At 39.4% G+C, this 278,290-nt stretch overlaps 5 protein-coding genes across 10 annotated transcripts in view; 3 read left to right on the top strand and 2 right to left on the bottom strand.

Moving 5' to 3' along the window:
* Nucleotides 1-50,542: 50,542 nt before the first annotated feature.
* Nucleotides 50,543-177,788, top strand: SMURF2 (SMAD specific E3 ubiquitin protein ligase 2). Its single transcript, XM_087441431.1, has 19 exons — nucleotides 50,543-51,058; nucleotides 117,495-117,533; nucleotides 122,617-122,725; nucleotides 129,257-129,390; nucleotides 132,249-132,314; nucleotides 136,568-136,652; nucleotides 138,784-138,867; nucleotides 141,473-141,675; nucleotides 144,265-144,349; nucleotides 148,974-149,132; nucleotides 160,356-160,551; nucleotides 161,831-161,934; nucleotides 164,019-164,133; nucleotides 165,913-166,091; nucleotides 167,400-167,537; nucleotides 170,385-170,505; nucleotides 172,553-172,754; nucleotides 174,023-174,098; nucleotides 174,412-177,788. Exons 1-19 carry the CDS (start codon nucleotides 51,007-51,009, stop codon nucleotides 174,509-174,511), a joined length of 2,247 nt encoding a protein of 748 aa, XP_087297557.1. The 5' UTR covers nucleotides 50,543-51,006; the 3' UTR covers nucleotides 174,512-177,788.
* Nucleotides 177,789-185,844: 8,056 nt separating this feature from the next.
* CEP95 (centrosomal protein 95) lies at nucleotides 185,845-228,179 on the bottom strand. 3 transcript variants are annotated; one of them, XM_004432664.3, is made up of 20 exons: nucleotides 227,954-228,179; nucleotides 226,738-226,866; nucleotides 225,487-225,594; nucleotides 222,595-222,705; nucleotides 218,326-218,431; nucleotides 216,058-216,173; nucleotides 212,852-212,983; nucleotides 211,698-211,891; nucleotides 210,022-210,134; nucleotides 209,713-209,842; nucleotides 208,939-209,092; nucleotides 192,956-193,095; nucleotides 192,042-192,131; nucleotides 190,540-190,669; nucleotides 189,565-189,734; nucleotides 189,376-189,450; nucleotides 188,086-188,238; nucleotides 186,874-187,020; nucleotides 186,486-186,557; nucleotides 185,845-186,192 (listed from the first exon to the last, which is right to left on the bottom strand). In XM_004432664.3, the coding sequence occupies exons 1-20, from the start codon at nucleotides 227,970-227,972 to the stop codon at nucleotides 186,016-186,018; spliced, it is 2,466 nt and encodes an 821-aa protein (XP_004432721.1). In that variant the 5' UTR covers nucleotides 227,973-228,179; the 3' UTR covers nucleotides 185,845-186,015. The 3 variants fall into 3 exon arrangements, with proteins under 3 accessions (XP_004432721.1, XP_087297555.1, XP_087297554.1); XM_087441429.1 differs by lacking the exon at nucleotides 212,852-212,983 and having other exon boundaries at nucleotides 227,954-228,111; XM_087441428.1 differs by lacking the exon at nucleotides 222,595-222,705 and having other exon boundaries at nucleotides 227,954-228,111.
* A 29-nt stretch (nucleotides 228,180-228,208) lies between these two features.
* Nucleotides 228,209-235,539, top strand: DDX5 (DEAD-box helicase 5). Of its 2 annotated transcripts, XM_087441432.1 has the most exons (14): nucleotides 228,209-228,318; nucleotides 228,838-229,031; nucleotides 230,231-230,396; nucleotides 230,750-230,846; nucleotides 230,943-231,076; nucleotides 231,194-231,259; nucleotides 231,520-231,661; nucleotides 231,747-231,907; nucleotides 232,001-232,173; nucleotides 232,560-232,670; nucleotides 232,927-232,988; nucleotides 233,078-233,137; nucleotides 234,391-234,615; nucleotides 234,833-235,539. In XM_087441432.1, exons 2-14 carry the CDS (start codon nucleotides 228,988-228,990, stop codon nucleotides 235,234-235,236), a joined length of 1,845 nt encoding a protein of 614 aa, XP_087297558.1. In that variant the 5' UTR covers nucleotides 228,209-228,318; nucleotides 228,838-228,987; the 3' UTR covers nucleotides 235,237-235,539. The 2 variants fall into 2 exon arrangements, with proteins under 2 accessions (XP_087297558.1, XP_004432718.1); XM_004432661.3 differs by lacking the exon at nucleotides 228,209-228,318 and having other exon boundaries at nucleotides 228,813-229,031.
* Nucleotides 235,540-237,617: 2,078 nt separating this feature from the next.
* POLG2 (DNA polymerase gamma 2, accessory subunit) lies at nucleotides 237,618-252,829 on the top strand. Of its 3 annotated transcripts, none has more exons than XM_087441433.1 (8): nucleotides 237,618-238,797; nucleotides 243,200-243,326; nucleotides 243,443-243,554; nucleotides 244,406-244,579; nucleotides 245,441-245,581; nucleotides 247,866-247,946; nucleotides 250,486-250,586; nucleotides 252,625-252,829. In XM_087441433.1, the coding sequence occupies exons 1-8, from the start codon at nucleotides 238,233-238,235 to the stop codon at nucleotides 252,788-252,790; spliced, it is 1,467 nt and encodes a 488-aa protein (XP_087297559.1). In that variant the 5' UTR covers nucleotides 237,618-238,232; the 3' UTR covers nucleotides 252,791-252,829. The 3 variants fall into 3 exon arrangements, with proteins under 3 accessions (XP_087297559.1, XP_087297560.1, XP_087297561.1); XM_087441434.1 differs by lacking the exon at nucleotides 252,625-252,829 and adding an exon at nucleotides 251,397-252,606; XM_087441435.1 differs by lacking the exon at nucleotides 244,406-244,579.
* A 14,366-nt stretch (nucleotides 252,830-267,195) lies between these two features.
* MILR1 (mast cell immunoglobulin like receptor 1) overlaps nucleotides 267,196-278,290 on the bottom strand; it is a 24,147-nt gene continuing 13,052 nt past the window's right edge. Inside the window, exons 5-9 of the mRNA XM_004432914.3 lie at nucleotides 276,575-276,664; nucleotides 275,984-276,040; nucleotides 275,788-275,856; nucleotides 275,053-275,133; nucleotides 267,196-267,285 (exon numbers count right to left, since the gene is read on the bottom strand). Coding sequence (XP_004432971.1) covers nucleotides 275,081-275,133; nucleotides 275,788-275,856; nucleotides 275,984-276,040; nucleotides 276,575-276,664 — 269 coding nt within the window. The 3' untranslated portion in view covers nucleotides 267,196-267,285; nucleotides 275,053-275,080. The remainder of the gene's footprint in view (nucleotides 267,286-275,052; nucleotides 275,134-275,787; nucleotides 275,857-275,983; nucleotides 276,041-276,574; nucleotides 276,665-278,290) is intronic.

The following is a 278,290-nucleotide window of genomic DNA, read 5'->3' as shown; positions in this document are numbered from 1 at the left end:
CTCATTGCTACTAGGGCAAGGCCTCCCAGGCCCTCTCGGTGGACAGAGCTAGGGAATGTATGTGTGTACATACACGCACACACAACACAACACACGCACAACGTGACACATACACACAACATAATCATTTACATTTGTTTACTTATTATTTTTAAAAATTGTTGTAAAATATACATAACATAGTTGTCCCATTGTGATGCTGTACATTGTACAACCGTCTCCACCATCCATCCACAGAACTCTTCTCGTGTTGTAAAACTGAAACTCTACCTATTAAACACTCATCTCTATAATTATTTTTATACCTACCTATCTATTCTGAAAACCGTGAGTTCACGCTGATACATCCAATTCCTGTCCCACACCACAGGGTTTGTTCCAGCCTTCTCCCTGCCCGGACTTGTAACTCGCTTCTCCCACGAGGAGGCTTTCCCCTCCCTGCACGGGCTCTGACTCTGCATTTCAGGCCACATCCTATGTGGACACTCTTCCACCCTGCTAGGGCTCTGACTACTTATGTCACGCTTCTCCCTGTGTGGGCACCCTCTCTGGACCACCACAGCTCCCCGCCTCCTTCCACTGTGGATGTCTACCTTGCTCTGTCCCACCTAAGTTTTAGGACTGGATTGCTCAGGAAAGAAAGAGGAAGGCGAAAGGGATGTGAAGAAGAGCTATTAGTCCCAGGATTTTTAGACTAAACTACACAGACTCTATTCAGATCTCACCAGTTCTTCTTCTTATGGCCTTTTTCCATTCCAGGATCTAATCCAGGATACCATGTTGCGTTGAGTTGTCATGTCTCCTTAGTTGCATCCAATTTGTGACAGTTTCTCAGTCTATCCTTTTTTTTTTTTAATAATTTTATTTATTTATTTATTTATTCCCCCAAAGCCCCAGTAGGTAGTTGTATGTCATAGCTGCACATCCTTCTAGTTGCTGTATGTGGGACGTGGCCTCAGCATGGCCGGAGAAGCAGTGTGTTGGTGCATGCCCAGGATCCGAACCCAGGCCGCCAGCAGCGGAGCGCACGCACTTAACCACTAAGCCATGGGGCCGGCCCTCAGTCTATCCTTGTTTTCCCTTATCTTGACACTTTTAACGAGTAGACTCAGATATTTTGTATAATATTCCTCAATTTGAGCTCATCTGATATTTTCTCACAATTAGACTGAGGATGTAGATTTTGGGGAAGAATACCAAAGAGGTGAAGTGCCCTTCTCATTATATCATATCAAGGAGTGTGTGATATCAACGTGTGTTAGTTACATTTTAAAGACAGAGAAACTGGAGGCCGGCCCTGTGGCTTGGCAGTTAAGTGCGCGTGCTCCACTGCTGGCGGCCCAGGTTCGGATCCCAGGCGTGCACTGATGCACCGCTTCTCCGGCCATGCTCAGGCCGCGTCCCACATACAGCAACTAGAAGGATGTGCAACTATGACATACAACTATCTGCTGGGGCTTTGGGGGGCGGAAAAAAAGGAGGAGGATTGGCAATAGATGTTAGCTCAGAGCCGGTCTTCCTCAGCAAAAAGAGGAGGATTAGCACGGATGTTAGCTCAGGGCTGATCTTCCTCACAACAAAATAAATAAATAAAGATGGAGGGGCCAGCCCGGTGGCGCAAGCGGTTAGGTGCGCACGTTCTGCTGCGGCGACCCGGGGTTCGCCAGTTCGGATCCCGGGTGCACACCGGCGCACCGCTTGTTAAGCCATGCTGTGGCGGCGTCCCATATAGAGTAGAGGAGGATGGGCATGGATGTTAGCCCAGGGCCGGTCTTCCTCAGCAAAAAAGAGGAGGATTGGCATGGATGTTAGCTCAGGGCTGGTCCTCCTCACAAAAAAAAAAAAAAAAAAAAAAAAGATGGAGAAACTGGGATTCCAAAGCTGTCACTTGCCTAAAAGTCACACAGCCAGCAGATGGTAGGGGGAGGATTTGAAACTGGGCCGTTCTGAGCTTTGTGCCCATTTCCTGAGTTTGAGAGGAAGAACCAACAGTGAAGGAGATGACAAAAGGCCCCTGGTCTTGCAGTGAAGGATGGAAAGTGGGGAGACTTTACATCCATATTAGGTCCTTTAGCCAGGGCTGATTCACCACCTGTGGCCTCTTCCCCAACGCCCTGTCCAGTCTTGTCTTAAATTCCCTGTCTGGTGCAAATGGCAATGAGGGTTCCTCTTTAAACAGATCTGCCAAGACCATCTTTTGTCCATTAGATGAGATTGTCTGGTCTTTGTGCCTCTAGCACAGGGATGAAAATAATCTAATTGAAAAAAGATGCATTTTTCATGAGGGTTCAAGTTATACAAGAATCCTACAACCAAACCAGCTATCAGGCCATCTGTTCCCCCCACCCCCACCCCAGCCTTCTGAGCTCCTGCCTGCTCTTTGGGCCTCTGCCAGGGAGATGCCTTCAGAAGAGGCCATCCAAATGGACTTGCTTGTGGATGCTGGTGATACTGGCTTTCCTTTGCCTGCTGTTGACCTCTCTGCCTAGCAGTTATCAGCAAAATCACTGTCACTGCATCAGAAACTCTGGAACATCCTGAAGTCTCAGAGCAGAAGTTCCAAACATGTCTTCTGGGCAGTGGTCAACCAGCATATGTGTTTTGTTTGGCCCTCACTTAATTAAGAAAGTTTAAAACTAGTTCACAACATGAAAAAATCAGGAGCTCATCATAAAAGTCTGAATTTTTGGCTTCTCCTGACAAATCAGATGTGGCAATAGATGGTCCACATTCCCTTGTGGCAGCAAATGGCTAGAGCCCAGTAGCGGCTGCCCCATTAGATGTGGCACAAGTACTCCATTTCACTCTAGTCCTCATCTTTCCCTACTAGTGACCACCCCCAACCTTAATCATTTGTATTGTCTGCCTGGCCTCTGAATGCATTTGAGTCCACAGACCCTGTGTTAGATTCTTGCGGTTCATTCATTCACTCACCAAACACTTACTGAGCCTCTATGCAGGCCAAATTCTCTGCTAGGCTCCAAGATCAACAGCATGTACACCGGTGACTCTAGAACTGTATGGTAAATCTCTGATAAAGATAAACCCTGTTGACGTGGGAGCACTGAAGGGGGACCCCTAGCTCAGCCCGGAGGGAGTTGGGGGAGGCATACCACAGGAGACACACGCTCTTGAAAAGTCGGTCACCATCTACATTCAAGTGAGATTTATAGGGGAAAGCTGCTCCCTCTACTCTGGGACCCCTCACCCCAGGCTGAGCCATCTGCCTGTCTAGACTCGTCCTCTAGTTTGCTCTTCAGTGGCCTCTCTCTCTCCTCTCTCTGCTACTTCTTACGGCCTCTTCACGGAACAGGACTTTCTGTGTTATCTCAAGACCCCGCCGCAGCTGTGAGAGGTTCTGGGGAGAGTGAGAAGGACAAGTGCAGGACGCTCAGCTGTCGTGTGAGATGACATCAGGGCTGGAATGATCTATCGTGTGAGTGATGGAGGCTCCGTTCTTTGGAGTTTATTTAACAGGAGGCGACGAGAGGCAGGGGAAAGGGCAAAAGGCTTGGAGTCAGACAGATTTGGTTTAAGTCCTGGTTTTGCCACTTTCCTGCTGTGTGAGTGTGTGTGGTTACTTACACTCTCCGAGCGTCTGTTTCCTCCTCTTTAAAATGTGGACAATAGCGTTTATTCACGAGGTTACTGTCAATATTAAGTGTAACGTGTGTGAAGTTCCACGGGCAGTGTCGGGAACATGGTACTCGCTGAATAGACACATACCATCATTTTTTTAAAAAAACATGCACTCATTTTTTATGTGTGGTATATAGTTCTATGAACTTTTATCACATGTGCAGATTCAAGTTATTGTCACCACAATCTGGATACAGAACTATTCCATCGCCACTGAGAAACTCCTGCATGTCACTGCTTCGTAGTCAGACCCTCCCCCAACCTCACCCTGGTAACCACCGATCTATTCTCCATCTCTGTAATTTTGTCACTTCAAGAATCACAGTATGGAACTATATTTCGCAGTGACCATATATTACTTTTATGATCTCAAAAAAAAAAAGAAGCTATTTTTAAAATGTGTATCTATACCAGGCAAAAAGGAGCAAAAACAGCCTCAAGGGTAGGGTTTAGTCTTTTTTTTTCCCCCCAGCTTTACTGAAGTATGATTGACAAATAAAAATCATATATATTTAAGGTGTACAATATGATGATTTGATATATGTATACATTGCAAAATGATTACCCTAATCAAACTAATTAACATATCTATCCCCTCCAGTATACAATCTTTTGAGACTGGCTTTTTTCACTCAACGTAAACCCCTGAGATCCACCCAAGTTGTGCCAAGTACCAGTAGCTCATTCCTTTTTGTTGCTGAGTAGTATTCCATTGTATGGAAGTACCACAATTTGTTTATCCGTTCACCTGTTGAAGGATTGTTTGTTTCCAGTTTTGACTTTAGACGGTTAATTTTATGTGTCAACTCGGCTGGGCCCTGAGGTGCCCAGACACTTGGTCAAACACTGGTCTGGGTTTTCTGTGAGAGTGTTTTTGGATGAGTTTAACATTTGTTATTTTCGTGTGTGTGAGTAAGATCAGCCCTGAGCTAACATCCATGCCAATCCTCCTCTTTTTTTTTTTGCTGAGGAAGACTGGCCCTGAACTAACATCTATTGCCAATCCTCCTCCTTTTTTTTCCCCCCCTTTTCCTCCCCAAAGCCCTAGTAGATACTTATATGTCATAGTTGCACATCCTTCTAGTTGCTGTATGTGGGACGCGGCCTCAGCATGGCCCGACGCACGGTGTGTCGGTGCGCGCCAGGATCTGAACCCAGGCTGCCAGTAGCAGAGCACGCGCAGTTAACCGCTAAGCCATGGGGCCAGCCCCGAGTTTAACAGTTAAATCAATAGACTGAATAAGCAGATTGCCGTCCCTAATGTGGGTGGGCCTCATCCAATTAGTTGAAGGCCTGAATAGAACAAAAAGACTGACGTTTCCCCAAATAAGAGGGAGTTCCTCCTACCTGACTGCCTTGAGCTGGGACATCATTTTTTTCCTGCCTTCAGCCTCAAACTGAAACATCAGCTCTTTCTGGGTGTCAGGCTTTTGAACTCAGACTGGAACTCCCCCACTGGCTCTCTTTTGTCTGCAGCTTGCTGACTGCAGATCTTGGGACTTGTCAGCCTCCATAATCACGTGAGCCAATTCTTTATGATCAATCTCTTTGCATATATATACGACTGTTACAAATAAAGCTGCTATAAACATTTGTGTTCAGGATTTTGTGTGAACACAAGTTTTCCTTTCTCTGGGATAAATGCCCAGGAGTGCAATTGCTGGGTCTTAAAGTAAGTGTATATTTAACTTTATAAGAAACTGCCAAGCTGTTTTGTAGAATGGCTGCACCATTTTACATTCCCACTGCTCATCTTTTTTATTATTTTACTGTGCTAGTTAAATTAGTTAACTTTGAAATGGGCTGACATTTTGAAGGCTAGTCATGCAGGGATTTTTGCCCACTTGTGTTATAATCATGGCTGTCATATGCATCCTTGTTTTAACTTTCATATTTATCAGCCAAGCACAGAGATCTGCAGGGTTAGAGATTTGAAATAAGAAACCTGGCTGCCGCAGATTTTCTTGGCTGGCACCAGGTCTTGCCAGGCCTTTGAATCAGCTGGGTGCAGGGAAGGGTCATCAGGAAACTCAGGCTGCCGGACCCGACAGGAAGCGTGGGATGAAGCTTACTCTGGGTCTGGCTCGTGGTCAGCCTGGCTGGGGCCTGAGGCTTCCAGGCCGCCTTCGTGTGCACCGTCAGGAAACGGCCCCGGGCTCTTTAAATCACCCCGCCCTGAAAAATAAATTCATAAACAAGGAAGCTCTGAGATCCTTCCTTTGGGAAATAGCATCTTATAGCCTGGAAGAAAATCTACTTGCAGAGCAATTATGATCACGTGTCCTCGGGCTCCACACACCCATAAGTCAGTGACCGTGGCTTTGGGGCTTCTTTTCCTGGAGAAGACTACTATGGAGTTGTTTACTGATGCTTAATACCTCGACCTTCTCCCTTCCACCCTCCCTGCATCACTCCCCCTGAGTTAACATGTACAGAAGCATTTATCTCGCCTATGGTTATTATTACCTAACACTATAATTTTAGCATATTGCATGTTGGGATTGATAAATAGATTCAATCAGACATCATAACTGTATGCAACTTTATAGTTTAATGTTATCTCACCAGAGTCTCCCTATGGTATAGGCAGGTGAACTGTTAACCCCATTTTATTAGGAATTTCCCAGGACTAGGACCAAGGTTCACAACTATTGAGGCAGTTTCGCTAGGTCCCATAGCTATAAGTGATGGCGCTGGGGCTGGAAGCCAGGGGACCGAGTGCGGTTCAGGGCCTTGCCCCTCACTCTAGCCCGGAGCTGTCCAGGACAGAAACCATGAGCCACCTGTGGCTACCGAGCCTTGAAACGTGGCCAGTCCAAACTGAGATGTGCTGTAAGCGCAAAATACACGTCGGCTTTTGAAGTCTTAGTATGAAAAAAAGTAATGAATGTAGAATATCTCATCACTGATTTTTTTACATTGTTTACAAGCTGAGGTGGTGTTTTAGGTATGTTGGGTTAAAAAATATTTTGTAAAAATGAATCCCATCTGTTTTTTTTTTAATGTGACTATAGAAATGTAAAATTACACACGTGTCCCACATTGCATTTCTACTGGACGGTGCTGCTCTAGACCACATCACAGGCATTTTTTTTTAATGGAGAAGAGTCTTAGACATATGATGTCATTATCTTGTAAAAGCATATTCATCCCAAGTGTCTGCTTTCTGAATAGCATTTATGCAGGTTTCTCCCCACCGTTCTTTAAAGATTTTTTTCCCCCCCAAAGCCCCAGTAGATAGTCGTATGTCATCCTTCTAGTTGCTGTATGTGGGACACAGCCTCAGCATGGCAGGAGAAGCGGTGCGTCAGTGCGCGCCCGGGATCCGAACCCCGGCCACCAGCAGCGGAGTGCACGCTCCCAACCGCTAAGCCACGGGGCTGGCCCCTCCCCACCGTTCTTTAAATGTCACCTTCTCTGATAAATACAGGGAAGGGGGTTTGTTTCTTGACTGTTCCTGAGTGGTTATCTTCTTCTTTTTTGGGAGGGGGGATTTTTTTTATTGTAGTAAAATATAAATAGCATACAATTTACAATTTTAACTTTTTTTTTTTTTTTTTGGTGAGGAAGACTAACCCTGAGCTAACATCTATTGCCAATCTTCCTCCTTTCACTGAGGAGTATTGGCCCTGAGCTAACATCCATGCCCATCTTCCTCTATTTTATATGTAGGATGCTGCCACAGCATGGTTTGATGAGCAGTGCATTGGTCCGTGCCTGGGATTCGAACCTGTGAACTCTGGGTGGCTGAAGCAGAGCATGTGAACTTAACCACTACACCACTAGGCTTGTCCCCCCCATTTAAACCTTTTTTAAATGTACAATTTATTGGCATTAAGTGCATTCACAACATTATGCAACCATCACCACTATCTATTTCCAGAACTTTTTCATCTTCCCAAACAGAAAGTCTGTACCCATTAGATAATAACTCCTTATTCCCCCGCCTCAAGCCCCTATTAATTTCTATTATATTTTTTTGTCTCTATGAATTTGCCTATTCTAGGTACCTCATAAAAGTGAAATCATATAATATTTGTCCTTTTGTTATCTGGCTTATTTCATTAGCATAATGCTTTCTAGTTTTATCCATATTGTAGCATGTATCAGAATTTCATTCCTTTTTAAGGCTGAGTAATATTCCATTGGATATATACACCACATTTTGTTTATCATTCATCTGTTGATGGACATTTGGGTTGTTTCCCCCTTCGAGCTGTTGTGAATAGTGCTCCTGTGAACATTGGTGTACAAATAGCTGTTAGAGTCCCTGCTTTCAATTCTTTGGGGTATATAACTAGCAGTGGAATTACTGGATCATATGATAATTCTATGCTTAACCTTTTGAGGAATTACCATACTGTTTTCCACAGTGGCTGCATCATTTTATATTCCTATCAGCAATGCACAAGGGCTCCAAATGAGTGATTATCTTTTAAAACATCTTTATTCTAAGTTCCAAATTAATGCATATCCGTTATAACAAATCCCAACAGTACGGAAGAATAGAAAGTTAAATGTTACTTGGAGGTAACTGCACTGCGAGTTGGCTACGTATCCAGCTGACCTATATCTGTGCTTGTACTTAGAAGGCTGTGTCTCCCTACCTCCATTCTTGCCCCCTTACACTCCATCCCCTGCACAGAGGCACGGTGGGCGCCTTAAGACAAAGCAGAATGTATGGCTTCCCTTCTTGGACTTCTCCGTGGACCTCCCGTCTCACCTTGTATTTATGCCAAGTCCAGACAGTGACACCTAGGCATGGCTGGCACCTAGCATCGTCCCCAGCTGCACCTTCTACCCCCCTCTCCCTCATTCACTCCATTCCAGCCACACTAAACTCCTTGCTGTGGTTCAAACCCCCCAAGCTTGTTCCCACTTCTGGATGTTTGTGCTTGTTTGGTGTATGCAAAGCTTGTGATAGCTCCCACTCCTCTCATTCAGATCTCTGCTCAGTGTCATCCTCTCAGAGAAGCCAGCAGGATTCTACCTGGTAGCAGGTAGAATGTCCTACCTGCTATCTAGATGCTTGATCCCCTCAACCTGCTCTCTTTGTCAATATAGTATTTATCATCACCTGCCTCACATGATATATGTGGTTTTGGTCTCCCTGAAGAGAGTGTAATTTCCATTAGAGTGAGGGCTTTTTCTATTTTGTTCATCTTGTCTCCCCAGTGCCTAGAACAGTGCCTGGCAAGTAAGTAGGTGCTTATTTGTTAAGTGCATCTATTTGTCAGATGGATAGATAAACAAATGAATACACACATGTATAAAATACACATATTTTTACTTACAAATATTTTAGATATTTGAAATACAACTGTATTCGTATCTGCTTGCAAAACAAAAGAAAATGCGCGTTGAGAGACTACCGCTGATCATTGTGACGTGACTAGAGCAGTCTTAGAAGTCAATTCAAAGTGATGATGCTGGTCTAAAATATGGAGTAACTCTTTAAACCATCACATTCACTCCAGAGCTCGTTTGTTTCCTGCAAGCAAACATGTGTTTTGCTTGGCTGTAGAATAAAGTGGCAAACACTCCTGATGCCACAGTGCAGCCTGTGAAACCGGCTCTCTGACACAGAGCTCCAGCTTCATTCCCTCATGGTCTTTGTGGGAGGACAAGCATCTGAGCACCCTCTGAGTCCCTCCCCCATGCTGTCCTCAATCTCCTCCAGGGAGAGAACGGGGAGGGATGGAGCAGCCCACCACCTCCAACGTAGGGTCTTCTATGTGTTTTTTTAATTGAAGTATAAGTTTTTTTAAAGTACCATAAAATTGACCCTTTTAAAGTGTATGATTCCATACTTTTAGTATATTCACAGAGTTATGCAACCATCACCACTACCTAATTTCAGAACGTTTCCTCACTCCAAAAAGAAACTCCGTACCCATTAGCAGTCGCTACCCTTTTCTCCCCGTCCCCAGCCATGGGCAACTGCTCATCTGCTCTCTGTTTCTATGGATTTGCCTATTTCGCATATTTTATAAAACGGGAATCATACAATATGTGGATTTGTGTCTAGCTTCTTTCACTTAGCACGCTTTCTAGGTTAATCCATGTTGTGGCATGTATCAGTTCTTCATTCATTTTTTTTTTTTTTTTAAATTTTTTCATGTGTGCTTGGAGAAAGGTGATCTTTATTTTTTTTCCCCCCCAAAGCCCCAGTAGATAGTTGTATGTCATAGCTGCACATCCTTCTAGTTGCTGTATGTGGGACGCGGCCTCAGCATGACCGGACAAGCGGTGCGTCGGTGCGCGCCCAGGATCCGAACCCGGGCCGCCAGTAGCGGAGCGCACGCACTTAACTGCTAAGCCATGGGGCCGGCCCTCTTCATTCATTTTTATTGCCAAATAATCTTCTGTTATATGGATATATCACATTTGCTTTATCCATTCATCAGTTGATGGACATTTGGGTTGTTTCCACTTTTTGGCTATTATGAATAATGCTCCTATGAACATTTGTGTACAAGTTCTTATGTGGACATATGTTTTCAATTCTCTTGGGTATATAGCTGGAAGTAGAATTGCTGAGTCATAGGGCAACTCTATGTTTACGATTTTGGGAAACTGTCAAATGGTTTCCAAAATGGCTGCACTACTTTACATTCCTAGGAGCAACATATGAGGGTTGCAATTTTTCCGTATCCTCACCAACACTTCTTATTATCCATCTGTTTGACTGTAGCCATCTAGAGAGTGTGAAGTGGTACCTCAGTGTGGTTTTGATTTGCATTTCCCTAATGACTGTGGATGTTGAATGTATTTTCATGTGCTTATTGGCCACTGGTATATCTTCTTTGGAGAAATGTCTATTCAGATCCTTTGCCTATTTTCTAATTGGATTGTCATTTTATTGTTGAATTTTAAGAGTTCTTTATATATTCTGGATACTAGGCTCTTATCAGATATATGATTTGCAAATATTTTCTCCCATTCTGTGGGTTGTCTTTTTACTTTCTTGATAGTATCCTTTGAAGTGCAAAAGTTTTAAATTATGATGAAGTCCAAGTTATCTTTTTTTTTTTGCAGGGAAAGATTCTCCCTGAGCTAACATCTGTTGCCAATCTTCCTGTTTTTTTTTTCCCTCCCCAAAGCCCCAGTGCATGATTGTATATCCTAGTTGTAAGTCCTTCTAGTTCTTCTATGTGAGCCATCGCCACAGCATGCCAACTGACAGACAGGTGGTGTGGTTCCGTGACCAGGAAACAAACTCAGGCCGCCAAATTGGTGAGAGTGCTCAACTTTAACCACTTGACTGTCAGGGCTGGCTCCAATTTACCTATTTTTTATTTTATCATTTGTTCTTTTGGTGTCATATCTCAGAAATCATTGTCTAAGCCAAAGTCACAAAGATTTATGTCTATATTTTCTCTTAAGAGTTTTATAGTTTTAGATTTTTGATCCATTTTGAGTTAATTTTTGTATTGTATTGAGGTAGGGGGTCCAACTTCATTCTTTTGCATGTGGATATCCAGTTGTCCCAACATCATTTATTGAATAGATGAATCTTTCCTCATTGAATTGTCTTGGCACCCTTATCGAAAGTCAATTGACCATGAATGTAAGAGCTTGTTTCTGAACTCTCAGTTCTATTCCTTTTGATCTATATGTCTATCCTTATGGCAGTCGTACCCTGCCTTGATTACTGTAGCTTTGCAGTAAGTTTTGGCATTGGGAAGTGTGAGTCCTCCAACTTTGTCCTTTTTTTAAAGAGATTATTGTGGCTATTCTGTGTCCCTTCCACTTCTACATGAATCTTAGGGTCAGCTTGTCAATTTCCACAAAAAGGCTTCTATTTTTTTACATTGTAAAATATTTCAAGCAAAAGCTCAGAGTTTATTAGAGTATCCTCTGCACCTACCGTCTATTTGTGTAACTTTTTTTTTTTTAATTTTATTTATTTTATTTTTTCCCCCAAAGCCCCAGTAGACAGTTGTATGCCATAGCTGCACATCCTTCTAGTTGCTGTATGTGGGACACGGCCTCAGCATGGCCGGAGAAGCGGTGCATCGGTGCGCGCCCGGGATCCGAACCCGGGCCGCCAGCAGCGGAGCATGCGCACTTAACCGCTAAGCCATGGGGCCGGCCCGATTTGTGTAACTTTTGACATTTTGCCATATTTGCTTCTGATTTTTTGCTTATTTTTAAGAAAATGAAGCATTATAGATAGAGTTCACTACCATTGCTCCTGCTGTGTAATGCTCACCAATCTTGTTCCCTTTCCTCCCTTCTCCAGAGGTAACCACTCTCCTGAATTTCTATGATGCCTTCATAATTTTACAACATATATAGCATCCACAAATAAGATACGGAATTGTTGTTTGGGCTATTTATTAACTCTATTTAAATTACATCATGTATATACTAAACTTCAACATGCTTTCAAATTTATGTTTTTGAAATGTATCCATGGTGGTATATGTAGCTCTAGTTCATTTTTTTTAAGTCTCATGTGGTATTCCATTGTATAGGTCTACTGCAATTTATTTATCTAATCCTCTATTGATGGATATTTGGGTCGTTGGCAGTTTTTTAGGCATTCTTCTTTATCCCTCTTTGGGCAAGCAAGTGACAGCTTGCTTATGGTGTATACCCGGAAGTGGAATTGCTAGATTGGAAGATTTGTTCACCATTGATTTTACTAGCTATGGCCAACTTGTTATTCAAAGTGGTTATACCAATTTACACTCTTGCCAGCAGTGTGTGTGAGTTCCTATTTGTGCACGTCTTTGCCAACACTTGACATTGTCAGTCTTTTAAATTCTTGCCAATGTAAAACCTCTCTCAGGGTTGTTTTAATTTGCATTTCCCTGTTAATGAGTTCAGGGATTCTTTCCACATGCTCTTGAGCATTCTCTGAGTTTTCTGTTAAAGTCCTTTGTCCATTTTTCCATTCGGGTTGTTTGTCATTTTCTTCTTGCTTTTATAAGAGTTCTCTATATCTTCTGAACACTAACCCTAAAGTCTGTGGCTTTATTTTCACTGTGATTATGGTCTTTTATTTTCCTTTCTTTCTTTTTTTTTAAAGATTTTATTTATTTATTTTTTCCCCCCAAAGCCCCAGTAGATAGCTGTATGTCATAGCTGCACATCCTTCTAGCTGCTGTATGTGGGACTCGGCCTCAGGATGGACGGAGAAGTGGTGCCTCGGTGTGCGCCCGGGATCCGAACCCGGGCCACCAGCATCGGAGCGCGCGCACTTAACCACCAAGCCACGGGGCCAGCCCCGTACTTTGGTTTTTTTTTTTTTTTCGTGAGGAAGACCAGCCCTGAGCTAACATCCAATGCCAATCCTCCTCTGTTTTTTTTGCTGAGGAAGACTGGCCCTGGGCTAACATCCATGCCCATCTTCCTCTTCCTTTCTTTCTACTTTCTTTCTTTTGGTACAGAAGGTGTTTTTAAAAATTTTTTTTAAAATAATTTATCCTATTTGTTTCTTATTTGAGAACTCTTTTTCTACCCAGTGCTACTAAGATAATCCTCTATATTTTTTCCCTAAAAGTTTTAAAGTTTTGCTTCCACATTTAGGGCTTCAATCTACCTAGAATTTATTTTTGTGTAGGCTATAACGTAAGGATCTATTTTTCCCTATTTGGATAACTAATTCTTCCAGCACCACTTTTAAATCGTCTAGCCATCCCCTCTTCACTGATTTGTAATGTCCCCTCTGCCATATATTGTTTTCATATTGCGTGGGTCAGTTTCTGGCCTCTCCTGTTCCATTGGTCTCTTTGTTTCTCCCTGCACAAATTCCACGCTGCCTTAACTATAATATTATTAAGACCCTTGGAAGAGCAAATCTCACTGCGTTGTTCTTCTTCAGATATTTCTTAGCCTTTGTTCTTACTTATCAAGTTCGATAAGAAAAACTGTTCGGATTTTTATTAAACTTGCATTATAGATTATAAATTATAGGTTAATATAGGGGGAAAATTACATCTTTACAGTATTGAGCCTTCCCATCTCCAAACATTGTATTTCTCTTGTTGTATTTCTCTGTTTCTGGATATAGGTCTTCTTCTTATGTCCTTCAATAATGGTTGGTGATTTTCTCCATAGAGGTTTTGGACATATTTTGTTAGATTTATTCTTAAGCATCTTATAGCGTATGTTGGTATTGTAGAAGGGATTTGTTTTTTCTAATTGATTATTCTATTGTTTAGGAATGCTATCAGGTTTTTGTATTCTGATATTATATCCAGACACCACTCTTAACTCTTTTAAATCTACTATTTTGTCCAAAGATCATTTGGAGTTTTCTGTGTAGATATTATATCTTCTGCAAATCAATGCTGTTTGTATCTTTCTTCTTAATTCTTATGCATCTTAATTTCTTTTTCCTATCTTTGTGACACTGCCTGAGCCCTCCAATACAATGTTGAAAAGAAGTAGTGACAATGGGCTTTCATATTTTGTTTCTGGTCTCAAAGAGTCTGCATTTTCATTATTTTTCCTAAATGTATTGAAAGAAAATTTTCATCAGGTTAAGGAAGTTGGCAGCTAGTCTAGTTTCCTGTGAGTTTAATATTACTATTATTTACAAATGTTGAATGTTGTTGAATTCTTTTTCTGCTTTCTTGAGATGATCATATGTCCTTCTTCCTTAATTCATTCATGTAGTGGATTACCTTCATTTTCTTTATTATGAAATACTTCAAACATAGAGAAATAGGGAACAAACAATAGTACCAGTCAGAGTTCCTGGTTGCAGGACACAGGAATCAACTCTAGCTGATTTAGGTAGAAAAACAATTCATGAGGAGGAGAGTGGCATCTCTCAGAACTGCAGGAGGACTGGTCCTTGGAGCTCTAGAGGCTGCAGCTGGCATTTCTGACACTTCGAGCACTAAATGCTGGTGACTCCATCAGCAGTACTGCCACAGCTCTCCCGGGAACTCTATCCTGTGCCACTAGAGATGGAGTGACTCATGACCCACGCAATTCTGGGTTGAATGTTTTTGAGTGACTGAGCCCAGGTCATATGTTTGTACCATAGATACGTAGGAAGAGGGTTCAGTTGTTGGGAGGCCAAAAAGAGTGAGAAATGTCCACTACAATCATAAACACTCACGTACCCACTAGCTAGCTTGATCATTAAGGGAGGCAGTTTGGTGCAGTGGTTACGAGCGTAGATTCTGGGACCAGCTTTCATAGGTCAGTAGCTGTGTGATCTTGAGTCAGTTAATTAACTTTTCTGTATTTCAGTCCCCATCTGTATAATTTTATTTATTTATTTTTTCCCCCCAAAGCCCCAGTAGATAGTTGTATGTCATAGCTGCACAACTTTCTAGTTGCTGTATGTGGGACGCGGCCTCAGCATGGCTGGAGAAGCAGCGAGTCGGTGCGCGCCCAGGATCCGAACCCAGGCCGCCAGCATTGGAGCACACGCACTTAACCTCTAAGCCACGGGGCTGGCCCAAGTCCCCATCTGTAAATTATGGGTATGAGTAGCTACCTCATGTGGTTCTTGGGAGGATTAAATGAGTTATGTGCACAATTCTTATACCAATGCCCAGCATATAAAATGTGCTATATAAGTGCTACCTCTTGTATTGGTTAGGGTCCCACCTGGATACAGATAGCATACTCAAGCTGGGGAATTTGAGGAGAGTTTAATAAAGAGATTATTTACAAAAGTGTGTGTATTAGGGTTCTCCAGAGAAACAGAACTAATAGGATATGTATAGATATATAGAAAGAGATTTATTATAAGGGATCGGCTCCTGTAGTTATGGAGACTGAGAAGTCACATGATCTGCCATCTGCGAGCTGGAAGCCCAGAAAAGCCGGTGGTGTAGTTCCAGTCCAAACCCAAAGCCTGAGAACCAGGGGAGCCAATGGTGTAAGTCCCAGTCCGAGTCCAAAGGCCCGAGAACCAGGAGCACTGATAGCTGTGGACGGGAGAAGATGGATGTCCCAGCTCAACAGAGAGAGCAAATTCACCTTTCCTCTGCCTTTTGTTTTATTCAGGCCCTCAATGGATTGAATGATGCCCACCCACACTGGTGAAGGCTAATCATCTTTACTCAGTCTACTGAGTCAAATGCTAATCTCTTCCAGAAACACCCTCACAGATATACCCAGAAATAATGTTTTACCAGCTCTCTGGGCATCCCTAAGCCCAGTCAAATTGACACATAAAATTAACCATCATGGTGTGAGTCGGTTGTAGAGTGCCCCAAGGTTAGTAACAATGGGTAGGCTTTACCATCTGTAGACACTAAAGGGTAAAAAGAGAGGCAGTTACTGGAATTTAGATGTAGAGAAGTCTGTGTGGATTGGGCCCCTTGACAGAGCATTTGACAGGGCATTTGGTTAAGAAATACAGCCAATCTATGGTGACCCTGCAAGGAGGGAGGAAAGGGAATTGGTCTTCTAAACTCACTCTCCTATCTCTTAGAAGGACTCTCTTTGGCCAAATACAACTGGACACCAGAAATGAGGGGCCTCATTGCTGTAGTTCACACTAAGCAGCCTCCTATGGCACAGAGCAGGGAATAGAGAAGGGTGGAAAGTGAATCCAGAGGAGGGGCAAACAGACTTCTGCATTTCAGCAGACACTCTTCCTTCATCGAAGAATGAGTAGCTTCAGTAAAAGGGGCACACTGAGTCTCATTAATATTGTGTCATTGCATAGTGATGTGAATTTGGTCGTGTTACCACTCTTACCTGAAAACTAAGCTGTTAGCCATCACTAGTTTCTTCACATAAGTTAAAGGAGAGAAAAAGATGTGACAGCCCCAGTCTCTGTAACAGGTCGTGAGGCCCAAGTTGCTATCAGAGCTGCCTTCTTCCACCACTCATTTCATGTTCTCCTTACCTTCTACCAGCTCAGCTGGACAGGGTCTTTACTTGATGAGATCAGAGTCCTTGGTAGTTTTGTCTTTATTGGGTACCACATGTTTTCATTGATCAGTACCCCTGAGAAAAGAAGAACTAGGATCTGCCTTAGTGAATCTCCTGGGTTCCAGACATGGTCCTACTTTTCCTCCATTATGTAGCAGAAACCCAATTTTCCCTTGAAATCAGAGTTGATCACCCCAGCCAGTACAGGGATCTCCTCTGTCTGCTGGCTTAGCGGCATGAGGATCCCCAAAAGGCCAGAGGAAATTCTCAGCTTCCAATGCATCAGAACTATGACTATGGTAGAATAATTCTTTGGTGGATCCCCACCTTAGGCATTAGAACTTTCGAACCCCCAAATCCAAGGTCAAAGGATGGAAAGCAAGAATTCTTCAAGTGAGTTATTAGGTAGATGAGTGAGAGTGGCTACTCCTACCTCCACGCTCTGTTTCCTAGACCTGTGCTTTCTAGTTTTGAAGGCGACAACTCCTAATACTAGCAACTTTTTAAAGACACAAATTACATCCTGTAGGCCCACATGCCAACTGAGTCTTCAGTAGGCTATTCCACCCTCCTCCAAGCCAGCTGCTTCTGGGTGGTGGGATATGTGTTAAAACCATGACTTCTGAGATTGTGAGAACATTGCTGTACTTCTTTTGCATTAAAAGTGTTCTTTGGTTGGAGATGACATTGTGTGGAATACACAGTGATGGATAAGCTATTCTGTGAATCCACAAATGACAGTATTGGCAGAAGCACTGCAAGCAGGGAAGATAATCTGAACCTGGAATATGCATCTGTTCCTGTGAGGACAAAGTACAGCCCTGTCATGATGGAAGGAGTCCCATGTGATTAACATGTTACTAGGTGGCTGGCTGGTCTCCCCACCCTGGGAATGATGCCATATTGAGAGATCAGTGTTGACCTCTGTTTGCAGAAAGGCCCTTAGTAGTAACAGTAGCCAGATGAGCCTCAGTTGACAGATCAGCCACTTTGGTTATGGGCTATTGAGGAAGCACTGGGGTGCCTGGAGGAAGAGCCCAAGTGACATCCACAGGATGACTCATCCTGTCCACCTCATTTATGGGCATATATGTGGCCATCATTAGGCATATATGTGGGACATGAATGTCTTCACATCCTGGGCCCATTCCAAAGGGTCCATCCATGTATATCTCTCCCAGAATCTCCTTGTCACCAATTTTCCAGTCTTGTTCTTTCCAAGCCCCTGACCAGTCAGCCAACGCATTAGCCACTGCCAATGAATCAGTGTGAATCCATACCACAGGCCATCTTTCATTTCACACAAAGTGGATGACCAGATGTTTGGTCTGAAGTTCTGCCCACTGGGAAGATTTTCCTTCTCCACTGTTGTTCAGGGCCGTGCCTGAGTGGGCTGTAGTGCAATATTCACCTATTTCAGCTGATACCAGCATACAGTACTGACTTAGCCAGAAACCAGGTCTACTGGTTCTTCTTCCTCCTCTGTTAACTTGTCATAAGGAAATTGCCACGAGTCTATAGGTATGGGTTGAGGGAGAGATGGCAAAGCAGCAGGAGCTCCTTGTCATCTGCCCATACAGTTTACTTGTGCCTTCTGGATCCTTTCAGGCTTAGATCCAGATATACCAATTGCATTTGACAATAGAATACTAGAATGCTACTGTGCATGTCACTTGGTGTCCTCTGATCACGTGTTTGCACTCTGTCTGGGCTCAGTAGCAAACCAAGAGCTGCTTTTCAAATGGACAACAGTTATTGGTAGAAGAGGGCATGACCTTTTTCCAATCTGTCACTCTCCTGGTGGGACTTGTCAGTGCTCCATAGGGTATCTCTGTTGGCCAGAGACACTTCTAGTTCCATTAGGTGTGCTGGGTCATAAGGCCCAAAGACGGGCCATCATGCACTGTAGCCTGGACTGCTACAGAGCCCTGTCTTACTCCGGGACCAATCAACACTGGCAGCCTTCAAGTACCCAGAGTAGCAGGCTCAAATGTGATGTATGCCATCTCCATATCAGAGGTCCACCAGCACCTTTTTCTTCATGATGGGCAATGCAAAGTGCAACAACTTGTCTCTTACTTTAGAAGGGATGTTCTCACATGCCCCAGACTGCTGGACTGTAAAAACTTCACAATATGGCAGGCTTTGGATGTCTGTGGGGTTTATCTCCCACCCTCTAGGATTCATGTGGCTTACTAAGATATCTAATGTGATTACTACTTATAGCTCATCAATGTAATGTACCAGGGTGATGTTCGGTGGGTTATCAGGGTGATCCAAGCCTTCTGGACTAGAATATGAGGGAGAAAGGAGAGCTAACGGAGCCCTAAGGCAAAACCGTGAAGATCATCTGTATTGGCCCCTGCTTCTGATCTTCTTTACTGAGGGGCATAGGGAAAAAAGTGTTTTTCTGGTGAGTGGCTGTGTATTAGGTGCCCAGAATTGCAGCTACAATTGGCACAGCTGGCACTTGGTTAAGTCTGGATAAATCTCCTGACATGCTCCATAACCACTTGGGGCTTACACATTCAAAATTTGTATTATATGGGCATGAGGTGGGAACGGCTGTCCCTGCATCTTTCAGGTCTTTGATGGTGGCACTAATTACTGCAGTTTCCCTAGGGGTTTGGTGCTGTTTTCGGTTTGCTATCTTGGTGGGGCCTTGGCGATGGGGGATGTTCCACAGCTTCTACTTGGCCATTTGGACCGTAGTACCCTCACTGCCTGGGTCAGCGCACCAGTGTGGAAACTCTGCCCTTTACTAAGTGTATTAATATTCTATGGCTGCTAAAATAAATTGCTACAAACTTTGTGGCTTAAAACAACACATATTTATTATTTTCTGATTTTGGAGGTCAGAAGTCTGAAATGGGTCTCCACTGAGCTAAAATCAAGATGTCAACAGGGCTGCCTTACTTTCTGGAGGATCTAAGGGAGAAGCCATTTTCTTGCTTTTTCCAGCTCCTAGAGGCTGTGTACATTCCTTGGCTTGTGGCCTCTTCATCTTTAATGCCAGCAATGTCTTGTCGAGTCTTTCTCACATCGTGTCACTCTGACACTGACTCTTCTGCCTCGCTCTTCCACATTTAAGGACTCCTGTGATTACATTGGACCACATTATCTAGGATAATCTCCCTTTTTTAAGGTAATCTGATTAGCAAACTTAATTCCATCTGCTACCTTAATTTTTCTTTGCTGTGTAAAGTAACATATTCACAGGTTCTGGAAATTAGGATGTAGACATCTTTAGGGGGACCGTTATTGTGCCTACCACACTAAGTACATGTCTTCCTTGTCTTCATTCAGGGACTAGGGAACTAACCACAGGACACTGGATTTGGGTCAGAACTCCATTTGCTCCATTTGGTCTTATTCTGACCAGTAGTCTACAGTGGTGTTTTGTGTCTCCAGAGACATCTATTCAGAGCCAATATCTAAGAACCCCTAGAAAGTCTGGGTATTTCTTTTTCCCCAGTGCACACCTGATAAATAGCCCTGAGACCTTCTATGGAGAGTTTTGGGAAAGAGTCACAGTATATTCTTGTGACTGCATTGCAGATCTCTCCTCAAAAGGTCTGGGGCTCTCCTTCAGGCAACAGGACCTGGGTCTATGAACTGCTAGGTCTGGGAACTGCATGGGAGGCTATGAATCTCTATTATGGCAACTTGAGTTAGATTTCTACCCACCAGACCTGGAATTTTTCCTCCCTATATGTCACGTAGCATCTTACCAGGTTGCTCATCTACTTAATTTCCAGGAACCCTGTGATCAATTGACCATCGCTACAGATCCCCACAAGTCAGTACAGTCTGCTTACCACTCCTCTCTGTTGTTTATTAAGTAATTACACCATGTGGTATCTGACAAACACCCACCTGGCCTCTACCCTTCTTGAATTTGGCTAGTCTCATTGAGATCAAGGACTTCAATTTCTTTACAAAGAAATTGTACAGCACCCCCGACCTCAACTCCAGCCCACAGCGGCAGTCACCACAGAGCTCCTGAAGGATATTGGTTGCCTCATCACAATGCATTTCTTTTTTTTTTTAAAGATTTTATTTATTTTATTTTTCCCCCCAAAGCCCCAGTGGATAGTTGTATGTCGTAGCTGCACATCCTTCTAGTTGCTGTATGTGGGACTCGACCTCAGGATGAACAGAGAAGTGGTGCCTCGATGCGCACCCGGGATCCGAACCCGGGCCACCAGCATCGCAGCGCGCGCACTTAACCACCAAGCCACAGGGCCGGCCCAACAATGCATTTCTTAAAGTCTTGGTAAAGGGAATATCCTCCAGGCCGTGGGATGGAGGAAGGGAAATATGACTGGGGGTGGCTGAGAGGTCACATATAATTGATTCATTTAAAGATTTTATTTATTCATTTTTTTCCCCCCAAAGCCCCAGTAGATAGTTGTATGTCATAGGTTCACATCCTTCTAGTTGCTGTACGTGGGACTCGGCCTCGCGTTGGACGGAGAAGTGGTGCCTCGGGGCGCTCCCGGGATCCGAACCCGGGCCGCCAGCATCAGAGCGCGCGCACTTAACCGCTAAGCCACGGAGCCGGCCCTAATTGATTCATTTAAACATTCCTATTTCTTTGAGCTTTCAGACTCCTTCCTCTACACTCAGCATGCCAGGGATTTTTTGTCATCTCAACCTCATTAACTTTAGGTCACTGTTAAATTTAGTCTGAATTAGCTGTTGTAGGAGATTATTCTTGCCAACCTCCAATTCCCAAACCTGGGTATATTCATGTCAGTGAATTTAGCCCAATCAAGGCTTTATCTACCCTCTTTGGGCTATCGTGCTTAGAATCCATTCCCATACATGCTCCCAAGACTCTTCACTTGAATTGCAAGGTCCTGCACCTCTTTCCATATACAGGCCATCTTCTTCTAGAGCAGGCCAACTGGGCTCTGTTGGGATCCAACAGTCCTCTTGGGCCTGGAGGAATGAGGAGATTTGGCATCCCTTTTGTGAAGCAACTGTCCTAGGAGTGGTCACTGAAGGGCTCCTAGGCAGGGATAAGGGGAGGGACTACCTGGGATGACAAGGGAGGTTCAGAGGGATTTGAGAGTTCAAATTCTCAGCCTTGTCTGCGACTATCCAGGTGCTCCCATTCTGAGTCTCAGGGTCCTACTACTTCCCCTCTGCATTTCTGCTACATGTACAGCGAGGCCCCGGGCTCAGTCTTCAGCCATATACACTCTGCAAGGACAGGGGGTGAGGGCTCTTTCAAAATTGCCACCAAGCCTGTCTCACTGTCCTCTGTATTCTCAGTCGACATTCATAGCTGTCAAATTTTCCTTTTTCCTGTATATCTTCTCCAATGATGACAATAGAAGCCAAGAGACTCTACAATCTTTATAACAACCATTATTGCCATAGTATCTAAGTGCCCAAGGCAGTCCAAATCCTAGTGCCTTATCCTCCAACTGCCCTTCATCCCATGCCACCCCCAATAAGTTGAGTGATTATAATGTCACTAAATGTCATTGATTACACATGACCCATTCCATGCCCATTCCTGCTCTCCTTAAATATGTGAGCAATCTAATCAAAGGATTCTATTTTGAGGGGCTACCCTTGGTGCTGCGCCATCCCTAGTACCAAGGACTACCAGGAAACAGGTGACACACTCAAACTGGGTAATTTGAGGACAGTTTAATGAAAGGAAGGTGAGGAAAACAGCAAGGAATAGCGTGGTTAGTAAGAGTGGAATACTTTGCCATGCCTGGGCCCAAAAGGGCAAGGGTGGAAGTGGTTACTGAAATCCAGAGATGCAGAGGGCTGCCTGACAGGAGCTGTGACCTTCAGTCAAGGGATGCAGCAGCCCAGTGGCAAGCTCTCAGACAGGCAGCTAGAGGAATCAGCACCCCAACCATACCTTCTCCCTACCTCCTGTCTTCTCTTGGCACCCCCATTGGCTGAGCCTATCGGAAGCCAGGGCAAGGAGGCCCATTGATGTGCTCCTTACATGTTGATCTCCAGGGACATAGAGCAGGATGGAGAAAGGTGAAGAGTGGCTTTGGAGGGACAAATGTCCAGCGAGGCTATTGTTATTATTATCATTATAATTTTATTGTTTAACTATCTTTGAATTCTGGAGATAAATCTTACTTGATCATCTTAATTTATTTTTTATTCCCAATGAATTCATCTGGCAAATATATTATTTAAATCTTTTAAATTTAAAAATCTTTTAGATTTTTAAATCTCCGTTGTTATTTTCTAACCAACTAAAGGAAAGGTTTCTGCCATTGCAGTTCGTTTTGGCCTTGTACTGATGATTCTTCTTTTTGTGAGAGTTGATGGAGTTTGTGCTAATGTTCTTGCCTTTAATATCCATTTTCTTCCCCATACAATACCATGAGAATGTCTTCCTATTCTTTTTCCAGACCTCTATGCCACCTAGTTATGTTCTTATAAGTCAGCAGAACCCAAATTTGCACGTCATGATACACATAGAAAGTCATACTTTTGCATGATATGCCCGGGTAATGAACCAGGCTGTTTGTGGCAGGAGATGCCCACCATGCCAGGCCTCCCCTGGCTGCCCAAAGGGCTGAGGGGTCACTCTCACAGGCTCACCTGTGAGCCATTTGCCCCTGGATGTGGCTGTTATGACTATGCTAGTCTGTAAAATGTGAGGAGAAATAATGTGTTCAACTTCCAGGCTGTGCCCTTAAAGGAAAGGTGTGCCTTCTCCTCCCCCTTAGGCCCTTTCTGCTGCTGGAATGTGAATATGGCGGGTTGGAGCCAGCTTGAACCATACCCTTGGGGTGGAGGGGCAACAAGATAGAAAGAGCCCGGGTCCCCGACAACTAAGGACTGCTCACAGAGAGATAGAGACTTAGCTTGTTTAAGCCACTGTTGTTTTAATTCTGTCAAAGCAGCCAAATCCATTTCCTATTTAATATACCATGTCAGTATATATCAAGTTGATTATTTCAGAAGCTCTAAAAATAATCATGATGATGATTATTTTTAAAATTACAAGCCGTGAAAAGCAGCCATGGGTCAGATATGGTCCCGAAGCAGGCAGCCTGCAGCTCTGAGGCATTACTGATAGAGTTGTATTTAAAGCCTGGACATTGGAGTCAGACGGTCTTAGGTTTAAATCTGATTCAGCCAATCCCTGCCTGTGGTCCTACGGTGAAGAATTTCACCTCATGGCTCTCGGTTTTCTTATCTGTAAAATGCTGCGAGGATGCAAGGAGCTGGGGTGACTAAACCTTCTAACAGTGTCCAGTGGCCCAGAACAGGGCTTTAACCAACAGGAGCTGCGTGTCACTGCCCTCTGTCCCTGGGGTTGCCTTTTGCTTGATCTCTGTCTCTTTGCTCCCCTCCTGTTCTCGCTCTCCTGTTCTTTCTTTACTTTCACTTTCTGGTTGCTTCTGCCCTAAGCAGGACTCCTGTGACACCAGCATGTTTTACCTAGAGCTGCCTTCAGGAGGCCAGCAGGTCTCCCTGGCCAACCCCTTATTTATTCTCCCTCCTTCTACAAAGAAGCTTCTTCAGCCCACTAAGAGATTCTTTCTCTTTCCTTTTCTTATGGTGGGGCCATCAGCTGCAGAGAAATCCCCACAGGCAATTGTGACTAAGCCTGACTTAGGGACCTGCCAGGCCATCACTTCCATGTAGCCATCCCTTTCTCTTCCTCTACCTTCTCTCTTTCCCTTGGGGAAGACCAGGACAGGGAGCTGACACCCTGGGCCACCAAGCCGGTGGTGATGCACGGCCAAGAGGGGGAGAGCGATGGGCCAGGACTGTCCCAGGCCTGTCATACGTCAGACCGTGAAGGAAGGCCACCCACTCGTCTCTGTGTTTCTCTGGGGACTTGTTCCTGGGGTTTGCAGTACATGTTTAATACTTCCTTGGAGAATGTTTGGGGAAAAAAGAAAAACAGAGAGGGAAGGAAACAGAAACCAAAATGCCACTAATCCCTTGAGGGAGCTGAGGCCCTGACTCTGAGTCCCTCCTTTGGCAGAGGGGAGCTCCGCTTCCTGTGGTGGCCTCGCTTCTCAGGCACGGGTTCCACCCTGGCTCCGAAGGTCCCAGATTACCTCACCCTCCCTGAGAACTTGACCTCTTGCGCAGCCACATAAAGGTAACCAGAGTCTGGTGGCTTGATGGGACAGACTTGTAGGGACTTCCTGCCCTTTGATGCATGCCATTCCTGTGAGCTGGGCTGGGGCTTTGAAGATGAGAGGACCCTTTAGACTTCCTGAGTGTCTCCACATTCAGACTCTTGGGGTTTGTCGTCTGAGACGCTGGCACGAACATTGTGTTCTATAAAGTGTGACTTCTGCTTCCCCTAAAGTTGACAAGCGAAGCTTCATGCAAACCACCCCCTAACCAAACTGACCAAGAGGGTCTGAAAGGCCCTTGACCTTGCTGCCTTTAATCAGAGATTTCTCCAGCACTAGAGATTGCTAAGGGCCAGACAGACGTCACCACATTCTAATCCTCTTCCTACTTAGAGCTGAGGAAACTGAGTCTCAGTGAAGTTAAGTGACTGCCCCAAAGGCGCACAGAGGTAGGATTGGAACTCAGAGCTGGTTGACTCCAGAGCCAGACTGTCTCCCCATAGTTCTACAGGGTGTTGGCAAAGTCGAGAAACATAGGGCAAACTCTTTTCTTTTAAAACCACCTGGCTGAGGTGGTGTTTGTCAGCTTTCTCCACTGTGAAGTTCCTCTTTTTTCCCTCTTTCCAGACTGTGCTCTTTGGAAGGAAGTGACTATGCACAGCCCAGGCTTAAGGACCAGGGAGTTCTGTTCTCCCTCCTTGAGGGCGGGGTATCTACATAAATTAGTTGGCATTCTTCTACTTGGGAGATTTATCTTTTCTCCTCCATTCATTTATTTATTCATTCAATCATTTATTTTTTAAAGTATACGCTACTTATGTGTTCAATTAATAAGCTTACTATGTTTTCAGGGGAAGTACCTTTAAATTGAAATTATTGAGTCCGATTGTTAAGCTGAAAAAAAGTACAACGAATGCACCTCAGAATGTCCAGAAGGTCTGGAAACACAGGAAAGTCAAGCACGTATTGTGTATTTTCCAGATTAGTAATTAGACCCATTGATTTAAACGTAGAGGCATTTCACCTGGAAAGGTGTTGGGAGACTGAATTGAAACACACGGAGCATGTTATTTCAAAATGTTCCTGACATATTGCTTAAACATGAGTTTATCCTGGCCTCCTGACTTTGCTGGCCCTGAGTGGGTCTCTCACAGTCATGGAGTCGAGTTCATCCTGCCTGTGAGCAGCTCCTTCTTTTGGGGGTCCATCTTATTCCCATCTCCACTTCTTTGAGGATACTAACACTCAGGTGGGAGTAGAAGCCTCAGGCCTCCTCCCAGGCTGATCCTCTTCCTGATCCCACAGACTGGGATGGATAAGGGACTGGGAGCCACTTCATTTGATGACATATTGGAGAATCTGGGGCGAGGTCGTGGCTGGCTTCAGACGTGTGAAGGCTTTGCAGACTGGGAAGCGGTCAGCATCCTTAGCTGGCCCTTTTCCTGGTGGATAGTTCTCCTCTGCCTCCCAGGCATCCATCTCTTGTCCTGGCGATTGTTTCCAGGATGGGCATGGGACCTAAGCAGGCTCAGCCAATCAGAATCTCTGTAAGTGTGCCTTCCAGAAACTTCTGACCTGACCTTGGTGGAACTGTGAAAAGGAGATCTCCAGCAACTCTGTCAGGATTGACTGTGTCCCTCCACCCCCCATGATTCTGTGAATAGGGTGACCAACTCTTCTGGTTTTCCTGGGACTGTCTTGGTTTTAAAACTCAAAGTCCCATGTGGCAGGAAAACCCTCACTCTCAGGCAGATCAGGATTATTCACTCTACCAGGAAGACTGGTTGTTTTGCCTTCCATCTCCAGCTTCTAGAAAGGAAGAAGTGAGGTTGGAGCAAGGTGTGGGGAAATTGCAGGAGAGGGGAGCTGAAGACAACGAAGAGGTGGCACCTCCTCACCTTTCTGACTGTCACACAGAAGAGGGAGCTCCGACAAAAGATGGACCAGTTTCTGCTTAACACGACAAAGGGCAGAAGTGGTGAGCTCCTTGTGTGGGAAGGTTTAACAGAGCATTTAGCAGGATGGATGCTTGCTTTGGAGCCCACTTCCAGGCCGTTCCCAAGATTACTCCATCTCTTCCATCGAGAAAGACCCCCTAGTTTCTTAGTTTACAGGAAGCACGTCGAAGGATGTAGATGGATACATATTGACATGAAAAGATGCTCATGATCAATTCCTTAAGCAAAAAAAGCAAGTTGCAGAATGCTTTGCACCATATGAGCTCTTTTCTGTAAATAAATAAGTTAGAAGCAGCCTGCCAGGATGACACCTCCTGCTATCTTTAACTTCTTATCAAAGACAAGCTTAAAGATGCTTATTTTGATTTTCAGAGAGGGAAAAAAATACTGCAGCATTTATTACAATAATCGTAATGCTCATAATAAGATTTCAAGCTTTGAGCTGCTCACTGCCTTTCACCATAAACACAAGGCCCAGAACTTGTCTGGAGATTTGCTGTGGTCACGCAGATTGTTGGGAGAATTTTCTTGCTTTTTCTGTTCTTCTGGGAACTTGAATTGATGCATCTGCCCATTTCTGTGCTGAGCACTGTGTTTGTGGTTCTTAAACAGCCAAGTTGTTTTTCATCAAAAGTTTCCTGGTATGGGTTTTATGACATTAACGCCCTTTGGCCAAAAAGCAGAGTCCAAATTTTAGTAGCCCACCAAGGCAGAGCTACTGTGAAGAGTCTGTAGGAACCGTCTCTCTTTCTTCTGGATGCAAAATAAGACTTCGGGCCACAGTCTCTGTGGTCTTGAGCTTGGACCAACTCAATAAAGCTGGGAGGTCCCTCTGCCAGGACGCCTGAGCAGAGGTCCCAGGGCTCGGTCAGGCCAAGCTTGCTTCATTGCCCAGTCTAGGGGAAGGTGTAGAAGCAGGTTTCCTATAGACCCCAGGCAATGGCCTTCTAGATCATCTAAGCTCTGACCTCAAATCAAGGAAGACAAGAGTGGTAAAAGGACTTTCTAGAAAGCTGCTCCCTTTGACAGTTCCTGCAGAGCCTTAAACACGGGTGCTCTTTTCTCTCTCTGGCACTGAGTTATTCCTCCCTGCGGTGGCAGACACAGCACCAAGACCCACTGGCCTTGCCAAGTGCTCACTTCCTCACCCACGTCGTCCCCAAGAAGACTATGGTACAGAAGCAGGTTAATCTCACAGCCCACTCGAGCTGGCTGTGGGCTTGGCATGGGCATCCTTTCCCCTTCAGCATTCAGTCACCCAAGCCTGGGAACCCCAAAGGAGGAAACACCTGTTCGCCCTGTCTTAGGGACGGGCTGCAAATTCCCCAAGATATAGAGTGAGTCACTGTGGGACCATGGAGCGGAATTTACTCATCCCCTAAGAATGGACCCTTGGAAGGCTCCAGAATGACTAGGCTCAAGTGTTCTGTCTCAGGCACAGGGCATTTTCCCCCTGAACCATGTCTGCAGTCACTTCCTCTCTGGACACATCCTGTTTCTGGGAGCAGGCGACCTGCCAGGCAGATCGCAGCCTCTGCTGCTGGGAGCAGACGGGCGGAGACATCCTTCCTCTGATTTCTAGTACCTAATCCCATCTTCCTTCCCAGCCAGAGATATTGATCAGCATCTCCGCTTTTCCCAGGTCCCTGCATGCTAGGAAGGGAGAGGATAGAAGGAACATGTTTCTATTGGCAACTCCAACTTACTGGAGGTGCTTAGAAACCACCGCTGATTTGTCATCAGCTTCTCAGGCACAGGTAATCGGGAAAGGATCCATCCACCCATCCATTCATTCAATAAGTATTTATTGAGTACCTACTATGTGCCAAGCCCTATTCTAGATGCTGGGCCACGGAGGTAAATAAAACATAAAAGTCAATGTCCTTGTAGCAATTATGTTCCATTGGGAGGGACAGCTGATAAACAAGATAAAAAATATAAAAAATTATGGCATGTAAGATAGTGATAAATGCTAAGCGGAGAAAACAAAGCTGGGAAAGCAAATATGAAATGTTGGGTATGGAGGGAAGCGTGAAATGTTAAACAAGGTGGCTAGAGAAGTCCTTGCTGGGAAAGGGAATTTTAAGTAAAGACTTGAAGGAGGCTAAGGGAGCGAGCAGTGGGGGCAAAAGCATTCTAGGCAGAGGGAACAGCAAGTGCAAAGGCCCTGAGGTGGGAGTGTGCTTGGACTGTTTGGTGAACAGGAGAAAGGCCAGTGTGGCTGGAGTAGAATGAGGAGGGGAGAGGCATAGGAGTTAAAGTCAATGAGGTTAAAAGGAGCCATACCACACTGCAACTAGTGAATGGTAGTATGGACTTTGATTGTCACCCTGTGATATGGGAAACCACAGGAGAGTTTTAATAAAGAAGTGACAGGATCTAATTTATGTTTCAACCAGGATGTCTTGGGAAGCTGCATGAATAGTAACCTGAAGAGGATGAGGACAGGACGTGGAAGCCAGGAGACCGCTTAGGAGGGGACCGCAATAGTTAAGAAGAGAGAAAATGGTGGCCTAGACAGGTAGTGGCAGGGAATGTGGGGACCAGTGTTCCAGAATATTCTGAAGACAGAGCTCATAGGATCTACTGATAGACAGGATAGGGGGTGTGAAAAAAATACGAGGAGACAAAAATAACACCAACATTTTCAGCCCAAGTAAATAGAAGAATGGAACTGCTATTAATTAAGATGGGGAACCCTGTAATCGGCCCAGGGCAGAATATCAGGAGCTTGGTTTTGGCCGTAGAAAGTTTGCGATGCCCGTTAGACATCCACGTGGAGCTGTCATGTAGGCTTTGGAGACATGGGTCTGTGGTTCAGAGTAGAGGTCGTGGCTAGAGATATAAATCTGGAGTCATGCTTTTAGTGCTGGCACTTGTCATCTGGAGTTTTATTTCATATGGTGAACACTTTCAAAATATAATCTTTAAAAATGTCTAGTATGTGATCCGTTAAAGACGTAGGTCAGATTGTGTGGTTTCTCTACTTTAAACCTTCAAACAATTTCCCTTTTCACTCAGGTTAAAAAGTGAAGTCTGAAGACAGTTTGGTAGTGTCTACTGAAGCAAAACCTATGGCCAGTAGCCCCAGGCCTGAGCATCTACTCAACTGAAATGCATACTCAGGAGTTCCAAAAGACACAAACGAGAATGCTCACAGCAGTGTTCTTCGCAATAGCCCCCAAACTGGAAACAATCCAAATGTTGATCAATGGTAGAATGGAGAGACAAATTGTGGTATATTTGTACAGTGCAGTACTACACAGTAATAAAAAAATGAACCATGACTATACACAAAAACGTGAACAAACCACACAAATATGACATTGAGTGAGTAAAGCCAGATACCAAAGAGTAATACTGGTAGATTCCATTTGCATGAAGTTCAAAAACAAGCAAAATTAATCTATAGTAATAGAAGTTGAAATAGTGGTTATCCTTGGGGGCATTTGACAGAGGAGGCGTGAGAGAGGCTTCAGGGCTGCTGGCAATGCTCTATAGCTCAGTCAGGATGGTGGTTTAAATGGGCGGGTCCAGTTGGTGAAAATTCATTGAGTTGTACATTTATGATTTGTGTACTTTTCTCTACGTGTGTTATATTTCCATAAAAAGTTTACACAAAGTCCCGTAAAAGGTCTTGCATAATAATGCCACTCCCTCTCCCCAACCCCCATTTCTGGCTGCACCCCAACTTTGCTCATTCCACTCTTACGACATTTTTCTCATTACTGTTCAACGTATTGGTTGTTCCTCCCCTGAGGATTCTGTACTTGCAGCTCCGTCTGCTCCCCGATATCCACACTGCCCGCTCCCTCACCTAATTCAGGCCTCTGCTTGAACTCTTCTTGTCAGAGAGATCTCCCCTGACAAACCTCAATAACATCCTCCACCACTCTTGTCCGCTTATCCTTCTTTATTTTTCCTAAGCATTTATCACTGCTATTACAGGTTTATTATGGGTTTATTTATTCATTTATTTATTGTCTGTCTCTCTTACTAGGGTCTTAGCTCCCCGAGAATAGATACTTTGTTTTCGTTCACTGCTGTATCTCCAGTGCCTGAGTTGGGGCCTGGCACATAGTAGGTCCTCTGTAAATATTTACTGGATGATGAATGCAATAACAGCAGCAAATAAGACAGACACGGTCCCTGCTCTCCTGGAGAAAAGAATGCTTAGATCTTTAAAAGGAGTACAAACAGTCTAGCTAGCTCTGGGGTAGGAGCTGTAGTTCTTTGTATTTTCCTTGAGTTGAGAGGGATGACCTATAGAGCAGATTTTCAATAAATGATTATTGTGGTCTTCAAAGCTACATTGCTGGGCTTAGAAATTCATTCTCTCAAAGAAAGAATGAAGACAATCGAATGAATGAATGACTATTTTTAGCTCCATCTGGTTTCCAAGCCATAGAAAAAAGACTGGATCCGGGACCACCAGCAAGTTTTTGAAATCAGGTGTGGGTGTGTCCCTCATGAGTAGATGTAACTGCCAACATCATCAGTTTATTGGAGATCACCAAACTGTACCACATTTTTACATATTCACAAGACCATCGCATTCTGAGCAGCAACTCTAGGGCTTTGGAGCCCCCATTACGCAGAGACTGGATGTGTCTTGATAAGTACGAGCAAGACAGGGCAGTGAGGGGCTCTAGATGAGAGTTTAAGACAGGGCTCCAGATCTGGGGAGGAACAGGGGTATTGGGGGGCGGGGGAGGGGAACCAAGGGGAACATGTCACTAGCTCTATAGGAAGTAGCTGCCCAAGGATGTGCCTGGGCTGATGTCTCGGCTGGAAGCCTCACACCCATTCATATCTTCACAGTTGGCCATCCTTGCCCTGTTCTTATAGTAGCATCTGGCCAAAGCCTGCGTTAGGCTGCACCTGCAGCTGCCCAGCTACCAACCCAGAGTGCTGGGCTCCTAGGTGCGTGACAGGATCCCAGGATTTAAAGGGTTATATGACTGGTAATAATCCTCCTACCTGTTGGATTTTTTATGCCACCACCTCACATACCTTCTCAAACAGTAATTAACCTCCCTGCAGCCCCAAGTGGAGGCTAGAGATGTTAAACACAGTGTTCCTTGTTCAGCTGGGAGAAAAGAGGCAAGAACACTTCTGTGTCTTGGCTCGAGGGCACACACAGTGAGTCAGCAATGTCTCCCAGGAGGGGAGTCTGGAGTCCTGTCCACAAGTGACATGTTTTACTTTAATCACCACCCCACCCAGCGCCTTCTGGTCGCTCCCTTCATGGCTCTGTGGTGTCTGTTACCACTCCTCCATCAGCTTGCCCTCTCCCAAAAATGTGTTGGAATTTTTCAACCATGAGATCTTTCTCTTCCTTTTTTTTGGCTTTGTAGGTTTGTAATCTTTTTATTTCTTTACTATCATTTTAGTGATGTCTCCAGAGGAGAAAAACTCATATGGGCAATGTGCCATTATTAAAAAGTCAATTTGAAAATTATACTGATATCACCACTTTACAGAAAATTCAGGGAAAAAAAAGGTGGCGGGGGGGATCTCTTCTCTCTCATTCCAACAAAACTACTATTATCCTTCTGGCGTATTGCTCATGTGATTCTTTGCTACGCATGTTTTCAGAATGTGGTCATATTCTTGGTTTGTATAAAGTTTATATCCTTCCTTTTTTACTTGACATTTGCATCAGAAGCGTTTCCCCCACTTTTTGATATAATCTTTATAATCATTGCTTTAAAGGTTGTACAATATTCCATCAGGGAGATTTACACAAATATACTTTAACCAGAATCCTATTGTTGTTACCAAATATTTAAGATGTTCCCCTAATTGATTCATAAATGTAGTTTTTTTAACTAGAAGAAGCTATCATTTGAATGTTGCCAATGAAATTTAATATATTATAAGGGTGTATAAATTAATAGGAAAATATAAATAATTTTAAAAAATAGTAGCCACCTGGGTGGGGGGGGGGTCTTGGATCCATATCTTTAACTGGATAAATTCCAAATTCACCAGATATTTAGATGTCAAAAAAAAAAAGAAAGGAAGAAACTATAAAAGTACTGGAAAAATCCATTGGAGAATTTTTTATTATTTCATAAATGGAAATTTTGTCCAAGTATGAAACAAAGTCCAGAATCCATAAAATAGAAAATAGGCAAATATGGTATAAAAATCTAATTTCTTCATGGCAGAAACCACTAGACGTGCAGTCAAAAGACAAATGATAAACTGAGAACACATTTTCAATTCTGAATACAGAAAGGACTAATTTCCCTAATACATAAAGAGTTCCTACAAATTGGTAAGGAAATAAGCCAATAACCTAGTGGAAAAATGGGCAAAGACTATGCACAGACAGTTAATAGAAAAGGAAACACAAATCATTCTTCAACATATGAAAAAATGTTCACTTTCTTTCATAGTAGAGCAATTCAAAGTAAAGCTACCCAGACAGTAACAGTTTTTATTTTTCAGAGTGGAAGAAACCAAAAATGTAGATTAGCTTAGAGGTTAAGAGCCCGACCCTTGGCCTAGAGGACCTAGGTCTGAATCCCCACTCTACTACCTATGAGTTAGGTGAGTTACTAAGTTTACATGGAGAGTGAACTAGTGATATCTACTCAAATTTAAAACATGTTTACCATTTAATCTATTAATTTATCATGAGCAGTGATGTCCCTTTGTGATATTGTGGTTTATAATAAGAAATATACATTTGGTCCTGGTCCTATTTCTGGCACAGACCCCCTAAAACCCTAGGAATTCTCTAAGTGGTGAGAGCGGTAAAGGTCTCTTTTGTTATGTTAATACAGTGACTTTTGGACCCACCTAAGGATAGGGAGACTCAACCATGTGATTGGAGGGTTGGAACTTTCAGTCCCACCCCCCCCACCACCCCACCCCCCTGCCCTCTGGGGAGGTGGGAAGGGCTGGAGATTGAGTTCAATTACCAATGGCCAATGATTTAATCTATTGTGCCTGTGTAATGAAGCCTCCATAAAAACCCAAAATTACCGGGTTCCGAGAGCTTCCGGGTTGTTGAAAACGGGGAGAGTGGCATGCCTAGAGAGGGCACGGAAGCTCTGTGTCCTTTCCCTGTGCCTTGCCCCATGCATCTCTTCCATCTGGCTGTTCCTGAGTTATATCCTTTTATAATAAACGTGTAGTCTAGTAAGTAAAATGTTTCTCTGAGTTCTGTGAGCCGCTCTAGCAAATTAACCGAACCTAAGGAGGGAGTGGTTGGAACCTCTGATCTATAGCCAGTCAGGCAGAGGTCCAGGTGATCGCCTGGACTTGTAACTGGCTTCTGAAGGTGGGGTAGTCTTCTAGGACTGAGCCCTTAACCTGTGGAATCTGACACTATCTCCAGGTAGATAGTGTCAGAATCAAACTGAATTGTAGGATACCCAGCTGGTGTCTGAGCACTGCTTGGTGGTGTGGGGGAAAACCCCCTCTACACATTGAAATCTGGGTGCAGAACCCTTTTACCCTTATGAAGGTATTTGTTGTACTGCTGATTGATTACCGAAAAGGTTAGAAACAACCTACTAAGGGATTGGTGAAATAAATTACGATATCTCCAAATTGTGCACTGATGTGGAATGATAATGAGAGAAAACATGGTGTGAAAAAAGATTATGTATTATCATTTTCCGTACTGTAATATTGGCTAGTCTCTAATTCTGTCCATAAACAGGGGGCTGGGACAGGATTGGAGGATGCCTTTTCATTGTGTACCCCTTTGTATTTTTTGATTTTCGAGTAAAATTTATTGCCTAGTCACAGAAAAATAAATAACATTTACATTTTATAAATTAAAAATAGGGGCCAGCCCAGTGGCATAATGGTTAAGTTCTCATACTCTTCCTCAGCCCCCTGGGATTCGTGGGTTCAGATCCTAGGAGCAGATCTACACACTGCTCATCAAGCCATGCTGTGGTGGCATCCCACATACAAAAAATAGAGGAAGATTGGCACAGATATTAGCTCAGGGACAATCTTCCTCAAGAAAAAAGAGGAAGATTGGCAACAGATGTTAGCTCGGGGCAAACCTTCCTCAGCAACAACAACAACAAAAAATAGAAGCTGCCAGCAGTGGGGCTGATCTTTAGAAAGACCCTCTTGAGTAGCTCCTTGTGGGTAAGCAGATGTAAGGCAAAGAGCGCTCCATAATCTGGAGGCTTCCAGAGTGTGGAGTGTGAGGCCACTCCACCCAAACTCCTTGGAGGGCAGAGGTCAAAACTTGTTGGAGAAAGGTGGGAAAATCTGATCTTAATGAGGCTTGATGGTATTAGAGTCTCACTGAAGGACTGAGCTGATCCTCATGGAGGTCATCTGGAGGATATGGGAGACTAGAGGAGGAACTCACTAGGGGGGCCTGGGAGGGGCTGGGGCTGGAACTCAGACTCTGCCCTCCTGGAGAAATGAGCAGGGGTGGCCAGCCTGTGCCTAAGTGCCCAACAGTCTCCTTCCAACAGTGACCCTGTGGGAGAGCCATCCCAGCAACCATGGCAGAGATGGGCCCCTTTGCAGACTGACCGATTTTCTCTTTGGAAAAGCCTCTTGTGATAAGAGAAAGATGGCAATTTGTCCTTATTTTTGTACCTTATGCTGGAGAAGCAGGACAAATTGGTTATGCTTAAATAATGTCATGATTAGCAACTTTCTACTTAGTGCTTCCCACATTGTATATTACTTGTTTATTTGAATCAGATTCTGAGAAACAGAATTATGGAGTTAAAAGGTATGAACACTTTATATATGACTTTGTCAAAGGGTTACATCCAGTTTGCATATTTTCAGCCATGTAAAAGACAATGAGTTCTTCCACATGAAAACCTATACATGAATATTCATAATCGCCAAAGAGTGGAAACATCTCAAATGCGCATCAAATGATGAATGGATTGACAAAAATGTGGTATATCCATACAATGGAATATTATTTGACAATGAAAAGGATTGAAATACTGGTACATGCTACAACATGGATGAACCTTGAAAACGTTATTCTAAGTGAAAAAAAACAGTCACAAAAGACCACCACATATTGTATGTCCATTTATTTGAAAAGTCCACAAAATCTACAGAGGTAGAAAGTAGATTAGTGGTTGTATACGGCTGGGAGAGAGAGGGGTGGGGAGTGACTGCTAATGGGTACATTGTTTCTTTCTGGGGTAATGAAAATATTCTAAAATTAGTGATATGGTTATACAACTCTGTGAATATACTAAAAACCACTTAATTGTACATTTTAAGAGGACGAATTGTATGATATGTGAATTATACCTCAATGAAACTATTATGAAAAAAGGGCAATGAGTTCTATGAAATCCTGACTAATCTGAGGTTATTTCTTTATTGCTCTATTTTTCCGATTCAATTAATGAGAAATTTGGAGTTTTTTTGCTGAGGAAGATTCATCCTGAGCTAACCTCTGTTGCCAATCTTTCTCTTTTTGCTTGAGGAAGATTTGCCCTGAGCCAACATCTGTGCCAATCTTCCTCTGTTTTGTATGTAGGTTGCTGCCACAGCATGGTCACCAATTAGTGATGCACATCAGTGCCTGGGATTCAAACCCCAGGCTGCTGAAGCAGAACACGCCAAACTTAACCACTAGGCCACAGGGCCGCCCCCAAGAAATATTTTAATATTTAAATGATTTTTTTATTTTTTGGAATATTTAAAAATTTTTCTTTAATGAACTGTAGGTACAGGTACTTTGCCCATTAATCTTTTAGGTTATTGGGTTTTTTTCTTGCAAATTTAAGTTACCTACATAATAAAAATATTAAAACTTTCATAATCACTTCTGGGACTAGAGTGCAGTCTGTTTCTTGTTACTTTTGTGTTAATTTTTCTTGGGTATGCATAAGTTAAAAAAATTTTATAGAGTTAAATCTATAGTTTTTTCTTTTGTAATTGATTTTATTGTTTCTAGGCTTGGGAAGTAATTGTCTGAAGGAAAAATAAAGAAAAATAAATATGAGTCAGAAATAAGGTTGAATTGACAAATAAATTGAAAGGCTGATTCTTCAAAATACTAAAATAATCTGGTGATCTAATTAAGCAAAAAAGGGGGGGAACTCCCACAATAACTAGAATTAGAAATGAGAAAGAGAACATAAAATCAGATGGGAAGAAATCCCTTAGAAATTAAAACATTAAGTTCAACTCAATTCTAGTAAGTCTGCGATTCTTGATGAAGTGGAAAATTTTTCTGGGGACGTATAACTTATCAAAATTGATCCATGAAAAAGTAGTGTATCAGAATAAGTAAACAGATGTGGAAGAAACTGAAAATGTATGTCATTAAAGAAACAATCAATTCCAAGAAAATCTCTGAGTCCAGAGAATTTGCCAGTCTATACTGTCAGCTTTCAGGAAAAGAAACGCCGGTGGACGTGCAGTAAGGTAGAGTCTCAATTTTCTGAAAAAAGGTTATACCTAGAAAGAGTTCATGACCTGTGACCTCAAAGTAATCTCAATTCTAGACTCATTCTAATAAAACGACCAGAGACTTATGAGCAAGAGTATTCATCATAAATCTAAACTAGTGAAAAATTGGAAACAATCTAAATATTTATCAATGTGGGAATGGGCAATAAATCAAGTATATTTACAGGATAAAATACTGGACAGCCACCTAATGTGTGTTCAAATAATATTTAATGATATAGAAATAGTCTCAGGATAAGTGAAAAATCTGGATATAAAATTGATTTTACAATATTTGTTTAAAAATATTTTTTAGGGGTCGGCCTGGTGGCGTAGTGGTTAAGTTCTTGCACTCCGCTTTGGTGGCCCAGGGTTCGCAGGTTCGGATCCCGGGTATGGACCTACACACCACTTATCAAGCCATGCTGTGGCAGGTGTCCCACGTATAAAGGAGAGGAAGCTGAGCATGGATGTTAGCCCAAGGCCAGTCTTCCTCAGCAAAAAGAAGAGGATTGGCAACAGATGTTAGCTCAGGGCTAATCTTCCTTACCAAAAAATATATATATATTTTACATTTATGCATAAAGACACAAGCTGGATAGAAATCTCAATAGTGATTATATCTGAATATTTAAAATTTTCTCCTTTGTACTTTTCTGATTTTCCAAATTTTCTACATTCACTATGTATTACTTTTATAATCAGAAAAAATATTATTTAAAATACATAAATTTGCATAGAATAAAGAATAAAAGGAAATATACCAAAATGATAACAATAGTTATCTTTGAGTGGCAAATAATAAATTATTTTTAGTTTCTCCTTTATAATGTTTATTTTCCAATTTTTATAATGAGCAATTATTACTTTTATAATAAACATTTTAAAAAAGAGTTTCCATAAGCTAGATAACATTTTAATTATATTTTCAAGTTTTTCATAATTATTTTTAAGTGAATGTTAAGTATGTATGACAAATATCACGTTGTGCATATCATTTTGTAATTCATTTTTCCTTAATGTATTATGAACATTTTAATGTCCTTAAACATTCATCTAAAATATCACTTTTAGTGGCTGCATAATATTTTCTTAATATACTTTTTACCAGATTTAGATTTTCTTTTTCTTTTTCTAATTCAAACTGCTTCAGTGAACACTCTTACTCATAAATCTTTCTCAGATAGTCCTCCAGTCTTTTGTTTTTTTAATAATTTTATTTATTTATTTCCCCCCCAAAGCCCCAGTAGATAGTTGTATGTCACAGCTGCACATCCTTCTAGTTGCTGTATGTGGGACGCAGCCTCAGCGTGGCCGGACAAGCGGTGCGTCGGTGCGCGCCCGGGATCTGAACCCAGGCCGCCGGTAGTGGAGTGCGCGCACTTAACCGCTAAGCCACGGGGCCGGCCCAGTCCTCCAGTTTTCGAGTTCTCTGCAGTCTCTTGAACGAGGGTAGTCCAGCATTGGATTTCTCTGCAGAGCAATAGGGCACGTATTCCCCACCAGGTGGGCAGTCTAGGCCAGTACCCCTCCAGCTTGAAGGTGCATTTGAGTCACCTGGGCATCTTTTGAACTGCAGGTTCTGATTCAGTAGGTCTGGGCTGGCCCTGAGACCCAACACTTTTCTAATGGGTTTCCCCTGAAGTCTAGGCTATGGGTCTGTGGACCACACTTGGAGCAGCAGATTCAAGGCCAGTGTATCTTCTGCCAATTCAAACTACTCAAAAAGCCTTCCTCCTGTCTCAGGGTCTATCTCAATAGAATTCCAATCCCAGCTCCACCTCACTGGTCATAACTCCTTCCTGCAAAACGACGTAGAACGAGTTTAATTTACCTGAGCGTGATAGCTCATCAGTTATTTTAAGGCAGCTGGTGTGTTCCTCTGAGCTTTCTTTCTCAGCTTTTCCAAACATTCTGCATCGAATATGACTTGAAGCCCCTCAGCATCTTGATTCCTTTCTTGTTTCTCCCTTTTACAATACAGCACAGAACTGAAAGTATCACTTGTAGTGTAGGCTGATGGGCTGCAAGTAGAGGGGGACCATCATGACCCTCATCCCTAATAGAATCCTGCTATGAATTCAGCTAAGAGGCCATGTCACTGGAATGACTCATGCTGAGCCCATTGTCAGCTAAGAGCCTGAAGTTGTTTCCACAGAAACTGTTGTTGATTCACACCTCTCTCAACTTCTACTTAGGCGATGGACTCTTTGAACCCAAGTAACCCAAGGGACCCCTGTTAAACTCCAGTTTTCTCTCTGAATTTGGCATAGGGCTGTCCTTTTCTCAGAGAAAGATGCTATGACCACAGGAAGGGGCGGTGTTGAGTCAGGGAATCCCACCCCCATTTGGACCAATATAAAGATGTCACTGGCATTTGCAAATTACACCTTTATTGGCTTCATTTAGAAATCTTGCTATTGACAATCAGACATTTCTGAAGAATCTATGTGGTTGATAATGCAAAAGTTTTATTTTTAGTTTATTGAAGTGATCTTTCTTCTAACCGCGTAACAATTTCCTTTCCCCTGCCCATTCATCCAACACGGGGTCAAATAATATGTGCTGGTAATATGTAATATTACTAATATATGCAATATAATTTTAACATATGCTCTTTGTGGAAAATTCAGAAAACATCAAAGTTAAAGAGGAAAATGAAAATCCCATATGATGCCATCATCTAGGGGCAAGCATGTTGACATTTGGTGCATTTTTCATTCTTTTTTATTTGCATATTTTTATCTTGCTAAAACCCAGTACTTTAACTGTTTTATTGCATGAGTAATAGACGTTCGTTACAGGGCTTAGCGGTTAAGTGTGCGCACTCCGCTACTGGGGGCCTGGGTTCGGATCCCAGGCTCGCACAGACACACCGCTTCTCTGGCCATGCTGAGGCCACGTCCCACGTACAGCAACTAGAAGGATGTGCAACTATGAAATACAACTATCTACTGGGGCTTTGGGGAGAAAAAGGGAAAAAAAAAAGGAGGAGGATTGGCAATAGATGTTAGCTCAGGGCCTATCTTCCTCAGCAAAAAAAGAGGAGGATTGGCATGGATGTTAGCTCAGGGCTGATCTTCCTCACGCACACACAAAAAAAAGATGTTCATTATAGAAAAAGTGGAAAATACAAATATGCAAAAGAAGAAGAAATAGAAATCCCCATTATCTAGAAATAAATTCTGCTTACATTTTGACATGTTTCTTTTAAGATGTTTAAATCTGCATATATATTATATTTTTTTGTTAAGAAATGAATTTATACAGTAATATTATTATTACAAAGTCTCTTTTTCATTTGACAATATGTTGGAAGCATTTTCCCATGTCAAAAAATATACATATTAACAATATTTGTATATTATATATATGCTATGTGGCTTATATTTAATAAATATATTTCTACAACATTATTTTAATGGCTGCATGTATTCCATAGTATGTATACCATAATTTATTTAACTGATCCTCTATGGTTAGATATTAAGATAGTTTAAAATTTATTGCTGGAGTACAAACTTTTTATTTAAACAGAATTACTCCACTAGGCCATGTGTTCTTAACCTCTTTGTTAATATGTGCTACTTGATGATGCCTACCTCAATGTTCTTAAACATTTTTTAAACTTAACTTTATTACAAATGTACATTTCAATGTATTGACATAGTTTATCTACTCCGTGTTTTTAATGGCTCACATGCCATTCTATTATTTGAATACGTCATAGATTGCTTATTATAACATAATCACCAATGGCACGTTAGAAATTGCTATTTTCAACAAGAAAATTCACAATAAACATTAAACAATACAGCAGACAGCTCTTGTTTTTATTTCCTATATTTATATATTCTATATATTTTCTATATTCATATTCATGAAGATTTTCTAATTTTTTCTATATCCATGCCTCTTCTCAAGCCTGTAAAAGCTGAGATAACTCAAACCAACAGAACCTCTGATTTTGGGCTCCTCCATCGTGGGGTAGGCAGATTTCATCTTGGCTCACTCAGAGTTCTCTTGTGTCTCCCCCACAACGATGCAGGAGAGGAATTCCCTCCACGGTCTTGACCGGCTGAATCTCTTTCCATAGCTTTGATTCTATGGAAAAGTATTTTAGAGAATGTTTAGTGAAATTACTCTATATGTTTTCATATTGTGAGGATTTACTCTGTATGAAGATTATTTCACCTGTATTTAGAGAAAGTTGCTTGTTTTGGCAATCCTTCTTTTGTTACGAGAATTCACATGAGCCAAATTCCACTTGCAGAAATGCTGTGGGCCAAACTTCATGCTGTGTAAGTTCGTACCTAAAGACTGTAAATTTCTGAATGGGTTCATAAGATGAAATACAGCCTGCTTGTGCTCACTGCCTTTCCTTAGAAATTAATTCCAGAATGTTTAAATGCCTACATTCAGTCATAGATTTGAACTGTTAATGATAGCAGTGAATGAATCCAGAAAAAAGACTTACCAATATTTTCAGATGGATTAGACCTCATGTTTTAATAATTTGGCAAAAAAAGAAATTCTGATATTGAGGGGAATCCCGCTTGACTCCTATAAAGATAACACAAGTCATTCTGAAGAATATTTAGACAACACCTTTAAGACAGCAACTTGAAAATTAAGAATTCCATTCATTTCAAGTTTGACACAATAAATATTTGTTGAATGAATGTATAGCTTATGTTTACTTTACCAGGATAGCAAAAAATATAGCTCTGGTCTCTTGATTGCCATATGGAAAATATTTTGGGGGGGGACACAAATTGACTGGGTGTAATTTTGTCTCTGGGTTTAAATATTGGTTTTCAGATGCTCTCCTCATGTTGCCTTATCCCAGCCTCAATCCATTGACTATGGTGCTGCTTTTCCAACCCTCTGTACTAAATCTATGTCCCACCTCTGGGCATCATCTGCCAGCTCTGGTTAACAGTCCTTGTCCTCTGGGAGCCTAGATGATGTTGGCCATGAGATAGGCCAACCTATTAAACACTTCCTGAGCTACAAACATGGAAATGGGGCATAATGTTGTTGCATGAAAGTGTTATAGCATTAATCTTTCTGTGGAATGAGAAAAGAACATCCTTTTTCAGCTCAGTCCCTAATCAAAAAGTAACTCTTCCTAGAGCTGAGCTGGGACTCAAGAGACCTTACATACTTCCACTCTCCCTCTTGGCACTCTGCCGAGCCTCCATGTGAACAAGCCCAAGCTAGCCTGCTGGAGGATGAGAGACCACATAGTGTAAAGGCAAGCCATACCACCTGAGGCCATCTTAGACCAGTCAGCCGGTCCCCAGTTGATCTGCTAGCTAACTGGCAGCTGACCAAAGATGCATGAGTAAGTCCATCTAAGACCAGAAGCCCAGCCCAAATTGCTGACCCATATAATTGTGAGCTAAATAAATTATTGTGGTTTTACACACTGAATTATGAGGTTGTTTGTTACATAGCAAAAGCTAAATGGTACACCCTGCTAGTGAGGTCTAGTCACATCACAAGTTTGCTAACTGGCTCAGTTTTACTTGATTTGGAGCTATCCTGCTCTTCCCTAACAACTTCAGCTCTATCATAGCACTTCAGTGTGGTGGTTAAGGTCTTGGGCACTGTAGTTGCAGACCTGGGTCTGAGTCCAGTCTCTTCCACTTGTTAGCTGTATGACCTTGGGCAAGTCACTTTCCTATCTCTGAATTTTATTTTCTCATGTGTAAAACATGGAAAAGAATATCACCTAATAATATCATTTGTGGTTGCTTATCCAATATCCATTCCTGGCCCGCATACTTCCTTCCTAAAACCCTGACTTCATTCAGGTATTCATACATCCTTTGCATTGTTCTCTACATTCTCTACATAGCCCAGATCAGGAGGCGATTCCTGATTAGTTTCAACTAATCTTGAAAATTCCAAACCCCTTGCCAATGATTAGTTTAAGAGTTGGCATATGATCAAATTCTGACCAATGGGAGATGAAAGGGAAAGATGTTGGTGGGGAAGGGCTTCTGGGAAAGATTTCTTCACTCCTAAGAAGCAGACAGAGGAAGAGATGATCTGTTTCTTCTTCTGAAGATTGTTGGGTTTGGACATGAGGCCTGGGACTGTAGTAGCCATCTTGTGGTCATAGAGGGAGTTACTTGAAGGCAAAGCAAAAGTGCTGTGGAAGGCAGAGGCATGAGATGGAAAGAACCTGGGTCTTTGAACATATCACTAAACCACTGAAACTCCAATCATGGAATCAACCCTAGCTCAGAGCTACTTGCTATATGAAATAACAAGTCTTCTCCGTTATTTAAGTTTGTTTGAGTCAGGTTTTCTGTTCCTTGCTAACCAAAGTGTTCTAAATGATATATCACTTAGCATAGCATCTAGCACATAGTAAGCCCTCAGTAAATACTATCTCTTGTTATAATTGTTTTGGCTTCTTTCCCTCAACTCTTAAATGCTTTCAGATTTCACAGATCTTGGAAAAACACTTTACTGAATCCTACTGATCCTCCCAGGTATGGTACAGTTCTCTTTACTTGTGGCTGTAGATCTAGAGCAGGGGTTGGCACTATGGCCAGTGGGCCAAATCTAGCCCACTGCCTGCTTTTATAAATAAACGTTTATTAGAACACAGTTACACCCATTCATCTATGGCTGCTTTTGCATTACAATTCCAGAGTTGAGTAGTTGCAATGGAGACACTATAGCTGACAAAGCCTAAAATATTTACTCTCTGGCCCCTTACAGAAAAAGTTTGCCGGCCCATATTCTGGAGTCAATTCTTCACCTCCTCAGTGGTTATTCACATGGGGTCTTAGTTAAAAATGCAGATTGCAGCTTCCACCCCCAGAGATTCTGCTTCATTGGATGTATAGGACTCTTGTCAGGACCTGTTAGTTAGGACTCTTCTGGGCAAGTGACTGAAAACCTGACCCAAACTACGTGATGGCTTTAGGAATGGCTGGATACAGGGGCTCAAATGAGATAATCAGAATCAGATTCCACTCTCTCCATCTCTTGACCCCTCTTCCTCTGTGTTGACTCCACTCTCAGACAGTGCCTACCACTGAGTGCCACAGTATGGCCCAGGAGTGCCTGTCCTTCCTAGTTTGTGTCTAGTGGGACAGAGGTAAAATCTTTCTCAACATTTTCAGTAAAACTTTGGAGAATCACTGTGATTGATTTCACCTCAGCATTGAAAACGCACTCTAGAAAGCAACTGATAATCACTTCGCTTTTTACCCTTTGTGTTTTATGGATTGTTTCATTGTTGGTTGTCTTCCTCTACTGGATTTCTAGCTCTAAGAACAGTGCTCAGCAGCTAGAATATGCTAAGTAAATATCGTTTTGAATAAATGAATAAATAAGTATATTTATTTAAAAATTGGAATTGAGATCATTCTTCACATATATTTTGCTTTCTGCTTTTTAAAATTTTGTAGGTTTATATTATGAGCATTCCTTTATGTCACTAAAGCTGTTTGGAGTGGATTAGAAAGGCAACAAGCAGCCATTGAAGGGTTTTAAGCAATGGTTGACATTGACCCATTGGCTTGTGAGCCATGTTGATCTCATTCTGGCCCATATTCTCTGCATTACCCATAAAGACTGCATCATAGAAATATTTCCACATCTCCTCCCATCCCGCCCTTAGAGAATCGTGTGTAGCTACTACAGTTTTTATTTTGAAGATGATTGGATATGACTCTCTTTTTGAGCCTGCTCATGTTGCTCAGTTGTCCAAAGTAGTTGCAGTCGAGTGATGCGCCCGCTCCCTTTCCCCCGGGGCTGGGGCTGCTACCTCATCCTGAAAAGATGTGTTGCTTCATGATATCAGCTTACAGCAAACCATGCACAGATAACTTTTCAAACATTTAATTGTAATACTTCCATGCTTAAATCACCAAACTGGCTTTGGAAAATATGCAATCTCTTCAAATTACATTCTCTTTTAACTTAGAATTCACAATATAACAGGGCAGCCTGTATACTTAAGACATTTGAAAATGGGTACATAAAAATGGCCTAGATTTACAGGATTTTTTATTTTTTAAAAAGAACAGTATCGTAAATGCAACAAATAATGAAAATCAGCTATGCAATGTGCCTTTTTGCCTGTATTGTATGTAATATAATTGGGTGTGGAAGGGACTTAGAGGTTATATTCGTTTCGTAGGGCTCCTGTGACAAAGTATCACAAACTGGATGGCTGAAAAAAATGGAAATTTATTCTTTCACAGTTCTGAAGGCTAGAAGTCCAAAATTAAGGTGTTGGCAAGCCCATGCTCTCTCTGACACTCTAGGTAGAATCCTTCCTTGCCTCCTCCTAGCTTCTGGTGGTAGTCAGCAATCCTTGGTATTCCTTGGCTTGTAGCTACACACTCCAATCTCTGCCTCTGTTGTCACATGACATTCTTCCTGTGTATCTCTGTCTTCACACGGCATTTTCCTCTTCTTATTAGGATACCAGTCATGTTGAATTAGGACCCACACTAATGGCCTCATCTTAACTTGATTATATGTTCAAAGACCCTATTTCCCAATAAGGTGACATTCACAGGTACAGGGCGTAGAGTTTAGGACTTCAACATACCTTTTTGGGGGATATAATTCAACCCATAACAGAGGTCATCTAGTCCACCTCCCTCCAGGACATATGAGTCTGCTGTACAAGATTTGTCCAATCTTAAGACTTAGGCACAAGGCATGATAGTCAATTTAAGTCAAAACCAGGTAGGTGGGGTAGGGGCAGGAAGAGGGTCCTGGCACCAAATCCTCCGAATCTCACTAGGGTTAGATAGTTGCTGTTGAACTGACCTAACTATAGAAATTGGTTGGAGAGCTGGGTGGGTAAGATAGGGTCTAAAGAATGAAACAGAGAAAGTCTGGTGCTGGGCAGAACACGAAGCCCACTGATGGGGAATCCAGCTGGTGGCAAACATTCTGGAAGTAGATGGGTGGGATGGTCATCATCCTCTAGATCACCACTGTTCAAGAGAAGTATAGAGTGAGTCACATTTGTAGTTTCAAATTTTCCAGTAGTCATATTAAAAAAAGTAAAAAGAAATGGGAAAGTTAGCTTTACTACTATATTTTATTTAACCCAATATATCCAAAATATTACCATTTCAATATGTCATCAATATAAAAAATAAGATATTTTGCCTTCTTTTTTCCCATATTAAGTCTTCAAAATCCAATATGCATTTTATACTTGCAGCACATCACTAGCCATTTTTCAAGAGCACGATAGCCATATGTATTAGACTTCTCTAGATTCTAGAAGTGCTGCCCCTGGGTTGTAGGATCCAAGCTATAGGCCGGGTTGCAGGTGAGACTCAGTTCTGGAGAAGAACACAGGCAGGAGCAAAGCAGACAATCAAAGGTGTTTGGGGACGTGCTTAGGACAGACCTGAAGAGGAAAAGGTGTTCCAAGTGGAGACAAGTGAATGCAAGGGACTGGAACCCACTTAAACTTGCTTAAGTAAGGGGTGAGGTGGTTATTCTGCACAGTGAGATCCCTTGGAAATGAACTGTGAGAAGTCACACCTGGGCCAGGAGTACTGGCAGGAAATCTGTGAGACAATCACTTTCTTTGTTTCTCTCTTTAGGGTTATGAAGCCTCTTATCTCCACTTCTCTCTATTTTGTTAGTCTCTTTCTACACACTCATTTCCTCTTTCTCTCTCTCTCTTCTTTTTTTTTTTTTGTGAGGAAGATTGGCCCTGGGCTAACGTTCGTGCCTATCTTCCGCTACTTTATATGAGACGCTGCCATGCATGGCTTGACAAGCGGTGAGTTGGTCCGTACCCCGGATCCGAACCTGCGAACCCTGGGCTGCCGAAGCGGAGCACGTGAACTTAACCGCTATGCCACCAGGCCGGCCCTCATTTCCTCTTTTTTTAATGTACTGGAACCTTAAAATGGCTTCCTCAGCTGCTAACACTATGACCTCTCAACCCAGCTCCCCACCACTAACAGCCTCCCAGTATCTCTGTCACATATTCCAAGGAGAGAGACTCTGATTGGCCTCTTGATCAGCCACCCACCTTTGGCTCAGTTAGTTGAGGCCACGCTCACCTAACACAAATACGGCCACCCAGGCTCATCCTTGATGTAAGGCAGTGGTTCTCAAAGTGGGTTCTCCCCACCAGCAGCATTAGAAATGCAAATTCATGGGCCCCACCCCACCCTGTTGAATCAGTATCTCTGGGGAGGGGGCCTAGGACACTATGTTACAACAGTAGGTGAGGGCAGATTCCCTCAGAAGGAGACGCAAGTAGGGACTACCATCTTAGTACACCAGGGTAGAGGCGGAGAAGGCAAGAGCCAAGGCGAATGGCACCAGGGAGCCCAGATCTGGAGAGACACAGGTCCCTGATGTGCCCTCAGCTTCCATCACCAGGGACGAGGTCTGCTGGGAGGGGGTCAGGGAAGGCGTCACAGAGAGCAGCTTGTAATGCAACCTAATCCTAAACCATGTCAGGACAGGATGGCACATGAGGGTTTTCAGTGAACCTAACTAAGGACCTGGGACAGGCAGAGGCAGAGAGGAAATGAGTGAAGATGGGGGAGGGAAGGAGGGTCAGGTTGACAACAGCAAGTACAGGGGGGGCTGTGCTTGGCTGCTTCATCAGTTGTAAGCTGAATAGAGGAAGCTAGAACTAAATATTAAATTAAATTAAATTCATGACATTTTAAACATTAAAGAAAGTTGAATTTTAAGCAGTGGTAGAAACTGCTGAGTGCCTGATGTTTGCTTTTTCCATGGCACATAAACTGTATTAAATCTGAAATTTACACTACAAAAATAGCTTCACAGGAGTACCATTATTAACATAACCTTACCTCAGACAGATTTTTTATTACTGGAGACAACTCTTCTATGTAAAAAATATATTAATGGCTGGAGCAGAAGAAAAAAACAAACTACAGATGGTAAGCATTTTCTTGCAACGTCACATCAGATTTAATATTAGCCTTGGAAAATAGAAACAAGTTTTAAACAAAAAGTTTTAAATATTCTTATAACCATGTGTAGATTTTCACCTCTAGTCTAGGATACCATCATAAAGAGCGCAACTTACAGTGATTAAAAAACATTAATGGAAAAGTTTAAAACTTTTGCTCAAAAATGTTATTTAATGAGTGGTTGTTAGCATTTTCATTGGAAGGTTCTATTAAGTGGCATTTATGGAAAAAGACATATTTTATTGGTATGAAATAGGTGGAGTTAGTATATTTGAGACAGATGCCTAAAACAATGATTTGATAAAAGGTGCACTATTCTACCAAGAGTAAATTAGAAGTCATAAGGGAATAAAAAGCCTTTGAAAAGATTTTCTGCAATTCCCATACCCATTAGAGACATGTATAGGTACAATTTACCTTGGAAGTGGATTTCTATTTTAGGAAGAAAGAAAAGGGTGAATTCCCTAAGAATTGTTATTCCTCCCTCTTTTTCTCAAAAATTATGTCTAAAAGTGTTGCCATGATGAAGCAATGCTATACATCCAATGCTGAAATTTAATCTAATGAAAGTTTAGCTCTCCTTAACAGTATGAATGTTTTAAAGTATTATTCTTATCTGAATGTTTTATTTTAAACAATAAGATTTAAACATACACAGGCAAGCTTAAACAGAGTCCTCCCCTGCATATTAAGTACGTATACATTTTTCTGCACCATCACTTACATATCTGAATGTAGTGCTTTAAACTTCACAACAGGCAATCTCCCCAGCTTCCCCACACATTCTGAAATCCTAACTTTATTATCTAATACAAAGCTACCAATTATGTTAGTGGGTGGTTGGGAACAAAGGGCGTGCCATAACAATAAGGCAAATGTATACGTATATATCAATTTGCTAAGTTTTATTGCCATTATCCATCCAGTGTTTTAAGTTGTGATAGCAGCTACTGTTCAAATTGATTAGTGTATCTTCAGGGCTTCTGTAGTACAAAGAAGCATTTCTAAAGGACCTGGGTCACTGCTTTACACATGGGAGGCACTCAGTATTTGTTGAATGAATTTCTAGCACCATCCCCTGAATTTCTAGTATAACTTCTAGCACTTTATATAATTTTTGGATCATTTTAATTGTAGAGCTGTATCCAGACTGATGGGATGCTCTTGGAGGTCACTTCATCTGGAGAATGAAGTGACATTACTGATGAATTAAAAGTAATGATTGACACTGAATTAGGATTAAAATATATTAGACTTTATTAAACACTTAAAATTGCATTAACAGCCTTAAGCAAAACTAACAGTACACAAAAAATCGCCTATGCTGTTACCCTTAGTTTTCATTGTGCTAGATACTTTTGCATGCATACATATAACTCTTCATTCTGCTTTTAAACTTCATTTGTAAACTCTTTCATATTATATGGTCTTCATAATTGCCATTTAAATGGCTGCATAAAAATCCATGCCAGGGGCCAGCCCCACGCGCCTCACTCCCCCTTCCCGTGCGTGGTGGTTAGGTTGCACCAGCTCTGCTTACGCAGCACAGGTTCGGTTCCCAGGTGCTGACGGTACAACACTCCCCACCGCCATGCAGTGGCAGCTACCCACATACAAAATAGAGGTAGACTGGCACCATGTTATTAGCTCAGGGCGAATCTTCCTCAAGCAAAAAGAGGAAGATTGGCAACAGATGTTAGCTCAGAGCTAATCTTCCTCAGCAAAAAATAAATAAATAAAAATAACTCATGCTAATATAATATAATTCGCCATTAGACTGTTTGCTCATTCCTCCTTTTGTTATTTAACTGAACTTTGCAAAGAATATCTTCTGTATTACTATACGTCAAGAATAAATTCCTAAGAGTGCAATTACAGGGTCAAAGAGTAAAGTACAGTTATTTTTATTTCATTTTCTATTTTTTCCCCCTGAGATAAGGAAATACAGTACTGTATGAAAAGCTTTTCATACATTGCTCTCCAAGGTTTATCTTGTTCATAATCCTTTAAGGCATTATTATTATCCTCCTCTCCTTGTGCTACAGCTGGAAAAAGAGCCCGAGTAGGCAGGTAACCTGATCTCGCTCACCAGGTGAGTCCTGGATGGAGGTGGCAACTACGATACCAGGAGCAAAACACTCCTGGGGATTTGCTGGAATCCTCGGTGTGGGAACACCGTCTCTTCCCTCACCTCAGCGACGCTCAATTCCCTGAAGGCAGCGGACTCGGCTCTAACCTTGCCCGCCCCAGCCTCTCAGAGTGCCCTGCACGCAGTGGGCGTCTAAAGAATGCAGTCCGGGTTGCACGGACAAACGCTCTCCCTTAAGTGGGCTGGACACCAAGCCCCTCCTGGTGCCACAGAGCTCCGCGCCGCCACTTTGTTCCTTGGCCCGCTCCCTCCTAGACTCCTGCGTGGGACCCTCTGCCGCAGCCCACACCCGTCCTGCCCGCCGGAGCCCAAGCGGAGCCCGGGCCTCGCGCCCCCGCGCCCCGGGCACCCTGCGCGCTCCCGCCCAGGCCCCGCCCGCCGGCCCCGCCCCGCCCCGCAGGCCCCGCCTCCCGTCTCCTCCCCGCCCCCCGGAGCCGACGAGTGGCGGCGGCGGCGGCGGCCCCTGGACCCGGTTCGCTCAGACAAGAGGGCGGGTGGAGGAGGAAGCGGCCGAGCCCGGAGTCCTGCTGCGGCGCCGCCGAGCACCGCCCGCCTCAGCCGACCAGCCCCGTCGGCTCCTGGGTCTCGCGGAGCCGAGAGGAGGGGAAGGCGGAGGCGGCTGCGTGGAGGCGGCGCGGGCGCGGGCGGCGCGGCCGGCCGCGGCTGCCGCTTTGTTGTGCGGCCCGGGCCGAGGAAGGAGAAGTGGGAGGAGGGGGGAGCTCGGCGTCCCGCTCCCTCCGCGGCTCATGGCGACGACGCTCGGCACATCCGGGACCCTCCGGCCGTGGCGGCCGCGGCGCCGGCTGCTCGGGCCCCAGCCCCGGCAGCTGTGGTGACTCCGCCGCGCCTCGCCGTCGCCCCCGCCCCGCCCACCGGCCCCGGGCCCCGGGCCCCGCGCCGCCGCCGCCGCCCCCGCCGCCCCCGCCGCCGGGGACATGTCTAACCCCGGGGGCCGGAGGAACGGGCCCGTCAAGCTGCGCCTGACAGGTGAGGGGGGGCGGGCGGGCGGCGGGGGCCGGGCCGGGGCAGCCGCGGGGTGGGCGAGCCGGCGGGGGGTGTCGGTGGCCTTGGGAAGGGCCAGGGTCGCGATCAATGGTGAGTTGGGGGTCGGGGACGTGGGAAGGCCTAGTTCAGGGAGAGTAGTGGCAAAACCACTCTCCCTTGTTTGGAAATTCGTAAAAAAGCCCAGGGTGACTCTGGGGTCTTTTGTTGAGGGGAGGGATCCCCCGGTTGGAATTCCGGGCGGATATGAGGTCGAAAAGCCTTGGCCGGGGAGCACGACTCTGTCCCGGGGCCTCGGGGAGCAGCCCCTGGGCTCCTGCCCAGGTGGGATGGTCGAGGGGATGAGGAACTCCTGTGGCGGGGATTATTGAATCCGGTTGCCGACTGCGCGCAGTAAACACTCCTTAAAGATGGAGCGCTTAACGGGAGGGTGTGTGTGTGTGTTCCCTGGTTGTTAACTTGTTCGCCCACTTATGCCCGCGTGTAGAGCCTTCACTCTCTGCTGCCAGCCGCGGCAGCCGCCGCCACACACCTGAAACGCACGTCGTTGGGAGGGAAGGAGACTGAGGTTGACTTTTCCGGTGTGTCTGCCTGATCCGACGACTCGGGCTCTTGGTACACTCTGTGTTTTGGAAGTGTTTGATTGTAGGGTAACATGTTCTGGGTTGTTCCTTGTAGGCCGCAGAACTTGTGTCTCACTTCTAACTCTAGACCTGCTTTAAGAACACACTTTTTTTAGGTACATTTCTCAGTATGTGCTCATACAAACTTTCAAGCGAAATCGCTCTTTCCCCACTCTCCTCCCCTTCCCTTTTCTAAATGGAAAAGAATGTCTGGAGGGGTTGCTAGATAGAAGGCTTCTCTTGCAAAGTGTTTATGATTCCAAGTACGTTGAATCTTTAACATTATAGGTACATTTTGCTTACGCTGCCATTTTTGGTATTCTTACATGGTCGCATTACCCCATTTTAGGAAAAAATTATTTTTCCTTTGAGAAGTGTAATTGAAATCAGTGTAGTTATCCTAGTTTCACCATTCAGTGTTAGTAAATTATCCGTGTTGATATTCGGATGTGTGGTGAGAAAGATGGTTTTCATAAGAGGATCTGTGTGTGTGTGGGTGCGTGTGTAAGAATAAACTATAATTATGTTTGCCTATACTAGACTTTAAGATTTATATGGACTAATTTTGTAATTGAATGCTTGTGTGTCACATCCTGGTCCGCTGGCTGAACTTGGAGATAAAAACTTGCAGCGAAGTTGGTATTTGAGAATTTAGCTTGACTGTATGTTGGCTGCAATTTAAAAAATATATTACTTTCACGACAGTTTTACTTTCCCTAGGGAAAATGGTAAAGAATCATTAACTGAGTGGTTCTTAATGGAAAACCTGGATTGGGGGATGCCCGTCTCCCCTATTTCCCCCAGTTTCCTTATTTTCTTATAAATCAATGGAAACCTTTATAAGGGATCTTTGTTGCTTTAGAGTTTATCTACTGCTGTTCCTCTCTGGAGTCAGTCCTGTGTCAGTGATCCTGGAAAGAACCTGTGAGTCCAGGTGTGCAAAAAGCATCAGAAATAGGATGTTGGCCATGTACTTCCTTCTAGCCTATTCACATAATGAGAAAATGAAGGAAAAAACAGGGATTTTGATTTTCTGCAGATAAAATGAGTTTGAGATTTTTAATGTGACTCAATAGATCTTAACCTATTCACATAATGAGAAAATGAAGGAAAAAACAGGGATTTTGATTTTCTGCAGATAAAATGAGTTTGAGATTTTTAATGTGACTCAATAGATCTTAAAGTGTTTATCTGTAATTTTCTTACTGCATATGATACATTATAAAAATTCATGAGTAAAGTTAGAAAAGATTACACTTATTTTTAGGGGGGAGAGGAAACACGACTAAATTTATAGAGTGATTTTTAGATTTTTCTGAGGAATTTTAAGCACACTGTGTCCCCTTAATTGTAAAAACAGTTTGAGGTACTCTTAATTTCTTAAAACCATTGGGAATTTGTCTCTGACATATTTTAAGAGAAAACTATTTAAATATTAAAAACATTGCCCTCTCCCTTTTGGTTACATATGGTGGATTCTCTTCTGTTTTGCCAGGAAAACTAACATATATTTTTTCATTTTTGTTCATTTACAAATTAGATGGTATAGATTTTAACAAATAGATCTCAAGAGCTGGATTCAATTAGCAGCTTTTTAGGACATAAACATTAAAGGGTTAGATGGAAAAGATTGTTTTGACTGACTGGATAAATGACAGGGCTGTGTTTGATGTGTGTCCAGGAATTGGTCTGGAGCCGGTGCCCAACTTTTCAGTCCATCTTGAGAAGCCAAATAAAATATTTAACCTAGGCCTCATTTTGTTTTTTAAAAAAAAAAAAAAGCTGATTCTTTGTTAAGACCTTAAGAAATGTTTGGCATACCTTTAGACTAAGTGTTTAACAGTTCATTTAGATCCGGGTTCTATAATAGAGGAAAATCACTGAAAAAAAGGCAGATCCCACAGTGAATTTCTATTTGGTTTACAATACACTTGGGCTGTAAGATGCTTTAAAATATTGTTCTTTGCTTTATGTTAATACCGTACTAGTATTTTAAATTTATAGAGTGCTTTTGATTCCATGGTGCTTTATGAACTATCGTTACTCAATTATATCTTTAATGTAGAGGTGCCCCTTTACTGAAAGGTGTAAACAATTCTTGTGTGATGACACACGCACGCTCATACTCACACATACATGCAAAATCAAAGATAAGAAATATTTGAGCCCTGAGATCTCTGTCCACAAGGGATACTAGACTTTCCCACATACAGTATTATTCCTAAGACCGCAATCAACTAGTGAACTGTTTGGTATTTGTTGATGCTAAGAAGGCAGGGCTGATTTAATCCCAAACTTGAGATTCTTCAGGCCATTGATGGTTAAAATCTGATTTGGTCCATCAAACTACTTCTCTTGTTCTTTATGACACATTAACGTTTGATCATTAAAATGGGCTGTATGGTAAAGCTATCACTTTCAACTAGTATTTCTAGAGCAAATTGATTATAAAATCTAAAATTTTTGTACATTATACTTATGAATATCTGATATAGGCTTTTCTTACAATGGTTTGGATAGAAAATATTCTTTGTATTTGGTTATAATAAAAAAATTTTTTTATCATTATTGTTTTTGAAAACCAAAGGCTAGAAAAAGCAGTTTAGTATAATTTCTGATGTTTAAAATTCTTAGATATGGATAAATAACAGATTACTTCTCCAGAACATTTATTGCAGACCTTTTTGTAATTTAGATGTTTTTGTGTGCTGCTCCTGATGTTATTAATTTATAAAACCGTTGGCAGTAATGAGGTTAACCTTGTCTATAGCTAAAGGAAAATTAACTTTAAGTCTCACTTTAGATATGCTGTATCTTAGTATTGTTTTACTGCACCTTTTATTGATTCAAGGCTTTAAAAATTACAACTTGGTTCTCTCTCTCAGGTTTCCAAAGAGGAATGTGCCTTTACACCATAATGTCTTACTCTGGGGATGTTAGTGATTTGAATGTCCCCAATTCATTTTATTTTCTTGGTTTCTGAGAAGGAAGCCAGTGTGCCTTAGCTCCTTCCTTTTCTCTTAAATTATCTCTTCTAGTCTAACGTTCAGACAGGCAGTTGAACCTGCCTAGGTGCTTCATATAGTTTGGTTTTCATTGGTGAGTAAAGTGTGTGTGTGTGTATGTGTGTGTTTTAATCATGGATTCTACTTTTTTCCTGTTGGTTGAACTGTAACTATCCCGACATACTAACATGTCATTTATTTAGCATATTAGCATATAACTCAATTTTCAAGGTCAATGAAGAGTCACACTTTAGGCACACAAGTTTTTACTTTAGCCATTTTTGATGTCTTTTAAAGATTTTGAAGGCTTTTAAGGATGTCATATGTCCTTTCGAATAGACCATACTTAACAGAACTTAATGTTTTACTTATGATTCAGTATCATTATGAATATAAATTATTGTGCTATGTAATGTGTAGTACGAGGGTATCATCATGGTGTGTAGAGGGAACTTTTTGACTCTGGCTATATGGTGATATGTTGTTTAACCCTGTTGTTACTGCTTTTTCTCTCCTTGCCTCGTTTTCGTTTACTGTTACTTTCTCTAAGAATGCTGGACCCTTGAAATATACTGTTGTAATCAGCATTGTTATGTGTTTCCATATGACTGACGTGTATTGAATGGTTATTAAGTGCCAAACACTGTATTAGGTTTATGTCTATTTTTACTTTTTTTGTGTATGTGAGGAAGATCAGCCCTGAGCAAACATCCATGCCAATCCTCCTCTTTTTTTTTCCCTTTTTCTCCCCAAAGCCCCAGTAGACAGCTGTATGTCATAGCTGCACATCCTTCTTAGTTGCTGTATGTGGGACGCTGCCTCAGCATGGCCTGACAAGCAGTGCGTGGGTGCACACCTGGGATCCGAACCCGGGCCGCCAGTAACGGAGTGTGCGCACTTAACGGCTAAGCTATGGGGCCGGCCCCCTCTATTTTTACTTTTAATTCTCACAATAGCTCCAAAAGGTAGGAGAAACTTGGAGAGGTTAAGTACATGTCTGGGATGGCCCTAGGGGGCATAGTGGTTAAGTTCGGCACGCTCCACTTTGGCCCGGGTTTGCAGGTTCGGATCTTGGGTGCAGACCTACACCACTCTTCAGCCATGCTGTAGTGGCGACCCACATACAAAATAGAGGAAGATTGACACAGATATTAGCTTAGCGCTGGTCTTCCTCAGGCCAAAAAAAAGAGAAAGATTGGCAATGGACGTTAGCTCAGGCCGAATCTTCCTCAGCTAAATAAATAAATAAATAAATAAATAATAAATAAATAAATAAATAAAATAAAATAAAATAAAATAAAAAGGTACATGATGTCAGAACCCAAGTTGTCTATCTGGAAAGCTTATTTTTCTTTTTTTGCTGAGGAAGATTTGCCCTGAGCTAATATCTTTTGTCATTCTTTTTTTTTTTTTTTTTGCTTGAGGAAGATTAGCCCTGAGCTAACAACTGTGCCAGTCTTCCTCTGTTTTGTATGTGGGTCGCTGCCACAGCATGGCTGATGAGTGGTGTAGGTCTGCGCCCAGGATCCGAACCCGCAAACCTGGGCCGCCAAAGCAGAGTGCGCTGAACTTAACAACTACACCACAGGGCTGGCCCCCAAACTTATAAGATTTTGTGTGGAAAAATGAAATAAATACATTCCATTTATTTGGAATTGCCCTTGCCCCTTATGATCCTTACTCATCTTTTAAGGCTAACTCAAGGATTACCCTTATCCCTAGAACTTTCCTTGACCTGAGTTGACTTTTCCTCTGTGACTAAGAGGCTCTTCCTCTAGTGTCAGACCTAACTCACTGAAGGGCATTTGTTGTCTCCATGCTGTAAACTCCATGAGGGCAGAATCCTTGTTTCAGCATGGATTAAGAACTTTCTGGCATTTTATTGAATGAATGCTGGAAACGTAGAAGTAATTCTGTATAGTTCTTGGTGTGTTCTTTGTGGCTAATGTACTGGATGTGAGTGATGAGAGATGAGGCTATAGACAGGGACCAACCCATTTAGGACCATATTATATTTTGCCAAGAAGTTTGATTTTTTTTTTTTAAGGTGGTAGGAACCATTGAAAGATTTTAGGCTTTGGTGTAGTTGATGTTTAGAAACAATAATCTTTGGGCAATGGGGAGAATGAACTGGGATGAGAACTGTGAAGACTGATTTTAGGATTACCAGTTAAGAGGATGCTACAGCAACCATTGTTCACATTTTTTTTTGTTTTAACTTTTAATTTATTTGTTATTACAGATAATTGCTGTAAACATCTTGGTGTAGATAACTTTGATTTTTTTTTTTTTTTTTTTTAAGGATTATTTTCTTAGGCTATTTCCATAGAAAGAGTGCTATTGCATTAAAGGGTGAGGATCTTTTTAAGGTTCTTGATTAATTTTTCCTCAGGCTTCTTTCTAAAAGAATTGTGCCTATTTAGAGCAGTAATGGATAAATAAGTGTCCCTTTTTTTACTATTCTATTATATAAGCATTGGCTCTTGTTTTTTAAATTTCTTGCTAATTTCATGGCATATAGTATTTAAACATTTACTCATGAGGTTGAATATTTTCCTGTCTGTTTACCAATTATATTTCTCTTTGTTGACTTGTTTGGCCTTGTCCTAGTTTTCTGTTAGGGTCTTAGTGTTCTTCTTATTGATCAGCCTGAGAATTAAAAACATATTCTGTTGTCACATTTGCCACAGACATTTTCCTCAGTCTGTCTTTTAATTTTGACTATTTTTGGATGTGCAGAAATTTGCTATTTTAGGACTCGAATCTGTCCAACTTTTCTTTTGTTTTCTTTATTATTTCCATACTTAGGAAGGCCTCTTTCTTCAAGAGGCTTAGTAAATATTTAAGTACATTTTATTTTATTGTTTTTTTAAAGAAATGGTTTAGGAAGATGTTTCCCCCCAAATTGCTAAGTCATCTCATCATTATTTATTAACCACTTCTTTCTTTCTGCAGTGATGTGATATCTTTTTAGTTATGTTAAATTAGTTATAATAGAGTCAGATTATCTATCTCTTGTTCAGTGCCATACTCTTTTCATTATTGTAGCTTTATAATTTAGTTTAGTTCTCATTGTGTCAGAAAATTGTTTTCAATGTTTTTACTTATTTGCTCTTCCACATGAATATTAAACTTAAGTTTAAAAAGAAATTTCATTGGCTTTGTAATTAGAATTGCATTACTTTCGGAAAAGGAGGCATTTAAGTGTATTTAGTTTTCCCACCTAGGAGCACACTATGTTTTTATGTTTATTTAAGCTTCGTCAATATTGCTTAGGATAGTTTAGTAATTTTCTTCTATGTTTTAACGTATTTGCAGATAATTTATATTTGTGGCGTTTTTGTTGTATTTTCTAATCTTAGTTATTGCTTGTATTTAGGAATACAGTCACATGTATTTTTGCTAGATTAGAGCAATTTTGCTGGATGCTAAACCTATTAGTATTTCATTTAATGCTAGTTTTCTGGGTATCAGTATTGGGCATTTTTTTCAGTTGAATGTTAACATTTAAAATTTTTCTTTCCTGTTGGATTTTTCTACTAATGTATACTTAGTTGAACAAAGTGAGGAATTTTATGTTAGTGTTAGAATAACTTCTGAAGGCACTGATTACTTTTTTAAAAACTACATTTGGTATATTAAGAAGTATCAATATATATCTTAAGTTTGGCAGTTTGGTATGGTTTCTTACCAAAAATTGACAGCAGACATAAAACTTAAATTTCAAAATAAATCTTGATGATTCATTTTAGGTAGGAATTCCTACAGAGATGATTGCATAAAGGGCGTTTCATTTTTCTCAAAAAGTTGCCTTGTGCCCCTTCATAGCCAGTCTTCTTCTCCCATCCCCAGTACTTGGCAACCACTGGTTTACTTTCTGTCACTATGGTTTTGTCTTTTCTAGAATTTTATGTAAATGGAATCATACAGTATGTAGTCTTCTGGGTCAGGCTTTTTTCACTTAGCTAGTGCTTTTGAGACCATTCTTGTTTGTTCTTTTTTATTCCTGAGGAATATTGCATTGTACACGTATAGCCCATTCTGTTTATCCACTCACAAATATCCACAGACATATGTTGTTTCTAATTTTTGGCCATGATGAATACAACTGCTATGAACATTTGAGCACATGTCTCTTTGTGAACATTTTTTTTTTTTTTTGAGGAAGGTTGACCCTGCGCTAACATCTGTTGCCAATCTTCCTCTTTTTCTTTTTTCTCCCCAAAGTCCCAGTACATAGTTGTATATCATAGTTGTAGAGTTGTAGCTCTTCTATGTGGGCCGCCTCAACATGGCTTGATGAGTGGTGAGTAGGTCTTCGCCCAGGATTCGAACTGGCGAACCCCAGGCTGCCAAAGTGGAATGCACACACTTAACTGCCATGCCACCAGGCCAACCCCCCTGTGAACGTGTTTTTATTTCTCTTGGGTAAATGATTAGGATTGTTGGGTCATTTGGTAAATATATTTAACTTAAAAAAATCTGCTCAACTGTTTTTCAAAGTTGTACATTTTGCATTTCTGCCAGCAATGTGTGAGAGTTCCAGTTGCTCCCAATCCTAGCCAAAGCTACAACACTTTCTATTGTCAGTCTTTGATTTTAGCCATTCTAGTTGGTATGTAGAGATATTTCAGCATAGCTTTAGTTTTAAATCTCTTATTGACCTAAAATGTTAAGCATCTTTTCATGGACTTATCATCCGTGTATCTTTGGTGAATATCTGTTCAAATCTTTGACGCATAGTTTTTTTTTTTTTTTAATCATTTTATTTATTTATTTATTTTTCCCCAAAGCCCCAGTAGATAGTTGTATGTCATAGCCGCACATCCTTCTAGTTGCTGTATGTGGGACGCGGCCTCAGCATGGCCGGAGAAGTGGTGCGTCGGTGCATGCCCGGGATCTGAACCCGGGCCACCAGCAGCAGAGTGCGAGCACTTAACCGCTAAGCCATGGGGCCGGCCCTGACGCATAGTTTTAAAATTCGATTGTTATTATCGAGTTTTGAGAATTCTTTTTGTGTTCTGGATACAAGTCTTTTATCAGATACGTGTTTTGCCAGTATTTTCTCCTAATCTGTGGCTTTTTTCCCCTCAATAGTGTCTCAAAGAGCAGTTTTGAATTTTGATTAAGCCCCGTTCGTTAATTTTTTCTTTATGGTTCATGCTTTTTATGTCCTAAGAAATCTTTTCCTAATCTATAATTCTAAAGATTTTCTCTTATGTTTTCATTTAGCTCTATGATCCTTCTAAAGTTAATTTTTTAATATGATATGAAAGGTAAGGGTCAGGTTCTTTTTTTTCCTTCCCTATCTGGATATCTGAGTTACCTACCACTATTTGTTAAAATATTTTTGCTTCCACCATGGAATTGTCTTGACACCTTGGCTGAAAATCAGTTGACAATATACATGTACTTCTATTTCTGGACTCTATTCTGTTCCCTTTATCTATAATTCTACTCTTTATAAGTTTATTGTTTGTAATACACACTTTCTTAATTACTGTAGCTTTAATGTAAGTCTTCTGGTTTCAAACATTAATAAAAAGCTTTTCGTAAACATTTTGATAAGAACAGTTTAATAAGCATAATTGAGTTTAATTTAGGATCCTGTAATGATTTAGGGTCTTGTAATGCTTTACAGCCATTATTTCATTTATTCAGCTAACAAATATTTATCAATTTCTTTACATGTGCCAGACAGCAATAATTTTTATTATATAGTACCATGAATGGAGATATAAGAAATCAGAATAAACTAGATTGGGGTCTATAGTTTTCTTTTCAAAATTTCTATTATGGACCTTTAAAAAACTTATTTTTATCTCTTACTGATGAAAGTGGTTTGCAACAAGCATGACTTAACAAAGTTTGTGTATATATCAGCCATCAGCCCCCTCATCATTTTTGAAAAAAGGTGGGATAAAAAGAATAAACATATATAAAATGTGGCAATAGAAAAGAAAGGATATAATGTTTTGTTAAATGTGGATTGGATTATGGATATTTTTTACTTGTATTTTATATTATGAGTATATATATTTTTTCTCGACAAAAGAAGGAAGAAACTTAATTTTATTAAAATCTAAGCAGACATTTTCAATTTGACCACAGTGCATTCCTGAGAACTGTCATAAAACAGACATCCATAATATAGATCTTATTTACTGTGTGAAACGTAGTTGGTAATTTTGTGGGAGGCAGTTGAGATGTTGTGGAAGGAGTATAGAACTTGGAGGCAGAAAATTTGGGTTCAGATCCTAGTTGTGCCACTAATAAGCTTTGTGCCTGTAAGCAAATCACTGATTATTTGGGTGCCTGTGCTTTTAGTTAAAAATGCATGCTTGAAATAACAATGTTATTTATTTTAGGATTTTGCTGGACAAGAAATTAAATAACATGTGAAAAATACTGTTCAAGCTGTAAAGTATTACATTAATGTATTTTGTCATTTTTGACCGAAGATTATGTTTTAAATAAGTTAGTAATAACCAATTATATTCTGTGTTTTTAGGAACAAGTACAACGTTAATAATGATTAATATATAATTAAGAATGATTAATAATCATTAACAATAATTAATGATTAATAATCATTAATAATGATTTAAATGATATCATGTCTTGTAAAATCGGTATAAATGTCTTGTACACCTTGGGGTGCCAGTGTATCATAAAGAATTCATCTAGTTAAATTAGCTGTGTTATAATTTTTATCTTTAAATAATATACCATACATTTAGACAGTTAACTGTATTCTTCTCTCCGCTCCTCCTTTTTATTAAGAAGTAGAAGAGCTTTGGAGAATAGTTAGAATGGGTCAGGATTTTGGAGATAGGGAAACTGTTTGGATCCAAGTCTTTAATGACTTAATACATTTCCCTGTAGCTTGCTGGCACTTTCATAAATAGGCTGTAGTTGCACCTCTTGCCAGTAGATGGGGATATTTCTGCACAGGTAGATGTCAAGAGTGAGTGAAGACCTGTAGAACTGAAACCTGAAGTCTAAATGAGTGTACTTGAAATTAATGGAGTTGAAGAATAGAAACTATCAAAAGTGACACTGGCTTCTAATGAAAATCCATACCTTAGGATAAACTTTCTTATATAAACTATATGCTACATGTTATAGATGCAGATTCAAAAATTCTTTTTATTATGTTAGAATTGCATACATAAGTAGTTAATTAGTTCTGCTTTTTTGTGTGTGTGTGTGAGGAAGATCGGCCCTGAGCTAACATCTGCCAATCCTCCTCTTTTTGCTGAGGAAGACTGGCCGTGGGCTAACATCCATGCCCATCTTCCTCCACTTTATATGGGACGCCACCACAGCAAGGCTTGCCAAGCGGTGCGCCGGTGCACGCCCGGGATCTGAACCGGCGAACCCCGGGCCGACGCAGCAGAGCGCATACACTTAACCGCTTTTGCCACCAGGCCAGACCCTCTGCTTTGTTTTTTTGTATGATCTTATATCATCAGGCTTTAAATATAACTTTCTTCCTCCAGTGAGGAAGAAAATGTGATTGGTCGGATTATTCAGAATCATATGAATCTAATACTGTAAATAAGGTTGAAGGAGCTTTTTTTTTAAAAAATTGAAGTTTGGGAATTTTGTAAGGGAAGAAGGATGGAAAAATATCTTTTTTTAAATTTAAGTAAAGTAAAATGGCATTTTTTTCCCGCCTTTTTCTCCCCAAAGCCCCAGTAGATAGTTGTATGTCATAGTTGCATATCCTTCTAGTTGCTGTATGTGGGACGCCGCCTCAGCATGGCCGGACAAGTGGTGCGTCGGTGCGCGCCCGGGATCCAAACCCGGGCCGCCAGTAGCGGAGCACGCGCCCTTAACTGTTAAGCCACGGGGCCGGCCCCCTAAAATGGCATTTGATACATTCAAAATACCATGTCTAACAGAGTAACGAAATTGAAAAAAACCTTACATGGTCCTAAAGACCTCATTTGAAACAAATAATATGATCTCTCTTTGTGATGTCATTATTAAATTAACTGACATTTATACTTTAGTAATTTTGATAATGTTAAGTTATAAAGATATAGGACTGAAGTATTCATTTGTTACTATTTGACTTGATGGATAGAACTCTTTTACCATACTCTGCAAAATTTACTTCTTAGCAAAGTAAAGATGAGTCTGAGATTCACTGCAGATCTTTTTGTTTGTCATCTAAGAAAATTCACATACATAACTAGTCTGTCAATTTAGGAAGATAATTAATATTTCTTTCAGAGCTCTGCAGTTTTAAAGTGTCCTCATTTATTATCTAATTTAATTACTATTCAATCCTGACTTTATAGGTATTCTGAACAAGTAAAAGTGAAATGAGAACCCTTTGTCTGATGAAATTTTTTTCTTAAATCTTATAAAGAGAATAGTAATAGATTTTTTTTTGTTGTTTATTGCAGTAACATTGGTTTATAACATTGTATAAATTTCAGGTGTACATCATTGTACACCTATTTCTGCATAGATTACATCATCTTCACCACCCAAATACTAATTACAGCCCATTACCACACACATGTGCCGAATTATCCCTTTCACCCTCCTCCCTCCCCCCTTCCCCTCTGGTAACCACCAATCCAATCTCTGTCTCTAAGTGTTTGTTTATTGTTGTTATTATCTACTACTTAATGAAGGAAATCATTCGGTATTTGACCTTCTCCCTCTGACTTATTTCACTTTGCATAATAACCTCAATGTCCATCCATGTTGTCACAAATGGCTGGATTTCATCGTTTCTTATGGCTGAGTAGTATTCCATTGTGTATATATACACCACATCTTCTTTATCCATTCGTCCCTTGATGGGCACTTAGGTTGCTTCCAAGTCTTGGCTATTGTGAATAACGCTGCAATGAACACAGGGGTGCATGTATCTTTACGCATTGGTGTTTTCAAGTTCTTTGGATAAATACCCAGCAGTGGAATAGCTGGATCATATGGTAGTTCTATCCTTGATTTTTTGAGGAATCTCCATACTGTTTTCCATAGTGGCTGCACCAGTCTGCACTCCCACCAGCAGTGTATGAGAGTTCCCTTCTCTCCACATCCTCTCCAACACATGTTGTTTCCTGTCTTGTTAATTATAGCCATTCTGACGGGCGTGAGGTGATATCTCATTGTAGTTTTGATTTGCATTTCCCTGATAGTTAATGACTTTGAACATCTTTTCATGTGTCTGTTGGCCATCTGTATATCTTCTTTGGAGAAATGTCTGTTCAGGTCTTTTGCCCATTTTTGAATTGGGTTGTTAGTTTTTTTGTTGTTGAGATGCATGAGTTCTTTATATATTTTGGAGATTAAGCCCTTATCAGATGTATGGTTTGCAAATATCTTCTCCCAATTGTTAGGTTGTCTTTTCGTTTTGTTGATGGTCTCCTTTGCTATGTAGAAGCTTTTTAGTTTGATGTAGTCCCATTTGTCTATTTTTTCTATTGTTTCTCTTGCCCGGTCAGACATGGTGCTTGAAAATATGTTGCTAAGACCGATGTCGAAAAGCGTACTGCCTATGTTTTCTTCTAGAAGTTTCACAGTTTCAGGTCTTACATTCAAGTCTTTAATCCATTTGGAGTTAAGTTTTGTGTATGGTGTAAGGTAAGGGTCTACTTTCACTTTTTTGCATGTGGCTATCCACTTTTCCCAACACCATTTGTTGAAGAGACTTTCTTTTCTCCATTGTATGTTCTTGGCTCTTTTGTCAAAGATTAGCTGTCCACAGATGTGTGGGTTTATTTCTGGGCTTTCGATTCTATTCCATTGATCTGTGTGTCTGTTTTTGTGCCAGTACCATGCTGTTTTGGTTACTATAGCTTTGTAGTATATTTTGAAATCAGGGAGTGTGATACCTCCAGCTTTGTTCTTTTTTCTCAGGATTCCTTTACCTATTCGGGGTCTTTTGTTGTTCCATATAAATTTTAGGATTCTTTGTTCTATTTCTGTGAAAAATGTTGTTGGAACTTTGATAGGGATTGCATTGAATCTGTAGATTGCTTTAGGAAGTATGGACATCTTAACTATGTTAATTCTTCCAATCCAAGAGCACGGAATATTTTTCCATTTCTTTGTGTCGTCTTCAATTTCTTTCAGCAATGTTTTATAGTTTTCGGTGTACAGCTCTTTCACCTCTTTGATTAAGTTTATTCCTAGGTATTTTATTCTTTTTGTTGCAATTGTAAATGGGATGGTATTCTTAATTTCTCTTTCAGCTACTTCGTTGTTAGTGTACAGAAATGCAACTGATTTTTGTATGTTGATTTTTGTATCCTGCACCTTTACCATATTCGTTTATTACTTCTAAAAGTTTTCTGGTGGATTCTTTAGGGTTTTCTATATATAAAATCATGTCATCTGTAAATAGTGACAGTTTCACTTCTTCCTTTCCAATTTGGATCCCTTTTATTTCTTTCTCTTGCCTGATTGCTCTGGCTAGGACTTCCAGTACTATGTTAAATAGGAGTGGTGACAGTGGGCATCCTTGTCTGGTTCCTGTTCTTAGAGGGATAGCTTTAAGTTTTTCACCATTGAGGATGATATTAGCTGTGGGTTTCTCATATATGGTCTTTATTATGTTGAGGTACTTTCCTTCTATACCCATTTTATTCAGAGTTTTTATCTTAAATGGATGCTGTGTCTTGTCAAATGCTTTCTCTGCATCTATTGACATGTGATTTTTATTCTTCATTTTATTAATGTGGTGTATCACATCGATTGATTTGCGAATGTTAAACCATCCCTGCATACCTGGAATAAATCCCACTTGATCATGGTGTATAATCTTTTTTTTTTTTTTTTTTTAATAATCTTTTTAACGTATTGTTGTATGCGATTTGCTAGTATTTTGTTGAGGATTTTTGCATTGATGTTCATCAGTGATATTGGCCTGTAATTTTCTTTTTTTGTGTTGTCTTTGTCTGGTTTTGGTATCAGGGTAATGTCGGCTTTGCACAATGAGTTAGGGAGCTTCCCCGCCTCCTCAATTTTTTGGAAGAGTTTGAGAAGGATAGGTATCAAGTCTTCTTTGAATGTTTGGTAGAATTCACCAGGGAAGCCGTCAGGTCCTGGACTTTTATTTTTGGGGAGGTTTTTGATTACTGTTTCGATCTCCTTACTGGTGATTGCTCTATTCAAATTCTCTACTTCTTCTTGATCCAGTTTTGGAAGGTTGTGTGATTCTAAGAATTTATCCATTTCTTCCAGATTGTCGAATTGGTTGGCATATAGCTTTTCATAGTAGTCTCATAATCTTTTGTATTTCTGAGGTGTCTGTTGTAATTTCTCCTCTTTCATTTCTTTTTTTTTTTTTTTTAATTTTTATTTATTTATTTTTTTCCCCCAAAGCCCCAGCAGGTAGCTGTATATCATAGTTGCACATCCTTCTAGTTGCTATACGTGGGATGCGGCCTCAGCATGGCCAGAGAAACGGTGCGTCGGTGCGCGCCCGGGATCCGAACCTGGGCTGCCAGCAGCGGAGCCCGTGCACTTAACCGCTAAGACACGGGACCGGCCCACCTCCTCTCTCATTTCTGATTTTACTTATTTGTGCCTTCTCTCTTTTTTTCTTGGTGAGTCTAGCTAAAGGTTTGTCAATTTTGTTTACCTTTTCAAAGAACCAGCTCTTGGTTTTATTAATTTTTTCTATTGTTTTTTTGGTCTCTATTTCATTTATTTCTGCTCTGATTTTTATTATTTCCCTTCTTCTACTGATTTTGAGCTTTGTTTGTTCTTCTTTTTCCAGTTCCTTTAGGTGCATTGTTAGATTGTTTATTTGAGATTTTTCTTGTTTGTTGAGATAGGCCTGTATTGCTATAAACTTCCCTCTTAGAACTGCTTTTGCTGTATCCCATAAATTCTGGCATGTCGTATTTTCATTTTCATTTGTGTCCAGGTATTTTTTGATTTCTTCGTTGACCCCGTCGTTGTTCAGTAGCATTTTGTTTAATCTCCACGTATTTGTGGCTTTTCTGATTTTCTTCCTATAGTTGATTTCTAGTTTCATACTGTTGTGGTCAGAAAAGATGCTTGGTATTATTTCAGTCTTCTTAAATTTATGGAGACTTGTTTTGTGGCCTAATATGTGATCAATCCTGGAGAATGTTCCATGTGCATTTGAAAAGAACGTGTATTCTTCGGTTTTTGGATGGAATGCTCTGTATATATCTGCTAGGTCCATCTGTTCTAGTGTGTCATTTAAGGCCAGTGTTTCCTTATTGATCTTCTGTTTGGATGATCTATCCGTTGGTGTAAGTGGAGTGTTAAAGTTCCCTACTATTATTGTGTTACTGTCTATTTCTGTTATGTCTGTTAATAATTGCTTTATATATTTGGGTGCACCTACATTGGGTGTGTAGGTATTTACAAGTGTTATATCCTCTTGTTGGATTGTTCCCTTGATCATTATGTAATGCCCTTCTTTGTCTTTTTTTACAGTTTTTGTTTTAAAGTCTATTTTGTCTGATATGGGTACTGCTACCCCAGCTTTCTTTTCATTGCCATTTGCATGGAGTATCTTTTTCCATCCTTTCACTTTCAGTTTGTGAGTGTCTTTAGGTCTGAAGTGTGTCTCTTGTATGCAGCATATACATGGGTCTTGTTTTTTTATCCAATCAGCCACCCTATGCCTTTTAATTGGAGCATTTCGTCCATTGACGTTTAAAGTAGCTATTGATAAGTATGTACTTACTGCCATTTTTTAACTTTTTTTCTCTCAGTGTTTTAGTACTCCTTCTCTGTTCCTTTCTTCTTCTATACAGAGTTGATGGTCTCTTTAGTTTGACCTCTGTCTGAAAGCTCTACTCTTTAACTCCCCTCCTTCCTCCTTTTATGTTTTTGATATCATATCTAACCTCTTTTTTGTGCATTTATATCCATTACCCTCTTATCATGGAAATAGATAATTTTTCCTATTTGTGGTCCTCTCTTTTCCCCTTAAATCAGTCCCTTTAACATTTCTTGTAGCACTGGTTTCTTGGTGACAAACTCCTTTAATTTTTGCCTCTCTGGGAAATTTTTGATCTCTCCTTCCATTTTGAATGATAATGGGTAGAGTATTCTTGGCTGTAAGTTTTTTCCTTTTAGCACTTTAAATATATCATGCCACTCTCTTCTAGCCTGTAAGGTTTCTGCTGAGAAGTCAGCTGATAGCCTTATGGAGTTTCCTTTGTATGTAACTTGACTTTCTCTTGCGGCTTTTAGGATTCTCTCTTTATCTTTAATTCTGGGCATTTTGATTATGATGTGTCTTGGTGTGGGCCTCTTTGGGTTTATCTTGTTTGGGGCTCTCTCTGCTTCCTGTACCTGGATGTCTGTTTCCTTCCTTAGGTTAGGGAAGTTTTCATCTATTATTTCTTGAAATAGATTCTCTGCCCCTTTGTCTCGCTCTTCTCCTTCCGGGACACCTATAATACGGATGTTAGTGTGCTTGATGTTGTCCCAGAGGTCCCTTAGACTGTCCTCACTCTTTTTAATTCTTTTCTCTTTTACCTGTTCAGCTTGGGTAATTCCTTCTAGTCTTTTGTCCAGCTCACAGATCCGTTCTTCTGTATCCTCTACTCTGAGATGGATCCTCTACTCTTTTGAGTCCCTCTAGTGAATTTTTCATTTCCAGTATTGTATTCTTCATTTCTGATTGGTTCTTTTTTATATCTTCCATTTCTTTGTTGATATTCTCACTGAGTTCATCTATTCTTCTCCCCAGATCAGTGAGCATCCTTAACACTCTTTGTTTGAACTCTCTGTCGGGTAGGTTGCTCATTTCTGTTTCACTTAGTTCCTTTTCTGGGGTTTTGTCCTGTTCGCTTACTTGGAATGTATTCCTTTGCCTCCTCATTTTGCCTCTTTCCCTGTGCTTGTGTCTACGTATTAGGTAGGTCAGCTACGTCTCCTGCTCTTGGATAGGTGACCTTATGTAAGTGATGGCTTAGGAGGCCTGCAGTGTGCTTCCCTCAGTTCTCAATGTTACAGGGGTGACCCCTGTGTGGGCTATGTGTGTCCTTCTGTTGTAGCCTGTTTGCTCTCCCTGTAGGCGCCCAGGGAGGCTGAGTTATGCTCCTGGCCAGCTGTTGTAATGCTCAGCTGCTTGTAGTTGTTGTGGGCCCTTCAGTCTCTTTATCAGGTGTGGGGAGCCCCAGCACAGTTGGCTGCAAGTTCTAATACCACATTTGTGTTGCAGTATTTCTTTTAAGTGAGTAGGCCCCCAGCGTGGCAGGTTGTTACGCTCAGGGCCTTACAATTGCTATAAGCCTCCAGCCTTTAGGTCTCTTGTCAGCTCTCTGAGGATTGCAGCTGGGTGGGGCTGGCCTCAGGCACAGGAGCACCCAATTGTTTCAGCCTTTGGAAGGTGGGGCAAACCCCCTATGTGGGTCTTTGAGAAGCACAAGTCTTCTGCAGCTGACAAGCCCTGCCGCCCACAGGTCCACACACACAGTCAACACAGTCCTGCCCTGTGTGCGCCCCCCGACCTCCCGAAGCGGACTCAGTCTCTCCATGCCGGGAGCCCCACACACTCCACCACCGCCCCACACTCTCCACCTGCTCCTTGTGCATGCCCTGCCTCACTGAAGTGGGCTCAGTTGCCAGGCTGCAGAGAATCCAGTCACCAATCTATGCAGGCCCACAAGTTGCCTGAGGGCTTGTTGTTGGGTGGGGCCAGTCTCTAGGGTGGGCTGCCTGCCCTGGCTGAGCTGGATTAAATAGGTGCTCTAGCGGGTGGGGCTGACCCTGGGCTAGCAGGCCTCAGGGAGAACTCTAATGGCGTCCGTGTCAGCACGCCCACACCAGGCCACAACAATGGCCACCGCCAATGTCCCAGTCCCTGGAGAGGTCTCATCTCTCACCGAGATGCACTCAGCACCTATCAGGTGAGTCTCTTTTCACCAAAGCACTGTGCACCTTTCTTTCTGGTGATTTTAGGTTGCTTTCTGAAACTGGTGAGTTTGCGTGTGGGCCCTTTAAGAGCTGGTTTTACTTTCTTTGTGAACCAGCTTTTCTGGGGGTACTCCCCAATGTTTTAGTAGCAGGCAAAGTTAGATGTTATGCCACTTGTCTCGATTGTGCTGGGTCCACAAAGTGCCCCCAGCGGGGGCGCTCCCGGCTCAGGGCCCCGCGCCTCCAGGGAGGGCTGTGTACCTTTGGGTGGCTCCTGGGTGGCCGTGAGGCGCTGCGGCTTGTGAAGGCGCCATTTTTCCTCTCCAGAAGGGAGTTTCTGCCTCTTGAACTCAGTCAGGATTGTCCGTTGTTGCAGGAGTTCCTCTTATCCAGTTTTCAGTTCTGTTTCGGGTAATTTTTCCACAAGTAGTTGTAAATTGGCTGTGTCCGCAGGAGGAGGTGAGTTCAGAGTCTGCCTTCGCCGCCATCTTGACTTCCTCCTAAGTAATAGATTTTTGAGGGAGCAGTTGGTACAACTATTCCAGTTCTATAGAAATGAGGCCAGTTGTACCAAAAGTCCTTTGTAATAAAATATCGATCCTTGTATATTTTAGTTTTCTATTTCCTGGTTGTTTTGAATTTTTCTTTCTTATTTTAGGTAGCTAGGAAAGCTTAGCCAGCTGTGGTGGTCTAGTGGTTAAGATCTGGTGCTCTCACTGCAGCAGCCTGGGTTGGTTTCCTGGCCAGGGAACCACACCACCCATCTTTTGGTTGTCATTCTGTGGCGGCTGCATGTTGCTATGATGTGGAAAGCTATGCCACCAGTATTTCAAATACCAGCAAGGTCACCCATTGTGGACAGGTTTCAGTGGAGCTTCCAGACTCAGACAGACTAGGAAGAAGGACCTGGCCACCCACTTCTGAAAAAAATTGGCCATGAAAACCCTGTGAATAGCAGTGGAAGGTGAGAATGGCACAAAAAGACCGGGCAGTCTTCCACTGTGCTGTACTCAGGGGCACTAGGAGTCTGAGTCGACAAGACAGCACTAACAAAGGAAACCTTAGGTAGGAAACTGTCTTTTTATTACTTTAAAATGGGGTTGGTGATGATATTTCAAATTTCTTCTGATTTCCAGTTTGGTTAGCTCTTAAGACTGTTTTTTTCTAACTAGAAAAAGGCCTTGGAATGGTGATGAAATATTTACATATTCAGAGAACATTTGTTGAGAGTCTTCCATGTATCTAACACTGAGGGGCAGGCTCTGGGATTTCAGGAAGAGGTTTGGACCCTGATCTTGCTTTCAGGGGACTTGCAGTGTAAACAGACTAAGAGACAAAACTTGATGGATGAAATAACCAGTCAGTGCTAGAGTTGGTGGTACACACAATGAGGGTGAAATAGAAGAATAAAGCCCATGGATGTTTTCAGGGGAGCTCAATTTCCAGATTCTAAAATTTATTGGTCTTTCATATTTTCTTCCTTCCACTTTACAAATGAAAGGTACCTCTCTTGGCCATCCCAAATAGTACATTGTCCTGTGGTTAGAGGCCTTCCAGGGCACCAAAGAGACAAATCAGAATATTGGTGAGATTGTTGAGAAGGCAGTGACTCCAATGACTAACATCTTTTCACAAGTCAAGTGCTTTCCAGTCCTTAATTTTCAACAAAATTGAAGGACTTGCTCAAGTTGTTAGCCGATTAATAAAAAGAATTTTCATAAAAAATAGAGAAGTCAAATAAATGCCATTATTTTCCAGAAAGTTAAAAAAAGAGTGATAGGGGGCCGGCTCCGTGGCTTGGCGGTTAAGTGCGCGCGCTCTGATGCTGGCGGCCTGGGTTCGGGTCCCGGGCACCCCCCAGGGCACCACTTCTCCGTCCAACCCGAGGCCGAGTCCCACGTACAGCAACTAGAAGGATGTGAACCTATGACATACAACTGCCTACTGGGGCTTTGGGGGGAAAAAAAATGAATAAATAAAATCTTTAAAAAAAAAAAAAAAAAGTGATAGATTATTGTGATTTTTTTTTTTTTTTTGGCATCTAACTCAAAGAATTAAAATAATTTGATGGCACTGCTATAATATAACTCCTTTTATTCCCATCTACTTTTTAAATTATTTTTATAATTTTATTTATTTATTTTTTTTCCGCCAAAGCCCCAGTAGATAGCTGTATGTCATAGTTGCACATCCTTCTAGTTGCTGTATGTGGGACGCAGCCTCAGCATGGCCGGAGAAGCGGCGTGTGGGTGCGCAGCCGGGATCCGAACCCGGGCCGCCAGCAGCGGAGCGCGTGCACTTAACCGCTAAGCCACGGGGCCTGCCCTCCCATCTACTTGTTTATGTGAATAAGTTTTCTTAGCCTTTATATTTATAAAAATGAAAAATAGGAATAGAATGTTTAGAATAAATAATATTCACTCAGATACATGAACTAATTGAAAATAAGAAAACCTCATCCATCTTATGAAGAGTTACATTTCCAATTCTTCTTTTTCTCCTCCTCCCCTCCCCCCTTTTAAAATAATTAGTTTGTTCTAATCTGGGTGCAGAAATGGTCTACACATTGTGTTTGGTTGGTGTGTCTCAAGTCGCTTTTAACTATAGTCCCCCCCAACCTTTTTTCTTTGAATTTTCTTTGAATTTATTATAGACACCAGGTCTATTAAACACCTTCATCTAAAAACTCTTTATGATTTGGTTCTAGCGTTGTTTGCCATCATGTCTTTGTTCCCATAATACTCCTATGTTCCACCACTGAACTCCTCATCTTTTCTTATTCTTTTAGCATTCTGTCCTATCTCCACGTTTTGGACAGTGCTGTTTCCTTAGACTCTGTTACTTCCTTCCTTGCCTAGTCTTCCTACCTAAACTACTCAGCTCTGAAGACATAGCTGAAGCATTATCCCCTCTGAGAAGTCTTCCCAGACTTCCTCAGGCTGAGTTAGGTGCCCCTCTCTTATCAATTAGGGTCCTGAAAAGAAACAGGTAATACTCTCAAAATAGATGAAAAACAGTGTCTTGAAGGGACTACTTACAATGCATGGGCAGGGTTAAGGGAATCCAACAAGGAATAGTGCAGCACCTAGGAACTAGCACTGAAAGGAAGTTGCACCATCTTTGGACCAGCCAAGACAGAGAGAGAGTGGTTATGAGACCCCAGAGAGACCCTCACTGTTGCTTCTTATTTACTGAACCCAATTTGAAGCCAGAGAGCAGAGGAGCCCCGTTAATGTAGTCCATAAAGGTCAGCCTCCTAGGGCATTTAAGTACAGTAAAAGATGGAGAATGAATCTGAAGGAGCAGGTAGAAATATCCCAGCATACCTTATTTATATTCCTATAGTGCTTTAGCATACTTCATTGTATCATTTATCATCTTGACTTAACATTCATTGGTTGTATTGGTATTTTTCCCATAGCACTGTGAACTCTTCTGTAGCTCTGAACTGTCTCTTATTCATATTTGCATACCCACAGTGTTCATTAGATACTTGTTAATTAAATGAATAGAAGTTTAAAAAAGAAGTGGATGAGATACATAATTTAAAGGGTCTGTCAGACTTAGTGGTAATATGTGATGATTCTTAGTTCAAAAGAGAGTAAATGTGGGCCGGCCCTGTGGCTTGGCGGTTAAGTGCGCGTGCTCTGCTGCTGGCGGTCCGGGTTCGGACCCCAGGCGCGCACCGACGCACCGCTTCTCCGGCCATGCTGAGGCCGCATCCCACATACAGCAACTAGAAGGATGTGCACCTATGACATACAACTATCTACTGGGGCTTTGGGGGAAAAATAAATAAATAAAATTATGAAAAAAAAAAGAGAGTAAATCTAATAATTTTTGCTTTGTTGGGCAGTTTTGATGCTTCTGCAATAATTGGCTCACTTGTTTTGGTTGAAGAGAGGCCAGGGATTAATTTAGGCCATAATAGATAACCGCTTTATTTAGAATGGTTATAATGCAAGACTCTGAGTTGGCTGCTCAGTGGCCTGGTAAGTATATTTATGTACTTTCTTTTGCTATAGGGGAAGCATGACGCAGGGAAAGAATCTGTAGAGGCTATAAGGCCAATTATGTTGACTTCGGGAAGAATGTGCCTTACTTATTAGACTTTCTGTGGATTATTACGTAGCAAATCTCCTAAATATATGAAAGCTGGTCTATATCTGGAAAAATCTATCCTTATTGCTAGCCAAATAAATTCTTCCCCTTCCCACAATTAGTTGAACTAATATCATGTATTTGCTATTAAGGCCTGTTAGAATTGCTACATAAAAAATTACTCCAGAACTTAGAGGCCCAAAACACAAACAGTAATTTTATTATCTCTCATGGTTTCGGTGGGTTAGTAGCTGGGTGGTTTTGGCTCAGGGTTTGTCATGTGTGTTTTTTTTTTTTTTTTTGTGAGGAAGATCAGTGCTGAGCTAACATCCATGCTAATCCTCCTCTTTTTGCTGAGGAAGATTGGCTCTGAGCTAACATCTATTGCCAATCCTCCTCCTTTTTTTTCCCCAAAGCCCCAGTAGATAGTTGTATGTCATAGTTGCACATCCTTCTAATTGCTGTATGTGGGACGCGGCCTCAGCATGGCTGGAGAAGTGTTGCGTTGATGCTCGCCCGGGATCCGAACCCGGGCCGCCAGTAGCGGAGTGCGAGCACTTAACCGCTAAGCCACTGGGCCGCCCCTTGTCATGTGTTTTATTCAGATGGTGGCTGGGGCTAGAATAGCTGGGGGCCGGCTGGGCGTTTATCTCTCTTCAGGTCATCTGAGAGCCTCTCCACGTGGTTTCTGCATTGGCTAGTTTATGGCAGCTCTGGGCAGTTACACTGCTAATATGACTGGCTCAGGACACCAGCAGGAACTGTCCCTGGAACAAGGAGAAAACCGCATCTTCTTTTCTGACTTAGCCTAGGAGTTCCTCACCGCATTTTATTGGTTACAAGCAAGTTAGTTACCAGCTCCTCTAGATTCAAGGGGAAAGAACATAGACCCATCTCTTGATGGAAAAAGTGTCAGAATTTGCAGCCATTTAAAAAATTGTCATAGGTGGCAGTGGTAAGTAGCCACTGCTGCTGCTACTTTTTGTTTTTTGGGTTGGATTGCATACTCTTTGGTATCCTAATCTAATAGATACCTTTTTCTAGCTTTTATAATTTAGTTATTCTATGTTCTGCCTTTGAAGTATCCAGGGATTTTATTACAGAGCACTTAACAAATGGCATGAAAATTTTCAACAGCTTCCAGAAGAGTTATGATAGTTTGTTATTAAAGTATAAAAATCCATAAATTATTTTAGTAAAGGATAAAAAAAGATACTCAATGGAGACATGAGCAGACTTGTAAAAAGTACGGCAGATACTGCTTGAATAAAATAATTTGTGCAAATGTATGAATTCTTTAATTCTCTGGAATTATTTTTATATTGAAAACATAATTCAGGGTTAAGAATCAGAGAATTTTAGTGCTCCTCCATTGGGTCTGCATTGTTTTTCTTTAACCTTTCTATAATTCATTCTCTACAGAGTAGCTTCATAAATTTAAAAAAAAAAAACCAAAAAAGTAAATTTGGGGCCGGCCCTGTGGCTTAGCGGTTAAGTGCGTGAGCTCTGCTACTGGTGGCCTGGGTTCCAATCCCAGGCGTGCACCGACGCACCGCTTGACCGGCCATGTTGAGGCGGCGTACATACAGCACTATGACATACAACTATCTACTGGGGCTGTGGGGAGAAAAAGGGGAAAAAACGGAGGAGAATTGGCAATAGATGTTAGCTCAGGGCCAATCTTCCTCAGCAAAAAGAGGAGGATTGGCATGGATGTTAGCTCAGGGCTAATCTTCCTCACACACACACAAAAAAAGTAAATTGGATAATTTTGCTCCCCTGCTTCAAACCCTCCAATGGCTTTCCATTATACTTTGTATGAAATAGAGATATTTGCACAAGATCCTGTGTAATCTGGTGTTGACTGGTCTTTCCTTTGCTCATTATGCTTTAGTCACATTGATTTTAATTTCTTGAAAAGGCCAATCTCTTTCCCACCTCAGGGCCTTTATGTTGTATTCTTTTTTTTTCAGGGATCTTCTTTCTCTTGTTGTCTATTGTTTTTCTATGTCAGTTTAACAGTCATTTCAAAGAGTTCCTAAGTACTCTGTCTAGAGTAGCTTCTACCCTCATTATTCTCTGTTACGGTATCCTGTTAACTTCAGAAGACTTATAATTTATTTTCTTTTTTTTTTTTTTTTAAAGATTTATTTATTTATTTCGCCCCAAAGCCCCAGTAGATAGTTGTATGTCATAGTTGCACAGCTTTCTAGTTGCCGTATGTGGGACGCGACCTCAGCGTGGCCGGAGAAGCGGTGCGTCGGTGTGCGCCCGGGATCCGAAACCGGGCCGCCAGCATCAGAGAGCGCGCACTTAACCGCTAAGCCACAGGGCCGGCCCTATAATTTATTTTCATATTCACATCTTTACCTCTTTATTGTTTTTTAAAAGTAAATTTAGTTTTAGATTAGTTTTAGATTTACAGAAAAATTGCAAAGATAGTACAGAGAGTTCCTATATACTCCACACCCAGTTTCCTCCATTACTAACTAATCTTATGTTAGTATGGTACATTTGTCACAATTAATGAGCCAATACTGATACATTATTATTATTATTAACTAAAATCCATACTTTATTCAGATTTCCTTAGTTTTTACCTAATGTTGCTCATTTTCTCTTTCCTTAGTTTTTACCTGATGTTGCTCATTGTCTTTCATCCTTACTAGATTGGGAGCTCCTGCAGGGCAGGGACTGTGTGTGTTTCATTCACCTAGTGTAATGCTAAACATTTAGGAGGTACTCTGTTAATATTTCTTGAAAGAATGACTATTAGAAAGATGTCTTAGAGTTTATAGAATAACCTCTTCCCTATTTTAAGTGAGTAACTTGTTCAGGGAGGTCATATGTGTCTTCTCTGAGTCCCATGGCTAGTTAGCAAGACCCAAGACTCCAAGGTGGTACTAGAAACCACATCTTATTGATATCCAATTTGCTATATAGTCATGTGCCACGTAATGACGTTTCAGTCAACGACAGACCACATATATGATGGTGGTCCCGTAAGATTAGTACCATATAGCTTAGGTGTGTAGTAGGCGATACCATCTAGGTTTGTGTAAGTATACTCTATGATGTTTGTACAACGATGAAATCGCATAATGACGTATTTCTCCGAACGTATCCCCATCGTTAAGTGACGCATGACTATATATAGAGTTGAGTTTACTGTGAAATTCATGAAGCTAATGAAACTCTTGAAGCTAATGAAGCTTAACTTTCAAGATCCTATCTGAGGGCCTGGGAGGGACCCTAGTAATGAGTTCCCATGGTCGCTTTTGAAAAATGTTTTATTAGTGGGGCCGGCTGATGGTGCAAACGGTTAAGTGCGCGCGCTCCGCTGCGACAGCCCGGGGTTCGCCAGTTCGGATCCTGGGCATGCACTGACGCACCACTTGGCAAGCCATGCTGTGGCGGTGTCCCATATAAAGTGGAGGAAGATGGGCACGGATGTTAGCCCAGGGCCAGTCTTCCTCAGCAAAAAAAAGAGGAAGATTGGCAGATATTAGCACAGGGCTGATCTTCCTCACACACACAAAAAATGTTTTATTGGTATGTATTATATACACAGAAAAAATGCAAAGATAAGTATGCAGCTTAAGACTTTTCACAAACTTAACGCACCTGCATAACCAGAACCCAGATCAAGAAACATAAAATTTACTGTATATTGTCACATAGTTATGAAAAATTTGCGAATGTAAGATATCTTAATCACAGTCAGTTAAGATTGCTGTCTCTTTTGACACTGACTTACCCTCTATCACACTTCTTACGTTGGTGGCATTGGAATGGCTATAGGCATTTTGGGCATCTGGCTGTGGGGAAACTGACTAGGGATACCTTTAGTTGGGTTTTGGTAGGATATGTTTATGTGGTTCACAGTCTCTTCATGTATAGTCAGAGTACTGCTAGCTATCCCAGTATGGGAATAGTTTCTAGGAATATTACACGTTGTGTTAACTCACCTGGCATTGTAACATAAACATGCAGGCCTAGAGATGGTATAGTGATATGAATGTGTCCCGTGGCATCTGGCACTTAAAGTATGTGGTTAGTAGAGGAAAAACGAAGTTTGATGCCAGAAGCCAGTCTGTGGAAAATTCTTCCAAATCTTAAAGCTTCATATGAGAGAGACTTGTTAAGAGTTTTCCCAAGTTTGACCACAGTCCTAAAAGTTTACATAACATTACCAATAATGGCCTTGTGCTAAAAGAAACTTTTCTAAACCATCAACAACAACAAAAATGACAGACTGAATTATTTTTCTATCTCTATAGAGAATGACATTATAAAACTCCTGGGAAAGTGTGATACTGGCATAAGGGTTGATGTATAGATCAATGGAATACAAGCAAGAGTCCAGAAAGAAGCTCATACATCTGTGGTCAGTTGATTTTCGACAAGGGTGCCAAGACCATTCAGTGGGAAAGGTTAGTCTTTTCAACAAATGGTGTTGGAAAACCAGATATCCACGTGGAAAAGAATGAAGTTGCACTGCCACCTCACATCATATACAAAAATTAACTCCAAGTGGATTAAAGACCTAATTGTAACAGCTAAAACCATAAAAACTCTTAGATGGAGACACAAGACCTTGGATAGGCAATGATTTCTTAAATATGACGCCAAAAGTACAAGCAAAAATAGGAAAGGAAGAAATAAAGTGAACTTCATGAAAATTAAAAACTTTTGTGCCACAAGGGACACTATCACGAAAGTAAAAAGCTCATAGAATGGGAGAAAATATTTGTAAATCATATATTTGATAAGGATCTAGTATCCAGAATATATAAAGAACTCTTACAACTTAACAACAAAAGGACAAACAATCCAATTTAAAAATGGATGAAGGATTTGAATAGACATTTCTCCAAAGAAGATTTACCAGTGACCAATAATCACATGAAAAGATGCTCAATATCATGAGTCATTAGGGAAATGCGAATCAAAACCATGAGATACCACTTGACACCCACTAGAAGGGCTATAATAAAAAATAGGAAAATAAGTGTTGGCAAAGATTCTCATACATTGTTGGTGGGAATGTAAAATGGTTCAGCCACTGTGGCAAAAAGTTTGGCAATTCCTCAAAAAGTTAAACATAGACTTACCATATGACTCATCAATTCCATTCCTAGGTATGTAACTCAGTGAATTGAAAACATATGTACACACAAAAATTTGTACACAAATGTTCATATCAGCATTATTCAGAGTAGCCAAAATAGTTGGGTGGAAACAACCCAAATGTCCATTAATTAACTGATGACTAGATAAACAAAATGTGATGTATCTATACAATTAAATATTATTCAGCCATAAAAGGGAATAAAGTACGAATACCTGCTACAACATGAATGAACCTCAAAAACATTATGCTGAGTGAAAGAAGCCAGACACAAAGGGTCACATATTGTATGATTCCAGTTGGCAAATCTCTTATAGAGACATAAAGTTAGGTTAGTGGTTGCCAGGGAATAGGGAGAGGGGAGGATTGGGAGTGACTGCTAACAGGTATGGGGGTTCTTTTTGGGGTGATGGAAATGTTCTGGAATTAGTGGTGATGGTTATACGGCATTGGGAATATACTAAAAACCATTGAATTGCAAATTTTAAAATGGTGAGTTTCATGTTATGTGACCTTTATCTCAATAAAACAAATTGCAAATAAAGCCTGTCATGTGGGAAGAGGTAATCAAAGAGTATGCAGCCAAAAAATTAAAAAAAAGTTATTATTAGGAGTGTGTCAATTAACAAAAATATTGTTATTTTCTGGTTTTTAAGATGTTCGTGATATTTGTCAGCTTGTTAAAATTTGTTTTCTCTTTCTAAATTGAATATTTGCTTTCCTGCCTAATTTTGTATTCTTATTCTTGAATTGGAGCCCCCCAAACTGTATGAACTCCAGGCTCCACAAAACCTGGATGCCCCCAGAATATATATTAGCATCAAATAAAAATTATTCAAGAACTATGTTGTCTTTTTAAGCATGGGGGATTGAATGGACCGTTTATTTCTGTTCTCTCTTCAAACCCCGTTTAAATAAGAATAAAGGGATAAAAATGGCATACACTTAGAAGAGCAAGAAGAACAGAAGAGGAGACAGCATGTAAGTGATACCAAAAAGTTTCAGGAAGATTGAAGATGGTTGGAGTAGGTAATTTAGCTGAGAAAGTACAATATAAAGTATCTGCTGAAGAGGATACCAAATCCTTGTGATATTCCAGCTACTTCATGTCACAGATCTCTAGAAAAGACTCAGGAATTGGAAGCACCAGATATCTCTGAGGGTCCAGGTGAGATGTGAAGCTGAAAATGGGAAATGGTTTAAAGTCTATAAAAGGTTCTGTGTGTACTGTGTGTACCTCATCCCAGGCAGCTAGGTGGTGGTTCTTCCTCAACCCTTGAAAAAAGGTGAAGACTTATTCTGTGGAGAAAGTTAACCAAACTGGCTCTGGACCCAGGGATACCTGGCACTGTGGAAGGTGGGGGAAAAGTGCTCACCTGAAAATAAGGGGACTGGCGACATCTTAAATGGTGAAACACCCAGCTCTCTTGCACCGCTCAGCTCCAAGAACACTAGCAGCCAATTATGTCTTTTATCCTTTATTAAAAAGTCTTTTCTGGAAAAAATTGGACAGCTTCAGATAAAACATTTATAAAAGCAGTCATTCGCTGCATAACGACGTTTTGGTCAATGATGGACCGCATATACAATAGTGGTCCCATAAGATTAGGACTATTTAGCCTAGGTGTGTAGTAGACTATCCTGTCTAGGTTTGTGTAAGTACATTCTGGGGTATTTGCACAACAAAATCACCTAATGACAAATTTCTCAGAACATATCCTCTCCAAGTGACGCATGACTGTACTGATATTTTGAGTCTCCCAATGAAACAGTTAGGTCATCTTGCCAGATACCCCATAGTGAAAGTTATCAGTTGCCAGGTGAGGAAGGGAGGGTCTCAAAACTCCTTAAACTTTCACTTTCACATGAAGAATTAGAAATGACACGGACTTCTCAACAGCAATATCAGACCCGAGAAGACAGTTGAGCAATGCCTTCAGAATTCTGAGGGAAGATGGCTTCTAGCCTAGAATCCAACCATTTGCTCAAGTATGAAGGCAGAATAAAGGCGTTTTGGGGCATGCTGGACCTCAAAACATTATTTCCACTTATCCCTTAGAAAGCTATTGAAGGATATGCTCACCAAAATGAGGGAGCATACTATGAAAGGGGAATGAATACACGGGTGAGTGTATCCTCGTACACAAAGGGAAGTCTTGGGACAATAAACCTAAAGTCCAGAGTAGGAGACTCTCTGAAATTCTATGCAATGTCTTGTATATTTTTTCTTGGGAGAGCGTCTGAATTGGGACTCTTGTTTATAAATGATAAAAAGCCAAACTTTTTGGAAAAAAATGCATTGGCAGACATGAACATTATCCATTTTTTAGTGACAATTTCGTAAGAGAGAGAAATGGTATGTTTTAAAAATTTTGAGTTTGAAAGTCTTTTATTAATGAAGTTGATCACTTGTACTGTCAGAACATTTTTCTTTTTCTTGGCTTTGTCAATTACCTTATGGCTTTATTGCTAAAATACTTGTTAATAGAAACACTCAAGCTTTCGAGCTGGCTGAGAACCAGTCATTACCTTAACCTGGGATATGTAGACCTTTAAGAAGTCTGTGGATTGGCTTCTGGTGGGTACTGTGAATCTGGGAACTTTTTTTTTTTTTTCCTGGTATAGGGTCCAATTTCATATCACAGAAAAAGAAGCTCAGAAAGTTTAAATGATCTAGCAGTGGTCTCCTGACTCCTATTTTGGTGTGCATTCCCCTGTTACATCATGCTGTCTTCAGGGTCTTGAATTAGTGTGGTTTTTGTTACATGATCACTTAAATTTCTCGAACAATGTGTGATATGATTCAGATGAATCTAAGAACTGATAGGAATTTCTCTTGAGTGATATACTGTGTTAAAACACTTTAAAGTTAAAAAATTTGACTAACCTAAAATAGTGAGACATTTCAAATAGTCCTTAGCATTATGGAGAATAAAATTTTTACGTTTTTCTGTTTATGAAGGAAAAAATTGTGAAAAAGAAATAAAAATTCTAGAAACATTCTTAAAGGGTTAAAATCTGCATCTCTCACATACATTTTATAAATATATGTTTTTTGGAATTGTTGAAGAATGAGTAGGGATAACTTGGATTGTTTTATCTACTGTGTTGAAATTTTTTCTAAAATGTGAGTCTCCTTTTCTGCCCTAGTTAATAATATCTTTTTTTTTTTTAAATAATTTTATTTATTTATTTTTTCCCCCAAAGCCCCAGCAGATAGTTGTAGGTCATAGCTGCACATCCTTCTAGTTGCCGTACGTGGGACGTGGCCTCAGCATGGCCGGAGAAGCGGTGCGTTGGTGCGCGCCCTGGAACGAACCCTGGCCGCCAGCAGCGGAGCGCGTGTACTCAACCGCCAAGCCACGGGGCCAGCCCCTGCCCTAGTTAGTAATATCTTAATGGCCATTTCGGGATCCTGCACTCTTGCGGTTTGAATGTCAGTGTGAATGCATTTTAGCATTGAAGGCTTAAGTAATGTAGGAAATTGGATTGAATACACATTGCATATTCCTAAGCTTTTAGTTAATTTTGGATATAAAGTTTAAGGACTAGTGTACCTTTCTGTGACGTGTCCCTTGAGCAACTACTGAGCTTAATGCTGTATCTTGTCTCTCTTACTAGGCTGAAACCTACTTGGGGGCAGGGACTTATTTTATATAATTCGTATCAAGCATATAAGGAGAATTCAAAGCTTATTTGTTAAATAATAAAACCTGAGTTTAAGTCCGTTAGGATATATTTTAAACGTTGAAATTGTCAGTTTTGTAACATTGTTTAAGAAAAACTGATTATAAAATAATACAGATATATTTTAGAAATTTTGAAGATTACTGAAAAGTAGTGGAAAAAGAAGTCATTACCCAGGGATTACCTTACATTTTGGACTTATATTGAAACTGTTTCTTTTGTTAATAATCTATGGCCCAGAAATATGCTTTAATAGGGAAATTATTTTCTTTTTCTAAGTTTAAAAATAGGTTTATATTGACATGCAGTCAAAGACTTTCTTTGCCTTTTTTCTCTATTTAAAAGTTTTTAACTTGGCTACATAACGAGAAGGAGAAAGATCAGAGTTGCCTTGGGGTAGTGTTATTTAGCTTGAACTATGAAGAACAAGACTTGGGACTTGTTCTGATATTGTGATTGATCTGAGGTGACTTGAAGAAACAAGTTGTTACCCAGTTTTTATATCTTTTGTGCATGATTTTAAAAAGTTTAAGGAAATTGAATAAGCTAAATGTATATGCATGGCAAATATAGCTTGTACAAAAGACTGTATAGTGAAAAGATTAATTTCCATCTGTTACCCTAGTTTCTTGATTGGCTCCCCCCAGATGTGATCAGTTAACAGTTTCACCTACTTTGTAAATTGCCAACTGCTGAAGTAGGGGTTGCTTGCGGTTTTAAAGCCTGCTTCTCTTGGTAGCTTATCCTACTTTTCCTTTTGGGAACCTCTTCTGTCCCACTTTGAGTCCAAGCCTACCTCCTAGACTCAGGCTGTTCTAATCTCCACGTGGAGAGAGAAGCATGAGCAAAAGCAAAGAATATCAAATGCCAAGTTAACCTGTGTGGACTGGGGTAGAGAGGGGAAGAAAAGGAACAACTGAGGTCAGATTGTACAGTGACTTAAATGGTAGGCTAAGGAGTCTGGATTTTATCCAATAGGTAGTCAGAAGTTAATCAACATTTCCAAACAAGGGAGGAATTTTAGATTTGTAATTAATTCCCCATTCCTCCCAACCCTGATTGTCAAGCCCTACTTTTTCTCCTTTGAAATCTTTCTTGACCCATCCCTTCCTTTTCCATTCTTACTCATTCCTCTACCACAATTCAGTCCTTATTACATCAGACTGCGATTGTTGCCGTAGTTAACAAACAAATGGTTTCTCTGCTTTGAGTCCTTTGTCCTGCAGCCCGTTCTGGACATTGCTCTCAGATTAATCTTACCTAGAGCTTTGCTTTGATCATATCTGCTCATAAACCTATAATACCTCCCTGTTGTTGACAGGATAAGATCCAGACTCTTAGCCTATCATTGAAGCTGTTCTAAAAATTAACCCAGTCTACCTTTTAAGCCTTGTCTTTTACCTTTATTTAACCTAGGTTCTAGAGAACTCGGAATGTTCCTTTTCACCCTGTCGTGTATATTGCCTCTTCCATTTTTTAATTTTGTCTCTGTTTCCTTTTTCCTCTTGGGTTATCCTTTCTTGTCTCTCTCAACTCATTCAAGATCATACCCATTCTTAGAGTTCAGTTAAAATTATACCTCCCTTTTACAGCTTCTTTAAATAATTTAGAAGCTAGTTTGAGTTCTTTCCTCTGAAATCTCAGAAGTCCTTGCTTGTACTTAAGGCACTTGTCACTTCATGCTTTCTACTGTGCTTGTTTGTCTTAACTGCCCTGCTAGGTGATGTAACTTAGTTATGGTGGTTATTTCCCACACACAGTGGCTTCATATACTTGTGTGCTTGATAAATACTTGTTTGGTTAATTGAGCTTTCCTATTTTAGACTACCTTGTGTGCTGATTATAAATGTTTTGGTAGTTCAGTTTAGCACTCATTGTTTAGCACTAATTTGATGGTGGTGTTTTTATGTTTCTTAGTCATGGCTTCTCAACTAGACTATAAAATTCTTAAGGGCAGAAAATGTCTAATGTATACTCCCAGAATCTTTCCATAATAATGCATGTAATGTTTTTCATTTTTAAAAATAGTGCAGAGATGCTCCTGTCTGGTGTGAAATACTTGACCACTGATTATTGGACTTGGAGCCTTTTTAATAACTGAAAAAGGGCCGGCCCCATGGCCTAGCGGTTAAGTGCACGTGCTCCGCTGCTGGCAGCCCGGTTTGGATCCCAGGCGCGCACCGACGCACCGCTTGTCCGGCCATGCTGTGGCGGCGTCCCACATAAAGTGGAGAAAGATGGGCACAGATGTTAGCTCAGGGCCAGTCTTCCTCAGCAAAACGTGGAGGATTGGCATTGGATGTTAGCTCAGGGCTGATCTTCCTCACAAAAAGAAAAATAAATAACTGAAAAAATTTAAAAATGTATTTCTCAGGCCTCTAAAAATGCGTATATTTGTATGAAAAAGAAGTAGACACAAATATGGAATTTCTATAGCTTTAGATTAGGTTATATTTGAAAGAAACAGAGGTTCAGTTAGCCTTTTTTTTTTTTTTGCTACAAACACAGTATGATGTCCTTTTCTATAATTTTAATTTTCCTTTGTTCAAATAATCAAAAGCTTCTCTACTTGAAATAGTTGAGTTTTATAGGACTTAGTCTGTGATAAGAGTGTCTTTTTCTGTGTTTGAAATTTGAATTTGATGGGATAGTTGGTTTTATGACACCTGTTGTTTTCTTTATGTTGGCAGTTTGTTATAATGTGTCCTTTATAGTTACCACTTTGTATGGTTAATATATTACCTTTTTTTTGTGGAGATATATGTATGTTTGTTTTAGAATTATATACTAATGGCAATTGATTTTAATAATATTGTGTATTCTTGTGTCTTTGTTTTTGCCTAGTAATTCTCATTTTCTTAAAACCACGGAAAAATCACTGCCTTCCATGTTGTAGTGTTTTGCTAATCATTTTGGAGTATTTGAACATAAATACATAGAATATATAAAAACATAAATACATAAGGACTTGTGACGAAAAATATACTTAGATTGTATGCCTGTCTGGTTTTATAACAGACAAGTGTTAATATAAAGTAAAATTGGTAGTGGAGTCTGCTTTTGAAGTGGAATTTGGCAGTTTGTGTTCAATTCACAGGCTTTAACACTAGGCAAAGAACAAAAGGAGAAACAATTTGGTACTTATATATAATAATTTAGATTCAAAATAAGTAACTCTTGGTTCTTATTGTTTTTAAAACCTGCAAATAGGGGCTGGCCCGGTGGTGCAAGCGGTTAAGTGTGCGCGCTCTGCTGCAGCTGCCCGGGGTTCGCCGGTTCGGATCCCAAGCGTGTACCTACGCACCGCTTGTCAGGCCATGATGTGGCGGTGTCCCATATAAAGTAGAGGAGGATGGGCGTGGATATTAGCCCAGGGCCAGTCTTTCTCAGCAAAAAGAGGAGGATTGGCAGATGTTAGCTCAGGGCTGATCTTCCTCACACAAAAAAATAAAAATAAAAAAAAATAAAAACTGTAAATATATTCCCTTTTATAATGTAGATTTTGGAAATCTAAATTATTTAAAAACCCAGAAAGTAGTAAATGTTAAATATTTTAATTTTCATTGTTTTTTAATTGCACAAGTATTTTAAGTCTACATGCTTACTGTAAAAATTTTGAACAATATAGAAGTAAATAGAGTAAAAGTGTAGGTTCGTCCTCATAACTCATCCTACTCTCTTCCTCAGAAATAGCAACTGTTTATAGTTCAGTGTATAAGTTTTCTAGATTTGTTGTGTGCGTTTGACTTACACTCACACGTAACTGATCATAGTTTTATTTCATTTTCTTACTGTTACTTTAACATGGACACTTAAAAACCATCCTTCTAAGTGTAACGTTGCATACAAGGCTCTTTTTATTCCTAATTTTAAATTATGAAGATAGTAATTTAAATAGTCGGATTATGTCAGATGATAGTGAAATGACTCAACTTTTAAAGGGCTGTAGTTTCTGTAGCTTTTTTTTAAGTTCTTTTTTTTCCACAGAGTTGATTTCAATTAGAACTGATAGATTTTTCTAAGAAATGAAAGTCTAGAAGATCTGTTTATTTTCTGTGAAGTAACAGGAAGAGTGAAATCTTGTATCACTTTGAACTGAAGGCTCTCTTTTCTGATGTTTTAGTAAGCATATAATTATGCTACTTAAAGAGATTCTAAGCATATACAAATAGAACTTGTGACTGCTCAACAATTTTGAGCATATTTTCTGTGAAGGTACTCTGGAGGAAATTCTGTCCTAAATAAATGATTAGTGAACTGATTCTAGTAATATTTAACTGCTCTCAAAATATGAAATAGTTAAAACTAAAAAAAATAACAAAAGTTCGCCTTGACAAAGTAGGTTTTTTCCAAGATTGCAAGGGTGATTTAACTATGGAAAACATGTTACATGATCACCACATTAACAGAATAAAATAGGAAAAGCATATGTTCATCATAATTGATGCAGGAACAAATTTTAACACTCATTTATGTTAAAAAAATGCTTAGCAAATCAAGCTTGGAAGAAACTTCCTTAGCTTGATAATGGATTATTTACTAAAATCTTAAAGGAAAAATTATATTGAATGATCAAATGATAGAAATATTCCCTTTAAGATAAGGAATAAGCAGAAAGTCCAGTGTTACTGTTTTTGTTCATCATTGTACTAGAAGTCATAGGCAGTACTTATAAGACAAGAAAAAATATGAGAATTAGAAAGGAAGACATAAAATCACAAATGACATAAAAACCTAGGGCTAGGGACAGTACCCAGGGATAATGATCACCAATATTTGAGGGTAGACCCAAAAAAAACGAGTCAACAAGAGTTGCACTGATCTAATTTTTAAATTTAAATGTGATAAACATATTTCTGCTACTGTATTTGACAGTTTGAGTTTTTCTTTTATGTTTAATAAACCATCAAAGTTGTTTGCCTCATTTTGGGGATGAACCCACCAGTGAGTCTTTTTGTGTCTAAGAGGATGGTCGTTTTTAGTGTTAAACAGACTAAGCTGCAAATAATTTCTGATATTTACTTTAGAATGTCATCACACTTCCTTGACAAAAAAGCCTTTACATTTTGGAATTCACTAGTACTTGGTGAATTTGCAGTTATTTCTCAGTTGATTCTGAGATAAAATATCCTCCATATTTCTACTTTATGGAACTTTTTGATTTTTTGCTGGGGGAGGTGGATCCTATTATATGATCAATTTCTGTGATGATTCTTTGGGTGTGTGTGCTTAATATTCTCTATAATCAGGACATTATGTATAAAATCTGTCAAAACATAATATTTGTATGCTATTCTTTTACCCATATTCCTGCCTCTGTCTTTAAATAAATATAATAAATGCTCACTGCCAGTTTGTTTACTTAAGTTGCCTCAGTTATTTCTTGCTTAGATGAGGCTCATCCTGCAGCTGAATTCCTCAAGATGGGTCCATGGATAGGATATTTCTTGAGTTCTTGCACATTTGAGTATAACTGTTTTTTAATAGCCTTGATACTTGAAGGATCAAAGTATCAAAAGCCCTTGGCTTCCACTTTGTTTCGTTGAATTTCTTGAAAATGCTTCTCCACAGTTGCCTTGCTATGTGTGTTGTTCTTGAGAAGTTCGATATCGAACTATTTTCTGAGTAATTTGATCTTGCCTAGAAGCCCTGGGGATTTCTTTGTCTTTAAAGTCTAGTTTTCTTGAATATGTCTGAGTTTATTGTTTTGAGTCAGTTTGCCCAGGTATACGATGGGCCCTTTCAATATGTAGATTTGTTTTCTCTTATTTCTGGAAACTTTTCTTGGATTATAGTTTTATTTTTTTATTTATTTATAATTTTTTATTTATTTATTTTTCCCCCAAAGCCCCAGTAGATAGTTGTATGTCATAGTTGCACATCCTTCTAGTTGCTGTATGTGGGACGTGGCCTCAGCATGGTGGGAGAAGCAGTGCGTCGGTGCGCGCCTGGGATCCAAACCCGGGCCTCCAGCAGCGGAGCGCGCGCACTTAACCGCTAAGCCACGGGGCCGGCCCCTATAGTTTTAAATATTCTAAAAACCTTTGTGTTTCTTCCTTAGAGACTCCCGATTATATGTATATTGACCTTCTTTGCCTCCCTTCCATTTCAACTTCTTTCTCTCTGAACCTTTTTACTTTTTCTTTATCTCATTTTCATTCTCTTGGTTGTCTTCCTGCCTTTCTTCAGTGATCCTTGTTAGATTTTCATTTGATTATGTTCTCTGTGGACACCTTGTAATTTATTTTTCATTTCTGCAATGGTTTTATCTTTCTTCAGTTTCTTCCTGAGTTTGGTCAGTTATTGTTGCCTTTTCCTCCTCCTCCTTCTGATTCTTTTTCTCCTTTCCTCTCTTCCTTCTCCTTTCGCCCTTTCGGTTCTTAGTTTTTGTGTATTTCCAAACTCTTGTTTGAGCGTATTTAATTCAACTCGGAGTGTTTTGTTACAGGTGTATTTTTCTCATTGTGTTTGTTTTTTGGGGGGACAGTTTTCATCGGCTGAAGTGTTTTATTTGTATTTTCTGTTTTTATAGTATCTTTGGAGAGTATAAAATTCTTCACAGCATTTTTTGGCTAATCTGTTGGTAGTTGCCTATGTTTTTAAATTACCTCTAAATAAAGTACAGTATTGAGAGTTGTTCAGTGTTTTAAGCATATTATTAAAGCCTCAGAGTTGTAGGTACCAGAATTTTACTGATACCCATGATGCCTCTAATTAATGGAAGTTGTGAAATCATTCATTTTGTGTGAACAACAAACCAATGAAGGTAGTTGAGGCCTGGAATTTAAGCTTGCAGTCTAGTGAATATGACACATTTAATGGTTATTCTTATGTTGTTTGGTAAATATATGCTAAGGGGTTTATGTAAATGACTGCATTTATTATTAGTTTTTCCTAGGGATGGAATTTCATTTCACCTGGGATGGAATGATATGAGAGTGGGTGTGGAGGGGTCAATGGAAAGGGAGTTTCTTGCCTCTGCTTTTGTTTTTATACTCTGCTTTCTCTTTGAAGTTGTTGTTCCCTCCATCTGACTTGAAGAGATCCCGATCAACTCCCAATACCTTGGGTATAGAGGAATGTGTCATTAGGGATTCTACCTTTCATAATAATAAACACCATGTACCTCTAGTCACCAAGTGTTAAGAAATTCTTTACCCAAATCATCTCATTTAATTCTCTGAGTAATCCTGTGAAGTAGGTGGGTACAAATATTACCATCAGAAAACACTCTTCAGGGGCCGGCCCTGTGGCATAGCAGTAAAGCTCTGCTGCTGGCGGCCTGGGTTTGGATCCTGGGTGTGCACCAACACACTGCTTGTCAGGTCATGCTGTGGTGGTGTTCCACGTAAAGGGGAGGAAGATGGGCATGGACGTTAGCTCAGGGCCAGTCTTCCTAAGCAAAAAAAAAGAGGAGGCTTGGCATGGATGTTAGCTCAGGGCTGATCTTCCTCACAAAAAAAAAAAAAACACTCTTCACAGAGAGGTTAATTTTTCAAAGGGCTCAAAGCTAGTAAGTGTGGGGGAGCTAGAATTTGAACACAGATGTGTTTTACTGTCGTCTCTAAGCTCTGTGTTATACTGTCTTCCCAAATTGTTTAGCTTAGATCTCTTGACAGAGAGGTCTGGAGGCCCTTGAACAGTTTTTTTTTTTTTTTTTTTTTTTAAGCAGTTCCTTTTTGTCTCACTTTTCCCTCCAGCTAAAAACGGGAGACAGAAACGTTTGTAAATTCTTTTAAAATCAGATTTTATTTAGGTCAAATAGGCTGAGAGAGAAGTTTGTTTTTTTTCTGCCCATGTCTCTTGCTACAGCTGACTGAGTGTAAGTCAATTGGAGATTCATTTCATTTAATTGGCAAACATTCCGGGGGGTGGGGGGTGGGCTGGTGTTGATGTTAGGACTGTGTTGGGGCATGGTGAGTTAGTAACCATGTGGTGTGGATTACACAGGATGCTTTGGCCATTCTGCCTTCAGACGTCTGAGCTAATAGAGAAATTTGTGATTAATGTGCCAAAACTTAATCAAGTAAAACTTCTGGAGATTGAAAGCTTTGCCTTTTTTCTCTTTTTAAAAAGAGAGGTTTAGAAGAACACTAGAGTGATGGGTGGTTAATAGATGATGAGAGACAGTATATGATAGTAAAGTGCAACTTCGCTGGGTGACCATATGCTGATCTTCTCTAAACTTTAAATTTCTTCTGAAGAATGGGAATAATAATATTAATCCAGAGAATTTAGTGAGCTAGTCCATATAAAGTGCTTAGCACAGTACCTAAGAAGTAGTAAACACTCAATGAATATTAGTCATTATCGTGTAAATAATTTTTACACCCAATAAAGAGGGTGTGAAAATGAGGTCAGAAGTTAGAATTTAGGATCTTGTCACATTTCTCTAGTGTTTCTTTTTTTTTCTTGGAGGGCATTGGTTAAGTGAATTTTGTGTCATGAAAGTAGATCATAGCTTGGGCTGGTTTTATGAAGAAGACCCGTAAAGGTGTGTTCCTCATCCATCAAGGCCAGTTAATTTTCCTTTTGGGATCTGGAACTTTGCCCCATCAAGTACGTTTTCTGCTTCCTTTAGAATTTAAATATCCACACGTGCCTCTTATATTAAAAAGTCCTTCTGTAGCCCATTTCCTTTAACTTGTGCATTTCTTCTTTTCAAGTCTGACTTTTAGAAAAAGAGTACTCTACTCTCATTTTGCACCACGTTTTTCACCTTTCATTTGTGTGCTAATCCAATCTTTGCTCAGTACTCTTACAAAACTGCTCTTGGTGAGGATAATGATGCCCTAATTGATTAAAGGAATGGAGACTTTTCTATCTTACCTTTCTTGATCTCCCTTTCATTTGACTAGTAGTTGCTTTTTAAGGATACCCTAGAGCTAGTTGAGTGCTGTTGAAGGTAGGGCCTCAGGGGATGTTTTATGTTCTCCCCAGTCATACAAGGAAAGCCCTTAGCTGGAGCTTTCAAGGAGCTCGTAAAAGCAACTTGTTCTTATCTTTATCAGTTCAGCTAGTGAGGGGGCAAACTCTACAGTAATTCTTATAGTTTTCTAAGGACAGTTTAAAACACCAATTTGGGCTAAATTTGTTGCAACTCTGGGTGGGCCATCATTTGTTTTCTCTCCCCTGATGGTCGTCCTAGACCCTTTAAATAGAAATTTTTAGGGCCGGCCCGGTGGCTTAGTGGTTAAGTGCGTGTGCTCCGCTGCTGGCGGCCCGGGTGCACCGACGCACTGCTTCTCCGGCCATGCTGAGGCTGTGTCCCACGTGCAGCAACTAGAAGGATGTGCAGCTATGACATACAACTATCTACTGGGGCTTTGGGGGAAAAAAAAATAAATAAAATTATAAAAAAAAAAAAAGAAATTTTTAGGTCTGACAGTGTTAACACACGGTTCTCCTGCTTTACTGCTTACACTAACCTGTTGTACCAGTTTGGGTGTGGTGGCAGGAACTAATTTCTCATGTTTTGGCAGATTAGCTCTCTGCACACATGCAGAGTAACAGGCTCCCTTTTGTGGCATTTAGTTTGAGTGGGATCATGTATTTTTAGAAACTCGCAATTGACTGATAATATCTCAAATGAAGTGGTTTGCTACTTGATGCAGACATGAAGACTTTGGAAGCCTCTTGTAAAAAAAAAACCTACGATCTTTGCTGACTACTTAATCTACATTAATTTTATATTTTACCACCTAGGGGCAAAAGCAGATGATTATTCTCTCCAGTCACACCAAGTGGCCAGTCTTTCCTGTCATTCATTGTCTCTTTTGTAAAACCACGCTGCTCACTGAGGTCAGGTTTATAGCTAATCTTCATATTATGAGAGCATTTCTGGGTTCAAACTATATATAGTTGAAATATAGGTAGTTTCATGTCTCTAGCTTGACACTTGTTAAAAATATTAAATAGCCCCTTCCAGGTACCTTTTGTTATTTCCCAGGTCATTCTTCTAAACCTAACTAACACTTAGGGTTATTGTCTTTATAAGTTTTCTCTACATCTTCTCCTGGGCCTAAGCCCTTATTTTTTCTCCCAGCAGCCTAGGTTTCTGGATAAGTATTTTTCTTGCAGTTAGGTCACCAAATTTGTTTCTTATAGACTTAGGTCAAAACTCTTGTCTCAAGGCAGCCTTCCTTGGTGGATGTTCTAGGTGTGGCAGGTTTCTAAATAGGCTTTCCTTGGTTGTGGAAAGTTAGTTTACATATTTATTATCATGATTGTTTTTCCTGGCCTCTGTTCTCTTAGTTTTGTTTTTCTGTTTGCTGTCTCCTTTTGCTATGTTGTTCTTAAAATTCTGTTAACATCTTGTTCATCTTGGCCTCTTTTCTTAAAATCAATTTATCTTTCGTTCTCTCTAGCCTTTCTTTCTACTGCAAATGTTACTAAAAAGTCGTTTTCAAGATTCTGACCTAGGACATCAGTCCCAGTCTCCAAGATTCTTTCTTAGGACATCAGTTGGTTCCTCTGGAAATTTCATCTCTTTAGAAACTCATGGTTTACCCTGGTCTGGTTGTCCCTTTAATTCTAGTGCAATGATAATTGCTCTAACTTGCCTTAAGGATTCTTAAATACTCTTTACAATTTATAATCGTGTTTTGGGGAAGAATGAAGTTGCCACATTAGATGAGGGGAGCTATTTTCTCTCTAGAGTTTATCCATAACTAGACAGCAAAAGTAGTGAAAAGAGTATGGATATTGAAGTGAGAAAAATTTGAATTTTAAATCTTCCTTTTCCACTTAGTAGTTTTGAGGCTCTGAGTCTCAATTTCCTCATCAGTAAAATTATATCCACCTCATACGATTGTTGTGGGACTAAAAGGACAGTTTATATAAAAGATGATACCTAAAAGATAGTGAGCATCTACATATAAAAAGTTTTTTTCCCTCTTAAGATATGGACCTCAGTTAACTAACCTTATTGTGGTAATCATTTTGCAGTGTATATGTGTTTCACATCATCAAGTTGTACACCTTAAACTTACACAGTGTTATATGTCAATTATATCTCAGTAAAGCTGGGGGAAAAAAAGAAACAGACCTCTTAGACCATTAAAGTAGTGACAGTCCAACATACGAGAGCATCATTCATTCAGTAAAGAAATACTTATTGAGTAGTTGATATGTGTCATGCATTGTGGTAGGAGAAGAGGTGTTAAGACATTTTCTTTGTTTTTAAGATAGCTTACAGTGTGGTATTTCAATATATTTTGTTAAGTGCTATGGTGAAGATAAATACAGCACCGTGAGAAGACTATGAGAGGAAAACCAAACTTGGTCAGGTCCGTGGAGGTCTGAGTAGGTGTTAAGGATTACTTTCTGCTAGGAAATGATGATTGTGCCCAATTTTTAAGGATTGGTAGAATTTAACCCGGTGTATAAGCTGGGGAATAGTGAAGGAGTGTAGTGGACAAAGGGTACTTGGGAGTTATAGTGAGATGGAAGTGTATAGTGAGGCTGGAGAAGATGGTGTTCAGGGACCAAATCATAAAGTACCATGTGTGCTAAGATGTTTTGGCAAGCCACTGAAGGATTTTAAGCAAGTAAGTGATATAGTCAGAGTTCTATTTTAGAAAGTTTAAGGTGTATGGATGATGGATAAAGGCTTCCTTGATGACTATGTGGATTGATGATGCTGTTAAACTTGAGGTGGAGTGGGAAAGATGAATTAGAATTTAATATTGGGGAGAACTGTAGAAACAGTTACTAAAGACAAGACTAAGAGACCAAAAATTGAGCATTGAATGAAGAAGTTTTACTGCCAAGCAGGGAACCTGATATAGCACAGAGTCTAGGTAGGTTTTGGGGGACAGCATTTGGGGTAGGAGAAATGGAGTGGGTCTTGTAAAGCCAAAAGACCACGAGATATCTCTGTAGGAAATCTCTAATAGATAGCTCTATTAGGAAAGCAAAGTCTTGGAGTGCTGTTGGCAGGCTGGTAACATATGAATTTATTGGTCAGATAAGCAGTGGACTGGCTGGAAGTGGTCTGTGTATGTGTCTTGAGTGTATATGTATGTGCCTGTCTTGAGATTATGGTGTGTAGCCAGCTGCCAGTGCACAGGCTAACCTGTAAATTTATGTTTTAACTGTACCAGGAACTAAACATAGTTAAGCTCAGTCTCACTATGCAAAGAGAAAACAGTGATCACTTGGTGTTTGAATTAAATCACCAGAAGACTACTATAGCAATCAGTTTTTAAAAAGAACAAGTTATTCTATGTTTTATTCCAATATCTTGCGCAGAAACTGTCTATATATGTAGTCATCAGCTTGATCTGCAGTTCTGCGGCAAGTTGTGTGTTTCTTGGAGTTATCTGCTTCTGGAGTCCTTTTAATTAGACTTAGTTTAAGATCACTCAGAGGTGTGGAAAGCAACTGTGACGCATAAACTCATGCATCAACACCTTAAAGCTTGACTGTAGTAGCTGTTGACAAGAGGACCTGAAATGGTCCCTTTAGGTGAGGTCCTTTCCAGAGAGTAAAGGTAACTTATACTTGTTGGGTATAAGACTGAGTAAATCAGGTTAGTCTCTGACAGTATTTAGCTAGATTTGCATGTAAGAGTATAGAGGAAGTTTTTTGTGGAGTTGGATCCCAGTTGCGTTGGGCATATTGTAATGATTTCATAGGGAGAAAATCTGTGTGAGCTCTCACGGAACAATTGCATGGCCATTAGTGCTAGTGGCAAACCTTTACGCTAGGAAAGATGAAAGGTATCTGAAACTTTGAGGATAATATGGACAGTGGAGTTTCTGCATTAAGGATATTACATAGTTTCTATGTAATTCCTCCAGTGAAATGAATTCCTTGATCATTTGACAGGAAGGTAGAGATTCCCCATGTTTCATTAAGCAGTGAACCTGCTTCAGTGCCTACGTGGTCAGTAGTAACAGGTATTCTGTACAAAGAATACCTTTATCATTTTTAAGGTAAGTCACTCCACAAACAATATTAAATCAGAGTTGACCAAAGGGAGTATCTGTAGGATCAGAGCTAGGCATAATTAATTTTTGAGTTATTGCTTAACAATCATGTAGTTACCCTTCATCTGAAGAGGGAGTAATGTTGCAAGATTAAGTTTTGAGCAAAGTTAAAGACTGATACACAAAGTAAACAAAAAAGGATTTCATACGAGATAAGATGGTTGACAGAAATGTTGAATATTGCTTAGAAGTAACAAGAATTGCGTAGCATTTCTGAGTGAGTGGAGAAAGCGCCACCAAATGCAAACAGGGAGGGTATGTCTTAGCAAGATAAGCAGTAGGCTTCTGGTGTGAACAGTGCTGTTAGATTACTTTTAGAAGGAATGGAGGATAGGGAAGTGTTTGGTTAAGAGCTACTGAGAGTCTAAGGATCACAATTGTATTGATTGCCCTGAGATCTGAAACAAATCTGTAGTCTTTTCCATTTGGTTTCTGAAGGAGCAATAGGGGAGTATTATAAAAGACAACATCTGTGTTCTAATAAGGACTCAATATGAGATTTATTTCTGATAATCACTTCAGAATGGATATTGGAGTAACCGAGGCAAAGTTTTGTAAGGATCAATTTAAACTCTTAATAGGGTCAGCACCATGTATTCTGCCTATGTCAGTAAAATCTTTAGCCCAAAGAGTACAGGTATCTGATCTAACAGTGGGTTAGGAGAGGCCAGTATGTGCAAGAAAACAAGAGTGTCTAGGGCTGCTGTAATTTGGTTTTGTGCACACTTTTCATTTGGGATCTCTAAATATATGCTTTCTGTAGAGCATTTAATTTGACAATGCTATCTACAGAACAAACCTTAGCCTAGTAAACTAGCCAGAGCAGAGGTCACACTGTAGGAAGGTGTCTTCCTTTTCTAATGGACTAATTGAAATAGGTAAAAGTTGGGAGACTAGGTGATAATAGGGTTATTGGTGATACCCACTGCTGTTATTCTCTTAGTACTGTGGAGAAGAGTAGAAACGAATTTAAGGTGGAAACAGAAGGCCCTGTATACGGTAGGAATTTGGAGACCTGTTCTTGAACAGAAAATTAACTTCATTTTGTCTAGTAACAGCAGAGAATATAATAGAGTATTATTGAGATGCTCAGAGGTATGTCATTACTGTCTCTCTAACTCGGCTTGTTGGACTCCTTTCTAAGTTTTTAAGGGATAGTTACTTTTCTAGCACCTGAACTCTTTATGGATTCAGCATCTCCCCTAGGACAGTTCTTTCCCTTATCTGTCATAGGAGGGAGTATTAGACTTTGAGTAAGTTGTTTAATTTGAAGGGACATATGGGTTTTTTTTCCTTTTCATTCTTTTAGAGTTTTTTGACAATATTGTGTTGTAATTCATCTAAATAATGTATTTTGCCAATCCACTGATGTTCTTCTCATTAATCTGGTTATTTCTGGTTTAAATGCATTAAGGGGCTGAACAGACCTTGTAGTGGTTTGCCTCTAGGTCTATACCAAAATATTTCCTAGAAGTTTCTGAAATCTTCTGGTTATGAATGATTTTGCTTGCAATTTTGGATTTTGGTCCAATCTCCTTTGATAAGAAAGGTTTCTGGGATGGCTAGAAGCAAACACTTTCCTGTGGCATTAGCTTTCTTTAAACTTTCTTCTGATTTGTGATATCTGATCTGCATTAGGATCCCCACCTGTTTTTTCGAACCATCTGTGACTTCTATTGGGGAAACTGGTAGTCTGTATAAGCTTGTGAAGTTCTGGCGGGCCTGGGAACGTGTCTAAAAGTATTCTAAACTCCTCAATAAACCTTTGGTTCTCATGGGTTCCATGTGGGACTATAGTTTAAAAACAATAGCATGACCTTCTTTTGAAGAGGGGGGGTAAGTCCTTAATGGAAATTGTATGATTGTCTGTCCCTTGCTATGTGGGTGCTCAGCAATAGAGGAGGAGATAGGACCATGATATCTAAGGGAAGAAGATATTAGGGAAACCACCTGGTGATAAAGAAGTTGTGAGAGAAATATGAGGTCTTCATCTGAAGAGTTAAAATGCTAGGATTCTAGAAGATGGGATAAAGGCTGAGCTTTGGAGGCAGAAATTCAGAGACAGAGAAAAAGCTGCCTTTTCTTTAGCTTTTGCTAGGGAATCCTTCAAGGAAGTTAATTTTGAGTTATTGAGGCATTTAGGTGTCTTGGTGTACCAGTTTAAGAGAGTAGACTTTTGTCTTGGCAGTTTTACCTCCTTTGGTTCTAAGGCATTACAGAAGTATAAGCCCTTGATGAAATCATAAGTTCCCCAAAGGGGCTGCTGCAGTTATAAACTATCCTTGGTATAATTATGCTATATTACTGGACATGTGTATGAACTTGGGCTATAATGAATATACATATACTTGATTCTTTGAATTGACAGCCCCTACAACAAATAACAAAAAGGAAATTCCTTTACTATTTGGTAGACAAATGTATACACAAGAGTACCTAGGCAGTTGAGAGAGAACCAGTAGTCTGGTACCTGCAATCCTTGAATCTGGCTCAAGCCGTGAGTTTTCTGAGGAGTCTCTTAGACAAAACACAGGTGGACTAACAACAGAACATATACAGAGTAGATAGAAAGATCTCCTTTCTTTGTGTCATTCAAGAAAGAGACCAAATTTCCTTTCCATGTCTACCCAGGAGAAACCAGATGGCTCAGAGCCAAAATAAACAGAAACTTGTGAGACAGAACAGAACAAACTCAGAGCTGAAATCAGCTGAATCACCATCAGAAGGTGCCCAAAAGCTGCTAAATCCAGAGCTCAATAGGTTCTTAAGTGTCGGTGGTCTGTCAGCTTCACTGGATGGCTCAATCATATGATCTCTGTGGGATCTCCAAACTGTTAAAGAAGGAATAACGACTATTAGAGACCAAAGGTTGTGCAGTAAGTGAAAAAGCTTTATTGCCAAACATGGAACCTGATCCGCCCAGACTCTAAGCAGGTTCTCAGGGATGAGGTTCAGGGCAGGAGAAATGGGGTAGGTTCTTTAAAGCCAAAAGACCGTGAATTATCTTTGCTTCATATTAGAGGAGACAAATCTTTGAGTGTTGTTGATTGGCTGGTAATATCTGGGTTTGTTGGTTGGTAAGCCCTGGACTGGCTGGAGATAGTCTGTAGCATACGTGTGGTTTGGAATTATGATGTCTGGCTGCCTCTACTTTGTATGTAATATATCTGAGTTAAGATTATGTCATCCAGCTGCTGCATTAGCATCAGCAGGCTAGGTGGCCAGGTCAGGGTTTATTAGCGTTTAGTAGTTGTCTGGATATGAGGGTGTGGGTTTTAGGAGAGAGGTCTGGGTATGGTTGTGTAGCTATATACTTTGAAAAGTGGTCTAGTGGAGAAAAATGCTAGCTTTCATGGGTTTTACTTTGTTCTTAACTCATCTAATGGTTTATTATCTATTGATATACAATAAGATGATATACATCTTATTATCTATTGATATACAATAAACCACCCCAAAACATAGTGGCTTGAAATAACATTTGTTTTGCTCAAGAATCTGCAATTAGTGCAGGGCTTGGCAGGGTTAGCTTGTCTCTGTTCCACTCAGCATCAGCTGCTGTGGTGCAAAGGCTGGGGGCTACGTTATCTGAAGGTTTTATTCACTAATATTTCTGGCATTTCAGCTGATTGTGAGCTGGGACCTTAGCTGGGACTCTTAGCTGAAATCCCTACCAGTGGCCTCTTTCTGTGGCCTGGGTCAGTTCCAAAGTGACTACCCAGAGAGAGCCATATCACCTCCCAAAGGCAGGCCTCCAGATACCATCACATTGGAGATTAAGTTTCAACATACGAATTTTGGAGGGACACAAACATTCAGTCTGTAGCATACCCATTTTTCAACTATATCAAAGTTATATACCTTAAAATAACTTGTCTTAATTTCCATAAAAAAACACCCTACTAAAAATAAAACATTATTATCAGGAATTTTTCAAATGTAGAAATAAAGGTTTATGAATTACAAATGGTGAAATGGTATGGCTTTTTATTATTTACAGATTTTATTACAGTGCCTGTCACATTTTAGTCACTATGATAGATGCTCTTTGTAAGACCTGAAACTGTGAAACTTCTAGAAGAAAACATAGGCAGTACGCTCTTCGACATCAGTCTTAGCAACATCTTCTCAAACACCACGTCTGACCGGGCAAGAGAAACAATAGAAAAAAACAAATGGGACTACATCAAACTAAAAAGCTTCTGCACAGCAAAGGAAACCATCAACAAAACGAAAAGACAACCTAACAATTGGGAGAAGATATTTGCAAACCATACATCTGATAAGGGCTTAATCTCCAAAATATATAAAGAACTCATGCATCTTACCAACAAAAAAACTATCAACCCAATTAAAAAATGGGCAAAAGACCTGAACAGACATTTCTCCAAAGAAGATATACAGATGGCCAACAGACACATGAAAAGATGTTCAAAATCACTAACTATCAGGGAAATGCAAATCAAAACTACAATGAGATATCACCTCACGCCCGTCAGAATGGCTATAATTAACAAGACAGGAAACAACGTGTTGGAGAGGATGTGGAGAGAAGGGAACTCTCATACACTGCTGGTGGGAGTGCAAACTGGTGCAGCCACTATGGAAAACAGTATGGAGATTCCTCAAAAAAGCAAGGATAGAACTACCGTATGATCCAGCTATCCCACTGTTGGGTATTTATCCAAAGAACTTGAAAACACCAATTTGCAAAGGTACACGCACCCCTGTGATCATTGCAGCGTTATTCACAATAGCCAAGACTTGGAAGCAACCTAAGTGCCCATCAAGGGACGAATGGATAAGGAAGATGTGGTATATATACACAATGGAATACTACTCAGCCATAAGAAACGATGAAATCCAGCCATTTGTGACATCATGGATGGACATTGAGGGTATAATGCAAAGTGAAATAAGTCAGAGGGAGAAGGTCAAATACCGAATGATTTCCTTCATTAAGTAGTAGATAATAACAACAATAAACAAACACTTAGAGACAGAGATTGGATTGGTGGTTACCAGAGGGGAAGGGGGGAGGGAGGAGGGTGAAAGGGATAATTCGGTACATGTGTGTGGTGATGGGTTGTAATTAGTATTTTGGTGGTGAACATGATGTAATCTATGCAGAAATAGAAGTACATTGATGTAAACCTGAAATTTTTACAATGTTATAAACCAATGTTACTGCAATAAACAAAAAATTTAAAAAAAAAAATAAATAAATGATAGATGCTCTTGAGGACACAAGGACCTAATAACCTTTTAAAACAAAAATCCTAAATATTCTGCCCTTGCAAGATAAATGATCTGAATATTACACTTTATGTAAAAGTGCTTATGTGTCTGGATTTTTCCAATGGCCCAGAGAGCTTTCTGTGAGTGAGTTTTTCAAGCTTTGTCCAGATATGGTGGATTTTATATGGAGGTTTCAAAGGAGAACTTGCTTTTTGGAATGACTCTTCATAGAAAAGAATTTATACATTAGCTCTAATCTAGAGGTTTTTTTTTTTTTTTTGAAGGAATACAGATATGTCTTTCATTTGATAATTCAGTTATTCCTAAATGTTTGTCTTTTCTATGTAATTAAATCTAGATACGGATTTTGTCTATTTTGTAGATATAATTTTGTCTTTTTGTGACAATGTGGAATTGTTTTCAGGTAGGTTTTTAAAACAGAATCTTGTTTATGTTAATATTAATTTGAATGAAAAAGACTTTGCTTTTTAAAAAATCAAGATGAATGTGTGAAATAAATTTTAGGTAAAAATTCCAAAGTATACTTGAAAAACATGTATATGTAGGACTTTATATTATTATTTTAATGATATTCTTAACCTGGAATCATTTGCAAGAGGATATAGATGAGCCTCTGAGTTTCCATAAACCCTTTAAAGTGGGTGTGTGTGTATGTGTAAGTACAGTTTTAATTAGATTTTCAAAGTGGCCCTTTACCACCACCATCTCATCCACCCAAAAGTTAACAATTATTACTTTATGGCTGTGGTTTTCAAAGTGGTGCAGAGACCAGCATCATCATCATCATCACCTGGGAACTTAGTCCTCGGCCCCCACCCCAGACTTACACTTTCAGAGTTTCTAACTCAGTATCACCACCCCCTCAACCCCCACTGTGTTTTAACAAGCACTGCAGGTGATGTAATACATGTAAAATTTGAGAACCATGACTTTAAGATGATAGAGTAGATATAATCTAAGAAATACTAGTTCTATAGAGTAAGATACAATCTAACAAATACTAGTTCTATATATGTTGGCCCATAATCTGTACTCATCTATATAATCTACGCTAATGTTAATTTGCTGATGTGATTATGGAATACAAATATCTGTTGAATACAAAATTCTATAATAAGCATGTTCATATGTTCTTGTCTGCATAGCATTTTTTTAAAGCACATATTGTTTTTGTTGATATTTGAGGTTAGAACTAATATTTGAAAACATTTTGGTATATAAAATGTTAATGACTTGGGGTTTAACATATTTGTACTTTCAGTTAAGCGCCTTTTGGTCTATGACAGTGCTTTGGTAAGCATTGTGAATTACCTTTACCTTAATGAAGACATTTTTGGTTGCAAGTAACAGGAAACAATCCACTTAGACTACCTTAAGCAAAAAGAGACATTATTGGGAGGATACAGTTTTGATACCCAGAGGGAAAAGTGCAGCCTAGCTTTAGGTGAGACAGGATCCAGGAAATGGAAAACCTCAGCAACTGAGACAGCTATTCCCTGTGGCCCCCTAGAGCCATTTAGAACCCTCTTGATTCTAAGTGCTAACTTCCTTCTTTGTAGTGGCTCTGACTCGCAATGCTAATTTCAGGAGAGAGGATCTGACTGGCTCATTTGGATCTGGTGGCTGCTCATCATCCAGTCAGGTGGCCAGTGGATCAGGATCACACACTACAAATACAGCCTCTGATACTTATCTTCTATGGCTTAATCTGTAGTTATAGATTACATTTTATTGAGGTAGTATAATTTATAGCATTTTGATATCCTGTTAAGGTTCAAGTAGGACTACTTGACTTGCCTTTTAGTTAGTAGTGAGTAGCTTTCTTTTTCCTTACAGTATCTTTCTCTTAAAAACAAGCCGTCACAAATTATTTAGTGAATATTATAATTATATTGTAGACATAAGGTTATTTAGTAGAACCATCCCGTATACTCTTGGCTTATTTTTGCATGTGTTTGGATAGGCTGTGGAAACAGATTATAATCAAACCGTGTACACATAAGAGAGTATCTGTTTAGTTTATGTTTTTTTCTTTCCACATATTACAGATTTATAAAAAGATATTGGTAGATTTCAGATGCTTTATTTTATGTACATGCTAACTGGGTGTTTGAGGGAGCATTATGTGTAAACAGGTATCAGGAGATTTTTGGCACTTTCATTGTCAGTACTTGTTCTGCCAATGTTGATAAGGATTTGGCATTATGCCTTTGGTTTAAACTCTACATAAAAATGATCATTTGAATAGAACTTGGACAAGATGATGTAAATGACAATGTGCCATTATAGAAAGATTCTAGGAAATGTGATGCATTTAGTTCTTTGCACTGGAAATTTTACTGGAGAATATTAAACTTTTGGCTTGCAGTGGAATAAGAGGGAGGAGCAGTGGAAAAAGGAGGCCTTTTGTTTACTGTAAAACAGTGCAGTGAATCAGGCATAGAGATGTTAGGAGTCCAAACATGACGAATATAGGCAGATTCCATTTGAATGGCAGGTTATGTTGTGACTCAATCCTGAGCCCTCTTTTGGAGCTTCAGAATTTCTAAGACTTCTGTATTTATACTAGTTATTGAATGCGTACTCTGTGCACAGTTTTCTGGGCTCTGGGGATGCAGCGTAGATCAAAATTAAGTTCTTGACCTCATTGAGTTTAATGTTCAGTTAGTGTGGGGGAAGACCTTAGGAACTGAAAGGTTAATTGGCTTAACTGTTTATATTTGAAAAATGTAGATCTTTGTGGATGTTTAAATTTGGTAATTCCCAGGGCTCCTTGGAGAAATGACTGATTCTAGGACTGGGGCAGGGAACATACAAGATGAGCCTAGAGCATTTTCTAGTGTCAGAAAGTATGGAAGTGCAACCTCTCTACCCCCAATGATGTGGGTGTGTCAAAGGAACACAGGAACCACCTGAAAGAGCTCCCAGTGGCCAAAGCTGGAACAATTTGAGCAACAAAATAAAGTAGTATTTGATTAAAACCAAAGTATAAAATAAATATTTATGAGTCCATACTGATATAAATAAGTGCATAAATAGATAAATGGAGGAGAGACAAATGTCCCATGCAGAATTCCAAATAATTAATGTAGACATTCTGCTGTTAAGGAGGGGGAGAATGACTCCTTTGTCCTTAAGTGTGGGTTGCACATAATGACTTCCTTCCAAAGAGTACGGTAAGGAAAGGAGGATAAAAGAGTACCTGTATAGTGGAGAAACCTTACAAACACTACTTTAGCCAGGTCAAGGTTAATATCAACAGTGATAAGTCATGTTGATAAGTATATACCCTTGATATGATGTTATGAGAATGGTATCTTTACCTTTGTGATCTTCCTCTCAACAACCTATAAACCCAGAATAATCATGATAAATCAGACAAATTCAATTGAGGTGCATTCTACAAAATACCTGACCAGTATTCCTCAAAACTGTCAAGCCCATGAATAACAAGTCTGAGAAACTGTCACAGCCAAGAGGAGCCTAAGGAGACATGATGACTAAATGTAATATGGTATTCTCAGTGGGATCTTAGAACAGATAAAAGACATTATGTGAAAACTAAGGAAATCTGAATAAATATGAACTGTGGTTAATAATAATGTATCAATATTTGTTCATTAAATTGTGACAAATGTACATACTAATGTAAAGTGATATTAATAATAGGATAAACGGGGGTGGGGTGTATGGGAACACTGTACTATCTTTCTAACTTTTGTAACTCTGTAAATCTAAAATTATTCTAAAATAGAAAGTTTTTAAATTTAGTTATTCCCTATCAGGAAATATTTCAAAAGTATGAAGTTATAAAGAAGTATTTTCTTATTATAAATTACTGTGCTTTTTATATTTGCAGTTTCTTTCCTATCTGTACTAGTGGCCTGTTGTTTACAAATGAAGCCTATATTTATCTTCAGCACTTTGCTCTGAGTAGCTCATCGGGTATTTGAGCGACTACAGTTTTTAGAGGCTGGAAGGATGCAGAAGACCTGGGAGCTTATCTTTGTTTACATTGTTGTAGAAATAAGGTTAATATAATTGGAGAACATTATGTGACAATATACCTTTTTGTTGTGTGTGAGAGGGAAGGCTCAGTGAGATCCGTTATTAGGAAAGGGCTCCAATAGGTAGTTGGGCCCCAGTGTAAGCGGAATGCTTACAAATAGTTGAGGAAGCCATCCTTATTTGAACAAAAAGACTTCCTAGGTTAAGGGAAGCAAGGAGAGAGTTTTATTTTATTTTTACCTTTTAGTTTGCTTGTTCTTACACCTCGTCAGTGGTTTTCCGAGGATTTTCATTGATTCAGCAAGTATTTGAGTGCATATTGTTTGAGATATTATATAATAAACTGTAGGAGAGATAAAAATAGGTCACAACTTTGTCTTCAGGAAATTTACAGCTTAATGGGACATGGAAGGAAGGATAAGACTTCACGTTAATAACTTTAATACAAGCAAAGTGAGAAGGGACATAAAAAACAAATAGCATCAGAGTGTTGTTGCAAGTTCACAGGAAGGGAGAGATCAAAATCAGATTGTGAGAAAGGAGGAGAATCAGAAAATGTTTCACATGGGGTTGAAATTTGATGAATAGATAAGATTTTGAGGGTCAGTGGTTAGAATAATAGCACTTGAGGTGGGAGGAATATTTTGAATAAAAGCAAAAGCAGAAGAGTCCTGGGCTTATTTGCGGGGAGACAAAAAGGATGAGATTTTCCATCTAGGGGTTAATGAGAGAGAAGGCTGGGATCGTTGACAGGCTTTTGAGTGAGGAATCTGTAGAAAAAGAGGATGGAGCCTGCATTCAAAGTGCCTAGGCACATTCACTTGGTAACGGGTTGGGACAAGTCACAAGTCTCAGTTGTTGTTTCCTTTTCTGTGGATGTTAGAACATAACTCACAAACTTGTAAGGATCAAGCAAGAGACTCTTTGTGGAAGTTTTTTTGGTACATTGTAAAATACTCTAGATATATTATTTAAATGTGAACACTGGAAATGGAAATAGGCAGAGAGAGATGTGACACCTGATACAGTCCGGCAACTGCTTTAGATGTAGGGTGGTCAGGGAGAGGGAGAGATAAGAAAGACATTTGCTTACTGGGTGATTGGAAGCATGTGGTACACTTCACAGAACTAGGGAGGTCAAAAGGAAGAAGAGCCAGTTAGTTCAGTAGGGAAGCAGATTAAATCAATTTTGAATAAATATAAATTTGATTTTTATTTTATTTATTTATTTATTTTTTATTTATTTTTCCCCCAAAGCCCCAGTAGATAGTTGTATGCCATAGCTGCACATCCTTCCAGTTGCTGCATGTGGGACACGGCCCCAGCATGGCCAGAGAAGCGGTGCGTCGGTGCGCGCCCAGGATCCGAACCCGGGCCGCCAGCATCGGAGCGCACGCACTTAACCGCTAAGCCACGGGGCCGGCCCTGAATAAATATAAATTTGAAGTGCTGGTGAGGTATCCAAGTGGATGTATGTGGTAGGTAGTTGAAATGTGGGCTTGGAGCTTGGGAGAAGAGTGAGGCTAGATATACAGACTGAGACTTGCTTATCAATATTTGCTGAAAGCTTACTAGATGCATAAACTTTGTTATCGACTGAATGTATCTCCCCAAATTTCATATGTTGAAGCCCTAACCCCCAATGTGAAGGTGTTTGAAGGTGGGACCTTTGGGAGATAATTAGGTCATGAGGGTGGAACCCTTGTGATTGGGATTAGTGCCCTTATAAGAAGAGACTCAGGAGAGATGATCCCTCTCTTGGCCGTGTGAGGATATGGCAAGAAAGTGGCTGTCTGCAAAACAGGAAGAGGGCCCTCACCAGACATTGAATCTGCTGGTGCCTTCATCTTGGACTTCCCAGCCTCCAGAACCATGAGAAATAAGTGTTGTTTAAGCCACCCAGTCTATGGTATTTGCTATAGCAACCTGAACTAAGACAGACTTCTCACCAGGTTGCGAGAAGACTTCTTTCTTGCTCTTTAAGATGCTTGCAACCTGGTGGATTAATTTAACTAGAAATTTTAGAGTAGAAGGAATAATAATAGCTAATATTTATTGAACGCTTGCTGTATACTAGGTACTGTTCCAAGTGTTTTATTTGTTTCAATTTATTTAATCTTTAAAACAACACCCTGAGGGTCGGCCCCGTGGCTTAGCGGTTAAGTGCGCGTGCTCCGCTACTGGCGGCCCGGGTTCGGATCCCGGGCGCGCACCGACGCACCGCTTCTCCGGCCATGCTGAGGCCGCGTCCCCTATACAGCAACTAGAAGGATGTGCAACTATGACATACAGCTATCTACTGGGGCTTTGGGGAAAAAAGAGGAGGAGGATTGGCAATAGATGTTAGCTCAGAGCCGGTCTTCCTCAGCAAAGAAGAGGAGGATTAGCATGGATGTTAGTTCAGGGCTATCTTCCTCACCAAAAAACAAATAAATAAATAAATAAATAAAACAAACAAAAAAAAACAACACTCTGAGAGGGCACCTAGTATCCTCGGTTTTACAGATGAGATATCTGAGGTAAAGAGACGTTAAGTAGTTGTTCAAGGTCACAGGTTAATAAGTGACAGCACAAGGTTCAAACTCAGGCATTCTGACGCTAAATATTTAGCTTTATATAGTGCTTATAGCTTAACACTATACTATGCTGTCTCTATGAGTGTGTCTCTGGAAAAAGAAGGTAAAGGAGAAACTTGGGAGTGGCCAGGAAGTGATGAAACTTTTCCCTATATGTAGAATAGTGTTCAGGCTTCATTGCAACTATATACTTGAGTTTTATAATAAGGTTTCCTCCTCTGGGTGTTCTGATAAAGGAAGTAAATTATTGTGTGGTTGTTTAGATATACTGTATCAATCTCTTGAGCAGCCCTCAGTTGTGAAGTGGATCTGTTTAAATGAAGATGTCCAGTAGAGAAGAGGCGGTGGCTGAGTCTCCAATAGCACTCGCCAGGGTAGTGTTCAGTCTGCAAACAGCATAGGAGGTCGTTAAGTCATAGTGTATTTACCACCCTTATGAATGGAGGACAGTACTTTTTTGTATTTTCATCCTCAATCTGGAGAAAAGAATTCCTGGAAATATTGATTTAAGATATATAGCTGAAATGCTTTCAGATAATTTCTTATACTAGTAGTTGTTATAGTGTGCCTGCTATGTGTCAGGTGTCTAGACTGTGTGCTTTACATTTCTTTCATGCTGGATGTGCTTTAGGCTTTAGCTGAACCTTATTTATTTTTTAACATGTGAACTTATACCAGAACTTCATAATTATGCTTGTAAGAGAAACTTTATTTTAAAATTATCTCTGATCACTATGAGGCAAAAATTTACAGTTGTGGCTAGAACAAATAATATCTGCATTTATTATGTCAAAGTAGATCATTGGGTTTGTATTGAAAAAGTTAATAAACTTGAACTTAATTTTTAAAAAGCTTATTTGTATACCCTAATCTTGTTTGTTTTATTCAGTTAAAAAGTACACTTGTTTGGGAAATTTTGGACCAAAATCTTCATAGGTTTGAAATTTTTTTTAAAAAGTAGTTACTTAACAGTTGTTTGATATGAGTGAGCTAGAAAGGTCATTTTTTTTTTTTTTGATGTTTTAATAGTTTATAACATTGTGAAATTTTTGGTTGTACGTTTTTGTCTGTCCATCACTGTATACATGTCTCCCATCACCCCTTGTGCCCACCCCCTACCCCCATTGCCCCTGGTAACCACACTACAGTTTTCTCTGTCCATGTGTTGGTTTATATTCCACATATGAGTGAGATCATACGGTGTTTGTCTTTCTTTTTCTGGCTTATTTAATTTAACATAATACCCTCCAGGTCCATCCATGTTGTTGCAAATGGGACGATTTTGTCTTTTTTTATGGCTGAGTAGTATTCCATTGTATATATATACCACATCTTCTTGATCCAATCATCAGTCGAGGGACACTTGGGTTGCTTCCACTTCTTGGCTATAGTGAATAATGCTGCAATGAACATAGGGGTGCATAAGCCTCTTTGGGTTGTTCATTTCAGGTTTGTTGGATGGATTCCCAGTAGTGGGATAGCTGGATTATAGGGTATTTCTATTTTTAGTTTTTTGAGGAATCTCCATACCATTTTCTATAGAGGCTGCACCAGTTTGCATTCCCACCAGCTGTGTATGAGGGTGCCTGTTTCTCCACATCCTCTCCAACATTTGTTTTTTGTCTTGGTGATTAAAGCCATTCTAATGGATGTGAGGTGATATCTTAGTGTGGTTTTGATTTGCATTTCCCTGATGATTAGTGATGTTGAACATCTTTTCATGTGCCTATTGGCTATCTGTATATCTTCTTTGGAGAAGTGTCTGTTCATTTCCTCTGCCCATTTTTTGATCGGGTTATTTTTTTGTTGTTCAGTTGTGTGAGTTCTTTATATATTATGGAGATTAACCCCTTGTCAGATAGATGTTTTGCAAATATTTTCTCCCAGCTGGTGGGTTGTCTGTTCATCTTGATTCTGGTTTCATTTGTCTTGTAGAAGCTCTTTAATCTGATAAAGTCCCACTTGCTTATTTTTTCTTTAGTGTCCCTAGTCTGGGTAGGCATGTCATCCGAAAAGATTCCTTTATGACCAATGTCAAAGAGTGTGTTGCCTATATTTTCTTCTATGAGTTTTATAGTTTCAGGTCTCACCTTCAGGTCTTTGATCCATTTTGAGTTAATTTTTGTGAATGGTGGTAGCAGATGGTCCACTTTCATTCTTTTGCATGTGGCTGTCCAGTTTTCCCAGCACCATTTATTGAAGAGACTTTCCTTAGAAAGGTCGTTTTTAATTGGTTAACTTGAGAACCAATTTTGCCTTTGGTGAAATATTTAAATACTGATATTGTTTGTTTTTTTTTAGTAAGAATATTTACCTCATTGTGGTAGAACCTGTATCTTTTAAACATCATTTAATATACTAATTAAAGTTAACTACCTGCCAGATACTAAATACATTAAGTTAAACTTAGAGGCCAGGTTTGTTTTGCAACGTGCATGAAATGAATTGCCTAAAATCCCTTGATTAAATGACATTGTAGCAAGATATTTAGTTAAAAGTAGGTCTAATGTGATTGTAGAGGTAAACTATTACATCTACTCAAAGAAGGAAATTGGATAATCTTTTGGAGAAGGCCCTGTTGCAACCTAGGTTTCTAATAACCATATCATGAACCTGTATGACCAATGATTGCTTTAACCAGAGTTAAGTTGCTTTAAAAAGGAAGAGCTAACTTGAGAGACTATGTTTCATTCTAAATATAATGGTTAAGAGTTTGGGTTCTGGAATTAGACTGGTTGAGTTGGAATCTAGCATTTACAGTGTAATCTTTGGTAAGTCTTTTATGCCTGAACCTCAGTTTCTTCATCTCTAAAATGTAGGTAATATACTACTTACTTCACAGAGTGGTTGGTGTGCACTTGCACTTAGTAAATATTCAATAAAAATTATCCAATCTTTCTATATTCCTTACTTAAATTACATTTTATTAAATGTACCATTTGTAAGTGGGCTTTTACTCTTAATAGCATTAAGAAAATATTTTCTTGTCAATAAACATATTTACATAATTTTAATGGCTGTGTAATATTTCAACATTAACTGTCATCCTTAATTATTTCATTTATTGTTGTGCACATAGGCTTGTATCTGATATTTTTGCTCACTGCAATATTTTGTAGTAACGCTCTTGAATATGAATCTTTGTGTAGTGCTCCTGTTTCAAGCAACAATAACTAAAACACGTACATATAAAAATTATGTTATGTACAAGTTTCCTATAGAACTTGAATTTCATTTTCATTTTACGTTTAGGAGTTGAGGTAGAGGTTGTTTCTTGGAGCAGAAAGATCTAAATTGCTGTCACGTGCCAGTGATCAGGAAGGGTGCATATTAGTAAACATTTTTAAAGCACTAGGCCATCTTGTTGGAATTTATATAGGAATGTTATCCTGAACTTCAGTTTTGTTTTATAATGATCAGTTCAAAGAAAATCCAGAGAAATCTACTGTGTTTAAAAATAGTGTATACAACTTTTGAGTTGCAGGAACAGTATTATAAAATCTGTTTTTGTGGGGCAAAGGAAGACAGGATGCCTGAGTAGTGTGTTTTTATTCTCTCAAGCAGTCTCATTCCAGTCAGCAGTGTAATTGGAATGCAACTCCAATCTGGAGGAGGAAGGGGAATTTTTGGCAAGAAGATACTGAGCAGTTGGGAGTTTTATTCAGATTAAGCATAGACAGCTATTCATTATGAGTACAACTCAGTAAGAACAGCAATAGCATTCTATTTCTACAGCTGGGATTTACTCATTATTACATGGTGTGTTGCATATAGATAACTCCTTTCCAGTCAGAGAAATTATTGACTTAAATGAAATGGTAATATTTATTGCATCTGCACTTCTGCAAATGGTTTTCTCCAATCACTGCCTCAAATAAAATATACTAAAGGAGATTTTTGTGGAATTTAAAAACACTTCTTGAGAAAACAACAACATAAAAAGGCTTTATAGCACGATATTTGAATTATACCTGACCTGCAAGCTCTGAGGGCAAAGGACTATATCTTATTTATCTTTGTATCTGCAGAATCTATTATAGCATTTGGCACAAAGTGGGTGCTTAGGAAATGTTGAATGAAAGAGTGAATGATGTAGGAAGTACTCCCTTCTTATTAACCATTTCAAGATAGTCACATCTGCATCTGTGTGAAATAGAGAGGAGTTACTGGTATACCAGCATGGCTGACCCAAGTTTATTTTGATCATCTCTTCTACCTGTTTCAAACCATCTATCTGCAGAAGGAGTGAGTAGAATAGCTAGAACAGGCTAGGTTTTGAGAGTGTAGACTTAAGAATGAGCAATGCTTTGAAGGAATTTGAGAAAGGTAGTAACATAATCAAAGTAGTCCAGTAAAATTAATCTAGTGCAAATCTACAGACCTCCTGAGACATGGTCTCGAATGAATTCTGGAGTAATGGTACTGTGCTGGTGTAATGCCACATCTGTAGTTAGCATTAATCAGAATTGACACATGACTACTAAATATCTGGAGTCCATTATAATGTTTTGTTTTAGTGGAAAATTAGTGAAATTCGTTGAATTATATACTTAAGATTCCTGCACCTTTCTGAGTATATATTACTTCAATAGAAAGCTTACTAAACATTAAAGATATTGAAATACTGATAGCTGTCTAGAAGAAGGTCTGCACTCCTTAGCCTTTATTCTGGCCCCCCTCATCTTGCAAGTTGTCTCTCCTGTTAATCCCTTCCTGTAACTTAGCCCAGCATTTCTCAACATTGTTTTTACCTCTCTCCTGTAATAATCATTTAGAAAACAGAAATGAAAGTTCCTCCACATTGCTCCCCCTCCCTAGATCCACATTTCCCCGTCTTGGCTCAACTTTCTGTAGTTTCTATTACAAAAAAAAGCTAGACTTGCAAATATAAAATCATACAAGTATAAATACAAAATTATGTTAAGAATACAAAATTACATTATAATATGTACATTCCCCAGGAAATTCTGATATGTACCTCCTTGGTTGAGAATTTGTTATCGTGACAAATAGGAGTTTGTTCTATTGAAATTCATTAATTCATTATTTATTGAGCTGTTATAATTGGTACCAAGGATGGCATGAGCAATGGGCTGTGTTGAATGTACTCTAGTACCCGGAGTACATTCCCAAGAAAAAGAACAATGCAGTAAAGGCTCCAAGTTGTGAAAATAATTTATTATGCAAATAAATAAAATTACCAAATCTCAAGTCATGTTTGACAGTCTTCCTTTTAAAATTTATAAATGAGAGTCTTTGCTTATAGGATATAAAATAATTTAAGCAGAAACTGGCTGGAGCTGTTGAGATCTGCTTGGCAATCTGACCGATCCAGATATTTCTTTATGTTATAAATTAATCTTGTTTCTTCTAGGACCCTGATATTATCTTCCCTAGTCTCTGGGTTACTAAAATTCAATTTCTCTTCATAAACTTTGAACCTGATTTTAAGTTCTTTTTGTTCTTTTGATTTTTCAAGTGCCCTTTGAAACTTAGTCATACATTAGCAACATCTTATTTATGATTTTTTTTTTTTTTTGGTAAGGAAGATTGGCCTTGAGCTAACATCTGTTGTCAGTCTTCCTCTTTTTGCTTGAGGAAGATTGTCCCTGAGCTAATATCTGTGCCAATCTTCCTCTATTTTGCATGTGGGACGTCGCCACAGCGTGGCTTGATGAGCAGTGTGTAGGTCTGCACCCAGGTTCTGAACCCACGAACCCTGGACTGCCAAAGTGGAGTGTGCGAACCCAACCACTGCACCACTGGGCCGGCCCCTTATTTATGATTTTTATAAGAAAATTTGTCAAATATGACCTGATGAGTATATTTTAAATAAAGGGAAATGATAAAAATAAGATTTCATAAGTGAAAATCATGATTGCTTAAGGATTGGTAATTTATCTGTCATATAGTATAAAAAGTCCCCTTTTCAGTGAAATTATTTTAGCTTATTTTGGAGTCTGTTTCATTCATTCAACAAATATTTATTGAGTGCCCATCAAATACTGGTGCAATGTGTGCTTGGTGCTGGAGATACAAAGAAATGAGGCAGACATGATTTATGCTGTATGGAGTTTACAACTCCATGGTTATAGGCAACATTCTAATAATTTTATTTATTTATTTTTTCCCCCCAAAGCCCCAGTAGATAGTTGTATGTCATAGCTGCACATCCTTCTAGTTGCCGTATGTGGGACGCGGCCATGCAAGCAGTGCGTCGGTGCGCGCCCGGGATCCGAACCCAGGCAGCCAGCAGCGGAGCGCGAGCACTTAACCGCTAAGCCACGGGGCCGGCCCGGCAACATTCTAAAAGTAAGCAGTTAGGGCCAGCCCCAGTGGCTTCTTTGTTAAGTTCAGCGCACTCCACTTCGGCAGCCTGGGTTTGGTTCCTGGGTGTGGACCTACGCCACTCCTCTGTCAGTGGCCATCCTGTGGTGGCAGCTCACATACAAGAAGAGGAAGATTGGCAGTGGATGTTAGCTCAGGGCAAGTCTTCCTCAGAAAAAAACAAAACAACAACAAACCCTATAAAAAAATAAAAATAAAAGTAACAATTATAAAGTGTGATGAGTGCCTGTGATAAGTATGGGCTTCTTTGAAAAGATAAGTGGGTGGAGGGCTGAGGGTAACATGTTCTAAAAGGCTTCCTTCTGTTTTTGAGACCTAAAAGATGAGTAGGTGAAGAAGCCTGGAAAAATGTTTCAGGCAAAAGGAATGGCACGGGAAGGCTGAGTGAGAGAGGGAGTACATTTGAGAGAGTGAAAGTTTAGTGTGACTGGATTTTGGACTTGGGGGCTTGGAGGGAGGGGTGGTGATGAAAGATGAGGTCAGAGAGGTAAGGAGCAGCCAGAGTCTGAAGGGCATTGTAAACCAATGAGAAGTTTGGGCCCAAAGATCTTAGGAATGTTTTAAGGATGGAGGTCAGAGAGGAAGCAAGAGAGACAAGGTTCCTGAGAAAGTGGTATGTTGAGCATGAGATCCAGAGTGCAGGTGGAAGGATAATTTTGAGGAATGTTTTAAGGATGTTTTGGAATGTTATTTGGAGGAGGGGAAATGGATGGAAAGACTTAATCATATTTTTAGGAAGATCACTGTGGGTCCAGTGTGGAGAACTGATTGGAGGGGATTGAGGCTTGAGGCAGGGGACTGATTGGGAGGCTATTGTAATGACATAGACGGTAGTTGATGGTGGCTTAGACTAGGGTGGTGGCATTGGTAATAGAAGTGGACAGATGAAGGATATTTCCGAGGCAGAATTGATTAGAATTGATAATTGCCAGGAGATGGGGAGGGGGAGAAATAGTGAAGGTTGCTGTGGAGGTTTCTGAGTCAGGCAGTGCAGTGGAAAGCAAGGCTGTTTATTGCAAGAAAGTGAACTGGAGGAGCAGTTTTGGGGGAGAGGGGAGATAGTGATTTTATTTTGGGGGCATGTTTAGTTTGCCTGTATGGACCTGGAGTTCAGGAGAGAGCTAAGGGTTAGGTTTATAGATTTAGGTGTCATCAAAATAGTAAAGACCAGGGGGAATGTATGGAAAAGTGGCTCTTCAAACTTATTTTTCAAGAGGAGAGGAAGAGTTTTGTCAATGTGTTAAACTCTTTCCCAGTAAAAATGTGAGTTCTCTCCCCAGAAAAATACACGTACATGTGACAGGTTACATATAATTCCAAGATTTACAAAGATGGGCATCTGTGCTCCTCAGGTTATAGAGTAAAACAAGAGCACCTAGGGCAAACCCCTGAAGAATCTCAACTTTCGTGAATGAAGCATAGGAAAAAGATCTGGCAAACAAGACTTAGAATGAGTTTTATGCCTGGTATAAAAGCAGGCGAATGTGGTGTTAAACAGAAACCAAAAGAGATAGTTCCAGAGGAGGGAGTAGTCAGTAGTGGCAAATGCCTCTTAAGGGTCAAGAGCAATGAAGAATGTATAGTGTCCACTGAATGGGTTTAATAATTAGGTCCCCAGGGCTTTGGAGAAGCAGTGTAGGGGCAGTGGTGAGAGAGGAGGCCAGATTGCAGTGGTTTGAGCCATTAGTGGGAGGTAAAGAAGTAGAGTCGCAAAGTGTAGACAGTTCTTTAAAGGAGTTTTGTTATGAAGGAGAAGAGGTAGGATGGTGGCAGGAGGCATGGGCGAGACTTGAGTATGTTTAAATGCTGATGAGGCTGTCAGTAGAGGGACTACAGACATGGCCCCTGAGAAAGTGGTGAGTTGAGTATGAGATCCAGAGCACAGGTGGAAGGATAGTGTTAGACCAGAGAGTGGACATCGTAAGTGGAAGGAAGAAAAAGAGGATGAGTAACAAAACAGTAAGTTCGTCAGATTAGTGACAAGAAGTTGGAGGAATTCGCATATATTTTCTGTTTCTCTGATGTAGGGTATGAAATCATTTCACTTTTTAAATCATAGAGTGGTGGTTAACAAATATGATTACATCATCTATAGTGAAGATTATAATTTGGATTTGTGTATGTGTGTTGTATATGTATTGATCCTGAATATTCAGTTTATATGATGATAAAAGTTTAGGGAGGAGTTCTTCTAAATCAAGTTTGTGAATTGGTGTTTTTAGTTATGGCCTTAGTTTTCATGATTGAGTTTTTGTTTTCAAAAACAGAACTGTCTTGAAGACAGGACCCAAGAGACTGACTAGGAAATCAGTATCTTGTGCTTGTTTAATAATTTTTTATTCACTTACCAGTGGCATCTGTCTTCAAAATGATTTTTATTTGAACTTTTAAAGTGATTAGTTTATATTTAGACTTATTCCCAAGGTTTGTTATGTTAAGTGAATTTTTATACACTAAACTTCCAATAATTGTAACTAATTGAATGGACTGTTTAAACTGTGAGTAGAAGTGGATAGAAATTAATGAAACATTACATTCATAGCTATTTTATAAATTAAACTATAAATATATGGAAATTGGTGTTTTTCCTTCACTTGTATCAAATTTGAATTAAAGAGGTTAAGTTTATGTCTCTCTATATAAGCAGTGTTTTTTTTTTTTGGTGAGGAAGATTTGCCCTGAGCTAACATCCATTGCCAATCTTCCTCTTTTTTTGTTTGAGAAAGATTAGCCCTGTGCCAGTCTTCCTCTATTTTGTATGTGTGGTGCCTCCACAGCATGGCTGATGAGTGGAGTAGGTTGGCTCCCAGGATCCAAACCTGTGAACCCAAGCCGCCGAGGTAGAGCACGTGGAAATTTAACCACTCGGCCACAGGGCTGGCCTAGTATTTTTTTTAATTGACATATAATTCACATACTATAAAATTCATCCCTTTAAAGTATGCAACTCAGTGGCTTTAATATATTCACAAGACTGTGCATCCATCACCAGATAAGTAATAATTTAATGCAAAGGAATCCAGAGAATGTGGATTTAGGATATCTAGCTCAATATATCAACTTTTAATTTTGGGAAGATATAGTAGATCTATCTTGTCATTGAACTGATGATTTAGGAGAAAATTTCTCTCTCCTGTAACGTTCCTGTGGAGTTTAGATGGAAAGTAAATAACAGAACGTTATTGTTTTAAGAAAATCTCATCTGGAGCTGGCCCTGTGGCCTAGAGGTTAAGTTTTTCACGCTCTGCTTCGGCGGCCCGGGTTCGGTTCCTGGGCATGGACCTACACCACTTGGTGGTGGCCATGCCGTGGTGGCGACCCACATACAAAATAGAGGAAGATTGGCACAGATGTTAGCTCAGAGTGAATCTTTCTCAGGAAAAAAAAAATCTCATCTATATCAAGAAAGCTTAATCTTATTTATAATCCCTTTCAATATAAAATTATTTCATCCTGAAAATATATATATCAACCTGAATTTACATATTTCCTTCTTAGGACTATTTTTCCCTTGCCACTGAGCTACTCTGAGAATAAATCTTGATGGAAGATAGGAATTGAGTCCTTATTAGGATACCAGATTTATAAACTTTCTTGCCCTCAGCTCTTACTGGTGATCCTTGTTAAAGTTGCAAGCACTGGTTCAGCTGTCTTTTGCTAGTCTTTAGTGGAAGTTTGGGATCATATTTCATACCTTGCCGTAGTTAGTGTTTAATAATTATTTACTGGTGTTTTCAGTGTTTTAAAATGAAACTTTTGATAATGCAGTCTTACCATTTTAATTCCTTCCATGTATTTTTTGTTTCCTTTACAGTACTCTGTGCAAAAAACTTGGTGAAAAAGGATTTTTTCCGTAAGTAAATTAACTTTAAATCTTGTATATTGTGTGTAGATGTTTTCGATAGTATTTTCAGAATTGTCTGGTTTAGGGATTTCTCTATTCAGAAATATACTCAGTGTTGTTTTATGAATGCTTTGGTTTCAGAGCCTTTTGGCATCACATTTTTTTAGAGGATTTTGTGCCCTTTTAGCCTCAGCTGCTTTCCCTTTGTCCACCCTCCCACATGTTTGTGTGAAATATGTGTGTCAGCAGATGTGTGTAATGTATAATGAAGGTGTGCGTACTACTGGATTTCCAAAAAAGATTAGAGATTATTTTGTAAACACTTTTTTTCTTTTCTAACATTTTATAGGAAATTTTACCCATGCATTCAGGATTCCTTGGAAGGTAGAGAAGTCATTGAGCCTACTCGGAATTTCCAGAGTGTAGGAAAGAGATCTCTGCCACAATTGGTCATAGATGTTGTTGTTTGTCAGCCTCCAAAGCAGACAGTTGGTTCCCATATTTGCAGTCTCTTTGCCAATCTGTTGTGAATTTTTTTCTGGCTTTATTTAGGATTAAGTTTTGTGAGGGAGGAGTGGGAAGTACCCCTCACAAGTGTTTAAAGTCTTTACCTTGTAATATTATACTTCACAGTAGCTTAAAATTATTGAGTAAAAATGATAGAAGTTTTAGTAAAAAAAACTCTAAGCCAACAAAATTTTAAATATTTGAAATTAGAAATAGAGAAGAGTCATTCGATTTTTAAATTCAAATCCTACCAACCAGCAAAAACTGGCTATGTGTGCTAATTTAATAAGGCATTGGATAATTTTCGAGGGTTTGATGAAAAGAAATAAGCTCTTAATAGATTTTTAAGTCATACTTAATTCATTCCATTTGAAGTTTTTTTACTTCCAATCTTTCTAGAGTAGAACTGAATTAAAGTTTATAAAATAACATCTTATAAAGCTATATAATTTAAAAAATTTGTGGTATCTGTGCTTATATGGGAAAGCAATTAAATAGGATAATTTGGGATGTAGTTAGGAAGAAAGTTATAAGCAGTCTCCAATTTATGTACCATGTGCCCTCTACCCCACTGCATGCTGCCACCGATTAATGTTATCTTCACAGGCTGTTGCTGAACTACCCACCTCATCCCTGTCGCTCATAACCGATGTGTACTCTAAATTTTTACCCTTCTTAAGGTTGATGTGAGGTAGGATTTATCCTAGTAGGACTGCAAAGTGGCAAATAGGATTGGATAGGCAGGTGACAAGGAGAAAAGGGAGGGAAGTGAGGAAATGCACGCTCTTAAAGCTGCTTCTAGACCCTCTAAGACATCTGCTCTGGTTGTAAAGATAAAATCTTCAGTTTTGTCTCCCAGCCTTCCTTCCCAAATTCTTTTCCTTTCTGCAGAGCCCTAAGACACAGCTTCTCCAATAAAATATCCAGATATCCTTGTCTCAGTTTTCCTAGGAAATTGAGAGGAATCTTATTTTAATTTAATTCTTTGTAAACCTCTGGGAGCCAATTATGATCACTTACATGATGTTTATCTGTCCTTAAGTTGTAGGTGAAAAAAAGAAGAAAATCTTTCTCTTTTTCATTTGTGTGGGCAGTAAAAATTGATAAAAATTCTTAAGTGTTGTGAGCTTGCTTCAGGGATAAGAAAATTAGGGGAAACTGTGTGATTATCTTTAAAACTCAGAATGGAAGAAACATTTGATGGCCCTGGAAAGGGAAACAGGAATGCCAGGTCTGAGGCCTTCAGAAGAGACTCAGCCCGGGATGGAAGTATCCCCCAGGTTCACACTGGTGAAGGTCCTCCTGCTGTGGTTGATTGACATCTGTTGGTGATCTGTTTATTAATTTCAGAGGAAGAATTAAATAATAGTTCCTAAATCTTTTAATTAAATATGAGTGAGAATGTGTGTTTATTGATCAGAGTACAGTTATCATTGATACTGAAATATAGTTAAGTATGCAATTTAAATTGTTGCATGAGAAACGTAAATTTTAATATGAAGCATAGCTATGGGCTGGTGAAAGAGATATATATTTTTTTAACTATAGGAAAAAATACGCAAGAAATACGCTGCCATGTGTTGTCTTTTCTAAGGTTAATTTGTATAATTTGAGATAATACTATTTATTTCAGGGTATCTACCCTTGCTGAGAAAAGTTTTGTTAATTCATTTTTTCAAACTGTTTCAAGTTTATTGGCTTTAAAAATGGGTTACTTCTCCCTTCTTCCAAAATTTTAGCAGGAAAATTTTCAAACATATAGGAATATGTAAAGAATTTTACAGTGAATACCCACCATCTGGATTCTGCCATTAAGTTTATCATATATCTATCCATTTAGTCATTATCTGTGTTTTTTAAAGAATGTTTTCATTAGTGTAAACTTTTTTTCTCTCTTTTATCCAACATTTAAGTAAAATATTTGTGTGTAAGATACTGTGTTAAGGTGTTGTATAGGGGCCAATTTGAAGTTACTCAGAACCAAGATGGTTGGTTGAATGTTTTTGTTCATTCCCCCAATCAAAAATAAAGCTTTATTTTCCCTGGAAAGTAACTTCCTTTTAAGTTGAGATTTTTGTTCCATTATTATTTGCAGCTCATTAAGTGCATTTGTGTAGTAAGTAAGTTTTTGAGCTTCCTATATTTTATATGACTCAGAGATGATGGGGAGAATTGAGAAATTTTTAAAAAACACAGAAAATACTTGAGCCACTTTATATTTACCACTAGAGGTCTCACTAACTTCAGAAAACTTGATAGCTTTTGACCACATTAGAGCAATTTGGCTCTCAAGTTAAATTTTTGTAGAATAATATAATGAGGTAAGTTGAAACCTAGGTATTTTTTGGTTAGGTATAGAGCTTAACAAGAGAAACATAGGAGGATGGGACTCAGACTTTCATAATTAAGGATCTAGAAGCCACAGCTAGTGTTTTTTTGTGGAAAAAGTTGTTTCTCTTAGTCTTTAATTCTTTAACTAGTTAAACAACATCCAAAGGGAAAGCTAGAAATGTGATTGTTGTTTGTTTGTTTTTCTTACAAATATACCTTCATATGTTTATTTGTTTAGATGGTAGAATCAAAGAAACAAGAGTGGATTCCTCCCAAGAGAAAATACTCAATGTTATTGAAGGTAGAGGGAAAAGGATTCTTCCATTAAGCACCTTTGCAAATAGTTAGGTATTATTGAAATAATGTGAATAGCAGTAAACTTCAAGAACAATATAGTTAAATAGATTGATACCCTAATTTACCAAGTTTCTTCTTAAATACTTAACATTCTTAAGTTTTGGTCTTCTCTTATTTATTTGAAGTTGACAGATCTTAGAATCGTAGAATTGGGAAACTGTCTAGGTGATTTCTGTCTGGCCCTGAATCCTGGCAAATTAATATCTTGACTTTAAAAAAAATTAGCATAGTTATCAAAGTGCAAAGCTTCTCCAGGTATCAACACTTACTAACATTTTGTTCTGGTATTTTCAGCTGTCTGTAGAAAAGCTACAGTCTCCCAATATGTCTAACATCTAAATTGTCATTTTTGTCTTTAATATTTTATTTAGTTCCACCTTCTTCTCCTGTTTTTTTTTTTTTTTTTTTTTTTGGTCAAGAGGACCACTATTTTCATTGTTACTTTGGGCTGAAAACTGTAATGTCCTCTTTGATACTAGTTTATTAATTCATGTTAGATCTTTCAGAGTAACTCTTTTAACTATCATTTCCTTTTCCTTTTTATGTGACTTTCCTAGTTTCAGGGTCTTCTCATTCCTACTATTAATTAGGCTGTTACAACAGCTTCATAGATGGTCTCCATGCCTCTAGTCTTTCCTTCTCCCAGTCCACCCTGAATACCCTTGACAGAAAAATATGACAGTGTATTTACAGCCAAGCTCAGGAACCTAAAATGGCTCCCTATTTTCTACCTCAGTCATTCCAAGCTCTTATTTTTTGACTTTTAAGCCTCTCTTCCTGGATCAGTCTTCTCTCTCCAGTGTTATTTACTTTTACACCTGAGCATAAATACTTTGGTTAAACTCCTCAAAGCCCTTCAAATACTGTCATGCCCTACTTGGTGCTCTTCCTATTTGTCCTTTAAAGCCCCAAGGAGTCCCAAGCCTTTCTTTACTGTTCAAACTCAAACTGTTCTCCTGTGTTTCTGAGCTTACTTGTACTCACTGTTGAACCACATAGTAAACGAGAGGTATAATACAGTATAGTGGATAAAGAACATGAAATTGAGAGCCAGACTGTGTGTGCATGGGTTTAGAATTTGAACTTTAGACCCTGGCTCTGCTACTTACTACTGTGTGACCTTGGGCTAGTTAATTAACCCCTTTGTCCTCAATTTCCTTATCAGTGAAACAGAGATTATAGTAGTGTTTACCCCACAGGGTTATTGTGAAGATTAAGAGATTTAATATATGTAAAGCATTTAGAATAGTGCCTGACATAGTATTACAAGTGTTTTCTTTATAATCAGTACAGTCAAATACTTGGTTATTCTCAGGTTCCCCCCATCCCTCACCCCATGTAGGATATTCTTATCTCCCCAATTAGATAGTAAGCTCTTTTAAGGCAAAGTGTTAGATTTTTTGTTTCAGTTTCTCATTACTCATGGTAATTATTCAGTAAAACTTTTTGGCTAACTTGATTTCTTTGTAGCCCATGTTCCTGTGTGAAAACTTTTCAACAGCTCTTTCTTTAAATGAACTACTAAGGGAGACCTTGGGAAAGCTCTAAGAGAGCCCAGAATGTTTTAAGCATTCACCTTCCTGGGGTCAAAGGGTTGGTAAAGAGCTATAAAAACTTCCACATTATGAGGTAACCTCTAGACTTTGGTAGTTTACACCGAGAATGTTTTGAGACAGAAACAAGAAAAAAATGTAATTTTTGGTATTTAGTGTAGAATTAACTTTAATCTTAGTTTTAAAATGTACCACTTTTCATTTATGGCTTGATGTTAAACTTTTTAAAAAGAGCTAAGGAATGGAATAATCTTTTGTAGCAAGTGGTAGTCTTTATAGAATTAATCTATCTTCCCTGTCAAAATATTCTTTAATTAAAAAACAAATCTTCCCTTTTTTCACAGGACTTCCTGATCCGTTTGCTAAGGTGGTGGTTGATGGATCTGGGCAATGCCATTCTACAGATACTGTGAAGAATACGCTCGATCCAAAGTGGAATCAGCATTATGACCTGTAGGTTTAAATGATTAATTTGAAATGAAACATAGAATCAATATTATTTGATATAGTCTTTGAAAGGAATCACTGAAAATGATCTGAGTCTTATCTGTGGTATAATTTGGGCTTCACAGAGGGGTACAAAACCAGTGGGAAGGTACTTTGGCTTATGGATAGCAGGTTTTGGAGTATGAGGTACCCTTAATAAGCCTATAAAGAACAAAATGAAGCTGGCTCACAGCATAGAGCAGTTCCTCCCTCCCTTTTTTCAATTAAAAAAGGTATTCACTTTAGGCCACTTGTAAGTATAAAAGCAGAAGTCAGGATTGGGATACACTCATAGGCATTCTTTTTGCTTCTCTATGAATGTTTTCTTTCATTCTTTTAAATTTTATTTTATTTTATTATTATTTCTTTTTGTGAGGAGATCAGCCCTGAGCTAACATCCGCCAATCCTCCTCTTTTTTTGCTGAGGAAGACGGCCCTGGACTAACATCTGTGCCCATCTTCCTCCACTTTATATGGGGCGCCGCCACAGCATGGCTTGCCAAGCAGTGCGTTGGTGTGCGCCCGGGATCCGAACCAGCGAACCCCGGGCCGCCGCAGCGGAGCGCGCGCACTTAACCGCTTGCGCCACCGGGCCGGCCCCTTAAATTTTATTTTAATCATGGTAGTATATATACCTTTTTAAAAAGGCGAGTGTACGATAAGGCTTTTAATGGGAAAGTGCAGTTGTCTGCCCCATTCTTATTCTTGATTCGTGTTTCTCATGGTAGCTGTTTTCAATAGCTTTGGCTGTTTATTCTGGTATTTTCTTCTGTTTCTGAATATCATGCTTATTTTATAGCATCTTGATTTTTTTTATGTATTATTTTTAAATATCCTACCATAGAAGATGATTTAGCTTTTACAACTGATAGCCCTCATCCCTACTCCCATAACACCCGCATGCCCTTTCCTTTCTCCTAGCCCTTCTGTAATAGTTATTTGAACATTTTTTGGTTATACTGTTCTTCTGTGTTTACCTTATTATGATCATGCAAATATTTATAACTGAGCCATATTAAATATGGTATGTGCAATGATTACATTTCCTTTCTTGACAATTTTTGTTTTTTCTGAAGTTAATGACTATCTTACTTTGCCATTTGCTTAGTTTCCATCTGTCTCATCAGTTAATTCCCAAACCCTCCTACGGAACTGAACATCTCCTCTGCATGTGTTCAACCACATGAGGTATTCCGTTGGCTTTATTTTCTTCTTGGAGATATCCATCCTGGAGCCTCTGTCCTTTTGCTCCAGACTGGGCTAGTGGTTCTCGAAGACCTGCTGCACAGTGTCCTCAGACTTGCCTTTATCAATATTTTGGGAATTTTCTTTGTCTTTTCTAGGTCCAATGACTTCCTGTTTTTTTGTTTTCTTCCCTGTTTTTGTGAAATCTATCTTCCATTGTCATCTTGAGAAAGTGCAAAGATGGAAAAAATTTTTGAGATCTTGTCTGAAAATATATTTTATCTTTTTACTTGATTGATAGTTTGTCTGAGTATAGACTTCTAGGTGAGACATCACTTTCCCCCAAATTTTGGATACTTTACTCCATTGTCTTCTGGGTTTAGATCAGCACTGTTGAATAGATGTATGTGAGCCACAAATGGGAGCTCATCTGTGATTTTAAGTTTTCTAGTAGCCACATTAAAAAAAAATTAAAAAGGTGAAATTAAGCTTAATAATATATTTTATTTAATTCAGTATATCTAAAATAGTCTCATTTTGACATGTAATCAATATAATTATTGAGTTATGTTTTATATAAGATGAACTATCAGGGCTGTTTCCCCAACTTTGTTTTCCAGCATTCCTCTTTAATTGTAATTTCTACTCTCACATTTTTAACTTCCAACATCATTTTGCTTTCTGAATATCCCTTTTTCATAACTTCCTCTTATTTCTTGGATGCAGTAACTTCTCTGATGAGAGAAGTGAGTATTGTAGTTTCTTCTGTTACCTGTATTGCCTCTGTTTTCTCATAGTTCCTCTTTTTTGTTAGTTCGATTTTGCTGTCTGTCTTTTATATTGAAAATGAGGCACTTAAACTTTGATTGGAAGCTCTGTGCCTATGGGTAGAGCTAATCAGCTTGCTAGGGTAATCAGGTGTGACTGTGATATTTTCCTTGCACAGGCTTCTCCTCTCTCCTGCCTAGGGACTGTATTCTTGGGTACTAGTGTTTTTGGAACTGAATAGTATAAGGATGCTAGGAGGTCTCTCTCTTCACTAGATTAATGTCTCCTTATTACCCCTGTTTTTATTATGGAATTTCACCTCCTCCCTCAGATGTACCTAGTGTCCCTAAGTAGAGAACTTTTCAGAGAATAAACCTTTGATCTCCTGCTAGGATTGGGGATGAACTGGGTGGGAGAAGGGATTGAGGACGTCTTTCCATTCCTTTTAAACTCTTTCCCCAGTCCTTCTGTTTCATCCCCACCATCACTGTCAGAATATCTTGGGCATACAGTTTGGGAATATTTCAGGGGTTTGGTGGCAGTAATAGTCTTGCTTCTTGTCTGTTCCTCCCTACAGACTTAGGTTTCCATTTTCTGCAGGTTGCTAATTCACTTATCACATGCTCTCTAAGCTTCTACCATTTTGTCAACATGTCTTAAGTTACAAACAGTTAATTGTCCTGATACTCAGACTTTCTAAGTCTTTAGACTTCTAAGCTTCACAGTCAGTCTACTTCACTCTTCATCAACCTCAACTTTTCTTCAAAATGTTCCACTTGACTTTACCTACAAAAACTAATCTTAGACCTCCCATCAAAACTTCCATGCCTGGGGCCGGCCTGGTGGCATAGCGGTTAAGTTCACATGCTCCGCTTAGGTGGGCCGGGGTTTGTAGGTTCGGATGCATGCTGGTTTGTATCCTGTGGCGGCATCCCATATAAAGTAGAGGAGGATGGGCACAGATGTTAGCCCAGGGCCAGTCTTCCTCAGCAAAAAGAGGATTGGATGGATGTTAGCTCAGGGCTAATCTTCCTCTCTCACACACACACACACACACACACACACAAAGTTCTGTGTCTGACATCTCACCTACTTACTGCTAGACCATTAGCTCCAGAACTACCTTAGAGTACCCAGTTCAGCCTAGACTCTGGTCAGTTATTTGAATTTTCCTTTCTAAACCACGTGTGAACAAATGTCGTATCTTCCCTGCGACATTAAGATACCTGGAGACGACTAGGCATACTGAATGCTTTTGTGTGTGCCCCTCAGTGCTATGGCTCAGTAACTCCGAGTTAATAAGCAAATAAATGGGAACTAAAAAGGTAGGCAATAGAGAAGTGAGACTACCCAGCTTCCCACCACTACCACTTAATGTGTGGTCATCAGCTTGTTGTCTAAATAACCCCTTTTGTATCAGTTTCCATTAATAATAACAGCAATAATGCCTTGAGAAGATTGATATGAAGATTGAGATAATAAGTGCTTAGACTAGTACCTGGCATGTAATTCTCAAATGTTAGATGCTTTTAGTAAATATATTTTAGGTCACAAACTTTTTATTACTTGATTTGACCTTTAAGAATTTTGAAAACACAGCTGTAATAAGCTGTCTATGTAGCTGACTAAGCTTTTGGGTTCTTAGTCAGATTATTTTAAGCCATTTCTTTTAGCTTCAATCAGATTTAATTCAGCCAGAGACCCAACTACAACAGTGAACAAGACTTAGTCCTCCAAGCTTACAGCTAAGCTGTGTATAAAACAAGTAAATAGGAAATTATAAACAGTATGATAAGAATATGGGGAAGTATAGGGTGTTATCGAAATACGTAGAACTTCTTTACATAGATTTAGGAGTTGAGGGGAGCTTCCTAGAAAAAGTGGCATTTATGCTTAGACCTTAAGTAGGAGTTAGAAAAAGGAAAAGGTGGGAAGGCTCTAAGCAAAAGCAGTCTGTCTGAAGACCCAGAGGTGAAAGAGAACATGACTGAAAGCAGTTCAGAGAGGCAGCATTGGAGAGTTTATGTAAGGTAAGGGAGTGTGGAAAAGATGAGCAGAGCCAGCTCATGACTGTCCTCGAAAACCTATTAGTAAGTTTGAATACTCTCCTAAAGGCAATGAGGAGCAATGAAAGCGTTTTGTTTTTAAGATTTTATTTATTTATTTATTTTCCCCCCAAAGCCCCAGTAGATAGTTGTATGTCATAGCTGCACATCCTTCTAGTTGCTGTATGTGGGACGCGGCCTCAGCATGGCCGGAGAAGCGGTGCGTCAGCGCACACCTGGGATCCGAACCTGGGCCGCCAGCAGCAGAGCACGCGCACTCAACCGCCAAGCCACGGGGCCGGCCCAATGAAAGCGTTTTAAGTGCAGAAATGCTATGATTGGATTTATGTCCAAGAATGGACACTCTGGCTATAATGTGAAACATGGTTTAGAGGGAGGCAAGAAAGGCAAGGAGACTGGTTCCAACACTGTGGAGTAATCTAGCAAAGAGAAAATGATGACTTTATGTTAGAAAAGTGGTAATGTGAATGGAGATATGTAGACATTCTAAATAATTTTAATAAGGCCTTAAAACTTAAAAATTTCTTTATCCTTGAAAAAAAAATCATACTGTATACCCTGTGCTCTGTTGGATTTGGCTCATAGGCTGGGGTTTGCTGACCCCTGCCTTGGGCCCCTTGCAAGATCTTTCAGATCTTGTTATTCCTCTGCTCCAGATCCCCCATTGGCTTCCTGTCTTACTTGGAGTAGTAGCCAGAGTTCATACCATGGCTGACAAGGCCCTTTATGATTTGTCGCTTGTATTGGTTAGAGCAGGTTAACTGATATAATAGACAACCCCAGATTTTCAGGTGTATTTTGTATATAAAGTCCATTTGGCAGGGAGACGAGACACTGTCACACAGTCATTCAAATACACAGACTGATGGAACCTCCCATGTTTTTAATGTTTGTTCTCAAGGACTCTCTGGGCCTTGACATCCAGCCTCCTGATAGTATGCTTAAGCCAGTGGTGGGCTGCTCTAAGGTCTGAGGAAATCAATATTTTAGAATACCTGTATATCAGGCTTACCAGCTGGGAAATTGATTTAATATGTTTTTTGGTTTCTTTTTAATGTTTGGTTTGGGGTGATTTAGCCGTTTAATACTTGATTCTGGCTGTAAAATTTTGACATATCATGTAGTAGATACATGCCAAGTCTGTTAGGTCTGTTTGAAAGTTGGTGCATGCATACTAAATGATATTTTAGTCCAGATCTTTTCATTTGCAAGCAACAGAAGTGAAATCCAAATTGTCTTTCTTTTTAAACAGGCAATGTGTTAGCTTGCATAATTAAAAGTACAGGGGTGGGGGCCAGCCCTGTGGCGTAGTGGTTAAGTGCATGCGCTCTGCTTCGGTGACCCGAGGGTTTGCAGGTTCGGATTCCGGGCGCGCACCAACGCTCCTCTTGTCAAGCCATGCTGTGGCGGCGTCCCATATAAAGTAGAGGAAGATGGGCAAGGATGTTAGCCCAGGGCCAATCTTTCTTGGCAAAAAGAGGAGGATTGGCATCAGATGTTAGCTCAGGGCTGATCTTCCTCACACACACACAAAAAAAGTCCAGGGGTGGGCATGCTTTAATTAAGCACAGCTGGATCCAGGGGCTCAAATGTGGCTTCTGTGTTCCTCATTTAAAAGTTTTAGTCCTCACGTTATTAAGGCTTTGTATATACTAGGTAAATTTTTCTGATGTTGCTGCTTTACTGAATGATACTTTAAGGTCAAGGTTGCTGGACCAAAAATTTGACCTTTTAGAGTCAGTGAAATATAATTAGGGTTCTGCTGATATAATTATGTTATTTATTATATTTTTGCATGGATTGACACCATGTTAACAATTGGCTGTGTTAGAGCTTTTACATACTTGCAGGTATATGCACAGACAAGTATAGTAACGCTTTTCCCTGCTCTGCTTGTCTGCAGGCAGTGAAGTGAAATCTGCAAGAGTCCTGCTCGCTCAAGGCCTGCATACAGGAAAGAAGCAGGGGAAAAGCGTTACAAACAGCTTTTGTTCTACAGCATTTTAAAACATAACAGGTATGTCAGATTTTTGGTCTGTCAGCCTTGACAACGCCCCTTGAAAATGAACTAAGTACTCTCTGAGGTAGTAGGTCATGTCAGTGATATGTATTTAAAATGTGATGGTGGTAAAAGTTCTTCTAAGATTTTTGTTCTTGGAAAGAAAGAATCGTTACAAACTCCCGTAGTATTATTAGACACTAGCTACTAAAATAGTTTTTTTACTGATAAAAATTATTACTCAGTCTGAGAGTGGCAGATGTGTTAAAGGTTATATTAAAAATTCTTTTTAGATTTTACTTTTAAGATTTTTGAAAAATCTAAATTCAGTCCTGTGGATTGATTGAACTCAAAACATATTTTGCATGATCTAGCCATACTCGGAAACATATGTGACTTTAGACTGTAAAAACAAAAGAAAACTTTTACACTAACTACTTGTAATTGCCAAGTTACTTAGCCAGTCATTTTGTTTTTTAGGTATATTGGAAAGTCTGATTCAGTTACGATCAGTGTATGGAATCACAAAAAGATCCATAAAAAACAAGGTGCTGGATTTCTTGGTTGTGTTCGTCTTCTTTCCAATGCCATCAACCGCCTCAAAGACACTGGTTGTGAGTAGATACTAGTGCTTTTTAAAATTTAAATATATATAATATATTTATTAATATGTATTTATGTTTTGGGGGGCAAGAAGAGGTCCAAAAACTTAACTTCCTGTGTCCATTTGAAACATTGGTAAAAATTCCTGGTCTAAATTTATTTTGTGGACTTTAAAAAAAGAATGAAACATTTTAAATATGTGAATCCTAGAGCTGAATCAGAGCTGATGCTTAGTTTCCAGTGAATTTATAAGTGTTAAGAAATGATTGATATTCAAAAAAGTGAAAATAAAGGTGTCACAGTAGTATATATGCCTTTTTTTTTTTTTTTATTTCTTAGCATCCTTCTCTGGTTTTGGTGGATTTATGAGATAAAGTGAGTTCTGTTTAGGTGATTAGAGTGTTTAAAGTGTCAGTTAAAGGGGATTGTTAGTGAATAATATATAAAACTGCTGTGAAAAAATTAAAGTTATAGAAAAGTAAGACATTATTTTGAGTGTAAGACAGCTGTATCAACTACTTAGCTATAGCTCAGTTTTTCACCAACATGGGCATTTAGAAGATTAGACCAAGATCAAGACATTAGAAGTGATTTCCATATTGGATTGACAAGGTGATTTAGCATATGTGTAATTCATGGAACCAGGTGACAAAGCATCTTTTTGGGGCTGTTTCCATTGGGACACAGATGGAAATATCTTTTTCAACAGAATTTTTTGTTGTTGTTGTTTCTACAGAATTCTTTTTTTGTTGAGGAAGATTTCTCCTGAGCTAACATCTGTGCCAGTCTTCCTTTATTTTGTGTGTGGGTTGCCCCACAGCATGACTTGACAAGTGGTGTAGGTCTGTACCTGGGATCTGAACCCGCGAACCCAGGCTGCCAAAGTGGAGCACGGGGAACTTGAACCACTCGGCCATGGGGCCGACCCCCGAATTTTTTTTTATATAACATAAAAAATATCGCTGGGGCCGGCCTGGTGGCATAGCGGTTAAGTTTGTGTGCTCTGCTTCAGCGGCCCGGGGTTTGCCGGTTTGGATCCTGGGCACAGACCTATGCATTGCTCATCAAGCCATGCTGAGGTGGTGTCCCACATAGAGCAACTAGAAGGATGTACAACTATGACATACAACTATCTACTGGGGCTTTGGGGAGAAAAAAGGAGGAAGATTGGCAACAGATGTTAGCTCAGGGCCAATCTTCCTCAAAAAAAAAAAAAAATTCCTAGCCATTGTCATGGGATTTTAGCCTGGATGCCTAGGCTAAACAAATTGACGTGGAATCTAGCTAAGGAAATTAATAAATAAAAAATAGAGTATATTTAGCTTTGAATGTTAGATATATTAAGAGATGATCCTTTTTGATACATTAAAAGGATGCCATAGCCCAGATACGTACGTATTGATCTGTTAAAAATTTGAAAAAGGGAGAAAATTGAGCTAAAAGTTCTGAATCAGAAGAATTTAAAGGCACCTGAGAATTTCTTACATTTCTGTATTGCCAAAGTGGCCAAAAGGAGAGAGAAGACGTTGGGATTGGAAAAGGTCTAGCATATAAAAATGAACTGTTTTATTACCCAACCCAGCAGGCATACTGAAAACTTAGAGATCACATGTATGATCTTATTTCTGATTCAGTTTAACCAACATTTAATGAACCTTTAATGTGCTGGGTACCCTTCTAAACCCTGGTGATATGAAGATGAAAAGGGCATGGATCCTGTTGTCTGAGAAGCAAGGGCATAGGCCAGCTGGCAGAGGGAGCAGGACACATTGGAAGGGCTGCACAGGAGAAGAGGAATTGCTCTGTACAAGTCCCCTGTATAGCTGACTTAGTAGTTAGTGTCCATTTATTTGGCAAAGGGAAAAATGTCTGTATTTTTGGTTAGATAACAAGGTGTTATAGTTTTGGGGCGTGGATTTTTCTTTTTGCTGCTTGTGAAGTTTCGTTACATTAATTTATTTGATGTGCAATATATTTATCCAACATTTATTGAGCACCTCATGTAGTATTCTACCAGATTGGAGTGGAGTGCAAAGACTAAGGTAGAGTCTCTTCCTTTTATCAACTCATGATTTATTTAAGTAGACAGGTGGCATACAGCTGTAAAGGAATTTAGTTATAAATGCTACAATCAAAGTAAAACCAGCGTGCTGTGGGTAACATTGTTCCTTACTGGACATTGTAACTGGCCAGGCCAGTGTCATATCTGTTTTATAGATGAGGCATGAGAGAATAAATGAGTTGCCCCTAAAAGAGTTTGTAGCAGAACTGACTGAAACCCATATCTTACAGTTTATGCTTGGCTTCTCCTTAATACTTACTTTACTTGTGTGGGTTTATTTATTTGTTTATTTATTTGAATGGGTTAGATAAAAAATAACAACAATAATGGCAACAACTAACATTTATTGAACACTTATGTCCCAGGTACTGTGCTAAGAGTTTTACATAATTATCTGATTTAATCCTTAGAAAATACGAGGGTAGGTATTGCTGTCATACATGAGAAATTCAAGACTCAGGGATAAATGCTTAAGAACAACAACTGTTAAGTGTTAAGCCAAGACTCAGATTGAAGTGGTCTGAAATCTTCATTAGAGAGAAAGTAACTGCATGTTGGCAATGTACATACCAGTGTCTTATGATTTTTGAAGTCCGAATTTATCAAAACTTTTGTTGAGATACTTACACTAATTATATATGCAGTTAGAGAATTTTAAACATTTGTTTCATCGTTAAAACATGATTAATTCTTTAAATGATAGGCATAATTTCCAATGGATTGTGGAAATTTACTGTCACTTGATAGATGTTAGAATCTCTGATACCAGCTTACTTTTTAATTGCTTTTTTTGTTGATTTGAAATAGATCAGAGGTTGGATCTATGCAAACTTGGGCCAAATGACAATGATACTGTTAGAGGACAGATAGTAGGTAAGTGCGGAATTTAAAGTGTGGAATTTTTACCTCATTTAAATTGACCTAAACTCTAAATGCCTTTAAATCAAAGTACAATAACTATAGCTTCATTATATTGGCATGAATTAAATGTGAGTCTTGTAAAATGTTTTGAACAGTGGAGTCAGGATCCAGGCTAACTTAATTTAAAAAAATAACCTATAAATAATGTCAAAAAATAATAGAGGCTCCTAATGTTGTGAAGAACTATTGATCCTTTAGGGAGGAATTCTTTTTAAGTGTACAGATATAGTAGAGCACTGAGACAGACTTTATAGATGGTATTAAAGTTTTCTGAAAATAATTCTCAAACTGATTTTTGAGTAAGAAGAGAATATGCTATTGAACTCTTTGTTTAATGTTTTATAATTTTAAAATAATCTGTGGTAATTGAAAAAAACAGAATGAGAAATGGTAGGATAGCACTGATTGGAAAAAGAGGAAATTGTTAGCTTACTCATAAGGCACTTAGTGGGCTAATTGGGCTGTCTTGAACTGACCCGGAGGGAAGGGCTTTGTATAAAATCTCTTGAGACTTCTCCTAAGAATTGGTGAATTGAGATTTGATCAAGATACATAGCATGGTAGGACAATGAGGTGGGCTTGCTTGAGACTTCTTAAATTAAAGAAGAAAAATGCAGTTGGACTCTTACCACTTCACTATAGAACAGAATTAAGAATAAGATGATTTCATTATGAACTCAACAGAGAGATTTTAGTTACTGAAGGTACTTGAAGGACTTCATTTTACAAGGCAATGAATTGGGTTCATAGGGAATTGCCAGAGTAGCAACACAACAAAGCCCTGTTGTGGTTATCACAGGAAAATAGCTATGTTATGGCATTGTTGATGATTCCTGTCATTCTTAGATTGAGAAAGGAATAAAAAACATCTCAAGGGGCCGGCCTGGTGGCGTAGCGGTTAAGTCTGTGTGTTCTGCTTTGGTGGCCTGGGGTTCGCAGGTTCGGATCCCAGGCATGGACCTCCGCACTGCTCATCAAGCCATGCTCTGGAGGCATCCCACATACAAAATAGAGGAAGATGGGCACAGATGTTAGCTCGGGGCTAATCTTCCTCAGCAAAAAGAGGAGTATTGGCAATGGATGTTAGCTCAGATCCAGTCTTCCTCACAAAAAAAAAAAAGAAAAAAATCTCAAAAATAAATCTTAGCGTACAAGATTTTTAAATGTAATTGTTCCTACTTTATTTGATTTGGTATGTTATATAATGCTTGCCAACTAATATCTACTAGTAACAAAATAGTTTTATATTAGGTGTAAATTTGCATTTATAAAAATAGCAGACTGGGACAGCCCTGATGGCTTAGTAGTTAAAGTTTGGCGCACTCTGCTTCAGTGGCCTGGGTTCAGTTCCCAGGAGCAGAACCACACCACTTGTCTGTCAGTAGCCATGCTGTCGCAGCGGCTCACATGGAAGAACTAGAAGGACTTACAACTAGAATATACAACTATGTACTGGGGCTTTCGGGAGGAAAAAAAAGAAATCAGAGAAAGAGAGGAAGATTGGCAACAGATGTTAGCTCAGGGCTAATCTTTCCCAGCAAAAAAAAAAAAAATAGACTTTCCTTTGTTAGCTGTGAAAAATATACCTACTGAGGTATACTACGTAAAAAAAAGAATGTTTTACTTTAAAGTGTCTGTGTATTTTTTTTTTTTTTTTGATTTAAAAGTCTTAAGTAAATTTGGTGTTCATAGTAGAGGCAGGCCAGACTCAAACATTATGCCTTTATAATCCTGCAGTTTATAAGAACAGAATGAGTTCTAGTTCTTGCTGAATCAGACCTTTACAAATACTTACAGCATCTTGATATGTAACATCTTTTTGAAAAATGGAGAAAACTACACTAGAACACTAACTTTTAAAAAAATGTATCCCCTTCTAGTATTTTTATATACATATATGTATATATTTTTATGATTTTACTTACAGTAAACATAAAATTTTTGTTTTGCTTTCTTTCACTTACTGTAGCCATTATTAGTGTTTATAATTAATGATTTTTAAAGGATGAATTATATCAATATATCATAAATTAATCAATCATTGAACTTTGTTATTTTTTGCTATTATAATGTTGAAACTTGCAAACATTTTTGTACACTTAGCTTTATCCTTTTTTTGATTGTTACCTTAGAGAAAAATCTCTCAAATTGAGATGATTGATTCAAGGATTACAAACCTATTCCCTTACATTTAAAACTATTATTTAGGGGCCGGCCCCGTGGCTTAGCGGTTGAGTGTGTTCAGATCCCGGGCGCGCACTGACGCACCACTTCTCTGGCCATGCTGAGGCCGCGTCCCGCATACAGCAACTAGAAGGTTGTGCAGCTATGACATACAACTATCTACTGGGGCTTTGGGGGGAAGAATAAATAAATAAAATCTTAAAAAATAAAAATAAAAAAAATAAAACTGTTATTTAGTTCTTTCCATCTCTTCTGAGGTTTTTCTTTTGTTTTTTATTATAAAATCAAATCAAAATATAGACAGAGAACCTAAGGAGCACCCATAACATGGCATCGTCATCACTTTGATGTATACCTTTTCTCTATGTTTTTACAAATGAGATTATACCATGCAGATTAAATAACCTGTTGCCTTAAACATCTTTTTGTTGCCCATAGGTACATTTCTTTTTTTTTTTAATTAATTAATTTATTTTTTTTGTAAGGAAGATCAGCCCTGAGCTAACATCTGCCAGTCCTCCTCTTTTTACTGAGGAAGACTGGCTCTGGGCTAACATCCGTGCTCATCTTCCTCCACTTTATATGGGATGCCGCCACAGCATGGCCTGACAAGCGGTGTGTCAGTGTGCGCCCAGGATCCAAACTGGCGAACCCCGGGCTGCCACAGCACAGCGCACACACCATGGGTACATTTCTATAGCATTTTTAAGGTTGTATGGTAGTCCATGGTGGGCAAATAATTAATTTAACCAATCCCTTATTGTTGGATCTTTAAGTTGTTTCTCATGTTTTAATGTTATGAACAGTGCTCTGATAAACATAGAATTTCTGTGACTCATTTTATATATTGCTAGAATTAGGCCATTTACAAACACAGTCCCACCTAAAAATTGCTTAGGTGTTTTGTAATACAGCATTTTGGAGATGTACATTGAAGCTCATGAAATCCTTAACTTTGAACCTTAATATTATTCTAAACAAAGCTACTGAGAAAATACCTTGTTTCTACTGTGATTGTATTTTGGTAAGCATTTCACTTAGCTTTTCTGTATAACAACTGATTAACACAGTTTTCTAGTATAATTTTCACATAACATTTTGTTTACATTTGCTGAGGAAGTGTGTTACAGTGTTGTCTCCTATAAATGAACTTGCATAAAGGTGTAATATGTTAAACTTTCTGATTTTTCAAAATTTTTACAGAGCTGGAAGATTTCATAATTTTGAGATTTCATAATTTTGAGATCTTTCCTAGAATGAAGGGTCTTAAGATGTCATACTTTGTATTGTAACCTATTAATTCTTTAAGAAGTTGGGTTATAGTCAAGTTTGCCTGTATCTCTTCTGTTTTTTGAGAGAGTTGCCAAAAAATAGAATTAAAGACTACTGGAGCAGCAAGAAGGACTTCAGGCATATCATTTAGCCTAATTTCCTCATTATTCAGATTGGGATTATCTAAACCTCAAGGATGTTAAGTGTTTTGTTCAAGGTCACGGTGCTAGACTAGTTGGTAGAGCCTGATCTAGAGTTCACGGCTCTTTTTTCTAAGTTTATAGTGGTAGTTTAATACTACACTGGATGATGATGTACTGTTTTAACTCATGGAATCCAAGTATTGCCCTCTTGCCAGAATCTAGTGTATTTTTTTTAAAGATGGGTCAAGAATTAAACCCAAATTAATGTGAACTTTTCAAATTTCTCTACGTGAATATACCTTTCATGTGTTATGCCTCTTCTTAAGGGCGGTAGTAGCTTTGCATTGTCCCATTATAATGTTGAAAAAAGGAATTAGACTGTCCTCCATGAACAAGATAAAGTGTAGAAAACCTTAAAATTCTAATATCGCTCCTAAAGGGAAAACTCTCATGGAAAAAGAAATTACAGAATTTAGTAGAAACTAAAGAGTTTATTCTAAAGTATTAAAATAAGCTAAGCCAGATGTCTTTGAAAGATACATATTTTAAATTGTAATAATTCTTTCTAATTCTATGGCTCTTAGAAATGTTTCTGTTGTTTAACAGTTAGTCTTCAGTCCAGAGACCGAATAGGCACAGGAGGACAAGTCGTGGACTGCAGCCGTTTGTTTGATAATGATTTACCAGACGGGTAAGCTGAAGTCGTTAGAGAAATACGTTGGTAATACCCTTGAAAGAGTGAGAAATAAGTTGGTCTTTATTGTATACTTAACTTTAGAAATTTGCTGACCAATTCCAGAACCTAGGGTTTTCCTTGTGCTTGGAAAATTAGTGAGGGGTCTTGTCACAATGGTTTTATAAAATAAGCTATGAATTAAATGTGTTTAAATTTGGTTTTTAAGAGTTTTGACTAGGAGACAAATAAATTTATTGACAAATATAACTCTCCTGTAAATATTATATATTTAAAAGAAAACTTCTTTGATTAAATTATTCAAAACAGGGCATATGGGTGCTGAATTTGAGATATTGCTCTATTAGAGGGATGGGATAGAGAATTTGTGTAATAGTAATTATAATAACATAGTAACATTTATTGAGCATGCATGTGTTATAAGCACTTTAAATAATACATTATGTCATTCAATTCTCGTAACATGTGATCTGGAATTAGACCACCTGGGTTCCAAACTTTACTCTTCTGTTTATGAGCTTTATGAATTTAATCAATTTATTTAACTTCTGTAAGCTTTGGTTTATATTTATTTATAAAAGAGGATAGTGATAATATTACATATGCCATAAATTATTGTGAGGATTAAATGAAATCATTCATGAAAAGCACTTAGACAATGTCTTTGCGTATAGTAAGTGCTTAATAAATAATTAGCTACTATTATTACTACTGCTACTACTATTGTTACCCTCATTCATTTCATACATTAAAAAAACTGTGACTCAGAGAAGTTAAGTAACTTGCCGAAGGCCACATAGTAGGTGGCAAAGCTGGAACACAGATTTAAGCCTTGATTCCGAAGCGCATGTTTTTTATCGCTGCTCTCTATCTTTGTTTGATACTAGTTCTGACACTTTTCTGATTTTATTTTTAACTTTCAAATTTTTTTATTAACTTCAATGAGGTATTATTTACATACAATAAATTATGTCCATTTATTTATTTATTTATTCGTTTGTTTTTGTGAGGAAGATCAGTCCTGAGCTAACATCCATGCCAATCCTCTTTTTATTTTTTTATTTTTTTTTTTTGCTGAGGAAGACTGGCCCTGGGCTAACATCTGTGCCCATCTTCTTCCACTTTATATGGGACGCCGCCACAGCATGGCCTGACAAGCGATGTGTCGGTGCGCAGCTGAGATCCGAACCCGGGCTGCCAGCAGCAGAGCGTGTGCACTTAACTGCTATGCCACACGGCTGGCCCCAAATTATATCCATTTAAAGTGTATAAATTGGTCGAGTTTTGACTTAAATTATTTTTGGCATGAAATTTTACCTCCAAGCTATGGTATTTGCTCATTTTGTTTAAACTGCTAAAAATTGCTATAATTTAAGTCTGTTTATAGATCACTTTAGCTTCTTGATAGATCTGTTAACTTTTATGTATGTGAAGTAGATTATGGTACTTTTGAAGGGGAAGTTTAGGATGTAATAACTAATCAATATTGAGACATTTATAATACTGTAGGACTTATTTTTCTAAAGTTGCTCTATATTTTTGTACTATAATTAGAATCACAGAGGCAAAAAAACCTCTTAGCATCTCTCTTTTCTAAGGCCTCCAAACCTCTGCCAGTGTTTTGGTGGAAATATTAACATTACCACATTTCTATAGTCATTTGTGTATTTTTTTGTTATATGAATTAATAAAATATTGAGGAAGAAGTGGCATTCTTGCTTTTTAAAAAAGTAGTTTGGGTAGGGCTAAATGCTTTTATATACTTTTCTAATTAAATTAAATTTAAAAAATTATGTGTGATTTTTGTTTTTAGTATAGCCTTTTTTCCCCACTAAATTCTGGAGAAATTAATATGATTTAATTGGGCATTGTTGACATTATTGAAAATTCTGAGTTTGGCTGTTGGGAAATATTAGTCACACCTCAGTGTAAATATTTTAGAAGTTTCAGAATTCCAGAAGATATATTGTATGGTCTAAAATAAGTTGAAAGAATTCTGTGTATTGAGATTTAATTTCGTCATTCCTGATTCACAACAGCAGATGTCTTCCTGGCTTGGTTATTATACTAAAAACATTCTGTATCCAGCTTCTTACTAATGCCTCATCTCTCAATATTTTTATTTAAGCTGGGAAGAAAGGCGAACTGCCTCTGGAAGAATCCAGTACCTAAACCACATAACAAGAACTACGCAATGGGAACGCCCAACACGGTAAGAACGTGCAAGTGTCTTCCCATGATCTATGCTGTTCACCCTCCTGAAGTCATCCCTTTCTGTTTATCTATCAGCTTTTTTTGGCTTATACTGCTCTCGATCACTAGATCTTATAGCAAGTGCCATTATTATTTTTAAAAAGTAATTTTCAATAAAGATTGTTTAGCAGGTCATCCTGTTACTGTAGCTTCAGGGCCTGCAATGGTACTCAATAAATATTTATTAAATGAATAAATTGAGAAATCATCTTCTTTCTGGGACTCTTAAAATTATTTTTTGAGTCCATTATTGAATGGCAGTAACAAAATACGTATACAGAATCTCCATTTGATCAGTCAGGTAGGGGGATGATTATATTATATTGCATCCAGTAAGGTCTGTGATTAAGATAAGAACCAGATGCTCTGAGATTATATAGGGGGGCACCTGACTTAGAGTGGGGGGTGAGGGGATGGTAGAACTTGTAAAGAAAACTCTGAAGGAGTGGAATCTCCGAACTAAATCTTGAAGAACGTTGGAATTTAGCCAGGTAAGGGGAAGGTGATGAAGGGTGTTCGAGGTCATGGTAACAGCTATCGTTCAGTTCACCAAATGGTTATATGCCAGGCACTGTGCTCAGCATTTGGGCTATAACAGTGAACAAGGCAGGAAGGCCTTCATGGAGCTTAATGTATAAAGCCATGGAGATGCAAGAAAATTTTTGGAAACTCCAAGGAAGTGCTTTTTAAGTAACTGAAAATGAGTGGGATAAATGGTTGAATTTCCTTTTTTCTTTTTTTTAAAGTAAGAAGAAAGTATGTTTGCCACCTCTACTCAGTGTTTGTTTTGCCCCATTTTTGTTTTGTTTTTTTCGTGAGCAGGACTGCCACCAGGCGTAGAACATCAAATGCTTCTCATTAGTTATACTTACTTTTATTTATTGGAGCTGAATTACTTAACTAAATGAATCACAATTTTTCTATTATGATTCTCAGGTAAAAGCTTAGCTTATGTTGCCATTTTAAAAAAATGCTTGTTTGAGAGTTGCATTTCTAGTGTTAAACTGCCAAGGATTTTATTGAAGTCAAAAGACTCATTTTTATACCTGAGCGTAAATGAATGTATACTTGTGTCAGTGTTTTAGTGAAGTCCATTTCCTTCTAACTCATCTGACTGATAAAATTGACTTTAATTTCAACACTTATAAAGTTGATTGTGTTGTAAATGTTTAAAGATTAACTCTTGATTATCCTCTTATTTTGGATGACCTACAATAGACTGGAAACTTTTTGAAGAGACAGACTATCTTCTTTCCTTTATTCATTCAATAAATTTTTTTTTTTCATTCAATAAATATTTATTGAGCTACTCATATATATGCCAAGCACTGTTGTAAGTGCAGGGGATATATACAATGGAGAACAAACTAGGCAGACTCTCTTCTCTCAAATATTCTAGTGGGGGAGAACAGTCAAAAACAAGGATGCAAATAAGAAAAATATCAGAAATAATTGCTATGCTGAGGAAGTAAGGTAATGTATTATCAAATGCCTGGGTGACTACTTTAGATTCGAAGGTCGGGAAGGACCTCTTAGAGATGACATTTAAGCTTAAGCTATGATGTGAATGACAAAAAGGAACCTGGCCTAGGGAGAAAAGGAGAAAAAAGCATTCTAAGTGGAAGGAAATGCTACTCTCCAGCACTAACGTGGGCAAGTACAAAAAACAAGAAGAATGTCAGTGTGGCAGAAGCAGAGTGGGAGAATGGTGGGAAATAGGTCTGAGAGGTAGGCTGTAGATAAGTGAAGTACAGTGGCCCCCCCGCATCCTCGGGGTATACGTTCCAAGACCCCCAGTGGATGCCTATAACAGCGGATAGTGCCGAACCCGATATATAGTATATTTTTTCCTGTGCATACATACTTGTGATAAAGCTTAATTTATAAGTTAGGCACAGAAAGAGATTAGCAACAGTAACTTCTCTTTGACATATCCAAATTGCCAGCATCACTACTCTTGTGATTTGGGGCCATTGTAAAGTAAAATAAGGGTTACTTGAACACAGGCACTGCAATACCAGACAATGCGATAACCAAGATGGCTAGGGTGACTAGCAGGTGGGTAATGTATACAGCATGGATATGCTGGACAAAGGAATGATTCGTGGGACAGAACGAGTTGGCACAAGATTTCATCATGCTATTCAGAACGCTGTGCAAATTAAAACTTACAAATTGTTTATTTCTGGAATTTTCCATTTAATATTTTCGGACTGCGGTTGACCACGGGTAACAGAAACTGCAGAAAGCAAAATCGTGGATAAGGGAGGACTACTGTAGTGCTTTGTAAGCTAGTGCTAACATCTACAAATATATGTGGATTTCATATAAAATGTAAGATCAATATAAAATGATTAAATACATAATTGACAATCTGCTTATCACTTGTTTCTTTGGTGATTGGAGACTTCAGGCTTTTATTCAGAGTTCTTGAAATCATTATATTTATATTAATCATTACATTTTCTTATAAGTGATTGTTACTGCAGTACATACATTGTCTAGAGAACTCTACTTTTGATATCTGAGTTGAGTAACTTTTTTTCCCTGTTACTTTTCAATAGACCGGCATCTGAATATTCTAGTCCTGGCAGACCTCTTAGCTGCTTTGTTGATGAGAACACTCCAATTAGTGGAACAAATGGTGCAACATGTGGACAGTCTTCAGATCCCAGACTGGCAGAGAGGAGAGTCAGGTCACAACGACATAGAAATTACATGAGCAGGACACATTTACATACTCCTCCAGACCTACCAGAAGGCTATGGTATGACAACTAGCAGAGGGAAAATAAAGTGTGGTGTACTGATTTTAGCTTGCTAAGAAAGCCAGAAAGTCAACTTTTAAAGAAGTTATTAATCTGGGTTTAGGGATTCTGCATGAAAATAAAAGTAAATGTAAAACCTCCCAACTTTGAAAAGTCTTTGAAGTGGTAGAAGACGGCCTAACCAACAATTTGGCCTTGGGCTAGTCATTTCACCTCAGCTTTTTTGCTCTTTTGTAATGAAATAAGATGAATGATACCTCTCCTTATCACAAAGGAATTATGAGGAGCATATGAAACAATTGAGAGTCCTTTGTAAATAGGCACTGTATAAAGGTAAGATGGTATTGTTATTGATAATGGTCATCTCAAGTAAGACTTGCAGTGTAATTTTCTAGACATATGTATTTAGAAATGTCTTAAGCTTATTTCTGATGGTATTTATATGTTGTCTATAATTTTGAGTTATCTGAGTGATTGGGTTATTGTAAATGATTTAGTTCTGTGTTTGTATAAAATTATTATAATCTTATGTAATATCCTAAATTGTAGAATTTCATGTGGAAGATGACATGACTCTTCTCCTACTTGATTACAGAACTTTCTAAATTAATCACAACTTGTGAAGACTCTTGTATATAGTATGAACTCAACTGTTCTCTCCTCTCTTGCTGAAATCTAACCATGTTAGTTACATCCTTGCCCTCTCAAGAGCCTGTGGGCTGATGGTGACACCTAATGACCAACATTGGGAATCGCCTAATCTAACTTGTATTTTATTTTTACTCTAGAATATTTTTAAAACTGTTCCATAAATGCATGATACTAACTTTATTTTTTTTATTTTTGTTTTTTTATGAGGAAGATCAGCCCTGTGCTAACATCTGCCAATCCTCCTCTTTTTTTGCTGAGGAAGACTGGCCCTGGGCTAACCTCCGTGCCTATCTTCCTCTACTTTATATGGGACGCCGCCACAGCATGGCTTGCCAAGTGGTGCGTCGGTGCGCGCCCAGGCTCCGAACCAGCGAACCTCGGGCCGCCGCAGCAGAGCACACTCACTTAACTGCTTGCGCCACGGGCCAGCCCTTCTAACTTTATTTTTAAACGTATTTTAACTATTCAAAAAAAAACAATTTTTCCGTTAACTGTGCTGTGCTGCACAGGTTAACTTATAGCACAGTGATTAGAACATGGGCTTAGAAGACAGACAGACCTGGGTTCCTATCCTGGCTTTGCCACATATTAGTTGTGTGATACTGGGCACGTTATTTAACTTCTCTGAGCCTCAATTTTATCTTCTATAAAATGGGGAAATAATAGTACCAATCATGTAGGTTTGTTTCAAGAAATAAATGATAATTTCATGTGAAGTGCCTGACACCGTGTCCTGCATAGAAAGCACTTAGTAAATTTTAGCTGTTATTTTTAATGTTCAGAACGTGGAATAGAGTATCTCCTGCCGTTTCTCTTTAATTGAGATTATAAGGCAAACTGTTTGAAGTGGGAATGGTTATACTTTTACAATATTTGTGTAATTTGGATTAAAAAAAATTTTTTGTACAACCAAAACATAGGAATAAAGTGGATACCAAGGCTGAAATTATTGCAGCTGTCATCTGTAACCAATTATAAACATTTTTATGTTTATAATTTTTAGAAGTTTAAAGTTTAAGTTGATTAATTTATTATAGGTTTATAAGCAAATTAAATTTATACTAATATATATTAGCAATAGTTTTATCATTTTATATGTGGGAATTTTTCATTAGATTTTGTTTAAAGAAAAGTGAGTTCTGTTGCGTAAAATCATAAATAAAGACTGAAACCACCACTGAAGAAATCCTTTCACAGATTCCTTCTCTTTTCCCTGGCTTCCTCACTCTCTCCCCAAAGACTTGGAGTTAATTTCACCTTTGCTTTTTTCTCCCCAGTATGCACACTTGTTCTTTAGTCCTCCTCTTTCAAACTTGGTTATTTTTCCATCTTTGCCCATTTTTGACTATAGATTCTTTCCCTTGTATTCCATCTCTTTTGCTTTCATTTGAGTCCAAATGTAGTCTTGAGAATACACCTCTCTGAAGAAAAGAAAAAAACATAAGTTTTGATATAAAATTAGGCATAATAAAAAAGCATTACCAACCTGCAAACCCTTGACAGTGGCTGCAAGTCTCCCCAGAATCTCCCCAAAGTTGGCTAGCCTTTTTCTCTGAGCCTTCTTTTGTTCCCTTCAGGCTTCACATTTAAGACAAATAAAAGATCATTTCATCATGTTTGTTTTGTTTAATTATTGGTACTGTGACAATCTTGTTTTCTGTTTTCCATTGCAGCATGTTTAGTATTTGAGCCACATTATAAGTGTAGTTGGCTTTTAGATAGCTGGCCTATGACCCTCATCACCATTTATAAGATTGTTTCCAGGAGAAAGTGTATTCTGAGTTCAGAACAAATGATTTGTAAAGCAATTTTTTGGTAATAAAATAGATTGGTAATTTGGAGCATTTACCTATTAAGATAATATCCTAGTGTCTATATCTGTCTTTGATTTGGACAATCTGAATATGTTTTTATTATTAGTGTTTCTTAATTTTACAGAACAGAGGACCACACAACAAGGCCAGGTGTATTTTTTACATACTCAGACTGGTGTGAGCACGTGGCATGATCCAAGAGTGCCTAGGTAACAATTTGTTCTAAATACTCTTCATACCGTTGAATATCCATTTTACTCAGGATTTCTTTGATTATTTAATCTTTAACTTCTTAAAATAGGTTGTGTAAAAGTTTGGCTCTTTCTGATAGTCATTTCAGTTTGACATTTAGTAGAACGTCTTATCTACTGCTCTGCAATTCCACCCCCGTGTCCTACCCCACAACCAGTCCCTAGTCCCTCTCCCCTCTCCCCCTTAAAAAAATTGGGGCAAAAGGGCCAGCCCGGTGGCCACGTGCTCCTCTTTGGCAGCCTGGGGTTCGCAGGTTCGGATCCTGGGCGTGGACCGACACACCACTCATCAAGCCGTGCTGTGGCGGCATCCCACATACAAAATAGAGGAAGATGGGCACAGGTGTTAGCCCAGGGCCAATCTTCCTCAGCAAAAAAACAGGAAGATTGGCAACAGATGTTAGCTCAGGGCCAATCTTCCTCACCAAAAAAAAAAAAGGGGGGGGCAAAAACATGGGTCTTTTAGGAGTTTGAAAATTGAGCTGGGTAAAAACATACAAACCTTACAAAAACATACATACTCTTTTTTTAAAGGGTAGTAGACTGATATTTTTATTTCTGGTTAGACTTTTTTTGTTTTATTTTTAACCTTATATCAGTGTATTCAGTATTCTTTCTTGTGTTCCTTAAAAGTTTCATTTTAGTGTAGAAAAGAAATAACCTAATTAAATTTTTTTAAAATGCCAAAACTTGTACATTTGAACTGCAGGCATTGTTGAGTGCATTTACTAACCAGCTATCTTCAGCTATCTTTTAACTTTAAGAAGATGGAAGGACATACAAATCAGTTTAGTAATTTCATATAATTTTTGATACATTTTAGTATAAATAAGTTTTTCAAACACTAATTAGCTATTTGGAGTTATTTTCTAATGAACAGCTGCAGAGTGCCAAGTAGTCCAGTTGAAGTTGCAAAAAAAAGAGATGAGTTTTAAATTAAATTCTAAATTAACTTTGTAAACTGCACATATACCTTTGTAAGATGAGGATATTTTATATATTAAGTGCAGCATCCCCCTTCCAAAACAAAAAAAGAGATCTTTTTCTGCCTAAAACTTATATTCAGAGCTCTACTTGTCAAGAATCACATATTTGAATCAAAAATAGATGTGACTAGCTGATCTTGGATTGCTTTGATCTTATTTATAAATAAAACTATTATAATGAAAATGTTTTACTTTGTGATAGAACTTAATTAGAATCTTTTGAGGTGGCAACTAAGAAAATGTGCTATTATTAATTATTGTCTCAAGGTTGCCATTTCTGTGTCTTGATAATATAAGCTGTTAGTTTTGAAAAAGTAATGGAGAGGAAATTTTTATTTTATTAATAAGCTCACCAAAAAAAACCCAAGGGCCTAACTTTTAGAAATAAGAGTTTTGTTATGCAAATTATGAAAAGCGTTTTGGATTCTGTTAAGCAAATTGAAAGTCAATAATGAGCTTTTCTATAAAATAACTTAAAATCATTGGAAGGAGATGTATAGTTTAAAAATGATTTCTTTTTAACTAAATGATTTACGGTAGTGAGAAAGTTGATCTTGAGTTATCTGTTGAAAGAATAGTTCATGTTAGCTGGCATCAGAAGCTGAAATTGAGGGATTTTGTCACCATTGTTGGTAATATTCTTATTCCTAGGGAAACATGTCAGTTTTTCATTAATGAGTAAGGGGTTTCTATAAAGGTTTACGACTATTTCATGTTGAGTATTCAGTAATGACTTTATGAAATAATACTCAGATTTCTTTTGTCCCTATGCTCCAAATTATCTTAAAAATGTATATCATATCTTTTGGAGCATCCTTTAGTAAATATGCCTTTTGTATGGAGGATCTTTTATCAAAGCAGACTATAAATATTTAGGTTCTATTAAAATATCATCACTATTCAATCAAAGACATTTATAAAATTGTGTAACTCAGACACTTTTTTTTTTTTTTTTTGAGGAAGATCAGCCTGAGCTAACATCCATGCCAGTCCTCCTCTTTTTGCTGAGGAAAACTGGCCCTGAGCTAACATCTGTGCCCATCTTCCTCCACTTTATGTGGGATGCCGCCACAGCATGGCCCGACAAGCGGTGCGTCGGTATGCGCCTGGGATCCAAACCCGGGCCGCCAGCAGCGGAGCGCATGCACTTAACCGCTATGCCATGGGGCCAGCCCCCTAAATATAGGTGTTTTTTTTTTTTTTTTGTGAGGAAGATCAGCTCTGAGCTAACATCCATGCTACTCCTCCTCTTTTTGCTGAGGAAGACTGGCCCTGAGCTAACATCCGTGCCAATCTTCCTCCACTTTATGCGGGACGCCGCCACAGCATGGCCTGACAGGCGGTGCGTCGGTGTGCGCCTGGGATCCGAATCCACGCCACCAGCAGCGGAGCGCATGCACTTAACTGCTACGCCATGGGGCTGGCCCCCTCAGACACTTTAAAACTAACTGTATTTAAAGATATCCAGTAAACTTAGATTTATCTGAGACGTCTCATTTTATCATGTTTTGCATTTCTCTTTAAAACAATGATTAATGCTTTGTTATGCATTATATTGCATACTGACTGTACTCTTGAAATACAGATCTGCATTACTTTTTATGGCTGCATAGAATTCCATTTTTCTGTAATCATTTCCCAATTGCACATAAAGATTATTTCCAGTTTTCTGCTCTTTTATATCAGTTCTTTAGATCTCGCCCACATATGACTATAGATTTATAAAATTCTAAGTAAAATGATATAAAACCAAATTCTGCATTACGTCAAAAGAATTATTCATTCTTTGATTTCAATAACTGCTTTTCATTTCTAAAAGTTTCATTTAAAAACTTCATCTGTTCATTCTTAATTATCTCTCATTGATAGTTTGTCTTTGTAGTTGTTCTCTTTTATTTATTTTTTTGGTAAGGAAGCTTGGCCCTGAGCTAACATCGGTTGTCAGTCTTCCTCTTTTTGCTGAGGAAGATTAGCCCTGAGCTAACACCTGTGCCCATCTTCCTCCATTTTGTATATGGGATGCTGCCATACCATGGCTTGATGAGCGGTGCATAGGACCGTACCTAGCATCTGAACCTGTGAACTCTGGGCCACTGAAGCAGAGCGCGTGAACTTAACCACTATGCCACGGGGCCGACCCCGTCCTTTTATTTTTTTGTGTTGCATATCATAGCTGTTATCTCTGTGATCTCTGACAGGACTTGGATGTAATCGTGTGGTTTACTGTTTTCACTGAAACTCTGTCATCATGATTTTCCTTTCTGAAGTGTTGGTGATCTCTGATTATGAGTTTGTTTGTTTGATCTTAATTGGTTGGAGTTGTGTGGACCTAAAGTGGGAATTTAGAAAGTTTTCCTGAAATTACTTCATCCTCTCTTTGAGTTCTCTGTTTAGTAGGGAAGTTCCAAATTTCCTTTTCCAACCCTACTGCTGACCTAGGGCTGAGTTTCCCAATTAACAACTACCCTCTGGCAGCCCTACCCCTCTGCCTGCCTGCCACTCAGGTACCAGCTCCAGCTGAATTCACTTTTTTAAAAAACATTTGAGGAAGATTCTTGGAATTTTTTCCTCTGCCTCTTTTGAGACTAGCAGTGTCTCAAATAGTGTGTTCTTTCCAAGTATTAGTTGTTCAGTACCAGAAGAGTCTCTTGGAGTGCCTATGAGCAGAAAGTCAAAATCATTGTTTCAACAAATCTGTGGGTGCTTATATGTGCCCATCATTGTGTTTCATTATGACCAAAAAGAGGTTACTTCAGGAAAACTCTTTTTCTAGTTTAACGTTTAAAACATGATTTTGATGAGATTTGTCATTATAATTATCTGTTATAGTTTGTTTACATTAGACATGCTGCTTTTATTTCATTCTTTAAGGTCCTGTAAATCTTTGTCTGTATATAATAGTGTTTTAAGAATGTGTAATATAATAACAATGGTCTTTGGTCCATTAGAAGTCTTTTTGCTTTTTTTATTGTAGCAGTAAGCCTTAGAGCATTCTTCCTTAGGTGTCTTAAACAGGTTCTTCATTCACTAACTTTACAGATTTCAAAATTCAAAATAGAGCAGTTATCCTTTAAAATATATACTGTGATTATTTTCAGGATCATAATTTCAGTTACATTTCCAGTTTTGCTTTGTTGGAGAGCTTAAAATTAATCATGGAATGAACATTTATTTACACAAATTTTATGGTGTAGTAAAGACAAATAATTGAAGGGGATTTTAGAAAACATTTAATTCTTTATTTTACTGACATTTGTAAAACAATATTTTGTCAGACAAGTATTGAAGTACAGTTTATATTGGCAAATGTTGTGATTGCTTTTATAGTAATCTAAAATCTGTATTACATTAAAGCCCAGGAACGAACTTAACTAAAAATGTAGGCTATGTGATACATTTCTGAACCATTTATGGATTGGGTTTTGAATATGCGAGTTTGTTAAACCATTGGGATTTAAAGATTCCAGCTGAACATCTCAAGTTTCTGAAACAATACGTTTTCTCAGACTTCATGAAATTGTTCTGTGTCATTTACACTTGCTTGGCTCAGCAGGCCCAGCAATGAGGTATTTTTTACTTTATATTTGTTTTTGCAGGGATCTTAGCAACATCAATTGTGAAGAGCTTGGTCCGTTGCCTCCTGGATGGGAGATCCGTAATACGGCAACAGGCAGAGTTTATTTCGTTGACCATAACAACAGAACAACACAGTTCACAGATCCTCGACTCTCTGCTAACTTGCATTTAGTTCTAAAGTAAGTTTTTGAAACAGTACATGGTAAAATGCAGGTTCTGAACAAGAGAAGACTTATAGATGCTTTTTGTAATAAATGTTATAGAGTGTCTACTCTCTTCGATTATAAATTTTTTGTGTGGAACAAAACTTTATATAAGAGTATGACAAGTTTTACTCTGATATGAGTATTTTAATCCCACTGTGTTTAAGTAGGAACCTATCCTGAAATGTTAGGAAAAAGGTATGTATCAGAGATGTACCCTAACACCTGAAGAGACAGGCTGCTTTATGGGGTAGATAGATATTTTTCCTCCCGAGTGCATCAGAAATAGTTCCAGGATAGCTGAATCCATTCCAGAGGATTTTTTTGCTTTTTTCGGTCCTTCATCTTTAGGCGTTCTTTCCCATTTGTAGGACTTAGTCTTTCACACAAGTCTTTATGAATGGGCTTGATGTACCCTGGATTTTTTTTTTTAAATCAGCTTTATTGAAATGTAATTGATGTACAGTAAACTGTGCGTATTTAAAGTGTACAGTTTAAGTTGTGACATATACACCTGTGAAACTCTCACCACACTGAAGATAGTGAATATACCCATCATTCCCAAAAGGTTCCTCATGCCTCTTCATAATTCCTCCTCCTGTCCCTTCCCGTAGTGCTTCCACCTATATTAGTTTCCTAGGGCTGCCGTAACAAAATGTCACACACTGGGTGGTTTAAAACACCAGAAGTTCATTCTCTGACGGTTCTGGAGGCTAGGAGTTCAGAATCAAGTTGTCACCAGGGTTGCTTCCTTCTGGAGGCTCTGAAGGAGAACCTGTTCTATGCCTCTCTCATAGCTTCTGGTGGTTGCTGGAAACCTTGCTGTTCCTTGGCTTATAGACACATCATCCCAATCTTTGTCTTTGTCTTCACATGGCCTTCTATGATGTTTCTACCCACAAAACTTCTGACACCAAAATGTGGGTTTTTTCCCTCAAAGCTACTAATTCTCCATGTCTTCAGACACCAACTGGGTGTACAATGATTGAGTTCCGTTTTTTTTGTTTCCAATTTTTTTATATATCTATATTTTTTATTGTGAAATTTTTGTTGTACATTATTGTTTATCAGTCACCATATAAGTGCATCCCTCCACCCCTTGTGCCCACCCCCCCACCCCCCTAGCCCCTGGTAACCACCAAACAGTTCTGTCTGTCCATGTGTTGGTTTATCTTCCACATATGAGTGAAATCATGCACTGTTTGTCTTTCTCTTTCTGGCTTATTTTGCTTAACATAATATCCTCCAGGTCCATCCATCTTGTTGCAAATGGGACGATTTTGTCTTTTTTTTTTTTGGTGAGGAAGATCGGCCCTGAGCTAATATCTGCCAATCCTCCTCTTTTTGCCAAGAAAGACTGGCCCTGGGCTAACATCCATGCCCATCTTCCTCCACTTTATATGGGACGCCGCCACAGCATGGCTTGACAAGCGGTGCGTTGGTGCGCGCCCAGGATCCAAACCAGCAGATCCCGGGCCGCCGCAACGGAGTGCACGCACTTAACTGCTTGCACCACCGGGCCGGCCCCGATTTTGCCTTTTTTTATGGCTGAGTAGTATTCCATGGTATATATATACCACATCTTCTTTATCCAGTCATCAGTCGAGGGACACTTGCATTGCTTCCATGTCTTGGCTATAGTGAATAATGGTGCAATGAACATAGGAGTGCATAAGCCTCTTTGGATTGTTGAGTTCAGGTTCGTTGGGTAGATACCCAGTAGTGGGGTAGCTGGATCATAAGGTATTTCTATTTTTAATTTTTTGAGGACTCTCCATACGGTTTTCCATAGAGGCTGCACCAGTTTGCATTCCCACCAGCTGTGGATTAGGGTTCCTATTTCTCCACAGCCTGTCCAGCATTTGTTGCTTTTTGTCTTGGTGATTATAGCCATTCTAACGGGTGTAAGGTGATATCTTAGTGTGGTTTTGATTTGCATTTCCCTGATGATTAGTGATGTTGAGCATCTTTTCATGTGCCTATTGACCATCTGTATATCTTCTTTGGAGATGTGTCTGTTCATTTCCTCTGCCCATTTTTTAATCGGGTTGTTTGTTTTTTTGTTATTCAGTTCTGTGAGTTCTTTATATATTATGGAGATTAATCCCTTGTCAGATATACGGTTTGCAAATATTTTTTCCCAGCTGGTGGGTTCCCTATTCTTTTTTTTTTTTTTTTTTTTAAGATTTTATTTATTTATTTATTTTTCCCCCAAAGCACCAGTAGATAGTTGTATGTCATAGCTGCACATCCTTCTAGTTGATGTATGTGGGACGCGGCCTCAGCATGGCCGGAGAAGTGGTGCGCATCGGTGTGTGCCCGGGATCTGAACCCGAGCCGCCAGCAGCGGAGTGTGCACACTTAACCACTAAGCCATGGGGCCGGCCCTCCCTATTCATTTTGATCCTGGTTTCATTTGCCTTGTAGAAACTCTTTGATCTGATGAAGTCCCACTTGTTTATTTTTTCTTTTGTTTCCCTTGTCTGAGTAGACATGGAATTCAAAAAGACCCCTTTATGGTTGATGGCAAGTAGTGTACTACCTGTATTTTCCTCCAGGAGTTTTATAGTTTCAGGTCTCACCTTCAGGTCTTTGATCCATTTTGAGTTAATTTTTGTGTATGGTGAAAGCAGATGGTCTAGTTTCATTCTTTTGCAAGTGGCTGTCAGGTTTTCCCAGCACCATTTATTGAAGGGACTTTCCTTTCTCCACTGTATGTCCTTAGCTCCTTTGTCAAAGATTAGCTGCCCATAGATATGAGGTTTTATTTCTGGGCTTTCAATTCTGTTCCATTGATCTGTGTGTCTGTTTTTGTACCAGTACCATGCTGTTTTGATTACTGTCGGTTTGTAGTATGTTTTGAAGTCCGGGATTGTGATGCCTCCAGCCTTGTTCTTCTTTTTCAGGATTGCTTTAGCTATACAGGGTCTTTTGTTGCCCCATGTGAATGTTAGTATTCTTTGTTCTATTTCTGTGAAGAGTGTCCTTGGGATTCTGATTGGGATTGCATTGAATCTGTAGGTTGCTTTAGGTAGTATGGACATTTTAACTATGTTTATTCTTTCAATCCAAGTGCATGGAATATTTTTACATTTCTTTATGTCATCATTGATTTCACTCATTAATGTCTTATAGTTTTCATTGTGTAGGTCTTTCACTTCCTGGGTTAAATTTATTCCTAGATATTTTATTCTTTTTGTTGCAGTTGTAAATGGGATTGTCTTCTTGAGTTCTCTTTCTGTTAGTTTGTTGTTGGTATATAGAAATGCAACTGATTTCTGTAAGTTGATGTTGTACCCTGCCACTTGGCTGTAGCTGTTGATTATTTCTAATAGTTTTCCAATGGATTGTTTAGGGTTTTCTATATATAACATCATGTCATCTGCAAACAGTGAGAGTTTCACTTCTTCGTTGCTTATTTGGATTCCTTTTATTCCTTTTTCTTGCCTAACTGCTCTGGCCACAATCTCCAATGCTGTGTTGAATAAGAGTGGCGAGAGTGGGCACCTTTGTCTTGTCCCTGTTTTCAGAAGGGTGGCTTTCAGTTTTTCCCCATTGAGTATGATGTTGGCTGTGGGTTTGCCATATATGGCCTTTATTATGTTAAGGTACTTTCCTTCTCTACCCATTTTGTTGAGAGTTTTTATCATAAATGGATGTTGGATCTGGTCAAAAGCCTTCTCTGCATCTATTGAGATGATCATATGGTTTTTATTCCTCGTTTTGTTAATGTGGTGTATCACATTGATTGATTTGCGGATGTTGAACCATCCCTGTGTCCCTGGTATAAATCCCACTTGATCATGGTGTAGGATCTTTTTAATGTATTGCTGTATTCAGTTTGCCAATATTTTGTTGAGGATTTTTGCATCTGTGTTCATCAGGGATATTGGTCTGTAGTTTTCCTGCTTAGTATTGTCTTTGCCTGGCTTTGGTATTAGGGTGATGTTGGCCTCATAGAATGTGTTGGGGAGTGTTCCATCTTCCTCTATTTTTTGGAATAGTTTGAGAAGGATAGGTATTAAGTCTTTGAATATTTGGTAAAATTCTCCAGAGAAGCCATCTGGTCCTGGACTTTTATTTTTTGGGAGGTTTTTGATTACTGTTTCAATCTCTTTCCTTGTGATTGGTCTATTCAGGTTCTCTATTTCTTCTTGATTCAGTTTTGGGAGGTTGTATGAGTCTAGGAATTTATCCATTTCTTCTAGATTGTCCAATTTGTTGGCATATAGTTTTTCATAGTATTCTCTTATAGTCTTTTGTATTTCTCTGGTATCTGTTGTAATTTCTCCTTTTTCATTTCTTTTTGTTTTTTTTGTGTGTGTGTGTGAGGAAGATCAGCCCTGAGCTAACATCCATGCCAATGCTCCTCTTTTTGCTGAGGAAGACTGGCCCTGGGCCAACATCCGTACCCATCTTCCTCCACTTTATATGGCATGCTGCCGCAGCATGGCTTGACAAGCGGTGCCTCGGTGCGCGCCCAGGATCCAAACCCCAGCTGCCAGCAGTGGAGCACGCGCACTTAACCGCTACGCCACGGAGCCAGCCCCTCTCCTTTTTCATTTCTAATTTTATTTATGTGAGCTTTCTCTCTTTTTGCCTTGGTGAGTCTGGCTAAGGGTTTGTCAATTTTGTTTTTCTTCTCAAAGAACCAGCTCTTTGTTTCATTGATCCTTTCTACTGTTTTTTTTATTTCAATTTCATTTATTTCTGCTCTGATTTTTATTATTTCCTTCCTTCTGCTGACTTTAGGCTTTGTTTGTTCTTCTTTGTCTGATTCTGTTAGGCATAGTTTGAGGTTGCTTATTTGGGCTTTTTCTTGTTTGTTAAGATGGGCCTGTATTGCTATGAGTTTCCCTCTCAGGACTGCTTTTGCTGCATCCCATATGAGTTGGTATGGTGTATTTTCATTTTCATTTGTCTCCAGATATGCTTTGATTTCTCCATTAATTTCATCAATGATCCATTGGTTGTTTAGTAGCATGTTATTGAGTTGCCACAGCTTTGTCACTTTCCTGGTTTTTTCTGTGTAGTTGATTTCTAACTTCATGGCATTATGGTCTGAAAAGATGCTTGTTATGATTTCAGTCTTCTTAAATTTATATAAGAATGCCTTGTTTCTCAACATATGGTCTATTCTTGAGAATGTTCCATGCGTGCTTGAGAAGAGTGTGTAATCTGCTGTGTTTGGATGGAGTGCTCTGTATATGTCTGTTGAGTCCATCTCATCTAGTTTTTCGTTTAGGTCCATTATTTCCTTATTGACTTGCTGTCTGGATGATCTGTCCATTGATGAGAGTGGGGTGTTAAGATCCCCTACTATTATTGTGTTGTTGTTAATATGTCCTTTTAGGTTTGTTAATAGTTGCTTTATGTACCTTGGTGCTGCTGTATTGGGTGCATATATATTTAAAAGTGATATGTCTTCCTGGTGGAGTGTCCCTTTTATCATCATATATTGCCCCTCTTTGTCTCTCATTACTTGTTTTATCTTGAAGTCAGCTTTGTCTGATATAAGTATGGCAACACCTGCTTTCTTTTGTTTGCCATTAGCTTGGAGTATTGTCTTCCATCCTTTCACTCTGAGCCTTTGTTTGTCTTTAGAGCTGAGATGTGTTTCCTGGAGGCAGCAAATTGTTGGGTCTTGTTTTTTAATCCATCCCACCACTCTGTGTCTTTTGATTGGAGAATTCAGTCCATTTACATTTAGGGTAATTATTGATATATGGGGGCTTGTTGTTGTTATTTTATTGCTCTTTTTCCGGTTCTTTTGCATTTCTTTTGTTTCTAGTCCCATGTGTTTTGGACTACAAACTTAGTTTGGTAGTTCTGTATGGGGGTTCTCTTAATTTTCTTTTTCTTTATTGTGTGTGATTCTGTTCTGATTATTTGGTTAGTGGTTACCATGAGGTTTGTATAAAAAATCTCATGGATGTGATAGTCCATTTTTTTTTTTTTTTTTTTTTAAAGATTTTCTTTATTTATTTTTCCCCCAAAGCCCCAGTACATAGTTGTCTGTCATAGGTGCACATCCTTCTAGTTGCTGTATGTGGGACGCGGCCTCAGCATGGCTGGAGAAGCGGTGCTTTGGTGCGCACCCGGGATCCGAACCCGGGCCGCCGGCAGCGAAGCGCACGCACTTAACCGCTAAGCCATGGGGCCGGCCCATGATAGTCCATTTTTTGATGGCCTCTTATTCCCTTAGACTAAGTCGATTTGATGCTTTTCCTCTTCTGCGTTATTGTTGTCACATCTTATTCTTTCTTGTGTTGTGAGTTTGTGTTTAACATGATGAGGTTATATTTATGCTTGGTGCTTACCTTCCCTTGATCTTTGGTTTTATAATTAAGTGTTTGGTAATCTATTTTGATAGAGGACTGCAATTTTTCTGGTTTTGTCGACCTATTTTCCTCCTTGTTCAAAACTTTGAATCCCCTTTCTCTTTTTTTCCTCAGGGATGAGGGCCTTTTTGAGCACTTATTGTCGTGGGGGTCTTGTGGCAATGAACTCCCTTAGCTTTTGTTTATTTGGGATAGTTATTATTTCTCCATCATATCTGAAGGATATTTTTGCTGGATAGAGTATTCTTGGCTGAAACTTTTTGTCCTTCAGAATTTTGAATATATCGTTCCACTCTCTCCTAGCCTGTAAAGTCTGTCGAGAAATTGGCTGAGAGCCTGATAGGTTGACTTCTGGGTGCTTGTCATTTTCCTTTTGGTCTGGAGATTTAATATATTTTTGCATGGTGCCTGTCAGTGTTGGCTTACTTTTCCACACAGTGAAAATATATGGTCGCAGTTTCCTCTTGCTGCAGCTGGGTCAGGGTCAAGGCTGGGTGCCTCGATCTGTGGGCACTCTCATTGGCCCCTGGCTGATCTGAGGCGTGGCTGAGTGGAGGCTGCAAGAGAGGAAGTGTGGGAACAGCTGGAGCTGGAGCGTGGGAACAGCTGAGACGAGCGCAGCTAGGCTGAAGCAGCTGGGGCTCTGGTGCTGGTGGGTTGAAGCAGCTGCAGCTGAAGTGGCGCTTGGCCAAAGAAGCGGGAGCTGGAGCACCGCTGGGCCGAAGAAGCTGGAACTGGAGAGCGCTGGGCTGAAGAAGGAAGAGCTGGAGCGCCACTGGGCCAAAAAAGCTGGAACTGGAGTGTGCTGGGCCAAAGAAACTGGAACTGGAGTGCAGTGGGCGGAAGTTGCTGGTACCAGGTCAGCTGGAGCCTGCGCACAGGCCAAGCTGAAGCAGCTGGAGCCAGGGGGATGGGGGCGGTCCAGCGAAGGAGCTGGGGGTGGTGCACGGTCCAGCCGAAGGAGCTGGGGCCATGGCATGGTGGAGCCGGGGAAGCTGGGGCCGTGGCTTGGTCCAGCTGGAGCAGCTGGGGCTGTGGTGTGGTGAGGCCTGAGCTGCCGCTGCCTCTGGTGTGGGGGCGCAGGCTTGCTCCACTGCTGGTCGGGCCCAGGTTCCTGGGGGCCGCTGCCTGTGGGGGTGGGGGCCGCTGCCTGTGGGGGTGGGGCCCGGGTGCCTGAGGGCTGCTGCCTCTGGGGATAGGGGTGAGCTGCAGCGCCAGTCGGGCTGGCCGGGGTGGGGGAGGGGCGCTTACTTTCGCCTCCCCAATCTCAGAGGTTTCTCACCTCGCTGTCACTCTCTGCTCTCCTGGGGACTAGCTTGTTGAAACTACCCTGGCAACAGTTTTGCTCCCTCCATAGGGTGATCCCCTCAGGCTGTGAGGGGTCTTGGACAGCGCTGTTTTTCACAGGGCGAGCTGCCCCTCCCCCTCCTCTGAGAGCCGCGTGGTCTCAGTCTCTGGGTCGCAGTCCTTGGGGAAGGAAGGAAGCTCCTCTTACCTCCTTCCACTTACTCTGGGGATTCCAGCACCTCAGTCCTCGGGTGTACGGCTGTGTGGGTGCCTCAGATGTCCCCTGTGTTGTGTGAATAGCTTCTGTTGGAATATGAATGTCCTTTATGTTGTGTCTTAGAGGGGGAGAGTTCAATGGGTAAAGCTCACTCTGCCACGATGCTGACGTCACTCTTGATTGAGTTCCGTTTTGACACTACCCGTAGTTAGTGTCAGACCCCACAGGTTAAGGGATCGGTCCCACCAGACTGTCCCCACTTCAGACGCCAATCACAAGTCCTAGGCCTCTCATACTTCTTACCAGCGGGCTATAAATCAGGGAGTTCCCAGACCCCCTCTTTGGGTTCAATAATTTGCTAGAATGGCTCATAGAACTAAGGGAAATACTTTGTTTACTATTACCAGTTTATTATAAAGGATACAACTCAGGAACAGCCAAATGGAAGAGAGGCATAGGGCAAGGAGGTGCACAGAGCTTCCATGCCCTCTCCAGCTGCTTCACCCTCCCAGCACCTCAAAGTGTTCACCAACCCGGTAGCTCTCTGAATGCCACCATTTAGGAGATGTCATCACATAGGCATGATAGATTATTAACTCAACCTCTAGCTCCTCTCCCCTCCCCAGAGGTTGGGGAGATAGGGCTGAAAGTTCCAAGCTTCTAATCAAGCCTCGGTCTTTCTGGCGACCAGCCCCCGTCCTGAAGCTATCTAGGAGCCCATCCAGAGTCACCGCATTAAAACAAAAAATGCTCATATACCCAGGAAGTTCTGAGGGATTTAGGAGTTCCCTATCTGGAACTGGGGACAAAGACCAAATATTAGAACAAAAGACTCCTGTCACCTCTGTCACTCAGGAAATTTCAAGGATTTTAGGAGTTCTTTATCAGGAACCCAGGACAAAGACCAAGGTATATTTCTTATTATGCCACACCTTCTTTCCTGTATGTCTGGATCCAAATTTCCCTCTTCATTTAAGGATACCAGTGTATTGGATTTAGGGCTACCCTAATCCAGTATGACCTCGTCTTAAGTTGATTGCATCTGCAAAGACCCTATTTCTAAAAGGTCACATTTCACAGGTACCCAGGGTTAGGACTTCAATATATCTTCTTGGACACAATTCAATCCACAACACACCCCGTCTTCAGCCAACCACTGATCTGCTTTCTGTTGCTATACATTAATTTGCATTTTCTAGAGTTTTAGATAAATGGATTTGTACAGTACTCTTTTCTATTTGGTTTCTTTTACCCAGCATTATTTGAGATTCGTCTCTGTTGTTGCATGTGTAGTTTATTTCTTTTCATTGCTGGGTGGTATTCCATTGTATGGATATACCACAATTTATAACCTGTTGATGGACATTAGGATTGTTTGCAGTTTGGGGCTATGACAAATAAAACTGTTATGAACTTTTATTGTAAGTCTTTGTATGGGCATATGCTCTCACTTCTCTTGGATAAATCTATACCTAGGAGTAGAATGGCTGTATCATATGATAGATTTATGTTTAACTTTTTAAAAAACTACCAGATTGTTTTTCAAAGTGTTTATGCCATTTGACATTCCCACCAGCAGTGTATGAGAGTTGTAGTTGCTCCACATCCTTGCTAACACTTATTATGGTTCATCTTATTAATTTGAGACATTGTAATAGATATCTCATTGTAGTTTTAGTGTGCATTTCTCTAACTAATAACGTTGAGCATCTTTTCATGTGCTTATTTGCCATCTGTATATCTTCTCTGGTGAAATTTTTTGCCTCCTTTTTTAAAAAAGTGAGTTTTTTTCATTTTTGAATTTTGAGAGTTCTTTAGATAATTTGAGAGACAAGTACTATATCAGATATATGCTTTGGAAAGATTTTCTCCTAGAGTCCATGGCTTGTCTTTTCAGTTTCTTAACAGTGTCTTTTGAAAAGCAGAAGTTTTCTTTGAAATTTTGATGAAGTTCAATTGATATTTGTTCACTTATGAATTGTGCTTTTTGGTGTCATATCTAATAAATCTTTGCCTAACACAAGTCATAAAAATTTTCTTCTTTCTTTCAGAAGTTTTATGGCTTTAGGTTTTACATTGAGGTTTCTGATGGATTTTGAGTTAAATTTTTGTATCTGGTGTAAGGTGTACCCAAGTTGTTTTTTTTTTTTTTTTTTTTGGCATAGGATTAATACAATTGTTTAGGGAGTATTTTTTAATATTCTGTTTCGATTTTGTTTGTATATGTGTGTGTGTATTAAAAAACACCTTTATTATAATGTTTGTGAGAACAGTAACTAGTGATTTCTAATTTCATCAAAGCTGCATTTTCTCTAGATAGTTGTATTTTTTAGGTGTAAAATTGGGCCTGGTGCATAAGAATCACTGTACGTAAGGTGAAGTTGTGATCTGTTAGAGAACAGGAAGTTGTTCTTTATTTCATCACAGCTATATCACCCTTTACCTGTAGGTCAGAAGATTGTGCTTTTGTCTGTTGTGTGTCAAATTAAACTCCAACTGAATCACTCAGCATCTTCATAGACATCAATAGTGATTTATGTGACTTTTTATTTCCTGGAATTTATTGGAATGAACAAGTTCATTATATCATAAGGTTCTTAAAAAAATTCTTAGATGCAACTTATAATATTTTTTCTAGGACAAGAAAAATATCTCTAGGCAATGTGCCTTTTAAAAATTATTATTACTTTTCTGCTGTACTTGGGAGATTATTTTCATGTATTTGTGGTAAACTGTATATGTGCAGTTAGAAGTCACTTTAGCACAACAATATCAGTGTACTTAATGCCACTGCCTAAACACTTGAAAATAGTTAAAAAGGCAAATTTTATGTTATGTATATTTTGCCACAATAAAAAGAAAAGTAGTCATTTTATAAAGCATTTAGACTTGTTTGAAAAGTGCTCATTTCTCTGTGCCAGTAACTTACATGTGACCTCCCACATTCTCGTGGTCTAGACTGTAGTGTGTATAGGAGAGGAGTCCCTGCCAAGCTGCCAGTTCAAATGTTTGTTTCTTCCGGAGAGACAGACTCTAGATAACAGCCACAGGATTTGGCATATGCCTGAATTTTAAAATGGGTGATGGTAAACTATGCAGAAGAAAATGGAAGCAGTATTTGAGAAATTTGTTCTCGGCAGTTGTATAAAGCTTTATGGATAAAACTCCATTATCCAAGTCCATAAATTCATATGGATTCTGAGAAATAAGCTTTGGAGCTAGTTTATTGTTGTCAAAAATGTCAAGCCAAGAATATAATAAGGCCTGGAAATGATATAGCTGGACTTGTTTTACAATATGTATAATAGCAGTCTTTTTTATTTAAAATACTTTAATATTTCTGTTTACTTTTAGTCGGCAGAACCAATTGAAAGACCAACAGCAACAGCAAGTGGTATCGTTATGCCCTGATGACACAGAGTGTCTGACAGTCCCACGGTACAAGCGAGACCTGGTTCAGAAACTAAAAATTTTACGGCAAGAACTCTCCCAACAACAGCCTCAGGCTGGCCATTGCCGCATTGAAGTTTCCAGGGAAGAGATTTTTGAGGTAAACTTACAAGTCTTATGGAGAAAAATTAAATTTCAGTGTTTTACTCTCTATTACTAAGAATATTTTTGGGACTCATATCTCTTTAGAATGGAAGAGTTTTTATTAATTTCTTTTTTAATTGTGGAGAATAAAAACAATATAAGAGATTTAATATATAGGATCAACATTTAAATGGGAGGAAGAGTGTGAGATGTTTCACTTGGTACAGCCTGGTCTCTACGTTGCAAATCCTTATTTGTTAATGAATTTTAAAAGACCACATGGATAGTATATACTATCCATCTCTTACTTTCTAATTTTCCAAAAGGTAAGGGACTCTTAAATCAAAAGATCATTTTGTTTAATTACTATTGGACCACTTCCTTAATTTATTGAAAATCTTCCTTTCTAGAATGCCCATTTATCTTTGGATTTTATAGCCCTAATATCAGCTTCAAAGTTCTTACATAGTAAGTGGCAGAGGTCCAAGGCAGGGGTTTCCCAGTCATTAGAGGATTCCTGGGCAAGATGTTTGGAGACTTGATAATGTTTTTCCCAAAGGATGAACTTTTGTCTCTCAGAACAGTTCTGAAACAGTTTTGTTTGTGGTCAGTCATTTGTATTTTAAAATAATATAAAGTTGTTGATTTAATGAAGATCACATTAATGATTACTCATGTTCTTTTGAAACTTTCTTTTTCTTATCTTTGCTTTCTGCTAGTGCCTGTGACCTAGAATTAGGTCAGCAAACTTCCAAGAATTTGGTACTTCTGTCAAATTCTGTTTTTAATGTGAGTGGAACCATTGCTGTGGTTCATAGATCTGAAACATGGACTGTTGCACTTAGTAGGCTTTTAATATAATATTTATCAGATGAATTGGTTTCAGTAGTATTAAGCTGTATCCATTTTGTTTTTAGAAGTTCCATGAGGTTTCAAACAGTTGGAGTTTATCTACTGATTTGATTGAACAGATTTCACTTTATTTAAATAAATGTATGTTTGTAGGTGGAGTTGGGAGGGAGAGTTTATAATTTTATTTATTTATTTTTTCCCCCAGAGCTCCAGTAGATAGTTGTATGTCATAGCTGCACATCCTTCTAGTTGCTGTATGTGGGACGCGGCCTCAGCATGGCCGGAGAAGCGGTGCGTCCGTGCGCACCTGGGATCCGAACCTGGGCCGCCAGCAGCGGAGCGCGTGCACTTAACCGCTAAGCCACGGGGCCAGCCCAGGAGGGAGAGTTTAAATAACAGGTTAAAAGCCCCTAGTAATAATAGTATATTAAATTTTTTTTCAGGAATCATATCGACAAGTCATGAAAATGAGACCAAAAGATCTCTGGAAGCGATTAATGATAAAATTTCGTGGAGAAGAAGGCCTTGACTATGGAGGGGTTGCCAGGTAAAGACTTGCTCATCAGTAAATGACATATGGATCTTTATACTTAACAAATTTAAGATACTTCCTGTGGTATTAGTTTGGATTTTTAGAATCAATCACTTGTACATAATACTTAGGACTTAGTTTCTGTGGAATTCTTATGGTTTACTCATAATTAGATTTTAAACGCTTGTTGGGAAAACTTTTAAATTAACTCCTGATGGGGCCAGCCCTGGTGGCCTAGTGGTTAAGTTCAGCATGCTCTGCTTCAGTGGCCCGGGTTCTGTACCTGGGTGCAGACCTACACCACTCATCTATCAGTGGCCGTGCTGTGGTGGCGGCCCATATATAAGAAAAGGAAGATTGGCAGTGGATGTTAGCTCAGGGTGAATCTTCCTCAGCAAAAAAATAAAATAAAAAATAAATTATCTCCTGATGGAGTCTAAATGCTGTAATTATATGTATAGGCCAAATAAGTAGTCAGTTATTTGTTATTTCTTTTTTTTTTTCTTTTTCTTTTTTTTTTTGTGAGGAAGATCAGCCCTGAGGTAACATGCGTGCTAATCCTCCTCTTTTTGCTGAGGAAGATCAGCTCTGAGCTAACATCCATTGCCAGTCCTCCTCCTCCCCCCCCCCCAAAGCCCCAGTAGATAGCTGTATGTCATAGTTGCACATCCTTCTAGTTGCTGTATGTGGGACGTGGCCTCAGCATGGCCAGAGAAGCGGTGTGTCGGTGCGCACCCAGGATCCGAACCTGGGCTGCCAGTAGCAGAGCGTGCGCACTTAACCGCTAACCCATGGGGCTGGCCCTGTTGTTTATTTATTAACCTCACTATTGTTACAGTTGGGGCAGACTAAATGGGCTATGGCAGTGAACTGCTTTTTCTAATTTTTATTCCATAGTAGAAACCAAAAGTAGTTGGGTTCTGCTCTTACGTGTGTTCTAAATACTTGGTGAAACAAAACAAAAATTTGGATTTTCTTTAAAAAAAAACATGTATGTGCATAAAAAGCTTATGAGACACATCAACATCAGGTGAGCGTTATGTGTGTTGGGAACCTTGCTTATATGGAGACCTCACTTTTTTTTTAATCTTGAGTTTTTTAAGTATTACATAAATTGCAGTGATTTGATTTAGACTCACATTATAGAACATTGAAACATTTTCCTTTAACTACTTGTTAATAGTATTTCACTACATTTGCTAAAAATATACTATTCAATCTGTTTAATCCGTGATATCAGAACATATCACTTAAACCTTTCCTGAGGAATGACAAGAATTGAGACTAGAACTACATCTCCTTCAGTCCTAGACTAGTGATTTTATTTCAGTTTCACCAAGATGAATAACAAGTTATCTTTCATACTTTGAAAAATATAAAGTTTAAGGTGATGGTACTATTTATTATGAGATTTCATTGATATACGCTTGAAAACCAACCAAGAGGTGGTAGGAACATCCCCCAAAAGTGCAGGCTTGCCCTTGTGTTCCTGCCTAGACAAAATGCCTTGCAATCTCTGACCACTTATGTTTTTATCATGGTATATTTTAGGATTTACACAAAAAAAGATGGTGAAATGGATAATGAAATTTCCTTACTAAAACAATACCAACAACAAAACACACCCTTGTCTAAAAGTGAGAGTAAATTAATGCTATATTATTTATCTGCATAAACTAGTATAAATCTGCCGTGAGAGGAGCAGACCAGGATGGTATAGATCACATGGACATTTTGAAATAAATGGTGTTCCTCCCTTCGTCTTATATTTATCATGGATTACAAACTTATTTAGCAATTAAAAGTAACAGACCACTGGGCTGCACATCTAATGAGTAATGGTGCTTCTGGATAATATCTTTATACTCTCTGATGCTAAAATGTCATAAAATTGCCCAAAATTGAGTGAGAAGTAACTTTAATATAACAAAATAAGAGTTTTCATTTGCTTTCTGGGCATGGTAGATTTTTCTGTGTGATCTTATATAACTACAGTTAGTGGTTTATTTAAAAAATTATTTGGTGAAATGATTAATAGCATATCTTAATAAAAATATATTCATTAACAAAAAATTCCTTTGTCATATCTTGTTTTCTAGGGAGTGGTTATATCTTTTGTCACATGAAATGTTGAATCCATACTATGGCCTCTTCCAGTATTCAAGAGATGATATCTATACATTGCAGATCAATCCTGATTCTGCAGTTAATCCGGTATGATTGGTAGTTATAATGATGTGAATTAACTTGTGACCTGCAGTGCTTTAAATGTCAGTGTAGTTTATGACATAGCATTACTGTCCTTGTCACACTCTTGCACTCAGCAATTCCTCTTCTAGAAAATTTTCTTGAGTAAATGATTATGGATATGTCCAGCTGTTTGGGCACAGGGATGTTTACTGTGTCATCATTTATAGTAGCCCCAACCAAAAACAATGTCGTCGTCCATAAGAGGGGGGTTGATTGATTAATTATGACACGAAGCAGAATGACATTAATGGTTAAGAGCATAGATTCTGGAATTAGAAAGATATGAGGTTGTATCCTGGTCCCATTACTTACTAGCTTTAGCTTTGTGACCTTGGGCAAATTCATTGACTTAAGCCTCAATTTTAACATTGCTAATAATAATAAATATAGTTCGTACCTTAGAGAAGGTTGTGACAATTAAATGAGGCCCTGCACATTAAATATTAAGCACAGAGCTATACATTTTTAACCCTATTATATATTGTTAAGCGCTCAACAAAAGTTAGCAGCTGTTATTAATTTGTTGTTTTTATATTATTTCTATTATCTTTCCATACAAGGGCATATTTTATACAGCCACTAAAATGACGTCGTGGGAGAATAGTTAATAACATGTAAAGATGGTGTTCATGATATATTAAGTGAAAAGAAGGTTACAAAATAGTATGATAGAATTTTGGTAAATATGTATATGTGTAAACTTTGAAAAGCTCTACACTATGATATTGATGGTAGTTATCTCTAGGTATTAGATTATGGGTGATTTTTTCTTTTTTGTTTATCCATATTTTCTAAATATTTTGTAGTGAACATGTATTATTTTAAAAAAAAAAACAAAAGCTATTTTTAAGATAAAAGGAAAGTTTAAAGATGAGTTAAAAGATTACTTATTGAATAGAGAAGTAAAATGCAAATATCCACCTAACAAAATTTATCATGAAAGACCAAATCTATGCAAACATGGTAGAAATGTTAGATTCATTGCAGGGAATCCTTTATAAAGGGAAGATTTTTAGGTGAAGGTTCTGCTTGGGGAGTCCATTACTGCCACTGGAGTAATAACAGCCCACGTTTGTTGAGTGTTTACTATATGCCAGGTCCAGTGCCATGGGTTTCATCATCTCAAGATACTTTTTAGATACTGTTTTTACCCTCTTTTATCCAGATGTGGAAAATTAGTCCTATGGGGGTTATAATTTGCCCAGGTATGCATAGCTAGTAACCGGCAGAATCAGGACTCTGGTCCAAGTTAGACACCAAATCTGTGCTTTTAAATCTGTGATATTTTGAAGTTCAGTTTCTAGTTAGGTCAAGGAAATAGGGAGATTTGGGATTGAAAGCTTTTTTCCCAGGACAGAGCCATGATTGTATGGAGCTCAGTAGGAAATGAGAGGGGAGGAAGGGAACAGAGTCTGTGAGTGATTTAATGAAGCTATAGTTACTGTAGTTTGGACTTAATTTCTAAAGATAAATTTTACAGAGTGACTATACCCTTTGAGAGAGGCATTGACTCTGATGTAGTATTTTATAGCAATGTAGAGAATCTTGAGCATGCCCTATAGAGACTCTCCCTAATGATTAAGCTTTGGTAGGATAGCCTATTCCATTTAAATAGTTGTAAATTAGAGTATAAGTTGATACTTTTTATAAAAGTAGATTAATGTTGCTTAAATATTTAATTTTTACTTAAAAATCCCTGGATAGTGTCTAACTTGCATATTTATATAAACTTTTCAATTTCAGGAACATTTATCGTATTTCCACTTTGTTGGACGCATAATGGGAATGGCGGTGTTTCATGGACATTATATTGATGGTGGTTTCACATTGCCTTTTTATAAGCAGTTGCTTGGGAAGTCAATTACTCTGGATGACATGGAGTTAGTTGATCCAGATCTTCATAACAGTTTAGTGTGGATACTGTATGTATTGAGTCTTGTATCTGTTCATTATAGTTAGAATATGAGCTTTTAAAAAAGATGCATGTTTCAAAATGGATGTACTTTTTTTTTTTTTAATTTAAGAAACAATGCACAGAAAATATTAAGAGTGATGATCTGAGTGAAAGGACCACATATGACTTTCCCTCTTTCTACTGCTGTCCTGTATATTTCAAATTGCCAAAAGTTAGTGAGTGTTATTACTTTAAAAAGGAAAAAATCTGAGGCTGGCCCAGTAGCATAGTGGTTTAAGTTTGCATGCTCCACTTTGGTGGCCCGGAGTTTGCAGGTCAGATTCTGAGCTTGGACCTACACACCACTCAGCAAACCATGCTGTGGTGACATCCCATATACAAAATAGAGGAAGATTGGCACAGGGCCAGTCTTCCTTAAGCAAGAAGAGGAAGACTGGCAATGGATGTTAGCTCAGGGCCAATCTTCCTCACCCCCCAAAAAAAAAACTACCATATTTTATTTTTAAAAGTACTATATCGGGGCTGGCCCGGTGGCACAAGCGGTTAAGTGTGCGTGCTCCGCTGCGGCGGCCCAGGGTTAGCCGGTTCGGATCCCGGCTGTGCACCGACGCACAGCTTGTCAAGCCATGCTATGGTGGCGTCCCATATAAAGTGGAGGAAGATGGGCATGGATGTTAGCCCAGGGCCAGTCTTCCTCAGCACAAAAAAGAGGAGGATTGGCAGATGTTAGCACAGGGCTGATCTTCCTCACAAAAAAAAAAAAAGTGCTATATATGATTTCCTCAACATGATGCAAGTCCTATTCCAATCCTACATGTGTTAGAATAGCAAATTCCTGCTCAAGTGCTGATTGTTGAAACCATACTTTTAAAAGGGTATTTGTAAGGACAAGTTCTGTTTTGCAGGAGGTCATTAGTTTATGAAGATACATTGGCCACACTTATTTTTACCAAATAAACGATTAGCTTTCTCACTGGGGATACTCAGGCATTTGGTCCCTTGGGGGTACCCAGATTCTAGGAGGGCCTCTTACCTGACTGCCAAACATAACTGAAGTTTCCCTAGGTAAAGCCCACTTTGTCTGGGGCTCTTTCTCATTACTCAGGAAGTGAAATGTTTCCTGTGTTTTTGAAAGCTAAAGATCTTTGACTCTTCTGTCCAACAACTAGGAGATATAGTAGCACAAGAACTAGTAAGAGGAATCTGACATGTCATAAAACTATCTTAGTTTTATCCATTTCACCAATTAATACATCTATAGGATCTGTATTTTAGATTTTCCGGTTAAGTATCTTTCCCTCTCTTTCCTTTCTAGTGAGAATGATATTACAGGTGTTTTGGACCATACCTTCTGCGTGGAACATAATGCTTATGGTGAAATTATTCAGCATGAACTTAAACCAAATGGCAAGAGTATCCCTGTTACTGAAGAAAATAAAAAAGAATATGTCAGGTAAACACTTCTATGATCTCAAGCCTGAGAATTGTTTTAATGGTCTAGAATGGCAGTAGGGAAAAACATTTTAAGGATTTAGGTAGTGTTAATTATTCCTACAAAATAGGCGTCCACAGAATTTCGTGGATTAAAAGCAACCACCATTTTATTATTTCTCACAATTCAGTGGGTCAGTAATTTAGATAGAGAACAACAGGGATAGCACACTGCTCCTCCGTGTGGTGTCAGCTGGGACTGAAATGTCAAGATGACCTTTTCACTCACATATCTGATGCCTCAGCTAGGATGGTTGAAAGGCTGGGGACTGGCTGGAAGGGCCACTGGGTCACCATCTGAGGCCTAGTTCTCACGGTTGGCTGGGTTCCTTGGTTATCCTCATGTGGTATCAGAGGCTTCTCCCTCTCCCCGTGGCCTCTCTCCCCAGCAAGAAAGCCAGACTTCTTATGGGGTGGCTGGTTTCCCAGAGTACAAAATCAGAAGTTGTCAGGTCTTTTTAAGGCCTAAGCCTGGAACTGGCCAACATCACTTCTGCTATATTCTTTTGGCTAAAGTGAGTTACATGCCAGCCGGGTTCAGTGTAGGTGAGGGGCTGTACAAAGGCATGAATACCAGGAAATGTGGTACATGGGGCCATGTGTAGTGAAGCTACTACAGCTAGCAACACAGAAGCACTTATCCTGTTTATAAATAAGCACATTGTGAGTTTAAGGGATAAATATAAGAAAAGATTCTTCGCATTTTATAAAATCACCTGTTGATTGAGGAATTTAGAAGTATTGGGTTAGATCATTGGGCTTATGGTAACTAAAGTTCTTCTAAACATAAAACTATGATAGTCATATTTAGGAGTTTGAACTTCACCATATGTACACAGAAACATGCATGCTATACTTTTTTGTATAGATTATATCCTCAAATCTTATTGACTAAACTTTTCTCATAGACTGTTGATGGGAGTGAACAGTGGTATAGCTTTTTTGGAAAGCAATTTGATAACAGCTACCAAAATGGAAATGCACATGCCTTTTGACTAGCAGCTCCATTTTTAGAAATCTATTCTACGGAAACACATATGTAATTAAAGAAATATGAATAAGGATGTTCAATTAAATATTACTTGTAAAAAAAAATGGAAAACTGCTAAAGTGTTTTTAGAGGATAATGATTAAATACATACAGTCAACAGAATATTATGTGGATATTTAAAAGAAAGAACAAGAACTCTACATAAGCTCTCAGATATAAAAGGCAAGTCTTAGAAGAATTATGTAAGAACAAAGTCTGTGTTGTTTTATAACAAAGGTAGGAAGGCTACCTACCGAATAAAGTGTCTGCCTAGGATGAGGGAGTGCAGGTGGTGGGCCTGGAAGTAGAGAGGGAAAAGAAGATAACAGAATGGACTTTCAGACTTTACTCTGTCTCCGCATTTAATGTCTGATTGTTATATATATGTATACTAAGCATGTATTACATTTCTAATTAAAAAATAAAAGAATGAATAGGAATTTCCTGAATTTTAGTAGTGTTGTCACTTCCAGGATCTAGTGTGGACTTAAGTTCCTAGTCCCACTCTCCAGGATTCAGTCATGTTTTTTTTTTTTGTGAAGAAGTTCCGCTCTGAGCTAATGTCTGCCAGTCCTCCTCTCTTTTTGCTGAGGAACACTGGCCCTGGGCTAACGTCCGTGCCCATCTTCCCCCACTTTATATGGGACACCGCCACAGCATGGCTTGACAAGCGGTGCGTCGGTGCGTGCCCAGGAGCCAAACCGGCGAACCCCATGCCGCGGCAGCGGAGCGCGGGCACTTAACCGCTTGCGCCACCGGGCTGGCCCCTCAGTCACGTTTTTAACACACAGTATTATCCCTTATAAAATAGTTTTGAGATTAAAAAAAAAAAATCACAAAGAACAACTTTTTAAATATGTGCAGTTTTGCTGTCCCCTTAAACAAACTAACAAAAATGAGGTCCCCCAAAGGATATAATGTTAAGTAACTGATTTCTTAAAGTAGAGAACTATTTCTCCAAGTTTGGAAAAGGAAATATTGACAAATTTGGAAGATGAATAGTTCTGAGAGGTTTTCCTGGCAGAAAAGAAAATTATAGATTAAAATTGTATATTTTATATAAAATTATATAAAAATTATATATTTTATATAAAATAATAGATTAAAAAAATTCACTTATAAATTGTAAGTCCAAATCAAAAGCATAAGTAAAGCTACACATTAGATGTAGTTTAGTGTACTTTTTGTTGGTAAAATTACATCTTCCAGGGTTTTTAAAGCCTCCAGGGAACAATGAGTATTCAATCAAAAAAGTGCTTACTGTTGGCTTTTACTATTTCCCCTCATTTTGGATATGAGGATTCTCTTTATCTCTTCATCCCCCATATACTGCCCCCAAAATATAAACAAAATACCCAATACATTCAGATTATATTTTCAAGTGAAACCAGAAAAATAGTCATTTTTTGGTTGAATGGACTCTTTTTCCTGGTCATTGGCATGCATGTTAGAAGTTTAGAAAGAAGTTTCATCCAGATTGTAACTTCAGACCCATCTAAGCTCTAGCCAACTTCCAGTTTACTAGAAGTTTCTCTGATTTGAAGAGTGGCTCTACTGATGCTGCTTTTGTAAGTGGAAGGTTACCTTTCTGATTTACAGTGAACTGCCTCACAGCTCAGGATCCATCTACCCTCAGTAATCTGAGATTCTTTTAGACTTTAGACTAAATTCTTAATGCTAGATGCTTGTAAAGTACAATGTTGCTAAAGATAGACATTCATAATAATTAGCAGATCTGAATATATTTGATCACATGAAACCCCTGCCCAATGCTTACAGGCTCTACGTGAACTGGAGATTTTTACGAGGCATTGAGGCGCAATTCCTGGCTCTGCAGAAGGGATTTAATGAAGTAATTCCACAGCATCTGCTGAAGACATTTGATGAGAAGGAGTTAGAGGTCAGTGTATTAATGTCATGACATCATCTAGTGTAACAAAGACAGACTGGGAATTTTCTGTTACTTAAGTTTTAGAGGAAAATTGTATTTCTGGTGTTTGTGAAATTTTATGGTGCAGTGCTGTGAGAATTCTTATTCACAGGAAAAGTCTTTCCTGCTTTGGAATTTCTACATGTAAGCAATCTCTTATGTGGTGAACATTCTTAATTAATTTTTCTGTATTATCCTTTCTTGTTTCCAACAGATTTCTTGTCTTATGTGTACATTCTTCCAGTGTTGTTTTCTGTTCCCTAATTAAGTGTTTATTGATTTAGTTAAATAAAACTTCATTAATTGGTCTCCGCCATATCAAAATTTATTTGGAATAAAAGCCCAGGCTCAGCTGGATTTACACTAAGGTTTGCAAGAAAGCATTTGGTAAATAAGATCATAGAGGAAATAATTTAAACACTTAGGATAAACTGTATCTAAAACATCCTTAGTCTCTTTGGAAACATTTCATTACTAACTGTAGCTGTAATAAACAGTTAACCATTTCTTTTTTTCTTTTAAAGCTAGTCCTTAAAGCACCTTAGGTCTAGTTTTATTTATGACCTTTAACAAATATATCTGAATTTCCATTGAACTACTCTGAAAAAACAACAAGGTTTTATTCTACCAGAGGTCCCAAATTTAATTAGTGGCTAGGGATAGCTTAAATATTTGAAGTCTACAAATAATGTAAAACATGATTTTATTCATTAACTTCGATGTCCTTTCTAACTAAATCTGTTAACAGACTTGTTAACAAACAAATCTAAAAAGGTTGGTTTGACTGCTATCATCCCTATTCCTTTTGTAATTGACCTATTCAATAGTGAAATGGCCAGAAGGAAGTAGTCAGGAGGAGGAAGAACACTTAGCAGGAATGGCAATAAAGTTGAAATACAGTGCATTTTCATCTGTTCATATAATGAATGAGGGATTTGGTCTTAAAATTACCACCCCTGAAGAAAAGAATTCAGGGAGGTATCTTTTGTGTTATAAATACATCTGTAATCATATTTGGATGTTCAGTGTGGCTCTGATTCAGTAATCTTTTCAGAACTCTGTAGAAGCTTTGTTGGAGATTTTATTCAGTAGGGTTAGGGTTTATTATATAGTTTCTACTGCTAATGAAATTCAACTTTTAATAAAAATATATGTATATTTTTTAGTGTTATACTGGGTTAATAGAATTAATTATAAAATGTAGGATTTGCAAGTTACATTATGTTTTACACTATACACTATCATAATTCACTGTTAGAAGCAGTAAGACAAGTTAGTCTTGGACCCTCAGGAGATGTGAATATTGATAGTATCAAAGTGATTTTGATATGGTTCATCTTACTCACCTTGCAGCAGGACGCCAAGCAGAGCTCTGTATCGGTGCATTCGCATATTTCGTCCTTTGATACAACTTTAAGGTTATCAAGCAGATTGTATCACTTATTCAACTAACATTTCTTGAGTTCCTGTGCGTTACTGGTTGCTTGCACACGATGAAGTGCAGTAGATGTTACTGCCGTACTGCAGCACAGGAAACTGCTGGCCAGGAGAAATGAACCTAATTGCCTGGAATCCCAAAGCTAATAAGTGAAACCAGAATAATGTGATGCAGGTCTTAAGGAAGGCACATATAAACTGTATTTACTCTTTGAGTCTAGTTTCTGTCCATGAAAAAAATATTTAGAGTTCTACTATGAAATTATGAAACTTTTATCTTGTCAACATCCATCACAGTGGTGGTTCTCAGACCCTGAGTAGGGAACCTGCAGTGAGTAGGTACCTGTGGACTTTTTTAAAATACAGATCCTTAGTGTCCCCCCGACTCACAGAATTAAAACCTCTGAGCATAGGACCTGGTGTGTATATTTTGAAAAACTTTCCGGATGATCCTGATGTGCATCCTTGATTAAGAACCACCATATGAGAGCCAACGCCGCAGATCTAAAGTTCTATTTTGAGGAATTTTTGGCTTAACTTGGGTTTCCATTGGCTCATTATTTGTGCAATATTTTAACAGCTCATTATTTGTGGACTTGGAAAGATAGATGTTAATGACTGGAAGGTAAACACCCGCTTAAAACACTGTACACCAGACAGCAATGTCGTCAAGTGGTTCTGGAAAGCTGTGGAGTTTTTTGATGAAGAACGACGAGCACGGTTACTTCAGTTTGTGACGGGATCATCTAGAGTTCCTCTGCAGGGCTTCAAAGCTTTACAAGGTAAAAAGGCCAGAGGGACAGACCATGTGGCATCACATAATTGGGGGAAAGGAATCAGTATTTTGTTTATACAGATAGTTTAAAACCATGTGCTTATAAACAGATTCTCTTTTCCCTCTATTTCTTATCTATAGCTCTGTCTTGACACCTTCTTCTCCTTCCTTTCCTCTGTTCCCCTCCCAAGAGCCTTTTCGGCTGGGGTTCTCTGTGATTGTAGTGAGTGCCGCATGTTACAGACAGTCTGTGTGATGCTCTGCCTTTTCTTTTCTGGTCACCTTGCTTTTAAATTCTGCTGCACATTCCTACAGGGGAAGTCTGTGTGCTTCCTTGTTCACATCTCAATCTGGCAAAACATTTACCCACAGGGAGAGGTGCCTCTCCCCTCTACTTTTTTATTCTTTTAATAGAAAGAGGCAGCATGAGTTGTGGAAGCCATTTGTTTGGTCAGAGCACTTTAATTATTGCATGGCATCAGACTATTTATTTACAGCCATATTCCGTGTTTAGGAATCGTTTTCCATGGAATAGCTGTTTAACTTGGGGATGAGCTGGTAATGTTGCTGATGATTGTGGTGCTTCATTGTGTGGCAGTTGCTTCCTTTACCTCTGAAGCTCTTCATTTTCAAAGCTGCTGCTGCTGCTGCTGACTGAGGATGACTGACGCAAGATGGTACATGATTCGGCAGTGTTGCCTGCAGCACATATGTCCAGGGTCCCTGGGGAAAGCGTACTTGGAGTTGTGCTTACCTTCCCTATTTGGAGAACTCATCATCAGACTGCTCAGATGCATAAAGTGAAGTTGTATTTCCACGTACAGTTGTACGGGGTGCCTTATGTTAACTGAAATTGATTCCATGGACTAGTCATCTTTTACTCTCAGCCAAGTTTGAGTCATGAAACCTAAATTTGCGCTAGGCTGTCATCTTTTTGAATGTGTGTATATGTGTTTCGTCTTGGATTTGCTCATTTACTTTTCTTCTCATACTTTTGGGACATTGATTTTTCTGTAGAAGATAGAACTTGGCCAAGGATTCAATCCTGAACTTTTTTTCAAATTGAAATGCTAGTATAGTAATGAATCCAGCCTTATCCAAGGTCAATTCTAGCTTTCAAAACCCGGATTCTTTTCCTGCTGCCCTTTGGCAGCTTGTGTGGTCACCAGTCTTCCCCATCCCTAGACCCTGTGGTTTATGTACCAGTTTTATTGCGATTTTGGAGACTAATCCACGCACCTGCAGAGATTTGACCAACATCGACTTTTTCTGCAGGTGCTGCAGGCCCACGACTCTTCACCATACACCAGATCGACGCCTGCACTAACAACCTGCCAAAAGCCCACACTTGGTAAGTTATTTTTGTCGTTTTTTTCTCCTCGTTCCATGTATGTAGGTGTTAGTTTCAAACAGATTTGACGTTTCATTTATTGTTCTTACTACTAAATGGACCTTTAAAAAGAATGATAAGCAACTCTTTTAAGTGATTTAAGATTATTCAGAAATTGGTAGGAAAATCTGAGAGTGGTAATCTCTACTTGAACGAAATATGACCTTTTTCTTTTAATTTTCTATGTGACACAAAGAGTGATGTGGCTGTATTAGTACACACTAGGCCGGTTTACTTGAATGAACTGTGTAAAATCTGATTTGCTTATTTACAGCTTCAATCGAATAGACATTCCACCCTATGAAAGCTATGAAAAGTTATATGAAAAGCTGCTAACGGCCATCGAAGAAACATGTGGATTTGCTGTGGAATGACGAACTTCGAGGATTTACCCAGGACTCTATTTATACCCCTCCGACAGCCTCCTTTCAGCAGAGTTTCAAGGAATGCTGAAATACAGGAAAATGCCCCTCCCCCCTTTTTTTAAATTTTAGGACACTGTGAGGGGAAAAGACAATTTTGAAATTCCTTTTCAAGGAAAAAAAGAGGTCTTTATGCTTTGTCATGAGGCCACATTCAGCTGCTATTTAAAATTAATATCTTGAACCTAAAGAATGCTGACTTTTCCTACATTTCCAGAGTTAGGCAGTATTCTATACTTAAAGACTACTACTATTTTTATAAAAGGTAATCTATTCAAATCGCTTCACAGATTTCAAGTCTCTCAAACATCAAGACAACCTCAGCAGTCGGTACAAGTCACATTTCATTTTAATTGAATACATGATTTTGAACAGCTCCTGTACTTGCTCTTTGTAAAAAAATAAAATAAAATTATTTTGAATTATTCTACCTTTGTAAACAATTGGCTAAAAGAATCATTATCTTTAAAAAATTAAGCCATTTACATGTTTAATTACATTTTTCTATAGCAAAGCATCATATTTTAAAAGCATTATATGTTTCAACCTAACCTAAGTGAGTCTTTTTAATACTTTTCAAGCATGAATTTCCTGGAATACAGCTATATAATTTTGGTTGTCAGATTCCTAATGCAACCATTTAATCTAAACTTAGTAGCTTGTTTGCTATAATAAGATGCATTCAGGGGCTCCCTGTTTTTAAGAGACTTAAAAAGAAATCCTAATTTTTTTAATCTTGAATCAGTATGATCAGGTATTTTGGATTGACTTTTCATCTAAAATGGAAATACTGCATTTTTATAGCTCCTCAGACCATGTGGATGGGATGAGATTTTCATTCTTTTGCTGGGTCAGCTTATCTTTATACTATTTCTGTAAACCAAAGTCTTCTATGACAAGTGCACCTAATTTATATTATATTTTAATTATGGTGTAAGTTTCTATCAAGTAAACCATCCTGAATCTTTCTTTAGCTGCTCATGATATTTTAATCAGCTAAAATTATGAAAAAGGAAAAATTCTGCTCTAAAGATTATTTAGCAAGCTTAGAAAACCCTGCTTTTACCTAACAAAATGAAGTGGGGGTGGTGGGGCAGGGGATGTGAGTACTAAAGAAACAGTGATTCTAACTCTATGGTATAAATTACTTTAAAACTGAAGAGTTAATTTTGGAAGTAAGGGAATCCCAGTTCCCTTGGTGTTGAAGATCAGCATCTGATTTTGAAATACCCAGATTTAGCTTTCAGGGTGTGTGGCATGTTGCATGATCCAGAAGGCAAGCAAAATTCTGGAGTGAGGGATTGGAAAAATCTGAAATCATGGGTGGATTTTTAAATTCAACCAACAGAAATCTCTACACTGTTGTATTTTTTTTTTTTTACATTGATGTGAAATCAAGAATAGCAAATTTTGATGAGATAGCTCTGTTTAAATTTGCAGCTTAATTATCAAGTGAATAGGCCCTTTGTGTTCTTTCATTTGGTGGGGATTGGTTTTCAGTCTGTGTTCTTGGAGCCAAGGGGTTCTTCAGAGGTGCCTCAGAAGTAATAGTTTAAGAGAGGAAGGACAAAGAGAGGGAGCGGAAAGGCCAAGGTAGTATTTGAGTAAGGACCTCTACCTCCCCACCCCCACTCCCTTTACCCAGAGCAGCTCCAGGTTTTCTCTTTTATATATTGGAATTCCAAGTAAGATTGCATGGAGGGCAGGGGGATAGGTGGGATAAAAGAAGGGGAAATTTTGCTGCTTAAAAAAATGTTGAGAACTACTTGTGTAGTTTCTAAGTATTTAAATTTATTTCATTCCGCCAAATTTGCTACATGCAAGCTAGTCATAATCATAACTGTGCAGTGGTAATGTGCTTATTCTGATCTTTTTCTTCCCAAACACTTTGTGTTTTCCTACCACATTCTTTAGTAGTACTGAAGAACATCTTGAAATGTACAGAACAGGTTTCTACACTATTTGATTATCGGTAATTTTCAGCTTTCACAATAGTACCTTATTGGTTGCAGGTCCATCTCTCTTTTATATTAAAGCACTAGTGCAGTGTAATTGTGCCTACTCTTATAATCTTTCAGTAAAAAGTACATGATGAATGCTTCAGAGAAATCCTAACTGATGGATGCAGTAATAATGAAATGCTACTATCATAATGTATAATATAAAGCAGGCAAATACCATCGCTGTTTGAGTGCCTTTTTAATTTTATACTAATGACTGAATAGAGCTTTAAAAGAAAGAAATTACTCTCCCTAACAGTCTGTGGTATCACCAACATACTTTATAAAAACATGATGATTTAGATTTCATTTCCAAAATTGTTACCTGATTACTTCCAAATAGGTGCTAAGCAAACAAACCCCCCCAATGTGTCATTGAACCTTGGACTTGCACGTTATGTTTAATGTGAATATTTATTTCCACATGTCCCTCTTAACTGGGTTTTTCTAATCCTTCCTCTAGTTATTTCAGATATGTGATGTCACGTTCCCATACATTGCCTTTCCATCATGAATGCTTAATTCTCTACAGAGGTTACTTTGTAGAGCTCAGATGCAGGACAGAGATGAGTTCTGTTTCAGAGGGTCTCATTTCTTGGTGTAAAGAGTGTTTCAATAGTGCTGTGTATAGTGTACATTTTGTTTTGCACATAGTTTGTTGCCCTGAATGGGTTTTATTTTTACCAAGTCTTTTTTTTCCTTGTATTTACGGTCCAGAGCACAACTTTCCTTTCTTTTAAAATTACAATGTAATTTGCTTTCTGTTACAACACTAAGTCTGCTTTGAACTTCTGGTGTATTGAGCTGATCGCACTGATGGGAGTTAGAGATGTTCCAGCTGTCTTCACAGTTTGGTGGAGCGGCTCCTCCTGCTTCTGTTTCCAGCTGCAGCAGTCAGCGGGTACCCTTTGTGGTATTTAACGTTCTTATGTTAGGATGATGATTGTACCAAATGCTGAGTTGTTTTGTTTCTAGATGTAATTAGTTCACTAAATGTAATATTCTTCCTTCTCTCAAACTGACTTTAAAAACAAAGTTTTATCATTTTCATTGTATTTGTATTTATTACAGAGTGTTTTAGCTTTGATACTCTTTGTATTTTCACTCAGTTGTTACATGAGCTTTATCAATAACATCTGTATAAATGGTTTTTAAAAATTAACTATGTATGTGCCCATGCCGAAGTTGAGCAATAAAATGAATGCTGTTTGCACTGTCACAGCATCAAAGTTTTTAAAAAATATTGAGTTTATAATGAATTGTTTTGAAAAAATTTGACTAGATCTATGAAGAATGACAGCATTTGAGCCATAAAATGAGAAGTTGAAGAAGACTCACATGCCTTTCTTAGTTGACGCCTTTTCACATTGCAGAGCTTCAGAGAACTCAGGACACCCTTTCTGTCTCCAAGTGGAGCAGAGAAGGTACTTGTTTTCTCCTGTCATGGCAAATGGATGGGTTGGCAGTGGCTGTTGGGCGCTATGTGGAGTTGGATCTCTGAGCCTGGTCTGGGCTCATTGGGGAAGAGGGTTCCAGTACTGGAACAGTGTCTTTCAGGACTCTGGAGGGCAGAGCTCTGGTAGGGGCCTCATATGCTACCTTGGTGTTGAGCAGTAAGATCCCCAAAATGGAAAGGAGAAATCATATTTTTCCAAGAAGCCATGACTTTAAGGGTCATGATTCACAACTCTATAAATGATAGTAGATGAAAGTCAAGCTAAATAAATACATGGGCGGCACAGGGAATGGATGTTTTTTCAACCAGAATACAGTCTTTGTCTCTCCACAGCATAGGCCACACAGAGAGGACTGTCTGGAAACGCAATGTAAGTAGTAGTGGTGTATTAAAGTTCAAAGAGTGGGCATGCTGTCCAGTTTTTATATCCTTTTGAAATTGATTTTTTCTTTGTCTCACTGCCACATTTACTAGTTATTATCTAAAATTTGTAAAGTTAGTTACTAAAATTTAGTAAATTAAAGATTTTAGTATTATTACAGTCTATAAATTACCCAGAAGTTTGATTTGACTAATATGTGGTAAGTTTTTCTGCTGTGTGGTGACCTGAAAGGGTTGTCCCTTCGTTATAATGAAGGTTAACCTTGGCACCCGCTATATTAGTTTGTACTTCGTACCCCAAATGCTTACAGTAGGATATATGCAACAGAACCAGAGCCTAGTAACAGGATAGAGGTACAGTCATGTACCACTTAACGGTAGGGATATGTTCTGAGAAATATGTCGTTAGGTGATTCTGTCATTGTGTGAACATCACAGACTGTACTTATACATACCTAGATGGTACAGCCTCGTACACACCTAGGCTGTATGGTATAGCCTATTGCTCTGAGGCAACAAACCTGTACAGCATGTTACTCTACTGAATACTGTAGGCAACTAACACAATGGTAAGTAACTGTGTATCTAAACATAGAAAAGGTACGATAAAAATACAATATAAAAGATCAAAAATGGTATACCTGTATAGGACACTTACCATGAATGGAGCCTGCTGGACTGGATGTTGCTCTGGGTGAGCCAGTGAGTGAGTGGTGAGTGAATATGAAGGCCCAGGACATTACTATATGCTACTCTAGACTTTACTGTACACTTAGGCTACACTAAATTTATTAAAAAAATATTTTTCTTCAATAAATTAGCCTTAGCTTACTGTAACTTTTTTACTTTATAAACTTTAGATTTTTTTTTTTTTGGTGAGGAAGAGTGGCCCTCAGCTAACATCTGTCGCCAATCTTTCTCCTTTTGCTTGAGGAAGATTGGCCTTGAGCTAACATCTGTGCCCATCTTCCTCTATTTTGTATGTGGGACGCCGCCACATTGTGGCTTGACGAGGAGTGCCTCAGTCTGCGCTCGGGATTCAAACCTGCAAAGCCAGGGCTGCCAGAGCAGAGCGCACGAACTTAATGACTATGCCACAGGGCCGGCCCCCTTTAAATTTTTTTAACTTGACTCTTGTAATAACACAGCTTAAACCACAAACACATTGTACTGCTGTACAAAGATTTTCTTTATATCCTTATTCTATAAGTGTTTTTCTATTTTTTTTTTTTAAATACTTTTTAAACTTTTTTGTTAAAGACTAAGACACAAACACACACATTTGCTTAGCCCTACACAGGATCAGGATCATCAATATTGATCAATAATGGAAGGTCCAGAGGCAATAACCTACATGGAGCTGTAATCTCCTATAACAATGCCTTCTTTTGGAATACTTGCTGAAGGACCTGCCTGAGGCTCTTCTTGAGAGGAAGTGTCACTGTTTTCAGAAATATGTCCATGGTGGCTTGGTTTTTTTTTTTTTTTATCATAGATTTGTTTTGTTTTGTTTGCTGAGGAAGACTGGCCCTGAACTAACATCTGTTGCCAATCTTCCTCTCTTTGAGGAAGATTTGCCCTGAGCTAACATCTGTGCCAATCTTCTATTTTGTATGTGGGTTGCCACCACAGCATGGTTGCCGATGAGTGGTGTAGGTCGTACCTGGCGGCCCAAGTGGAGCATCTCGAACTTAACCACTAGGCCACAGGGCTGGCCCTATTCTTCTCTATTAATGAAAACCTTTTGGGGTTGGGGTCCCTGTTTTCAAACTTTTTAAGGAGCTTGCTGAGGTCTGCAAAAGCTTCAGCTAAACCGTTCACTGTAACTTTTCTTGGTGGTCCTTTTCTTGGTGGTTCTTTTTCTCCTGCAGTTTCCTTCTCTCTTGCCTCTTCTTCAGCTATGCGTTCCTGTTCAGTTCCAACTCCCCATTAGTCAGTTCCTCAGGGACCACCTCTAGGAGCTCCTCAATGTCATCCTCATCCACGCCCAAGTTAAAGTTGTTTGCTTTCTCAACCACAGCCTTGTTCATTTTTGCAACCGCCTCATCTTTGGCAAATCCTTTGAAATCATGGATGAACCTCTTGAGTGTCTTCTTGCAGATGCCATTCATACACTCCTTGGTGCCATCACCTCAAGCCCAAGTAAGCTTCTTGATGCAGTCATAGATGTAATTCTTCCAGAATTGTATTAGTGTCTTCCTCAGTTGCAGCAATAGCCTGGGCAAAGGTCTTCCTTGGGTAGTAGGCCTTAAAAGCTGCTATAACTCCTTGATCCATTGGTTGGGCAAAAAGGTGGTGTTTGGAGGGAGAAACACCACTTTGACATTGGGAGGAAGATCATCAATAAAAGGAGGATGTCCGGGAGCATTATCAACAATAGACAAACTCTTGAAAGGTATATTATTCTCCAAACAGTACTTCTCTATTTTGCTGGCACAGCAATTCAGGAGGGCATCTTGGAAGAGGAGCTAGGTCATCTGTGACTTATCTCTCCTGTGGTCCACTGGCAGTGTATGTTTATTGATATGCCTTGAAGGCCTTGGGATTCTCACTGTGCCAGATCTCAAAGGGTTTCAACTTACAGCCTGCAACACTACCCCCAAGCAAGACTCTTGTCCTGTCCTTAAAAGCCTTGAAATCTGGCATTGACTTGGCCTCCTTATGGATAAAAGTCCTTTTAGGCATCCATTTCTAGAATAAGGAGGCTTCGTCCATATTGAGTATTTGTTCTGGCAAGTAATTCTCCTCCACAATCAGCTTAACTGAGTTTCCAAAAATTCTTCAGCTGCCTTCACATCAGCACTCACAGACTCACCACTAACTTTCACGTTATGTAACGAATAACGATTCTTGAATTGTTTAAACCACCCAGAGCTAGCAGTAAATTCAAAATCGTAGTCGGGTCCAGCCTTTTCTTTCAACATCGCAAACAAACTTTTTGCTTTGGCCATGATTGTCATGGTGCTGAGAGGAAAATGCTTCTGTGTCTGGTCTTCAATCCAGGTCATTAGAAGTTTCTCCACGTCTGATATAGGCCCTTCTCATATTTGTGTTAGTCTTGTTGCCTTCACTGAAGCAGATCTTTTAACAGCTTCATCACTTTGTTCTTGTTCACGATCGTAGTTGTGGTGGAAAGGGGCATGCCTGACTGGCAAGCAATGACCATCACTGATTTCCCGCCTTTGTAGTCCTTAATTTTAATTTAATTTCCAGGTCAGTCACTTGATGTGGCCTCTTACTGGCAACATTAGCAGGGGATTTTGTATGCTTAGGTGCCATGATGAACAAAACAACACAAATCTAGCACAGGAGAAATGATGCGATCAAGAGACGTGGTAAACACACAACAGGAGGAGGCTGCTGCCAGTCTAACACAGCATACTGTTTTACAGTAATTTTTTTTATAAGTAGAGTACACTCTAACACAAAGTATAGTAAATACATAAACCAGTAACATAGTCATTTAAATTCATTATCAAGTATTGTGTCTGTACATATTATATGTGTTATACTTCTGTATGACTGGCAGTGCAGTAGGTTTGTTTATACCAGCATCACCACAAACATGGGAGTAATGCATTGCACTACATTACAAAGGCTATGACGATAGGTGATGGGAATTTTTCAGCGCCATTATAATCTCATGGGACTACTGTGGTATAAGCAGTGTGTTGTTGACCGAAGTGTCATTATGCGGCACATGACTATAATTATACAGAAAAAGGGTGATGTTCATGCATTAACACTCTTAGCAAACTAGACAAACCAGATTTTAAAGTTACATTTTATTAAAAGGTATTTGGCCTAAATGTGACTTATTCTTTGTTCATTCAACCAATACCTATTGTGCTCCTACTATGTGTCAGGCTCTGTACTAGCTGCTAGGGATATAGCTTTGAATGGTGGTTAGAAAACTGAACTTCCAAACTAGTGCTTCTAGCCTATGCCTCACTAGAAGCTGAAGTTCAAACTTAGGTACTCAAAACTCAGTTTGTGCACAGCAAAGTCGGTCATGATGGGAGCACAGAATTAAATACCGCACTTCAGCAAGGCCTCAAATCCCAGACATGGATTTTAAAACAACTGGTTTTGCACACCCATCCCCAGGACACCTCAGATCCTAGAGATACTTGTCTCTAGGACAGGTAGCTCCTTCCTTGTGTTTGTGTTCATTATACAATTGGCTACAATTCCAAGGTGACAGGCTCAACTGTTGCTGATTAGCAAACCTTTTGTGGCTATTTGGGCTGGGATTTATCTAGGTTATCAATTAGTCTCTAATATGAGCTGTAAACCCTACTTCTGTCTTCCTTATAGTGTTTTATATGTGAAGGAGGTGGAGAGACAACTGTAGCAGCACGTGGGGTAGGCGCGGGACCCTTCCAAGATGTTTCTCCTGCCCACCTGAGTGTTCATGAAGTCGGACTTTCAGCCCAGGAACTGGGAGTGAAGGTGGCACATCAGACTCAACCTTTCAAACCACTCACTTCTCCCAAAGATGCTGCTGGCAGGGCAAGAAGGTAAAGAACCACTGAGACCAGAAGGGCAGTTTTTTTTCTTTAATTGAGGTATAACTGACATGTAACATTAGTTTCAGGTGTACAACATAATGATTTGATATTTGTATATATTGTGAAACAATTGCCAGAATAAGTCTAGTTAACATCCATCATCATACGTAATTATAAATTTTTTTTCTTGTGATGAGAATTATTAGGATCTACTCTATTGGCAACTTTCAAATATGCAATACAGTATTGTTAACTATAGTCACCATGCTGTACATTACATTCCCATGACTTATTTATTTTATAACGGGAAGTTTGTACCTTTTGATCCCCCCTTTTGGCCGCCTCTGGCAACCACCAATCTGTTCTCTGTATTTATGAGCTCAGTTTTTTTTTTTTTTTAGATTCCACATATAATTAAAATTGTGTGGTAGTTGTTGCAAATAGGAAGACTTCCTTCTTTTTTATGGCTGAATAATATTCCTGTGTGTGTGTGTGTGTGTGTGTGTGTATGCCACATTTTCTTTATCCATTCACCCATCAATGGACACTTAGGTTGTTCCTGTATCTTGGCTATTGTAAATAACGCTTCAGTGAACACAGGGGTGCAGATATCTTTTTGAGGTAGTAATTTCATTTCACTTCTGAATATATGGAAGTGGAATTGTTGGGTTATATGGTAGTTCTGTTTTTAATTTTTTGAGGAACCTTCATACTGTTTTCCATAGTGGGTGCACCAACTTACATTCCCACCAACAGTGCACAAAGGTTCCTTTTTATACACATCCTTTCCAACACTTATGTTTTCTTTTTGATGACAGCCATTCTGACAGGTGTGAGGTGATAGCTCATTGTGGTTCTGATTTGCGTTTCCCTGACTAGTGATGTTGAGCACCTTTTTCATGTACCTGTTGGCTATCCGTATGTCTTCTTTAGAAAAATGTCTATTCACTTCCTCTACCCATTTTTTAATCAGATTGTTTGGTTTTTTGCTATTGAGTTGTATGAGGTCTTCATCTATTTTGGATATTAACCCCTTATCAGATATCTACTTTGCAAATATTGTTTCCCCCTTGGTAGGTTGCCTCTTCATTTTGTTGATAGTTTCCTTTGTTGTGCAAAAGCTTTTCAGTTTGATAGTCTCGCTTGGTTTTTGCTTTTGGTGTTAAATCCAAAAAATCATCACCAAGACCAATGTCAACAAGCTTACCACTGATGTTTTCTTCTAGGAGTTTTATGGTTTGAGATCTTATCTTCAAGTCTTTAATCCATTCTGAGTTAAATTTTTGCGGATGGTATACAGTAGTGGTCCATTGTCATTCTTTTGCATGTGGCTGTCCAGTTTTCCCAATGCCATTTATTGAAGGGATTGTCCTTTCCCCCCTGTATCTTCTTGGCTCCTTTGTCTTAAGTTAATTGACCATATACATGTGAAGTTATTTCTGGGCTCTATTCTGTTCCATTGATCTAAGTATCTGTTTTTATGCCAATACCACACTGTTTTGATTACTACAGCTTTGTAATATAGTTTGATATCAGGGTGAGCTTTGTTCTTCTTCAGAGGGCAAAGTTTAAACGCAGTTTGAGTTTGTTTTTTAAGACAAGAAACTGATCACATCAATCAAATTAGCTGGGTAATGGTTCGAATGGCTTGAAATGCCAGATAAAACACGTTTTCAGCATGTCTAGATTTGGGATCTAATCCATCCCTCTGTAAGCTGCAGCTTAAGCCGCAATCTGGGATTCCTCCTTTAGTTTATACCACTTCTCTTAATGACTCCATCTGCTGTCTGCCCTTCTCATTCTCCCATCATAGATCTCCCCCAACCATTTTTTACTGTGATGCTTCTTTCCATTGCAAATAAATTTCTCCTACACCCTTAGTCCCTTCACTGAAGACTTTGTTCTCCTGCCTTACCTTAACACTGGTTCTTCCTTTCCTTTGCTACATTTTTAAGAGGAGGCAGCTAATTCTCCAGTGCCCCACATGATATAGTAATGTATATACAGCTAAACATACATAGTTAAAAAATCATATACACTTAGAGGCTTAAAAGAAAACTCATCAGCCTTTCCCCTCATCCCCAGTCTTGCTTTCCAGAGGCTACTCCTCCCAAATCTTCTGCCAGCTCTTTGGATATTTACTTCCACATTTCTAAATGATATGGTAATACTGCTCTTCATTAATTTTAGATATAGTCTGGTTAGTTTCCTTTTTATGGTATTTAAGGATTTAGCTCTCACACCAACTACCTCATTCTGTAACCGCCCTCCCCCTACCACACACACAATACAGTTGTGTCAGTTCTAAATAACTTTTCAAATGTGGGCATTATGATGATGAGGCCTTTCCTGGGTTCTTCTGGGCAAAGTGGCTTCATGTACAATTCTTTCTCCACAAGTACTTGGACTGCAACATCCTCTACTTGCTGTTACCACTTCATTTGCTTTCTATTTTTCGAAAATACGTTGGCGTCTTTTGTTTCCTCTCCCTATTCTTTGACCTTTGCTAACAATTCTATCCCTTCTCTGGTAAATTTCCTCACCCATTTGGTTATTCCTAGTTACTTCTTATCTTGGTAAAGAGCTGGCAGAACTAGCAACTTAAAAGTCCTCCTAAAACATTTAACATTTTAAAAAAATTATAAAAGCATCATGTTTGTTTTAAATTCAAATAGTGTTAGAGTACATTAAGCAAAGAGTGAAAGTTTATATATTCTACCACTCAGAGTCTTCTTCCATACCTTTTCTATATTGAATTGATTATACTGATTATATATATGATACCCACTCATACTGTTTTTTTACAGCTCTTGTTGACCTACAGCAATAGGCTTCAGGAGCTGGCTGCTCAAAGCTTGTTAATTGCTTTAGTGCAAATATGAATAATGAAGAATGTATACCTTTATTCCCCATTTCAGGTCATAAATTCAAAAGCAGTAAACTTTAAGAAAACAATTTTTATTTAAAAAATTATTTCATAAAAAGTATTGGAATGAATATATAGATAAGGCATTTAGAAATGATTCTTTTGGTTTAGATTGTTTACTGGCTCAATTCTAGCGCTGCCCTGGTAAAGTTCTCCAGAAACGTCACTTATAAAATTTGGCCTCATGGGAAGGGATTTTTACTATACTGAAAGGAAGCCAGATGAAGCCGAGATCTGAAGCGCTCAGCTTCCAATTCCCGGAAGAAAGCATCATCGTCGTTCTGCGTTATCATGTTCTGCAGTTGTTGAATTTCCTTCTCCATCTTAGATCTCAGCTCCCTCTTCACCTTATATAATGTCTAAAAGAGAATTCATGTCATCCTGCTATCCACAACATTTATCCAGGCCCTCATCTATTTTTATTCCCTCTCCACCTTTCAGCTCATCAAGCTTCTGCAGTAATTTCAATAACTGAGCAGCAGCTCTTACCGACACCTGAACAGGTGTAGTTAAAATCATAGGATAAGTGTTTTGTGGATCATAGATGCATCTTCTTATTAGTATTCTCTCCATTCCCCTTACAAGGTGTAATACAGTTGTTTTCTATTTCTTAAAAATGTAAATAAATAATTTCTACCCTGTTAATTATTACCTGGGCCTGGGATTTCTCTCTGGCTTTGAGTTCTTGACGTTCCTGTGATATGGCTTCTGCCAGCAATGAAAACTGTTTACAGGGAAGAAAAAAACCAAATGTTATACTTATCTGTAGTCCAAATATAACAATTCTTACACTTAATGTTCACAGGCTTAAAATCTTTATTTGAATGGAAATAAGGCAATATAGAGTCTGTACTAGGTTCAAGCACTAGGCTTATTTTATTTCAAATTTCAATCTTGAAAATGAGGTCAGTCTAACCTGTATAGTGACGAGTTCTGAGTTAATATGTGGAGGTTTACTGTTCAACAGACTAAGCTAACTTCTGACCCAGGGTGGTCAGGATTAAGCACATTAGAATGTAGACAAGCAACAGTGAGCCCACCTGGTCTTTATAGTAGTTCTCCATTGAGTCCAGTTCATTTTGGTGCTGTCTCTTTTGTTCATCTCGCTTTTCTTTGGCATAGTTTCTTAGGTCTCGTAATCTTTGCTTTTGAATTTGTAAACCTTCTTCAAACAGTTTCTTAAATATCTGTTAGTTATTTAGTCAGAAAAACAAAGTTACACTGAACTTTTCATGAAGGAACATAATCATTTTGCCCAACTGGAGGTATATGCTGATTGTATTTCACAAAGATTTTTTTTAGATAACAGCTTTATTGAGATACAATACACATACCATAAAATTCACCCTTTTAAGATGTATAATTCAGTAGATTTTAGTATATTCAGAGTTGTACAACCATCACCACTAATTTCAGAACATTTTCATCACTCCAAAAAGAAACCCCATACCAATTAGCAGCCAGCAACCACTAATCTACTTTCTATGTCTATACATTTGCCTATTCTGGACACTTTTATTAATAGAATGACATGTCACCTTTTGTATGTGGCTTCTTTCACTTGGCATAATGTTTTCAAGGTTTATCTATATTGTAGCATGTATCAATACTTCATTCCTTTTTATTGCCAAATAATATTCTACTGTATGGATGTATCTCATTTTGTTTATCCATTCATCAGTTGATGGACATTTGGGTTGTTTCCTCCTTTTGACTACATCTCATACATCTCATTTTTGACTACTGTATAGTTAACTATACAGTTAACTATAATTACCTTAATGTTTTATTCTAGAGATGAAATTTATTGCCAGTTTGGAACCCCAAAAGATTAAGCATTTCAGCTTGATTAGGATGAGACAGCAAATACCTTGTGGAAACACCTCACAGCACATCTTTCCTACACTATTTTCCTGGTTTTGTGTGGAATCTTAGGTCATCTAATCACACCTTAAATTTCTGTCTCTTATAACATGCTCCCAAACTCCTAAAGCAGCCGTACTGGAGATGAACCTACATGCAGGAGGTCTGAGGGAAGTAAGACTGAGGGCAGTGGAGACTGAGAAGACTGGGGTGCACTATGGGAGTAATAAAATGAGGCACGGACAAGTCTGAACTCTCACAGTCAGCATTTTAGAACTTGCACTTGGATTCTGGAATCAAACTAGGATGAGTCACAAAGAAGGTGGTCCTGAAAGGTAAAAGACAAAATTCACCTTCTTAACAGGGTTGGAAAGAAAAGCCATATTTACCATTTCTTCCCGGGTCCTCATTCTCATCATTTTTGCATGCAACTGAACTCTATAATCATCATAATATTTTCGGGCACGAACAATCTGCTGCCGATTTTCTTTTATCTTTGATTGGGTCAACTTCTGTCTATGAATGCGGTCCTTAAAGTCTTGCTAAGAAAGGGAAAGGGAAAAAGAGGTAAAGACAAGAGGAAAACAGACTTTGGAGTTCTCATCTGTCCACTCCCCAACACGATGTCTTCAAGCAGTAAGCCAGGCATAGAGGGCCAGTGGCCTACTGCCTGAGCATAGTATGTGAAAGACCATCAGCCCCTGGAAGCCCTCCAGCCTTTGGTAGGTTCATCACCTCAATTCAAAGTGCCGCCCCAATGACCCCCTCTGCTGCAGAGAGCAGCAGTGATCCTGGCGGAACTGAGGACTTCATCTCCCTGTTCTACCAGGGGATTCCCTAAGCTACACCGAGATGCCAGCTTAAAAGGAATAAAAAAATAGCTCTCTGAAAGACTTGCAAGCAAAGCTTGAGTTACCAAGAGTGTTTACATCAAAACTAAGGAAATTAGACAATATCTTACAAAGTGGTATGGATGAAATGAGGTCATGTACATAAAGCCTTCAACTAGGTGTTCAGATATTTGTTTTCTTTTCTTCCATACCAAAAGTACCACATGCAGTTTTTCAGGTGGCTTCCCTTTCTTTCTCTGGAATTGTTTAGGATTATAGTTCTCATTGCTTATCTCTACTCTACAATCAAACAAGGGTTTTACAATCTCTCTGTCTGGTATATGGTCTTTGACTTCTGTCCTCTTCCTTCATTATACTCAACAGAGGATAATGTTGTGCTATGTATTATTCTCAATCCAAATTATAATGGAGGCTGGTAAACTACCTCAGCTCTCTACTTGGGAGAAAGATGGAAGAGGACAAAAAACACTACGTTACCACCACCTTGTACCTCAAAGGGGCTGTGGAGGTAGAGACAGACCTGGATTAAAATCTCAACTTTGCCCCTCGCTGATTATGATGGGACTCAGGGCAAGTTAATATATCAAAGCCTCAGGTTTCTCATTTCATAGAAAACATCTCCATTATGTTACTAGAAAGACTAAATGAAACTGTCTATATAAAGCACCTAGCACCTTCCCCCCTCATCAATATTGGTGAAAGCCCTAGATGCTTCCACAGCCAAGTGTCAGAAGTAAGAGTCTGTGGGACTATTACCCAGCTGCTACGAATAAATTTAATATAACTTACAAATTCAAAATTATAATAGCCAACTTGATCTTGACATACCAGTCTCTTGTTATGTTCATATTCTTTCTTGACAAGTGCAGTAAGGAGGTCATGCCTTCTTAAGGCTTCTTCTATCTTTAAGGGGGACAGAGGGAAGGAGGTTAATAATGCTATTCATTAGATGCTCAAGGATAAGCTCTTCCCCTTTCTGGTTTATATTCCTATGCTTAAAATTGACAGTTAACTTACTTCATCCTGGAGTTTCTTCTTTGATCGATTTTCTCTATATGCATCTTTTTTGAGCTGTTCAACCTGTGCAATTTGCTGTTTCCACATTCTGCTTAGTGTTTGGCCAGAAACATAGAGAAATGGAAACTGCTCCAGCATCAGGGGCAGGAGACTGTGTTCGTTTACTTTCACTGCAAGGTAAAAAAAGATGCTCTTAATCTGAGAGACTTGCTGACAGCTTTTAATAAGAACTCTCATCCCACCTTCCTGGTAGATCAAAGCTTATCTAAGTGATGTGGTTCTGATCCTGAAAAGAATAATTCTAAAAGTACATTATTACTTTTTGCATTCCTTCTTTGATCAGAGTAAGCCAACTACTCGTAAGGATGAAAATAAGCTCAACAGTTCTGATTGACGACACGCTGGTCTTGTGAAGTCCATCCTAACTGCTCAGCTGACTCAGCACCTGGGGTGGATGCTCTGTGTGTGGTCAAACAGATTCCTCAGCCCTCCTCACAGGCAAAGTCTCTGTCTGAAGAGATGTAGTTAGAAGGCCAGCAGCCTTTGAAACTGCACCCTGGCATTTCACATGACCTTGTTTTCCTTGTAACAGGACTCTAACACACACTGGCACCAACTGTCAATACAACAGGAGGTGGACGGGCCATCTGCTTGCTTTGGAGCATTCCTTTAGTTCTACCAACTTCCCAGAAACAAAGAAAAGGCAACCAGCATGAGTGAACAGAGTGAAGCTGAAGCTGGAGCAGCAGGTAGTAGCCCTAGCAGTCTTTTGGTGCCAATATATAGGCCTCCTGAAGAGTTATTATTTAAGAGTTTTATATCTCTTTATAGAAATCTAGCATATGGCAGTTATAAAAGAGGGAACTTTCTCCAGCTAACTGGTGGATGTTAGTTTCCAGTGCTGTGTCCTTGGAATGTAGCACACACTTTCAAAGGATGCCAGTTTTCCATAAAGTACAATTTTGTGGTTCTTACTTGGAACTGCTTTATTTGGCTTTGGCAAGCCACCTCTTGGACTTGGAGTTGTGGTTTTTCTAGAGTAAATCTTCCAGGGCTGACTACGTTTTGGAGTTCCTTTATGAACAGCTTCTCTGTATACTTTTTCCTTAGAAGCAGACATAAAACAGTATAGAAATAAGAGAGAAGTCTAATCACTCTTTCATACATCATCTTAAATATTACATACTGACAAAATAGCTAACTAATCTCCAGCCAAACCACCTTACTTCAAATTTCTAAAATCTGTTTAGCATTTATCTACTCTAACTTAAAAAGCATCTTTTGGCTTCTGGTATCCCTTGGAATTTAAAAAAGCACTGAATCTTTTTCAAGGTTCATAGTCACCATAGTTCCACACCCCAAATACAACCTAATAATAATATTTTTGATGTACTTGCTTCTTTGACAGCTTTTCCCACATAGATTAAAAAAGTTCTTAAAAAATGTTTAGTTGTAACCACACTGTATTTTACATCCTGTTTCGTTCATGAATATTTTAGCATACCCATTTTTCCCATTCTTTCATTTAGTTTCTGTAACCATCCTTTTGAAAGGCAACGAAAACTTATGCTCTGGGTTTCTTATAACCAGGCCTAGAACAACTGGGATTTCCTATCTTCTCTTATTCCCCCTTAACTTGTCAGCCTCTACTTGTCAGTCTACTATCTTTTAAACCCTTGGTGACTGGGGCCAGCCCAGTGGCACAAGCGGTTAAGTGCGCCCACTCCACTGCAGCAGCCCAGGGTTCACAGGTTTGGATCCCAGGTGCACACTGACGCACCTCTTGTCAAGCCATCCTGTGGCGGCGTCCCATATAAAGCAGAGGAAGATGGGCACGGATGTTAGCTCAGAGCCAATCTTCCTCAGCAAAAAAATAAATAAATAAAATAAATAAACCCTTGGTGAACTGCTAAGCAACAGAACCACTTAAAACTGATGTAAGTGGGGCCAGCCCCGGGGCTTAGCGGGTAAGTGTGCGCGCTCCGCTACTGGCAGCCCGGGTTTGGATCCGGGCGCGCACCGATGCACCACTTCTCCTGCCATGCTGAGGCTGCGTCCCCTATACAGCAACTAGAAGGATGTGCAACTATGACATACAACTATCTACTGGGGCTTTGGGGAAAAGAGGAGGATTGGCAATAGATGTTAGCTCAGAGCCGGTCTTCCTCAGCAAAAAGAGGAGGATTAGCATGGATGTTAGCTCAGGGCTGATCTTCCTCACAAAAAAAAAAAAAAACTGATGTAAGTTTTGGGCAGAAAGGAAAAATGCTAGTGTTCTTGGATACCATGTCTTGCCACATTTTAGCAACTTGGCTACCCTACGAATAAGAAAAAATCCCACACATAAAATGAAATCCTGCCTTTTTCTAAGGAGCTAATGAGTAAGGCCCTGTTGATTCTTTTTTCTTTTTAAAAAGATCATCTCTGCACTTTCCACTGATCTGATGGCATTTATTATAGTAGAGACTTTTACCCACTGTTTCCTCCTCATCATTTATTCTTAGAGGTCCAATATTCTCTTGAACTTTATTTCTTCTTAGTTCCCTTTCAAATGCTTCAGTTATTGCCTAGAGGGGAAAAAGCCATATGATATCATAGTTATTAAAAACGTACGCAAATGAAAATGAAGGGAAAAAAATTCACCTAAGATCCTGCCATTCCATTCACTTTATTTTTTTAAGTTCCTTTCAGGTTCTATATCACAAATACACATTATTTAACAGACATATAATTGGGACATAAAGTGGAATTTTATACACTGCATTTTTTGTTCTTATAGTTTTTGTAATTATTTTGATACTCCATTGAGTAGAAGTTACATGCTGAGTTACATAGTGAGTTGAAGTTACACATTACTGTAAGAAACCTGAATTAGTTTCAGTTTTTCATCATTATAAAACATTACTATAGCAAACAACTTAAGCATTCTAAATTTATGCTGCATTTCAAAATCCCTATTCCATAGCAGAAAGTCTTCCTTGGTAATCATGTAATCAAGGTAATCTCCTTGTTGAATCTTAACCACCTCCTCTCATTCTTGTCTTGGGCACTTTCATCCTATCTATAACTCAAGTGGCCTGTCACGTTTAATCCACCTCAAATTTTCTTTGTCTCTGAAAATATCAACCCACACTGATCTACACTTTCTTAATCCCCTGGAGTACTGGGCTATATCTGACAAGATTAGTTTTCTTAGAGTTTCATGAGTACAAGTTTTATGATCCCTAATAGAGAACATAAAAACTATGTCACATAATTTTCTATCATCCACTCAGCTCAAGAATATTAAATGCATTTTAAGCCTTTAATTAACAGCATGTTCACTGTAGCATTTGGCTGAGGATAAACTGGATTGCCTGCTATCCAATGGTAATCAAGAGACGGTATGTACCTTTGCTTGGAATCGACGGATATCTGTTTCTTTTGGCTTTCGCTGCCTTTTTCTCTCCATGTGGAATTGTGTTTTTTTGTTAACTGGAGATGGAGAGAGTGAATGAGATCTGTAGGGTGGCTTTCTACGCATGGTAAGTCCTACAACATAGAAGAGACATGCACCATTAGTTCCTGACAGCCAGAAATGTTAAGTTGGAAAAAAAATAGTTGATTTTTACCAAATCCAAAGAGACTGTGAATGTGCTAAATGTACTACTCTCTCCTCTAACTATTTTGTATTTGTACGTTAGTCATACCAAGTAAACTTAAGACAAATGCACATAAATGTGTACTGCCTCAAAGAAGTACTCAGGTTCTATATTCATCTTTGGGTTGAAAATGGAGCAACATGTGGAATGTCTGCTGCACACAAAGGTGTTATATTAAGTGCTGTAGGTGGTGGAGGGAGAAAGAAAATATTAAACCATCTAAGCCATGTGTCTGCATTCCTTTTACCTTTCTAGGTCCTGAGGAGATGGGATGTAAGTATGTATACATATCTTATAAAGCAGCATGCTTATAAGGAAAAGTTAATGTAGTTTAGGATTTTCTAAGCAGTTCCAATTCTTCCCTATTTAATAGTGATCTAGCCTTCCTAATTCCACACTGTCCAAGAGAGCTGACAAATCACCTCTCTCCACAAACCTTTTTATGTTTCATTGTTTACAGATGTCTTTGGGCATCTGCTAGTTGTGAAGAGCGGGACTTCTGCCTTTTTGAAAAAGCAGATAATTTAATATCACTCTAAGGTCAAGGAAATTAGTTTGATAGCATTCTAAATAAATTTTCCCACAGAATTCAAATTTCCCTGAGTTTTTTTCTTTTCACTCTCTTTTAATTCAAATCTTTCAAATTCATTTTAAACTCTAAGATATTAAGAAAAACTGACTTGTATGATCTATTTTAAATGTTTTTATGACATTTTACTATGTCCATAATGTATTCTTCTTTAGAAACTGAAGATCCAGTTAAAGTAACGTTTTAACTTAAAATGTGTTTTCAAAACAGGATACCATGTGTATGTGTATAGTAAGGGAAACATGTAGGTTACTGAGTGAGGTTTCCTAGAAATTATCTGAGTCAAGTTCAAGGAAAGAGATGAAATGATCAAGAGGAGAAAAGAGTATGCCTGCAGTAAAAAAAACAACTGAAAAAGTTAAGGAAGTTTTGGTAGATAAAAGTAATGGAAAACAGAATTTTAGGTGGTGGAGGATAGGATAATTATTTGAATTTTAACAAACAGTAGGAAGTATCTGCAAGGAAGTAGCAAACCAGAAACTGTCAAGTATTGCTGATATGAATATAAACTGGTGCAATCACTTTGAAGGGGAATTTGGCAATGGTGAAAAAGCATAAACCCCATGATCGAGCAATCCTAGTAGATGTAGATCCTACAGAAACTTTTGCACAGGTTACAGGTTGTTCACTGCAGAACTGTTTCTAGTTATGAAAACTGGAAACAACGTGTCCTGCAGTAAGGGAAATGGTGATATGTATACTCATACAAATAGGGTACACTGTATGAACTTATTACACAGTAGTTAAAATGAATGAACTGGACCTTTAAATATTAACATAGATTTCCCAAACAATGTCAACAGAAAAAAGCGAGTTGCAGAATAATATAGACAGTATTCTATGTAAGTTAAAAAAAAACAACACATAAAACAACAGACTATTTAGACAAGTAACACATAAGCTGTTACAGTATAAAAACAGTGATGAGTGAGTTCCAGTTCAAGATGGCAATATAGAGGCTCCTGAACTCACCACCCCCTATTATGGACACAAAGAATCTACAGCTACATATGGAACAATTCCCACTGAAAGAAATCCACACCCTAGCTGAGTGGCTCCTACACACCAGGCAAATAGGAAAAACTCACATTTAAATGGGTCTTGGCACACTCTCATCTATTGGGAGCCATTAAGAACAAAGAAGGTGGGGGCCGGCCCCATGGTGTAGCGGTTAAGTGCACGTGCCCGGGTGCACACCGATGCACCGCTTGTCAGGCCATGCTGTGGCAGCGTCCCACATAAAGTGGAGGAAAATAGGCACAGATGTTAGCCCATGGCCAGTCTTCCTCAGCAAAAAGAGGAGGATTGGCATGGATGTTAGTTCAGGGCTGATCTTCCTCACAAAAAAAAAAAAAAAGAACAAAGAAGGTGGGTTGGACAATCACAAAGGTTTGAGAGACAACCAAGAGCTAGAGATGGGCTGAATGGTAAGATTCATCTCCTATGCAAGACTACTCCTTCAAGACTGGGAGAAGTGGCTATTTTACCTAATGCACAGAAACCAGCACAGATTCCAGGAAAATGAGGAAACAAAGGCATATGTTCCTAACAAAAGAACAAGATAAAACTCATGAAACAGACCTTAATGAAACGGAGATAAGGGATTTACCTGATAAAGAATTCAAAATAATGGCTATAAAGATGCTCACTGAGGTCAGGAGAACAATGCATGAACAAAGCGAGAATTTCAACAAACAGAAAGAAAACATAAGAAAGTACCAAACAGAAATCACAGACCTGAAGAATACAATAACTGAACTGAAAAATACAATAGAGGGGTTCAACAACAGACCAGACGAAGTGGAAGAAAGGATCAGTGAACTTAAAGATAAGACAGTGGAACTCATCCAAACAGAAGAGCAAAAAGAAAAAACAAAAATGAAAAAGAGCGAAGACAGCTTAAGGGATATCATCAAGTGGACCAATATTCACATTATAGGGGTCCCAGAAGGAGAAGAGAGAGAGAAAGGGAAAGAAAGCTTATTCTAAGAAACAAGGGCTGAAAACTCCCCTAACCTGGTAAAAGAAACAGACATCCAGATCCAGGAAGCCAAGAAACTTTCAAATGAGATGAATCCAAAGAGACCCACACTAAGACACATTATAATTAAATTGTCAAATTTGAGAGAACTGTAAAAACAGCAAGAGAAAAACAACTTGTTACACACAAGGGAAACCGCCTAACACTATCAGTAGAGTTTTCAGCAGAAACTTTGCAGGCCAGAAGGGAACGGGACAATATAGTCAAAGTGCTGAAAGAGAAAAACTGCCAACCAAAAATACTCTACCCAGCAAAACCGTCCTTTAGAATTTTAGGAAAGATAGAGTTTTCCAGACAAGCAAAAGCTGAAGGAGTTCATCAATACTAGAACAGCCTTACAAGAATTTGTGTGTGTGTGTGTGTGTGAGGAAGATCAGCCCTGAGCTAACATCCATGGCAATCCTCCTCTTTTTGATGAGGAAGACCGGCCCTGAGCTAACATCTATTGCCAATCCTCCTCCTTTTTTTCCCTTTTTCTCCCCAAAGCCCCAGTAAATAGGTGTATGTCATAGTTGCCCATCCTGCTAGTTGCTGTATGTGGGATGCCGCCTCAGCATGGCCTGACAAGCAGTGTATCAGTGTGCACCCAGGATCCGAACTCAGGCCACCAGTAGCAGAGTGCGCGTGCTTAACCACTAAGCCACAGGGCTGGCCCCCCTTACAAGAAATTTTAAAGTGACTTCTTCAAGTTGAAATGAAAGGGTGCTAATTAGTAACAGAAAAACATATAAAAGTATAAATTTCATTGGTAAAGATAAATATATAGTTAAATTCAGACTACTCTAATATTGTAAGGTGGTGGTGGGTAAGTCCCGTATAAATCTAGTATGAAGGTTAAAAGGCACAAGTAGTAAAAATGACTATACAATAATTTGTTAACGGATACACAAGATAAGAAGATGTAAAATGTGACATCAAAAACAAAATGGGGGGGACAGTAAAAATGTAGACCTTTAGTATGTGGTCAAACTTAAGTTGTTATCAGCTTAAAACAGACTGTTATAAATATAAGATGTCTTATATAAGCCTTACAGTAACCACAAAGAAAAGAATCTATGACACACAAAAGATATAGAGAAAGGAGGGCAGGCCCAGTGGCGCAGAGGTTAAGTGTACGCGCTCCACTTCCGCAGCCCGGGGTTTGCAGGTTCGGATCCCAGGCGCGCACCGACGCACTGCTTGTCAAGCCATGCTGTGGCGGGGTCCCACATAAAGTAGAGGAAGATGGGCACGGATGTTAGCCCAGGGCCAATCTTCCTCAGCAAAAAAGAGGAGGATTGGCATTAGATGTTAGCTCAGGGCTAATCTTCCTCACACACACACAAAAAAAGATAAAGAGAAAGGAATCTAAGCATACCACTAGAGAAAATCATCAAACCAGAAAAGAGAGCAAGAGGAGAAAGAACAAAAGAATTACAAAATAGCCAGAAAACAATTAACAAAATGGCAACACAAAGTCCTATCAATAATTACTTTAAATGTAAATGGAGTAAATTCTTCAATAAAAAGACACAGAGTTGCCGAATGAATAAAAAAACAAGACAACTATATGCTGCCTACAAGAGACTCATTTCAGCTTTAAGGACACACACACACTGAAAGTGAAGGGATGCAAAAAGATATTCCATGGAAATGGAAACCAAAAGAAAGTTGGAGTAGCTATACATCTATCAGACAAAACAGACTTTAAGATAAAAACTGTAACAAGAGACAAAGGGCATTATCTATAATGATAAAAGGGACAATTGATAAAAGAAGATATAACATTTGTAAGTATCTACCCAACAGAGGAGTATATATTTAGGTATATATACCTAATATATAGGTACACAACATTTGGTACACATTTGGTACACAACAGTACCTAAATATATAAAGCAAATATTAACAGAACTAAAGGGAAAAATAGACAGCAATATAATAGTACCAGGGACTTCAATACCCCACTTTCAGCAATGCATAGATCATCCAGACAGAAAATCAATAAGGAAACATTGGACTACACATTAGACCAGATAACTTAACAGACATTTACAGAACACTGTATCCCAAAGTAGAATATACATTCTTCTCAAGTGCACATGGAACATTCTCCAGGATAGATCATATGATACACACAAAATAAGTCTTAATAAATTTAAGAAGACTGAAATCATATCAAGTATCTTTTTCTGACCACAATGGTTTCTATGAAACTAGAAATTCATTATAAGAAAACTGAAAAATTCACAAATATATGGAGATTAAACAACATGCTATAAAATAACCAATGAGTCAAAAAAGGAATCAAAAGAGAAATAAAAAAATATCTTGAGACAAATGAAAATGGAAATACAACATGCCAAAACTTATGGGATGCAGCAAAAGCAGTTCTAAGAGGAAAGTTTACAGCAATAAATGGCTACATTAAAAATAAGAAAGATGTGACATATAAAGTACAAGTAACAAAATCAAAAACAAATAAGTGGGACTATATCAAACTAAAAAGCTTCTGCACAACAAGAAAAAGGATCAACAAAAGGAAAAGACAACCTATGGAACGGGAAAAAAATATTTGCAAATCAGTTATCTGATAAGGGGTTAATATCTAAAATATACAAAGAACTCAAAAAACTCAAAAATAAAAAAACAAATATTTCAATTAAAAAATGGGCAAAGTACTTGAATAGACATTTTTCCAAAGGAGATATATGAATGGCCAACAGGTAGATGAAAAGGTGCTCAAGATCACTAATCATTAGGGAAATGCACATTAAAACCACAATGAGATATCACCTCACGCCTGTTAAAATGGCTGTCATCAAAAGGACAAGATAACAAGTGTTAGTGAGGATGTAGAGAAAAGGGAACCCTTGTGCACTGTTGGTGGGACTGTAAATTGGTACAGCTATTATGGAAGACAGTATGAAAGTTCCTCAAAAAATTAAAAATAGAATTCCACATGATCCAGCAGTTCTACCTCTGGGAATATATCTGAGGGAAACAAAAAAACCATGTCGAAGAGATATCTTCCCCTCATGTTCAAAGCAGTATTATGTACAATAGCTGAGACATGGAAACAACATAAATGTCCATTGATGGATGAATGGATAAAGAAGCTGTGGTATATACATACAATGGAATATTATTCAGTCATAAAAAAGGAAATTCTACCATTTGTGACAACATGGATGGATAGTAGGGCATTATGCTAAGTGAAATAAGTCAGACAGAGAAAGACAAATACTGTATGATCTCACTTATATGTGGAATCTAAAAAGAAAAAGCCAGATGTTAGCTCAGAGCTGGTCTTCCTCAGCAAAAAGAGGAGGATTGGCATCAGATGTTAGCTCAGGGCTGATCTTCCTCACAAAAAACACAAAAACAAAAACAAAAACACCTTCCAACAAACAAAAGTCCAGGATGAGATGGCTTCACTGGTGAATTCTACCAAACATTTAAAGAAGAATTAATACCAATCCCTTCTCAAGCTCTTCCAAAAAAAAGGAGAGAAGGGAACACTTCCAAATTCATTTTAGAAGACCAGCATTACCCTGATACCAAAACCAGACAAGACAGCACAAGAAAAGAAAATTAAAAGCCAATATCCCCGATGAACATAAATGCAAAAAATCCTCAACAAAATATTAGCAAATGAATTCAACAGTACATTAAAATGATCATACAGCATGATCAAGTGGGATTTATGCCAGGGATGCAAGGATGGTTCAACATCCACAAATCAATCTATGTGATAAACCACATTAACAAAATGAAGGCTAAAAATCATATGATTATCTCAATAGATGTAGAGAAAACATTTGACAAATTCAACATCCCTTCATGGTAAAAACTCTCAACAAACTGGGTATAAAGAGAACATACCTCAACATAATAAAGGCTGTATATGAAAAGTCCACAGCTAACATTATAGTCAATAGTGAAAAGCTGAAAGTGATTCCTCTAAGATCAGGCACAAGACAAGGACACCTAGTATTGCCACTTTTATTCAACATAGTACTGGAAGTCCTAGCCAAAGTAACTAGGCAAGAAAAAGAAATAAAAGGCATCCAAATCAGAAAGGAAGAAGTAAAACTCTTTTATTTGCAGATGACATTATATTACATCTAGAAAACCCTAAAGACGCCACCAAAAAACTGTTGGAACTAATAAACGAATTCAGTAAAGTTGTAGGATACAAAATCAATATACAAAATAAGTTGCATTTCTATACACTAATAATGATCAGAAAGAGAAATTAAGAAAAAAATCCCATTTACAATTGCTTCGAAAAGAATGAAATACCTAGGAATAAATTTAACCAAGGAGATGAAAGACCTGTACACTGAAAGCTAAAGGACACCGATGAAAGAAATTGAAGAAGACACAAACAAACGGAAAGATATTCTGTGTTCATGGAATAAAAGAATTAATATCGCTAAAATGTCCACAATGTCCACACTTCCCAAAGTGATCTACAAACTCAGTGCAATCTTATCAAAACTCCAAGGGTATTTACAAAACACTCCTAATAGCCAAAGCAATACTGAGAAAGAAGAACAAAGCTGGGGAGGCATCACACTGCCTGATTTCAAACTATATTATAAAGCTACAGTAATCAAAATAGTATGGTATTGGCATAAAAACAGACACACAGACCAATAGGACAGAATAGAGCCCCAAAACAAACCCATACATATATGGTCAATTAATTTACAACAAAGGAGCCATGAATATACAATGGGGAAAGAACAGTCTCTTCAATAAATGGTGAGAAAACTGCACACCCACATGCAAAAGAATGACCCTGGACCATGATCTTACACCATACACAAAATCAACTCAAAATGGATTAAAAACTTTAACATAAGACCCGAAACCATAAAACTCCTAGAAGAAAACACAAGGGGTAAGCTCGCTGACATTGGTCTTCACAATGATTTTTTGGATTTGACACCAAAAGCAAAAATAAACAAGTGAGACTATCTCTTTGATAGTGAGACTATCAAACTAATAAGCTTCTGCATGACAAAGGAAGCCATCAACAAAATGAAGAGGCAACCTATCGAATGGGAGAAAATATTTGCAAAGCAGATATCTAAGGGGCTAATATCCAAAATATATAAAGAACTCATACAACTCAATAGCAAAAAAATCTGATTTAAATACGGGCAGGGGAACTGAATAGACATTTTTCTAAAGAAGACATACAAAAGGTCAACAGGTACACAAAAAGGTGCTCAACATCACTAATCATCAGGGAAATGCAAGTCAAAACCATGATCACATATCAACTCACACCTATCAGAATGGTTATTACGAAAAAGACGAGATAACAAATGATGGCGAGAATGTAAAGAAAAAGGAAACTTTGCACACTTTTGGTGGGAATGTATACTGATGCAGCCACTATGGAAAACAGTATGGAGGTTCCTCAACAGGTTAAAGGAGTGACATCAGCAACACAGTGGAGTGAGTTGTTCCCTTTATATCCTTCCCCCTCTGAGCTACAATTAAATGCACATTCATCGACCAACGGAGAAAACCCACACAGCAAAACAGGACGCCTAAGAGACCCACGCAGCTATACATCTGAAGGTGGATTGACTGACCCTCCAGGAAGTGAGCACTCCCTGCCCTTCCTCAGCAGCCCCGTGCACACATATGAACACTTCCCAATCCAGCGCAAGCGCCCATAGTATCACTGAGCCCCGAAAGGGGGAACACGCCCCATGGTGATGTAGGAAGAGGCGGCAGCAGCCCTTACCCTGCTCATGATCACTTTCTCAGTGGTGGGGGAGCCCACCGTGCCACTGTGGCCCCAAGGAGTGGCTCAGGCTTGGTCCCCACGAGGAAGCCCTGCCCACCAAGCAGAGCGCCTGGCGCAATTGCAAGAAGAGGCAGTGGCAGATCTAGTGCCGGGACAAGTGCATTCCCAGCCCGTGCGAGCACCCATAGAACTGCTGTGCCCCGAAAGCGGGAACACACCTCGGCGAGACTGAAGGAAGAGACAGCAGTAACCCTTAGCCCACTCATGATTGCTTTTCCAGCAGTTGGAGAGCCCACCGTGCCACTGTGGCCCCAAGGAGTGGCCCAAGCTTTGTCCCTGTAAGGAAGCCCCACCCACCAAGCACAGTCTACATATGTGTCCCCCACTCTCCAGGCCAGCACAAGCACCCATAGTACCCCCACAACTTCCAACAGAAGGGGTGGGATCAGAAACTCAGCTCCTCCTTTCCCCTAATGGTAGCAGGTGGAATCTCCACCCTAATACTACCACAAATGCGCCAACAAAAGATTAGTTCATCAAACACCATGAGAAACTACAGTGACAATTCAGACCAGAAGGAAAATGACAATTCTCCAGAAACCAACCCTGAAGGCACAGAGATTTACAATCTAAATGACAGAGAATTTAAAATAGCCGTCATAAAGAAACTCAATGAGTTACAAGAAAAATCAGACAATTCAAAGAGCTCAGGAATAAAATTAATGAGAAGAAGGAATACTTCACCAAAGAGACTTAAACTATAAAACAAAAACCAAGCAGAAATTCTGGATATGAAGAATACAATTAATGAAATAAATAATCTAGAATCCTTAAAAAATAGAGCTGATGTTATGGAAGAAAGAATTATTGATTTAGAGGATAGAAATATAGACATGCTACAGGTGGAGGAGGAGAGAAAACTAAGATTTTTAAAAAATAAAGGAATTCTTCGAGAAACATCCAACTCAATTAGGAAAAGCAACATAAGGATTACAGGTATTGCAGAGGAAGAAGAGAGGGAGAAAGGAGCAGAGAGCTTGTTCAAAGAAATAACAGCTGAGAACTTTCCAAACCTGGGGAAGGAACTGGATTTACAAGTACATGAAGGTAATAGAACGCCTAATTACATCAATGCTAAAAGACCCTGTCTAAGGCATATAATAGTAAAACTGGCGAAAGTCCACAACAAAGGAAAAATAATAAGGGCAGCAAGGCAGAAGAAAATAACCTACAAAGGAACCACTATCAGGCCTTCAGCGGATTTCTCAGCAGAAACTTTACAGGCTAGGAGTGAACAGAAGGAATATTCAAAATACTGAAAGAAAAACACTTTCAGCCAAGAATACTCTATCCAGCAAAACTATCCTTCAGATATGATGGAGAAATAAAAGCTTTCCCAGATAAACAAAAGCTGAGGGAGTTCATCACCACTATACCTCCCTTATAAGAAATAATTAAAGGGCTGGCCCCGTGGCTTAGCAGTTAAGTGTGCGCGCTCCGCTGCTGGTGGCCCGGGTTCGGATCCCGGGCACGCACCGACGCACCGCTTGTCGGGTCATGCGGAGGCCACGTCCCACATACAGCAACTAGAAGGATGTGAAACTATGAGGTACAACTATCTACTGGGGCTTTGGGGGAAAAAATAAATAAATAAAATTATTAAAAAAAAAATAATTAAAGATGCTCTCATACTGGAAACAAAAAGGCAAAGATCTACAGAGCTTTGAGCAAGGCGATAAACAGACAGACAAAATCAGAAAACTGCAGCTCTCTATCAGAACAGGGAAGCAAATACTCAATTATAACTTAAAAGATAAAGGGAAGGAAAGCATCAAAAGTAACTATAAACACTTCAACTTAGTCACAAACAACACAAAACAGACTAATTTGTGACAACAACAACTCAGGAGGAGAAGAGGAAAGGGATGGAACCTGCTTAGGCTAATGAACATATGAGGCTATGAGAAAACGGACTATCTCATCTACGAGACCTTTTATACAAATCTCATGGTAACCACTGAAAATCAGAGCAGAGCCACAATTCATGAAAAAAAAAGCAAAACTGAGAAAATCTCCAAAGAAAACCACCAAAATGAAATGGCAGTGAGAAATACAAAGGAAGAGAAACAATGGAAACACGGAACAACAGAAAAACAAGAGATAACAGTAGTATTAAGCCCTCATAGATCAATAATCACTCTAAATGTAAACAGATTGAATTCTCCAATCAAAAGACACAGAGTAGCTGGATGGATTAAAAAACAAGACCCAACAATATGCTGCCTCTAGGAAACACATCTCAGCTCTAGAAACAAACACAGGCTCAGAGTGACGGGATGGAAGATGATACTCCAAGAAAATGGCAAACAAAAGTACAAATGCAACTATTAATAAACCTAAAGGGAGAAACTAACAGCAGCACAATAAAAGTAGGGGACCTCAACATCTCACTTACATCAATGGACAGATCATGCAGACAGAAGGTCAACAAGGAAATAGTGGATTTAAATGAAACAGTTGATCAGATGGACTTAATAGATATATAGAAACCATTCCATCCAAAAACAGCAGAATACACATTCTTCTCAAGTGCACACGGATCATTCTCAAAGACAGACCATATGCTGGAGAACAAGGCAAGCTCCAATAAATTTAAGAAGTCTGAAATCATCTCAAGCATCTTTTCTGACCACAATGCTATGAAACTAGAAATCAACTACAAGAAAAAAACTGGGAAAGTCACAAATATGTGGAGACTAAGCAACATGCTATGAACAACCATTGGATCAACGAAGAAATCAAAGGAGAAATTAAAAAAATACTTGGAGACAAATGAAAATACAACATACCAACTCTTATGGGATGCAGCAAAAGCAGTTATAAGAGGGAAATTCACAGCAATACAGGCCCACCTCAACAAAAAATTTCTTAAGTAATCTTAAACTGTACCTAACCAAACTAGAAAAAGAACAACAAATAAAGCCAAAAGTTAGCAGAAGGAGGGAAATAATAAAGATTAGAGCAGAAATAAATGAAGTAGAGACTCAAAAAATAGTAGAAAGGATCAGTGAAACTAAGAGCTGGTTCTTTGAGAAGATCAACAAAATTGACAAACCCTTAGGCCGGACTTACCAAGAAAAAAAGAGAGAAGGCTCAAATAAATAAAATTAGAAATGAAAGAGGAGAAGTTACAACAGATACCACAGAAATACAAGGGATTATAAGAGAATACTATGAAAAACTATATGCCCACAAACTGGATAACCTAGAAGAAATGATAAATTCTTAAACTCATAAAACATCCCACAACTGAATCAAGAAGAAATAGACAATCTGAATAGACCAATCACAAGAGACTGAAACAGTAATCAAAAACCTCCCAAAAAAACAAAAGTCTAGGACCAGATGGCTTCTCTAGAGAATTCTACCAAACATTCAAAGAAGATTTAATACCCATCCTCCTCAAGCTATTCTAAAAAATTGAAGAAGATGGAATGCTTCCTAACTCATTCTATGAGGTCAACACAAAACTAGGCAAGGATAATACAAAGAAGGAAAATTACAGGCCAATATCACTGATGAACATAGATGCAAAAATCCTCAACAAAATATTGGCAAACCAAATACAGCAATACATTAAAAGGATCATACACCACGATCAAGTGGGATTTATTCCAGAGATGCAGGGATGGTTCAACATCCACAAATCAATCAATGTGATACACCATATTAACAAAATGAGGAATAAAAGTCACATGATCATCTCAATAGATGCAGAGAAAGCTTCTGACAAGATCCAACATCCATTTATGATAAAAACTCTAGGGCCAGCCTGGAGGCATAGTGGTTAAGTTTGCGCACTCCGCTTTGGCAGCCTGGGGTTCACAGGTTCAGATCTCGGGTGTGGACCCACGCACTGCTCATCAAGCCATGCTGTGGTGGTGCCCCACATACAAAATAGAGGAAATGGGCACAGATGTTAGCTCAGAGCCAATCTTCCTCAGCAAAAAGAGGAAGATTGGCAACAGATGTTAGCTCAAGTCCAATATTCCTCACCAAAAAAATAATAATAATAATAAAATGGGTATAGAAGGAAAGTACCTCAACATAATACAGACCATATGACAAACCCACAGCCAACATCATACTCAATGGTGAAAAACTGAAAGCCATCCTTCTGAGAACAGGAACAAGACAAGGGTGCCCACTCTTGCCACTCCTATTCAACACAGTACTGGAGGTTTTGGCCAGAGAAATTAGGTAAGAAAAAGAAATAAAAGGAATCCAACTCGGAAAGAAACAAGTGAAACTCTCGCTGTTTGCAGATGACATGATTCTATATATAGAAAACCCCAAAGAATCCATCAGAAAACTATTATAAATAATCAACAACTACAGCAAAGTTGCAGAGTATAAAATCAATTTACAAAAATCAGTTGCTTTTCTATACACTGACAATGAACTAACAGAAAGAGAAGTCCCTTAAGAATATAAGCCTATTTACAATCACAACAAAAAGAATATAATATCTAGGAATAAACTTAACCAAAGAGGTGAAAGACCTATACACTGAAAACTATAAGACATTAATGAAAGAAACTGAAGAAGACATAAAGAAATGGAAAGATATTCCATGCTCATGGGTTGGAAGAATAAACATAATTAAAATGTTCATACTACCTAAAGCAATCTACAGATTCAATGCAATCCCAATGACATTCTTCAAGGAAATAGAACAAAGAATCCTAAAATTGATATGGTACAACAAAAGACCTCAAATAGCCAAAGCAATCCTGAGAAAAAAGAACCAAGCTGGGGGCATCATAATACCTGACTTCAAAATATACTACAAAGCTATGGTAATCAAAACAGCAGAGTACTGGCACAAAAACAGACACACAGATCAATGGAACAGAATTGAAAGCCCAGAAATAAAACCACACATCTATGGACAGTTAATCTTTGACAAAGGAGCCAAGAACATACAATGGAGAAAGGAAAGTCTCTTCAATAAATGGTGTTTGAAAAACTGGACAGCCACATGCAAAAGAATGAAAGTAGACCATTATCTTACACCATACACAAAAATTAACTCAAAATGGATTAAAGACTTGAATGTAAGACCTGAAACCATAAAACTCCTAGAAGAAAATATAGGCAGTACACTGCTTGATACTGGTCTTATTTAGCAGCATCTTTTCAATACCATGTCTACTCAGGCAAGGGAAACCAAAGAAATAACAAACAATGGGACTGGACTACGTCAGACTAAAAAGCTCTGCAAAGCAAAAGAAACCATGAACAAAACAAAAAGACAACCCACCAAACTGGAAGAGAATATTTGCAAATCATGTATCTGACAAGGGGCTAATTTCCAAAATATATAAAGAACTAATACAACTCAACAACAAACAACCCGATCAAAAAATGGGCAAAGGATATGAACAGACATTTTTCCAAAGAAGATATACAGATAGCCAACAGACAGATGAAAAGATGTTCAACATCACTAATTATTAGGGAAATGCAAATCAAAACTACAATGAGATATCACCTTACACCAGTCAGAATGGCTATAATTACCAAGACAGAAAATAACAAATGTTGGAGAGGATATGGAGAAAAGGGAACCTTCATGCACTGCTGGTGGGAATGCAACCTGGTGCGGCCACTATGGAAAACAGTATGGAGATTTCTCAAAATATTAAAAATAGAAATACCATACAATCCAGCTATCCCACTACTGGGTATTTATCCAAAGAACTTGAAATCAACAATCCAAAGAGATTTATGCACCCCTATGTTCACTGTAGCATTATTCACAATAGCCAAGATGTGGAAGCAACCCAAGTGCCCTTCTATGGATGAATGGATAAAGAAGATGTGGTGTGTATATATATATATATATATACACCCAATAGAATACTAATCAGCCATAAAAAAGACAAAATCGTCCCATTTGCAACAATGTGGATGGTCCCTGAGAGTATGATGTTAAGTGAAATAAGCCAGATAGAGAAAGACAAATACTGCATGATTTCACTCATATGTGGAAGATAAACAAATACATGAATAGAGAGAACAGATTAGTGGTTACCAGAGGGCAACAGGCTGGGGGGTGGGTGAAAAGGGTAAAGGGGCACATATGTATGGTGACAGACAAAAATTAGACTACTAGTGGTATGCACAGTGAAGTCTAAACAGAAATTGATAAATAATAATGTACACCCAAAATTACACAATGTTATAAACGATTATGATCTCAATAAAAAAGAAATAAATAAAAAACAAATAAATAAAAAAAGAAATGTTTCCTAAACACAAAAAAACAAAAATAAATTAAAAATAAAACTACCATATGACCCGGCAATTCCACTTATGGGTATATATCCAAAAGTGAAATGAAATTACTACCTCAAAAAGATATCTGCACCCCCATGTTGACTGCAGCATTATTTACAATAGCCAAGATATGGAAACAACCTGTGTCCATCAACAGCTGAATGGATAATGAAAATGTGGTATATATACACATAATGGAATATTATTCAGCCATAAAAAAAGGGAATCCTGCCATTTGCAATAACATGGATGGGCATTATGCTAAGCGAAATAAGTCAGACAGAGAAAGACAAATACTGTATGATCTCACTTACATGTAGAATCTAAAAAAAACAAACTCATAGATACAGAGGACAGATTTGTGGTTGCCAGAGGTGGGGGGTGGGCGAAACGTATGAAGGTGGTCAAAAGGTACAAACTTCCAGTTATAAAATAAGTAAGTTCTAGGGATGTAATGTATAGCATGGTGAGTATAGTTAACAATACTGTATTGTATATTTGAAAGTTGCTAAGAGAATAGATCTTAAAAGTTACCATCACAAGAAAAAAAATCTATAACTATGTGAAGTGATAGATATTAACTAAACTTATTGTGGTAATCATTTTGCTAAATATACATATATCAAATCATTATACTGTACACCTTAAACAAATACAATGTTAATTATGTCTCAATAAAACTGTAAAAAAATAAAAAATATATAAAAACAGGGATAAGAAAAAAACATACCAACTTTGAGAGTAGTTTCTTCGAGAGAGGAAAAAAGAACGGACTGCGGGGAGGACAGAAGGGATATCAACTCTTATTTCTTAAACCCAAGAGGTATAAGGCAAACATAACTGTTAGCATCTGTTACTTCTAGATGGTGAAGATACAGGTATCTGATATTATTTTAGATCCTTTTATATATTTCTGAAATATTAAAATGAGAAAGCCAGTCATTATAAGTAGATGGAAGTGCCTAATTGGTTCCCTGAGATGTCCTCATCCTGGCCTCTCTGGGATAGGTACCTGGCCTTCGCTTCTTCGGCCCACACTCCACAATGCTGTCACTGTGCTGAGACAGTGTCTCATCATTTCCACGCTCCAGCTCTTCGTTTCCAATATTCTCTTCTTCATAGTCAGTCTTTTCTTTAATTCGATCACCCAGGGCACTTCTTAACATCTATCGAGAAAAATTTTTTCAACATCTTTCATTGATTTCAGCAGAATGCAAGTTGGAAGGAGCAGACAGACAGAACTTTTAAAAAGCTTCCTCTGATAATTAGGCACCAATAACAAGTTTTCAGATGTTTATGCATGTTTAGTTTCTAAAGGGTGTATATATCAGTGCTATGGACTATTCAGTTTCAATAAACTTTAGAATAAGTCACATAGGGATTTAGTACATTTATTCAATGACACCCCCAAACTGTCTGAGAATTTTCTGAGAATCACAGATCCATCTAATTTTATACCAAATCTATCTTTAGTAACAAAGAGAAACTATATAGATGTATCTAAAGATAAATGGTTTAATGTAATCATTTATGCTAAATGATGTAGTTTTCATCAGAATTCAATAAAAATTTGGATTAATCTGTACCAAATTTGGTTATATCATTAAAGGCTAGGAGATCATCTCTCATCCTATGTCCTACCTGCATGATTTATGGAACATTTGCCCAGTAACTAAGACACAACTAATTTTCCAGTACCTTAGCTTAGCTTTCACCTTCAATAGGAAGATCACTTAAATGCTCACCAACGATAGCAATCTCAACATTGATAAAAAACAAGACTTGCCCAATCTAGTTCAGAGAGCCGCTGAGAGAGTTTCTCTGATACTGCACATAATTCTCGTTCTGTTAACCTCTTTCTTGGCCTCTGGGAGAAAGGTGAATCCCAGGATGAGCCTGCAGCTCTGTTCTCATACCTGTAATAAAAGCGACCATGTGACATTTAAGTTGCCAAGTGTACATTACTTAGTTCAAAATAATGTGCTTTAACAAATATTTCATACTGGTCTTCACAGCTAAGTTTGGAGAGTATAGCCCTAACTCTTAACTCCCTTTGCAAACAGACTGCAAACATTGAAGCCTGCAGTAATGTTACCTTTTTCCTTTGGGAAGCTTCCGTGTCCTAGGGCCCTGGACCTGAGCTGGACACATTTCCTGTTTGCTATCTTTAGGTAACTTGGAAGTCAAGAAAACTTTATCATCTGATTCCTATTAAAAACAGAAGAGAGTTGATTTGAAAAACTACAAAGAAGACATACAAAATTAAGAACATTCGTGGTGTGGGGGGAAGCGAGGGCCTGTGGCACAAAGCTAGGTTCCTTTATTCTCCATGTTTTGCTTTTTTAAAAACACATTTGTCAAAATACTCTATTGATCCCCAATGCCAAAGAAATGAAGCAATGTCTATAAACTTAGAGGAAAAAACAAAGTGTGGCTCAGGATGCCACTCAAATATAAAGGCAGGTGAGGTATTCTCAAGTACAAAAATTCAGGGGTTACAACTACACCTGGACAATGAAAAAAATGATCAAATCACAAGTCAAAAGTATTAAATCATTATCTTTCATATCAAGAAGTCAACAGAAACTCTCCAAACTGAAACAGTTAAAGACAAAACCTCCAAAAACATGAATATAAACTCTTAACATTTTTAACAACTTATTTCTTAACCTTAGAGGGAATCTTACAGAAAATATTTCTTGTGGTGAAGAAACAGTAGATGCTTAAGAATCTCTTCAATTTCACTTCAGTATCTTTTTTTCCATTAAAGTGAAATTAAATTTAATATTTGTCAGTAAATAACTATAATATAATCACATTTTTAAAAACTTTTTTTATTGAAGTTTAAGTGTCCTGCTCACGAATTATTTCAAAATTAACATTCCCACTTAACTGACACTTAGGTCAACAAATGGAATATTACCAGCAACTCAGAAGCCCTTCTACCATCTCCCCCTAAGCTTCCTCCAAATTAACCATTATCTTATGATCCCTTTTTTCTCTTTTTATCCATCTACTTTCCTATCTGAAAAGATGCATAAAATGTTTAGAATGATGGCCACCTAATGCTAATGATGCTTACTTCATCTTTGTACTTTCTCTCGTTTGAATGTTCATTAACGAGAATGTATCATTGTTTATAAATTCACCCTTTGCATATACCTGCCTGTTCTTGTTTCTAGGAAGATAGGGACAGGATGACTGTATAAAAAGGGATTTTCTTTTTTCAAAGAAAGCAGTGGAAACAAGTAGGTCAAGATATTAATAGTAGTTGATGCTGGATAATAGGAACATGGATGAAAGGTTATTTTTCACACTTTCTTATATTTTTAAAATTTTAAATTATTTAATTCGGGACATAAAATATGGGTTCTGATGCTAGAATGCCTGAGTTCAAATCCTGACTCTACAATTGCTGTGTGACCTCAGATAAGATCCTTAACCTTTGCATATCAACTTCCCCATGGGAAATAAAAATAGTACCTACTCCAGAGCTGTTATGATGAGTAAATTATTCAATATCTGTCAAGTAGCTAGAACTGTGCCTGGCACAAAATAAAGACTCAATATGTGTTGGCTCTTAACTATTTCCCTTTTTATACATTCATCCTGCTCCTATCTTCCAAGAATAAGAACATGCAGGTGTACGCAAACGTAAATTTTAAGAAGTACAGTGCTCTGATTAGTGCAGTGTCCCTGACTACTATTCTGGCAGAGACCTCTTTAAATCTATAGTCTTCTATTCAATTGAAAGCAAGCTTTTCCACCTACCACAGAAAATGCTGTGCCCTCTCCAGTAGAATTCATGGCAGGGGAGCAATGACTTGAACGCAAGTATTCTTTTCCTATGGGGCAGGGTGCTCGAGGCTCTGAAGGGTGGTAGGGTGGATGTAACGGAATAGCTGATTGGATAGGCTCCCCTAGCTTCCTAGCACTTGGAATCATATCCACAGAAGGAATTTCCCCTAGTTGGACAAATTAAAGTAGACATTAAGATGAAACTCTAAGAAATAAATCATTTTATATATACATACCTATATAAATATGTTCATACATACTACTTAGAAATATAACTTAAACAGGATTTTTTAAAAAAGTACACACATGGGCCGGCCCTGTGGCTTAGCGGTTAAGTGCACACGCTCCGCTGCTGGGGGCCCGGGTTCGGATCCTGGGCATGCACTGATACACCGCTTCTCCAGCCATGCTGAGGCCGTGTCCCACATACAGCAACTAGAAGGATGTGCAGCTATGACAAACAACTATCTACTGGGGCTTTGGGGAAAAAATAAAAAATAAATAAAATTATTAAAAAAAAAAAGTACACACAGAAAAACAATTAAATCAGGAACTCATCCCAGCAAACAAGTGGGGACCTAATTAAATCGGGAAGAATATAATTTTAATGTTATTATCATAAAAATATTCCCTGAAAAGTTATTTAAAAATAACAAAAAATTACTAAAAACTTAAATGGCTTGAAGAATAGCTATGTAAATTATGGTTCATCCACATGTTATGAAACTAGTTAGCTTTTAACCATGATTTTATATAATACTAACCATATGAAACTTCCAGAGATGATAATATTTTTCAAGTTACTATATTCTGTCATTCACTAATAATGTGAAGGCCACCAACAGATACACTAATGTATCAAAGACTCTTATTGTCCTAAAGTCTTGGTTTGAGAGAGGATTTAGATAATAAAACAGTGGATGCAAAGCACGTGACCAAAGACCATCTTAAAAAGAAATCAGAGCTCATAATTAATAGCAAACATTTACAAACAAGATCATGTAAAACCAAAAAGAATCATGTAAAACGCAGAGCAACAAAAGCAAAAACGCAATTGTCCCAGGAACTAACTACTGTCTCCAACTCATAGCAATAGTCTCAAGAACGAATCACACGTTACTACTCACTGTCTTCAACAAAGGATGTCCTACTCTTGGACAAAAAACAAGATGAGGGGGGGTTCAACACTTCTTCGTGTGATTTAGAACACAGTACAGTTGAGGCTTTTTTAGAATGCATTTCGTTAGGACCTTGCGTACCTAGAAAACAAAATATTCAAGGTAAAATTTTTTTATTGCTGAATAAAAAGCAATACTAAAAGCCAAGAGTTCTGTCCCCAGAGGATAAAAATCTCAGGCATGACATAATATAGAACTATGTTGGTCTGACTGCTCAAAATACCAATTACTCTAAAATAAGTATCAGATAGCAAGATGTAGTTCTATAGCTCAGAATCATTTATACAACTTAAAAGCAAAGTTTTACACAATGTTTCACTACTTTGCTTTAGAAAAATGGGTGCCAGAGTTGTAGAAACACTGACAGTTGCATGGGTATAGCTCTAAGCTAGGGATCTTGGCTGGTACCAAAATCAAAGACTTGTAGGTCAAATTGTTTTATTTCTCTAATTTTTGAATGTTTAATATTTTGAATCAGCTTTATGATGTTATTACATAGAAAGCTATATTAAAATACTTTTTTGTGCACTCCTTTTCCACAATCCATTGCGATATCACCATTTTCACATCGCAATGTTTTAAATATGTGAATCTCCCTCCATAACTTCATATTTCACATGAAGACCATCTAAGATCTAATGTTCAAAATTCATAACTTGGTCCACCTGATACTGATACCTGATACTGAATTTGTCATCAGTTTGACCCCAAGCTAATTCATTTTTACCTGGGTCCATTTTTTTCTTCAGTTTCTTGAATGACCGTCTCATATACTTTCTTTTTTTTTTTTTTAATTTTATTTATTTATTTTTCCCCCAAAGCCCCAGTAGATAGTTGTATGTCACAGCTGCACATCCTTCAGGTTGCTGTATGTGCAACGCGGCCTCAGCATGGCCGGAGAAGCGGTGCGTCAGTGCACGCACGGGATCCGAACCCGGGCCGCCAGCAGCGGAGCGTGCGCACTTAACCGCTAAGCCACGGGGCCAGCCCTCATATGCTTTCTTTTTGATGGAATTTCTCTTAAAATCTTATGCTTAGTTAACATCTGAAACTTTTAATTTGTCATATTAAAAGTTACACACTCAAATATCTCTCCATAATCTTTAGGTTGTTTTAGGACATATTGTTTTATTATTGCAAAGTCCCTAAACTTCTCTACTGTAAGCATTAATAAAATTTCGATTATATAAGTATCTACATAATAAATGCATAACATTTCATTTACAAAAAAGAAAAAATAGGTGAAGGTGGTCAAAAGGTACAAACTTCCAGTTATAAAATAAATAAGTCATAGGGATGTAATGTACAGTATGGTGACTATAGTTACTACTATATGGTATATTTGAAAGCTGTTAAGTTAGTTGATCTTAAAAGATCTTAAAAGTTCTCATCACAAGAACAAAAAATTGTAATTGTGTGGTGATTTACTGTGGTGATCATTTTGCAATATATACAAATATAGAATCATTAGGTTGTACACTTGAAATTAATATAATGTTATATGTCAATGCTACCTCAAAAAAAAATATTTATAGTCCAGGAATTGAAGCCTAAATTAGATGCCTATGAATGTGTATGATGACAGTTATCTGATGACTTAAATCCAAATATAAAAGGAAGTTACCATAAGCCCTTTATGACATCAAACCTCAGCCTGGCTTTTCTCTCAACCTTTTCTCCTTTGCCTTAATGCATTATAATCTAAATAGGTAAAATCTGAAAACAAGTAATTCACTTTATGCAGGTGCAACCTTTCTACATGGCACTTGCTATCACAGAACACCATTTCTAAAATAACCATCCCTTCAATCTTCTGTCAATCCATCTGACTCTCTTCCTTCAAGAAACACTCTTGTATTACCTACACTCGACTCTGGTCATTCTGTTACTTTGCCCATCCCAGTGGGAAGTACATATCTTTGGTCTACTGTCTGACCTTCCAGACTTAGGTTCTTTGAACATAATTCCTTGCAATGCAGTGACAACTCCTTGGAATCAGAGTATTAATGCTGAAAGGGATTTCAGAGATGGTTTAGTTAAATTCTCTAAATTCACACTTGAAGAAACTAGGGCTCAGAAAAAATAAGGGCTTTGTCCAAAGTTACACAGCCAGTAGCAGAGTCTGGATGAGAATGCAGGCCACTTGAATCCCAATTTAATGTACTTAATTCCACTCTAGTATTCCTGTTCTTCCTTTAAAAAAAATACTTATTTTGGGCCTGGTGTTTTGCTAAGTTTTGGAATACTAAGATGAATAATTTTACTACATATTTTGCTTATTTGTCTTATTTACTGGCTGCTTCCACAAGTAGAACGTAAGCTCTATGAAGGGACTTGTGTCTGTTTTGTTTACCACTGTTATCACCACCGCCTTGCACAGGGAAACCACTAAATAAATATTTGCTTAATGACTATAATGTGGCTACTGTCCCTGGAACTCACAATTTCCATAACAAACTCAAAGTTACTACACAATGTGAGAATGGTGTTACCAAAATAAGGTAAGAAGGCTACACGGCAGCAATAAAGAGCCTCAGAGTCTGAAGCAGTTGGAGGAGGCTGGGCTTTGTAGGGAGAGTTTGCCAGAAAGAGAAAGGAATGAAGAGCATCTCAGCAGAAAAAACAATATGATGCCAGAGAAGAACATGGCAACCAAGGTGGGCAGGACAGGGAATGGGATGGTTCAAGGAGGGCAAGGTGAGAGGCTCAAGATGGGCCTGAAAGATATTCAAGTTTACTGTGTATATAAGCAGGACACTATTAGAAATGTAGCCTGAAGCCTAGGAGAAAAATTGCCACTGGATGTACATACTTGTTGGTTGAAACCATGAAAAAAGTGAGTCATCCAATTCAGGAAACTACACTTAAGGGGTACCTGAGTGTGACTAGACTGTTAAGTCTACACAAGTCCCACATAATACATGGCAAACTTGCATCCACCCATTTGCCCATGTGCCTGTGACTCCCACCTGACTGATTTCCAGTAACTGTTTATATTTAGTGGGTAATGGTGGTATTCTGGAACTTCAATTCTGATGTCCAGTTAGGGCTCTCTCTATTCTTCTCAACTTTAAATACTCCTAAGTATAACTATTTACATTTTCATAGTTGTATGTTGAATAACAATAACTGATATTTAAAGTTTAACTACTCACCATTACTCCTTAGAGAAAAGGTGTGTGCTGTGTCTCCGAGTCTAATTATTTCACCGGTGGATTCTGCTTCATCTCCATCCCAAGAGGGGCCCAACACCTCAGACGATAAGGAGCACCTGAAAGAGTTCCCTCATTTACTCAGGGGCCCGGCCCATAAACATCCCGAGAGCTGCTTCAAGTAGCCTGCCTGTGGGTGTTCAGATTGCTCATCGCTATGCGCAGAAAAAGGGAAAGACACTCCCCTCTGCTGCTTATCACTTCTTGCTGCTTATCTGTTTTGACTGACATATGTATGGTGGAAACAGCTGTGTATAAAATGTCAAGGATTAAATGTATAGGAGAATACACACTGAGAACAATAAAACACTGGTTACTCTAGGGGTGTGGGAGTGGAGGGCAGGATGGGTAGGGCATTAATTTTCCATTAAATATCCTTGTATTGTTTCACTTTTGCACTTTTGTTACCTTTTTAAAAACCTAGTGATGAAAATAAAGAAATTCATCTTGTGATGGTCTCCTTTAAGACATGTTTTCCATAATGTACTCTACCTAAACAAGAAGGCATTGCCTGTGCTTTTCAAACCATGACAAACTCCATAAAAAAACTGAGAATCAGGTATTTAAAAGAAAGTGATAGCATCATATTCAACCTCTGGTTAGCAGAAGTACAATCAAACCTGTAACAACGTTATATTTTTGTCTATGAAAACTCTGATATTGGTCAATAATACTGGTTCATGAAAGTGCAGTAACCTAGCACTTTTTATACTGTTTGTGGGTGTATAAACAGTAACGGCATTTTTGGAAAGCAGTCTGGCAACTTTTTTTGTGTGTGTGTGAAGAAGATTAGCCCTGAGCTAATACTCGTTGCCAATACTCCTCTTTTTGCTGAGGAAGATTGGCCCTGGGCTAATATCCGTGCCCATCTTCCTCTACTTTATATGGGACGTGGCCAGAGCATGGCTTGACAAGCGGTGCATGGGTCCACGCCCGGGATCCGAACTTGTGAACCCTGGGCCGCTGAAGCGGGGCACCCAAACATAACCACTACGCCACAGGGCTGGCCTCCTCAATTTGGCAACTTTCAATAGCCTTATAACATTCATACTCTTTGACTTTGAAATGTAGCTTAAAGATATGGGAGAAGAGGTGAAAATCAACAAAGGTATATATCACATTTAAAAAAAAAAAAGTATAAAAAACAGACCTACTTTAGAGGAGTGGTTTAGTAAATTATGATGCATCCATATCAATGGCATGTTATACACACTACACAGTGATTAGAATGATTATAAAGAGTTTAACAAAAAAGATTTAACACATCAAGTCTTTTCCCAAGTTGTTAAACTCTTTTTTTTCTTTTTAATAATTTTTATTTATTTATTTTTCCCCCCAAAGCCCCAGTAGATAGTTGTATGTCATAGCTGCACATCCTTCCAGTTGCTGTATGTGGGACACGGCCTCAGCATGGCCAGAAAAGTGTTGCGTCGGTGCGCGCCCGGGATCCGAACCAGGGCCGCCAGCAGCGGAGCGCGCGCACTTAACCGCTAAGCCATGGGGCCGGCCCGTGATGTGTTAAATCTTAAAATGCAGGAGACAGGGCCGGCCCCGTGGCTTAGCAGTTAAGTGCACGCGCTCCGCTGCTGGCGGCCCGGGTTCGCATCCCGGGCGCGCACCGACGCACTGCTTCTCCGGCCATGCTGAGGCCGCGTCCCACATACAGCAACTAGAAGGATGTGCAGCTGTGACATACAACTATCTACTGGGGCTTTGGGGGGAAAAAATAAATAAATAAAATCTTTAAAAAAAAAAAAAAAAATGCAGGAGACAAAATTATATAGACAATATGACTAAATCCAAAACAGAAAAAACAGTAAAAAAGACTAAAGTACAACAAAATGTTAACAAGCAGTTGTTTAGTTCTGAATGGCAGATTTCATCTTTTTTGTTTCCTGCTTCTTTTTTATTTCTCCCATACTTTCCAAGTTTTCCGCAAGGAATATAAACTACTTTGATAATCAAGGGAAAAATCAAAAAATATGTAGGTGCTTAAAAAATGAGTAGGTGGTTAATGCTGAGAATTAAGTATTATATATAGTTCAAAGTTCTTAAAACTCCCTCCAGGAGGTTTAAAATATGAGAAGTTGGTAAAATTTTCACAGTAGCTTTGTTTTTTTGCCATCATTCTGGTATATTGTGTGCAATTTTAATTCTCAGTAGAAGGAAAAGCATAACTTGTTGATTAAATTCACAGACATTGAGCACTACCTCCCAAAAGAAACTCTTTTCCATGATGATTTCGATTCTTGGGTACTTTCCGGCTCTTCCAAAGGTTCTCCTCGACTGGATTCTTGAACACCCTGTCCAGTTTCACCTGTTCAGGATAGATAAAAACCACCACCACCACCACCCAAGTTAATACTACTATTTCTTTTTTTTTGGGGGGGGGGGGAGTTCAGAATGTTTCATTTAAAATCAGCCCCTTGCCATGACTCACTAGGACATCAGCATCTCCTCCCAGCTAGGCCATGTCCCCAAGTCATTTTGCACACAGGGCAGGCTCTGGGGCAGAGAGTCACCCCCCCATCGGCTGCTGGCTAGGAGCCACTCGCTGTGGGCTCTGAGTGCTACCCCTGCCCCTGCACAGCCTTAGGCTGCTCAGCGCCCTCCACTCCTCCCAGAAGAGACCACTAGTTAATACTACTATTTCTATACAGGGGGTGGGTAGAGATAAGGACAGTAAGGCACTCTCAGCTCCTCCTAGTAAACTGGGTTCTTGTGAATGTAAAATTAGAAAGAACCAAATCGTCACCTGTAATGAGCATGTATTACCTGGGTAATAAAGAACACAAGTACTGCTTTAAAAGCAGGGTCTACAGTTGTATCAGCAATGATTTATTTTTTTAAGCAAGGTGGTAGCTTCATTTATTATTCTTTATACCTCTCTATTTTTAAGGAATGTCTGAGGCAAGATGACTAGGGTGTGGCTTCAGAAAAATATGACTGTGTCAGCCTACCTCAAGCTCCAAGACAATCAGGCCCTAGCTTAACCAAGAGTCAGACCACATCAATGCTTGGATGAAATTTTCCTAAGGACTATCAACCTTTTTCTACCCCAACATACCCGAGGAATACACTTTCACCAATGGTATCACTAGGAGGTATCAATGAAATCACTACGAGAGTGATTTCAGAAGCAATGTGAGTGAAACTTCCTATGATTCAGATCTCCCCCTCTGGATATTCCCACCCTCATTTCTAGAGATTCCCTGTTCAAACATCCACTTTCATTTTTTTCTATTTCAGTATCCAGCAAGCAATATTTTAATAACACTAGTTAACATTTACTGTGCATTTACTCTGAGCTAGGCTCGGTGCTAAACTATTTATGCACGTCTACTTACTTAATCTTTACTACAACCATGAAAGAATTTTAGATGAGAAAACTGAGGCTCAGAGAGCTTCAGCCACACAGCGAGGGGCAGAACTTAGCACTGAGCCCATGGTCTGCCTTCAAATCTCTTGTTCTTCAGTGGTAAGTGATAATGCGAGCTCAGGTATCAGGAAGAAGCTGCTCTGCACACCTGACGTGACTAGTGATAATAAAGATTTATTTCTCATTATTAATTGGCATTTTGAAGAATCTGATCAGCTCTAGGTAACACTGCCATATGAACTTGGACATGCAATGGTGAGAATCAGACTTTAGAAAACACTGTCCATCTAAAGTACCACCACCTATGGGACGCCCCATCTAAACAACTCCCTCCTAGCAGCACTAAGCTCACCACATACTACTGACCTGGGAAGGTCCTCTCCTCCACATTTCACTATTACCAGACTCACACATGAGTATGTCTCAGTTCTGTCCTCCTCTCTCCATCTTCACTGCCCTATCCTCAGCCAGGCCACTATCATCCCTCCCCTACCTGCAATCAAGCACTATATTGTAAAAACTGCTGCTGTCGTTATAATATTTCAAATTAATAAATCTCTTTACTTAAAGGTAGTTTTCTACCTCTTAATCTTGCTGCTAAAATGACTAAAAAGCCACAGAGCATCGAAATACCTTCTGTATCCTTGAATCCAGTGAGTTTCACATGTTATTCACTCTCCACCAATTCTCCTATAATGCTTTTATTCTATGTATTTATGGCCATCTCCCTAACTTGAGTATAAACATGGTATACAGCTCTGAATCATCCCAGAGTACCTAGGCTGGTATTTAACATATTATTAAACACTCAAAATACTCAACACTCAAAAGTTCTTGAAATAAAAAAAGAAATATTCTACATGGTGTGTCTTTCAATCTTTCCTTTCAGGCCTTAATTACACATGCTTTTAAATCTTTTTAGCAACAAGGATAAAAGGTATAAAATTATCTCTGAAGAGTTTAAGACTAATTTCAAATGTTATAATCACAGCATAGGTCTCACCATCAATAATGTGAGAATCGCAAATGATGAGCCTACCCCAATTTTTTGTCTTCATTTGTACTAGAATTTTTTTTTTTTTTTTATAATTTTTATTTTTTTTCCCCCAAAGCCCCAGCAGATAGTTGCATGTCATAGCTGCACATCCTTCCAGTTGCTGTATGTGGGACGCGGCCTCAGCATGGCCGGAGAAGCGGTGCTCCGGTGCGCGCCCAGGATCCGAACCCGGGCCGCCAGCAGCGGAGCGCACGCACCCAACCGCTAAGCCACCGGGCCGGCCCCATTTGTACTAGAATTTATGTTAACTGGTACTGCTGCTGAAAACTTTTTTTGGATAACTTTACAATAGTAAACCCATTCTTAAACATATCATATATTATTCCAACCACGACATACAGCATTATTTACTTAACTAATCTCATATTGTTAAGACATAGAAGTTCTTTTTTTTTTTTAAAGATTTTATTTATTTATTTTTTTCCCCCCAAAGCCCCAGTAGATAGTTGTATGTCATAGCTGCACATCCTTCCAGTTGCTGTATGTGGGACACGGCCTCAGCATGGCCAGAGAAGCGGTGCGTCGGTGCGCGCCCGGGATCCGAACCCGGGCCGCCAGCAGTGGAGCGCGCGCACTCAAGCGCTAAGCCACGGGGCCGGCCCAAGACATGCAAGTTCTTTCTTTTTTCTTTGCAATGATAAATAACTTTATAATGAAGACCTTCAAGCACTTTTCTTTTGTATTATTTCCTTAGGATAAATCCCTAGAAATGAGATTTATTGAGCCAAAGATTATAAATAGCTCTTACACACTGCTGATTCAGTTTAAATAAACATAACCTTTTTGGAAAATAATATGGCAATATTGATTTTTATAATAATTATAAAAAAACATACAATCAAAATTTCACACAATAAATTGCCACAGTTTGGGGAACTGGGTTACTCAAAGAGTAAAACAAAAAATATTCAGGGGGCCGGCCCAGTGGCGTAGTGGTTAAGTTCATGTGCTCTGCTTTGGTGGCCCAGGGTTCGAATCCTGGGCGTGGACCTATGCACCACTCATCAAGCCATGCTGTGGTGGCAAACCACACAAAAATAGAGGAAGACTGGCACAGATGTTAGCTCAGGGACAATCTTCCTCAAGCAAAAAGAGGAAGATTGGCAACAGGAGTTTGCTTAAGGCCAAAAAAAATATTCAGGCTGTCACAAACCCAAGTGTATGCTGAAGACAGAAACTCACCAATTCTTCCTGCTGATGCCTCAGCAACATTCAAATTTGTAACAAAAATGTCAGTTCTTTCATAGGCAATTTTGGACTAAAGAATTTCATTCAATAATAGGACGATAAGCAATTTTATCCAGAATTTAGCTTTCTATTATAGATTAGCTTTATTTTTTTATTTTTAATTTTTTTAATTAATTTATTTTTTTCCCCCAAAGCCCCAGTAGATAGTAGTGTGTCACAGCTGCACGTCCTTCTAGTTGCTGTATGTGGGACGCGGCCCCAGCATGGCCGGAGAAGCAGTGTGTCAGTGTGCGCCCGGGATCCGAACCTGGGCCGCCAGCAGCTGAGCGCGCACACTTAACCGCTAAGCCACGGGGCCGGCCCTATAGATTAGCTTTAAAGTAATTTATAAGCAACATCCAAGTTGACAAAGGACATGATGGCAGTCTAGGACCGAGTTTTCAACCACCTGTAACAGTAAGAATTGAAACTTAACTTACAGTTAAATTTATCACATTTACTGTATTGGTGATTCTAATTCCAATGAAGAAAAACAGGCAAAAAGATAACAGGCAAAAAGGGACACACCATGAAATAGAAACCAAACAAAATTTCTATTCCTTTTTTTTTGGTGAGGAGGATCAGCCCTGAGCTAACATCCACACCAATCCTCCTCTTTTCGCTGAGGAAGACTCGCCCTGAGCTAACATCCGTGCTGATCTTCCTCCACTTTATGTGGGATGCCACCACAGCACAGCCTGACAAGTGGTGCGTCGGTGCGCGCCGGGATCTGAACCCGAGCCACCAGCAGCGGAGTGTGTGCACTTAACCATTACGCCACAGGGCCGGCCCAGCAAATTTCTATTCTTAAACTTACTTTTCTCGTGAGATGTTTCACTGATGTGTTCTGTGAGATACTCCAACAACCCATCAAATATTTCCAGGAGATTCTTAATAGATTCCTTATCTCCTTTCACTATATTTTCTCCTGAATACAGAATACAGAGCTATTAAAAAATTTAACCAAGACCTGGAGGGTATTATGTTAAGTGAAGTAAGGCAGAAAGAGAAAGACAAACACTGTATGATCTCACTCATATGTGGAATATAAACCAACACATGGACAGAGAAAACTGTATTGTGGTTACCAGGAGCAATGGGGGTGCGGGTGGGCACAAGGGGTGAAGGGAGACATATATATGGTGATGGTCAAACAAAAATGTACAACCCAAAATTTCACAATGTTATAAACTATTAAAACATCAATAAAAAAAAAATTTAACCAAGAAATCGAAAGCCTCATAATTTTGAAATGGATATATCACTGTGAAAATAGTGTTCAAGATACAAGGATTATAAACCAACCCAGGAGAAAAAATGATATTATAAATATTAAAAACATCATTTCCTGATGCTTGATTATACCTAAAGAAACAAAAGCGGTAGTCTTGAATATGGTATTCGATAATTCATTGGCATATTCCTTTCTTTATCAAGAAGCAAAATAAGTGGACGTAAGAAAACATCCTCTAGTAGGCTTTATACCAAAATACAAAGCAGCTAAGTGGAATTTTACTAGGCTGGTGAAAAAAAAAATAGCAAGAGAGAATACTGTTTTATTAGTGGTTTGTTCTGAAGATAATATCAGCCAAGTAATATAAAAACAAACCAAGCAAACTTGTTGGGGTATGTTCATCAGGAATTCTTATTTTTTTCTATCTGTTAAGTCCTATTTACTTTGCATAGATCATACCACGTTTTTTAAATTAAAAATCATTCATGGCTCCCTGCATATAAACTCTTTTTAATCTCACCTCACCCCATCCTCTCCAGCCTCATCTCCCACCAAATCCACTTTATACCCAGAAGTTAACCTTTAAACAGTCCCTAGCACAGTACCTAGCATAAAAGATTTTTAATAAATGTTAAGTTGAAATGTTGACAAGAAAGGGGCTGGCAAAAGCATGGAAACTTGACATGTTTAACCTCACCTAAAATGGACTCCGATCAATATCAGGTACGGACGAACTTAACTCTTGAGACACTCAGGGTGTCCTTTGGGAGATCATGCCTGGCATTCTCATAAGTTCAAACTAGTATGGGAGAGGCAGAGTGGAAATTTCATATTTGGGAGAATCCAGTCATTCATGACTTCAGTCGTGATGCAAAACAAACCTAAACTAGAAATCTGACGTTTTACAATACTACTAGTAAAGATGGACAACGTTTGATAGTTTTTTTCTGTTTAGAACAACCAAACAGAAATCTTGGTTTCAAGCACTGTGTTTTTCTGGCTTAATAAGGTACACAAGTATACCCCAAGGGCATATTCAAGACTTCTCAGTTTCCAGGATGGGGACCATACTCTGCCACCCCAGCAACTAAGACTGCCTGCCAGAATGCAGTGATTTATGGTGTAGGAGAAACTGCTTTAAACAGAACACAAGGAGTAAAAGCTGTTTTGCAGTCTCCTGGAGGAGGTAAGCAGTTTTGCAACTTTTCATGGGGTGAGTTGTCAAGGGCAGCTTTGCATTAAAAAGTTCTATAAGCAGACACACCTTGCTATAGTATGTTTATAAAGCACAAACACCAGAAATTGCCCTACTTGGGTGATAGGGCAATTCCAAATTGCAAAAGAATAGGGAAACCCTGGGATTATCTCTCAAAATGAATTATCTCCAAACTAATTTACAACATTTACTCACCTAAAACTGCTCTCAAAAACTTAAGACCAAGTATTTTTGCAAAAATTTGTTCTTGTCAATATCAAATTAAGAGATGTAAATGACCTATCCTGATTAACATTTATCTCCTTTAACTACTGTCAAAGAATAGATCAACAATATAAACCTCTCAATGATTTAAGTATAGTTTCAAGTCCCCAAGATTCCCTCTGTTCATTAGCTTGAAATAATTTACTGGAATAATCCTCATTTTCTATCTATAAATATAGGGACTTATAAATATACTTGGGACGTTTGGCTTTAGAATACAAGCATGGTACACTTTGTTTTGGAAAAAGATTCAAAACAATTTACAGTTTTATTTTGAATAGGTAATATATTCACACAGTTCAAAATTGAAAAAGGGCAAAAGGTATACAACAAAAAGTCTCATCCAACCCTTGTTCTGCAAACCTGAAGTTCCCCTTATTGGAGGCATTCAGTATTACAGGTTTCTTGCATATGCTTCTAACGAGTTCTTCTGTATGCAATCAACTGCATATATATTCTCCCCACCTTTGTTTTTAGGAATAGTAGCATACTCTGCACATTATCATTGTAACTGCACCCCATTTTTCTCACACAATATATAGTGGAGATTGTTCCACTAACGTGAAACATTGTACCTAAGGAGCATCATCAATCATCTTTCACAGCTGCAGAGTAGTTCCCTGTAATGAGCTATCATAATTTATTTAACCTGTCCCTAATAATGGACATTTAGGTATTTCTAATTTTTAGCTACTACAAACAAGCAGGATGGTAGCTTTAAAATAACAAAAGAACAACAAAACATACCTCAAATTACCAGCTAGGATACTTACATCTCAGACCCAGAGCCATCACAAACTCAATGTCTGACTCTTCTGGAAAAGCTCTCAAGGATGGCTGACTTAACTACACCAGTCAATTGTCTTGGCTCAGTCTTGCTGGTTAGTCTATTTCATAAGCTTACTCATTTGTTAATTAAACAATGTCTGGGGTTCTACCTAACAAATTATTTTAAGTAAAATGCAAAATTATCTGATAGCTAAGTATATACCAACCTGTTATATGAGACAAGCTGACCTGCAGGTAATCCAAGGCCAATGAATCAATTATTGCTTGTACATTGTGAGCGTCATCCTCTTGACTCCTAGGAATAGCTATGAGGTCTGTGGGAAAAAAGCCACATAATTTTGCATCTATGAGGGGCCAAGTTTTCACCTATCTGTCTCTGACCAGGCTTGTGAGTAAGCTCCACTGCTACAAAACTAAGCTCTGCCCAAACAGAACAGGCTATAAAGTACAAATAAAGTTAACAGAGCCTGAATTGCACACAGTAGAATCTTTACTGGTTGAATAATTATTGACTGAATATTTATTCAACCAAAATATATATGAACGTGCTCTACAATGAGCACCATGCTAAAGGAAGATAGAGAGGTCCCTAAATGCAAGGCGATGCTAATATTCTAATAAGGGGGCAATACATGTGGTGACACTTTAACCCATAACCATGGGCTGCTTTCCATGAGAGAAAAAAACCCACAACAGGTGTGAAAGTAGAATTCTTGCATGTCTTGTTAAAGCAGCCTATTGGGAATTACTGGTACAAAGGATTAAAAGGTCAGTATGGACCAAAGTGCAGAAAGATTTTAATATCAACTTAAATTTGGAGTTTCTCCTCTGGTATTGAGGAAGACGAATGTTTTGGATAGGATGAAAAAAGTATTTTAAAGGACTAGTCTAATAACTACATGCCTCTGAACTCTAAAGACGGTTGAGACTAGCATGAAAGATACCAGGTAGAGACCATCCCATTATTCCAAGAGGTGATGAGGACACTGACTCACAGTAACAGGGGGAAAGGAAGAGAGACTATACAGAGCTTATAATACTTAACGGTTATCAACTATGAAAGAAACAGAGGCAAGAGAGGAATTTATGGATAAGGACTCTGAGATATTTAACCAGGGTAACAAACACCAATTCTTATCCATAATATTGCTTAAGTAACAGGACCCAACAAGTTTCAAAGTTCCACTCAATTTTAGAACCTTTGAAGGTAGATTTATGGAAAAGGTATGACTTTCACAAGGCATTAGGCATAATTAAACAGCGAAGACCAAGGCTGTTATTACAGGTGGGTCTCCTAGGCAGTCATTAAGGTAACGAATGCAATATTTAGATAAAAATAAGAAGCAGACAAAGAGAAAACTCAAGATTTTATAAACACCATAGGATCTAACTAACAGCACTAGAAACTTGCGGCCTAAGATACAGACAATATTACTCTCACTTTTTAGTACCCTTACCTGGCACCTTTTCTCCCAAAATGGATTGATAAAGAGCAATAAAAACATTAGCATCACAATCTTCTAGTTCGTGTATCCTCAGATGTATGTGACATTTCAAAAGAAGGTTATTGGCAATGGTTACCCACTCTGTTGGGAAAGGGAAAAGACCAACCTTAAATACCACTAGAAAGAGTCATATACATACATTAAAAAAAAACAAGCCCCACAAAAACAGACACTGAACTCTGTAGAAGATAAGGGATTTGACTGTTATAAAATTTCAAAGACCCTCCTAGGCATGATTTTTGAAAAGATGTATTTAATTTCTTGGGATGATTTCCAGAATGCCAGAATTTCAATGTAGCCAAAACTACGATGTGAATCCAGCTTTCACTGTTGCAATTGAAAATTTTAAGTTACTTATTGTAGTTCTTATTTTACAAGCCATACATAGGTGTTTTTATGTAAAATATATTTACAAGTAAATGGGAATACTTTTCAAATTTAGAAAGCTTGAAACATTTGTTCCCTGAAATGACTGGCGATTAAGGGGAAAGTTCTTTCATTCCGTATTCGATATCTTCAGTATGTCCTAGAAATAAATGTGTGTATGTGTCTTCAAGGCACATTATCTCCCTCTCTCCGTGTCCATCCCTCAAAGCTGACCAAACCATGACAACTGGTTTGAAGGCTGTCCTGGAGAAAAGGAAGAAAGCATCCTAGACAACCAAATCAACTCGTTTTTCAAGTGGTGCTAGACAAAGCCGGTAACTCTAGAGGGCACTGAAGAGAAAAATCCACCACTATTCTACTTTGGCAGGGGCATCAACAGATCTTAAGAGTGCCATTCCTCAGAAATTCAATACAGATGGCAGGTACGACCTGAGTTCCCACAGCGAGGAGCAAAGAGCACACCGACAAGGGCTAGAGTCCCGAAAAAAACACTTTCTGACCGCCCTTTTGCACCAGGATACCGGCGTGCTACGGTCCTCGCCGCAGGGCCTCCTCTCCCCCACCCCAAAATCGCGCTCGGTGGCCTCGAAGCGGACAGGGAATGGGGTTAGGAGACCCTATCCAGAGAGCCCACCGTCTACGACCGGGTGTGTCACCAGCCCCGCCGGCAGCCCAGTCCTAGTTGAAGCCGGCTCGAGGCCTCAAGATAAAATGGGCAGGGCCGTTCAGGGATTTGGACAGCTTCAGTCCACACATACCACGGCTCCAGGGCGAGACTCACCAGTCTCCGACCCGGCCATGTCGCGAAGGCAGGTCGGCACCAGACTCCTGGCCGGGCGCGCGGTGGACGGTGTCCTGGAAGGGCCGCAAGGGGCACACACAGCGCTGAGAAGAGGCGGAACGAAACGAAAGCGCAGCGAAGGAGGGGTGAAGGAGGGAGGGACGTTAAAACGGCCTCTCACTGCTGATTGGTCATCAGAGGAGCGCTTCCTTTCGCAGCACGCGCCGGGGCGGCGGTTTGCGGAGTCGAGGTACCATTCTCCGCGACAAGATCCTGCTAAGGGATTCTCCGGTGGGTGGGTTTGACAGCCCAGGTCACCCAGCAGCCCTGGCTGGTCTCTCAAGGGCTTTAGCACGGCACTTCCGGTGAGCTATTTCGTTTTGTATTCTTCCGCTGATGCCAACTGGGGAAGTAGTGCGGTCCACTCACCGGATGGGAGGGGGCAGCCACGTGACAATGCCAGGCTCCGCTTTCACGCCCCCTCGTTTGGTTATGGCGGTGAAGGCTCTTTGGAGACGTAAACATTTCCAAGTGGGCTGACCATTTTTTCCCTTGGGCCGGACCAGGAAAAGGGCAGGGTGGCTTCCTTAAGGTGTAGACAGACGAGAAAAGGGTGGAGTTAAGAGCGTGCAGGCTAGGGCCTCCCAGTGGTGGGTGGGCCCAGCCATAAAAGGGGCGAAAAACGGGCGACTCTGAGGGAGGGGCCTGGGGGAGGGGCGAGAACACGGCGGATTCCGGAACGCCGGCGGGCGTTGCGGCCTCAGCGCAGGGGCGGGATGATTAGGTCATAGAGCGGCTCCCAGCATTCTGTGCGGCGGAGGAGGCGGTCCAGGCTATAAAACCGGCTGCCGGGACGCGGCCGGCACCTCATTCATTTCCACCAGTCTCTTGTGGAGCACGTCTTGCTCCAGTCATCGCTGTCCCTCTGCTTCTGCCGCCCCCGCAAGGCTTCGCCGTCGTCGAAGCCAGCTCCAGCGACTCGTCGCACCCGTTTCTCTCCACTTCGTTCCCCGCCAACCGCAACCATTGACGCCATGTCGGGTTATTCGAGTGACCGAGACCGCGGCCGGGATCGAGGGTAAGTGTGGGAACTGACCTGTCAGGCCCGGCGGGTGGGGGATGGGAGGCCGATGAGGGTCGCGGCGGGCAGTGGAGAGGGTGGGAACTTGTCTTTTTCAGCCCACCCATGGGCCTCTTCAATGGAATGTTTGATATTTGTCCAAAAGTGACCAGAAGAGATTCGCCTGTTAACGGCCCTCGAGCTCGCCCTTTGTTTGCGGGGGCCATCAGGGCCTCGGCGATTTAGCCGCTGTTGGGAGAATGCGGAGGAGCGTATTTTTAGGGCAGGCGAGCGCGCCGCTTCGAGGCGGACGGAGTCGCCGCTTCTAGGTGCAAGCTTTCCGGAGGTGTTTTAGGGGCCCCCAGGATTCAGCGGGAGCCAAGGGAGCCGCCTCTGAAGCCTCCGCGGGGGCAGGGGGGTGGCCGGCGCCGCGGGAATCGGCCATGTGGCTGAGCCGCGGGTACAAAATGCCGGCGTCGGACATGGCGGCGGCGCCTTTGTTACCCCGCCCGGCGGAGGAGCTCAAAATGGCAGCGTCGAGAAAATGTGGCGCAGAGAGAAATGCGAGACAAAGGGGGAAGCGCCGCCCCAGCGGGAACGCCGCCCGGCCGACTCCGCCTGGGCCGGGACTCCTCCCCTGGTAGTCGCCAGCTCCTCCTCCTCTTTTTTTCGCGTTATATAATTTTGCTACCTTGCTCCGGGGCCTTTCCGCGGGATCCCCCAACTCCACTGGCTTCAGCGTCCTGGAGAACCCTCATTGTGATGCTCTGGCTGCCTGTACTGTCCCGTTATCCACTTAAAACCAAAGTTCCTGTGTTTGAAACAGCTGAGAAATAACGTAGCTGTTAAGCTCCTCCTTTCTTGTATTGTTTCTCTGCCAGATATTTAATTCATAAACTTGTGGGAAAGACTGGTAGCCACAAGCTGTTGTCTGTACTTGTAGTCTGAACTTCTGGCGTTTGGGCAGTGTATTTCCGACCTGGTAAATCCCGGGCTGTTGACTTAGCTTCAGTAGTGTGTACTTGGGACCACGGGAAATGAGATAGATAGGATGCTGATTGTGGGTTTGGGAGAATGACCATCATTAAGGCTAGAGCTAGATCTTAAACCTCCAAAAGTCTTTCATTGATCTTGAGTGTGTGCCAAGGGTTAGTAAGTCTGTCTATATGTAAACTCCTGTGTAGGCGTCTGAAAATGTAACTCTTTTTTAATTTCAGGTTTGGGGCGCCTCGATTTGGAGGAAGTAGGGCAGGGCCCCTATCTGGAAAGAAGTTTGGAAACCCTGGGGAGAAACTAGTTAAAAAGAAGTGGAACCTTGATGAGCTGCCCAAATTTGAGAAGAATTTTTATCAAGAACACCCTGATTTGGCTAGGCGCACAGCAGTGAGTAATTTCGTTGGCCCCACTAGGCTATAACTCAGTAACAACTTATAGTAAATGGAAGTCGGACCAGAAAAGTCTAGCAAATGACCGAGTTTTGAGAAATTACTGCTTTTTGACTTGGTAGTTGGGGAAGAGGTGTTACTTTTTGGAAACAGTTGGCTTTGAGTTTTTCTACTTAGAATGGTTGAGCGTAACACGATACGGGGTTCTTGGGCTATATAGGGTTTTCATATGTGGATCCAGATTTAAAATGGCAACATTAATGTAGCTAATCAATTATAAATTTAGGGGCTTACTGATTGTGTTAGAGGAGGTTATCATGACACACTAGATTATTGTAATTTGTTTTGTAGCAAGAGGTGGATACATATAGAAGAAGCAAGGAAATTACGGTTAGAGGTCACAATTGCCCAAAGCCAGTTCTGAATTTTTATGAAGCAAACTTTCCTGGTAAGTGCTACTTTTGTTTTTTCTCCTTTTTTTTTTTAATTCCCCCCTTTCTCTTGGCCCTACTAATTTTTACTAAGTTGCTGTTGCTAATTACAGCAAACGTTATGGATGTTATTGCAAGGCAGAACTTTACTGAACCCACTGCTATTCAAGCTCAGGGATGGCCAGTTGCTCTAAGTGGATTGGATATGGTTGGAGTGGCACAGACTGGATCTGGAAAAACATTGTCTGTAAGTTTGGGAGAACTTTTGAGTTACTCTGTGATGGGTCTAGAGAACATGGATTGGGCATACAAAGGAACCAGAAGTATATTAATGGTACCTTGTTGTCTGCTCTCCCCTGAATAGTATTTGCTGCCTGCCATAGTCCACATCAATCATCAGCCATTCCTAGAGAGAGGTGATGGGCCTATTGTAAGTATATATGTATTTTCTCTTAATTTTTGGCTAGAAGTGTAATTTAGAGATTTTATAGACTATATAGCAAAAGACATAATTTGTGGTGGTTTTGTGGGGAGACTCTAGTTATTCTACTCGAGTTGACTGGAGACAAAGCATTTTAGGGTATTGGACAGCAAAATAATACGCCACTGTAAACTGATAAATTAGCAGTTGAAAACTGGGATTCAGGTCTCTGTTAAAAGCTCTTCTGCTTTCTGTTCCTCTTTCCTTAGTGCTTGGTGCTGGCACCAACTCGGGAACTGGCCCAACAGGTACAGCAAGTAGCTGCTGAATACTGTAGAGCATGTCGCTTGAAGTCCACTTGCATCTATGGTGGTGCTCCCAAGGGACCACAGATACGTGATTTGGAGAGAGGCATGTGAACAAAAAAGGTTCTCTTCATTACTGATGTTGCTAAAAGTTTTGGATGTCTTGGTTACATTTATGTGTTTAATTGAAGGTGTGGAAATCTGTATTGCAACACCTGGAAGACTGATTGACTTTTTAGAGTGTGGGAAAACCAATCTGAGAAGAACCACCTACCTTGTCCTTGATGAAGCAGATAGAATGCTTGATATGGGCTTTGAACCCCAAATAAGGAAGATTGTGGATCAAATAAGAGTGAGTGCCCTTAAATATGTTACCTCTTCAAACTTAGCTGTAAATTCATTCTTACAGTACAGTACTTTTATTTTTTTATCCGAAATTCTTTAGCCTGATAGGCAAACCCTAATGTGGAGTGCGACTTGGCCAAAAGAAGTAAGACAGCTTGCTGAAGATTTCCTGAAAGACTACATTCATATAAACATTGGTGCACTAGAACTGAGTGCAAACCACAACATTCTTCAGATTGTGGATGTGTGTCATGATGTAGAAAAGGATGAAAAGTAAGTTTTCTATTGTCTTACTATAATAATGACTTGGCTGTACAAATTGAGGAGTCACTGTTTTATAGGTTATCTTAAAAGTGACTTTCAGTTGGGTGGAACCTGAATATGTTCTTTTAAAATTAGTCTGTCAGTTCTTCTGAAAATTGTCTTCCTTACAAGACAATTGGTTATCACCATATTTATGGCATTCCTATTAGAAAAGGAGCTTGTGTCCTGTGGTTTATCTAAGGACCACAGGTATACTTGTTTGATCAGTGGTAAGCAGGTGGTTCCTTTTTGACTTAGAGCCACACATAAATTGAATATAGTGTTTCACTGACCATAAATGTGTGGCCATAACCATGGACTTGTTCTAAAATTCACAATTTTTTCACTCTTTCCAGACTTATACGTCTAATGGAAGAGATCATGAGTGAGAAGGAGAATAAAACCATTGTTTTTGTTGAAACCAAAAGAAGATGTGATGAACTTACTAGAAAAATGAGGAGAGATGGGTATGTATGTGTAGGCTTCCTCCACTGAAGCAGATGTATTAGAGCTGAGTTTAGAGGAGGGGAGGGGCAAACTTACATCAGGAGTAATGTATTAGTTTCATGGATAGGAAACATCTGGTAGTATAGGTAAAGCTGTAGTTATATACAATATTTAGGTGAAATTAAAGGGGTCTATGACCAGAAATGGTTAAAGACTAGACTAAAATCTGTCAAGTTTTAAATGTGAGCCTACTAATAGAATTTTTCTTTAATTTAGGTGGCCTGCCATGGGTATCCATGGTGACAAGAGTCAACAAGAACGTGACTGGGTTCTAAATGGTAAGCATTTCAAATGAAGACCCCCTCCCCCCCCTCAAAACCTAGAATTCCACACAGATTGGTGATTGTTTATGTGCCTTCTTTTGCAGAGTTCAAACATGGAAAAGCTCCTATTCTGATTGCTACAGATGTGGCCTCCAGAGGGCTAGGTTAGTACAAACTCGAATTCATGGCTTGGTTTCCCAGAAGATCTCCATATAATTTTTTTAAAGAAAGTTTATTGCTTTCTTTAACCTCTGCGTTTTTTCTAAGTTTTTTTCATATAAAGGTGCAGTCTTTGTGGCAAGGCCTAGGCATGACAATCGGAGGACTCGAGGGGGATGGAGGACTAGTGATCGGCTGGCTGCTTCCAGTCGATTAGAGAGATGAAAAGCTGAAAGTGTGCCAGTAATCTTCAAAAGGCAGAACATACCACCTCTGCCCCGTAAACTGTTCTCTCTGGGGGAAAAAAATGGAAGTTATCCTCACAGTTCACTGCCGTGGTATTCCTTCTGTCCCATGCTCTGCATGACTGCCATGGTACAGCATTGTTTCAGACTTGACTGTGATCTGTGGGTCTTTGAGTTTCAGTGAGTTTGCTGAAATGTTGAAGAAATATTTCCAAACTTCAATGTTCAATGAAATTTTTGTTCAAGTTTGAAATGGAGAGAGCAGCTTTAAAAGGTACTAAGCCTTTTACAAATTGGTGAGTACTGGCACATGAGATCTAGAGCAGGAGCAACTTCTCACACTTAGTCAGTGGGAAAAGAAAGCACTGCATTGAAAGTTCCTCCCTCACCTACACAGTAGTCGTCATGTCGAGACCTGCCAGAGAGAGACACATTCTCAAGTGAATCCTGGCTTCTTGGAAGCGCTTGCCTAGACGAGACACAGTGCATAAAAACAACTTTTGGGGGACAGGTATGTTTTTCTTGCAGCTGCGGTTGTAAGGTCTTGGCAAGACAAGCAGTGTGGCCAGAATTTTGAACTTCTGATGAGTGTGTAATGCAAAGGACCATGTACATTTTTGTTTAAAGGTCCTCAAAATGAGCACATGAAGAGGTTGCTGTGAACCTTTAAGTGGCCCTACTGCGCAGAAGCATTCAGATGTCACTTGATGATCTGTAAGGGGACTTGCTGATTTGGGAATGTTTTAGGGAATACACATCTCTTTGATATGCCCTGTCACTGGGTGGGTAATGAGATGTATGGCTGACGTGTTCTTTTTTTTTTTCCCCCCCCTCCCCTCTTTCTTTCAACCTCAATGGTATTCCTACAGGGAATGGATAACCATTTTAACTGTATTTTTTGCAGCCCGTACCTTCTTGGGAGTACAATTGTCTAACTTTTTATTTTTGGTCTGGCTGTTGTGGTGTGCAAAACTCCGTACATTGCTATTTTGCCACACTGCAACACCTTACAGATGTGGAAGATGTGAAATTTGTCATCAATTATGACTACCCTAACTCCTCAGAGGATTATATTCATCGAATTGGAAGAACTGCTCGCAGTACCAAAACAGGCACAGCATACACTTTCTTTACACCTAATAACATAAAGCAAGTGAGCGACCTTATCTCTGTGCTTCGTGAAGCTAATCAAGCAATTAATCCCAAGTTGCTTCAGTTGGTCGAAGACAGAGGTTCAGGTAAGACCAACCTTCGATAAGAAATGTTGGTGGTTTTGGGTCACATACTTGTCTACAAATCCATTTAAATAGGATCGGCCGGTAAGTAAAATCTTCAGTGTGAAGCTAAGTTTGAGAAAACACACCTATAGTGACTAGAGCTGCTTGATTCCTTTTGTGTTTGTAGTGAACTGTGCTATAGAAATAATCAGTTTGCAATTACTCTTTTTCTTGACAGGTCGTTCCAGGGGTAGAGGAGGCATGAAGGATGACCGTCGGGACAGATATTCTGCAGGCAAAAGGGGTGGATTTAATACCTTTAGAGACAGGGAAAATTATGACAGAGGTTACTCTAGTCTGCTAAAGAGAGATTTTGGGGCAAAAACTCAGAATGGTGTTTACAGTGCTGCAAATTACACCAATGGGAGCTTTGGAAGTAATTTTGTGTCTGCTGGTATACAGACCAGTTTTAGGACTGGTAACCCAACAGGGACTTACCAGAATGGTTATGATAGCACTCAGCAATATGGAAGTAATGTTCCAAATATACACAATGGTATGAACCAACAGGCATATGCATATCCTGCTACTGCAGCTGCGCCTATGATTGGTTATCCAATGCCAACAGGATATTCTCAGTAAGACTTTAGAGGTATATGTAAATGTCTGTTTTTCATAATTGCTCTTTATATTGTGTGTTATCAGACAAGATAGTTATTTAAGAAACATGGGAAATGCAGAAATGACTGCAGTGCAGCAGTAATTATGGTGCACTTTTTCGCTATTTAAGTTGAATATTTCTCTACATTCCTGAAACAATTTTTAGGTTTTTTTTGTACTAGAAAATGCAGGCAGTGTTTTCACAAAAGTAAATGTACAGTGATTTGAAATACAATAAATGAAGGCAATGCATGGCCTTCCAATAAAAAATATTTGAAGACTGAATTAAGTGGAAATTGTACTTTATTTTACAATATATAATGTCATGTGAAACTTTGCTTAGATGGTCTGTCTTTTAATCATAAAAACTAAGTTGACTGCTCCTTTCCATTATTTAGTTTTGGAAAGTGGGGAGATCAGAAGGCCCTCCCTACAATTATCTATATTCATATTGCAAGCATTAAAATGGGATTGATTTAGGTAAATTTATAATTCTAGGCTAAATTGCATAAAGGCTTTCTGTTAGTACCTCCCAACATCAGGTGAGTCATTTAATCTATGTATTAGCAGACTGGTGAAATGAGATATTACAATAGGAAATAATCAACTGTGTAGCCCCACCTTCAGACTATTTAATGTGAGAACAACATGGATGACTTTGTTCCTTTTGCAAAATTTATAATTTGAAAAGCTCCAAGTAATTTGGTTTTTCAAAAGAGATTATATTTATGCTCTTGGCTGTATTGTGAATTACTGAAATGTTGAACAAAGCTAAAAGACTATTACACGTTTTAAGGTGGTTGGCCAAGAGCTAAGTTTGGATTTGTTTTCAGTGTTCTTAGTGCAGGTTATATATAGATTCTAGTCTTCACAGGCTTCCTGGGACTCTTAACTGTAGTCACACTGGGAGTCATGAATGTTTTTCCAATAATTCAGGAAACTGGAGAGGACTTCAAACTGTAAGGTCTACTCATGTTCAAGTGAACACAGGAAAAAGAAATTCTCATCAAAATTAATGGTTAACCAAGAGGAAGCAACATAACTAAAAGCACAGTGACTGTAGTACTAGTCATGTTGTTAGGGTCAACATGGGTTTATTGCTGGAAAGATCCCAGGGGGTAGCTTTAGATTTAACTTCGGCTCACCAATCTTTCTAATCCTTTATTTGAATAATGGCTAGAAGTAAGTCGGAATGTCTTCCCAGACTTTTTGCCAGGAGAGGAGAGGTCTTCATGAGACTTCATTTAAATTCTGATTATTAAACTGAGGCTTTAATTGGTGTTAATGCCTCATCCTAAAATGTAAAACAAACTAGAATTTGCCTGGGGGGGGTATGGGGAGTGGTGTTTTTAGGACTAATACATTGAAAACTCATTCAGCCTCTCTAGTAACTGAAGAGTTTTCAATAGCATGGATAGTCAAATTCATTATGACTTTTAACTTATAAGAAGCTTTTGGGGTAGGTTGGAGTATTTATTACATATTTTACTGTTTAATGTCTAACTTGGGCCTTTAATTTGTAAACATTTATTGAAATGATTGTGGGGCTGTGGAAAACATTACCTATTTACCTTTGAAGTAAGTTTTTAAAAACAGTCCACTTTTTAGCATGTGTGTTGTGTCCAGCCTGTGGTTGTCTTCACTAATAAATGTGATTTTTCTCCCCATTCTCTCTTTTATTTATTTGTGTGTAGGCCTCTCCTGGTGTGTGTTTCCTGAGTGTGGAAAACACCATGTTAATAATGCCCAGTTTTGCCGTTGACTAACAATGGCTTTCCAACAACACTGTTTCATTTTCTAGTTTCTCTTTTTACAAACTTGAGCACATGTCCTTGTATAGAAGGGTTTTCTGAGCCTCTCACAACACCTTACACATGATGAAAAATTTTAGCTGCTCCTGTGTTATGTTAGCTCAATTGCTAAGCTATTACCCTCTTTTTATAAACTGCCCCTTCTTGGTAGTCTAGTGGAATCTAGTAGCTTGTTCCTTTCACCTGGATTAATCTTCAAGTTTTCCTAACCACTTTAAGGGAAGTTAGAAGTAAGGAATCATGGGCTTTGAAATCAACCATTTTCCTCAGTCGAGTGTACCTCTTTTTTACTATTTGAGCAATTTTCTTAAGGGCTCTAAGTGTTAAAATACAGATAAAGTCACAAGCCTGATAGGTAATCATGGATCTCCATTTTAAACAGGTAATCACACAAGGTTGCATGTTTTGATAAGAACCTTTAGAAGGATCCTCTGGTAGAAGACCTTACTATACGCTAGTGGTTCGCAGTGTGCCTCCACATTCACCTGGAGGGCATGTTTACAATGCTGGGCTCCTCGCGGCGGTTTGTTTCCAGTGTTCCCAGTGGTAGGTACTGTTGGCCACCCGCTGGCCGAGGACTGCCGTTTGAGAACCACTCCAATATGTGTAGGGACCATACCCCTTCCCCGTCACAGCTCACCCACACTCCCAGGAGAACTGCTGTGAGTAGGCATGCTGGCGGCAGCATTTACCAGCTTTACAACGAAGGCCTAGGTCTCCAAGCCATCATAAAGGAACTTGTTAAAAATGGGAACCAAAGTTTCTTTTCGTTAACATTTAAGATTGAGAAGGTGTATTTAAATGGTGATTTGGAGAACACCGAAGTATTTTGATGTCCATTAGGAAGGAAAGTAAAGCTGACTGAACAGTGGCTGAAAAGTAAATGGGAATGACCTTTACCCGTGCTGATGAAGTCAGATGAAGAACAATATGAGGGTACCAGGCTTGATTGAGGGGAGAAGAGGCGTGAGCTGCCCTCCTCCACGGCCGGCGGGGAAGCCCCGCGGCGGCCGTAGCCGGAACAGTGACGCGCTTCCGTGGGTGGGGTCGGCCGCGCGCACTCTCACTTCCGTCGCGCCTGCGCAGTTGGCTCTCGGGCTCTTAGAGTTGTGGCGGTTTATTGGGATCAGCCGTCAAATAGACTGTGCTCCTTAACTGACGAGGGCGATGCGCTCTGGTGCAGCCGTCAGGGCCTGCCAGAAAGTCTGCAGGTGCCTGTTGTCTGGGTTTGGGGGTCGAGTAGATGGGGGGCGGCGGGACCGGTTGATGGAAGGGAGTAGCTCTCTCGGAGGGCCCCTGACTTCGCACGAGGAGCTGCCGCGGGGTAGCGAGCCGAGAGAAGCCCCGGAGTCCGGTGGCGAGGGCAGCGAGGCGCTGGTGGAGCTCTGTCAGAGAAGGCATTTCCTCAGCGGCACCCAGCGGCAGCTTAGCCGAGAGTCTCTTCTGAGCGGGTGCCACCCCGGCTTTGGCCCGTTGGGCATAGAGTTGCGGAAGAACCTCGCGGCGGAATGGTGGTCCTCGGTGGTAGTGTTCAGGGAGCAGGTCTTCCCGGTGGACGCCCTCCACCATGAACCAGGCCTTTCTCTGCCCGGGGACAGTGCCTTCAGGTTAGTTTCTGCGGAAACGCTGCGCGAAATCTTGCAAGACAAAGAGCTGAGTAAGGAACAGCTAGTAGCATTTCTTGAGAACTTATTAAAAACTTCTGGGAAGCTACGGGAGAGCCTTCTTCACGGTACGCTTCACGATTTCATGCTTTAAAATAGGTGTCGGGGTGGAAAGGCAGTCTCGCTCGATTTCGCGAATTGCAACTGGCCCTTTATTCACGTGGAAAGGAAGTTATCTGGTTCTCATCTTTTTGAAGTAGTTGGGTTTATTTACAGTGCGTCTACCCTGGAGAAAACTGGTCCATGGAATCGTTACTGTTCCTTAAAGAATCTGGCCGAAGGACCTGGTAACGCTCTCAATTTCACGGGGCTAGGATTTTAGAGTTCAATTGAGCAGCCCTGGAATTAGGACCTAAATTAAATCGTGTGTTTGAATCATTTGTTCGTCGTTACTAAGATGTTTATGAATATTCCAGAGTTACTCTACAATTTTACACACAATAGACCAACCAAGAGCTCATTTTTCTAGAGCAAAAAGAAAATGCCCCTTCCTCCCCCCAAATTTTGGTTACTAAAAACTGATCTACAATCTGTTGTTTGAAGAGCCCTTTAGGTAATTTTTGAGTCTGCAAGATAATAGGACTAATCAAGCTTTATAAGTGATTCCTGAGTGAATACACAGAAATTTGTAGGGCACCATTTACCTTTAAAGTAAAATAGAACATGATTGCGGAGATTCTGGAAAAAAAAAAAATTAAGGTTCTTTACAGGACAGACTTGCTGCCACAGCGTCTGATCCTTGCAAAATGCTATCCTTGCCATTTTTCATTAAGTGGTACCATAAAGTAATTTAAAATAACCAATGTCCATGGTTCTTTGCAAATTAGTACCCATATTGTAACCTTTTTAAAGATTTCCTTAACCAAATAAAGCAAACTAAAACTTGTGAATAAAGGTGACAATTTTGTACTACTTCAATTATCCTATAATGGCTTTACTTTGGGAGAGTTAAATCACTGCTCCTTATCATGTCCCAAAACAAGTCAATCTTTTCTTCTTTATTGGAAAATGAAACTTGGCTCTCTTAGATGTCAATTCATCAAAGCATCTACTGATGTGCCAGATATTTTCTTGCCTTTAGGAAACTTAAGCCCCTTATCTGCCAAATCCTTTGGTTGTCTAGTGTTGAGCTTAGAGTAATCAGTTTGCCACTTCTCTCTATGCCCAATGCCCTTGCTCTCTTTATTCCATGTTTGAACTACTGTGGTAGCCTCTGCTTATGAGTAGTTTGTAAAATTCTAAGTCATGTCCCCAAGTATTGTAAACGCCCATTCTCTTTCTTCTGTTCTTCTGTGACTAATTATACATGTTAGACCTTTTCCCCATCTTGTCATCAACTTTCTTGAACACGTTAATCACATTTTAGTCTGTGTAGCAACTCAGATATATCTGTTTTTCTCTGGGCTTTTGGTCATTTGGACTTTTCTCCTGATATTCTAGGTAATTTGTGTGTAAATTGTAGAGATAAATTGAAGCTTTGGGTGGCATTTTCTTCTTCCTGGGAGGGTTTACTTTTGCTTTTGGTAGGCCGCTAGAGTGGGAGCATATCTTCTTAATACAATCCGGGATTAAGTTTATTGGGGGCTGGGCTTCAGTCTTTTCGCCTCTACTCCGAGAGTGTAGTCCCTGAGTGTCCCTCGTGAGAGGCTGTCTTGTTTACCAGGGCCGCTCCTCCTTGGTGAGCTAGGAACTACAATTTTTGTATTTCCCAGTCTCATAACATGTCTGGAAGCTCTACTCAGCATTTCAACTTCTCAGCTTTGCTGCTTGAGAATTGGAAAAGCAGCACTAAGTGTTGGGTTCACCTCTGCTCTTCCCTTTTCTCCAAATCTTGGACCCTCAAGTACTTACTGCCTTGATAGCTCTCCTATGTCTTTAAACAGATTTTTTTTTTAATGTTTTTTAACCGGCTTTTCTTGTTATCAACAAGCTGGTCAACTCTTACCAGAAGTGGAAATCTCAAATTCAAGTAACTTTTGAACACAGTGCTGTCATTTAGTGGGATATAATCTAAGTGCATAAAGAACTACAAAGAAGTCTTGAACTTATATTTATTCTAAGTAGAAATGTTGTGGGGCCGGCCAGGTGGCGTAGTGGTTAAGTGCCCGAGCTCTGCTGCGGCGGCCCGGGGTTCGCAGGTTCGGATCCCGGGCGCACATGTCAAGCCATGCTGTGGCGGTGTCCTGTATAAAGTAGAGGAAGATAGGCAGGATGTTAGCCCAGGGCCAAACTTCCTCAGCAAAAAGAGGAGGATTGGCATCGGATGTTAGCTCAGGGCTAGTCTCCCTCACCCTGAAAAAATAAATAAGTAGAAATGTTGGAATTATAATTCAGAAGCTGTTTCATATATATTATAAGATAAAGCAAATAGATGGATAGATTAATGTTATTAGGCTCCAAGATTTTCACTGTAAGAGAAAAGAGATACAGATGTAAAAGAAGGCAGGGATAGGGCCGCCCCGTGGCTTAGCACTTAAGTGCTCGTGCTCCACTACTGGCGGCCCGGGTTCGGATCCCGGGCGCGCACCAACGCACCGCTTCTCAGGCCATGCTGAGGCCGCGTCCCACATACAGTAACTAGAAGGATGTGCAACTATGACATACAACTATCTACTGCGGCTTTGGGGGGGGGGGGAAGGAGGAGGATTGGCAATAGATGTTAGCTCAGCGCCGGTCTTCCTCAGCAAAAAGAGGAGGATTAGCATGCATGTTAGCTCTGGGCTGATCTTCCTCAAAAAAAAAAAAAAAACGAAGGCAGGGATAAACTTTGTAATGTTAAATTTGAATTGACAATATGACCTCATGATTTTTTAAAAATATGTATTTCCTAACTTTCTTCATTGAGAGGGCCTAGAAGCAATTACACTCAATAGCAGTGAGTACACCTAGTACCCAGAATTTGGTTTCTAAAATGAACCAGTGCTTGGAGAAATGGCTGATTCCAGGTCTGGAGCAGGGAAAGTACGAGGTGAGTTTGGGACAGTTTATAGTGCTAGAAAGCAAAGAATTACTTGAAGACTAGTGGGGTCATGTCAGAAGGACACAGGTGCTGGCTTGAAGGAAACTCCCACTGGCTAAATTTGGGACCAATTGAACATTAAAACAAATGTTGATGGTAATGGATCATTAACACATTAAATAAAATTTTAATCCTTAGTGTTAATTTAAAAAATAAGTAATTGAGGCTGCCAGTGGAGGGAGGAGATGGAGAAAGTTTGTTTTTACAGAAGCTATACAGTAAGTGTAGAAGGAAAGGTAGATTAGAAAAATCACTATTTTATGATTTTGCAATCCCCAGTATAATAATTGATTCAAGCAAGGATCATCACTGGATTCTAAAAAATTGGGTGGAAGATTGTTGGGGAGCAGCATATTGTTGGGGAATAGCTGTTTACTACCTTAACCGGGTAATCAAATTTAGTTTCATTTATAGTAGGGTAGTTTGATATTATGATCCTCCTGTTAGGATGCAATAAGACATGCACATCGGGCCGGCCTCGTGGCTTAGCGATTAAGTGTGCACGCTCTGCTGCTGGCGGCCCGGGGTTCGGATCCCGGGCACGCACCGACGCACGGCTTCTCCGGCCATGCTGAGGCCGCGTCCCACATACAGCAACTAGAAGGATGTGCAACTATGACATACAACTATCTACTGGGGCTTTGGGGGGGAAAAAAAAAAAGGAGGAGGATTGGCAATAGATGTTAGCTCAGAGCCGGTCTTCCTCAGCAAAAAGAAGAGGATTAGCATGGATGTTAGCTCAGGGCTGATCTTCCTCACAAAAAAAAAAAAAAGACATGCAGATCAACTATGTAGTATTTATTCCTGCTAAAAATAATGAACCCAAGTTAAATCATAAGGAAACAATCAGACAAATCTCTAATGTGAGATAATCTATGATTGGCCTGGACTCAAATCAAAAGTCAGTATCATTAAAAGCAAAGGTAGAGAGGGAGGAGTCAGGGGAAATGTTCTAGATTCAAAGAGATTAAAGAGACCTAATCAGAATGCAGTGCATGAACCTTAATTAGGGAGAAAGCGAACAGCAATAAATGACATTTTGGGTGACAATCAGAGAAAACAGAATATCAACCATCTGTTAGATGAAATTATATGATTAATTTTATAGTGCATAGTATACAGAGAATATTTTTAATTTTAGGAGATGCATACTGAAATGTATGAGGAAGAAGAAAAAACAAATGTGGCAAAATGTTGACAATTGGTGAATCTAGGTGAAGTGTTTACAAGTGTTTATTGTACTATTTCAGTTTGCTTGGAGATTTGAAAATCTTCAAACTAAGAAGTTGGAGGGAAGCTACCTAAAATTAAGTTGTAATCAATTAAGATCTACCTTAATAGCTCCATGCTACTTGTACTGCTGTGTTAGCATTATTAGTAGTAGTAATTTGTCTATAAATTGACCAAAATGATGTGGGTTTATAGAATAGATTTGATTTATCTTTTGACAGGTGCCTTGGAACACTATGTTAATTGCCTGGATCTGGTAAACAAGAGGCTACCTTTTGGCCTTGCTCAGATTGGAGTGTGTTTTCATCCTGTTTCTGATACTAAGCAGACACCTGATGGTGTTAAAAGGTACCAAATAATGGCAAATAACTTGGCTTTGTATTTAAATAGTCAAGAACCAGTCATTTTCACTTTGGGATAGATTATATAATTTTCAAATAAGTAATATCTGGTATTTCTGATAGCCAAAGAATCGGTGAGAAGACTGAAGCTTCACTGGTATGGTTTACTTCAGCAAGAACTGCAAGCCAATGGCTTGATTTCTGGTTACGTCATCGACTCCTGTGGTGGAGAAAGGTACTACAATAATTACCCTTAATTTAATAGTTAATAGGTAAATTGTCTTAGTGTGTCAAAGGTAATACTTCTCTATAATAAATGAAATTTTATTTGGTGTAGCTATGCTGTATTTATGAGGCAGCTATAATAAATCAACAAGTACAAATAAAAAACTCTTTGTAATGATTTTTGTTGTTTCATATAACAGTTACTTTGGTTAAGACATTCTTTGCTATCTCCCTTTTGCTCAGAAGCTTTTTGTTGATAAGTCTTTACGTTCAAGGTAAAGTTCAACTCCCTCACCTGGCATCCCTGGCTGGTGTAGAGTTTGACCCTTTCCCTTTCCCACTCATACACCTTCAACTTTTGCTTCCTACCTCCATGAACTCTCCATATTAGTCAAACTGGTTCTGTACTTTACAATCAAGTTTTAGTATATGCTGAAGAGAAAAGAGTTGAGGAAAGCATTTTTGTCTCGCCATTGTCTTACCTTTCTCCAACTCTTAAAATCCCCAAACACCCTCCTAAACTAAATGGAATAATCACAAATAATTAAGCTCTTCACAGAAGGATAAGAATGGTGAGTATATGATACTTTCTTCTTTATCCCACTTAGTTCATGGTTACCTTCCCCTCTGATTAATTGACCACAAAAAGGCTAGATAGCATCAACTGTTTTTCTCTGTAGTTCTTTCAGACTAAAAACAGTATTTTTAGCAGTACATTCACTCATAGTTAATTAAACTTAACAATTTTTATTTGGGACTTGACCAGTTTCATTCAGTTGCTGCATAAAAAATCTCAGGCAACTTTACTTTTTAACATTTATTTTAATAAGTTAATAAGACAGACTTAAACTTTTTTTCCAGTTTGCCATGAGTCCATCTAACTTCAGCAGCAGCGATTGTCAGGATGAAGAGGGACGAAAAGGAAACAAACTTTATTACAATTTTCCCTGGGGAAAGGAGCCAATAGAAACCCTGTGGAATTTAGGAGATCATGAACTTTTGCACATGTATCCTGGAAATGGGTCTCAATTACACGTATGTTTTACCTTGAGCTCCTGTGTATCCTTTACTCAGATTCTCTGATTATTTCTGAACCATTTGAGAATAAGCCGCAGACACGGTGCCCCATGACCTCTTAATACTTCAGTATGTATTTCTCAGGTGCAAGGACACTCACCTACATAACCACAATGCGACCATCAAAATCAGGAAAGTAACGGTAATCTACTATTACCATCCAATCCACAGAACCCTTCAGATATAACCAGTTATCCCAATATGTCTTCTGTAGGTCCGGGATTCAGTCTGGATCACATATTTCATGTAGTTATGTATCCTTAGTCTCTTTCAAATGAATAACTCCTTTTATCTTTTCTTGTCTTTCTTGACCTTGACATTTTTGAAGAGTATAGACATTTGTAGAATGTCTCTTGGTTTGAGTTTCTCTGATGTTTCCTCATGTATTTTTGTTAAGAATACCACAGAAATGGTGCCGCCCTCTTCTCAGTGCATCATATCAGGAGGCATATAACATCAATTTGTTATTGGTGATGTTAACTTTTATCACTTGGTTAAGGTTTCTACCAGGTTTCTCCACTGTAAAACTGATAAGTATTTTGCAATGAGTAATTAATAAGTCTTTTGTGGGCAGATACTTTAAGACTGTGTAAATAACCTGTTTCTCACCAAATTTTGACCTACTCGTTACAGCATCCATTGATGATTCTTGCCCAAATCATTATTACTGTGAGGTTTTCCAAATGGTGATTTTTAAAATTAATTTTATCATTCCTTCTAGATTTATTGATCAGTTTGTATTCTGATTCTATAAGTTTAAAATACGTGATTTTAAGTCTGCTAAATGAGACTTTATTTTTGCTCTACTTTTCTGTGAAGGGCCGAGATGGACGAAAAAGTGTGATTCCTTCTGTTTTATCTGTACGTGGAGATCTAGACCGAGGCATGCTGGCCTACCTCTACGATTCTTTCCAGCTAACAGATAACTCCTTTACAAGAAAGAAAAATCTTCATAGAAAGGTGCTTTTGATATTTCAGAGATAGACTTGGGAAACTTAAAATATATGTCCTGCCCCCTTTTTTAATATTAGTATGCTTGGTTTCTAACAAACTCTGAGTAATAAATTTATTTTAGTGCAAGTAACTTAAGTATTTTTCAGTTTTTTTATAATCTGGCGGCAGGACTAAGAAGTGGGTTCTCACAGAATAGAACAAGGCATCCCTATTGGTTAGTCCCAAAGGCATTTCTGTTTGATCGTAGGCGGCTAGACAGCTATCTCTAATTCTTAGCCCCTGAGCCTTTCAATTGATGACTCCCGTTTATATTAGAAGCTGAGACAACAGCTTGTGACTGTTATACAACATCGCAAGAGCTTGCTTCCCCTCTCTGTTCTCTGCTGTGTGAGGATGCAATGAGAAGTTGGCCATCTGCAGCCCAGAAGAGGGCTCCCACCAGAGCTTGACCATGCTGGCACCCTGGTCTCAGCCTTCCAGCCTCCAGCCCTGTGCAAAATAAATTTCTATTGTTTATAAGCCCCCCCCCAAAAAAAAAAAGAAGAAGCTGAGTGTTAAGTAGGAGTAAGACAGACCAGCAAGTCTTGTCTGCTTCTGGTCTGACCCCAATGGCTGATCACTGAATCACAGGGACTAGATATGGGCCTGAGTCAAGGGAAAGGCTTATTTTAGGACATGCAGCTTGAGCATTTTTATAGGCTCAGAATCAAGAGAGAGGAGGGGTTGAAGTTATTGGAGAGAAAAGAAATGACTTATAGAGCAAGATTTTGGAAGAAACAGGAGGGAATCAAAACAGGATCAAGAATACAAGTGGAAGGATTGGTCTTGAAAGGGAGTTATTTGAAACAGCAGGGGAGAACGATATAAATAGGCTACCAGGGTGTGTTAGCCTTTGAAGGAAGTTTTACTCAGACCCTCTGTTTTCTTAGGGAATTAGGAGGCAAGATTATTAGCTTAAAATGTGGAGGAGTTGGGGTTTACGTGGCAAGAGTGAGTCAGCTTCCTCTTGAATGTGAACGGGAGCTGCTCCAAATCAAAAGTTTTAACATGTTGGGTGCTCAACTGGGATTGGCAGCCGTGAGTTTGTAGCAACACTGCATAGTTAAGTGATTTATTATGCAGTGTTCAGTTAGCCTGATATGGCCATAGAGAAAGTCAGATTATAGAATTGTTCTGGGGTTGGGATTTGTAGTATATATATAGCAAACAAACAAGGGTGATCCTTTCTTTCTCTTATACCCCACATCCAAACCATCAGCAAAACCTATTTGACTTGACCTTCAAAATACATCCTGAATCTGACCATCTTTTACCACCTCCACTGCTTCCACTCTGGTCTAAGCCACTATCATCCCCTCGCGCCCTAGTGAGTGGCTCTTTTTAAAGGGTACATGTTACTTTGCACCTCTGCTCAAAACACTCCAGTAAGTTCCTCATCTCACTCAAAGGAAAAGCCAAAGCCCCTAAAATGTTTTACAGAACCTTTTCCTTTTTGACCTCCTACTACTGCTCTCTCTACCTCACTCAGTCCACTTTAACAGCACGGACCTCCTTGCTGTTTCTGGATCATGCCAGGCATGCTCCCAGCTCAGAGCCTTGTCATTTGTTCTCCCCTTTGCCTGGAATGCTCTTCCTCCAGTATCCACAAGTCTTGTTCCTCAGCCACCTTTCAAGTCTTTGTTCAAATGTCACCTCAGAGAGGACACCTTCTCTTACCACCTTATTTAAAATTGCTAACAGCCCTCCCGTAACCTACCCCTTGACCAGCACTTCCTATCTTCTCCTCCCCCCCCCTTTTTTTTTTAAGCACTATTTACTTATTTATTTTGTTTCTTTCCATCATGAGGGACAGGGATTTTTGTCCCTAGCACCTAGAACTGTTTTTGGCACCAACGAGCCATTCAAATGTTTGATAAATGGATGAATGTATGAGAAGAGTTGTGGGTTTGGGCGAGAGAAGGTCCAAATGATAAGCCACGTGGCCCAGGCTGGGTAGGGATGGCAGTGATGCCTTTTAGAAAGGGGCATTTTGCCTGAGGGAAAATGGGGTTGTCGGAAAATGGGTGAGTATCCAGGGAACTTATTTCTGCAGAATTTCTTAAGTGGAGAAATCCATGAGCAGCTGGATATAGACAGCTGAATAGCTTATTACGTGGTTTTTTATGACCTCAGCTAGCTTCCGTTTTCACACAGAAAATTTTAACTATAGGAAGCTCTATGTTTGTTAGTGCTTGTGTTATATTTAAATAAGATGTGCTGTCCTTTTCCCCCTCTCTTTAAATTGCCTTAGGTACTTAAACTTCACCCTTGTTTAGCCCCTATTAAGGTTGCTTTGGATGTGGGAAGAGGCCCAACAGTGGAACTAAGACAGGTGGGTTCAATGAGTTTTAATGTCATGATTTTAATTATAACCGTTATTCCAAGTAAATGAGTAGCTTTCCATTTAAAGTTTTATTTGCTTCATTTGCTTTTTTAAAAATCTTAATAAAATAATGAACTGTGGATAAATACTATGGATAGTTATAGATAATTTGAAGTACAGTATATTAAAGAAGCTGAATACAATTTGGTAGATTTTGCTGTTAACGTCATGCCCGGTCATAGTTGCATTTTTAAAGTGAGTATGCATAGTTTTGGTAATCAAAATATTTGTACAGATGTCTAGTGAATTATTTCTTCCCCCCTTCTCTTTTTAACTTAACACTTTTGATACTTGTTGGTATAAACACAGGTTGTAGATCTGTAATCTTATTTTGATTTTTCTATCTATCTGGTCTAATTACTCTTAAGAAAAGCTAGGAGGGTGGTTTTAATTTCCTTCCAGAGACCCTTTTAGCAGTCATTTCTGTCTGGGTGACTCAGACCCATCCAGGACCTGAGTGAAGGAGGACACTGGAAAGATTTAAAGACTGAAAGTCTCTCAGCTTTCTGCGAGGACTCCTGTGGACAGGTCTGGGAAGGTGGGGATAGTGAGCTCAGAGAAAGGGAGGATAATGGCTTAATTTCCAGATTTTCCCCCAGGGTTGTGGCAGACCACCCAACACCCTGGTAGGTAGCCAGTTCCTAGAGTTTTTTGCTTAAAGAACAAAGAAGAACTCAACCCCCTAGATTTTTGTCATTACAATTGCAGACCTTTTTTGTTTTGTTTTTGTTTTCTTAAAAGAATATTGTAGTATTTTGTGCCTTGAATGTTTGTAATTTACCAAAAGGATAGTGTGTTATATATCTTATTCTGTTTTTAACTTTTTCCCTTAGCAGTATGATGGAGAGAATACTTATGCATGTAACTTTCTGGGCTATACAAGAGTTTTTGTGGGTTATATACACAGGGATGGGATTTTTGGATAAAATGAATATATATCCTTAATTTCACAGTATCGGCCAGGTTGCTCTCCAGATTGGCTGTGCCTATCTGTACTCTCACCCATAGTGTGAGGGTTCTCATTTCCTCATGTCTTCAGCGTTTAATTATGCTTAGAGCTTTTTCTCTCCTTTTCTGCCTTCCATTAGAAAGAGCAAATTTTCTGCTGGCAACCACTAACTTATTAAAACTCATGTTTATTTTTCCCTGTTAATTTCTTAGATTTATTAATATCTATATTCTCATCTATCCCCAAAATATCAAGTACTTTGATGCCCGTTTACTTCACTATGGTCTTACCCTGAGAACCTGTTAGAAATGCACATTCTTGGTCCTCACCCCAGACCCACTGAATCAGAAACTCTGGGAGTGAGGCTGAGCAGTCTGTGTTTTGACAAGCCTTCCAAGTGATTCTGATGCCAGTGAAAGTTTGAGAAACAGTGCTGTAGCTCAGGCGCACCCCCTACACCCCCACACTCCCTGGGAACATTTGGAATGTCTAGAGACATTTTTAGTTGCCAGAGATGGAGGAGGGTGCTACAGGCATCTATTGGAGGCCAGGGATGCTGTTAAACATCCTTCGTCAGCAGTGCGGAATGAGAGAAATCCTGCTTTAGAGTTTTAGTTCTAGATTGTTAAGGGTGTTTTAAATTTTGCTTTGTTTTGCTTCACCATTGCTTGTTAAGAAAACAGTAAAGTTTACTAAGTCGTTTAGTCATTATTACTTCTGTATTTCCAGTCAGGCTTTTGTCTCCAGCATTCCACTGAAATGAATCAATCATTCTGTTCTTGAAACATTTTCAAGAGTTGGCTTCAGGAATACCACTCTCCTGGTTTTCCTCCTACTTTTCTGGCTAATTCTGCTCAGTTTCTTAACTGACTCTTCCTTCTCTTCCTGACATGGTAGTATAACCCTAGGGCTCAATTCTCAACTCTCAGATGAGTTTAGAGTTAACATACCCTTTTGGACTTCTGTTTTTCTCTGATAGAATCTGTTTGGTTTTGTTTGTTTGTGTTTTAGATAATAAAAATTCTTTTTTTTTTTTTTTTGTGAGGAAGATTAGCTCTGAGCTAACATCCGTTGCCAATCCTCCTCTTTTTCACTGAGGAAGATTGGCCCTGGGCTAACATCTGTGCTCATCTTCCTCTGCTTTATCTGGAGCTGCGCCACAGCATAGCTTGATGAGCGGTGCATAGGTCTGCTCCCAGGATCCGAACCTGAGAACCCCAGGCCGCAGAAGCGGAGCGTGCGAACTTAACCACTATGCCACCTGGCCAGCCCCTAAAAATTCTTATATTTGGCAGAAAAATTGCTCTCAAAGAAGATCTGCATTTAGTATTCAGCTTCACAGTGCTTAATTTCCTCATTTTCAGAGGAATTATACAATTTATAAGTATACAGTATATAAATTATAAATGATATGATCACATAGTTAAAGAAATTTATGTCCATTTTAAAAATTGAAACGTGATTTGTGGTTTCGCAAAAATAGGGTAAACACTCTGGCTACTTTTCTTTCGTATTTGAAGTTTTTGTATTTTTCCCCAGGTTTGTCAAGGGCTATTTAATGAATTACTAGAAAGTGGAATTTCTGTGTGGCCTGGTTATTTGGAAACTGTGCAGTCCTCGTCGGAACAACTGTATTCAAAGTAAGAATTGTCTTTGTAACTAAAAAACTGTGTTTATTCAGTTTTTGATCACATGATGTTTCTTTATGAGTAACAAATCTCTTCTAAATGTATATATAATATAATTAAAAATTATTCCTAACTTTCCTGTTTATAGAACCATGTGCCCTTAGTTAACTGCTACAGCAGGGAACAATATTCATCAGGTATATCTGAGCGCATACTATGTGCAACTTTAAGACTTAATAGCATGAAGTATATGTACCTGAGTTGATCATTTTATCAGGGTGGGAATTATGTATATTGGACGCATTTGTTGAATCAGGACTGAGTGGAGTGCCTTTTCCTTGCTGGCTTTGTGGTTCATTCTGAGGCTGAGTGGAAGATAATTCCATCCAAGAGGACAGAGAACCAGTCTTCTCAGTGATCTTCACCTCCATTCACGTATTGCTCAAGACTGAAACCTGGATCCTCTCTCTTCCTTACTCTTCACATCCCGTCCATCACTAAATCTTGTCATCCTGCCTCCTACATATGTCTCAGATCCATATCTCTCCATCTTCACTGCCACTACCCAAGTTAAGATCACCAGTATCTCTTGGCTGGATTGTTGAAATAATCTCCTAATTGATCTCGCTGTCTCTGGTCTTACCCCCTGCTTTTTCACTAGCTTCTATTTTTTGGTAAAGTAATTCATTCTTCCCACCTTTGGGTTTATTTTGTTATTTCTTTAGATTTTTGTATTGAATGTATATCTTTTAGGTGAAAAGTTGTGAAGCTTTGTGTTTTGGTCCTCAGTTCTCTAGTAACTTGTTAAAATATACCTTTCAGATGATGTCAGAAGAAAAGGACGTTTCTATAGATAAAGCAACTAATGGTTTCATCATATATAAAATGAAGGGGTGGTACTTGAACTTTCCAGTCCTTTTGGGTTCTAAAATCCTAATCTTTGAATCACGTGGACATTATCAAGTTACAGTCGTTCTTTATATGGTAAAGGCTTTATTGTCCCAGGATGTTTTTATCCAAATATTTATTTATTAAGTGCCTACGATGTGTTATGTACTTTGATACAGCAGTAAACAAGACAGAAAAGTTTCCTGTTCTTATACAGCTTGTATTCTAGTGGGAGAAAATAGACAATAAACAAGTAAATAGATAAATAAGATCGTTTCTGATGGAGTCCTACAAAGCAAAGAAACATTGAGATAGTGTGACTGGATATGCAGAAAGAAGGCCAGTGTGGATATATTCATTTATTGCTGAACTGGAAACTGCAGTCAGCCCTCCAAATCCCTGGTTCTGCATCCATAGAGTCTACCAAACATGGATCTAAAGGCCTACAATGGTTGTGTCTGTACTGAACACGTACAGACTTTTTTTCTTGTCGTTATCCCCTAAACAATACAGTATAACAACTATTCAATACCACTTGCATGTATTAGGTATTATAAGTAATCTAGAGATGATTTAAAGTAGATGGAGGATGTGCGTAGGTTATATGCAAGTACTATGCTACATTAGGGACCTGAGCATCAACGGATTTTGGTATCCATGGGGTGGGGGAGTGTCCTGGAATCAATCCCCAGTGGATACTGAGGGACAACTGTATAAGTTAGCATACTAAGTTATATATTAAGGATGATTTTGGTATAAGTTGTTATACACTGGATCTTTATTATAGTAGTATAATAAAAGACATGAGTCTAAAATAATTTTTTTTTGGATTGTATCCAAGTACCAAAAGGCTGAGGTTATTCTGAGTTTCATCCATAATATCACCCCAAATGATGGGTTGAGATACCAGTGTTTATTTCTCAGTTTTATTTTCTTTTATGACTTTTCAGCTGTTACAATAAGTCAGAAACTTTCTGAAAATTTTCCTTTGAATATGATTCAGAAACTTGAAAAAAGGTTTTTTTGATCCAGCCCTCAAGCTATGCCTTTGAATTTTGTGACTCTTGAATGTGGCATGGACTCTAAAGTGATTAAAGCTAGTAATGTGGTGAATTTACAGATTATATTTGTGCTCATGTATTTTGTTTACTTTTTTTCTTAGATATGATGAAATGAGTATCCTCTTCACAGTTTTGATTACTGAAGCTACTTTGGAGAATGGATTAATACATCTGAGAAGTAGAGACACCACAATGAAGGAAATGATGCATATATCCAAAGTAAAAGACTTTTTAACCAAGTATATATCATCAGCTAAGAATGTATAGATTTTAATATCTGTATAATAAATATTCTCCTTTTCCGAATTTGGTTGTCTTATATTAACTTAGATTTGTTTTAGTCCCTTTGCACTTATGAAGTGGACATTTTTGGTGCTTCTTTTGATTCAGTTTTTCTTACTTATATTTCTTGATATATTCCATTGTATCAGGAATTTGTTCAGCTACAAGAAACAAAAACCCTACTGTACTGGATTAAGCAAATTGGAGTTTATTTTTCTTATAACGAGAAATCTAGGGGCTAGACTGTCCAGAGCTGGTATAATTGTTTCCTCTGTAGTTGGGGACCCAGGCTCTTGCTATCTTTCTGTTCCACCATCTTTAGTATGTTGGCTTTTATTTTTATACTTGTTGCTTCTTCGTCACAAGGTGGCCACTATATTTCTAGCCTTCTCATCCACATTCTAGTTAGGAAGTCAAAGAGATAAGAGTTATCCAGCCAAGACTCTTCCCTCTTTTTTTAAAAAATTATTTTATTGAGGTTATATTGGCTTATAACATTATGTAAATTTCAGGTGTACATTATTATATTTCAGTTTCTGTATAGACTGTGTAGTGTTCACCACCAAGTCTAGTTTTTATCCATCACTATACCCCTTTACCCCTTCCACCCTCCCCCCACCCAAGACTCTTCCTTTTTTAATTAGGAAAGTAAAAGCTTTCCCAGACATCCCAATCAGAAGACTTATTTACATTTCATTCGTCAGAACTGGGTCACATGGTCATTCCTAGGTCAGTCACTATGCAAGGGAATAAGAATATCATGATTAATTTGGATCAAACAGTTTTATCCCTTGGGGCTACAGTAGTGTCTTATCCTCTCTAAAATGGGTTTTGTTATCAGGAAAGAAGGGGTCTTTATGGAACCTGCAACATGTACACTGTCAAATATCGAAGGTTAGCCTAAAACTAAACTTTTAAAAATTAGAACGTTGATTTTTGAAAAGCAAGCTAAAATAAGTGTTAGATGCATAATCTATTAGTGTATTTCATGTCTGATTCTAACAGATATGTTTATAAGAAATCTTTGAGCTTTTATGTGCTGATTATGTTTGTGTTAATTATAATATCATTACCAACCTGATAAAAATTCCAACTGATAATTTGAATTAAAATATTAAGTAAAAATATCTTGAAAGTTTGGCTAACTTGTCTTAGTTGACTTTACTTAGTAGGTTTTTATTTTCTGGTTATTATTTTTTGCTATTGTGGAGAATTTCAAATACAGACATATACAGAATAGTATAATTAACTCCATGTACTTATGAAGCACCAACAACCATCAATCCATGACCAGTCTTGCCTCATCCACCCAACAGCACCCTTCCGTATTATTTTGAAGCAAATCGCAGCTATCATTTCATTTGTAAATATTTCAGTTGAGTCTCTTGTTAACCATTACAATAACTAAAAAAATTAATACTAGATGATATTAAGGAATTATTGACAATTTCCTTGGGTGTGAATGGTATTATAGCTTTATTTTTCTGTTTAAAAAGTCCTTATCTGATAGAGACACATACTTAAATATTCTGAGTGAAATAATATGATATCTGAGACTTGCTTTCAAGTTCTCCAGTTTAAAAAAAAAGTGGTGGAATATAAATGAAAAACAAGGATGGTGCTGAGTTGTTGAAGCTTGTCGATGGGTACATGGGGGTTCGTTGTACTGCCTCTGTTTTTATGTTTGAGAATTTTTATAATAAGTTTTTAAAAAACATTTCTTTAATATAAAATATCCACTCAGTTGTCAATTGCATCATAATTTCATAAAATTTTGTACTGTTCCGGGCCGGCCCTGTGGCTTGGTGGTTGAGTGCGCGCGCTGCAATGCTGGTGGCCCGGGTTCGGATCCCGGGTGCGCATCGAGGCACCACTTCTCCGTCCATCCTGGGGCCGAGTCCCACATGCAGCAACTGGAGGGATGTGCGGCTGTGACATGCGGCTGTCTGCTGGGGCTTTGGGGGGAAAAAAATTAAATAAATAAAATCTTAAAAAAAAAAAAAAAAAAAAAAATTTTGTACTGTTTGTTTGAATCAGAATCCAAATAAGGCCAATTTATTGAAATTGGTGGTTAGATCTTTTAATCTCTCTCATCCTATAGATTTAGGCTCTTTTTCTCTTTTTTTTTTGAGGAATTGGGTTGTTCATTGTGGGATTTTTCACTGCTTGGATTTTGCTTATTACATGTCCATGGTGTAGTTTAACCTGTTCCTCTCTCTATATTTCCTATAGATTGAAAGTCGAATCCAGAGGCTTGATCAGCTTCAAGTTCAGTTTTTGGTGGCAAGATTATTTCGTAGGTTGTTACTGGCATCAGGAGGCAGTAGTGTCTGATTGTTTCTCTTTTGGGGATGCTAGCAATCATTGATCAATGCCTAGATCAGTCAGTTTGTCAGAGACAGCAAAATGGTGATAATCTGATTCTGTCTTCCTTCTTCGTTCGTTAGCTAGAATACTTCTTTTTTGTTTTTTTTTTTATAATTTTATTTATTTATTTTCCCCCTAAGCCCCAGTAGATAGTCATATGTCATAACTGCACATCCTTCTAGTTGCTGTATGTGGGACGCGGCCTCAGCATGGCTGGAGAAGCGGTGCGTCGGTGCACGCGCCGGATCGGAACCCAGGCGGCCAGCAGCGGAGCGCACGCACTTAACCTCTAAGCCACGGGCCCGGCCCTAGAATACTTCTATAAAGAAAAACATCACATCTACTTTAGAGGTATGGGAAAGGTATGATAAATGGTGGATTCGTCCCCTTTAAAGTTGTTCTTTTTGATGCTCAAATTTTCCTCTCTTTGGCCAATGGGAACCTCTTCAAGTTGGCCTTGAGTCCTTTTGACACAACTTTAGTAGTCTTCAGTAGCTTCCTTGGTATCTAATATCTAACATAAAGATTATATATTTCATAGTTTCTCCAGGGAGCCCTAGTTCCTTTTATTGGAAAACAGTGTTTGGAGACCATACTCTAGGTACTATGGCTGCTGCTTGTTAGAAGGTGGTCTTTGTTTCTAGCCCTTTTCAGTGTTTAGAGCTAGCAAATACGTAAGTGTGGTGTATTTGTATTTCCCCCCAAATTAAAAATTCATCATGAATTCACACTAATACTTTTATTGATGTCATAATAGTTTATAACATTGTGAGATTCCAATTGTACATTATTATTTGTCAGTCACCATAGAAATGTGCCCCTTCACCCCTTGTGCCCACCCTGCAACTTCCTTCCCCCTGGTAACCACTAAACTGTTCTCTCTGTCCATGTGTTAGTTTACATTCCACATATGAGAGAGGTCATACAGTGTTTGTCTTTCTCTGTCTGGCTTATTTCACTTAACATAATACCCTCCAGGTCCATCCATGTTGTTGCAAATGGGACGATTTTGTCTTTTTTTTTATGGCTGAGTAGTATCCCATTGTATATATATATTACATCTTCTTTATTCAATCATCTGTTGAACATTTGGGTTGCTTCCATGTCTTGGCTATAGTGAATAATGCTGCAATGAACATAGGGGTGCATAAGCCTCTTTGGATTGTTGATTTCAAGTTCTTTGGATAAATACCCAGAAGTGGGATAGCTGGATCATAAGGTATTTCTATTTTTAATTTTTTGAAGTATCTCCATACTGTTTTCCATAGAGGCTGCACCAGTTTGCATTCCCACCAGCAGTGAATGAGGGTTCCCTTTTCTCCACGTTCTCTCCAACATTTGTTCTTTTTTGTCTTGGTGATTATAGCCATTCTCACAGGTGTAAGGTGATATCTTAGTGTAGTTTTGATTTGCATGTCCCTGATGGTTACTGATGTTGAACATCTTTTCATATGCCTATTGGCCATTTGTATATCTTCCTTGGAAAAATGTCTGTTCATATCCTCTGCCCTTTTTTTTTTTTTTGAGGAAGGTCGGCCCTGAGCTAACATCTGCCAATCCTCCTCTTTTTGCTGAGGAAGACTGGCCCTGGGCTAACATCCCTGCCCATCTTCCTCCACCTTATATGGGACGCCGCCACAGCATGGCTTGCCAAGCCGTGCATCGGTGTGCGCCCGGGATCCGAACCGGTGAACCCCGGGCCGCCCCAGCAGAGCGCGTGCACTTAACCGCTTGCACCACCGGGCTGGCCCCCCTCTGCCCATTTATTGATCGGGTTATTTGTTTTTTTGTTGTTCAGGTGTGTGAGTTCTTTGTATATTATGGAGATTAACCCCTTATCAGATATATGGTTTGCAAATATTTTCTCCCAGCTGGTGGGTTGTCTTTTTATTTTGATCCTGGTTTCATTTGCCTTGCAGAAGCTCTTTAGTCTGATGAAGTCCCACTCGTTTATTTTTTCTTTTGTTTCCCTTGTCTGAGTAGACATGGAATTCGAGAAGATCCCTTTGTGACCAATGATGAATAGTGTACTGCCTGCATTTTCTTCCAGGAGTTTTATAGTTTCAGATCTCACCTTCAGGTCTTTGATCCATTTTGAGTTAATTTTTTTGTATGGCAAAAGCAGATGGTCTACTTTCATTCTTTTGCAAGTGGCTGTCCTGTTTTCCCAGCACCATTTATTGAAGAGACATTCCTTTCTCCATTGTATGTTCTTTGCTCTTTTGTCAAAGATTAGCTGACTGTGGATGTGAGGTTTTATTTCTGGGGTTTCAGTTCTGTTCTGTTGATCTGTGTGTCTGTTTTTGTACCAGTACCATGCTGTTTTGATTACTATTGCTTTGAGGTATGTTTTGAAGTCAGGGATTGTGATGCCTCCAGCTTTGTTCTTTTTTCTCAGGATTGCTTTAGCTATTCGGGGTCTTTTGTTGCCCCGTATGAATTTTAGGAGTCTTTGTTCTATTTCCCTGAAGGATGTCATTGGGATTCTGATTGAGATTGCATTGAATCTGTAGATTGCTTTAGGTAGTTGGGACGTTTTAACTATGTTCATTCTTCCAATCCGTGTACATGGGATATCTTTCCATTTCTTTATGTCATCATTGATTTCTTTCAATAATGTCTTAGTGTTCATTGTATAGGTCTTTCACCTCCTTGGTTAAATTTCTTCCTAGATATTTTATTCTTTTTGTTGCAATTGTAAATGGGATTGTATTCTTGAGTTCTCTGTTAGTTCGTTGTTAGAGTATAGAAATACCACTGATTTTTGTAAGTTGATTTTGTACCCTGCAACTTTGCTGTAGTTGTTTATTATTTCTAATAGTTTTCTGATGGATTCTTTAGGGTTTTCTGTATATAAAATCATGTCATCTGCAAACTGCGAGAGTTTCACTTCTTCATTGCCTATTTGGATTCCTTTTATTCCTTTTTCTTGCCTAATTGCTCTGGCCAGAACTTCCAACACTGTGTTGAATAACAGTAGCGAGAGTGGGCACCCTTGTCTTGTTCCTGTTCTCAGAGGGATGGCTTTCAGTTTTTCCCTGTTGAGTGTGATGTTGGCTGTGGGTTTGTCATATATGGCCTTCATCATGTTGAGGTACTTTCCTTCTATACCCTTTTTGTTGAGAGTTTTTATCATAAATGGATGTTGGATCTTGTCAAATGCTTTCTCTGCATCTATTGAGATGATCATGTGGTTTTTATTCCTCATTTTGTTAATGTGGTATATCACACTGATTGATTTGCGGACGTTGAACCATCCCTGTGTCCCTGGTATAAATCCCACTTGATCGTGGTGTATGATATTTCTAATGTATTGCTGTATTTGGTTTGCCAATATTTTGTTGAGGATTTTTGCATCTATGTTCATCAATGATATTGGCCTGTGATTTTCCTTCTTTGTATTGTCCTTGTCTGGCTTTGGTATCAGGGTGATGTTGGCCTTGTAGAATGTGTTAGGAAGTGTTCCATCTTCTTCTATTTTTGGAATAGTTTGAGAGGGATAGGTGTTAAATCTTCTTTGAATGTTGTAAAATTCTCCAGAGAAGCCATCTGGTCCTGGACTTTTATTTTTTGGGAGGTTTTTGATTACTGTTTCAATCTCTTTCCTTGTGATTGGTCTATTCAGGTTCTCTATTTCTTCTTGATTCAGTTTTGGGAGGTTCTATGAGTCTAAGAATTTATCCATTTCTTCTAGCTTGTCCAATTTGTTGGAATGTAGTTTTTCATAGTATTCTCTTATAATCCTTTATATTTCTGTGGTATCCATTGTGATTTCTCCTCTTTCGTTTCTAATTTTATTTATTCGAGGCTTCTCTCTTTTTTTCTTGTTGAGTCTGGCTAAGGGTTTGTCAATTTTGTTTATCTTCTCAAAGAACCAGCTTTTTGTTTCATTGATCCTTTCTACTGTATTTTTGGTTTCAATTTCATTTATTTCTGCTCTGATTTTTATTATTTCCCTCCTGCTGACTTTAGGCTTTGTTTGTTCTTCTTTTTCTGATTCTGTTAGGCATAGTTTGAGGTTGCTTATTTGGGATTTTTCTTGTTTGTTAAGGTGGGCCTGTATTGCTATGAATTTCCCTCTCAGGACCGCTTTTGCTGCATCCCATATGAGTTGGTATGGTGTATTTTCATTTTCACTTGTTGCCAGATATTCTTTGATTTCTCCTTTAATTTCTTCAGTGATCCATTGGTTGTTCAGTAGCGTGTTGTTTAGTCTCCACATCTTTGTCACTTTCCAAGCTTTTTTCTTATAGTTGATTTCTAGTTTTATAGCATTATGGTCAGAAAAGATGCTTGTTGTGATTTCAATCTTCTTCAATTTATAGAGGTTTGCCTTGTTTCCCAACGTATGGTCTATCCTTGAGAATGTTCCATGCACGCTTGAGAAGAATGTGTAATCTGTTCTTTTTGGATGGAGTGCTCTCTATATATCTATTAAAGTCCATCTGGTCTAGTTTCTCATTTAAGTCCACTATTTCCTTATTGACTTTCTGTCTGGATGATCTATCCATTGATGTAAGTGGGGTGTTATGGTCCCCTACTATTATTATGTTGTTGTTGATATCTCCTTTTAGGTTTGTTAATAGTTGCTTTATGTATTTTGGTGCTCCTGTGTTGGGTGCATATATATTTATAAGTGTTATGTCTTCTTGGTGGATTGTCCCTTTTATCATTATATATTGCCCCTGTTTGTCTCTCATTACCTTTTTTATTTTGAAGTCTACTTTGTCTGATGTAAGTATGGCAACACCTGCTTTCTTTTGTTTGCCATTAGCTTGGAGTATCGTGTTCCATCCCTTCACTCTGAGCCTGTGTTTGTCTTTAGAGCTGAGGTGTGTTTCCTGGAGGCAGCGAATTGTTGGGTCTTGTTTTTTAATCCATCCAGCCACTCTGTGTCTTTTGATTGGGGAATTCAATCCATTTACATTTAGAGTGATTATTGATATATGAGGGCTTAATGCTGCCATTTTATCTCTTGTTTTTCAGTTGTTATGTATTTCCCTTGTTTCTCATCCCATGTATTTTGGACTGCTAATTCAGTTTGGTGGCTCTCTGTGATGGTTTTCTCAGTTTTCTCTTTATTTATCATTTTTGTCTTTGTTCTGATTTTTTGTTTAGTGGTTACATTGCGGTTTGTCTAAAAGATCTCACAGATGAGATAGTCCATTCCCTGATAACCTCGTGTTCCCTCAGTCTAGGTAGGTTTCATCCCCTTCTAAGTTGTTGTCACAACTTATTCTGTTATGTGTTGTGAATTTGTGGTTAAAGTGAAGTGATAATGTTTATTTTTGATGTTTTCTTTTCCTTTATCTTTAGACTTAACTGTCTGCTAATCTGTTCTGTGTAGTGTTCTTGCATCTTTTGTTAGACTTATTCCTGGGTATTTGATGTTTTTATATGCTATTTTATTTTTTTAGATTTTATTTATTTGTTTTCCCCCCAAAGCCCCAGTAGACAGCCGCATGCCACAGCTGCACATCCTTCCAGCCGCTGCACGTGGGACGTGGCCCCAGCATGGCCGGAGAAGCGGCGTGTCAGTGCATGCCCAGGATCCGAACCCGGGCCGCCAACAGCGGAGCACGCGCACCTAACCGCTAAGCCGCGGGGCCGCCCCTGCTAATCTGTTCTGATAGAGAGTTGCAATTTCTTATTTTGTCTGCTTATTTATCTCCTTGCTCAAGGCTTTGTAAACCCTTTCTTTCTTTTTTTTCAGGTATGAGGTCTTTCTTGATCAATTCTTGTAGGGGGGATCTTGTGGTAAGGAACTCCCTAAGCTTTTGTTTTTCTGGGAAAGTTTTTATTTCTCCATCCTATCTGAAGGATATTTTCACTGGATATAGTATCCTTGGCTATAAGTTTTTGTCTTTCAAAATTTTGATTATATCATTCCACTCTCTCCTAGCCTGTAAGGTTTCTGCTGAAAAATCTGCTGAAAGCTTGATAGGGCTTCCTTTATAGGTTATTCTCTTCTGCCTTGCTGCCCTTAATATTTTTTCGTTATCGTTGACTTTTGCCAGCTTTACTAATGTATGTCTTGGAGAAGGTCTTACATTGATGTAATTAGGAGTCCTGGTGGCTTCTTTTACATGTAGTTCCAGCTCTGTCTCCAGGTTTGGGAAGTTCTCAGTTATTATTTCTTTGAACAAGCTTTCTGCTCCTTTTTCCCTCTCTTCTCCCTCTGGAATAGCTATAATCCTTATGTTGCATTTCCTGATTGAGTCAGATATTTCTTAGAGAATTTCTCCATTTCTTTTTAGTCTAAGTTCTCTCTCCTCCATCTGAAGCATTTCTGTGTTCCTGTCCTCCAGATTGCTAATTCTATCCTCCATATTATCAGCCCTGTTGTTTAAGGACTCCAAATTTTTCTTTATCTCATCCATGTGTTTTACATCTCTAACAATTCTGTTTGGTTTTTCTTTATAGTTTCAATCTCTTTTGTGAAGAATTCCCTCTGTTCAGTAATTTGGTTCCTGATTTCATTGAACTGTCTTTCAGAATTCTCTTGTAGCTCATTGAGTTTTCCTATGATGGCTGTCTTGAATTCTTTGGTCATTTAGATCGTAGATTTCTGTGCCTTCAGGATTGGTTTCTGGTTGTTTGTCTTTTTCCTTCTGGTCTGGAGTATTAATAAATTTGTTTATACCATTTGATGGAGTGGATTTGTACCAGCGCATAGTGATAGTTTCTGGATGCAGGTTCCACCTGCTGCCACTTGGTGGGGGGCGGGGCAGGAGCTATGTAATCTGAGCCCACTGCCGCAATTCCTGTCAGCTGTGCCTGTCCAAGCCTGGGTCACTCCTTGGGATCGCAGTGGCCCTGTGGGGTCTCCCACCGAATGGGAAAGTAGTCACATGGGGGTCTCAGGGACACTGCCGCCTGCTGCTACAGACCCTGGGGGTTGTGCTCCCTGCTTCTGGGCCACAGCGGTACTATGCGTGTTCACGGCAGCCGCGAGCTTATTTGCCCAGGCTGGGATCTGAGCTGCCCTCTACTCCTAGGTCACACCAGCCGTGTGCTTGGTGGGTGGGACTTCCCCTCCAGGACTGTGCCAAAGCCACTCCCTGGGACCAGGTAGGGTTGTGGATTCTCCCACCAGAGGTGAGCATGGTCACACGCGGGCTTCAGGGCTACTGCTGCCTGCTCTCACAGTCCTGCCGAGACACGCTTCCTGCTTTGGGGCCACAGCTTTATTATGGGTGTTCGTGGCAGCTGGGAGCTTTGTTGCCTGGACTGGGATCTCAGCCGCTCTCTGCTCCTAGGTTGTACCGGCCATTGTGCTTGGTGGGCGAGAGCTCCCCTCTGGGACCAACCCAGCCACTCCCTGGGACTGGGTAGGATTGTGGATTCTCCCACCAGATGAGAGAGTGATCACATGGAGGCTCAGGGCTACTGGCCCCAGCTCCCACAGTCCCACCAAGACACGCTTCTTCCTTCGGGGCCGCAGCAGTACTATGGGTGTTTATGGCAGCTGGGAGCTTGTTCACCTGAGTGGCAGCTCAGCTGCCCCCTACTCCTAGGTAGCACCAGCCTTTGTGCTTGGTGGGTGGGGTTTCCCCACTGGGTCCAAGCCTGTGCTGCTCTCTGTGGGCTCGTGGCCCTGAGGGCTCCCCCACTAGACCAGGAAGTGATCACACGGCGGGGCTCAGGGCTGCCGTCACCTGTTTCCACAGTCGCACTGAGGTAGGCTCCCGCCCTCGGGACCACAGCAGTGCTATGATCGCTCCAGCTGGGAAAGTAGTTGCACACATGCACTGGGCTGCCTGGGGTCCAGAGGGTGCTCACCTATCTCCACCACCTCCTTGGCGGGGGGTGGGTAGTCCATCCATCTTCAGATATACAGCTTCTCGGGTCTGTCAGGTGTCCTGGTGTGCTGTGGGTATCCTCTGCTGATGGATGAGTGTCCTTTTAGTTGTAGTTTGAAGGGGGAGAGACAACAGGGACCAGCTCACTCCACCATGTTGCTGACATCACTCCACACTAATACTTTTAATTCAAATTCAGTACTGCAGAGAGTGTGTGTGTTTTAATCAATGTTATTGAGATATAATTTACATACAATAAATTTATGTATTTTAAATGTAGAAATTATGAGTTTGGGCAAATGTGTAGCCACCACCACAATGCAGTATAGAACATTTCCATCACCCCAAAAAACGTCTCCTCATGCGCCTTTAGGACTGCAGGGTTTTTACTTAATTTCTTCTATTGTACATCTTTATCTCATCCCATGTCAAGAATCCCAATTCTTAAGACTACTGAGGGTGATAGAATCAGAATACCATGCCACACAACTGCTCATTTGCTTTATCTCATCTTAATCACAGCAGTCTCAGAATTGCAATACCAATATTACCACCATATGTCTACTTAAAAGTTTAAATTTCATTTTTGCAGTTTTGGGTTCAATACTTAGTTTTTAATATAACTGAGAATCTAAAAAGTCTTAAAAAATTATTTTTCAGAGTAAAATCTCAGTCCTGCCCACAGATACCTTTATTTAGGTACCTCGTCTTCTTAGGAGCCTCAGCCTTCACAGGGGAATTGTATTCCTGCTCTCAGATCAGCTGACTGTTAAGGCATCTGCACTAACTGGCAACCTGGAATGTTGACACTGCAGTTGAGGTAAGTAATACTTATGGAGGATTATCCAGATCAGAGGTGTCCCACTGGGGTTACACATCAGAATCTCCTATGGAGCTTTAGCCCAGACAGACCTGCTAAATCTCTGACAGTGGGGCCCACACAAGTATTTTTTTTTTTTTCCTTTTTTTTTCTCCCCAAGGCCCCAGTAGATAGATGTATGTCATAGTTGCGCATCTTCCTAGTTGCTGTATGTGGGACGCCGCCTCAGCATGGCCAGACAAGCGGTGCATCGGTGCGCGCCCGGGATCTGAACCCAGGCCACCAGTAGTGGAGCACGCACACTTAACTGCTAAGCCATGGGGCCATCCGCCACACAAGCTTATTTTTTTAAATTTACAGGTGGTTTCTGATGTTTGCCCAAGTAGTAACCACTATTAAATTTATCAGAGAGCTGGATGGTATTGTTTTGACACAACTTCCTTCCAACCCAATTGCTGCCTTTTTTTTTTTTTTTGTGAGGAAGATTGGCCCTGAGCTAACATCTGTGCTAATCTTCCTCCGTTTTTTTGTATGTGGGATGCTACCACAGCTTGGCCTGACAAGCAGCGTGCAGGTCCGTGCCCAGGATCCGAACCCACAAACCCCAGGCCTCCGAAGCAGAGCACGCAAACTTAACCACCACGCCACTGGGCTGGCCCTCCAACCCAATTGCTTTTAATACATTTTCTTACCAAATACCCTTCTCAGGTATTGTGCAATACCAATATATATTGAAAGATGTTATTAGAAATAGCTCTATGAAACTCATTTTTGGTTTAGCAATTTGTTGTTGAAGGCATTTGTTTGCTATATTATACCATGTCTTCCTGTGAGGAAGCATAGGAGAAGTTTCTCTCAGATTTAGATTCCAGGGATGGTTGTGCTTCTCCTGAAGACTGGCCTGTTATTGTATGTGATATCTGTTTGTATGTTCATTTTGTTCATTCACAAAGGCTTTCTGAGCACCTAAGTCCCAGGGACTCTAGGTGCTGGGGATGTAGTGGTGAATAAAACAGACAAGACCCTTGTAGGGGTGGGCAGGTGGGGACACACAATAAGCAGGTAGGTGCATGGACAATTTCAGGTAATTGCAGATAGTTGTAGTTGGTAAGGGAAATGGAACAGGATGATGTGCTAGATCATGGCTGCAGTAGTGTACTTTACATAGGTGAGCAGGGAAGCCACTGAGGACATGCTCTTTGAACTGAGACTGAGTGATATGAAGGAGCCAGCTCTGTGAAGATCTGGGGCAACACATTCTGGCAGCGGGACTAGCAAGTGCCAAGGCCCTTAGGAGGGAAAAGGTATGGAGGGATCAAGGAAGAGAAAGCAGGCCATAGGGGCTGGAGTTGGTGAGCAGAGGGGAGACGGGTAGAAGATGAGGTCAGAGAGGTGGTCAGGGGCCACATTACTCCGAGCCATGGGGGCCATGGTAAGGAGTTGGGAAGTGACTGGGGCAGGAGGGGATGCTTTAAGCAGAGAAGAGACTTACTGTTACCTTGAAAAGATCACTGTAGAGAATGGAATGTAGAGGAGGAGAAGGGAAGTAGAAGAGAACTGTGAAGGGGCTCCAACAATAGCCCAGGTGATGGTGGACAGGACAAGAGAGGTAGCAATACCCTTCTTAGACCTGGCAAGAGGATCCCCTGCCCTGTGGAGGGTCCTGCTCTGGCTCTTCTCTGGCTACACCCTTCCCCATGGGATGTCTGAGGGGCCAAGGAGACATGCTTGGAGATCATTGTAATCCTTAGATGTCTATGTTTTCTAACCTATAAGTTTATGTGCTATTGGAGACCTCACTTACTTGTCTGGTGGTGTGTCCTGGGGAAGGGTTAAAGGTAAGGCACTAGTCCATGTCCCTCCAGGGCAGTAAAGGAGAAAGAAGGAAACTGATGAGCTTCGGGCATCACAAAACCACTGTTGATCATTCCTCTGGCTAATCTCCCCTTTACATCCTTCAGGAGGAGCAGCATTGAGAGAAGGCAGTCTCCTTAGGCTGTAATCCACCAGCCCTGGAGCAGAAGGGGCAGAGGGACAAATGCTCAAGGGCAGCTGGTCAGAGCACACCTGTTTGCAACTCCTCATCCCAGCAAGGCTTTTGTGCTGTACTGGTGTTACCCTGCAGATACTGCCTTTTCCCAGTTTTCTATTGGTCTTTTTCTTATTGATTTGTAAGAGTTCATTATATATTATGGAACTTCGTACTTTATCTGAGACATGGGTTCAAAATATTTTCCACTAGTTATTCTTTTGACTTAGTTTATGGGTTTTAAATGTTATTTTTAAATGGTTAATCTAATTAAATTTAACAATCTTTTATGTCTTCTGGATTGTGAGTCATACCTAGAAAAGCCTTCCCCTCTTAAAGATTATTTTTAAGGGGCTGACTTGGTGGCATAGTGGTTAAGTTCACGTGCTCCGCTTCAGCAGCTCGGGGTTCACCAGTTTGAATCCTGGGCACGGACCTGCGCAATACTCATCAAGCCATGTTGTGGCAGCGTCCCACATACAAAATAGAGACAGATTGGCACAGATGTTAGTTCAGGGACAATCTTCCTCAAGCAAAAAGAGGAGGATTGGCAGTGGATGTTAGCTCATGGCCAATCTTCCTCACCAAAAAAAAAAAATTATTTTTAAATTCCTCCTGTTTTCTTATAGCATATCTGTGGCTTTATCTTTAGGTATTTTAATATTTGATCTATGTGAATTTATTTTGTAAAGAATGAAGTAGGGAGCCAATATGGTTCTCAAGTTTTTATAATATATTGAATAATCCATCTTTTCCCCACTGATTTAAAATGCCATATTTTTCATATACTAAATTCCCGTATATATTTAGATCTATAGCTGGACTTTCTATCCTGTTCCATTGTTCTACTTGTCCACCCGTATACCAATACCACACTTTTAGAATCATGGTAACTTTATGATGTTGTTTCCAAACCTTATACGCACCTCTCTCTCCCTCTCCCTCTCCCTCTTTCATTTATATTTACTCATAAACCTCTTGAATCCTACACCCTTTCTCTGTATTCAGTTTCCTTCTTCATCATGTACACTATTTAGTTGTCAGTAGTTCTTTCAGTGAGAACGTGTGATTAGAAAACCTCCTTCTCAGTCTTTGTCTTAAAATATCTTTATTTCACCCTCAGTCTTGATTGAGATTTTGGCAAGTGTGGTAGATGTTTTGATTGGCTCTCTTAAGCCACATCATAACCCTCCTCCTGTTTGGTGGAATCAGAAACCTAAAAAATTACAATTCCCTTGCTGCCATGGTATGGCTGTGAATATCTTCCACTAATTTGATACAAATGCCCAGGATCTGGAAAGTAGAAGGAGGTGGTGGTTTTTGCTGAGAAGCTAATGTCTGCAGTGGCAAAGCTCCACATTACACTGTCTGGGCTCCAGTTTCTGGCATGAGGCAGTTGTGGCGAGGCAACAACAGTAGCAGTAGCAGCAGTAGTTCTCTGGACTCCAGATTGTAAGAAAATCTACAGATAAATTATTAAAATTGAAAAGAGAGTTTAGCAATGTTACTGGATACAAAGTCAACCAAGAAAAATGATTGTGTTTGTATATATCAACAACAGGAAATAAAAATACAACTTAGCATAGCATCAAAACATCAAGTACTTAGGAATGAATCTAACAAAAAATGTGCAAAATATTTATGCAGAAAATGATAAAACACCATTGAGAAAATTGAGGAAGACATAAACAAATGGTGAGATATTTGTCGTTTGGAAGACTTACTATTTTCAAGATGCTAATTCTCCCCAAATTGATCTATAAAAATCAATGCAATATCAATCAAAATCCCTGTTATGTTAATTTTTTTTCTTTAAGAAAGTAATAAGCTGACTCTAAAATTAACACGGAAATGCAAAAGGTCCAGAATAGCTAAGACGTGCTTAAAAAGAACAAGATGGGAAAATTTGCTCTTCTAGTTATCAAGACATATTTAAAAGCTGAGTATGGTATTAATACAGGAGAGAAAAGCAGAACAATGAAACAATCTAAAGCCCAGAAAGAAACCCACATATATATGGACATTTGATCTGTGACAAAGATGACACTGCAGTTTAGTGGGGAAAGGACAGTCTTTTCAGTAGACAGTGCTGGAGCACCCAGGTATATCCATGCAGGGGAGGAGGAAGGAATATGATGCCAATTTCACATCTCATAGAAACAATTCCAAGTGGATGTAAACCGAAATATGAAAGTAAACTAAAAAAGCCTTTAGTAGATAGTAATACACAGTAATACTTATATGACCTCGAGCTGAGAAAATATTTCTTCATCTGGACACACATATGCAAAAAAAACGCTAATCATAAAGGAAAAGGTAGACAAACTAAGTTCTTAAATTAAAACTTCATCAAAAGGCACTATTAAGAAAGTGAAAAATCAAGCTACAGAGTAGGAGCACAACTATTAAAAAATAAGAAAAAGTCAAAACACCTCAGTAGAACAACAGGCTAAGAGCCTCAAACAGGCACTTCTTAAAAAAAAGAAATCCAAATTATCTATAAATATAGGAAAAGGTACTCAATTAGTCATCAGAAAAATGCAAATTAAAATCACAATGAGATACCACTATATGCCCACAGAATGGTTCAATTACAATGACAGACAGTGGCAGTGTTGGTGCAGATGTAGGGGAATGGGGACTTGCATACTGCTTGTGGGAAGGAAGAGGTGGAAGAACTACTTTGGAAAATAGTATGGCATTATCTGCTCAGATTGGAGATGAGCATACCCCATGACCCAATAATTCCATTCCTACTTGTATTCAACGTAATTGCATGTACATGGAACCAGGAGACATGTTCGTAGTGTAAGAATGGTCATAGCCACATTATTTGTAATAGCCCCAAACTGACAACAACCCTGTAGAATAGATAACTTATATTCAAACAATGGAATACTATTCAGTAATGGAATAAATGAATTCAGCCACATGCAGCAACATGGATAAATCTCGCAAATATAACGCTGAGCAAAAAAAGCCAGACACAAGAATAAATGCAATATGATTCCATTTATATTAAATTCATAAAGAGGCAAAACTGAAGATGGCGTATAGGAATGCATACTTAGGTGGTAAAACTATAAAGAAAAACAAAGAAGTGATTCCCATAAAAGAGTAGTTAGGTTGAGGAAATGGAGTTGTGATTGGGAAGAGGCAGGCAGAGGCCTCCTGGGCTGCTGGAACACTCCACCACTAGTGTTCACTTGATATAACTTATTAAACTGCACCCATACGTTTTTATGCATTTTCTGATAATGTGGGCTCTATTTCACAAGAAAAGTTTAAACAATATGTGGATTTGATAACACCACACATCTATGGACAGTTAATCTTTGACAAAGGAGCCAAGAACATACAATGGAGAAAGGAAAGTCTCTTCAATAAACGATGTTGGGAAAACTGGACAGCCACATGCGAAAGAATAAAAGTAGACCATTATCTTACACCATACATAAAGATTGACTCAAAATGGATTCAAGACTTGAATGTAAGACCTGAAACCATAAAACTCCTAGAAGAAAATATAGGCAGTACACTCTTTGACATCGGTCTTAGCAGCATCTTTTCGAATGCCATGTCTACTCAGGCAAGGGAAACAGAAGAAATAATAAGCAAATGGGACTACTTCAGACTAAAAAGCTTTTACAAGGCAAAGGAAACCTTGAACAAGATGAAAAGACAACCCACCAACTAGAAGAAAATATTTGCAAATCATATACCCGACAAGGTGTTAATTTCCAAAATATATGAAGAACTCATACAACTTGACAACAAAAAAACAACCCAATCAAAAAATGGGCAAAGGATATGAACAGACATTTTTCCAAAGAAGATATACAGATGGCCAACAGGCACATGAAAAGATGTTCAATATCACTATTTATTAGGGAAATGCAAATGGAAACTACAATTAGATATCACTTTACACCTGTCAGAATGGCTATAATTACCAAGACAAAAAATAACAAATGTTGGAGAGGATGTGGAGAAAAGGGAACCCTCATACACTGCTGGTGAGAATGCAAACTGGTGCAGCCACTGTGGAAAACAGTGTGGAGATTTTTTTTAAAAGTTAAGAATACAGGGGCCAGCCCCGTGGCATAGTGGTTAAGTTCGCATGCTCTGCTTTGGCAACCTGGGGTTCGTGGATTCAGCTCCCACGTTTAGACCTACACACATTGCTCATCAAGCCATGCTGTGGTGGGGGCCAGCCCTGTGGCTTAGCGGTTAAGTGCGCGCGCCCCGCTACTGGCGGCCCGGGTTCGGATCCGGGGTGCACACCAACACACCACTTGTCCGGCCATGCTGAGGCTGCATCCCACATACGGCAACTAGAAGGATGTGCAACTATGACATACAACTATCTACTGGGGCTTGGGGGAGAAAAAAAAAAGGAGGAGGATTGGCAATAGATGTTAGCTCAGAGCCGGTCTTCCTCAGCAAAAAGAGGAGGATTAGCATGGATGTTAGCTCAGGGCTGATCTTCCTCACACACACACAAAAAAAAGTCATGCTGTGGTGGCGTCCCACATGAAAAATAGAGGAAGATGAGCACGGATGTTAGCTCAGGGTGGATCTTCCTCAAGCAAAAAGAGGAAGATTGGCAACAGATGTCAGGGCCAATCTTCCTCACCAAAAAAAAAAAAAATTTAGAAATACTATATGATCCAGCTATCCTATCCTACTACTGGATATTTATCCAAAGAACTTGAAATCAACAATTCAAATACATTTATGCACCCCTACGTTCATTGCAGCATTATTGACAATAGCCAAGACGCAGAAACAACCCAAGGGCCTGGAATGGAAAGGAGGTGTGGTATGTATATACAATGGAATATTACTTGGCCATAAAAAAAGACAGAACTGTCCTATTTGCAACAACATGGATGGACCTTGATGATATGATGGTAAGCAAAATTAGCCATACGGAGAAAGAAAAACAATGTATGATTTCACTCATATGTGGAAGATCAACAAACACGTGGATAAAGGGAACAGATTAGTGGTTACCAGAGGGGAAGGGGGTTAGGGGATGATGAATGGAGTAAAGGGGCACATATGTATGGTGATAGATAAAAATTAGAATATTGATTGTGAGCATGATGCAGTCTATACAGAAACTGGTAAATAATGTACACCTGAAATTACAGTGTTAGAAACCATTATGACCTCAATAAAATAACTGAAAAGAACCCATATCCATATATTGGAATATTATGCAGTTATTTAAAAATCATGCATTAGGAGAATTTTCATTTAGCTTGGAAATTCTCAATTAGGATACGAAATCACATGTATACTAGAATTCCAATTTCGTTAAAATGTAAATCTATGCAGATATATGCAAATAAAAATACAAATGAAATGTAAAAAAAAATTTCGGATTTGCAAAAGAACCAAAGTGAAATTTCTAGACATCAAAAGAATGTAGCTATTGACAGGGGCAGTCCTGGTGGCTAGCAGTTAAGTGCGCATGCTCCGCTGCTGTGGCCGGGGTTCACAGGCCCAGATCCCGGGCGCCCACCTACGCACCGCTTGTCAAGCCATGCTGTGGCAGCGTCCCATATAAAGTGGAGGAAGATGGGCACAGATGTTAGCCCAGGGCCAATCTTCCTCAGCAAAAAAGAGGAGGATTGGCAACAGATGTTAGCTCAGGGCTGATCTTCCTCACACACACACACAAAAAGTAGCTATTGAGGGGCTGCCCTGGTGGTGTAGTGGTTAAGTTCACGTGCTCTGCTTTGGTGGTCCAGGGTTCACAGGTTCAGATCCCAGGTGCAGACCTACACACCGCTTATCAAGCCATGGTGTGGCAGTATCCCTTATGAAGTAGAGGAAGATGGGCATGGATGTTAGCCCAGGGCCAGTCTTCCTCACCAAAAAAAAAAAAAAAAAAAGTAGCTGTTAAAATGAAACCAATAGATGTTCTCCTCTTCTTCCCTTCCTAAACTATTCAATCCAGAAGCCACTGGGTAGGGCTGAATGTGTGTGCAGGGTATGGTAAGGTGGAGCGGGAAGTCACAGTAGGTGGGAGCTGGGGAGGAGGGGGTTGTTGTGGGAACTACCTGAGGATAAGGACACAAAGCAGTTCACAGCACCTGGAACCTGGTGTGTGCTCAACACAAGGCAGTTACTATTATTGTCGTTATTATGGTTGTTATAAGGGGAATGTTGAGAGATGACGTACCAGCCATCTCTGTATCCTGCGTCACCAGATCCTCTGGGTCTCACCTCTGATTCTAACTGCATCTGAGGCTTCACTTTATGTTGACAGCTTCTTGCTTCAAGTGTACAACACATATCACTCATTTTCTGCCCTGGGGCTTTCCAGGGCCCTGGGTGAGACACCAATGGAAGCTCACTTGGAATGCCCACATGCACAGCCTGGAAGTGGGGGAGGCATCTCCTCCTTGGGCAACCCTCTGCTAATGGGGGATGGAAGCTAATGGACAAATGCCTCTCACTGTTGGTCCTCAAGTGGACGATTCTGAGAGACATTCTTTCTTTCCCCAGAACGTTCCAGTGGGATCAAGCCCCAGTTGCCAACAGCAATGCCCAACTCAACAATGCACCCTTGTACTGGCTGTTGGTCCAGCCCCTCACACCTATTCCCTCAGGTCACCTCCCAAATAAATTATTTGCACAGAAGGCCTTATCTCAGACTCTGCTTTCAGGGCTAGCCCAGGATAAGACAAAGGATCACAAGGTCGTAGAAAGCAGCCCTGGGAAATGGAATTATTCCCTGGATGGATGGCAACAAGGACCCTGTTGCCAGTGGTAAGGGGAGTGGTGATACCCCTTACATGCCATAGCTTCACCGTTACCAAGACTTTACCCTGCAGAGGTAGAAAGTGAAGCACTAGGTTATGCAATAGTGCGAGCACTTGAAAGGTATGGGGCAATGGTAATTATGTGGGTTGTGGAGTTGGTTGGCTTCTACTAACTGCTTTAGAAGCTTTGCAGGGAGAAAATGAGAGGCTATCAATTCAGGGCATTCTCTGAACCCTAGAGGCATTCTGGACTTCAAGACCTTAGAAGGTCTTAACAGGATCAGTTAGTTGCTGATACCGTCACTAATTTGCTAGCTCCTCTCCACCCCTTGTGGTGGTTCTTTTCTTCTCTGTCTCATTCTCCCTGGGCCCTCACTCCTGCTCCCTGGGATCACCTCCCATATAAACTATCTGCACCCAAGTCCTTGTCTCAGGCTCTGCTTCAAGAAGGAGCTGAGGTTAAGATAGATGAAGAAGCCAATGATGGCCAAGTTGCCAAGTTTATGACTTCAAAGACTTAAAGGTTTCTAAGGGGACCAGCCAATTAGTAGACTCAGAGTAGCCCTCATCATACCATGAATGGCTAGCCTTTTTTGAGTTATTATATTCCTGGCCCTGTTCCAAGCTCTTTACAGTCATTACCTGAGTTAATTCTCACAGCAGCTCCATGATGTAGGTTTTATTTCTCCTCAGTTTCTCTCTCTCTCTCCCCTTCCAAATGAGGAAACTGAAGCCCAGAGAGGTTAGGTAACTTATCCAGAGTTACACAGCACATGATGGAGCCCAGATTCAGCTCAGTCTGTCTGACTCCAGAGCCCCCACACTCTTAGTTTCTGTGATATACCGATTTCCTCCAAATAAAAATAATGTGGGGGAGTGGAAATTATGCTCACAAATGCTGCTTTATGGCAACACAATCTTCAAATTCATCTGGACATGTGTGTACAGTATCCCTTCCCATGGCCAGTGCTTCTCCTGTTCTTTGCTAGGATTTAACTTCCAGTTCAACCACTTACCAAGCTGTGGGCGACCTTGTAAAATTACCCCCCTCATTTGAGTCTAAGTTTCCTTACTTGTAAGGGCAAATTAATATTGGTCTTATAGGATGTTATACAGAGTTAGTGTCTAACAACTGATAGCTATAATTTTTCCAGTCAGAGGTCTATTGTTGGGGACAATTAAGATTGAGGTTCAGGCAATCCCCAGAAGAAGAGCAGAGCAGAAAAATTTTGATCAAGTTGTTTTGTTTGTCTGGAACCCTAGAGATGCCTCTTGGCTTTTATTGGCCTTTACTTATAACTCCTAGGATGAGAGATTCAAACCAGAAATCATTTTGTCCCCTGTAGTGGGCTGAATCGTGGCTCCCCAAAAAGATAAATCCATGTCCCAACTCCTGGAATCTGTGAATGTCACCTTATTTGGAAAAAGAGTCTGTGCAGATGTAATTAAAGATCTCGAGATGAGGTCATCCTAGATAATCCTGGTGTTTCCTAAATCCAATGACCAGTGTCCTTATAAGAAAAAGGCAGAGGAAGAGAAGGCCATGTGAAGACAGAGGCAGAGATTGGAGTTATGCAGCCAGAAGCCAAGAAACACCAGGAGCCACCAGAAACTGGAGAAGGCAAGGATTCTCCCCTAGAGCCTTTGGAGGGAGCAGGGCCCTGCTCACATCTTGATTTTGGATTTCTGGCCTCCACAACTATGAGAAAACAAATTTGTTTTAAGCCACCAGTTTGTGGTAATTTGTTACAACAGTCCTAGGAAACTAATCCATTCTCCCTGCTCCCCAAACTCAACTCTGGGCTGTTCCCTGCACAGAACACTGATGGGAAATGCAGCACACAATGACATGCCTTTGACATTAGCTAAATCTTGAGGGCTGAGAAAGTCCATGAAAGTCAATATAAATATTTTCGCAGCCTTCTAAAATCTGAGAGCAAATTTCAATGGCAACGGGTAATGAATGTGTACTTGCTGAGTAAGCTTGCCTTCCTCCCATGGGGTCTGCAGGCACTATTTTCTTCAGATCTATTTTCAAGGTCATCAGTTTTTATTTTAGAATATAGACTTGGTTTTTGCTTTGTGTTTTTGCTTCTCAACCTTCAGTGGGCATGGGAACGGGGAAACCCAGAAGACGATCATTGCAATGCTTCTAGGATGTGCTTATGAAGAGCACAGTGGTCTAACAATTGTTTTTTTTTTTAATTATATGGAAATGGGGAGAACGGTCCATGCCTAAAAATAGCAAAAGTATTTAAAAACTGTCACCAGTCAGGATCCCAACAGACAAAACTGTTGTCTGATGACAGGATTGGATGTACCTGAATGAGCCAAGGGAATACTGTTTAAACATGAAACAGTCATTCGCTTTAGAGAACCAGATGAAACATTTTTAAGTGTCAATCAAGTTTGCTTTTTCTTCATGTAAATCAGCTTCATAAAAAGCATCTTACCCTGAGATGTAGTTTGTATTTTTAAATTTCAGAAGTTGAGTTCAGAATAGACATATCCAGTTTTACAATCATTACAGGCTTCTGAAATATAAAAGAGAAAATAATGCAGCAAATTTAGGATATATATCCACACAGGCTATTTAAGAAATCCAATTTTAGTAGCTGGGTGGACTGACAGAACCAAGTATGAACTGTTTTTTCCTGGACTACATTAAATAATTTATTATTATTATTATTATTTTTTTAAAGATTTTATTTATTCATGTTTTTCCCCCCAAAGCCCCAGTAGATAGTTGTATGTCGTAGGTTCACATCCTTCTAGTTGCTGTACGTGGGACTCGGCCTCGCGTTGGACGGAGAAGTGGTGCCTTGGGGCACGCCCGGGACCCGAACCCGGGCTGCCAGCATCAGAGCGCACGCACTTAACCGCTAAGCCACGGAGCCGGCCCTAAATAATTTATTATTGAAAACGTTTTAGAAGTGCACCTGCATCCTCCACTCTGGAATTTTTATATGATACTCTCCCCCCACATCCTTCCCTCCTCCCCACCCACCCATCTCCTGATGAGATTAGATTTGTTAGGATCTGTGGTATCGGTCACTCTTGGTTTCCTGGGGTGTGCATGTTGCCCTTATCGATCCCATCCTTGGGATCCTAAAACCCAGGAGTATGGTGGCTTCACAGGGACCACTGTCTCATTTCGATAGCATCTCTTATCCCAAGCTGTGGCTCACCTTGATCTCTTGGCGCCACCTCCTGGAACACGGGGGTCGCATAATGTATCTCCTGGGAGTGTCGAGTCCCTGGGTAAAAGACAAAGAGCAGAGATATTGGGCCTATAATTCAAATCTCTGATCACTTGAGGGCAGTGGCTTAGCCAGCTGCCCTTGCAATGACGTGTAGCCTCTGAGCTTTGCAGAGAGCGCTTACCATCTTGGGCTGTGGAAACACACTGCCTCGGTTCCAAGCCTGGCACAGATGCCTCATCTGTAAAATGGGAACAATGTAAATTGGAAGTTAGTGGTGTTTGCATCAGACAGGGCAGGCAAATTGCTTAGCACCGTGCCTGGAATATGGCCAGCCCTCAGTCAATGTTGACTTGGATTTTTCTCATTGTTGGCCAAGGGCTTGGGTCTATTTACCCTCAAGCAGTGTATGATGCCTGCTTTAAGAGGTAGTCATAAAAGAGATTGGAACACAGTGCCGATCATTCTGAACTAATAGAAAAAATCTCCAAGATATTGTTAAGTGAAAAAATCAAGGTGTAGAATGGCATATCTATGACGTGCTACCAATGCTACTGTTTGTTTAGATGCTAACAGACACATAGAATATCTATGGAAGGATTTCAGAAACTGGTTGTTGCCCCCTGGAAAGTAGGACTGGGTGTCAGGGGTGGGAGGGAGACATTGTTCTCTATTCCTTTTCTTCAATTTTTTAACCATGTGTCTGTATGAGCTTAAAAAAACAAAAAAGACAAAAACCTAAAATCAACCAAAATACTCAACAAAGTTCTCTTACCTGCTTGATTTTGACAGATATTTGCATATATTCCAACTTCCTTGGGTGTATATCCATAGTCTCTGGGTGCATTATCTCTCATAGCTTTTCCTACATAAATTGGTGCAGAATCATTAAATTAAACGAATTCAGCCACATTTTTCTCATCTCCTCTGCCAAGGAGCAGAATTCCCCAAAGTTCTGAAAGAAAGAATGCTGCTCCAACCACCTAAACTGTTGTCTATCGAAGGAAAACCACGGACTCAGCAAGGAGTCCATTGCTCCTGCTTCTCCAAGCCAGGAACCCTTCTCATTTATCTTCCCAGCTCTGCAAGTAGCATCCTTTGATTATCAGATTACGTTTGAGATGGCCAGAGACACATTTTCTTTCCTTTGCTGAGAAGAACAGTCTGTAAAAAGCTTTGTAATATCTGTAAGAGATAGTAAATTACCCAGCTGAGTTCTATTTAGCCCTGGCGAGTAATCAAGAATATTAATTCCACTTTTGCAAGACCTTGGGTTTTTCTGTAGGAAGGGGAGACAGGTTTTAAAAATGTATGAGATGTACTAATTTTGACATCTATTTTCAAGTTTTGTGTCAACTGAGTCCCTGACTTCTCTGAGTTATGACTCTCTAGACATGGAGGGAGGCACAGGAGCCCAACATTGATCACTTAGTTCTCTCCCCAGTTCTGATACACTATCTCCTTTGGGTCCATTCTACAGGTCAGAACACTGAGGCTCACGCAGGCAAAGGAGCCCACTCAGAGCCCCTCAGCTCGCTGGTGGGTGCTGATGCTGTGACACTAACTGTCTGTTGTGCAGATCTCGATATTCCTCCATTCTTGTGTGCCAAATGAAAAGGCCACTTTGAAATCGTAACTGGAGGGAGTCATAAGACGTGTAGAGTGAAAAGCAGTTACTGGGGCCTGATGCAGCACTTCAGGTGGAGCAGAGAGGAAGGATGCTCTGTTTGTCTTCGTGTGCTGAGCTTCCTCCCAGTGGCAGACCCAGTGAGGATGCTGAAAAATACAAAGCAAAGCTTTTGCCTTTGAGGAGCTGGCAATCAGGACCACCTACATCATTTGCAGGGCATACTGCAAGGTGAAAATAAGGGCCTCTTGTTAAGATATTATTAAGATTTGTACACCCATGTTCAAAGCAGCATTATCCACAATAGCCAAAAGGTGGAAGCAACCCAAGTGTCCATCGATGGATGAATGGATAAACAAAGTGTATATCTATATCTATATCTATCTATAATGGAATATTCTTCATCTTTAAAAATGAAGATAGACTGACACATGTACAACATGGGTGAACCTTGAGGACATTATGCTAAGTGAAATAAAACAGACACAAAAGGACAAATACTGTGTATGATTCCAATTATATGAGGCCCCTAGAGTAGTCAAATTCATGGAGACAGAAAGTAGAATGGTAGTGGCCGGGAGCTGGGGGAGGGGGAATGGGGAGTTATTGTTTAATGGGGACAGAGTTTCAGTTTTACATGATGAAGAGTTCTGTGGATGGATGGTAATGATGGCTGCACAACAATGTGAGTGTACTTAATGCCACTGAACTGTATAGTTAACAGTGGTTAAGATGGTAAATTTTATTGTTATATATATTTTACCACAATTAAAAAAACAATTTAAAAAAGAGTAAAAAAAAAGTACTAAGAATTTCAAGAAAGTGACTGCACAGTGTAACGGGGCCCTGTGTGACTGCACAGGC

Source organism: Ceratotherium simum, chromosome 16 (assembly GCF_057802395.1).
Source record: "Ceratotherium simum simum isolate JZ-2026a chromosome 16, ASM5780239v1, whole genome shotgun sequence".
Lineage (NCBI taxonomy): Eukaryota > Metazoa > Chordata > Mammalia > Perissodactyla > Rhinocerotidae > Ceratotherium > Ceratotherium simum.
Note: the sequence above shows the minus strand (reverse complement) of the source record. Positions and strands in the feature narration are given on the sequence as shown.

Coding starts and splice junctions, on each gene's coding strand:
- POLG2 (XM_087441433.1), top strand. CDS start 238,233: ATGCGCTCTGGTGCAGCCGTCAGGGCCTGCCAGAAAGTCTGCAGGTGC. Junction 244,580..245,440: donor GAAATGGGTCTCAATTACAC/GTATGTTTTACC, acceptor TTTTCTGTGAAG/GGCCGAGATGGACGAAAAAG. Junction 247,947..250,485: donor CAACAGTGGAACTAAGACAG/GTGGGTTCAATG, acceptor ATTTTTCCCCAG/GTTTGTCAAGGGCTATTTAA.
- CEP95 (XM_004432664.3), bottom strand. Junction 212,984..216,057: donor CTTTTCTCTAAGGAGTAATG/GTGAGTAGTTAA, acceptor TTTGTTTTCTAG/GTACGCAAGGTCCTAACGAA. Junction 211,892..212,851: donor GACATCCTTTGTTGAAGACA/GTGAGTAGTAAC, acceptor TTGTCCAACTAG/GGGAAATTCCTTCTGTGGAT.
- DDX5 (XM_087441432.1), top strand. CDS start 228,988: ATGTCGGGTTATTCGAGTGACCGAGACCGCGGCCGGGATCGAGG. Junction 230,847..230,942: donor TTATGAAGCAAACTTTCCTG/GTAAGTGCTACT, acceptor TGCTAATTACAG/CAAACGTTATGGATGTTATT. Junction 231,077..231,193: donor GATCTGGAAAAACATTGTCT/GTAAGTTTGGGA, acceptor TCCCCTGAATAG/TATTTGCTGCCTGCCATAGT.
- SMURF2 (XM_087441431.1), top strand. CDS start 51,007: ATGTCTAACCCCGGGGGCCGGAGGAACGGGCCCGTCAAGCTGCGCCTG. Junction 132,315..136,567: donor TGTTAGAGGACAGATAGTAG/GTAAGTGCGGAA, acceptor GTTGTTTAACAG/TTAGTCTTCAGTCCAGAGAC. Junction 149,133..160,355: donor AACTTGCATTTAGTTCTAAA/GTAAGTTTTTGA, acceptor GTTTACTTTTAG/TCGGCAGAACCAATTGAAAG.